This window comes from Eurytemora carolleeae, unplaced genomic scaffold, assembly GCF_000591075.1.
Source record: "Eurytemora carolleeae unplaced genomic scaffold, Eaff_2.0 scaffold305, whole genome shotgun sequence".
Classification (NCBI taxonomy): Eukaryota; Metazoa; Arthropoda; class Copepoda; order Calanoida; family Temoridae; genus Eurytemora; species Eurytemora carolleeae.
Genome location: NW_019396192.1, coordinates 1 through 240,943, shown reverse-complemented (window position 1 = coordinate 240,943; position 240,943 = coordinate 1). Strand labels below are relative to the sequence as shown.

Below are 240,943 nucleotides of genomic sequence, written 5' to 3'. Positions count from 1 at the left end.
GGATATATCTTGCAGGATTTATCTTGCAGGATTTATCTTGCAGGATTTATCTTGCAGGATTTATCCTGTAGGATATATCTTGCAGGATTTATCTTGCAGGATTTGTCTTGCAGGATTAATCTTGTAGGATATATCTTGCAGGATTTATCTTGCAGGATTTATCTTATAGGATATATCTTGCAGGATTTGTCTTGCAGGATTAATCTTGCAGGATCAATATCTTGCAGGATTTATCTTGCAGGATTTATTTTGTAGGATTTATCTTGCAGGATTTATCTTGCAGAATTTTTATCTGCAGGATTTATCTTGCAGGATTTATTTAGCAGGATTTATTTTGCAGGATATATTTTGCAGGATTTATCTGGCAGGATTTTTTTTGCAGGATTTAAATTGCAGGATTTATCCTGCAGGATTTATTTTGCAGGATTTATCTTGTATGATTTATACTGCAAGATAATGCAGGATCCCCCAAAAGCAAATCTTTTAATATGTTTCTCGATTCTAAATATATCTTTAACAGTTTATTTATCTATCTTTTAAACTCCTGTTTCTGAACACGGATCAAAAGAAAAACAGTAAGTGACCTAGACGTTGCCTTGAATTATACAAGTTCTGAGTTGCGAATTGAAGAGTAGGGTTTGGTTCATTATATAAGAATAATATATTTTTCTAGGAAGGGACAAATTATGAAAGGCTGGATACATCTTTTTAACCCTCTAAGCTACTGAAAAAATAATCACAAAATTCCATAAGTTCTGACATTTTTGTGCTGTTAAAATGACTGGAAATATAAAGAATTTTGTTCATATTTCGACACTTTGGGATTCATTTGGGATATTGATATCAAATACCAAATGAAGACGATATTTAGGATTTCTCTCGGTTGCCATGTTTGATAGGACACCGTGTAGTTAGGAAACAAACAGTGGCATAGAGTTTAAAAGATGTATCCAACCTTTCATAACTTGTCTTTTCCTAGAGTTATATATAATTCATAAACCTAATCTTATCCACACAACTCTCAACCCAGAACTTTATCAATCCAAGTACTTTAGATTTACATTTACAGTGAATCCCACTAAACCTGACAGTCTTGTCGTCTCTTTTCCTTTATTATGCACAGTCGGTTTAAATATCTGATGTGGGCGAACCTTTGCAGTCCTATAGTTTGGATTGTACCGCCAAAATACTAAAGCGGTACACCTAGTTGTTTACAAGCATGATTCTTTAACCAATTATCATAAATTGTCCTGGCCTTTAGTTCAATTTATTCAACTAAGAGAATCAATATGTCACATAAAATCGACATCTTTGAAATTTTATAAGATTCAGTTAGTCATAAAACATTTTTTGTTTAGGTAGAAGTGAATATTTTCATTTAATGTTATGGCACCGATATAAGGATTTATCTCTAATTGGATAATGAGCTGGATAAAAAAAGATGTCACCGCCATGCAATTTCTATTGGTTCATATAGACACCAAACACATGGCTGATCCCTGAATGGACAAGGCGCTAAATGGTTTTAATTAATTATGATTTAAAAAATTACAAATGAATGATGTGTCTTGATCCGTTTCGGACTACATTCTTTAAGTCACTAACCAACTTGATGAAATTACTTTTAATTTACGAATTATAAGCACAATCTAGAAATTCAGTGATTAAGAACTATAGATTTATATGTATATAGATAATAAAGGAAATTGTTAGATTTTAACAATTCTCAAGGACGATATCTTCTAAATTGTCACCAAGTTACAAGTTTAAAATATATGCCTCTTTAGTCACTCAGCTACAAGTTTAAAATATATGCCTCTTTAGTCACTCAGCTACAAGTTTAAAATATATGCCTCTTTAGTCACCAAGTTACAAGTTTAAAATATATGCCTCTTTAGTCACCCAGCTACAAGTTGAAAATATATGCTTCTTTAGTCACCCAGTTACAAGTTTAAAATATATGCCTCTTTAGTCACCCAGCTACAAGTTTAAAATATATGCCTCTTTAGTCGTTGGAGGACTATTTGAAATTTAAATGATAATAGAAGATGAATTTGAGAATGATGATTTCAGAAAGATAAACAAATTCAAAAAAAAAATCTTTTGTGTTTGATCTGGTTGGTTTAAGTCAAGGACTATCTGTAGTTTAAGTCAAAACGTTGTAACGGTAAGTGGTACCTGACTACCTGTATAGTATTGTAAGTGGTACCTGACTACCTGTATAGTATTGTAAGTGGTACCTGACTACCTGTATAGTATTGTAAGTGGTACCTGACTACCTGTATAGACCTTAGATATTTCAAACAATTTATTTTGTTAGATAAAATAATCTAAGTTTGAAATATCTAAAGCTTACACCATCGGCATCTGGTTTCAAAAATATAGGAATTGGAAAATTCAAGTTTCTGGCAAAGACTCAATTCGTTCTTTGTACAGTGTACATAGAATGTACAAAATTAAAAAAAACGACATGTAAAATGACTGTACAATGCACATTTGCTTTGGACTTACAAACGATACCTAGCTCTACCAGTTGCGCCTAATCACTTCTTTTAATATCAGTCTACAATATAAGTCTACAATTTGTAAACTTTCTTTCTACAATAGTATAAAATTTCTTTCAGTTTTAGTCTATAATATTGTAAACTTTTTTTTAATATTAGTCTACAATATTGTAAACTTTCTTTTAATATTAGTCTACAATATTGTAAAATTTCTTTTAATATTAGTCTACAATATTGTAAAATTTCTTTTAATATTAGTCTACAATATTGTAAAATTTCTTTTTATTAGTCTTAAATTTTGTAAAATTTCTTTAATATTAGTCTATAATATTGTAAACTTTCTTTTATTATAACTCTACAATAGTATAAATTTTTTTTTAATATTAGTCTACAGTAAATGTCTTGCAATCTAATGGATCCAAAAATTCCACAGTCTAATAGTTCTTTAATATCTCTCATCCACACTCTGTATAAGAATGAAAAATGAATGATTTCATGTTCTTCAAGTTTTAGAATCTAAAAATAGAATCCAGGTATAGAAACATAACTATCAATTCAGTGCATGGAAACCGAACAATTTCTCTCTTCGGGTCCTGGAACTTGAACTTGAGAAGAGAGGACCCGGAGTCGGAGAACCTCTGATATACGGATCCTTCCCGGGATTCAACGGGATAAACGTTGATAATTTAGTCATGAAACCAACCTCAGTATATAAACACATACCTTGATATCATAAATATAAACTATGAACCTTAATATCATATATATAAACTATAAAACTTGATATCATAGATATAAACTATGGACCTTGATACATACATACAATTAAATACTTTGATGTTTTGGAGATGAATCAACCCTTAATCTACAATCTACTTGCATATCTTGATATTTTAAACGTTAATTCAATATAATTCTACACAGCTTGATATTTAAGATATACACCAAATCATATTCTAAATTCATACGTTAATATTTAACACAAGAACCAAATCTTAGTCTGCATTTCTTATTTCTAAAGATATGAACCCAATCCCAGTCAACATATCGGAATATTATTGATATGAACCAAATCTTACATATCTTAATATTTTAGACATTAATCAAACTTAACTCTACAAACTTACCTTGATGTTTCGGGCATAAGCCAAATATTGTACTGTCTACATTCTACAATCTACATACATAACATTGGTTTTTTTATTCACATTTATAACTTAATATTATTTAATTCTATAATATTATATATACTATATGTATCATGGAACAAAACTACAGACAAACAGTCAAATCGTCTAAAAAGTATAAAAAGAATAATGAAAATAAGTAAACTCAGGATGCCTTCTAAATTTTCCTTTTATTTGATGATTCAGTAATCTAGCAATGTTGAAGGATAAAGAAGTCCTCTGTTGTCTGGTTCTCATTGTACGCCATTTTACAAAATACATCTGACAAACACGATGATCGATTCAAAGTTGAAATATTATGTATCATACCCTTTGCATGTTCCAGTTGGAATCAATTAAAGTCAATAAATAACAAACTTAGAGTTCTGATACATGGATACAGATATTCTACTTGGACTCTGGAGTTCGGAAACATGGATACAGATATTCTACCTGAGCTGAAATCTTTAGAATGGAATATCCTTAATCCCGATCGGTTAATTAATCTGGAGATTAAGAAAAGGAGAAGTTCAAGCATTGATATCAATATCCACCATTCTAAAGTTTTCAGCTCTGGACTCTAAAGTTGGTTTACATGGATACAGGTCTCTTAACTTAATTCAACAAAGTAAACATAATAACATGCAACAGTTCACGCCGGTTCAATTTTCCGAGTCCAACCCCATTCACCTTATATTTACCATTAATCTAATATTTATTTATTACTTCACACAATGCCAAGCAAATCAATCACAGATCAAAATATGTTTATCTAGATCTAGTAGAGCTTTCAATTTATATTTATAAATATACTTTGCGAGCTTGTCTGTCTGTCTGTTTGTATCCAACAAACGTTAAGACGGCCCGACCGATCGGGCCAATATAGTTTTTATTACAGTGAATTAAGGTTCATGAACCGTCAAAGTTGAACAATTTTTTCCGGAGAAAAATTTCCAAATTTATCAGTTTTTAAAATGCTCCAATTTAAATAGACCAGTACGTTAAAGTTTGAGAAAGATTAAACAGCCCACGTACTTTCAGAGCAGGAGTTGCAAGCTAAAATTGTAAATAGAAAAGGGGGCGCAAAGCACCCTAAAGATCTATCTAGAAAAGTTTTGATTTGACCAACCGTCCAACTTTTCTTAGTGACCTTATTTTTAGTATTTATTATTAAAAAAAAACATTTATCCAAACAAAAACAATTATTGGGTTTACCTCACTTTACCTTGACTAAGTTTTAAACAGTTAAAGTTGATCCTTCCTGATCAAGGTTTAGTATTTTCTCAGTAAATTACAAATAATCACAATAAAAAGATTTCTGTAGAACGTTTACAGGTATTTTTGCAAGTAAAATGTATATATTAGCTTGTCTGCATTGTTTATGTCACTAGATCTCTTTTGAGTATAAAAATATAATTGAACGTCCCAATAAAGTGAAAATATTATAAAAAGATACGTATAGTACGAATATCTATATATTTGTTGAGCAAGTGTATAAATAATACTCAGCATTTTAGCATGATGCCCATGACGTATGAGCTTGTAATGAGATAAACACAATCTGCCGTCGATGATTAGACAAATGTTTAAATGGTACCACTGTGAATCGGACATGCCCATTTGTATCATAGTTCACATTATAATATGCCTACAGTCCCTTTAAACTTATTAAACAAATGCTAACTCCTTTCCAACATTTCAAATTACTCTACTGATGTTGATGAAAAGCATGAAAGCAGTTCCAGAAAAATCGCAATATTTGTCACAACATTAACGCATGCATGGAGCTAAACTAAATTGAACAAAAACTGTTCTGCAAGTTGACCAGACCCTATTGAAAGCTTATAAAAAATATTCTGACGAATTTGAGTCATAAATACATGCTTATGTTTAATAAGTACATTGTGAAATATACAATATTGAGAATGAGCATGCATTGTACAATGTAAAGTAACGAAGTGCAGAAGTATTCTAGAAGATATAAAAATATTATCTTGTGGCACAAACCTAGAATATTTAAAGTGTAAACTAAATTTAAGCAATGTACATTTTCATTTTACATAAAAAAAATCCTGTATTATGTCAACGTTTTTTTGAGATAACATGTCAAAATGTTTTTTTGACTAAATTTCAGAAGAAAGAACAGTCTTTTTGGGGCCCTCGTTATCCCTCTTTATCGGAATTTTAGAATATTTTTTAATATTATGGTATCATTGAAAACTTTGATGTCTGGATATTTAAATTTTCACGTTAAAATGCTAAAATAATGAAATTATGTTCTAATATTCTATCAAATAATGCTGCAAAATACTAAAAAAAAATTGAAATAATGAAAGGAAAAAAATGATGTTTTTTGATTAACTAAAGTTAAATTGGAATTTTGATTAAATTGAAGAGAAATTTCGAATAATTTGTCACTAACTTTATTTCTAGTTTCAGGTTAAATTAGTTTATTAAACAATGTAGTTTATCACAGTTAGAGGAACATTTTTAATGGGATTTCAACACTTGTTGATTATTACTGTTTGTTTTGTGATGGGATCGGTGGGGTATATTCAATCAGAGTCCGAATTTAATGAATTTAACCCGCGTCTCAAATCCCCCAAAAACCGGTTTCAATTGAGCGCCGGCTTCAATTTTGAAAAATATAATACAATTTTGAGTGGAACCAACCATATTTGAGACCCGGCTTAAATTTAAGCCACGGCTCAAATTCTTTAAATTCGGACTCAGGTGTGTCATAGAAATAACAAGTTTCTATATCAAATTACACTTATAATATCATCATGTGTATTGGTGCAAACTAGTTCATATCAAAAAACTATTTCAAAATCAAATAATAGTTACCTGTTCAAAGGAATAGAGTTTTTGCAACAAACTTCAGCTTTCTAACCCCTATATCTTTGCAACCTGATGGCGTAGAACTTTGATATTTCAAACTTAGACTATATGATCTACCAGAATTAATAGTTTGAAATATCAAAGGTCTAGGAAAACGGATTGCTAAGTTACAGGAATTAGAAAATCTGAGTTTGTGGCAAAAGCTCAATTCCTTTGCACTTTAAAAAGTTGTATTTTATGACAGAGCTACCCAGTCTTCCATGATGCGAATCTTCGTAACTTTACTTAAACACCAAATAACACCAAGACCATGTGCACTCAGTTCTATAATAAAATCACATCAATTTTAACCTTCGATGGGGTAACCATTATGTGAATATGTATTTAAGCAGATGGCTATTTTAGACTGCTGTTTAGAAGTGTCATAAAATAATTTCACGAAATCACAATTACGTTAAAAAAGATAAGTCTGTTATAAGACTTAATAGAATTAATTTTCCTCTCACCGCAGGAAAAAAACTGCATTTTTTATCAAAATTTGATTGAAAGGTTTTCTAATCTTGAGAGATGGAAAAGTTTTAGCTCTAGATAAGTCAATATTTAGAATTTGCCCAGCTAAGAAGTTTATCTTTTAATGGAATACTTTCTAAAACCAACCCTACTCATCATTTATAAACAGTTTCATCAAGACAGCAGGGAGGAGATCAGATATTTTGAATATTCTTAATTTTTTACTCTATAGGGTTGGTTTACGGTTTACGCTATTGTATTATCTTTTGTGCGCTTGAATTAGATTAACCCAAAGATATATTTAAAATTGTAATCTACGAATACGACGTAGTTATTTCACCTTATTATTAACTATATAATTTCCAAGCATTTCTAAATTCTGCACCGTTCTTTAGTGTTTCTACTCTCCGGTCTTTTAGTCTACTCCATTTCTTCTTCTTCCTTCCATGTAACCCTCCACACGGTGAACTGGACAGAAGTGTAACCCCTCCACACGGTGAACTGAACAGAAGGAGAAGGTCAAATTTAGCGACATTACTGCTCCACTTTTGTGACCTCGTAGCTCCCCACCAAGAGCTAATTTATCCGGTATTACATGTTTGAAATTCAAACAGTTTTGTTCTTCTCAATAGCTCTTCAATAAAGGAGTTGAGGTTAAAAATATAGACGATTTCAATCTTTAGTTCTAGTTTAACTTGTCCCCCTTACTTTCCCCCCCCCCCCCCCCTCCCCTAACCTGTAGACTAAATCTCAACCCAATATTTGTATTGGAAACTACAGGTTTAATTCATTTCCAATAAAACAATATTGAATTTATATATTCATCACTTTTTAAATGTTAATTATGTTATTCTATATTTCAGAAGGTATGCTGAAAAACGAGAAACAAAATTTATGAAAAATGATAAAATTTTTGTATTTATTCATTCATTTATACATAACATACAGTCCATAAATATCCAGAATACAATAATTGAAAACTAAAGTTGAATACAGAATACAATACTTGCTGCAATACAATAGTCTCCAAGAACACTGAACAGATTTATAAGGTTAGTCATAATTTGATATTCCACACAATTTAATACTAATATATTTTTACTACAATAGGCTTTAAGCGTCCATTAATATCAGGGATTTTAGGTTTTACAAATTACGTTCCTGAACACTTTTTTTCTAAGAAAAACTTCATTAGTAAATCTGTGTTAGATTTTCTTGTTCTTATTTGTAGATTCCAAAATATTGAGTAGGTATTGAGTCTTTGCCACAAGCTCTGATTTTCAAATCACTATGATTTCTGATCAAACACTATCAGGTTGCAAAGATATAAAGATTAGAAAATTAAAGTTTGTGGCAAAGACTTATGTAAACTCTTTTTATCTATTTATCTAATTGTCTAAGATTCTATAAATAGAAGATTATAACGTCAGAAATTAACTTCATACAAAGAAAACCGATTATATACAGGTGTAATAAGAGTATATAGAGATTAGTGTAGGTGTACTTGTGTACATACAGATTAATGTAGGTGTAATAAGAATATATAGAGATTGGTCTAGGTGTACTTGTGTACATACAGACTAATCTAGGTGTAATAAGAATATATAGAGATTGGTCTATGTGTACTGATGTACACCTGATGTACATACAGACTAATCTAGGTGTAATAAGAATATATAGAGATTGGTCTAGGTGTATTGTGTACATACAGATTAATCTAGGTGTAATAAGAATATATAGAGATTGGTCTAGGTGTATACTGATGTACATACAGATTAATCTAGGTGTATTTATGTACATACAGATTAATCTAGGTGTACTTATGTACATACAGATTAATCTAGGTGTGATAAGAACCTATAGAGATTGGTCAAGGTGTACTTGTGTACATACATATTAATCTAGGTGTAATAAGAGTATATAGAGATTAATCTAGGTGAACTTATATGATACAGATTAATCTAGGTTTACTTGTGTACATACAGATTAATCTAGGTGTACTTGCATACATACATATTAATCTAAATGTACTTATGTACATACAGATTAATTTAGGTGTAAAAGAGTATATAGAGATTAATCTAGGCGTTATGAGAGTATTTATATATATATATATTGGTGTTAGGTACTTTCCCAAAGGCATTTTCCCAAGGGCGACTTCCCAAGTGACAATTTCCCAAGTGGCAACTTCCCAAATGTGCAATTTCCCAAGCGGCAACTTCCCAAAGGTTAGGTTAGGTCCTCTGAAGCGTCTCAGGCTGCAATGGGGGCCGAGCCGCTGCGGCTAGGATGGGCTAGGGGGCCAAGCACCGCGGCTAGAACAGACTTGGGAAGTTGCCGCTTGGGAAATTGCACATTTGGGAATTTGGCATTAGGGAAAATGCCCTTGGGAAGTTGCCACATAGAAAAAGTTCTTTGGGAAAGTACCTAACATCTATATATTAATCTAGATGAGAGTATATACAGATTAATCTAGGTGTAATGAGAATATATATAGATTAATCTAGGTGTACAGAGTAAATATAGATTAATCTAGGCGCAATGAGAATATATACAGATTAATCTAGGTGTAAAGAGTATATATAGATTAATCTAGGTGTAATGAGAATGTATATAGATTAATCTAGGTGTAAAGGGTATATATAGATTAATCTAGGTGTAAAGGGTATATATAGATTAATCTAGGTGTAAAGAGTATATATAGATTAATCTAGGTGTAAAGAGAGTATACGGAGATTAATGTAGGTGTAAGGAGAGTATTTGGAGATTATTCTATGTTTATTAAGATTAATCTAGGTGTATAAGAGTTTGATAGATCTAGGTGTAATGAGAGTATATTGAGAATGAAAGTATATGGAGATTAATCTAGGTATAATGAGATTAATCTAGATGTCATGAGAATATATATAGATTAATCTAGGTGAAATGAGAGTATACGGAGATTAATCTAGTTGTAATTAGAGTATACGGAGATTAATCTAGGTGTAATGAGAGTATATATAGTTTAATCTAGGTGTAATGAGAATATGTATAGATTAATCTAGATGTAATGATGATAGTATAGATTAATCTAGGTGTAATGAGAGTATATTGAGATTAATCTAGGTGTAATGAGAGTATATGGAGATTAATCTAGGTGTAATGAGAGTATATGGAGATTAATCTAGGTGTAATGAGAGTATATTGAGATTAATCTAGGTGTAATGAGAGTATATGGAGATTAATCTAGGTGTAATGAGAGTATATGGAGAACCTAGAATCCTGGATTTCTAGACATGGTGCAAGCTTTTCCCAGATCTAATTCTTTTCAAGGTAAACATATAAACATGTATTAAAACTCTTTTAAGTTGTGATGAGACAATGCAACTAGCCAATCTTACTGTTTTGCTTTATAGCGTAGTTTGTTCGCTTATAACCTTCTCTGTCATTCAACAGTTACCTGACTGATATAGTAACTGCCTATGTTACGTAACAACGTTTATTTTTACAAAGCAGTTGTCCTTATTAGCTAATAGCTAAAAGCTAAAAACAAACTTTGGTAGATAAAACTATATTGCTAGCTAATAGCTAACTCTTTAAGCTACACCTAGCTACCTCTGTTAAGTAACTGTAAACTATCTCTGCTAGATAACAGTTACCTCTGTTGGCTGAAAGCTGTTACATAAAACAGCTAACTAACAACCATCTATTTACACAAACGTTTAGTGCGTTTTTTTTAGAGAGAGATATTTAAAGACTCAAATCAAATTTTAAAAGTTTTCTAATATTTTTCTACTTTTTTCTAGTAAACATTTCTGAATTAAATGCAAGAGTTGTAAAGAGGCATTTAGGTTATGGTTCTATACTATAGAATTATTATTTTAGGTGTACCATTAGAGCTAGGAGCTGATATAAACCAGATTATTAACAATATGGCAGACAAAATTCCAGGTATACATATTTTAATGTGTATTCCAGGTAGATATGTATAAATGTATATTCTAGGTAGATATGTATAAATGTATATTTAGGTAGATATGTATAAATGTATATTCTAGGTAGATATGTATAAATGTATATTTTAGGTAGATATGTATAAATATATATTTTAGGTAGATATGTGTAAATGTGTATTACAGGTAGATGTATAAATGTATATTTCAGGTAGATATGTATAAATGTCTATTTTAGGTAGATATGTGTAAATGTGTATTCCAGGTAGATATGTATAAATGTATATTCTAGGTAAATATGTATAAATGTATATTTTAGGTAGATATGTATAAATGTATATTTTAGGTAGATATGTAAAAATGTATATTCCAGGTAGATATGTATGAATGTATATTTTTTGTATATGTATATAAATGTAAATTTAAGGTAGACATTATGAATGTATACTTCAGATAGATATGTATAAATGTATATTACAGGTAGATATGTATAAATATATATTTTTGGTAGATGTATATAAATGTACATTTAAGGTAGACATCTTTGAATGTATATTTCAGATAGATATGTATAAATGTATATTCCAGGTAGATATGTATAAATGTATAATTCAATTATATGTATATGTATAATTGTATATTTAAAGTAGATATTTATAATTGTATACTTTTGGTAGGTGTATATAAATGTACATTTAAGGTAGATATGTATATAAATGTATATTTAAGGTAGATATACTTATAAATGTATATTCAAGGTAGATATACTTATAAATGTATATTCAAGGTAGATATATGTGTTTATTTTATTTAGATATGTATAATTACATTTTAATCCTACTTTTTACATCCTAATGTACTGGTGCACATATGTTTACATCCTAATGTACTGATGTACATATATTTACATCCTAAATGTACTGATGTAAATATATTTACATCCTAATGTACTGATGTACATATATTTCATATTCTTATTCTTTGACAGCAAACAGAATATTTCTGTAAAATTGCTCTTTCAATCTGACTTCAATGGAAAAATAAAGAAATCAATACGTGTTGATTTTGTTTTTTTTTTGATATTTGCAAATTTCTTTTATTTACGGCCGGAAACCGTTATCTTGGGAATCCGTTTTTTCGTCACCAAACATATTTATATAATTTAATAGCTGAAAAAACAAAGAATAAAGATTATAAGTTATGAATATATTATACTTTTAAAGGTCATGGAACAGTTGAGACTGTAGTGGGTTCTGATTTAGTTCTGCCAGGTATAATAAAATATTGATATATAGATATATGTTTACTTTCTACATTTTTATCTGACAAAGAGAGAATTGGATTTCTTCATTTAATGTTTTAAATAAAAACGTTAATTTACCTTGTACTAAAATAGTTCCATCAATGATTCACAAAGTTCACATTTTTAGCTTTATCCAGAAATCAAAATGAAACATATCTAGACTTTTTCATCCGTCTAATCCGTAAATCCGCAGCGCAAGAATTTCAATTTTCTAAAAATCCCAAATATTTCACTCCTCGACACATCATGCACTAAAATCTACTATTTCTTCGATCAGTGTACTGTATAGTACGCAAACCAAATATCTCACTCCTCGACACATCATGCACTAAAATCTACTATTTCTTCGTTCAAATTGCTGTATAGTACGCAACCCAAATATCTCACTCCTCGACACATCATGCACTAAAATCTACTATTTCTTCGGTCAGTGTACTGTAGTACGCAACTAAAGCTTATTTTAGGGTGAATTACATACATGAATTAAATGGTACCATTGTGAATCGTTTAGGTACTCCGTACTCTGTGCACGGTTTGATAAGATATCAATGGCGTGATTTACTATTTCAGAGATATCTTGCAATAATCACAAATTTAATTTTGTTCAAATTTTCACATTTAGTATCTACAATATTGAACTATTAGACTGCATAGAACTAAACTGAAAACTAAAAAGTTCTTCATCTAGACAATAATTGAAAGATATTTCTGGAAAAAATATTTTTTTATTCAAAAATTAAATAATTTTCAAACGTTTTTCCAAGACAAATCTCTAATATTGTTTCTCTTGCTGCCCCCCCCCCCCATCTCGAACAAGAGTAAAACCTTTTGTTTAAAACTTTCAAGTGCAACTACCTGCCCCCCCCCCCCACCCTTCTCTGGAAAATGTCAAAATGTGCTAAAAGAGTGAGGAATCTATCCAACTTGTTTATGTTAGGTGAGAAACAAAATAAATATTTACCGGTCGGATCTTCAGAAATAAATACAAATTTGAATGTTATCAACAAATCAAAATATACATTATTATTAACTTATTAAGTGAAACAGCTCGCGGGATTAATTTTTTCTAAAGGAAAAAAAATAATATATGAATCAACTCATATCAACTATAATAATCCAAAATATTGAAAAAAATTTAAAACCATTATTCCGAAAATTAGTTTTGGGTAACTGCACTCAAAGCTTCTTTATAAACTGTATTTTTATAAGTAGTACAGGATAACCTACATAATATGAGACTGTGAAGACGACTTAAAAATCTTAAAATATGACAATACCAAGGGGAAATTAAAAATAGTCTTTAAATGGCTTATTTAATAATTTAGCATAAAAAGATTAACATTACAGCCGAGGGGAAAAAGACCGTATTAATTCCGTACAGTCATCTCTGAAGTATCATCCTTTGTGGGTTACCATGTTGATACAATAATACATGCAAGATAATAATTCTATGAAAAATAAACAAAGTTTATTAACAATTATTCATGTCGGAAATGAAATTCACATTTTGGAATTAAACGTTTTTGTAAAACATTGTAGTGTATTATTATAGATAGATAGATATATATATATTTCGGCTAACATTATAATGAATACATTTTACATTTTATAATTTTTTACTAAACAATTATTAGCCAGGGCTACAGCATAACCATTTCTGGTTGTTTTGATTGGCTGGCCCTCCAAAGTTTTATAGATACATTTTATTTTTTAAAATTAACAAATAACGAATACATTACACAATTCACAAAGTAATTTTTAAAAAAAGGAAAAAAGAAGGATGGATGAATAGCAAAGGGAAAAAGGGAAGAGAAGGAGAAACCCCAGCACTAAAAAAAAAGATTTTCAAATTACATGAGTAGCAGTTCCTGATTTTACATTTAAATTCCTTATATTTAGAAGCCAGATATATTTTCATATTGGTTTTGAAACTAAGTACTGATAATGAACATTTAATATTCATTGGAACACTATTCCAAATTCTCGTGAGAAATATTTTTGGAAAAGGTTGTAGATATTTGTTTCTTATTAATTCCAATTTAAATCTTTGTGTCCTATTAGGTTCTACAAATGGAGCAAACAGTCCATTAAAAGACGAAGGAAGTTTTTATTTTATATATTTATTCATAAAAGTAGAATCATTATGTTTGTGAATATCAGATAATTTAAGCATTCCAAGTTTAGAAAACAAAGGATCATGATTTCTATTTTTTTAACATACCCTAGACATTAGAGGAGCAAAATAGTTTAATATGTACATTTTTACTGCTCCAGATTTTATTATGTACGGACAACTTAAATGAATGATTATATGGTAATACATAAATTTGCGCGTTACTATTAAAAACAAATATTTTTTTTTAAATGCTATCTACAATTTTATTTTTAGAAGAAAAAAAATTTCTCAAAAGTGTAAAAATAAGTTCTCCAGTAATGCTAATATGATTTCATAAAATTCCGTTTTACAATTAAAATTTTTGAAAATTATTTAATTATTATTATTATTATGATTATTTAATTTCTCAAAAATATAAAAAATATTGTCCCGAAAAATACGTAGCTGTTTCTATACGTTGGATTTCTATAAGGTTTGACTTCGATTGTACAGGACAAAGCAATAAAAAAATAGTGTCCATTCTATTTAAAATAACCATTCATTACATTCCTGGAAACTTCGGGAAATCCATCACGGTTAATTATTTGTGGGCATAAAAAAATCTGAAAATCTAAAAAAAAATTTATAAATTTATCAAAATGAGGTTGAATTCATCAGGTATCAAAATACACTTAGGTGCTAGAAATATTAAGCCTTGACAGTAAAAGATGTGTTATATATGAGAACAGTTTTATCAAGGTGTTAACAGTTTCTTTATCAAAATAAAGAGAGTGTTCCCATATTTATCATTTTATTAAAGGGATTGTTTACCTATTTGAAACGGCGCCATGACAACACTCCTGAAAGACAAACTCCTGAAAGACAAACTCCTGACGAGACAAACTCCTGAAAATAAAAACTTCTGAAATACAAACTCCATAATATCAAATTAAAAAAAATGTTTAACAATTTATATTTAATCTGGCCGCAGCGCTCGGCCCAGAAAGTGTCATAACTTAACCTAACCCATGGCCGCAGCGCACGGCCCTCTAGCCTGTCCTAGCCGCAGCACTCGGCCCAGAAAGTGTCTTAACTAACCTAACCCATTGCCGCAGCGCTCGGCCCCCTAGCATGTCCTAGCCGCAGCGCTCGGCCCCCTAGCCTGTCCTAGCCGCAGCGCTCGGCCCAGAAAGTCTCTTAACCTAACCTAACCCTAAATAATAAAAAATAAATAATAATAAATTTGCTGGTTATTCTGATCATTGTAATACTTTGCTGCTTGAAGCATATTCAAATTACTAAAGATTGAGAATTTTTTCTCTTAAAGTTTATGAATTTTATCATATTTCATTCAGAGAAAAATTTCATAATTTCAGGAGTTTGTCTTTCAGGAGTTTGTCTTGTCAGGAGTTTGTCTTGTCAGGAGTTTGTCTTTCAGGAGTTTGTCTTTCAGGAGTTTGTCGTTCAGGAGTTTGTCATGGCACCATTTGAAACGTATGCTGAAGTACTAGAAATCCTAACAAGGATTCGTGTCTTTCTCAGTCTTAAGAACCATCTTTGTTTGAAATTAGTATTATTAAAATTTCAAAAATACTGTTAAACATTATTTTATCCATAATTTGTACTTTTTCAGAATTCTAAATTTAATGAAATAAATATTTTTTAGAAGTTGAAACAAAGACCTAATTAAAAAAAAAATTACGAAATGATAAACAAAGCAAAATATTGTTTAGAATTCTGTTCAATTCTCAAAGTAAAGACAATATTGTGATCAAAACCTGTTTTTTATACAGTGGGATCTATAAAATTTGCAAATTTTAGAATTTTTAGAATTCTTGAATTTTCCTATGAACATAAAAAGCATTTTTTTAAAGCATTCATTTAAAGCATTTTAAGAGGTTAATTTTAAAGCTATTTTCAAAACATATAAATTATTCTTCTACCGTAACAGTTACATATCTGGTGCTAGAAATATTTCTAGAAACGCATATTGTGTCTAGAACCATATATCTTTCTAAATAAGTGCTTGTTTAGGTTAATCTATTTCTTTCTAGACAAATTTTAGATTCTAGAAAAGTATCTGTTTCTTTTAACCTATTTCTGTCTAGAAACTCTTTTTTCTAGAAAAAAATCTGCATATATAAACTTTGTAGTTACTCTAGAAACGGATATATTTCTAAAAAGGTGTTTCTATTTCTAGAATGAGGTATATTAACTATGAAGGTATCTGACAATCTATTAATATATTCGTAAATTCAATGATCTGAGTCTAAAACTAAAGAATGCCGAATTTCAAGTTCGAGGTTAAAAGTTCTGTAAAATAATGAATAGCTACTTAAATATTAAACTTTCTCAATTTTAAATTTGAATTTCCCGGGAAAAATCTGAACCAATCAGAGAAAAGGATTTACGGAGAATTATTAAGTAAGTATCGGTATTCGGTAATCAGCTGTTTTTTAAATTTTAAATTATTTACGTGACGGAAAACCAAACATAGTTACAACCGTATTTTGGGTTTACTTGCAAACATTAATTAATCTAAAACGTGAAATTTTATTAAATCAAGGTTTTTACTTTTAAATATATCGTAATTAGTCGAATGCCACTTACCGCTGAATGATGATAGACAAATTAATAGGATCGATTGATTGAGGGATTTCAAGATTTTAACCATGTGTTTAAATTTTAACTCGTCGATTTCCCTCGCGGTTAAAGTTTAGGTTTAGATTAAGTCAGAAGTGGCATTTAACCATGAACTTAAAATTTAAGTCAAAACTTTTCGTTCTTTAGTTTTAGACTCTGTTATTGATTGTAGAAATGTAGAGGAAAGGGAACAAAATAAAATCTGCTGACAAATCGTAACAATTCAAAAAAGAAAGTGAAAAGTTCACTTTTTAACCTAATATTGGAGAAAATTCTTACTTTTCCATGATGTTGGTTTCATAATTAATATGTTGCACTTTCTAGATTTATAAAACTACTAGATCCTTGACTTTTCTAGTTTTTAAAGTTTCTAGCTTTATTCTGATTGTGTACGAAAAAAAGCTGCAGAATCATTTAAAATAGTATCTTGTTTTAGTATCATATATATATATATATATATATATGATAATTTCTCTCTCAATTTACGTTGAAAGATTTTACAGATTTTATCCGAAAACAAAATAGAGAATTGATTTTCATGCATGTTTTTAGAAGTGTAGCGACGAGGCAAGGTTCACTATTTGCATGATCTGAAGCACAAGCACATTTACCTGGCAAAAATCTGGAATAAGAAGGAAGATATCTATCAACGGTTTCAGGAAACAGCACAAAAAAATCTACGAGTTTGGACGTTACAGAAAATTGATAAAAGTGTGCGCAGGAATATTATACGAAGAGGCACTAATGCGCGCAAAAATATTCTACAATAAAGCACACGTGCAAACAACAATATTTTATAAAAAATTACTAGAAATCCACAAAAGCGCGTAAACGATATGTAATGACGCAGTCTCCCCTATTTCTGAGTAATAATGCCCCTCTCCCCATCTATACCGGGTGCACAAACCACCAATCTCTTTACTCAAACCAGGAGTACACTCCATCTGCCATACCAGCGGAACAGGAGTATATACAGGGCTCCATACCAGGGGCTACTCAGACTCCAGGGGAGCAGGAGTACTCACAGAGCTCCCAGGTTCCAACCATTCAGGACTATTCACCCTGCTCAGTCTCAGATCTTAACCAGTGCTCTGAACCTAGCTCCGACAGGTTTTTTTCAAACTCAGCACATTTCCGATATGATTCAGATTCAGCAAAGAACAATTTTGAGTTCAAAGAGTCTTCCCATTTTTGTAAGTCTCCGCCTAGTAGTAACAGCAGTAAGATAAACCCCGACCTTTATGCACCGGATACCTTCAAGATTAGCTCCGTCTCCTGTGGAAACTCTACAGAGAGTTTGACCGGAACCTCGTCAATCCTAAGAATGGGTTCTGGCAAGCATACTTCTCTACCTGGATCCAGGGTTCGCTTCTCCAGGGTGTACAGTGTACAGTCGGAGTCCAACCTAGGACGTATAAAGGAAACAGGTAGGATGAAATGAAGACCCAAGAGTATAATTAGTTTTCCCATCTTGTTCCCATGAGATTGTGTACTTGTTGTTTGTAATTAAAAGATTTAAATAATATATGTATATTGCAAGAAACGTCTGGCCGCCTCACTTTAAAAGTATGTACATTGTATATAAGGGGTGATCAATATTGGAATTAAGCCAGGGGTTTCTGCATTTTCACTTAATGAAACTATTGCAATCAAAAATGCAATTCAAAATCTTTCTTACGATTGGGAATTGACGATTTAAAATAGAACAATATTAAATCTAACTTTTCGTAACCATTTAAATGGTAAATATGGGTTTCTTAGTTGTAACAGTCAAAAAAAAAAAATATTGGAAAAATTTAATGCTTTACATCATTTTCTTAGAAAATACTGAATTCAAATCTGAAAAAGTTTTTGATGGGGCCTTACGGTAATTTTGAATTTTTTTTATTGCAATATTTTTATGAAGTGAAAACTCAGAAACCTCAGCTTGGTGGTTAGCTGATTTCTAAAAAAGTCACAAATCAATCACGGTTATTGCCCCACAAAGGATAACACTTCATTGCGCATAAAACAATAAAGATTTTGCTTAAAAGTTCCGGATTTCTTGTATACGTTATCGTATACTTTTTTGGGCTATAAATTTTAAAAATTTAAATACATTAGGGTTCTTAAGCTATTTTTGACGGATCAAAATTTGACTGAAAATATTCCGACATCTTACCTGAAAACTTGGGTTGCAAAGATTAGAAAATATTCCGACAGCTTACCTGAAAACTTGGGTTGCAAAGACTAGAAAATCTGAGTTGTGACAAAGACCAGATTCCCTGAATGAGTTTAAGATCGTCCTTTGTGGGTAACCCCACTAGAAAATAAAAATATGGTCTTAACCCTATCAAGGATAGGGGTCTGAATCTCTATATAGTCGGGGGGGAGGGGGTGCAGTGGAGTCATTTTTATTACCAAATTTTTTTAAGACCAGTTAATTTAAAAAATAGACTACTGACTTCAATTGTCAGGGTGCTTACAGGAGGGTTTTTACAATAGCAAAAACAAATGGCCACCAAATATAGGAAATAATGTGTTTTTGTCAAATACGTATAAGTTACGTAAGTTTTGTGTAATATGAAGACATCATGGTTATAAACGTTTTTTATCTAAAAATCTTGATAGATTCGTCTTTTGTCTTGCTGGATTAGTTGAATAACTGATAAAAAATTTGATGAAACTATAAATATATATTCTTTATTCTAAATATCTTTTTTGGAAACGATCTTTATAAAATGAGTACACAATCTCTGTTTTGAGAAACCGTTCCTTTTTTAATGTTCCTTCCGAAAAATTCTTTCACCAAAAAAAGTACAACGCAATTAAAGAAGCGGTTTAACTAAATTATTTTTTCTTTGGTTTCTCGCATGTTAGATAAAGATGTATAAATGTATGCTGCATGGTTCTCAGATTTATTCTTCGTCTCGACAATAAATGTAATAAATGTAATAAATGTAATAAATGTAATAAATGTAATAAATGTAATTAATGTAATTAATCTACCTTGCAGTTAATTCCCATACGCTACACTTAGATCTCCTGCTACTAGTTATTAACTGTTAAGTGTATTTGATCATTATACAAAAAGCACTTTTCCTAAATACTTAGACTTTATATAGCGGAAGTTGAAAATCTATCAAAAAAAAGTCTAACTTTATAACGGCCAACTTATCCAAAGGAATTAAGTATTTGCCACAAACTCTGGTTTTAAAATCCTTATATATTAACAACCCAATGTTGTTGACCTTAGATATTTCAAACTATGACTTCTGTTATATCAAACAATCAAAGTTTGAAATATCTAAGGTTTACATAGTTTGGTTGTAGATATATAGGTATTAGAAAATTTGGATTTGTTGCAAAGACTCAATTCCTTTCCAATTTTTTGTGGGTGGATTTTGATAATAATTGTATTGAGATTAAAAAAGACACTGTACTAAATATGATATTTTAAATGCCTCCTTTTATGAAGGGTTTTGCTACAAAAATAGTTGATTGTACGTTTTATCGTTAAATATTAGTCCTATTTCTTGATTCTATTTTTAGAAAAATTTACTGCATGAAAGATAAAGGTTAGACAACATCGGAAATGTCAAATTGAATTAAATTTGAATATTAAATATTCCAAGGAGAGGACTTGCTCAAGGGCACAGACCTAACATGAGCCAGGTATTAAATATTCCAAGGAGAGGACTTGCTCAAGGGCACAAACCTAACATGAGCCAGGTATTAAAACCGGTTTTTAGCATCCATGCAAAAATATTTAAAAGCAGGATTTCCCTTTCCCTGATTGTGTTCCTATTAAACCTCAGGGTTCTTATAAGGAAATATCTAGAATTAGTTTCTGATAAATTATACATCATGAGGATAAAGAAAGAGCTATTATATAAAAGATTTTAGTTACTGCCCCGTTCACAAGGAGGAAAACGGATTATTAATAAAACTTTCTGCAGATAACAAAGGTTAAAACTTTTGATTGGAAAAGCGCTTAGCAGCACCAATAAATATCTACGGCGCAAACTTGTGATTTGTAGGGGTTACAGTCGTTACAGGGACTATGAGAAACTTTTAGGGACCCTCCATTTATCAATTAGCATGCACTATCCATAACGGAACCCTCAAAAGGTATGTCTTGGTTTAGAAGAACTTGAAAAGTTATTAGAATTTAAACACTGTTTAAGCCAAGGTACTAATGCAAGGAAAGTTAATTGCGGTCAAGTATATTCTGCGTACATATTGAAAACAGTTCTCTCGGGGCGGAATTTGTAAACAAAAATAGATGCATCAGAGTTTGTTTAGTATCCGAGGAGGTTAAACATTGAATTTTGAAAATTTTGATAATTCACATTATAGTTTCCTATGAATATTTCATAGATCATTTTTGTGAAAATGGATTCCATGTCAGGCTGTGACATACGTATTGTGTTTATTTTTCCGCTCAAAGACGGTACACTGCAGTACAAAAAATGCGTACACCTCTGAAATAACTTACCTTGGTTTAAGCCAGAAAACGACTCCATCTTCCTTAATTATTACTATTCAGATTAAGGTATACATTGTTTGTTACATGTTGTTGTCGGTATACTAGGTATAATTCTAAATAGTTCCAGAACGTACTTGATAATCTATTTGACCAGAACGACATTGTTATCCATATTTTGACATCACGTGAATTTTAGTTTCCAGAATATCGGGGTTTTATAAGTTTTTAATTTAACGCTAAAATAACTTTTCTAACATCTTTAGAGTAAATGATTTCTTAAATAACCCAGAAGGAAATATTACCAATTGAAGTGCATATACAATATATATTTGATATAATTCATCTAATTTTAGATCAACTATGGTATTTCATGCGAAAAAGTTTTAATTTTACAGCGGAAAGTGGAAATTTGAAAATAAGTTTGATTCTCTAGAGTCTTTGGAGATATATCAAACATTTAGTATTCCAAAATATGTTTTCTAAAAATTTCTTAAAATATGCACATATTTGTGATCTGAAGAAAGGAAATATAAGAATATAATATGGGATATGAGGGGGGGGGGGCATTCATAAATTGTAAACCACCACCCTAAATTATTAATGCTCCTCATACGTGACCAAGGGGTACATACGGGTGTACACTGTACATAAACCTTGATTAGGGGCGCATTTAGTACAAGTTTATAGAATATTTTATTTTATTTCTACTGGGAGAAAATGTCTAACATATTAAGATTGTTCAGCATTTGAATAAAACTTTTTTGAAGGTTAGATAATTTACAAAATTTTGTCAAAAAGGTATGAAACCGCCAAGGTTAATGTCCACATTTTTACTTTCTAACCTTTTGGGCCTTGGAAGTTTGGACTCCTTATATAGAAAAAGATTATCTCTAAAATGAAATATATGTCAAAATATGCCAGCTGGTTTAGATAGGGTTAATGGAATTGCAGTTTAACCATCAAAGCTTTTATATTTTAATCTTCTATTTTTAACCATAAAAGCTTGTATATTTTTAACTATCAAAGCTAGGAATAAAATAATCTCTATTCTTTCTATATACAGGGTTACCCGCAAAGGATGAAACTTAAGAGGAGACTGTAGTGAAATTATACTATCTGTTTCTTTATATTTATAGTTCCCTATACAACTGTAGACTGTTCTTTCTTTGTCAAATCATTAAATAAGCCATTAAAATATTATATTTAAGGTACAAGACTTGATTTAAACTAGGGTTTGTCATATTTTAGTAGTTTTCGGTTGTCTTTGCAGTCTCATCCTTTGTGGGTAACGCTGTATTCCTCCGTGGTCATGAATCTGAAAATTATTTTGAAAGTTATTTAAATTTTAAACACTAAAATGATAGATTTGACTTTAACTTCTCATGGGTGGGGGGCGCAATGTGGTTTCAGGGGTGGGGGTCAGAAATATTGAGTTTACATCATAAACCTTTTCTTTAAGTAACAAAAGGCGATCAGTCGCTTAAGAAAAATTCTTTTTGAGAGAAGTTTCTAGGTCGTTGTAATATTAAGTTGAAGTTCTAAATCTGACGGAAAATTGGTAATTTCCATGAAAACTCTCGAAATGGGTATTATAGACATGAATCAGAGACAATACATATACTTGGGCACGCTTGCGACGCCCCCAAATATTTGAATAAAACTTGTTAGAAACTATTTATGTATCTAGATTATCCTGAATCCGTTGTGATTTTGGGTAAGAAAGCTATAAATTGTATATGTTTTTGCAATTACGTCTCCTATACGTAACCTTTGATTCATTGTCTTGGCCTTTGATTTCACCGCACTAATTCACTTTTTTGTAGCCTTAAACAATACGATTTTAGAACAAAAAGGACTTGTTTTTGGGTAAGGTTTTAGGAAGAAATTGGCAAAACATATATTTTTCAACAAATCTTGCAACAACTGTGAGAGAGATAAATTGAGTAGGATATATCTAATCCATGGTTTAAATAGACGGATACTAATGGAATTATTTACAGATTGAAAAAAGGTTTTCCCGCCAAAATAGAACCAATGAGCAAGTCAGTTATCGGCAAATTTGAAAAAGAAAAAGAAGTTAAAACGTTATTGCAGGAATTACAGATTTATTAAAAACTAGCTGAAATGAAATTTGGAGATTATTTTTCGCGATATTTCTATTTTTGAAAAAAATATATCTAATTTTTTTGCCTTTGTCACCCCAAGGTAGCCATGGGTTTCACTTTAAAATGTCAGCCAATTTGTTCCAGCCTTTTTGCCAGCTATAGCTAAAATATCTATATATATGTATGAGCGAAGAGCTTTATTACATAGATTCAAACTTTTTTTGTAAATGTTTGGCTTTTTATGAAAATACACACAATATGAATTTAAACCATTGGAGCAGAAAACGGTCCTCTAATTGTAGGGAGGAGGAGCGTTTTTAAAAAGAATTTTACTTATTGAATAAATTTATATAATGTACATTTTAAATACACCATCATAAATACTTTATTTCTTATTATATATAATCATTTACAACCCTAGTGTGAGAAGCGTATTAATTATTCTAGAAAATCTTGTCTCTAACCATCCTTGCTGACTAGTACTTTCTCCGGCATACTAAACCGTTATCTGATCCAGCCAAATCTATTCATTAACTCAATTCACTAACACACAAGGAGGCCAAACAAGATAACTCATTGCATGCATAATTTACAACCCGTATTTTATTAAGTATATTAGGTGACCGTCCTCACACCCTCCAAGTGCCACAGACCTTTACTCCTATTCTCATATATTCAAACAACCTTTAGCAATAATCAATTTGCTGCGTTTTACCCAAAACTTCAATGTTTTGTAAGCTAATTTTGTTCAACTCAATTGAAACAACCCACCCTGGTTAGGTGGGTTCAGACTTTTTATTGTAATTCGTGATTTTGAAGAGGATGCAAGAAGAGAATATATGAAGAGGATGCTTGAAGAGGATGCATGAAGAGGATGCATGAAGAGGATGCATGAAGAGGATGCATGAAGAGGATGCATGAAGAGGATATATGAAGAGGATGCATGAAGAGGATGCAAGAAGAGAATACATGAAGAGGATGCTTGAAGAGGATGCATGAACTGGATGCATGAAGAGGATGCATGAAGAGGATGCATGCAGAGAATGCATGAAGAGGATGCTTGAAGAGAATACATGAAGAGGATGCATGCAAAGAATGCATGAAGAGGATGCTTGAAGAGATTACATGAAGAGGATGCATGCAGAGAATGCATGAAGAGGATGCTTGAAGAGAATATATGAAGAAGATACATGCAGAGAATACATGAAGAGGATACATGAAGAGAATACATGAAGAGGATCCTTGAAGAGAATACATGAAGAAAATACATGAAGAGGATGCTTAAAGAGAATACATGAAGAGGATGCTTGAAGAGAATACATGAAGAGGATGCATGCAGAGAATACATGAAGAGGATGCTTGAAGAGAATAAGGATCCTTGAAGAGAATACATGAAGAGGATGCATGAAGAGGATGCAAGCAGAGAATACATGAAGAGGATGCTTGAAGAGAATACATGAAGAGGATGCATGCAGAGAATACATGAAGAGGATGCTTGAAGAGAATATGAAGTGGATACATGAAGAGAATACATGAAGAGGATCCTTGAAGAGAATTCATGAAGAGAATACATGAAGAGGATGCTTAAAGAGAATACATGAAGAGGATGCATGCAGAGAATACATGAAGAGGATGCTTGAAGAGAATACATGAAGAGGATGCATGAAGAGGATGCAAGCAGAGAATACATGAAGAGAATGCTTGAAGAGAATACATGAAGAGGATGCATGCAGAGAATACATGAAGAGGATGCTTGAAGAGAATACATGAAGAGGATAGAGGATGCAAGCAGAGAATACATGAAGAGAATGCTTGAAGAGAATACATGAAGAGGATGCATGAAGAGGATGCAAGCAGAGAATACATGAAGAGGATGCTTGAAGAGAATGCATGAAGAGGATGCATGCAGAGAATGGTTGAATAAAAAGCTTGAAGAGGATGCATGAAGAGGATGCAAGCAGAGAATACATGAAGAGGATGCATGAAGAGAATGCATGAAGAGGTAGCAAGAAGAGGATCTGTGAAGAGGATGCATGAAGAGAATATACGAAGAGAATATTTGCAGAGGATGCATGAAGAGAATGCATGATGAGAATACATGAAGAGAATAGATGAAGAGAAGACACGAAGAGAAGACATGAAGAAAATACATGAAGAGAATACATGAAGAGAAGACATGAAGAGAATACAGGATGAAGATGCTTGACGAGGATGCATGAAAAGGATGCTTGAACAGAATGAATATTGGGATGCATGAAGAGCATGAATGTAGAGAACATTTGAAGTCGAGGAAGCATGAACAGGATGCATAAAGAGAATGCTTGAAGAGCAAGCATGTTGGGATGCATGAACAGGATGAGTTAAAGAGAACATTTGAAGAGGAAGCATGACCAGGATGCATGAACAGGATGCATGATAAGAATACACGAAGGGGATGCATGAAGACGATGCTTAAAGAGAATGCATGTATATGTTTCATGAATAATGCTGGATTCTAAACATTAAATTCTTCCTTTGATCTTTAAACTGATGCATATTTATTTATAAGTTTTATATGTTTAAGTTTAAAAATATTAAAAAAATTAATTTAGGTTTTTAAACATTTCCCCCCCCCCCCCCAAACTTTGATATGATCGCTTAATATTCTTTTGATTGATTATGCATGCAAGCGACAGGGGAGTAGTTTATATTCCTCTGGTTAATATAATTCTATGGAGTATGATACAATACGGAGTTCTGTAAAGTGGAGTATGTAAATCTTAAGTATGTATAATAGTGTAAACTTATTAGAAAATGTTCTGTATTTTCTACGGAGCATAAAACCTGCATACGGCGAGTGTTCTGTATCTTATATGTAGAGTGTTGTGTATCTTCCATGGAGGATTGTTCTCTATCATCTAAGGAGTATGTAAACTCTATGGAGAGTGTTCCGTATATCCTTTTGAGTATGTACATTGTACACTCTGTGGAGAGGGTTCTGTTTTTCTGTCTGTTTTTGCATACTCTATTATCTATGGAGTATGTAAACTATATGGAGAGTGTTCTGTATCATTTATGAGAATGTAATCTCTATTATCTATTGAGGATGTAAACTCTACGACCTACGTAGAGTGTTCTGTAAATTCTATGGAGTATGTACACTCTATAGAGAGTGTTCTTTATCTTTTATTGGAGTATGTAAACTCTATAGAGAGTGTTCTGTATCTACTATGGAGAGTGTTGCTTATTATCTATGGAGTATTCAAAATCTATGGAGTGTATCTTCTATATAGTATGTCAAATCTATGTAGAATAAATCTGTAATGTTGTATATGCATGAGTATGAATTATTTGTGAACTATATGGAGTGAGTAAAACCTAGAGCGTTGTTATGTTTCTAAATATATGTAAGATGCAAGATATATTATTATATAAATATATATATAAGGAGGAACTGTGATATTGAATGTAGGAGGATCTATAAGATATATTGTATATTATTTATCTAGGAGTTGAACGAGCTGTACCAGGAGGAACTGTGATATTGAATGTAGGAGGATCTATAAGATATATTGTATATTATTTATCTAGGAGTTGAACGAGCTGTACCAGGAGGAACTGTGATATTGAATGTAGGAGGATCTATAAGATATATTGTATATTATTTATCTAGGAGTTGAACGAGCTGTACCAGGAGGAACTGTGATATTGAATGTAGGAGGATCTATAAGATATATTGTATATTATTTATCTAGGAGTTGAACGAGCTGTACCAGGAGGAACTGTGATATTGAATGTAGGAGGATCTATAAACCAAGTCAAGTGGGAAACCATAGATAAGTTTCCCAAGAGTAGACTACAGAGACTTCGTTATGCTGTAACAGAAGGTAATACATTTAATACATTTTATACATTTAATACATTTGTCTCTGGGATCACATAAAACAAAGTACAGACTGACTATAATGAAATTCAGTCATATTTTGAGCTCTTTAAAAAAATCAATCAAAAATAAGGAAACATACCTTTAGTACATAAAGATTTGAATACATAGCCCAACAAAAAAGTTTAAAATAACAAAAAAGTCTAAATTCAATAGGTGAAATTGTATTCTAAAGTTAAGACTCACGAGACCTTTAACCAGGATCTATTAAAGGAATTTTACTTTACAAATAGTTCCCAAGACCAATTTTCCCCACAAAACATCCAGAGCGCAGCGAGGGATGTTTTTTAGACAAAATTGATCGAAATAACCCGTGGTTAAGTAAATTTTTTAATTTCCCGAAAGAGTAGTTGTACACAATCTTATCGTCTTTTAATATGAAAATGCGTGATTTTTTTCTTGACAAATTTCGCAGAGCAGGCGGTTTTTTGTACATAACTGTCCCTAGGGACGAACTTTCTTTTGGGGGAATCACGAGTCGGTAATGTTGGTCAAAAGGCGGTAAAATAAAGTTTTATGAATTCTACATATTGCTCTGAATATCCTTTATTCTAGACGGCTTAATCTACAGGGTTTCAGACAAATATGAGAATTTAAAGACAACAGTTTGGAATTTGTACTTTCTGTTAATTTATATTTATGATTTCATGAAATTGTAAACTTGCTTCTTTCTTTGTTCAATAATTAAATAAGTCATTAAAAGACTATATTTATTAATCCAAGGCAGTAGAGTTAATTCGATCATGTTATCGGTTTGTTTCAAGAGTTTCAGGTCGTCTTTACTGCATCTTTCTTTGTGGGTAACCCTGTATGATTCATAAGTATAATTAAATTCTTCAATGGAAAGTGAAACATCCTATTGTATTCAACATAAAGTATTTAATTAAATACTAGAAAATACATCAGAAACTTTTTAATAACATTAAAATGTATGCTTAGTAATTCTTGTCTCCGACTAGGTGCGTCCTAATTATCTTTCAATCAGATTTGAATCTAATATATTAAGCGGCCAAGGTTTGGTTTCCCTACATTGTTCCTACACGGACAGTGTTCAACAGAGAATATAAGCAAATTAGCCTGCACTGCAGCTACATTTGTTGCATAAAACGTGCTAGGTCCACTCTACACAGAGGGCAAAACTTAAAAGAAATTTACCGGGTATCCCAAACCAAACCTGGCCTCGAAACCGGGTTAGCTCTCTTAAGTCTGGGTTTGAGTTTCGTAAGGGTTTCGGGAAACTCCGGAAACTCAGAATGTTACGGCCACGGGGCAATACCTCAAAATGAAACCCTTGTATAGGGGTTACGGCTGGGAAAGTGAGTTTCGTAGTGATTGTGGAACATATGAAGCACCATTTCTTCGTATTTATGCTTTAAATGGCTTCATTTATGTTCCAAATACTTGATCAGTTAAGATCTCTCTCTCTATAGACTCGATATTGAATAGAGTACAGTCAAATCGAACTTAAAAACATTTTTCTGTTAAAAGTGAATACAGTAATTTATTTAAGTTTATCTGCTAGCAGCCCCGTAACCAGGGGGTTACCCCCCCCCCCCTAGTCCCATATAACAGAAATTGTTTTCATAAGTTTCTAAAATCTAGTTATAAATTATATAGCCCGAGTAAGAATAATAATATCAATAGACTGTTGAAGAAAAATTAACATTAATCTACCTAATACATAAAAATAGTTTTTTTCAAAAAGTCCTGTAAATCACTTTTGCTTAAAAATCTTAGTGATATTGTAAAAATTTAGAATGCAACAGAAAAAAAAATTGTAGCCTTAGAAATTTTTTTTTAATGAGATCCTTGTGCAAAAAAAAACTTTTTTAAGTTTAATAAGTACCAAAAATATTCTTTAAACTAAAAGAAAGTCTCAGCAAATTCACAAATGTATCTGATGACATCACACAACTACAGATATTTAAAAAAAAATCTGTAGCTCCACCTTTCTGGACATTATAAGAGTGTAAATTTAATTTTTTCCTTGGATGGGCCGACTATTACGCCAAAAAACGGATACCAATTTGATCACTTTCAAGTGCGTAGCAGCTTTATTCATAAAACACCACAGCTGGAGACTCCAACGACAGCATATTTTAACCCAGTTTCCTAGAGTTTCAAAATACGTTTTAAGTACATTAAACCCGAACTCTGCCAAACCCGGGTTTCAGGAAACCGGGTATCGTAGCGAGTTTTATAATTTTCTTAAGTTTTGCACTCTTGTCAATATTCTTCCCGTATACTGAAGTACACTTTTTTGTAAACAAAGATTCTTGTTTCTTTTAATATTTTTTCCTTTCCATAATCCATGTTCATGTATATATTTTAATGGTTAATGTCATTAAAATGGCTCTTTTCCACATTTCACTCAATGAATCGGCCCATTGTGAGTTCCAATTTTAATAAACTCTTCATGTTACGAGATAAACTCAAATTGAGTTAAATATTCAACAAAAAGTAAATATGAATAAAGTTTAAATAACATAAATTGTTTTTTGTATCGTATTGTGTACTGAAAACTGTACGGTAACCGCCAAAAAAGCTCACGGAAAAAATATGTTCCGAAATAAAGTCCTAGAACTTGGCACAAAAAAGGTCTGTAAAAAAGTTCTTGAAATAAAAAATCTTTGGAAATAAAGTCCTGTTATTCTTTCCAGGACTTCTAAAAAAAATATCCCCAGAAAATAGTCCTCTTCTAGTAAAAAATGCATTTAAAAAAGGATGTTCACAATTATAAAAAAGAGGCTTGATTTAAAAACACACCTGGCTATAAACAATATACAGATGCGTGGAAGAAAAGTCCTTTTTTTAAACGTCAAAGAATTGACCTCATTATCCCAAGACTTAGGACTTTTATTCTTGGTTTTGTTTTCTTCACATTTATTTTCTTCCTGTAATTTAGGGGGGAAAAGTCCCAGGAATCTAAATCCCAGGACTTTATTTCCAGTGACATTTCCTAGGACTTGGGAAAATTTTGACTTTTTCCCGTGACTTTCTTACATAGATCGATTCCTAGTGTACAGTGTGCACACCTTTTCAACGTTGGATATCGCTGTATAGAGTTTATATATCTAGCTAATTGTGTTGATAGTTCTAAACGTTATTGGCGCGATAGTCTTTACAATGAACGCTCGGAATTTCCATCACATCGTTCAAAAATATAACGAACACAGTTATGACTGTTGTTCAAGAAACTTGAACTCAAAAATAGAACATAGCTAATTGAAACGAAACTATTTGAAATAAAAGAAACAATCTCGTTAATGATGATTTAACGAAAGGCTTTTAAAAATCAAGAACTCGCCCAAAATATTAATAATTATAGACATAAAAACTAAATAAAATTAACAAAAAATGATATGTTTCAATTTATTATCTTTATTATACCCATGAGATTTATTAGTTTAAAGAGTTGTAATGTTATATATATATATCAAATATAATTTATTGCCGAAAACTTTCTCAATTCAACAAGTTCTAAGTTGTATCATCTACCTCGCTTGTTTTCAACGGATCTTCTCACGAAAGATAAATTCCTCAATTTTCTTTTTCTCTTTTTCTACTTTGAAAACATTTGTTTCACCGAATACTTATATATTATTCACGTTTTATCTTTTTTTTGAGAGGGGAGTGGGAATATACTTGTATGAAATAAGCACAAAATAAGATTTTTGAGAAGGGGGGGAGTGGGAATATACTTGTATAAAATAAGCACAAAATAAGATTTTTGAGAGGGGGGGGAGTAGTGGGAATATACTTGTATGAAATAAGCACAAAATAAGATTTTTGAGAGGGGGGGGGGAGTGGGAATATACTGGTATGAAATAACTACAAAATAAGATTTTTGAGGGGTGGGGGAGTATGAAATAAGTGCTAAATAAGATGTTTGAATATCAGAAAAATAATTTGTTAGCTGATAACTGAAACTGCAGTTTTATATTCATAAAACTAATTTTCAGAAAAATTTTAAATTATTTAGGTCTTGCATTATGACTAAAATATCCCTTTTATAAAGAGTCCTAATAATAGATTGTTTTTCTTTCTTTTTTCTTTCATTTACTTCTGAAAACAAATTAAATTTCTTAATTCTAAAAAATCTAATTAGTCATTTTAAATATTCATAAAATGTTACAAAACACCCGGTTAGAAAAATAAAATAAATTTTAAACATCAATGACAAAAATCAAAACACCACTGAGATCAAACATGAGAATTATAAACTCTCATGTAAACAATTTGGAAATTAAATAAAACAGTTTTTTTTTAGTTTTAAATTCTTTGCTATATATGTAGAGCTAAATGTTTTTCTTAACTCAATTTTACAGTATTATGAAACACATGTACTTTCTTTTATTTGTTTTTCAACAGTTTGTAGGAAAATTGTGAAGTCTGGTTTATCTAATCATTTTATGTATTTCTTTAATCATCATAAACCAAATAGTTTGAGAATAACATGAAAGAAACGTGGGGAAAGTTTAGTTTTGCTCTGTCGAACAAACTTCTCTAGGATTAACTCGGAGTACAGTACATCCTTTAGGGTTGGAAATTGATGGGGTTTAAGGAAATGATTCTTCGTCAAATATTCAACTTAACCGTGTCTTTGCAACCAAATGATGGTCTAAGCATTAAACATTTCAAAATCAGATTATTTTATTTAACAGAAGTATACAACATTGTGTTGCAAAGATATAGGAATTATAAAATCGGCGCTTGTGGCAGAGACTTAACCCTGTTTTTAAAATAAAGTATTTTATTTAGTTTGAAAAAAAACAACGTCCCGTTCTAAGCTTTTCAATATCCCGGAGAAAAATAAGAGACAAGTAAGATGTGTTTATGATGTGTAGATGTGTAGAAATTACATCATAAGTCTTCATTTTCTGGAAGGGGGGGGGGGGGGGGTCCCTGAAAAAATAAACTGAAATGAGCGACACTTTCAAATTTAACTCTATTGTAACAATGTAGCCAAAAATGGCAGAAAATCTCAAAACTGGCAAAAGAAGATTTCAAAACTGACTAAAGAAAATCTCACAACTGGCTAAAGAAAATTTCAAAAACTGGCTAAAGAAAATGTTAAAACTGGCTTAAGAAAATTTCAAAACTGGCTTAAGAAAATTTCAAAACTGACTGAAGAAAATCTAAAAACTGCCTAAAGAAAATTCAAAAACTGGCTAAAAAAAAATCTCAAAACTGCCTACAGAAAATCTAAAAACTGGCTAAAGAAAATCTAAAAACTGCCTAAAGGAAATCTAAAAAATGGCTTAAAAATTCTAAAAACTGGCTAAAAAATCTAAAAACTGGCTAAAGAAAATCTCAAAACTGACTAAAGAAAATCTCAAAACTGGCTAAAGAAAATCTCAAAACTGGCTAAAGAAAATCTCAAAACTGGCTAAAGAAAATCTAAAAACTGCCTAAAGAAAATCTAAAAAATGGCATAAAAATCTAAAAACTGGCTAAAAAAATCTAAAAACTGGCTAAAGAAAATTTCAAAACTGGCTTAAGAAAATTTTAAAACTGACTAAAGAAAATCTCAAAACTGGCTAAAGAAAATCTAAAAACTGCCTAAAGAAAATTCAAAAACTGGCTAAAAAAAAATCTCAAAACTGGCTAATGCAATTCTAAAAACTGCCTACAGAAAATCTAAAAACTGGCTAAAGAAAATCTAAAAACTGCCTAAAGAAAATCTAAAAAATGGCTTAAAAAATCTAAAAACTGGCTAAAAAAATTTAAAAAACTGGCTGAAGAAAATCTCAAAACTGGCTAAAGAAAATCTCAAAACTGGCTAAAGAAAATCTAAAAACTGGCTAAAGAAAATCTAAAAACTGGCTAAAGAAAATCTAAACACTGGCTAAAGAAAATCTAATAACTGGTAAAAGAAAAACTAGCTTTCTTAGGGTCAACACTTTGGTTTATCATTGAATCCCTCAGAGGTTTAACTTCATATTGTTTCAAATTTTTCCTAAAGTAAATTATATATTTCTTTTTTATATAAAAATCATTTTTTTCAGCTGAGATATTATCCCTCTGTGATTCTTTCTCTCTGGGAACAAGAGAATTCTTTTTCGATCGTTCACCGAGGATATTTGAGAACATTCTTGGACTATACAGGAACCATTCAAAGATAAACAAAATTGAAGAAAATAATCTTGATTCTTTTGTTTAAACATTTGAGAAATCATTAGATTAAAAATACAGCATCTGAAGGCTCAAAGGGTAAAGAGAAATAAGAAAATTTTTAAAACCATCTTTTAATTTACTTAAAAATGTGAAAAAAGAGCTAGCAGGTTTAAGGTTTGTTTCTTATTTCCTATTCAATGTGAGAATGGGGGTGGGGGGTGTTAGGGTTTGTTTCTAAAATCCATGAATCCTATGAACTGTAGGAAGGGTGAACTGCATCTGACAGAGAGTGTTTGCCCAAGGAAATCATATTTTAAAATGATAAACATGTGCCTTGCTTTCCTTTACTCTCCTATAATCTTAGCTAGGAATTTTATATTTTATATTCCTAACTAGGAATTTTATATTTTATATTCCTTGCTAGGAATTTCATATTTTATATTCCTAGCTAGGGATTTTATATTTTAGAGCTCTGGATCTTATATTTTAAATTCCTTTATTCTCCTATTCTCCTGTTCCTCTGTTCTCGTATTATTATGTTCTCCTGTTCTTCTATATTCCTGTTCTCCTATATTCTTGTTCTCTCATATTCATGTTCTTCTGTTCTCCTGTTATCCCATATTCTTGTTCTCATATATTCTTGTTCTCATATATTCTTGTTCTCATATATTCTTGTTCTCATATATTCTTGTTCTCATATATTCTTGTTCTCATATATTCTTGTTCTCATATATTCTTGTTCTCATATATTCTTGTTCTCATATATTCTTGTTCTCATATATTCTTGTTCTCATATATTCCTGTTCTTCTGCTCTAATATTCTCCTGTTCTCCTCCTCTAATATTCTCCTGTTCTCCTTTCTGATGTGTTTCTGTTTTCCTTCATGCATGTTCTCTTTCTTACCTTCTTCTTTTCTACTGTTCTTCTATTCTTTTTCATATTATCTGTCTAACTTTTCCCAATCTTTAGAATCATCGTTTTTCTATTTTCATTTATTCCCAATCTCCTATATTCCTTCTGGTGTCCCATATTCCTGTCCTTCTGGTGTCCTATATGCCTGTTCTTCTGGAGTCCTGTATCCATTATTTCTGTTCTTCTGGAGTCCTACATCAATGTACTCCTGTTCTTCTGGTGTCCTATATGTCTGTTCTTCTGGAGTCTTGCATCCATTTACTCCTGTTCTTCTGGTGTCCTGTATTCCTATTCTTTTGGACATGTACTCCTGTTCTTCTGGAGTCCTACATCAATGTACTCCTGTTCTTCTTGTGTCCTATATGTCTGTTCTTCTGGAGTCTTGCATCCATGTACTCGTGTTCTTCTGGTATCGTGTATTCCTATTCTTTTGAAGTCCTGTATCCATGTATTTCTGCCCTTTTGTTTTACTTTTCTCTACTTCAATTTGTTTTGTGTTGTTTATTCTCCTGTATTAAATACCTTTCTTATGTTTTTCTTTTTTTTCTCTATTTGCCTCCCTCCTCATCCCCTGTTGTAAGTTCCTCCATATATTAACCTATTGTCACTATCTAACCAAACCTCGGGGAAAACAGGTTTTTTACAGCTCTACCAACCTCACAACCAGCTTAAACTAGGATTAAACAAATTATATTTTATGAAAAACTTCTGAAGAGAATACGTCTAACCTTCTAGTAAAATTATTTGATTTAAACATATCTAAGAAAATCATGCATTAACTTTCAAGACCTAATCGACTCTTAAGTGTCGAAACGCCCTTGGTTTCATCTACATATATAACGTTTTTTGTAGCCCTGGAAATGTACATTTTACTACGTAAAATCGCTTATTGAGTAATAAACAATATTATGACGGATTGGCATTAATGGCTGTGCATGTGCAAGAACCAGAATTTCTCTAAATAAGCAAAAAAAAAAATTTTTAAGTTCTTAGAATCCTTAAAGGTTTCATTTGCCAAAAAGACCTTGAGCTCTACGAGGAGGTTGAAAAAACGACCCACCAAACACACATTATATTTATAAACCAGAGTAAGAAGCCAATTTCAACAGTGATCAATCTTTAGTAAAAGTTTTAATCCTTGAGTAAAGATAAATTCTTGTATCATGTACTCCACCCATACATTAAACTTACTTATACCAAGCAACTCCTTATCCCGGGGGAAATTATTTCCTTGAAATTGAGGAAGGAGAAGAAGGAGGGGGGGGGGGGGGGGGGATAGGATAAAGATTGATTCAATGGAATTTTATGGGATCATTAATCTTCTTAGAAAAGAGGTCAATAACATACATTTTTATCAATTACACAAAATTGGGTTTTAGGTAAATACAATGATAAAGGAAATTAATGGTTTAAAACATGATTTCCGGTTTAGAGATTTCCTAGGTGAGCTTGAGTACTGGGGACTATCTGCACTCCATCTTGAACCCTGCTGCGCGTACACCATGCAACGTGCGTCGTGGCTCCTTCCCATAGCAGACCATGGAGTAGATCAAGAAGATGAGGTAGAAAAGAAAATTTAAAAAAAATTTTTTATCAATTATTCTTTTTGTAAATCCCTTCTACAAATCTGAAATTTGTTTACGGTTTGTTGCGAGAATTTTATTAGCATTAAACGTTTAAAAAATTGCTCGAAATTATTAATCGTGATTTTAGCTAAATTTTTTTTAATTTAGAGCAGTGTTACTGTTCTTGACATATATAATCATAAATCATGTTAAATTAACCTTTATAATGAATGAGTAAGATAAGAACAAATTTCCTACTGCAGAGACAGTGATGGAAATTGACAGACTGTATCCCTTGAATTATTATAAAAAACGACGATATCTAACTAATTGATACTTCATCAGAGGTTTAAAGAGTACTGTTGTGAATCACACAAACCATGTCAAAGGCAAAAAAAAAGATATTTACATAAGAATACAATGTATCGAAACTAGCGGCCTAGAGAATACAATGTATCGAAACTAGCGGCCTAGAGAATACGGATTTACCAATTAACACATCTTATAAAGATATCACGTGATACTACATATTAATATACAAAACCAGGATGAATCCTGCCTGTTTGGAGTCCCATCAGTCCACAAAATATATTAAAGAATATAAAAGAGTAATATCCCTGCTATAAACTAAACCTGAAAATGAGGCATTTATTGAACCTTTATTTGGTTCAGTATAACTTTACAAGTTGATGCATTTTTGACAGAAATCTTGGAACTAAAATTATTTCTATTTGTATCTCGGAAACTGAGTTCTATATTTCTATTTGTATCCCGGAAACTGAGTTCTATATTTCGATTTGTATCCTGGAAACTGAGCTCTATATTTCTATTTGTATCCTGGAAACTGAGTTCTATATTTCTATTTGTATCCAGGAAACTGAGTTCTATATTTCTATTTGTATCCTGAAAACTGAGCTCTATATTTCTATTTGTATCCTGGAAACTGAGTTCTATATTTCTATTTGTATCCTGGAAACTGAGTTCTATATATCTATTTGTATCCCGGAAACTGAGTTCTATATTTCTATTTGTATCCAGGAAACTGAGCTCTATATTTCTATCTGTATCCTGGAAACTGAGTTCTATATTTCTATTTGTATCCCGGAAACTGAGTTCTTTATTTCTATTTGTATCCCGGAAACTGAGTTCTATATTTCTATTTGTATCCCGGAAACTGAGCTCTATATTTCTATTTGTATCCAGGAAACTGAGCTCTATATTTCTATTTGTATCCAGGAAACTGAGCTCTATATTTCTATTTGTATCCCGGAAACTAAGTTCTAATTACGCCAACTAGAGAACTGTACTCCCTAGCTAGATTAAATGAGTAAATAGAGTAAAACGGGGCGGAGGAGTAAGCCCAATGAAAATCGATACTCTTTAAACCTTTATCTGATCAATAATCTGGAAGATATCGTTGTTTAATATGTGTTTAATTTTGACAGTTTCCTCCAATGCTCCTGCACTAAAATATCATTAGAAGCAGATGATTCGTTTGGTATACTGTTCCGATTTGCCGTCCGTATGCAAATTTGCAAACTGTACAACCTGTACGGTATTTCGAAGCTTAAAGTTCCTGATCTATCTTTCCTGGACGAACATTTCTTTCTTGTATATAAGTTGTTGTTATGTTAACATATTCTATCAATTTTCTAAAAATAGATTTTTTCAATTATTTCATGTTAACTTTTAGATAAATCCGTTTGAAGGGATGTGCTGTGCTAAGCTGAGAAATACAATCTGGAAACTGTTTGAATATCCAAACTCTTCTAGAGCAGCCAAGGTAACCTAAGACGGGATAAACTGTATGGACTTGGATAAAAATATCACCCTCATATTTTGATTTTAATCCAGTATAAACTTGTTTTCCATTAGTATTATAAGAATGAAAACAATACCCTCTTGAAGGATAGATTAATTAGCACCATGAAGAAATGCTCAATGATAAAAGCATCGAAAAAATAAATTCAGTAAAAAATGTGAAATGCATGAAAATATTTATAGATGGTAGATATTTCGAAATAGAACTCTGAGTTATTACTTCTTTACAACTATTCGTTTCCAATCCGCACTTCAGTTCGGTCTCTACCTTACCTTTACCGCACTTATCAGTCCCTCCCTTTCCTTTGCCGCACTTCTTAGTCCCAACCTTTCATTTGCCGCACTTCTCAGTCCCTCCCTTTCCTTTTTCGCACTTCTCAGTTCCTCTCTATCATTTGCCGCACTTCTCAGTCCCTCTCTATCATTTGCCGCACTTCTCAGTCCCTCCCTTTCATTTGCCGCACTTCTCAGTCCCTCCCTTTCATTTTTCGCACTTCTCAGTCCCTCTCTACCATTTGCCGCACTTCTCAGTCCCTCACTTTCATTTGCCGCAATTCTCAGTCCCAATCTTTCCTTTGTCGCACTTCTCAGTCCCTCTCTATCATATGCCGAACTTCTCGACCCCTTTTTTTCCTTTTACCACTTACCCAAACTTGCTTTTCCACTTTTAGACCCTGTCATTTCTTATTGAATGTACTTGAAAGGCTGTAATGATGACCAATGTTGATTAAGTGAAAGTAATCAAGCATTATCTTACATCCATGATTTCTCATCCAGCAAGCTGTGTTTACATTATCCTATATACTGATCCCTTGCAATAGTAAACATACTAATCAATCCAAACCAAATTGGTTCCGCACGTTCTCTAGATTGGAACTAAGGAAAATATACCAGGAACCTTAAGAGTTTTGTTTGAAAAGAAAGTGTGTGATGGATTCTGGAAAGAATATAAACAAAATTATTAGTGCTACTAATGAACCCTTCCGACACCCCATGCCCCCCCCCCATATGAACACTAAAAATCTTTTTTAAAAATAAAGACCCCTGTCCGATTCGTATTCCTTTATGTTACAATTGTTAAACAATATATGTGTACACTCAACTTTTAGAACAAGTTAATAGTGAATTTTTAAGTTGTCCGTTCTTTTTGTTATAGAGGAATTTATGGCGCTCTCAGCCACTTTTCTTACCACATTTATTTTTTTCTAAATTTGGCCACTTATCTCACAGCAAAAAAAATTAACAATCCCAAAGATATAAATTCCGTACAGTCGTCCCTGAAGTTTCCTCCTTTGTGGGTAACTCTGTATAAAAATAGTAAATAAGTTCCTAATTGCTTGGCATGTTCTATTATTACAAAACAATCATCAACGGGATCCCTAGAGTCAGAGCTCAACCTGAACGCGAATAATAAGAAAAATAATGTATCAAAGAAACAGAACATAAATATGAAATATAATCCTTTTATCTCTGCAACCTGTTGTCGTAAATATTGACATTTTAAGCAATGAATTAGACCAAGTAGACAACGTTTGAATTATCAAACTATTAGGTTGTAAAGATATAGGATTTGTAGCGAGTAATCAGTTGTATTGTGTGCAGGTGTTGGTGATAGTTAGCTCTATGTTCCTGCTGGCATCTATAATAATGTTAATCCTCTCAACAGTTCCAGAGTTCCAGGTTAGATCTACAAAATATAAATAAATCAACAAACAATGTACGGGTACCGTTGTGAATCTGACATGCCACTAAATAGATCACGTCTACAATCATTTAAGTCGCAGAATCGTCTAGTGAGGGGAGGTAGGCCAACCACAACAATTTCTCGACCGAGCCACATTCTCCTCATTTTCTCGTCCGAGCCACATCGAAATCCTCGTCCTTTCAATATTATTTTTCAAAAATGTCTAATCTTCCCAGCTACATTTTTTTAAGAATCGAGCCAAGTTAGGGCAAATGAAATATTGAATTTTTGTAAATCGAAAAAAAAAATCAATTGAATTAAGGTTTTCAAGTTAAAATGTCTTTAAAAATCTTCCTGGTGTAGTAAATAATTCCAAATGTATAGGACTTCAATCTTTTTTGTTAATTATAGAGAAAACCATAAAATTTTTCCGGGTGGTTCCATGGGGAAAGTTATTGGCATAGGTATGCCAATATTTTGCTATTTACTTTATATCGCAATGGTTAGCCATTAAGGAGGCAGAAAAGATTTAAACTAAAGTTTGACATCATACTCATTGGTTTGAAGATTCCAACATGATGTAATCATTGCAATACTTAAGTACATCCATATTTTATGCACTAACGTGACCAGATTTTTTAAAAATACTTTAATCTTCGAGAATTGGAAACTTTTAAACACATAATAATCGAAGTACGAGGATTCCGAGGTGGCTCGGACGTTAAATGAGGAGAATGTGGCTCGGATTAGAAATTGTTGTGGCTGGCATTCCTTCCCTCGTCTAACGATGGTTGGGATTTAGTAAAGAAAATGACTCACCTTTAATGTTAACCCTAATGTCCCAAGAGACTTGAAGTTCTACTTTGATCGTTGATGGCTAACTAATGACAAATTGTGGCTTAAAAATACTTTCGAAGATTTTATGATTATGGAAAGTCTAAAAATCATACAACTCTATTAATACGAATATTGTTATTACAGAGCATGAACGATCAACGACGATTCTTAAGGCTCTCAATTATCATTCTGTAATCAAAAGCCTGTAATCAACATTCTGTAATCAACATTCTGTAATCAACTGCTTTTTTATTCCTAATCAATCTTTTCTAATTATTCGGAAAGATTTGTGCTATAGTAGTTCTGAGGACACGTCTATACAACTATTTTTTTTAGAAAACTACAGTAATTATCGATAATTTTCATTCAAACTTTTTAAAAGATTTAAAATTTTTTCAAACGTTACTTGTTACATTTAGCTTGGATCTTTTTTATTGTTTGTTTAATTCTTGGGTAAAAATGAAAAGAATTCTATATTCAGGAGTTTACCAGGGGTGTAGACACTATTGAGGTAGGGGGTGTTACCTCTGTATCCTAAAGACCAGGGGCACCAAGAACTTTAACCTTTATAGTTGGTGCCCCTAAACAATATATTTAGACCAGGGGCACCAAGCTAATAAACCCTTCTTCCTGATGCCCCTAAAAAATAATTAGACCAGGGGCACCAAACTATAAATAAAACCCTCCCTTGTGCCCCTAAAATATAATTAGACCAGGGGGGGGGCACCAAGCTAATGAACCCTTCTTCCTGGTGTCCCTTAACAATATTTAGACCAGGGGCAACAAGCTAATAAACCTTTCTTCCTGGTGTCCCTTAACAATATTTAGACCAGGGGCACCAAGCTAATAAACCCTTCTTCCTGGTGTCCCTTAACAATAATTAGACCAGGGGCACCAAACTAATAAACCCTTCCTCATGGTGCTCCTAAAAAATAATTATACCAGGGGCACCAAACTTTAAATAAAACCCTTCTCCCTGGTGCCCCTAAAATATAATTAGACCAGGGGCACCAAGCTAATAAACCTTTCTTTCTGGTGTCCCTGAATCGTAATAATTAGAAAATAACCGTAGAGCATGCCAAAGAAGATATGAAATGTATTTTTTAGCCCAAGGGCTTGTTCAATTTTTCAAAAACTGATAATGCCCCATTTTATTTTATTCGGAAAACAACTGAGTCATCTAAAAGATATTTCTGAGGCCCAAAATTAACAAAACTTTTATAGAAAATGTTATTTGAAGGGACTCTAGCTTTTTTAACTTATCCTCTTAAACGATTAAAGAGGCTGCTTTTCGAATCCTTTTATTCGTTTTCCATTTAAAATGTTACTTTTTCTCACATGATTATTTAGATTAGCAGAGACAATTCTTTTCTTGTAAATGTATAGGCAAGTGTGTATCGCAGAGTGAAAATATGTTTTTCATAAATTTATAGATTTTATTATTTCGTCCCTCACCCCCCCCCCCCCAACACCAAACTCGTTCTCTCTCTGAGCAGTTTTCATTTTTCTAGGTTCCATCAAACTTTACTAAAAGTTTTTGGGATATTCGTCCATATTTGAGATAAAAATCTAAATCTGAGAACTCAGAACTTAATTTTCTTATTCTCAACTTTACAATTTGAACACTGAAACCCATTAAGGAAGTGAATTAACAGTTCTGAATACTTAACCTAATAGTTTCTATATGCATCACTCTCTACTATAACAAAAATACATTTAATCTAAAACCACATGGATGAATATTCCATAAAGAAACCAAATCTAGTTTCTTAATCCCTAGATTCTGAGTCTTTAAACCTTTGATATTCAAAGCTATGACTATGTGTACTTTCTGTACATTAACAACGGAGTCTTTATAAATCTCTTAGCTCATCTAACCATAAATTTTTAGAAACTGAAAACTAGACATGGAAAATGTATTATGAAAGTACATTTTTTTATTTTAACAAACAATAAGATTGTTATGAATGGAGTTGACCAAGCTGAGCTTGAAGATATTATTAATTTTTTATTACAGTATGATTTTGTTCTTGTATTTGTATTCATTCTTGATATATACTTTTTTCTTCTTCTGTTTAATTGTACCAATTATTTAAATTGTGTACGTTTACGAAAATAAATAAAATAAAATAAATATTTCAATTTGATATTTCCTAAAAGTCCAACTATCCATGCATGTGTCTAAACCAAATCTAATCTTTCTAAAAAAAATGTCTGTTTAAATTGACAAGTTATAGGAACAATTATACTTTGGGATTTATGCAGAATACCAATTACAGTTATTTACATTTGGGAATAGCGATATTTGGGATCAGTTCTCCTAGTTAGTTTTATCTAGCCAACCCACTAATATATTTTTTAGTCCTGGATATTTTTCTATCTATCTGATCAATTTAAACGAAGTATATAGGAAAATCCTAATTAAAGATTTTGGCCCATTAGGCTGTGCGTATTTTAGTTTACAGAGATTCAAATCTATTACCTTGTTGTTTAACTTGTAACCATGATTTGGTATTTAACGTCTAACTTAATTAATTTCATCAACACATATTAAAGATTATACAGGGTGTCCTACGAAACATGGCTGTTGAGAACCGACGGGAAAATCGTCTTTGCTCTTGACATAATTTATCGGATTCGTTTGTAAACCTAATTTTACAAGCGAGCTTTTTGAAGCAATGTTTACATAATACTAATCCTGGAATTTTCTAAACGTGGTCTGCCTTTTGTATTCTTTCAAAATTACTAGAGGTTGGAAATTTCGTTGTTTTAGACAATTTTGGCTAAATTTGTGTTCGAAATTGTATACAGCATGGAATACTGCTATTAGAATTCTTTTTAATGTACCTAGAGATACGCATAGGTACTTGATTGAAAATATTTCACAATGTTTACATGTAAAAACGATGTTAGGTAGTAGATGTGTGTCTTACTATGAGACTATTGAAGCAAGTTCTGAGCTTTAATTTCCATTGATGTTGAACACTGTATTTTGTGTGAACATTGTACAGAAAAGTTCATTTTATGTCGAATAAAAATTGATAAAATTTATGTTTTTATTTTTTAAATCTTTTTAAATCTATAATCCCTATATTTTTGCAACATAGATTTCTTTCTAATTTATGAAAAAATGACCTTAACACAGTTCTTGGCAGAAATTTATTTTCCATTGCAAATGATTGTTCTGTACATCTTTCTGATCTTAATAAAATGTTATTTAAGAAACTAATGAAATATTTTGATGTCCCATTGGAACATGCATGGAAAGTTCCGGTTTTACAAGAACTTTTAAATACAAGAATGAATAATTTATATGTTGAAGGATTCGATGATTACGTAATAACTGCAGCAATGATAAATATGTTATGTAATGAGTAATGATCAATGTCCCCTATTTGTGAATAATTTTGCATATTTTTCTTTTTTCTTTTGTAAAGCTATATATATTCAAAAATTTATTTAAAAACTACACCATTTATACATGCATTTATATCTTTGTGTGTGAATATATCTTTATAATCTTTATAATAATAATGTTGATATATGACTTAAGAAGTCCAAAAAACCCAGACCACAATTTAAAATTGCCAGGTCTGAACATTGAACAATGTTTCGTGAAACACTCTGCACATTAGTTTGAATTACAGAAAATCCAACTTTTTAAAAGTTAAATTTTAATTTCTCCCAATAAAATATTGATAACATCTATTCTAAAACTTAAGAATATTGATTCTGAAACTTTCTGCTCCGTGGGAATAGAGAACTAACCAAGATAAAAGAGGGTTGAATATAAATAAACGTTTTTTTGTGAAGTTTTGAAGGGGATAAATGCAGGATCGCAAATTCGTTTTGTAATTATTAATATTTTTTATTTAAGTTCCTGGGTCGACAATTAGTAAAAACCTTTTATGTCCATAATTCTAATTTTTTAAAGAAACTAGGAACTAGGAATCTACTTTTCTTATCTTTATATCTTTGCAACATGATGACCTTTGCTACCACTTAACTTAAATTTTGTAAGTCAACTTGCTAAAGTATAGAATATCAAAGTTTACACCATCAGATAGCAAAGAGAGTAATCAATTCCTTTGTCTATGCAGAAAGATTAAAAATCTTGTCAATCGTCAAACATTCTATTGTTCGACAACTTTCTCTATTATTTAGTGATAGTTTTGTGTAATAGATAAACGTACCTAGAACCGTTCTAAACCTTTTAAAATCCTATCTATCATCCATCTCTATATAAGAAAGCTCTATGTTCATTTATTTATATGATAGCTATAGCTGGCCAAACGACTGGACCAAATTGGCTGAAATTTTTTTAGAAAACCCATGGGTACCCTGCAGGGTAACATAGGCTTTAAAAAATTGCAAGGTCAACGCCAGGCACTTCAGCTAGTCTAAATAATAAAGCTCTTCGATTATATATATATATATCAATTTTGTTTCTTCAAAATTCAAATTATTTTCAAGTGTAACTAAAATTTGTACGGGCAACGCCGGGCGCTTCAGCTAGTATTTAATAAATTGATAAAAAAAATATTAATTTTAATTTTATTGATACAAACTGAAAGTTTTTAATCCTGTATTATTAGATATAGATAATATTTTGTGTGATAACTAGGGTTTCCACGAAACAGTAGATTCTCTAGCGTAACAGTTTCGTGTTTTTAAACGAAATGACTTTTGTTGCAGGAAATTATGCCTCAATTTCGTATCAATACGAAACCATTTTTTCTAAACCAAAGACGACAAAACCTCATACAAACTTTTTTGTGTACTAGTATTATTTTGGGACCAAACTTTAGTGTATAAAACAAAAAAATTAAAACATGTCAACTGGACCAACTGTCGTTTTGTGTACTTTGAACAATCAAATGGACCAACTGTTTTTGTTTTATTTTGTGCTCTAGAAAACAATGATATTGGGCATTAATTCATTTATTTTAGGAGAAACCAAATGAAGAAGAAAATTATTTTTTTCGGGTGACAGAAGCAATTTTCGTCGGTTGGTTCACGTTAGAGTACCTTATACGGTTCATTGTAGCTCCACACAAGGTAAACTAAACAGTACCTTATATGGTTCATTGTAGCTCCACACAAGGTAAACTACACAGTATCTTATATGGTTCGTTGTAGCTCTGCACAAGGTAAACTACACAGTACCTTATACGGTTCATTGCAGCTCCACACGAGGTAAACTACACAGTATCTTATATGGTTCGTTGTAGCTCTGCACAAGGTAAACTACACAGTACCTTATACGGTTCATTGTAGTTCCACACAAGGTAAACTACACAGTATCTTATACGGTCCATTGTAGCTCCACACAAGGTAAACTACACAGTATCTTATATGGTTCATTGTAGTTCCACACAAGGTAAACTACACAGTATCTTATTCGGTTCATTGTAGTTCCACACAAGGTAAACTAAACAGTATCTAAAATGGTTCATTGTAGCTCCACACAAGGTAAACTACACAGCATCTTATATGGTTCGTTGTAGTTCCACACAAGGTAAACTAACAGTATCTTATACGGTTCATTGTAACTCATCACAAGGTAAACTACATAGTACACAGCACACTGACAACATTCAAATTTATTAATAGTATTTATTTTAAGTATTTCAGTGACCTTTCATTTCGCACAAAAATTATTACCTTAAGATATAAAACGTCATACGACGTAATGACGTCTTAATTTGCGGTTAAATTCAACGATTTAAAGGCTAAATTTAGTTCTTTGCCAACAACACAGAGTATTATGACAAAATAGATCATGCTATAGAAGATGGTATTTACAGTTGCAGGGAACCGTTTGGCGTGAATGGAAGAAAAATTCTAATAAATTTTGCACAATCGTCGCTGAAGTTTCATCCTTTGTGTAAAACCCTGTAGGTCACTGAAAATAATTAATAAAAAAATTTTATAGCACTATTTTGTTTAGATGGAGTTTCTTGTTTCGTTCTTGAATATAATAGATTTACTTGGAATTCTACCCTTCTACTTCTCTCTGGTCCTCAACCTTCTCTCCTCCAAGTACTCTATTGAGTATATCGCAAAGGCGGCCCAAATATTCAGAATTCTCAGGATTTTAAGAATATTTAAACTATCCAGACATATCACAGGACTTAAAACATTGGGAACAACACTTAGAAATAGTCACAGGTTAGTTTTTAGAAATACAAGAAAATGGCGAAATTCTCATCGATTTTTAACTTGTGTCTTAATTGGTAGCAAATTTAAAACATTTAATCATCTTAAAAGAGTATACAGTAAGACCCATATCACTTGATAAGTTGAATTTTAAGGAGGCCCATTATCATAAATTGCAAATAGGCGGTATTAAATTGTCTTTAAATAGCTTAGTAAACAAATATACCTCACTAAAATAGTCTTTATTGATATTCCTTTGAAAATTGATCCAGCAAAATCAAATGGCGCTAATCGTTGCATGATCCAAACCGGTCTACTGTATCGTATTTGCATTCATACGTACCGACCAGTGAAAAATCGACGCAGCAGCTCGTTTTCATGCAATAAATGTAAAATACTGTATATGTATTATTTCAAAAGACATTCCATTCAAAGAGGGTCACTTTCGGTTCACAACGGTCCCCTTTAAACCTCTATCTGATCGACAATGAGGAAATAATCTTCATTTTTCTGTATCTTTTAAAAAGATGCCGAGTTCTGCAAATGTCTTAAATTTTTTGTAGCATAAATATGTATTTAAAATAATCAAGTTTCAATTAGACAAAAAGGATATCTCATTCGTCATTTAAGTTTAAGGAGAATTGTTTTGATCTGACATGACGGTTTATAAATGGAGGATCAAAAAAAAATAAAGTCTCTAGTCCCTTTATTCACCATATTCCCGTCATATCTCCCCTTCCTACCGCCCACTCACAAATCCCAGCTTTTTCTAATTGACATATTTTATTTACAATTATATATATTTGGTGGAATTAGTCTTACTTTTGCAGGAGCTAACGAGCTGAATATCATGCTCATTAGTTTAATGAGTTTGCCACAGGGGTTTTCAAAAATAATTAGATTTGAATAATTTCTAATTAAACTCTTCTACTGAAGCTTAAAGGGACTGTAAAAGCAATTTTAAGTGACCCCTAATTTGAAAGATGGCAATGAAAGGTCAATTGAAATAACGCTTACAGTCCCTTTCAGTCGGGTTATCTTCTTATATTTGTCAATGCATGAAGGGGAGAAATGTGAATAAGTGTGCTATACTGTAGCAATCCATGAAATGTAAACATGGCACTGTCCGATTTAAAATACAGTGATAACCAGAAAACTGTAGAATAGGAATACGAATCATTTGTTGAAACTATTCAGAGAGCTGTTATTGTTGAGTATGACCATGAGTATGGGAATGCTGATATTAGTTTCCACTATTAAGGGAGCTGTTATTGTTGAGTATAACCATGAGTATGGGAATGCTAATATTAGTTTCCACTATTAAGGGAGCTGTTATTGTTGAGTATGAACATGAGTATGGGAATGCTAATATTAGTTTCCACTATTCAGAGAGCTGTTATTGTTGAGTATGACTGTGAGTATGGGAATGCTAATATTAGTTTCCACTATTTAGAGAGCTGTTATTGTTGAGTATGACTGTGAGTATGGGAATGCTAATATTTGCTGGACTAGCCTATGCACTGGAGAAAGATGAACCGGATACAATGTTCTACACTCTTCCACAAACCTTATACTGGGCAATCATTACAATGACAAGCACAGGTTAATAGCTTTTTTCAGGGGAGAAGGAGGGGGGGTGAATGTCACGGTTTCGACATTAATTTGTAGGTGAAAAATCTTTCTCTTTTTTACAATAAAAAAGATATTTTTTTTAATCTAGAGAAAGAAATTAACAATCTATTACGAATTCGTGGAACTTTAGAATTCAATCTAAAAACAAGGATGTTTGAAAAAACTCTAGTTTTTACATCTGAAAAAAAAATCCGTTGGATTTTAATATTTTAAATGTAATTAAAATGTTTTATTTAAATCTCTTAATAAGTGTCGAGAGTTAAAACTACATTTGTCTAGTTTATTCAGACATAGCTTCTAAATCATATTTATCTAGAATATGGAGATATAGCTCCTAAACTACATTTATCTAGAATATGAAGATATAGCTCCTAACTACATTTATCTAGGATATAAAGATAAAGCACATAAACTACATTTATCTAGGATATAAAGATAAAGCTCCTAAACTACATCTATCTAGGATATAAAGATAAAGATCCTAAACTACATTTATCTAGGATATAAAGATATAGCTCCTAAACTACATTTATCTAGGATATAAAGATAAAGCTCCTAAACTACACTTATCTAGAATATGAAGATAAAGATCCTAAACTACATTTATCTAGGATATGGAGATATAGCTCCTAAACTACATTTATTTAGGATATGAAGATATAGCTCCTAAACTACTTTTATCTAGGAAATGGAGATATAGCTCCTGAACTACATTTATCTAGGATATGGAGATATAGCTCCTAACTACATTTATCTAGGATATGAAGATATAGCTCCTTAACTACATTTATCTAGGATATGGAGATATAGCTCCTAACTACATTTATCCAGGATATGGAGATATAGCTCCTAGACTACATTTACCTAGGATATGAAGATCTAGCTCCTAAACTACATTTATCTAGGATATGGAGATATAGCTCCTAAACTATATTTTTCTAGGATACGGAGATATAGCTCCTAAGACTGCAGCTGGAAAACTTGTTGCTTCCCTTTGTGCAATCTGTGGAGTCCTGTGCATTACCCTTCCCATTCCCATCATAGTAGCTAACTTTAACAGGTATCCTCCCATATCCATCATAGCAGCTGACATTAACAGGTATCCTCCCATATCCATCATAGTAGCTGACATTAACAGGTATCCTCCCATATCCATCATAGTAGCTGACATTAACGGGTATCCTTCCATATCCATCATAGTAGCAGACATTAACAGGTATCCTCATATATCCATCATAGTAGCAGACATTAACAGGTATCCTCCCATATCCATCATAGTAGCTAACTTTAACAGGTATCCTCCCATATCCATCATAGCAACCAACTGTAACAGGTATCCTTCCATATCTATCATAGTAGATGAAATTAACAGGTATTCTCCCATGTCCATCCAAGTAGCTAACTTTAACAAGAAATAAGAATCCTCCCATATCCATCATAGTAGCTAACTACAGGTAATAATTCTGTAAAATAAAAACAGAATGAAAAAAAAATGTATATTATAATAATTCTTTTTCTACTCTATACTCACTAATCAGTAATTTTCTAACAATTAACAGCTAACAAATCGTAACAATGTTAAAGAACAACAAATTATGCATCTCAAATTGAATGTGCATGCTAAATTCTAAACTCTTGAATACTTTTCCTAATTTATTTAGTTTAACAATATTCAGAAATCTTGTTTAGTGTACTGTGTACATAGAATCTTGTTTAGTGTACTGTGTACATATAAGATAAAGTGAATTGAATAGTTCAAGAATTTCAAAAGAACAAAATAACTTAAGGCAAAGAAAATTTGACACCAAATGTCACTTTTGTCAAATTTTATTATATTTTCCTTATCTACTTTTTTTCAACTTTACAACCTTAGTGCAATATTTATCTATAAACTACAGTGTTTTTTTTTAAAAAGTAGAAAGCACTTTCTTAATATTTTTAATTAAAATCGGTTTTAATTTACTCTCTGGTCAACTACAGGCTATATTTAAAAAGATACCCTGTAGAATTTAAAAAGAACATTAGATTCGGAAAATCTTTAATTTAAATTTGTTCTCCTGGAATCTGAATATATTTCATGATAAAAATTAAATAAGATGAGAAAGCTAGCACGGAAGATATATCAGTACTGTCAGTACATTCAAGAATGAATTTTTAAATTCTTGAAATCAATCAAGATTTTTTTTCAGGATCTTTGAAATTAATCGATCTGAAAAAAATTATTTTTGAGAAAATAAAAAATGGAACCAAACAGTATTTCTGAATATTATTGCACGTGCTTTATAGTTAAAATAATGCATGCTTTCACCAGGTTTAGCTAAAGGCAAGCATGCTAGCACTAGTTTTTTATTTAACAAATAAGGAATTTAAAATAATCATAAGACGAGGAATTGATCAGTTATTTTTAGTTTTAGAATAAAATCAAATATTTCCAAAAAATCGAAAAAACCAGGGAAAATTGTCGCAAAGAACTCGTATAGCCTGTCTATTGTCCACTGTCCACTGTCCATTGTACTAATTTGTTCTGCACAAAAAGGGATTGTATGCAAAATTTCAAGTAATTCTCCTCTGGTACATTGTATTTGTTAAATTTAATTTGAAGACAACACAAATATTTTGTTGCCTTCAAAATGTTTCCCTAAAAAATTTCTACAGATTCTACAGATTGTCCTAGAATTTTACATACAACCCCTTGGAGGTTCAAGTCTTATCTCAAAAGACTCACTTTGCATGAACAAAATATGGTTGAGAAGGATGGGAAGTTAGGATATTTAAGATGCTAGTTAAAGTTGTAGTATAACAGCGGTCAGTGGTCTACAATAAGTTATTACACAGTGGTGAACCCTTTTACCGTTGCACATAGGTGTACACTGTACTGTTCACTTTACATAAACCAGTTTTATAGTTTTGAGTGTGGTATAAATTTTTCAGTAATTTGTACAGTCAGGTGTACAGGTGTACAGGCGTACAGGCGTACAGGTGTACATGTGTACAGGTATACATGTGTACATGTGTACAGGTGTACAAGTGAACAGGTGTACAGGTGTACAGGTGTACAGGTGTACAGGAAACTGGTTAACAAGTGTATAGGTGTTCGGGTTACATGTGTACATGTGTACATGTGTACAGGTGTACGAATGTACAGGTGTACGGGTGCACGATGTACAGGTGTACAGTTTTTTAAAGAATAAAGTTTTCCATCCTCCAATCAATCATATTACCTTATTGAATTTTCCATCTTGAGTTTGGACATATTTCTCCTTTTAGATTTTGACATTTTAGAAATTTGGGCCTTGCATCTCAAGTAAAATATTTTTTCGGAGAAATGGGGGGGGGGGTAAGTCTTCTTTTTTAAAACATAAGTTTGAGAATGGTTTGCTCACGATTAATTACATCAACTTCATTGATATTTCCCGATAAATACAGTTAAAAGATCGATTATGCTATAAAGTACAAAGAGCTCATAGAGGCAAAGAACCGGAGAAAGGTTAGAGTATAGAATTCTGATAGACAGTTTATACAGGAAGGGATGAAAACCCCTGGACGCCATGAGCCTCTGCTTTGCAGACAGGAGCCTCCCAGATTGGCTAGCCAGACCGAGCCTCAACTATGCAGTAATGAGCATGCGCAATACATCAAAATATGTCAGAGTCATACAGGAGGTTTTTTTAAACTTGTGTTTTAAGTTTAAATAAAAGATTTTTTTACAGCTTTTTCGACATAGTGACATGAGAGGTTTCTCAAAGATGAGAAGTATTTATCCATTATCATAAATAGTGCCTAATTATGTCTAATAAAGTGGTATATAAAACTTTTAAACATTTTTTTCACGAAAAGGAAAGTATTTATAGAAAAAATTTTAATTGAATTGAATTTCATCTTTTAAAATCTTTGATTTAAAGGGATACCAATTTTTTTGTAGTTCAAATTCAACAAGTATCTAATAAATCAAAGATTACAACCAAATAAACTAAGATTACTCCAGAAATATTTCTCCCAATATCTTCCTTTTTGCGTAAGAAATGTTTAAAGTTTTAATATAAATCTTATAAACCACTTTATGAGTCCATATATTTTTCTAATCATGACAATCAATAAATAACTCTAATCTTTCGTAAAATTCGTATGCCACTACGTCAAAAAAAAATTGTTAGAATTTTTTATTACACATAAAAACCAAAATAAAAAAAAACTGTTCTGTATGGTGGAGGCTTGTTTACTGCATAGCGGAGGCACGGTCTGCATAACGGAGGCACGGTCTGCATAGTGGAGGCTTGGTCTGCCTGGGAAATCTGGGAGGCTTGTGTCTGCATAGTGAAGCTCATGCGTCCGGGGGTTCCATCCCTCGTACAGGGAAATTGTACAGACCCCTTAACATATACATTTAATGATGAGGGGGATTTTTGTAAAGGTCATTCTAATCAAGGTTATAAGGTAAGAAAAGTTAATTGCTGTTGCGTATTCTATGGGTAAATATTCTCTGGGCGGTGTTTGTAAACAAGAGTAAATGCATCAGTGTTCTTCTAGTATCCGAGGAGGATAAAAGCATTTAATTTTGATAATTTTGATAATTCACATAATTTTCATATGACCAGAATATTTCAAAGATTTTTTTTGTTAAAATGGATCCCATGTCAGGCTGTAACATCCGTCTAGTGTTTATTTTACCGCCCAGAGACAGTACACTGCAGTACTAAAAAATCGTACACCTCTGAAATAACTATCTTTACATCATAATTCTTTGATAATTATTATGAATTAAAATCCAGAGAACAACAAATACACGTATGTCAAATTGATTTTCTACTCTTAAAAAAGTTTCTCGTACGGAGGTTAAATATTTGAAAAATATTTAACAATTGGTCATATCTGATCTCTCGCCTTATTGCAAAGACGACGGATGACATCCTTTGGGTCAAAATAATCTAAACCTCGGAGGGGTAGAATAATACAGGAGTATATAACTGAAGAACGGGCACAAATTGTTTAGATAAAACTAGAAAAAACTAGTGTTAAAAGCGTTTAAAAGGAACTGAAGGCGCTAGGGGGCCTCTATTTTTAAGATGGCATGTCCGATTCACATCGGTACTACTGCGTTTTAATCGTTGGCTGGTCAAGGAAGAATGAGATTTCATTGTCCTTATTTGTCTAGCGGATAATTAATTATTTTCTCTTGTTGGTTCTTTTTCAGCTTTGATTTAGAGAAAATGAGGAAAGTAACAGAATTACATGTTTTTAGATAGAAAAACATCAATATCTTTCTCAATGTTACTCAGATAGAGATCTTATTGAATATGGTAGTTATGCATCAACTTTTGTAATGTATGGTAGTTGCTGCTGAACTGAGAATGTAGTATTGTGGAGAATTTCTTAAGGAATAATTTAATACCTTTGAGACGTTTTTACGGTGCATATCTGTTCAGTAAGAGCGCAAATTCAATCGTTGAATTCCTCATGATTGTTAATTTTCAAGGAATGATTTTGAAAATCGCTTTTTAAAAAAAAATTCAATAACGACGACGAAAAATGTAGTAAAATTCTACAGTAAACTAATTAGTTGATTAGGAATAGGTTGAGAAAGTAAAAATTTACTTCTTATTATCATCGAAAAAAAGTAATCTTATTCAGTTACTGGTTCCTGTAATGTCTTATTGTTCACAAACATTTTCTGTAGATTTCCTGGAATTTTTATTTAAAAGACGACATTTGAAGAATTGGAAGAAATCTGCGAACAAATTCATAAAGAATAAGAATTTCTATAAAATGATGAAAAATAACTAACTGATTCTAACATCAATTTATTAAGAAAATTTCAATTCAGAAATATGTTCATTAACATCTACATAGATTTTTGTAGATTTTTTTACATTTTTTGTCGTCGCTATATATTTAATAATTCAAAAAAATCGATTCTCAAAACTTAACCATCCAAATGTACGTGGACATTGCGATCAAACTCAGTAATTATACATCATTAAAACGTTTTATATGTCTCAAATGAATCCTAAAAAGTTTCTCTACAATAGTACATTCTCAGTTCAACTACCATACATCGCCAGTCACTCCCTATAAGACCAGATATTAAATTGTCTTAACTCTTTGGCCTTTGGGTTTTCTGTAGCCCTACAATGTGCATTTAGTTGCTGATTTGAGTAATTGGCAAAATCCTAATCGAACTTTTCATGACAGTGTAAATATTCGCAGCAGCTACTAAAAAAAAATTATGGTCATTTGAAATTACATTTACAGTCCCTTTATAGAATAGATTAATACTGAGAATAGAAGGATTGAATTGATATTAACACCAACTGTGCAGTGTGAGTTATCTATTGATTGAACTGATATATCAAGATGACTCAATAAACCTATAATTGTGTGTATTCTCGTGCTACAATATAGGATAAGAACTGAAAATGTTCTAAATTCATAGAATTCAATTTACCAGACCCAGGATTCTTTAAATCATTTTGATATTTTTAACCGGGGTTGGAAAATACTTCAGACAGCTTATTTATTATTATTTATTATTATTTATTGCCTTGATATAATATTAAAGCTGGCTCTTTAACGTGACAAAGTTATGTAAGGCTACCAACGTAACAACTTTAAGTAGGGCACCCACGTTACAACTTAAAGTGGGGCTACCCACACGTACGTTACAACTTTAAGTAGGGCTACCCACGTTACAACTTTAAGAAGGGCTACCCACGTTACAACTTAAAGTGGGGCTACCCACGTTACAACTTTAAGTAGAGCTACCCACGTTAAAACTTTAAGTAGGGCTACCCACGTTACAACTTTAAGTAGGCCACCCACGTTACAACTTTAAGTAAGGCTACCCACGTTACAACCTTTTTTTAAATCGTTCATTTAATTAAATCAGTTTTGTTAGATGTCAAATTACAAGCATTTAAGTTAAGTTAAATCTAAATCTCTAAAAAGTATGAAAATAGTCCTATAGGAAATCGGTATTTATCTGAATAGTATAGTCAAGACTAGGGGCAGACATAGTTATCTAGCTCCTGTCCTGGTTTTCGGTATAGTGTACGTACAACGTACAGCAATTGCCATTTTCGAACATTTTACCCTTCTAGTTCACTTGGCTTGGGGTATATGGAATTCTGTATAATAAAATTTATGATTTTTTAAAATCTTTTCAAACAAATATTTTGAAATTAACTTTAGCTTTTCATTAATTTTTGTTATTAATTTTCATTCTGAAAGTAAGAATAATTGCTGTATATCATTTTTTGAATAAATTATCATCATTTCTCGTTTGCAACTGAAATCTGAATGCAGTTCATAATTCTGCCACGAGAGGTCACACTAAATCTATTAAACATTCTACTTAAAATATTAATGCTGAACCACTGATAAAAAAAATGTTTGCTACAGTTTAAAGATTGTAAGGTTATCTGTTTTAATTATATGAAAAAATCTAAAATTTCATTTTGAAATATACTTTTTTTCCGAACTTCCAATATTTTTAAATTCATTTCAGTTATTGTAACTGGAAGGCCTCAATTGCAAATTGCGCCACTAGGGATATTTTTACCTTTATTGAACAACATATGTACTCAATGATGAACATTTTGATACTAAATAATATAACCCCTGGGATGATTTGTACAGAGTTCAGTGGCTATCTAACAGGCAGTCTTTTACTTGGCATGCTCCCTCGTTGTCTAATACCTCGATGGGGTCATGACGCTTAAATTTGATTGGTTAGACATTAGGATACTGTAGACTTGATTCCTCCTATTTTTCTTCTAAATAGTCAAGTCTACATTTTATTCCAAAATTGACAACGAAAATAATTACAAAATGCTTCACGTTGGACTCTTAGCATAATTAAGAACTGTCAAATAAAAAAATAACATCAGGACCCCTCACCTACCCCCTCTTTCTTTAAAAAAAGTTGTGTTTATAATTTTTAGTTCATCTACTTTTATATTCTATTAATAAATTTATAAGAATGGAAAAGTTTATTTGTTTTTGATAAATTACTCTTAAACTTGATTTATCCATTATTTATCCATGTGTTTCAAACTTTTTTTAAGTAAATCAATACAATGGAACTTAAGATGAAAGGATAGAAATAATTTGTCCGATAGAAGATATACATTCAAATTATTTTTCGAGCGAAAATACCAGGGAATAGGAATAAAGGGAAGGGCGTTGGCGCTGGTCTGACATGAGAAAGCCAGTCGCACTGCTTTGCAGATGAGTTCGGCATTCCTTACACACACTCTTTTGGTACAGACACACAACATGACTACAGTCAAGAAAATTGCAGAACAATGTCGTCAATTATAATTAAGCTTGAATAACGAGTAGTTTATTGTAAACTTTAATCAAATTATATTATTTGCATGAAAATTTGGCTTATAGTGTTGGACTGAAATATGTAAATAATATATTACTTGTATATTAAACTTATTTTTAAGTAAACAATTAACAATAAACAAATGTACTCTCCTAGACTGTACAAATACCGAGATTCTTATGCACAATATATATATACCTAAAGTACACAAGTTCGGTATTCCTTGCACACAGACAGACACACATGACGTTTCCGCCCCCTGGAAAATACCAAAAGAGAAAATGTTACGATTAGATACAGCCACAGGGTAACACACGAATCATGACAGTAGCAAGACAAATAAAGGTTGTTTTTGATCTTCAAAACAATTTGCAAAATTTATTCGCAGATCTAATTTTAGAAGTCAAATTCTAGAGTTAACACTAGATACCCCTAGTCTTGGCATTTTAATAAAATTTAAATCTAACCGAAATTCTTAACATTTCCGGTAATATTGACAGTACAAAAAAGGCAAACTACATTTGGGAAATACCAGGATTAGGATAATTTTGTGGTTTATTGCTGTTTCAAGAATCATACATGTGAAAGTAGGTTGACGACTAAATGTCTCAAATAAATTCAAAGTTCAAAGACAACTTTCAAGTCGTGTTGCTACTACTGTCATGTTTCATGGGACACCCTGTATGTTTTAATGCTCTAATTTGATGTTACTCTTATATGTTTTACAGAAAAAAAAAACAGAAAAGAAATAATCTTGCTAAATATTAAGAAAATATTGTTGATTATTTGATAGCATGTGTGGAGTTTTTTCAGGTGGTTCAGGATGTGGAAAAATGGTTCAGGATGTGGAAAAATGGTTTAGGATCTGGAAAAATGGTTCAGGATGTGGAAAAATGGTTTAGGATCTGGAAAAATGGTTCAGGATGTGGAAAAATGGTTTAGGATATGGAAAAATGGTTTAGGAGTGGAAAAATGGTTTAGGATCTGGAAAAATGGTTTAGGATGTGGAAAAATGGTTTAGGATGTGGAAAAATGGTTTAGGATGTGGGAAAATGGTTTAGGATGTGAAAAAATGGTTTAGGATATGGAAAAATGGTTTAGGATGTAGAAAAATGGTTTAGGATATGGAAAAATGGTTTAGGATGTGGAAAAATGGTTTAGGATATGGAAAAATGGTTTAGGATGTGGAAAAATGGTTTAGGATGTGGAAAAATGGTTTAGGATATGGAAAAATGGTTTAGGATGTGGAAAAATGGTTTAGGATCTGGAAAAATGGTTTAGGATGTGGGAAAATGGTTTAGGATGTGGGAAAATGGTTTAGGATGTGGAAAAATGGTTTAGGATATAGAAAAATGGTTTAGGATGTAGAAAAATGGTTTAGGATATGGAAAAATGGTTTAGGATGTGGAAAAATGGTTTGGGATATGGAAAAATGGTTTAGGATGTGGAAAAATGGTTTAGGATGTGGAAAAATGGTGTAGGATATGGAAAAATGGTTTAGGATGTGGAAAAATGGTTTAGGATATGGAAAAATGGTTTAGAATGTGAAAAAAAACAATGTAAAAGAGACGGGTTTAATAATTTACCAAATTATAACAACTTCGGAAGAAATTTAGCTTCTTACCGAGTTTTCTGTTTTTATACATGGATTACATAGAAGGGGATTATAAAATAAGAGTTGGTATTAACTATTCGATTCATTTTTTAAAATTATTTTGATGAAAATTTTAAAAATTTTCCCTGACCTTATTCAGCTGTGCTTACGTTTAAAAGACAAACAAACGAACGACTAGCCTAGTATATACATTTCTGTAGTTGTTTTAAATTGGTCTATGAAATAAGAGGTGTGTTAGTCTGTTAGGAGTTAGAAGGTAAAATAATTATAATTGTAAATATGTTAAACTTTTATTAAAAATACGAGAAATTTTTATGAATGGTTTTGTAAACTTTTATACGGAATCGCCTAAGCTTCATCGATTGAACTCAGATCGATCCAAAAGCAAAAAGTTTTAATTTAAGGTTGGATGTTGGATCCAGTACATCCGGTAAAAACCATTATTTCTTGCCATAAGCATGATGTATAGATAGATATATGTGTACAATCATGTAGTGTACAACAGTGTATTACAGCAAACAGGAAAAAAGAAGGCTAGGGTAGTTATGAAACAGGGTAAACTTTGTAAATAAATAGATTAAACCTTTAAACGGAATGTTCAGCAAATTACTTCGCTTAATATCTTCTTCAAAGGCATGCCGACCTCTCTATAATACATAATTTGTGTACATCGAGTACAATGTACTCGATGACCCTAATACTTGAGTATGATGTACACCCTGAACCCTGTATCCTGCAGGTACTACGAGAAGTCAATAATAGAGCAGGAGATAGGAGAACAGAGGGCTGGCACTAACCTACCTAACTGGGCGGAGACTAAACGAAACATACGCGAGGCCAGGTACAGGCTTAGTCTGAGGACCGAGTCCTTAGAGAACAGCCTCGCTACGCATAACGGCAGCCTCAACGGGAACCGAGCCTCCTCGGCGACCTCCATGACCTATCTATCAAGGGAGGACAACTCTTATCCTCAACGGGATGTTCGGATGGAGTTGATGACTCCCTAGTATAATATGTAAGACATTCATTATTTAACTTTATTCAACTAAAAAGAACTCATTTTCAGAGGCGGCTTATGGAAGGAAAGGGGGAACGTTCCTCCTGGAAAATTTGGGGACGTCCCCCTTCCTGGAAAAATGGGGGGACGCCCCCCCCCTTGTAAAGTTAGGAGCGCACGTAGAGAGAGTAGGCACCTTCTAGCCCTTTAATTTTCATTTTTAAGTATAGATTCAAATAACATATTTCCTGTAGCGCCATTTTTTCACATTTAAAATAACAATTTTTTAATTCAAAATCTTGTTAAAGCACTTTCACCTTCCACCACCAGCTGTTCATGGTTTTGACATGAAATTGACCAAATTTCCTGTAAAAATTTCCAGGGGGAAATCGTGATAATTCAATTATTTCCCCTTTCCCCCACTCCTCCTAAAATATCGTAAGCCGCCCCTGTTCGTTTTGATTTGTTAAAAACTTTGCCTAATTTTTTTTTGTCAATGGAGATTTGGGAAGGATTATGTCTGAAGTCTAAGTCATTGAAATCCATCTATTAATGTCACAGTAAAGAATATCTTTGAAAAACACTGTAAAAAAAAACAACAGAAAAGAAATTTGACATAATATTCTTTTTTTATAAAGAGCTTTCTTGGTGGCAGAAATTAGGACTTTTTCCCTTACCTTTTCCATTGTGACTTTAAAGGATGAATTTATATGTCAGTAAACTAATTCTAAAACACTCAAGATCTTTAATTCCTTCAATAATTCATTTTGTTCAAGCAAGTTCATCTTAATTTCTCTAAAACATATTCTTAGAATTTGATATTTCACTATATTCCTACTTCCCCCAAAAATAGTTTTATCCTGATGAGCAAAAGAAATTAAGTTTACACCTACTCTGGACTGATCGCATAGTTCTCTTTATTTTACACCTACTCTGGACTGATCGCATAGTTCTCTTTATTTTACACCTACTCTGGACTGATCGCATAGTTCTCTTTAATTTAAACTTTTTATTTTAAAACCGTCCCGTGTGCAGTAAATTTTATTTTACCAATATTTCCTCACCTTCGATGTTTTGCAGTGATCTGATTATTTTTATGTATTAATTGTATTTTGAATTTTTTTGAAGCATATTTTATTTTTGACAGAGTGTACCAAGTATATAGAATTTAGTACACCCCATTTTTAATGAAAACTGTTAAAGGGGTGGGGTGGGGGGAGGGTAATTTCTGCAAATATTTGGAATTGTTTCTTACAAGTTTTTTTGATCTAGAATAGAAATAGATTCTACCATTTGAGCGAGTGTATCAACCTTTATCTAATGATAAATTAAAATAATTAACTGCATTACCCTTTAATTTACAGTAGATATTTAATTCACAAAATAAGTATGTGTGTATGTACCCCAGCTGTACCTTTATCCTTGTATACTGTACAATGTTCAGGTTCCATGATAAGGAGGTGATTAAAGACAAATTAAACGCTGAACGCCAGGGTTTACTTTGGCGGAAAACTAAAGACGACCTAAAAAACGCCAAAATAAAACTGGGGTCACGTGACCCGCTGTTTGAAGGTTCAGCTCCGGATTGGAACTCCGGGTACGTGCCTTCAAGGTTCAACAGTTTCTCCGTAGCTGAACCTAGTTCCCCAACCCACCATTGGATGCCGACTAGTTTTCACGAGAGAGGACTGGACACCATCAGGTTTAGGAACCCTGTCTCAGCTCCAGCTAGGCATCCGGATACTGTTCATCTTAGGAACTCGGAGTTCAGTGCTCCAAGGCACCCCGAGAATGCAAGAAATAAAAACGGATTTTTCCAGAGACATTTTTCCAAAGCTGAGTTACACATGTAATAATTATACACAAAGATGTTACTCATATATATATATTATATATATTTTATATTATCTCAGATTTCTTCCATTGCCGTATGTGCATTGAATATGAATAACTATGTATAATTTATCGCTAATGATTTGCGTTTAACCTACGACCCTGCAGTAACAAATCAATATATATAATTTTTAGTTTATATTTTATCAGATTTCAAGTTTAATGTAAAGCTGAGATATTCCAATGTTGCTATTTATACGGCCGGGACAATAAAGTGTTGAGCGGTATATAAAGTCAGTTGGGGCGATAAATTAGACAATAATGAGTAAGCCCAATTCGAGCAGAAATGTGGTCACAAAGAATAAAATTCTTTGTGGATAAAACATAATATTTAAGGCAAATCTATTACTAGACTAAAACAAAAGTTCATTATAATATAAATAACCCCACCCCTCCCCTCCCCGCCCCTAAAAAGCTAAACCCACATCGTGTCTTTAAATGATAACTCTACCATGCTATTTAAATGCTGAGTGTTTTAGTTTGTTCTACAGGAAGAACCAGAAAACAGTGGAATTGTCGTTATCTTATTTTTACCTTTTTATTTTGCAACTGATATTTCTGATTGCAAACACTGCGAATACCAAAAGAAAAAAACAAAGACGACATGCATTCAACAGGTTGCTGGTTCTCACTGCATTAGCATAAAACTGTTAGATTATTTACAATAAGAATAGTCTTAAAAATTTAAGTTTTTTACAACCATTTTTGGACCTTTAATCCCAATCTAAGTAGAATTAAAGAGAAAAAAGTATTTTTTAAGTTATTGACGATACTAATATAATCTAAAGGAGCAATGCAAAGTTTCCCAAAAAGTTTGGCGCAAAGCGTAGTGATTTTGCAAAATCTATAAGATTTGCTATACATTTCTTTTTATCTTTAACACTTTTGGTTCAATTATGAATTATTTCTTTTGGTTTTCTAATCATAAATTATAAAATCAAATTATATTTCAAGTTTTGAAATATCAAACTTTATTTCAAATTATATTTCTAGTTTTGAATTAACAAACTTAATTTCAAATTATATTTCTAGTTTTAATTATCAAACTTTATTTCAAATTATATTTCTAGTTTTGAATTATCAAACTTTATTTCAAATAATATATCTAGTTTTGAATTATCAAACTTTATTTCAAATTATATTCCGGTTTTAAATTATCAAACTTAATTTCAAATTATATTTCTAGTTTTAATTATCAAACTTAATTTCAAATTATATTTCTAGTTTTGAATTATCAAACTTTATTTCAAATTATATTTCTAGTTTTAATTATCAATTTTAATTTCAAATTATATTTCTAGTTTTGAATTAACAAACTTTATTTCAAATTATATTTCTAGTTTTGAATTAACAAACTTTATTTCAAATTATATTTCTAGTTTTGAATTAACAAACTTTATTTCAAATTTGATGTTTTCTGATCAAACTTTGGCTCACGGTTAAATAAAAACAATTCTAATTATACAGTTTATGTACACTAGCTGTACATCGTACATCTACACTTTTAAAATCTTACCTTCCCAACCCCTTTCGGTAGCTAGACAATTAAACAATTATGCAAATTTAATCATGCTAAATTAACTTTTAGCAAGAATTGTTCTAGGACTGTTTTTATCATTACAGAATTAAGACGAGACAAGTCTGTCAAGTCTGTTCTATACACAAACAAATTCTTAGGTTTCATTTATGTTGGAATTCATAACTAAAACACAGTTTATGATTATAAAGTCGTCGTCGTCTATTAATTGAGATTGAATGATATTCTATAAAAAAATATATATTTTCTGCAAACAAATAATCCTCTTGTAGAGGGAAAAAGAATTTTGTGTTGATTTCAGTTTATTTCATTTTATATTTTCACATGTGTTAAATCAATATTATAGAAAATATTAAAATTAATAAGAAACCGGAATTAAATTCATTTTCAATTCAGTACATTCTTCTATTTATTGACTTACCATAAAATATATCTGAAATATGTTCCACAAAATATATCAAAATATATCATATATTGTAATAACATATTTTATCACATTTAACTGATGATATTGTCTTATTATCTATGCAACTAAATAAATAATATTATATTAATTGACTTTTTATTGAGTAGGTAGTTTAGAAAACTTACAGTCACTAAAATAGAAAAATGCAATTTCAGATTTTGGAAATAATAAATGAAGTCAAATAAAATTAAATTTAAAATTCGAATTTGTTGCAAAAAAAGTGAGAGTAAAATATTGATTTTGGTGAAAACGCAATTTTGAAACGCCTTTGCAACTATGAAATCTATTGTTCTTCATTTTTCATTCGCAATCTTTTTTTTGTTACTTGTTTAAAGTTTCAATTGTTTTTTATTAATCATCTTGAAGAAAAGAAAAATCATGGCTTAGAGAAATAACATAGTATAAATAATATATTCAATTCTTGGTTTTGGAAAACATTATTATTTGCTATTTCTCTAAAGAAATGACTTTCTCATTTCTTGCTGTAGAAACAAAGGAGAAATTATCAGAATTGAACAATTTTTCAAGCCAGGAAACAGCCTTATATCCTACAGTATTGGTCAGATTCAGGGTTCTTTCAAGGATACGTTGTGAAATTCCTATTTAAATGAAGGGCTTCTCTTATCGAAAAATAGGCGATAAAAACTAATGTTTAACAAAAAATCTATAACGTAAAGGAATTTAGTTTTTGCCACAAACTCTGATTTTATAATCACTATATCTTTGGAGTCAAATGTTGTAGACCTTAGATATTTCAAACTATGAATTCTGTTAAATCAAATAATCTGAGTTTGAAATATCAAAGATTTACACCATCGGGTTCCAAAGATATTGAGGTTTAAATATTTGATTTTGTTCCAAAGACTCAATTCCTTTCTAAATCAAAAATAAGATATATTAAGATTGCTGTGTAATTGTTACATTTGTTGTTCTGTAGTTGTTACATTTTTTTTCCTGATATTGAAGTAGGTTGTTGCCTTGTAATTGTTACATTTGTTGTTTTTGATATTGAAGTAGGTTGTTGCTGTGTAATTGTTACATTTGTTGTTCCTGATACTGAAGTAGGTTGTTGCCGTGTAATTGTTACATTTGTTTTTCCTGATATTGAAGTAGGTTGTTGCCGTGTAGTTGTTACATTTGTTGTTCCTGATATTGAAGTAGGTTGTTGCCGTGTAATTGTTACATTTGTTTTTCCTGATATTGAAGTAGGTTGTTGCCGTGTAATTGTTACATTTGTTGTTCCAGATATTGAAGTAGGTAGTTGCCGTGTAATTGTTACATTTTTTGTTGCTGATGTTGAAGTAGGTTGTTGCCGTGTAATTGTTACATTACCGTACCGTTCTTAATATTTCCTCTAGAGTGAGATTTAATGGTTCCTTCAGACATTAACGAGCTAAAGATAGGAAAAGTCTTCCTTAATATAAAGTCTAAAATTTTAATTCTAAGATATTCCAATATCTGTTAATTTTGAGATAGTCCACAATATCTGTTAATTCTGAGAAAGTCCACAATATCTGTTAATTCTGAGATAGTCCAATATCTGTTAATTCTGAGATAGTCTACAATATCTGTTAATTTTGAGATAGTCCAATTACTGTTAATTCTGAGATAGTCCAATATCTGTTTATTCTGAGATAATCCAATATCTGTTAATTCTGAGATAGTCCTATATCTGTTAATTCTGAGATAGTCCTATATCTGTTAATTCTGAGATAGTTCAATATCTGTTAATTCTGAGATAGTCCTATATCTGTTAATTCTGAGATAGTCTACAATATCTGTTAATTCTGAGATAGTCCAATATCTGTTAATTCTGAGATAGTCCTATATCCGTTAATTCTGAGATAGTCCTATATCTGTTAATTCTTAGATTAGTCCAATATTTCTTTATTCTATTGATTTTCTTTTCTATTCTAAGTTTTAGCTACAGGTATATAAAAATTTACATTTTTGAAAATGTATAAATAAACATGTGTCATATGGTGATGTTTGTCAAAAAAACGTACATTTTCTCGACATCGTTTACCCTTCTGAAACCTACCAGCATCTTAACTTTTAAAATTAGCAGTACGTCTTATGTTTTGCAGTGAGCTGGCATGACAGTAATGGAAAATGTATTGAACGACCCCTTTTAGGGTTGAAAATACAAGATATCAATATAAATCTATGTTGAAACTTGAAACTTGAACTTGAAAGGGCCAAATATTAAAGATTTTGTTGTTTAAAGATTCCAGGTAAAGTTTACAGGCGGCAGATGTTGCCTGGGGATGTTTTTCATTCTAAATTCTTCTCTCCTTTCATGTTTAATCAGATGTTGAATTAATTTGTTAGTTTAGGATTATAGAACCTAGATCCTAGAACCACGCAGTCTAGAGAAAAAGATAAATTTTCTCCAGGTTTAAAAGTACACTTGTCAAATAAGACACGAAAACAGATGAAGGGAGCCAAGAAAAAGAATTCCGTTCAGTCGTCTCTGAATTCTAAGCCTTTGTATAGGGTGTCCCATGAATCATGACAGTTGATGAATAGTGAATATACTACAGGGTGTCCCATAAGCATGGGAATTGAGAGACGACTTGAATATCGTCTTTGATTTCCGATAATTGAAATGACAGAAAGTACATAAAAAAGATTAAAAGTCTAATGAGCTTTTCAAATTGAGGTCTATCTTCTTTGTATCCTTGAAATTGGCGGAGATAGTAAACATTTGAACAGTTTTGTTGAGTTTTAATAAACTGGAATCTGGACCAATTTCATAATAATTCCGTCAATTTTGCAGGGAAAAAATGGTAGACCACATTTTGGAAATCCTGGGATCCCAGTAGTTTTCTGTATAAAATGTTTTAATTGTGATACAACAAAATGATATAATCCCGAATGGAACAAAGACGAAACAGAAGTCCCTGAAGACCCTGTATATTAGATATTGATGACTTTTTTTGTGTTTTTTTTCGTTAAAAAAAATCTTTCACTCAAATATATTTAACTTTAAATAGTATAACTGCCATGTGATATTTTGTAATTTTTATATCTGGTATCAAAGAATTTAGCAATTCATGGAAGAAGAAATATTCAAAACTATTCACCAACTGTCATGTTTCGTGGGACACCCTGTAGGTAATAGCTGTAACAGCTGTACATCATGAGACCTTGGAATTTTCTTAGTTAATGAGTTCTACGAATCACAGATCTATAATCCATTTCTAATTCTAAAATACTATTAAAGGTTATATATATCCCTTAGAGTTGAAGGACTGGAGAAAAGAGAATCCGAACCTTGTTGATAGTTTCCGTGCTTTTTCTAGGTATGGAGAACCAGGTTCAACCTTCTCACCTAGAACCTTAAAAGGACATTCAGAATGGTACCTTTAATTTCTTTATCTAAGCATCAATGAGAAAGATATTGTAGTTGTTCAATCTTAAAACGTTTTTATTCCTTGTCTTTGCCGCATAAATCCGCAAGTCACTTGTGAAGAGAACCAACAGTTAACACATTTCAATTTTAAGACTGAAATATTTGTAACTGAATGCTCAGACGAAGGAATAAAGGGACAGACCTGCTATGCAAGGTAGTTAAACTGAGTATGCAGTGTTGTGGAAAGCTTCTTTAGGGTTCATTTGAGACATATTAAACTTTTTAAAGATCTGTAAATCCTGAGTTTAAGCGCAAATTCAACGTTCAAAACTCCTACTTTGAGGGTGGATACGTTTTCAGAATTGTTTTTTTAAATTATTAAATAACGACGACAAAAAATGTAAACAAAACTCTACAGTAAACTTATTAGTTGTTTAGGAACCGGTTGAGAAAATAAGAATTAATCTTATCATCGAAAATAAGTAATCTTCTTCAAATATTAGTTTATATTTTCTCATTATTCTGGTTTCTCATTATTCACAAAGATTTTGTGCAGATTTTCTAGAATTTTTATTGAAAGACGACATTTGAAGAATTTGAAGAAATCTGCGAATAAATTCAACGAAAATAAGAAATTCAAAATAATGATGAAAACTAAATAATTGATTCTAGCATTGATTTATTGGCAAATTTCTGTTGACAAATATGTTCCCAACCATCTAATAAGATTACTGTATGATTTTTACTTTATTTTTTGGCGTCGTTATTTAGTAATTTTAAAAAACCGATTCTGAAAACGTATCCATCCCCAAAGTAGGAGTTTTGAACGTCGAATTGGCGCTCAAACTCAGGATTTACAGATTTTATAGTTTATATGTCTCAAATGAATCCTAAAGAAGCTTTCTACAACACTGCATACTCAGTTCAACTACCTTCCATAGCCGGTCTGTCCCTTTAATTGGTTGGTACCCTTGTAAATCGGGAGTTCAACTTTTTGAATGGAAGGTCTCTTTTACCAATGAGTTTAAAATATGCTCCAGTGGTACCAGAATAACTGTGAAGTAGGAAGACGGCATTTCGACAAATTTACGAGCATTGGATATTGTTGAAAGCAAAAGGTTAAGTTATTAGTTTGAAATTGCTTTGTTTTTTTACTCATTGTACTATTTAAGAATCATAATTGTCTAACAGTCGTTCATCTATTCTACTGTTTCATAAGTCTCCCTGTATCTTCAGTGGAACTAATTGAAGGTTTGACCAATTATCAAACTACTATCATACTGCTTTACCCATGCAAAGGATGAGACTTTAAAAAATATCTCATTTTAGTATAAATTAAATCTTCAGATCAGAATACACAATAAACTTGGGACTTTGTTATCAATTATCTTATTTTAATGCAATATGAACTGTGAAGAGGAACAAGAACAACTGTGAATTTTCTCATTTTACTAAGTACAGTGTACAGTATGCAATCAAAACATAAACAAACAAATTCTCAACTCTAGCAGACGAATCATGCCGATGATTTCAGCTTTCCTAGTGAAAGCATCACCACACTAAAAACATAATCCACAAAGATGATCTCAAATTGCCACTTAAATCTCATGTTTTCTGGGACACCCTGTGTGTCAAGCTTAGTCAATACACATTACACACCCCAGTCTAGGAGTTGGATTATCCGTGCCAGTACAATACGTACTGCATAATGTATTTACATTCAGTCGTACTGTCCAGTCAGACTACCCAGAAAGAGTCAACCCAGAACATTTATGTAACAAATTTAGCCTGGCAAGATCTCAGTCTACAGACTCATTCTTTATAGGTAAACTGGGTAAACTGAAAATTAATGCAAGAATTATAGGAGCTAGAAATTCTGCAAAAATGTTTTAACAACAAAGAACAAAAACATTATTGATAATGAATTTTCTGATCTCATCACAAAGACTGAAAGCTCAAAGAAGCTGTATTTTTATCTATTTTATCAATTTTGTTAAAAGATGTAATATGCAAAGAAATTGAAGACGAAAGACTGAAAAAGTAATTCAAGAATGTTTAAACTTTAAAGATATTAATACCTCAGCTATCCTAATCATTTCATAAACCTCGAGATATGTTGAAGGAAGAGATGTTAAAATGTCGTCTTTGATCTGCAGAGAAAGATTGAGCTTTGTTTTAGCCGCTTCTAAAGCTTTTCTTACATTCCACCTGGAAGTAGATTTATGTCGACAGAATGAAATTTAATTTTTTTTAAATCTACAGGTAATCTTTAAACCATTGACTGATCTAGGATGACAGACTTATCCTTAATTATCTACAGTAACCTTTAAACCTTTGACTGATCTAGGATGAAGGACTTATCCTTAATTATCTACAGTAACCATTAAACCTTTGACTGATCTAAGATGAAGGAATTATCCTTAATTATCTACAGTAACCTTTAAACCTTTGACTGATCTAGGTTGACGGACTCCCTTAATTATCTACAGTAACCATTAAACCTTTGACTGATCTAGGATGACGGACTTATCCTTAATTATCTACAGTTACCTTTAAACCTTTGACTGATCTAGGATGACGGACTCCCTTAATTATCACAGTAAGAAATAGAATATTCTGGAATATCTTAGGAATATGCGTTACGTTAGCTGTTTAAACACCATTCTAGAGATAAACACATAAATTTCTCTGTCCTCGTTGATCAGTCAACATTTTAAAGGTTTAAAATCAGGCATTCCCCTCAATGCACGGAAGGTGACTTGAAATTAGACTTATAGTCCAGTTAATACTTACCTTTCCATGTATTTAGGAACTAATGAGTGCTGAATCATTATCATTTTCCTTTAAAATATGATAAGTTTAGTTTTTAAAATATAAGTATGATGTTAATTAATTAAAAGTACTAAAGAAATATGAATTGTTAAACTGTTGCCACTTTTAGATTATTTAAATACTAATGAATAACATATATATATATATATATATATATATATATATATAGATCAAAGCTGCGTGTCCTTTTGTCAAGTACTGAAACAGAGGCAGACTTCACATAAATGTAGCAAGGCTTTTTGTCCAGTACTAAAAAATAAGGGATTTCAACATTTAAAGTGATGAGGCTTATTGATAATTACTATGAAAAATTAAAAAGGCTTAATTTATGTAGTTAAAAAACGAGGTGCAGGCTTTCTGTCCAATATCATTGCGGAGTCACCATCTATGTGGTGAGCCTTTTTGTCAATTATTTTTATTTAATTTTATTTTTGTATTAAAACATTGAAGTTGACTCTTCCTAGATTTAAAGAAATTGACAAAAAGTCTCGCCTCATTTAAAGTTATCGACAAAAAGCCTCGCCTCGGTTTTTAGAAACTGGCAAAAAGCCTCACCTCTATTTTTAGAAATTGATAATGCCTTGTCACATACATTGAAGTTGACTCCACCTCGATTAATGGAAATTGGAAATTGCCACGCACGCCACATTGATGTTGACTTCGCTTTTGTTTTTAAAAATTGACAAAAAACTTGCCTCGTTATAATGTAGTTGATTAAAAGCCTCGCCACATTGAAATTGACTTCACCTCTGTTTTTTGCAATTGAAAAAAAGCCTCCCCTCGTATTTAAGTAATTGACATAAGTCTTAAAGTTGACTCCACCTTGATTTTTAAAAATTGACAAAAAGCCTCGCCTCCTCAGTAAAAACAAGGTACTAATGCAAGGAAAGTTAATTGCGGTCGCGTATACTCTGCGTACATATTGAAACCAGTTCTCTCTGGGCGGAATTTGTAAACACGAATAGATGCATCAGTGTTCGTTTAGTATCCGAGGAGGTTAAATTTTGATAATTTTGATAATTCACATAATAGTTTCCCATGACCAGAATATTTTATAGATTATTTTTGTTAAGATGGATTCCATGTCAGGCTGTGACATCCGTCTTGTGTTTACTTTTCCGCCCAAAGACAGTACACTCCAGTACAAAAAATGTGTACATCTTTGAAATAACTTTCCTTGCATTAGTACCTTGAGTAAAAATATTGACGATTAAAGGTTTGAATGTCCTTTATTGTACTCTATTGTAGTGTCTAGCTGTGTAATCTATACTGACCTGTATTTATCATCTTCTTCTAAAAGCTGGTTTGGTAAACTGCATATTTTACAACTGCATGTAAAACTCCAGCGTTGGAGAAGATCCTAAAATTTGTTAAACTATAATTTGATATCGGCTGGGAATTTATAAACGAGCGGAGAGAGATCAGGGGCGGATACATTGAGGGGCGGAAAAACCTTCCCACCCCCCTGAGATTTCAGAATAGCTCTCAAAAGCACTTAAGGAAAAGAAAACCTAGTGCAAAACAGAAAAGTAAAATAAAATCGCATGCGGCGCGTCTTTTGGTTCCTTATCTTTGATTTTTTTGTTCCGAAAAAAATCTAGCACCCCCCTTACTTAATTCCTGTATCCGCCCCTGAGAGAGATGTTTGAACTTGGTTAAAGTAATGGTTAAAGTAATAAGGTGTTGAATCTAGCGAAGTTAAAAACACTGAGCCTCAAACCCCAATTAGAGGTTATAAATCAACAAGTTTTGTTTCAACCAATGATTTATCAACTATCTATCACAAAAAGAAGTTGAACTACTTCTCTCACATTTAACATTTTTCCGTTACCCTTCATTACACTTTTCTATTCTGTCAAAAAGTGGCTTCTAGTTTAGATTGTACAGTACATGCCTGTAGTAGGATAACCTGTATAGATTACCTGCCTATAGTAGAATAACCTGTAGAGATTACCTGCCTATAGTAGAATGGTCATTAGAGATTACCTGCCTATAGTATAATAACCTGTAGAGATTACCTGCCTATATTAGAATGGTCTTTAGAGATTACCTGCCTATAGTAGAATGGTCTTTAGAGATTACCTGTCTATATTGGAATGGTCATTAGAGATTACCTGCCTATAGTAGAATAACCTGTAGAGATTACCTGCCTATAGTAGAATGGCATTTAGAGATTACCTGCCTATAGTAGAATGGTCATTAGAGATTACCTGTCTATAGTAGAATGNAAGAGTACCTGCCTAGAGAGGAATGATCACTAGAGTTTACCTGCCTAAGGTGGAATGATCTCTAAAGATTACCTGTCTAGAGTGGAATGATGTCTAGAGTTTACCTGCCTAGAGAGGAATGATCTCTGGAGTTTACCTGCCCAGAGAGGAATGATCTCTAGAGTTTACCTGCCTAGAGTTGAATGAACTATACAATTTACCTGCCTAGAGAGGAATGATCACTAGAGTTTACCTGCCTAAGGTGGAATGATCTCTAAAGATTACCTGCCTAGAGTGGAATGATGTCTAGAGTTTACCTGCCTAGAGAGGAATGATCTCTAGAGTTTACCTGCCTAGAGAGGAATGATCTCTAGAGTTTACCTGTCTAGAGAGAAATGATCTCTAGAGTTTACCTGCCTAGAGAGGAATGATCTCTAGAGTTTACCTGCCTAGAGTTGAATGAACAATATAATTTACCTGGCTATAGAGGAATGATCTCTAGAGTTTACCTGCCTAGAGTGGAATGATCACTAAAGTTTACCTGCTTAGAGTTGAATGATCTCTAGAGATTATACCTGCCTCCTGGAATGATCTCTAGAGATTACCTGCCTCCTGGAATGATCTCTAAACGAAGCCTCCCATGAATCTATATAGTTTGCTTCAAGTTCAGAACCTTTCTTGATTTCTTTTAAAGCTCGAACCTCCTAGAACATATACAACGATGTAAAAAGTCCAAGTTTTTCAAAGCTAAAAACACTGAGATAAAAAACTATGGAATAGGAAGACGACTGTTAGACTTAAGTTATGATTTTAAAGAAAACAATGAAATTAAACACAACAATTTTATTTAAAGGGACTGTACACGTAATATAAAGAGACGCTAAAGTGATTTCTAGTGAATCTTTTGGTCATGTCTGATTTATGACGGAACACTTTAAAAAATATATTCTCCTGAAAAAAACATCAAAATAAATCCTACAAACAGATAAAAAGAAATAGAAAAACAAATCACACTAAAAAAAAATTCTTCACAAATGTTGTCAATTTAAGATCTCATAAGGTCTCTATTTAACTGTTTTAAATTATATGTGTTCTACATGTTATAAAAATATAACCAAACACGTACAATTATTCTACTTCAGAGCAACTAATATAACCAAACACGTGCAATTATTCTACATACTTCAGAGCAACTAAAGACGATTTATATTGTATCTCAGGTTTCCAAGGTTAGATTCAAGGCTAGGAGAAACGTGAATTGTTCCAAAAAACTCAAATTCGAAAAAAAAAGTTTGGATTGGTTCCCTAAACCAAAGAATGATACTTTAATAACGATCAGAACCTTTTTTTTAATAATTTACTAAATGATTGGCAAAGGAAAGAAACAAGTTAACAGTTGCAAACAGCCCAGGTTGCAAGAAAATAAAAATAAAATAACTCGCGTACAGTCGTCTCTGTAGAATCTCATTCTTTGTTGGTTCTGGTAGCCATGTAGTTTTGGTGAATCAATTTAAAAAGAAGAATGTTTAAGTCTCCTTTTTTTGGACACTCGCGTTTTGTAAAAATGTACATTTTTAACAAGTTGGTTTCACTTTACAGTCCAAGGGGAGCTTAAACAACAAAAAAGGAAATTTTTAAGAGAAAAAAAAAATTTCAGTGACAATTAATTTTTTCTTGAAATTCCATGCTTTATTGATCTAATTTGATTATCATTTTGATTGAATATATCTTTTATCAGACCCACTACTTTAGACGGCCTTAAATTAGAAACTTCGCTAAGGATTTTGAAACTGATCTAAATCTAAAAATATGACCTAATATCTGTGAAAAATAACTGCTCTAAATAACTAAAAATTAGCTATTAGCTAGTATGAGGGGCGCGATACTCCCTGAATTGGTATTGGTCTAGAACTAAGGTTTCCTGACATATAGACTCGATATTTAAAGGTTATGAGTAGAGAATGGCATATATTTAGTTTCCATTTATTAATTCAATAAAAGTTAAACTTTGAATTAAGAAAACCTTTCAGAATATATATTTCACAGATTACAGAGATAAAACAAGACTATTCTCCACTAAACCCCGCTATTTTTTTGGTCATAATACTCCAGATCACTGCAGTACGCACATAAAGTATAAGCTTAGTGTGAGAGAGGTATGGTTTGGTTCATAAAAAGTAGACAGAGTACCGAGGCATAAATCAACGATTAACTCTCTGGTCCAATCTAACGTAACGTGACTTTATGGGAATATGCTCGAGCTCCGTCACGTTAAATTTGGCATTCAAAATCCACCAAAGAAATCCCAATGGACTTTTCATGCTGTCTTAAAACAGAAAGCCCAACAAAACAAATATACACAATATATGTGAAAACTATGTTTAAAGGGTAAATTTCGGTTTGTATGTGATCTGTTATTCATAAGTTTCCAGTGGGTCTACCTTAGAAAGCGGGCTATTAGGACCGTATCCCCATACCACGTTCGGTGAACAGGAGTGGTTAATTCTAAAAAATAATTCGGTGAACAGGCGTGGTTTATTCTAAACAAACTGTTCGGTGAACAGGAATAGTTTATTCTAAACTAACAGTTCGGTGAACAGGAATAGTTATTCTAAACAAACAGTTCGGTGAAAAGTAGTTTATTCTAAACAAACAGTTCGGTGAACAGTAGTTTATTCTAAACAAACAGTTTTTCATTTTCAAAGAAATTCTCACTTCTCTCTGAGCTAAAGGTTGTTCAATGGCATAGTTTAGTTTGTGATAAAACCACAATAACTCTTTAATGGCTTCATCTCAATATGTACCAGTACAGTACAGTACAGTACAGTACAGTACAGTACAGTACAGTACAGTACAGTACAGTACAGTACAGTACAGTACAGTACAGTACAGTATACCCAAAATTCTATGTTTATTTTGGTGATTGACAATATCTAACGCTATTTCCTATTTCAAGTTGTTTAAAACTTTACCTAGGAATAGTAAGATAAAGAGCAGCAGATTTCTCACTATTAACATCTATTGCATTGCTGAAGAAAATACGCGCTAGTTTTCTTTCCTCTTCTCCTTCTCTATTCTCATCATGTAAACTCAGAATCTTTTTCTGAAACAAAATACAGTGAGACCCAAATAGATATCAAGTACAATAAATGGCAAGGTAGAATTTGTACTCTCCCAGTACGTTTGTATTCTTACGTCACAAGAGTCAACAGTTTTATGTGTCCGACAAAATTATCAAACATAGTGATAATAAAGTGCTTATCTTTAATTTTGAGATATTTTTTTCTGTTTTTACACTTTTATATTTAATCTTAGAAAATATGTCAACTAATGGGAGAAAATGTTCTCTTCCTTGTTATATTTGACACTTGTGAGTTGTGTAAAATTGGTCCATTTCTCTGATGCCACCTTTTGTACTTGATAATCTATTTGGTAAGACCTATAAAAGTGTAAAATAGGAAGTCGACTGTTAGACACAAGTTATGGTTTTAAATGAACATGGTGCACAGCTATTACTCATTTTACTTAATCATTTTCAAAATGAGTTCTAATTATCTGTCGGATTTCTCCTTTGATTCTGAAATCTATTAATTTGTAAGATAAATGTCTTTAATTTTAAAAGTTCTTGATATAAATATTTTGTTTCTTTTCGTCAATATTTAGTTTTAGATTTATTAAGCAAATTTGATTTATTGATATATGTAAACCAGTGTTTATGATTATCCCTGTCGTGTAGGTACAGGGTTACCCACAAAGAATGAGACTGTAAAGACGACTTGAAACTCTTCACATGTGACGATCCTAAGGTTCAGTTAAATCTTCTGTTTGAATGTGGTATTTAAATGACTAAATTAATTATTTGGTAAAGAAAGATAGAAGTTTATAATTTATTTTGTGAACCTGGACGTTTTTACTCAATTTCTGAAACTGTATCTCCAGGTTTCTTGATGTTCTATCCTTCTCATTCTTACTTAATATCAATACAGGCATCTCAGACAATATCAATTCTCCCTGAAATACATTGGTTAGACAAGGTCAATTCTCCCTGAAATACATTGGTTATACAAGATTAATTCTTCCTGAAATACATTGGTTAGAAAATATCAATTTTCCCTGAAATACATTGGTTGGACAAGATCAATTCTTCCTGAAATACATTGGTTAGACAATATCAATTCTCCCTGAAATACATTGGTTGGACAAGATCAATTCTCCCTGAAATACATTGGTTATACAAGATTAATTCTTCCTGAAATACATTGGTTAGAAAATATCAATTCTCCCTGAAATACATTGGTTGGACAAGATTAATTCTTCCTGAAATATATTGCTTAGACAAGATCAATTCTCCCTGAAATATTATGGTTAGACAAGATCAATTCTCCCAGAAATACATGGGTTAGACAAGATCAATTCCTCTGAATTATATTGGTTAGACATGATCAATTCTCCCTGAAATATTTTGGTAAGACAAGATCAATTCTCCTTGAAATATTTTGGTTGGACAAGATCAATTCTTCCTGATATATATTGGTTAGACATGATCAATTCTCCCTGAAATATATTGATTAGACAAGATCAATTCTCTTAAAATATTTTGGTTGGACAAGATCAATTCTCCCTGAAAAATATTGGTTAGACAAGATCAATTCTCCTTGAAATATTTTGGTTAGACAAAATTAATTTTCCCTGAAATACATTGGTTAGACAAGATCAATTCCTCATGAAATACATTGGTTAGACAAGATCAATTCTCTCTGAAATACATTGGTTAGACAAGATCAATTCTTCATGAAATATATTGGTTAGACAAGATCAATACTCCCTGAAATACATTGGTTAGACAAGATAAATTCTCCCTGAAATACATTGGTTAGACAAGATCAATTCTCTCTGAAATACATTGGTTAGACAAGATCAATTCTTCATGAAATACATTGGTTAGACATGATCAATACTCCCTGAAATACATTGGTTAGACAAGATCAAATCTCCCTGAATTACATTGGTTGGACAAGATCAATTCTGCTTGAAATATATTGGTTGGAAAAGATCAATTCTCCTTGAAATACATTGGTTAGACAAGATCAATACTCCCTGAAATACATTGGTTTGACAAGATCAATTCTCCCTGAAATATATTGGTTAGACAAGATCAATTCTCCCTGAAATATATTGGTTAGACAAGATCAATTCTCCCTGAAATATAATGGTTAGACAAGATCAATTCTCCCTGAAATATATGGTTAGACAAGATCAATTCTCCCTGAAATATATTGGTTAGACAAGATCAATTCTCCCTGAAATACATTGAAAGTATCCAGGTTTGAATTAAACATTTAAGTATCCAGGTTTGAATTAAACATTTAATTATCCAGGTATGAATTAAACATTTAAGTATCCAGGTTTGAATTAAATATTTAGGTATCCAGGTTTGAATTAAATATTTAATTATCCAGGTATGAATTAAACATTTAATTATCCAGGTATGAATTAAACATTTAAGTATCCAGGTTTGGGTTAAAAACTAGAACCTGAAAGTTTTGGCTGGATTAGGTAGAACTAAATTAATAAGTTTAAATGCGGGTGAAAAATGAAGTTCAACACCTAATTAGTTTGAATTTAGTTTAAACCAGTCTTTTATACCTTATCTTCTATACATTTACTTTGCTTGTCTGTCTGTTTGTTTGTTTTTGTATCTCAAAAAACCTCAAAACGGCTGAACCTTTCGGGCCTAAATTTTGTATGTGACCCAAGGGAAGGTTTATGAACGATCAAAATTTCAAACTTAGCCTCCAACAAAGTTCGGTTGTCATTTAATCTGAAAATCCACGGGTTTTTTTTAAATTCGCGACTTTTTTGTTTGTTTTTGTTTTACAAAGTATACAAAGAGAAAATGTTCATAATTAAAATAGAAGGCCCTTGAATTTATTTGGAATATCTTTATTTAATAAATTATGTGAAAACCGTTTGAAATATTCACAGTGTAGAGACTGGTACGATCCAAATCAATTTCTAATCAAATGAATTTTTTATATGAACTTGATTAACCTCCATATTTACTGACGTAGGAAATAAACATTCTTTACATTCTTTACACTTTTAGTTTACTCATACGAATCTACTTTCTACAGGCCAGGTTAAAATCTTGAATCACCGACTGAAGGTTGAAGATGAGTAGTTCATTCATTAATTCAGTCACTCATGATGTAAATCTTCAATATACCTATGATCTTGCAAAAGTCATGGTCATGGTTCTACGACGTGTGGTTGCAAAGATAAAAGATTAATAAATTAGATTTTATTCGAAAGAATCAGTTGTATAAATATTTTCTAGGCTTCAACAAATCTCTACGTTTTACTAATGTTGAAAACCCCAGTATTTGTTGAGTTTGAGATTAAATTTAGGACTAATCTATCAATCTATTAATCTATAAATCTATTAATCTATAATCTATTAATCTATTAATCTATTAATCTATTAATTTATCAACCTATGTACTAATTAAATCTAAATGGTTCACATTATTCAAAATTACCCCTCTTTGTACTGTCAGCAAATTAAACCTAGACAACTTAATTGAAACCTAATTAAAACTAGACAACTTAATTTAAATCTAATTAAAACTAGACAACTTAATTTAAACCTAATTAAAACTAGACAACTTAATTTAAACCTAATTAAAACTAGACAACTTAATTTAAACCTAATTTATTTTTAACAAATATTTTATTTTGAACTCCATTATGTACATTTTATACAGATAAAGGGATTGCTTTGCATTTTCGGAAGTCTAGAGGGTGCCTTATCCTTTGTTAATGGTTTTTTTAAATATTTCACTTTTTGTCAAGATTTCTCGGATTTTCTGCTTTTATTGCCGCTGACCGTGGCCATTTGTTCCCCCCAAACCATTCCTTTGAGTTTTTACATTTCTATGTCTATGTACATAATCTACATCACTATTATGTACATCTATGTACATAATCTACATCACTATTATGTACATCTATGTACATAATCTACATCACTATTATGTATATCTATGTACATAATCTACATCACTATTATGTACATCTATGTACATAATCTACATCACTATTATGTACATCTATGTACATAATCTAGATCACTATTATGTACATCTATGTACATAATCTACATCACTATTATGTACATCTATGTACATAATCTACATCACTATTATGTACATCTATGTACATTCCTTCACTATTTATTGGCTTGGAAATATATACAATTAGTTATCTTTTTATTCAATTTTGATATATATTTGATATTTATCATCAGGTCGAAATATTTGCAATTTATAGTAACAAATTCTAGTAACCTATATATTAGTGCAGTTTGGAACTCTAACTTTATTATTAAAGAAACATAAGACGATAACAAAATCAAACTATTCAGAACTTTTTTGTTGTGAAACTCAGGATTAAGTATTGATCTCTATCATTTGCAGATCTATGGATTAATTGAATTCCCTGATTTTCAATTTTCCGTGGGGATCGTACCCTGCATCCAGGGATAACTAAAAAGAAGGGATCGAGAATTTATCCTCAATTAAAAGTGTCCACATCTGATGTCGAGCTCAAAGCGCTCAAGATTAACAATTCTTAATTGTTCTGCAATTTTTCTAGTTTAAAAGTATTTGTAAAACCATGAAATAAATTTAGATACACTAGGCTTACAGTATCTTCTATTTCAATTGTGAACATTATCTCATTGTATACATTAAAAAATAATAAAAAAAACTTTCGGGGATTTTATAAAATAATTCCCTGGATGCTCAAAATTAAATGACAATTGAATTTCTTTGGAGACTAATTTTTTTTATTTTGAGGTCCCACACAACGTTTGGACCCGTTCAGTTCAGCCGTTTTGACGTTCATTGGACACAGACAAATAAACGAACACCCAAGCAAAGTATATAAATAGATTAATGTTTCTCTGCCTAGTCTTGTAGTACCTAAATAAACATGAATATCTAAACAATCAATTTCAAACGATTAATGTTGATTGTTGAATAATGACAAATTAGATTTTTTTTCTGTGTTTCGAAAAAAATATTTACCTCCTTTATATTTCTTGTTGCTACCAATCCGTATCCCTTATTCTCAATCTAAACAACTATATTTATTTATCTGTATCTGTATCTGTATCTTTATCTGTATCTGTAGCTATATCTGTATCTGTATCTGTATCTGTATCTGTATCTGTATCTGTATCTGTATCTGTATCTGTATCTGTATCTGTATCTGTATCTGTATCTGTATCTGTCACAGAAAATATAATCATTTGTTTACTAGCCGTCACAGAAAATAAACATTTTTATTCGATTAAAACGAAGACCGTGGGCTTTTTCAGCAATTTATTCTCAGCTTCAAATTTCTCCGTCGTCGATGATTAAGCAAAAATTAAAAGGGTTGTGAATTGTACATGTCACTGTAAATGTAGGGGTCACTTTATAAATGTAGGGGTCACTTTATAAATTTAGGGGTCACTTTATAAAGGTAGGGGTCACTTTATAAATGTAGGGATCACTTTATAAATGTAGAGATCACTTTATAAATGTAGGGGTCACTTTATAAATGTAGGGGTAACTTTATAAATGTAGGGATCATTTTTTAAATGTAGGGGTCACTTTATAAATTACTTCTACAGTCTATTTCATCAAAGATCCCAACCTATGTATACCTGGATCCCAACCTATGTATACCTGAACTTGTAGAACTGGTCTGCAGCTTGTCTTATGTTCCTTCCAATGCTCTTTCTGGCAGTTCTGAGAGCAGTAGTGCTCTAACCCGCACCTGGAGCAGCTAAGAAACTCTCCGGACTTGAACATTATACATCATTAAATACAACAAAATAAATAATTTGGTTTTTATTAAATCATTATCAAGAAAAATTAAAGTGTGTTTAATGTTGATGTCTATAGGTTTTGTATAAATAATGGTTTTAATATTGAAAATTAGGTTTGGAAATACAAAAAGATATAAATATTGTAAACATAAATTTTATTTGAGCCAAAAATAATTTTTAACCAAAACCTTAAAATGTAGACTGAATCTTAATTTTAAATGTTATTTTGTTATTACATTTTTTAATTGAGATTTGTAAATTTCTAATTGTAAATTATATGGACCAGTAATACAATTTTAGAATATATGTAATATTTCTTCAAATTTAAACTGATTTGAATCTTAAATTGTAGTTCATAAAACTTTGATGCAAAGTTTAAACTTTAAGTTTATTTAATTGCAACCTCCATATTTTAAGATTGTGATTTTAATTTTCAACTATAACTATGTATAGATAATTGTAACTTTATTTTAATTATCGTTAAAAAAATTAGGTTTTTGTCCCCAACTGTTTATTAAATCCCTATATCTCTGAACAAAAAGTCTTAGTTTGAAAAAACAAAGGTTTACATTACACCATCAAGATATAGGGATAAGAAAACGTGTTTTTTTGGCAAAAACTCATAAAGCTGTGTATTTGTAATATAACTTGAAGTGTACAATTTATTGCCTTAAAATTTGTAGCTTAAAGTTAGATTAAAAATTACAATTTTATTGTTTATTTATTTAATAGAAAATATAAATATTACAAAGCTGAACTCCAAGTATCGGAATGTGAATTAATTATTAAAGTTGTAATATAGGGACAACTAGGGTAGAGGGGGTCTAGAGGGGGGAGTTGGGGGATATATGGGACAATGTAATTAGGAGGGAGGGAGGGGTTTGCTAAATCTGAAGGGTAGTGTTATTTATAATGCATGGATAAATATTAAAGAACCTGACATGGCAATAATTCAAATTGATTATTTGGAAAATGAGGTCAGAGCTCAGAACAATAGAAAGGTATTTTTTACAATTTTACAGTATTTGTATTATATATTGCATTTGGATGATGTAGCATGTGTCTAAAGGATTAGTCACCTGTAGGAAAATAAACGTTTAAGAAAAAGGATATATTGTTTTTTAATATTTTGGTTTAGTCGCCTATTTTTAACAGAAATACACACAAATATTAACATTTTATCGTTGTTTTGTTTTCTGATCCAGACAATAGCTAGGTGTTTGACAGTAGGCAGACTCTAGATGAGACAATCAGAGAGACTGGTTCTTGGCGATACTTTTAGATCATTAAACTTATTTTAAGGGGTTTCAGCTTCGCCAGGAATGAAGATAGTTGAAATTAAAGCTTCATAAATGGCTAAATTCCTAATCCAGAAGAAAGGGTTATACACATCGAGATATTAGTAATAGAGGGGGCATCTGGAATTTTAGACTTCTTGTTGTACAGCCACTGTACACAATGACCCGATCAGAAATTCTACCTGGGGGGATCATAATTCGTAGATCAGTGTTTTAAGACATTATTGTTTGAAAGTGAAGACTACAATATTCAAGCAAAGAAAACAAGCTCATATGATTTTTGCATAAAAATGAGACATGACAAATAGAGAAAAAAATAAAATCCTTCTCCTTAACCCTATCTCTGCTGGGGTACTTGAGAACCAAAATATGCTGGGGGGGGGGGTCAATTTGACCGGTAACCGGCAAAAAAGTCCTAAAATTTCACACTGTAAAAGTCCTGTGGAAAAAAGTCCTTTTATTAAAAAGTCTCCAGAAATAAAGTCCTACCAATTCGAGACTTTATTTTCTAGGACTTTCTTTCTGGCTCCAGTATGATTTTATACAAAAAAGTCCTCTAACAAGTAAAAATGCATGATTCACAATTCTAGGTTTTTCTTTTCCTCGGATTTATTTTCTTCAGGACTTTTTTTCCTGGGATCTTATTTCCTGAGACTTTATTGGCAGCCCCTCATACTATTTTAGGAAAAAAAGTCCCAGGAATCCAAAACACCGGACTTTATTTCCACTGACAATTTTTCCAAGGACTTGATAAAATTCGGACTTTTTTTCCAAAGTTTTTATTTCCAGGTTTTTTTCCAGAAACTTTTTTTCCTGGGACTTTCTTACATAGATTCAATTTGACCCCCCCCCCCCCCCTAAATCCCATGTTTCATGTATAAATATGACAAATGATACATCGTTGTTTACACAATTTTTGACACTACAATATCTCATTGTTGAAAAATATTAAAATTAACTGTTCACTCAATACCGTACAAATAGATGTACTTAGGATTAAACCCACTGTACTCTATGATACCAACTCAGTCATAAGGTAACATTTTTCGACAAATTTCACTGTACAGTATAAACCTAGCCAGGCAAAATTAGGAGAGTTATGCCCTGGTTATACATCAACTTTTCAGAACAGGGTTGATTGAATTTTTACTTTTTTAGCCCTGGACAAAATATTCAAAAGATTCTGGCGTCAGTTTAAATTCAGGGAGTAATTGGTAAAATCCTATAAATGTAATTTTTGCATCAGTACCTTGCAGTATTTAGTTCAAAATTGCCGGTCAGGACATAATGCCGTTTTATTTCGAGTTTTGTTTGGGAGAAATGTTTTCAAATATTTTCTAAATATATATATATACTTTGCTTGTCTGTCTGTCTGTTTGTCTGTTTGTATCCAATAAACGTCAGAACGGCTGAACCGATCAGGCCCACATTTTGTGTGGGACCTCGCATGACACTAGGAAGTGTATGCCTTATGGATACTCAGAATTGAAAAAGGTTGTATCCAAAGGTTTTTGATCTTGTGAAATTTAAAAAAATTAAAAATATTTGAAATCCGCAAACTATCGTTTGTTAGTGTTTTATGCTGCATAAAGAGTAGATGCTCACAATTAAAAGTTAAAAAGAAGATGGGCGCGAAGCGTCCTAAAAGCCTAATATCTTTATAATAAAATTGAGTCTTTGTCACAAACTCAATTAAATGTTCTAATCTTTAACAATCTTTAATCTTTGCAAACTGATGGTGTAAACCTTTGTAATTTCAAACTTATTTAGTTTGACTAACTCATAGTTTGAAATAGATTAGGTCTACTACAGAAGGTTTACAAATATATAGGGAGAAGAAAACCAGAGTTTGTGGCAAAGACTCAATTCCTTTATAAAGAAAGATATATAGAAAATATTTGAAAACATTTCCATCAGACAACGCAAAGTTTTCTTTACCTTTTGACATTTCCCGCACTTTTTCATATCGAGGATTACAATTGCTTCTAGAAAAATATTATACAAGGATTTCCCTGTGTTATGCAAGTATTGTTTGCACAGCCTTACTATTCCTTTACCACATATAATAGATGATTAGACAAGGAAAGTAACTTTCCTAAAAATTTCCCCCCTCTCCGTGCGTTGAGTAATATGTATCTCCCGACACCCTGGTTTTTAACAAATCAAAGAAAAATTGTTTTAAACCAATATTTTAAACAAGAAAATTTTTTAATTATATAAATCTGTTATTTAAAAGTAATAGGGAAAAGTTACAAAAGCTTGAATGTGAGAGAAAGGGTTAAAACATTGTTATATAAGTATTTGTATCGGGTTTAGGCTTGTGCTACAAGAAAGGACGGTAAGGAAGTTAGAAAGATAGATTGTGTAATATTTTTAAATTTTGTATTTATCTATTATGTATACATCTTACGTGAAACTTATCTAGACAGAGATGCAATATTACTAGTGGTACGACTTACTGATCTCGTAGCTCTCTAGTTTTGACTTTGGGCATGGGAAAAAGAATTTTGTGTTGTTACATATTAAACAAATGTATGTTTATGTAAATTTTTAAGAAATATTATCTTAATTAAAGGGATTGTAAAGGAAAAATGAAAGAAGGTATAGGTTGAAACCTGAGAATATCAGGAGCTGATTGAGACCTATAAGAGTTCTATCTGATGTTCTTGTCTCGAGAAATTGATGTAAAACTGTGTCAAAATTATGCCGGAACGTACATATGTAAGATTTTGTATAAGATTCGTAATATTAAACAGATCATATTCAACAAATACGCAACCAATCTGAGAACGACGATATCCCAGAGAAGCCTGAAAAATTCAGGTGTGTCTCCCGTCTGTATCAAGTGACCAGTATACTGCACTGTCATTGGAAGGAGTTCTGGTCACGTGATACTGATACGGATGTATATCTCACATACATACGTTTTGGTATAATTTTGAAACAGTTTTACGTCAATTTCTCGAGACAGGAACATCACATAGATGTCTTATATGCAAAGATCAACTCCTGAGATTCTCAGGTTTCAACCTATACCCCCTTTCATTTTTCCTTTACTGTCCTTTTAATAAGAATTTGAGTATTTTTTTTTAACTTGTTTAATGATATAACTTTGTCGCCTAGGCCTGAATTGGGTAAATAAAGGAGACACTCAATTGGAGTAACCGGTTGACGCGGTCGGACTTTAGGCTAAATTTACTTTTACTGAAGGGTCAGAGGTGCGTGTACTATTTACTTTAGTTTGACGTGCCATACGTCTAAAGATATTAAATTGTATGACTATGTTCCTTGAATATTGAATATATTAGAAAGCCTGATGAACAAAGCTAAACCAATGCAGTATTATTTGGTCAGTATTAGACATGCTTGGTGCACTTTCAGTTCTAGGCTTTAATATTTTACAACCGTTCAAAATATTTTCAATTATAGTTTTAAACTGTTTTACATTTCTGTCAATATTTTAACAGAACTCTTATTTCTTTGTGGTAGGGGCAGGAGGGCAACACATTATAATAGGAGGTTTAAGATAAAACTGCCAATTTTTTCCATTTATGACCATTTTCGGCTTTATCTAGCTAAATTCCAGTATAGCACTCTTTATGAAATCAATGATATTTTTTTATTTTCAATGTTAATGGAGTATAGATGAGATCAGAAGATTATTTAGAAATTATGTTCTGGGACATTTTAGACCCTTCAAATCGAAATAAAAGTTTTCCTCAACCCTTGACTACTGTTTTTCAGTCTGTCTGGGCGTTTGTCTGTTTGGCCGATCATAACCCATGCACCCATGGACAGATTTGCCTACAATATTGTTTATATGAAGCTCAATAGAACACTGTAAATGTTTTGAGTCTAGTTTGAGAATTCTAAGTTGATTGGTTTGAACTTTTATAAAGATAACTTCAGGCAAATCTAGGTTTCGAAGCAACAACAAAAACCTTTTTGATTAAAAGTAGAATAAAATGTAAAAGAGACTGTCTACGTAGTTTTAAATATGTTCTTAAAAACCTTTAATAATAAAATAAGAAACTATTATTTCTAAAATTGTGTCTGTTTTGTTCCTGTTTTTTCATTCTTATCTATATTTCAATTCCTTATTCATTCATTCTTATCTATATTTCAATTCCTTATTCATTCTATAAAGTCTCCATGGATATTTAACTTTGGGAAAGTTTGCAAGTCTAATTCTTCAATTAATTTATAATGTGTTCTGCAGAAATAGAGTCATTTGTGCACAACACTAATCTTGGAAAAGATTTTAAATCAGTTTAATATTTAATCATTTTTCATCATATGAACTGATTACTTGTCACAGGCACAATTCTACATATATAAATCTAGATTGGGTTTATGTTTTTTTTTGTATCCAATAAACGTTAAATCTGCAGTTAAACAGATTTGCCCCAATTTTATGGAGGCAGCTCACATGTCTCGAGGGAAAACAAAAATATTTTGCTTTAAAAAATGTTGATTGTTACAATTCTTAAAAATCCAGCAATTCGAAAATCTAAAATAGTAGATGTTAAACCGTAGATCTAAAATCGTAGATGTTAAATAGTAGATATAAAAATTAAAATAGTAGATTTAAAAAGTAGAGTTAAAATAGTAGATGTAAAAAGTAGATGTAAAATAGAAGATGTAAAATCGTAGATATAAAATAGTGGATTTAAAATAGTAGATGTAAAATAGTAGATGTAAAACCCTAGATGTAAAATAGTACATGTAAAATAGTAGATGTAAAATAGCAGATGTAAAATAGTAGATGTAAAATGGTAGATGTAAAATGGTACATGTAAAATAGTAGATGTAAAATAGTAAATGTAAAATCGTAAATGTAAAATAGTGAATATAAAATCTTAGATGTAAAATAGTAGATGTAAATTAGTCAAAGATGTAAAATAGTGAATGTAAAATCGTAGATGTAAAATAGTAGATGTAAAATAGTAGATGTAAAATAGTAGATGTAAAATGGTAGGTGTAAATTAGTCAATGTAAAATCGTAACTAAGAAAGGGGCGCACAGTGCAGAGCCCTAAAAGGCTAGTATTATAAAATCTCTACATTTTTGATATTTTAAACATTATTGATTTGATAAAACACAATTCATTATTTGAAATGTTAGATCAGCTTCAATACCAGAATTGGAAAATTAGATTTCGGGGTAAATATTGCGGCTGTTGGGACACAATTTCATTGAAATAAAATTACTCAGATCTAAACCATTTGACTATGTAAGGAACTAAAAATGATTTATTAATCTTAAACTTAATCTTAATCTTAAACTTAATCTTAATCTTAAACTTAATCTTAATCTTAAACTTAATCTTAATCTTAAACTTAATCTTAAACTTAATCTTAACCTTAAACTTAATCTTAATCTTAAACTTAATCTTAATTGTTACCTTAATCTTCATAAACAGTTATTTTTAGCTGTGTTACTATGAGGTTATTATTATTATTATTTCTTATAGAGTTTACACGATATGCCTCGCAGGGATTTCCTGCCGAGCTGTTCTGGACATAAACCTTCCCAGGTGGTTTGAATTTAATGCTAAGCTTTTATTTAGTAATGCTGCTATAAAAAAAAAACACCATTGTATGTGCTTTAGATTCATTCATGTTATCCAGTAGACGAAAAGTAAACAAACAGATTCTAAATACAAGAATACAAGAGCCCTGGTGCAATGTGTATATACCAGATAGTGAGGACAAGCCAAAGGTGGCCATTAACCCCAATTACCAGAACACATGCATTCCTTTGACATTGCAACTGTTTTTATACTAGTTAAAATTTCATTTGCGGTATTTCCAATAAAATTACAGTAAGAGAATGATATCGTGTCATATCGTGTAACGTCCTATTCGCCTGTCACGTTTTTTACAATAAATAGAGAGGTATAAAGAACCTATTTATAGATATTTAAATTGACAATATTGACAGTACAATTTCCTCGATTCGTACTTTTTATATTTCAGAATTAGAAACTAATATTTAGAGATTAATATTTCAGAATTAGAAACTAATATTTAGAGATTAATATTTCAGAATTAGAAACTAATATTTAGAGATTAATATTTCAGAATTAGAAACTAATATTTAGAGATTTATATTAATTAGAAACTAATATTTAGAGATTAATATTTCAGAATTAGAAACTAATATTTAGAGATTAATATTTCAGAATTAGAAACTAATATTTAGAGATTTATATTTCAGAATTAGAAACTAATATTTAGAGATTTATATTTCAGAATTAGAAACTCATATTTAGAGATTTATATTTCAGAATTAGAAACTTATATTTAGAGATTTATATTTCAGAATTAGAAACTTATATTTAGAGATCATTTTTCAGAATTAGAAACTAATATTTAAAGATTTGTTTTTTAGAATTAGAAACTTATACTTAGAGATTTATATTTCAGAATTAGAAACTAATATTTAAAGATTTATATTTCAGAATTAGAAACTCATATTTAAAGATTTATATTTCAGAATTGGAAACTTATATTTAGAGATTTATATTTCAGAATTGGAAACTTTTATTTAGAGATTTAAATTTCAGAATTAGAAACTCATATTTAAAGATATATATTTCAGAATTAGAAACTTTTATTTAGAGATTTATATTTCAGAATTGGAAACTAATATTTAAAGATTTATATTTCAGAATTAGAAACTCATATTTAAAGATTTATATTTCAGAATTGGAAACTTATATTTAGAGATTTATATTTCAGAATTAGAAACTAATATTTAGAGATTGATATTTCAGAATTAGAAACTTATATCTATAGATTTATATTTCAGAATTAGATATAGATTTAGGAGTAAAGATTTAGAAGTAAAAAAATGTGCGCTGCAGATTGGAGCGAACTGTATGGAAATCAGGTTAATCAAGTTTTTTTTTACTTCGTTATGATTTTTTGCTTTAAAACATCGCAAATATGATATTTTTTGAAAATTCGGTCAAACAGTGGCAAATGGTAAAATGAAATATTCTTAAAATTATCCAAAAGATTTTCAACTTTTGTAGAAAAAAGTTTTGCTACCACGCTGTTTGCATACTCTCTAACCTTTGTGCAAGATATGAATTATTGACGTTTGTTTTGAAAAGCATAGCTATGCAAAATTCGGCACAAACATCCTGGAAAACTTTGCAAAATGCAACTTAATGTTTTATAAAATCGGAGAAAGAGAAAAGGATGATTTCAATGAGTCGTCAACAAATGTAAAACCATCTCTAAGTATTACGTGTATAGGTATAACGTTGCCCACCTAAAAAGATCTTGAAGGGCATAAAAATTAAGAACACTACAATCTAAAAAAAAATTATTTTTCAATCTTCAAGTGTATTTCTACAAGTAAAAAATGGAGCACATCTCCAATTTGAAAAGACCCACCAGAACACTATACGAAAAAAAAGATTGAATAATCGTAACCAGTCTATCCCAAATAAAAATAGGTTTTTGGTTCACTCCATTCATTTATTTGTTTTTAGGGTTGTAGATAATACTAAATAATACTTTCTAACTTCTGATTCTAACTTCGATGGAAAATTACTTGCAATATTACTAATACTAATGCATTTTATTATTTCATTGTTATAAATTAGCCTTGAAAATGTAGTTTATTATTCGAGTAGCTGTGCTTCAAGCTTTCTATTTTAATTGATTCAATCGATGTAGAATTGGACAAGGTTGATATAACAAAAATCAAACAAAGCAAAAAACCACGAAATATGGATTTAATTTTATATCAAAATAGTTCACATGAAATAAAGTGTCTGGAAACAAATATTTGCAAAAATTAGGATGAAGTCCCTTGCATTAATTGTAATTAGAAAAAATAAGTTTGATTCCGTAATTTTCTCTGCGAGTATCATGCTAAAGCCGAGTTAAAAGGACTGTCAGCGTATTTTTAAGTGACCCTACATGCTAAGATAGGTATGCTCGATGTACAACGGTACCATTGAAATCTGATTAAAAATGTCGAAGATACTGTCATTTTTCTGACTCGAAAAGTGCTTATATTTCTGTGAAATTCTCGAGTTTTTTTCCTCAGAAACAAAAAATGAAGAAAAATATTTAAATAAACAAAAACATGGATATCTAATGACTATCATTACGTTTATGTACTATAGTACACGAATGAAAAGTACTATAATGATAATGAAGATGGTATTCTTCCAACTATATTTATGTTAATGTACTGTAGTACAAGGATAAAAAGTACTATGATAATAATAATGATATTCTTCCAACTATCATTAAGTGTATGTGCTGTAGTACAAGAATGAAAAGTACCATAATGATAATGAAGATGATATTCTTCCAACTATATTTATGTTAATGTACTGTAGTACAAGGATAAAAAGTACTATGATAATAATAATGATATTCTTCCAACTATCATTATGTTTATGTACTATAGTTCAAGGATGAAAAGTACTATAATGATAATAATAATATAATTCCAACTCTCATTATGTTTATGTACTATAGTACGAGGATGAAAAATACTATAATGATAATGAAGATGATATTCTGCCGACTATACCTCCGCTACCCACAGCTCTTGCAGCTTACAAGGTAATATTTATGTAATATTTATGTACATATTGTACATACACACGGGTAAACTAAGGAGAGGTTAAACTAAGGAGAGGTTAAACTAAGGAGAGGTAAAACTAAGGAAAGGTTAAACTAAGAAGAGGTTAAACTAAGGAGAGGTTAAACTAAGAAGAGGTTAAACTAAGGAGAGGTTAAACTAAGGAGAGGTTAAACTAAGAAAAGGTTAAACTAAGGAGAGGTTAAACTAAGGAGATGTTAAACCAAGGAGAGGTTAAACTAAGGAGATGTTAAACTAAGGAGAGGTTAAACTAAGGAGATGTTAAACAAAGAAGAGGTTAAGCAAAGGAGAGGTTAAACTAAGGAGAGGTAAAACTAAGGAGAGGTAAAACTAAGGAGAGGTTAAACTAAGAAGAGGTTAAACTAAGGAGAGGTTAAACTAAGGAGAGGTCAAACTAAGGAGAGGTTAAACTAAGAGAGGTTAAACTAAGGAGAGGTTAAACTAAGGAGAGGTAAAACTAAGGAGAGGTTAAACTAAGAAAAGGTTAAACTAAGGAGAGGTTAAACTAAGAAGAGGTTAAACCAAGGAGAGGTCAAACTAAGGAGAGGTTAAAATAAGGAGAGGTTAAACTAAGGAGAGGTTAAACTAAGGAGAGGTTAAACTAAGGAGAGGTTAAACTAAGGAGAGGTTAAACTAAGGAGAGGTTAAACTAAGGGAGAGGTTAAACTAAGAAGAGGTTAAACTATAGAGAGGTTAAACTAAGCATAGGTTAAACTAAGGAGAGGTTAAACTAAGAAGAGGTTAAACTAAGGAGAGGTTAAACTAAGGAGAGGTAAAACTAAGGAGAGGTTAAACTAAGGAGAGGTCAAACTAAGGAGAGTTTAAACTAAGGAGAGGTTAAATTAAAAAGAGGTTAAACTAAGGAGAGGTTAAACTAAGGATAGTTTAAACTAAGGAGAGGTTAAACTAAGGAGAGGTTAAACTAAGGAGAGGTTAAACTAAGGAGAGATTAAACTAAGGAGAGGTTAAATTAAGGAGAGGTAAACTGAAAAGAGTTTAAACTAAGGAGAGGTTAAACTAAGGAGAGGTTAAACTAAAGAGAGTTTAAAATAAGGAGAGGTTAAACTAAAGAGAGGTTAAGCTAAAGAGAGGTTAAAATAAGGAGAGGTTAAACTAAGGAGAGGTTAAACTAAGGAGAGGTTAAACTAAAGAGAGGTTAAACTAAGAAAAAGTTAAACTAAGAAGAGGTTAAACTAAAGAGAGGTTAAACTGAGGAGAGGTTAAACTAAGGAGAGGTTAAACTAAGGAGAGGTTAAACTTAGAAGAGGTTAAACTAAGGAGAGGTTAAACTAAGGAAAGGCTGATCGTGTTTCTTTACATTTTCCTGTGACGTAATTGGGACAGCGCTGAAACAAGATTTTGTAAAGAATAATTGCCCAGGTCCAGCCCACATATTCTTTAATTTAGATAGTAAAACCAGTCTCTGTGATGTATTATTTTTTACTTCACAGTGAGATGTAAACGACCCTTGTCTTCAATTATTTTTATTTATAATTATAACAATAATAAATTTTAAATAGAATTTCAAAGTTATATCTGTAAAGAAACGGTGCGTGCAAATTAATTACAATTAATATTTGAGATGTTTTTACTTCTCTGTCCATATACATTATACAATTCATAGTTTTTTACATTTTCTTCATTTCTTCTATTTTATATTAAAACTAGCCCCAATGGGAAACATGTTGACTTCTGGCATAAATAAATATTCCTTTTTCTCTGATAAAGAATAAAATATAAATTCAGAAACTACATAAAAAGGAAATAAATGCATTTGCATTTACATAAACTATTCTCTGGTTGTGTTTAACAGTTTTCCAACATGCTTCCAATATTTCATACAAAGATGGATTTAGAAAACATGAGATCCATTTACATAAAACGGACTGTTATTGTCTAACTTCATACAGGGTGTCCCATTAAACATGGGAATTGAATTACAAATTTGAAATCGTTTTTGTTCAGAATTAAAATTGTAATACCTGAGCCCGAGTCTTCCCAAATTAAAGGGCGTATTTAAGACGTACTTTGTGTGTCTCCGTACTCGATACATTGTTTGACCGTTAGATGTTTATTTGTTTTCGCCGAAAGGGGTCGTGTTATACCGCACTTCGGACGGCCACAGTCGGAGACGTCATATGTTAGCAAAAAGTACGTTCAAAAGGGTTGCAGCTCAGATTTCAAAAGTCCTAAGTATGTCTGCTATAAACATTAAAAGGCTGTGTCTATAATATTTCTGCAAGATAAACAATGAAGGCGGACAAAGTTTACTTTTTAGGTCACGTTTTTGGATTAGGATATATATATATACTAATTAGAAAAATGGTCGTAACAACGAGGTCAAAATCGCTTCCGGGGAGGTGTGGGTTGCAAAGAAATGGGGATTAGAAAATGAGAGTTTGTGGCAAAGACTCAATTTCCTTTATAAATTGAGACAGAAAGCTTTGACTATAGAATAATTCCAAATGTTTATCAAACCATTATGAGATTTACAGCAACTATACAGATATGGTTTTAAATTGGATTTAGTTTTTTAATAAGAAAAGAAAGAAAAAGAAGAATTTCACAAGATCAAAACGGAAGGAAGGAGCATTGAGCATAAGGGAAACTAGATCCAATCCTTGAAAGGCTTCTAACATAAAAGCAAAAGTGCAGTGCAGCTTCTAATTTAATCTTTAAAAGATGACTTGACAGCTAGGCTCAAAATTTAGAACTGACTGCAGCACACGCCAAACTAAAGTAAATTTAGAACTGACTGCAGCACACGTCAAACTAAAGTAAATTTAGAACTGACTGCAGAACACGCCAAACTAAAGTAAATTTAGAACTGACTGCAGCACACGTCAAACTGAAGTAAATTTAGAACTGACTGCAGCACACGTCAAACTAAACTAAATTTAGAACTGACTGCAGCACACGTCAAACTAAACTAAATTTAGAACTGACTGCAGCACACGTCAAACAAAAGTAAATTTAGAACTGACTGCAGCACACGTCAAACAAAAGTAAATTTAGAACTGACTGCAGCACACGTGAAACTAAAGTAAATTTAGAACTGACTACAGCACACGTTAAACTAAAGTAAATTTAGAACTGACTGCAGCACACGTCAAACTAAAGTAAATTTAGAACTGACTGCAGCACACGTCAGAGTAAAATAAATTGCACGTATGATTGAAATATAATATGTTTTCAATTATAACTCCTCCTAATGAAGAGCTATTGAGAAGAACAAAAATGTTTTGAATTTCTAATACAGAGTTACCCGCAAAGGATGAGACTTCAGAGACGATTTACTGAATTTGTTATGTCCGTTTTCTTGAATTAGGTTACCTTGTAGGTCAAAAATTGTTTATTTTTTTGCTTAATTATTTAGTAAACCAACAAATTACTCAATTGAATACAGCAACAAAAAAATCAAGCTTAAAATCGTCATATTTTTAGAGTTTTGGGTCGTCTTTACAGTCTCATCCTTTGTGGGTTACACTGTATATGACAGGAAAAATTATTTTTTCTCAAAATGAGAAAATCAAATTTATTAGGGCTGGGAACTTTAAAATGGTGGATATGAGGATTAACGCTTAATCTTCTCTTTTTGCTAATCTCGAGATTACCATAATCTCGAGATTATGTTAGTCTCGAGATTAAATATCTAGATCAACAAATTTGATTCTAGGAACGCCAGATATGTTGGTTTTCGTGACTGAAAGGACCATCACTTAATTTCTTACCCATTTATTTATTAATATATTAGTCAAAATCGGTTAAAAAAGAATCTTTAACCGTATTATTGAATATTTTTCTTCACCGATTAATTTACAAAATGGCCGACAACAAATGCTTTATTTGTTAAAATTTCGGATTTCTCTCATGGGATAGAATTTATTTTCAAGGCTGTCATTGGTCAATACAATTTACGAACTATATTTCTCACTCTCATTGGAGAAAACTATGTGCAGATATCCAAAGAGAGAGAAAAAGAGTGGATTAAGGACTAAAATTAAAAGTTTCTAATTCGGTTTAAGTAGTTGGGATAAAAGGTTATCCATTCTAAAGTTCCCAGGTCTGGTTACATATTAAAAATTCTGAACATATTTTGTTCTTCTCAATATCTTTTCAATAAGAGGAGTTATGATTGAAAACATATAAGATTTCAATATTACTTACAATTTATTTTAGTTTGCCGTGAGTCGTAAATTCTCCCTGTCCTGCCTGTAGAAAGATATTTAAACACAGTTTTATCTTATATTTTCTTCTCCAAACTTTAATAGAAAAAGTATGCAAAGAAAACATTATTCAGAAAAATTAGAAAGTCAAACTGGGAAAATTAATATATTCTGTTTTAATCTCAAACACACATGAAAAATTATTTTAAACTATTGATCAATTAAAAGATTATTTGGTTGATTAATTCCAAAAGAAATCAAAAGCGATTTTTAAAAAATAAATCCATATATCTTTGCGACCAGATGTAGTAAACCGAAATATTTCAAACTTACTTATATGTTGATTGAGAAAATTTAAGTTTGAAATAGCAAAAATTTACACCATCAGGTTGCAAAGATATAGGGACTAGAAAATTTTAGTTTGTCACTAAAATGTGTTCCAAAACGATGTCCCTGCTCTGTTGCAATTGTAAAAATAAAGATTAAAGACTTTAATTTTTCTTTAATTAATCGAGGAAAACTGAATTGTCTTAGTTTGTGACATCTCCGTATTTTTGTGAAATAAAATAAAGTGCGACTTAAAATCCTTTCCCATGTTTACTGGGACTGCACACTGTCTCTATATCTGATTGGGTTTAGTTCTGCATATTTTATGAGAATATCTTGGGATCTAATTTTATTCTATTTTTTAGGATTCAACAACACAGCAGATTAACAGAAGGTAACAAATTAACAACAACAAGTACAAACACAGTACAGTACAATATAGTAAAGTCCAGTACAGTACAGTACAAAACAGTACAAGAAAGTAAAATACAATGCAGTACAGTGCAAATTTGTAAATTACAAAAAATTCAGTAATTATTATAAGCAATCCTTGTCTATCATCACTGAACACTTAGATTTTCACGTTTTCAATAATTTTAAACTCTTGGCCATTTTTTAAACTTCTCCGGTAGGGTGTAAAATACAAGAAAATCTAAACCATTATGGCGAACCTTGTTCAGAAAATCAAATATTATTTTTCATATAATTTTGATTCTAAGGTGGAGTTATGACGGAGGGGATACAGATCCCAGACCAGAGACAACCCGGAGCAACAAACCTTCATTCTTTCCGAACCTACATCCAGACTCAGATTATACCTATGTTGCTCCGGGCCTGGAGGAGAGTGGAAACCTTGGAACACGGTTCCCATCCTCTAGACCTGACACTATGTTCAGCAGTAGGAGAATATCAACAAGTTCATCCAACCTGGACACATCCTCTTTCAACCCTGGTCGATGGAACGGATACTCATTTACATCCGTCAATATGAAACCAAGGTCAACCAATTCATATTCAAAATATTTATTCTACTCTGGCTAGCATAGACTACTATTATGTACATATTTTAATATACTGATAAGCTAATCATCTGTTTAAAATTCAAAGACTTTATGCAGATTAAATATTTTATCAAAATATTTTACCTTTCAGGGACAATTTGGCTCTAGAAGGAGATATAGATTATACAACATATAGATATCAACCCAGTTCATTTAGTGCTGAATCATCTAGAACTGCAACTAGGAAACCAAGGTAGGTTTCTAGATGGATAACTAAGAAACCAAGGTAGGTTTCTAGAAGGAAAACTAGGAAACCAAGGTATAGGTTTCTAGATTGAGAACTAGGAAACCAAGGTAGGTTTCTAAAAGGAGAACTAGGAAACCAAGGTAGGTTTCTGGAAGGGGAACTAAGAAACCAAGGTAGGTTTCTAGAAGGAGAACTAGGAAACCAAGGTATGTTTCTAGATAGAGATCTAGGAAACCAAGGTATAGGTTTCTAGAAGGAGAACTAGGAAACCAAGGTATAGGTTTCTAGAAGGAGAACTAGGAAACCATGGTCGGTTTCTAGAAGGAGAACTAGAAAACGAAGGTAGGTTTCTAGATAGAGTCCTAGGGAACAAAAGTATGGGTTTCTAGAAGGAAAACTAGGAAACCGAGGTAGGTTCCTAGAAGGAGAACTAGGAAACCAAGGTAGGTTTCTAGAAGGAGAACTAGGAAACCAAGGTCGGTTTCTAGAAGGAGAACTAGAAAACCAAGGTAGGTTTCTAGATTTAGACCTAGGAAACCAAGGTATAGGTTTCTAGAAGGAGAACTAGGATACCAATTTAAAGGTTTCTAGAAGGAGACCTAGGAAACCAAGGTATAGGTTTCTAGAAGGAGAACTAGGAAACCAATTTAAAGTTTTCTAGAAGGAGAACTAGGACACCAAGGTAGGTTTCTAGAAGCAGAACTAGGAAACCAAGGTATAGGTTTCTAGATGGAGAACTAGGAAACAAAGGCTGGCACAATTGATCTAATAATAGCGTTTTTCCTCTTTCTATTAACCGATCCCTATCATAAAGAAAACTGTTTATTCCAGAATTGAAAATGTGATCAATTTACTGAAAAGCTAATCATCTGTTTAAAATTCAAAGACTTTATGCAGACTAAATATTTTATCAAAATAGTGTACCTTTCAGGGACAATTTGGCTCTAGAAGGAGATATAGATTATACAACATATAGATATCAACCCAGTTCATTTAGTGCTGAATCATCTAGAACTGCAACTAGGAAACCAAGGTAGGTTTCTAGATGGATAACTAGGAAACCAAGGTATAGGTTTTTAGAAGGAGAACTAGGAAACCAAGGTAAAGGTTTCTAGAAGGAGAACTAGGAAACCAATGTAAAGGTTTCTAGAAGAAGAACTAGGAAACCAAGGTAGGTTTCTAGAAGGAGAACTAGGAAACTAATGTAAAAGTTTCCGGAAGGAGAATTAGGAAACCAAAGTATAGGTTTCTAGATGGAGAACTAGGAAACCAAGGTAGGTTTCTGGAAGGAGAACTAGGAAACCAATGTAAAGGTTTCTAGATAGAGAACTAGGAAACCAATGTAAAGGTTTCTAGATGGAGAGCTAGGAAACCAAGGTAGGTTTCTAGAAGGAGAACTAGGAAACTAATGTAAAAGTTTCTAGAAGGAGAATTAGGAAACCAATGTAAAGGTTTCTAGATGGAGAACTAGGAAACCAAGGTAGGTTTCTGGAAGGAGAACTAGGAAACCAAGGAAGGTTTCTAGAATGAGAACTAGGAAACCAAGGTAAAGGTTTCTAGAAGGAGAACTAGGAAACCAAGGTAAAGGTTTCTAGATAGAGACCTAGGAAACCAAGGTATAGGTTCCTAAAAGGAGAACTAGGAAACCAAGGTATAGGTTTCTAGAAGGAGAACTAGGAAACCAATGCAGGTTTCTAGATGGAGAATTAGGAAACCAATGTAAAGGTTTCTAGATAGAGAACTAGGAAACCAATGTAAAGGTTTCTAGATAGAGAACTAGGAAAGCAAGGTAAAGGTTTCTAGAAGGAGAACTAGGAAACCAATGTAGGTTTCTAGAAGGAGAACTAGGAAACCAAGGTAAAGGTTTCTAGAAGGAGAAGGAAACCAAGGTAAAGGTTTCTAGAAGGAGAACTAGGAAACCAAGGTAAAGGTTTCTAGAAGGAGAATTAGGAAACCAATGTAAAGGTTTCTAGATGGAGAGCTAGGAAACCAATGTAGGTTTCTAGATAGAGAACTAGGAAACCAAGGTAAAGGTTTCTAGAAGGAGAACTAGGAAACCAATGTAGGTTTCTAGAAGGAGAACTAGGAAACCAAGGTAAATGTTTCTAGAAGGAGAACTAGGAAACCAATGTTAAGGTTTCTAGCAGGAGAACTAGAAACTATTATTGAAATATCATTTTCTGTTTAAATCATATAGCTGATTTTTCTAAATGAATCCTTCCTACCCTATTATAGTTTTAATGAGTTTAAGCCAGCACCCAAACCACACAACCTACCCTGACCACAAAACATCAATGTTTACTAATGTTTACAAACATTAATGTATGTTTACTCCGCAAGTATCCTGTTTGCTAATGCATTTTCAGTCAGTTCCTGTTAAAGGGAAGGTTTGACAATTTTAGCACCGGTTAAAGGGCATCTTCCTAACTTTACATACTTGACTAGTACTATTATTTCATTTTCCATACTTTTCAAAAAGAAATATATTAAACCAGGTTTATATTTAGAGGGTGCGCCTCGTGTCCATTTTTGGAAAAATCTAAGCGTTTTTGCAAGCTTTTTGCATTTTATGAAATAATAATAATTTAGAAGTTCGCAGATTTTTCTTATTTTCATCGTCGGATTTCCCAAAAATATTGTACTAGTACTTGTTACTTATTTTGAGGCAACGTTTTATCTAGGACCGGAAAGAAAACCTAATGGGGTAAAAAGTGACACTGTTAACTCAGGTTCATTTCAAGTACCGGGCCGATTTTTGACCAGCTCGAGTAAGCTGTACTGTACAATTACAGATTATGTAAGAAAGAATTTTATGTGGTGAGTTACCGCAAAAAAATGTGCCTTGTTGATTCAATCGTTTTAATGTTTATTGGATACATACAATTAAGACCAGCCATGATTAAGTTATCTTTGTTACCTTTTTTATAGGTAATTAATCTTTCTTCAGGGATAATTTGGAGTTGAAAGGGGAGATGGATTTTTATAAACAAAATTACCAACATTCAAGATCAGCTCTATTACAGAGACCGACCAGTCAAAGACCAAGGTATAATTCTATCATAAAACATATTCTTTTAGATTTGCATTACATCTCAAAGACTTAATAATAATATCAAACTGTTTTGTTCGTTTAAGGAATGAACAAAAACATGTAGAAATTAGAAGCATAAATCTCACAAATTAAGAGCATATATCTCACGAATTAGGAGCATCTCACGAATTTGGAGCATATATCTCACGAATTTTAGCTTATTTTAACTAAGGGTTAAACAATTTTATTTTCTAAATGTTCCCAAAATCATTCAAAATATGTGTGTCGTTGTGTGCATACAGGGTTCCTCTAAAAGGATAAGACTCTCTAAGATGACTGTACGAAATATACGGAATACACGAGGTGCGGCCGAACAGTTCTGCAAAATTGTTTTTGTGGTACTTCTAGATGTCATAGCCCTGTAATTTTTTTTAAAAGTTCACTATCTATGCCGGATGCATTTTTGGCCAGGTTGGCGTCAAGTAGATTATTATTGTGATGTAAGGAGTGTTCTTCTGAAGGTTGATTAGCTTCGTTGCACAGGAATATATGGAATATTAACCAGAGAAAAAATACACGTTGGAGGCTCAGTTACCCAAAAATGTTTCTATTACACTCCTGTATGCCGGTTACATTAGCGCCTGATCCAATCAGGGTTCAGTCATGTGTTTGTTGTCTATTCTGAACCAATAGAAATATGGCGGTAACATCTATCTTTCTATCTATCTCGATATTCAATCAGAGCTATGAATCTTTCAATCGGCGCTATCAGTAAATGGAAATATTTATTTCTACTGAAACTATAGTGATTAGATGCAAAAACTAAGCATGGAACCCTAACACATAATCTAGAACGCATTTTAAACCAATTTTATGAATTTTAATGATGGTTTAATGGGGTTAAGAAGGAAAAATATAATATTTGAAGGATTATGACATGTCCGGGAAAGATCATCAAGACTCCAAAAAAGGTCAAAAATGTTGACAATTGTTGAAACCCTATTAGCAAGGGTTCAAGAAGTACGTTTGCCAGACAGCTTGGTGTACGCTTTACACTGTAAACAAAGTTATAAATCAAAATCTTAAAAAGACAAAATGACAAAGATCTGGGTTAAAGGAATTGAATCTTTCTCACAAACACTGATTTTATAATCTCTATATCTTTGTAATCCAATGCCGTAGACCTTAGATATTTCAAACTATGAATTCTGTTAGATGAAAAAATCTAAGTTTGAAATATCAAAGGATTACACCATCAGGTGGAAAAAATATAGGTATTAGAAAATCAGAGTTTGTTACTAAGACTCAATTCTTTTATCCCAAAGTCTCTAACATAAAACCAGAGGAGATTACAGTGATTATGGATCTTAAACGTGAATCAAAACCAGAAAAATCCTCGAATGTCCTTCCTACATTAAATACTCAATCTATCATTTCTTTTATTCGCTCTTAAGAAGTCTAAAACAGACTCTGATGGATCACATTTGAGACTATTCCTAAAATTTTCTTGCTGTGACGAGCGAAGCTATAAATATACTTTCGGTGAACGCCCCTGATATTACAACAAAGATATGATATGAAATCAACTGATCTGAAAAATAATCCGGTCTAGATATAGTGAACTTTTTAAAAAGAGACATCTAGAATAAAATTTCGCAAATCTCGAAATAATACTTGCTTCCTGCATCCCTTCATTCAGCTGTTCACGTCTCATAATCTTTAAAATCATTAAATACTAGCTGAAGGGCCTGGCGTTGCCCGTGGAAAAAAATTTTAACAGAAATGTTGAGAAAAAAATCCAATTTTTTTAGCCGATAACACCCCCCGGCCCCCCATGAGTGTCCACAAAATGTTTCAGACTATTCGGTCCAGCCGTTTAGCCGGCTATAGGAAACAAATCTATATACGATCGAATGTCTTGTTTTATTATATAGATTGATAAACTACTCCAAATTATACCTTCGAATTGCCATATTTAAAGAGTCTGAGGTCATGTTAAACTCTGATCTTTTGTGGGTAACCCTGTAAATGAAATACCGTTTTTGTATGTCATAACTTGTTTTTCAGAGACAATTTGTCGTTGAACGGATCAATGCAGTTTAGAACAGATAAGCATGAGTATTCTGGAGAATCCGTCCCAAGGGTTAAAGTTGATCCTAGAGGCAGGGATACACTCAAGTAAGTAAAATACAGGATAAGCATGAGTATTCTGGAGAATCCGTCCCAAGGGTTAAAGTTGATCCTAGAGACAGGGATACACTCAAGTAAGTAAAATACAGGATAAGCATGAGTATTCTGGAAAATCCGTCCCAAGGGTTAAAGTTGATCCTAGAGGCAGGGATACACTCAAGTAAGTAAAATACAGGATAAGCATGATTATACTAGAGAATCCGTCCCAAGGGTTAGAGTTGATCCTAGAGACAGGGATACACTCAAGTTAGTAAAATAATTAAAAATACTGCAATCCTAATTTCATGTGACTTTACATGAAAAGAGGGTAATGCCAGATGTACCCTTACTATTACTACTTTATATTTATACATAAGAAATTTAGGTTTAGATCAGGTATATCTTATATATCTATGTTTAGATCAGCTGATATATCTATGTATAGATCAGCTATATCTGATATATCTATGTATAGATCAGCTATATCTGATATATCTATGTTTAGATCAGCTATATCTGATATATCTATGTTTAGATCAGCTATATCAAATATATCTATGTTTAGATCAGGTATATCTGATATACTTATGTTAAGATCAGGTATATCAGATATATCTATGTTTAGATCAGGCATATCAGATATATCTATGTTTAGCTCAGCTATATCAGATATATCTATGTTTAGATCAGCTAAATCAGATATATCTATGTTTAGGTAAGCTATATCTGATAAATCTATGTGTAGATCTGGTATATCTGATATATCTATGTTTAGATCAGGTATATCAGATATATCTATGTTTAGATCTGGTATATCTGATATATCTATGTTTAGATCAGGTATATCAGATATATCTATGTTTAGATCAGGTATGTCTGATATATCTATGTTTAGATCAGCTATATCAGATATATCTATGTTTAGATCAGGTATGTCTGATATATCTATGTTTAGATAAGCTATATCAGATATAACTATGTTTAGATCAGCTATATCAGATATATCTATGTTTAGATCAGGTATATCTGATATATCTATGTATAGATCAGCTAAATCAGATATATCTATGTTTAGGTAAGCTATATCTGATAAATCTATGTGTAGTAAGATCTGGTATATTTGATATATCTATGTTTAGATCTGGTATATCTGATATATCTATGTTTAGATCAGGTATATCAGATATATCTATGTTTAGATAAGCTATATCAGATATATCTATGTTTAGATCAGCTATATCTGATATATCTATGTTTAGATCTGGTATATCAAATATATCTATGTTTAGATCAGGTAGGTCTTAAATATCTATGTTTAGATCAGGTATATCTGATATATCTATGTTTAGATCAGCTATATCAGATATATCTATGTTTAGATCAGCTATATCTGATATATCTATGTTTAGATCAGGTATATCTTATATATCTATGTTTAGATCAGCTATATCAGATATATCTATGTTTAGATCAGGTATATCTGATATATCTATGTATAGATCAGCTATATCAGATATATCTATGTTTAGATCAGCTATATCAGATATATCTATGTTTAGATCAGCTATATCAGATGACAGGTTTCTGGGTAAATCGACAACTAGAAGCGATTTTCAGGTAAAATAATTTTGATTAATTATGCAATGTGCAATGTGAATTTATTTACAGATTTCAATTTATTGATTCCTTAAAGGAACTGTAAATGTTCTTTTAAGTAAGATGTCATTAAAATCTACCATGTCCGATTCACAGTGGGACCCCTTTAACCTCTATCTAAGTAACAATTAGGAAGATATTTTCGTTGTTCTGTCTTAAAATGTTGAAGGCTGTTAACTTCCTACACTTTCTCTGCAGCATAAATCCGCAAGTCACTTTATTAGAGAAAACCTCATGGATGCTTGAACAGATAGAGCAGAGCTTTAAAGGGTACCATTGTGAATCGGACATGCCTACAGACCCTTCATTCAATTTCTTAAGTTTATCATGGAGTGCATTCTAAATTATTTGTTTTAGAAGTATAGTATTCGGGGACCAGAAGATCTGCGTGCTATGCCTAAATGGTATGTTGCTCCAGCTAAAGTAACCGCAAACTAAACAGTATGTTGCTCCAGCTAAAGTAACAGCAAACTAAACAGTATGTTGCTCCAGCTAAAGTGAGCGCAAACTAAACAGTATGTTGCTCCAATTATAGTGAACAGAACACAAACTAAACCGTATGTTGCTCAGGCTAAATTGGGCGCAAACTAAACAGTATGTTGCTCCAGCTAAAGTAAGCACAAACTAAACAGTATGTTGCTCCAGCTAAGGTAAGCGCAAACTGAACAGTATGTTGCTTCAACTATAGTGAACAGAACACAAACTAAACAGTATGTTGCTCCAGCTAAAGTAACAGCAAACTAAACAGTTTGTTGCTCCAGCTAAATTGAGCGAAAACTAAACAGCATGTTGCTCCAACTAAAGTGAGAGCTAACTAAACAGTATGTTGCTCCAGCTAAAGTGAGAGAAAACTAAACAGTATGTTGCTCCAGCTAAAGTGAGCTCAAACTAAACAGTATGTTGCTCCAGCTAAAGTGAGCGCAAACTAACAGTATGTTGCTCCAGCTAAAGTGAGCGCAAACTAACAGTATGTTGCTCCAGTTAAAGTGAGCGCAAACTGAATTGTGTTAGACCCTAATTGTTAATTTGATTTATGATAATCTAAAACGCTTTTATTATTATATCATTCCTTCTTATATAATCATTAATTAGCACAAATTGTTTCTACAGGGGGATTCTATTAATCTAACGTTTAAAGAATTTAATTGTAATTTTAAGACATTTTAGTGTATATACATTTAACATATTTATATATTTTTAGATAATTTAAATTGTTAAGTTCTTATAATCAGCCATCTTGAAGTTTTAAGTCCATGTGATTAGTTATTATTAATTGTATAAAATCCTTGTGAACAGTTGATATTAATTGTATTAAGTCCTTGCGATTAGACAATATGAATTGTATTAAGTCCTTGTGATTAGACAATATGAATTGTATTAAATCCTTGTGATTAGACAATATGAATTGTATTAAGCCCTTGTGATTAGACAATATGAATTGTATTATCCTTGTGATTAGACAATATGAATTGTATTAAGCCCTTGTGATTAGACAATATGAATTGTATTAAGTCCTTGCAATTAGACAATATGAATTGTATTAAGTCCTTGCAATTAGACAATATGAATTGTATTAAGTCCTTGCAATTAGACAATATGAATCGATAAATCCTTAATATGACAATAAGTATTGTATAGCCCTTGCAATTAGACAATATAAATCGATTAAGTTATTTAAAAAAACAATGAAGTTCTTTTTATTGACTTTTTTAATTAGATAAAGTCCTTGTAATCAGACGATGTAAATTGTGAAGTCTTATAGTGATCATGTATTGTAAAGTCTTTGTAAAGTCCTTGTGATTATGTAATGTAAAGTGCCTTTAAGTCTACAGTTTAAGTGTGTGAGCTTAACTTAATAAAGTAAATAAAGTTTCCGAAAAAAAAAAAGTTATTAAGAAAAGGGAAGAAGATAAAAGTGTGAAACAAAAATAAAATAACATCTTTCTTTCTTTGTAAAAATCAGCTTCTAGTGCAAACAGTGTTAACCACAAAAGATGAGATAATTACCGGATGCAAACAATAAATGTCATGATAATTAGCAAAATATAAGTATTTCAAAAATATTTATTAAATTGAGTTGGAATTTCCATTGTTTGTGTAAAGTTCATCTTCTCAATTCCATCATTTTAGACCAACCCTGAAGTCATCTAAGGTTGTCTATGTTCTCCTGGTTCTCCTGGGTATTCTTGTTCTCCTGATTCTCCTGGGTATTCTTGTTCTCCTTGTCCTCCTTTTTCTCCTTGTTCTCCTTGTTCTCCTTGTTCTCCTTGTTCTCCTGGTTCTCCTGATTCACCTGGTTCTCCTGTGTATCCTCCTTAACTAGGAGTCTGAGTCCAGAAGGAATAATACGGCCCTGGCAAATATTTTTATTGCCTTTAAATACAAAGGAATTGAGTCTTTGTAACAAAATCAAATATTTAAACCCCAATATCTTTAGAACCCGATGTTGTAAACCTTTGATATTTCAAACTCAGATTATTTGATCTAACAGAATTCATAGTTTGAAATATCTAAGGTCTGCAAAATTTGGTTCCAAAGATATAGTGATTAGAAAATCAGAGTTTGTGGCAAAGACTCAATTCCTTTATTCACATTCTAAAGATAAATACAAAATTTGTGAATTTTAGAATTATCAAACTGGGATTGTTTGTGTGAAAACGAAATTTAATAAAATCATAATTTTAAATTGTCTAGTGTGACGAAAAGGGAAAGAAATTTTAAATTTTCTGTATGTGTTCACAGCTGAAATCAATAAGTGGTCAGAGGTCAAACTGTGTGCTGTGAATCAAGGATCAATCATTTATTCGTAACTTTTGTCAAACCCAAAGTTTAAATAAACTTAACTGTTTTCTGAACCAAACGGAAGTGGCAATAAAAAAATAAGGGATCAAGCAATTTTTGACCTCAGGAAATATTGCAGACTCTGACACATTACAATAATTACAAATCAAACGAATTCTACTTTAAAATTAAAGGGTTCAGTTTGGCTTTGGTCTAAGATCACAGTTAATCTTATTGATATGGAACGGCATCGTCTTGAGGTCCGTTTTTATATATTCTAGGCATTTGGATTTAAATGTGAGATGCTGGACACACACCAAAAGCTGATAATCTAGAAAAAGATTTCAACAATTATTTTGAAAAATCGTTTTGGTGGATATCTCTGGTCAGAGTAAAGATCTTGCATAAAGTCACAAAAGCAAACTTACAAAACATACAATTTTGAAAGGAATTGAGTCTTTGCCACAAACTCTGATTTTTAAATCCTTATATCTTAACAACCCAATGTTGAAGACCTTAGATATTTCAAACTATGACTTCTCTTTTATTAAACAATCAAAGTTTGAAATTCAAAGGTTTACATAATTTGTTTGTAAATATATGGGTATTAAAAAATTGGGATTTGTTGCAAAGACTCCATTCCTTTGTCTAACACATCAGATTTCTTGTGGAGCCTCCTAAAAATCCATTAACCTTGAATGATTGGAAACGGACCTCAAACGATGCCCATTTCAACTCATTGAAAAGTTGTCAGCTCGGCTGAAATATTATTTACCTGAACTTTTTTACAGGTTAATCGCTCAGCATCAACCGTCAAGGGATCATTAATATTTTCCATCTCAAACCTAGAAAAATATTAATATTTTTCTAGGTTTGAGATGGAAAATATTTATATTTTTCATCTCGAACCTAGAAAAATATTAATATTTTCCATCTCGAACCTAGAAAAATATTAATATTTTCCATCTCAAACCTAGAAAAATATTTATATTTTCCATCTCGAACCTAGAAAAATATTTATATTTTCCATCTCAAACCTATGAAAATATTAATATTTTCCATCTCAAACCTATAAAAATATTTATACTTTCCATCTCGAACCTAGAAAAATATTAATATTTTCCATCTCAAACCTAGAAAAATATTTATATTTTCCATCTCGAACCTAGAAAAATAATTATATTTTCCATCTCAAACCTAGAAAAATATTAATATTTTCCATCTCGAACCTAGAAAAATATTAATATTTTCCATCTCGAACCTAGAAAAATATTAATATTTTCCATCTCGAACCTAGAAAAAAATTAATATTTTCCATGTCAAACCTATAAATATATTAATATTATTTACTACTAGCTTGGAAACCCAGCGATACCCAGGTTAATAAAAGTTACTCATGCCGTTTCCACGCACTTAACGATTTTATCAGGAATTAACTTACATTTTCGCTATTAAAGTCGACCCACTCAACTTAGAATCTTAAACCCAAGCTAAGAACATTCCCCTGGGAATCCTGAGTTCCCCAATCAAAATTTAAGGCAAATTGGTCCGGAGGTTTCTGAGTTATGATCGGACAAACAAACAAACAGACAGACAAACAGAGATTACAACTTAGTATATATAGATACAGTGAATACAAGAAAACTGTGGATTTAGCAAACTGTTAGATTCAAGTTATGACTCTAAATATTCTTATAAACACGAGACACAGCAATAGTGCAATACATGCATAGACCAACTTACTTAATAAGTAATTTGTAACTTACACTATTTACTTTGTAACAACATCAAATACACTTAAAGATTGTTCTCATATAAATATAAATATTATAAACAATTTTAGTAATATTATAATAATGAAATAAACAACTATTATAATATCATGATAATAATATGATAATAATGATATAAATGACTAACTATGACTAACCTGAATGCAGATACTGGAATAATGATATAAATAACTAACTATCTGGAATAATGATATAAATAACTAAATATGACTAACCTGAATGCAGATACAGGAATAATGATATAAATAACTAACTATGACTAACCTGAATGCAGATCCTGGAATAATGATATAAATAACTAACTATGACTAACCTGAATGTAGATACTGGTATAATGATATAAATAACTAACTATGACTAACCTGAATGCAGATACTGGAATAATGATATAAATAACTAACTATGACTAACCTGAATGCAGATACTGGAATAATGATATAAATAACTAACTATAACTAGCCTGAATGCAGATCCTGGAATAATGATATAAATAACTAACTATAACTAGCCTGAATGCAGATCCTGGAATAATGATATAAATAACTAACTATGACTAACCTGAATGCAGATACTGGTATAATGATATAAATAACTAACTGTGACTAACCTGAATGCAGATACTGGAATAATGATATAAATAACTAACTATGACTAACCTGAATGCAGATACTGGAATAATGATATAAATAACTAACTATGACTAACCTGAATGCAGATACTGGAATAATGGTGGTTAAACCATGATTAGTATCTTTATGGTTTCCTAGACCTAGAAACCAATTAAGCATCTCAACTCGAGACAAAACTCGAACTATTACTGAAAATAAAAACAAATTTCAAAACTATTATGCACTTTATCATTCATGCTTACTTAACTTAAGTATAGCACTGTTTTAAACTTTTATGCACTTTATCATTCATGCTTACTTAACTTAAGTGTAGCACTGTTTTAAACTTTTAAAGTAACCATTGTGCCATAAAGTTTAATTGGTTCCAGAATTTTCCAAAAAAGGATAATTCTTGAACAAGTTTTTTAAATTGAATGAAAATAGAATTGAAAATGCTTTGTGAAAAATCTTGTCATATAAAGAAGTGAACAATCATTTCATAAAATTACCTAAAACACTTATTTTTGGCACGACGTGTTTTTGGAGTAAAGTTTGTCTATATCGTGTTAAGCTTTACCTTCTAAAACTTTAAAGCACCGCAATCCCAAAAATGTAGATCTATAAAAAATTAATTCATGATTGCCAAGGTGGTTTTTATATTGATATACCTAGATGTATGATACCATCGTCTAGTCTTGCATCGTCTAGGATTTGTGTAGAATAATCTACCCAGCTTTGTCGAAGAGCGTACACTGTTAAAAAATCTCCTAAACATGTTGATAAACGTAATGGTAAAATTCATTAAACATACTTTTACATATATTATCAATTTTTTAATTAAAAATAAAGTGATTGTTCAAGCTTTTAACCCTGCATAGAATAAGGAGACANGCTTTTTAGTCTTGTCTTGTTATAATCTTTCCTTATCCAATCTATATCCTGAGGCGGTCAAGACCCCCCTCCCCTAACTTTTAACCCTTCTCCATGATATGCAGGGTTAGCCACAAACAATAAGACTGCATACTACTTGAAACTCTTCACATGTGACGATCCCAAGTCATAGTTCAGTCTTGTGCCTTGAATTTGGTTTTTAAAAGACTTATTTGAAGATTGGGAAAGAAAGAAAGTAGTGAATTGTTGCCAGGAATCATGAATATATGTAAACGGAGAGTATAAATTTATCATCCTTTGTGAGTAACCCTGTACCTTGTATATATAAGTCCAATGTTTAGGAACAGGTTATATACCTTGTATAAAAGTCCAATGTTTAAGAACAGGTTATATACCTTGTATAGAAGTCCAATGTTTAAGAACATGTTATACCATGTATAAAAGTCCAATGGTTAGGAACTGGTTATATACCTTGTATAGAAGTCCAATGTCTAGGAACAGGTTATATACCTTGTATAGAAGTCCAATGTTTAGGAACAGGTTGATGAATATCAGGTAAAGGATAAGGTTTCTCTGTATCAGGTTGTAGTGGGAGATAATGAACATATCCCCTGTAGAAGGTTGGATTCAGTATCCGGAAAAGTAACCAGATATATACACGCAAGAAACCGGCCCAACGGATCACCTAGTTTAATTTACTGCTCAGGTGAGTTCATGATATAAATGATGATAATGATTATGTACAAGATAAAGAATGTGTTCAAGATAAATCCAGTACACGATTAAGGATGCGTACACGATTAAGGAAATGTAAACGATAAAGAATTTGTACACGATTAAGATGTACAAGATAAAGAATGTGTTCAAGATAATGGATATCTACATGATTAAGGATGCGTACACGATTAAGAAAATGTACACGATTAATGATGTGTACTAGATTAAGGATATTTACAAGATAAAGAATATGTACAAGATAATGGATATGTACACGATAAAGGATATGTACACGATAAAGGATATGTACACGATTAATGATGTGTACACGATTAGGGATGAAGGATATGTACATTGTACAAGATGAAGAAGATGTACAAAATGAATAATATATACAAGATAATTCTAAAGAAGTTGAAGAGTACAAAGTACACAGATTAAGAATATGTACAAGAATCAGTATACACGCAAGGTACAGTACATATGCTAGGTGCAAAAAATGTACAGTTATAATACGCGTATAATTATTTGTACAAGGTTCAGTACATGTACAAGATGTGGTACGTTTACAAGGTTAAGTAAATGTACAAGGTTCAGTACGTATAAAAGAATCAGTACATGTGCAAACTGAGCAGTTTTCCTCTGATCCTAGATCACAGTCTGGAACAAGCCCCCAGGCAACTCCAAACATTGATAGAAAACTTTTCTCCTCAGTTTCACACTCTAAATAATCTCCAGGTTTGGAAACTCCTCTAATATATCATTCTTATCCGTCCTACTACCAAAGCAAAAACACTCGTTTATAGAACCATCAACACCTTAGTTCATATTACAGGGTGTTTGTTCTCTTTTGTGCAGGGGCAGATACAGGGGGCGGCAGGACCTTTGCACCCCCCTGAAAGATTCAGGGGGAGGAGTAGCCTTTTTCAAGTTATTTGATTATTTAATGGAATTATAATATTTATTGAATAATGGTATCATCAGTTCTAGTCAAATTTGTAACTTTTTCAATAGAAAATAAAAATACACTTCGCATCTTGATGTTTTTTATTCCATTTTTGGAATTTTTTGATCCTATTTTCAGAATAACTTCTCAATAGCACATAAGGGAAAGAAACCCTAGTGCAAAACAGTAAAGATATCTATCTTAATAAACTATAATGTGTGATAAGTTAAAAATCTACTTTTTAGTCTTTAGTCATTAATTTTGACTCTTTTTGTGTCTTTCAGGTCAAAAAAAAAAATTTGCGGCGGGTCTTTTGGTTCCTAAATCTTGATTTTTTTGTTCCGAAATAAATCTGGCACCCCCCCACACTTAAATCCTGTTTCCGCCCCTGCTTTGTGTATAAACTGAAATTACACATTAGGAAATAAATCAGAAATATAAAAGTGTCAATAATTCAATATTAGGCAAGAAGAAGAAAAAGAAATCGGTTTAAAAAAAAACAAAAACACCAGTTTCATAAAGTTGAAGTGAAAACAGATAACATTATTTTCTTATAAATATTTTAAAGAAAAATGCAAAAAATGACACTTGTTTAAAGGGGGCTTTGTTTTTAACCACTGACTGGAAAAATCCGCCTAAGGGGGCGGACGTCTCCCTCCCTGGAAAATGGGAAACGCCCCCCCCCTTGTGGAAACGCCCCCTAATTACCTATTTTTCGGATTTCTAACATTTGTGCCCCCCCCCCTTACAAATTTCTAGCTGCGGGCCTGGCTGCCCTGTCTGCAATAAACAAAAGCTAAGTATGAGAAAAACTGTTAATGAATATATTCCTGGATAGATTAAGGGAGGATACGAGGAGTTCATCACGGAAATCTTCATCTTGCTGGTAGAGCAGGGAACAGTGGATAGCATTCCCACTCCCGCCTAGAGAATATAGAGTATATACTCCCACTCCCACCTAGAGAATATAGAGTATATACTCCCACTCCCACCTAGAGAATATAGAGATTATACTCCCACTCTCACCTAGAGAATATTATAGAGTATATACTCCCACTCCCACCTAGAGAATAAAGAGTATATACTCCCACTCCCACCTAGAGAATATAGAGATTATAGAGTATATACTCCCACTCCCACCTAGAGAATATAGAGATTATACTCCCACTTCAACCTAGAGAATATAGAGGTTATATTCTCACTCCCACCTAGAGAATATAAAGATTTTACTCCCACTCCCACCTAGAGAATATAGAGATTATACTCCCACTCCCACCTACAGAATAAAGAGTATATAATCCCACTCCCACCTAGAGAATATAGATATTATACTCCCACTCCCACCAAGAAAATATAGCTATTATACACCCAATCCCACCTAGAGACTATAGAAATTATGCTCCCACTCTACCTAAAGAATATAGAGCTTATACTCCCACCTAGAGAATATAGAGATTATACTCCCACCTAAAGAATATAAAGATTATACTCCCACTTCCACCTAGAGAGTATAGAGATTATTCTCCCACTCCCACCTAGAGAATAAAGAGATTATACTCCCAATTCCACCTAGAGAATAAAGAGATTATACTACCACTTCCACCTAGAGAAAATAGAGATTATACTCCCACTCCCACCAAGAGAATAAAGAGATTATACTCCCACTCCCACCAAGAGGATAAAGAGATTATACACCCACTCCTACCTAGAGAACAAAGAGATTATACACCCACTCCCACCTAGAGAATATAGAGATTATACTCCCACTCCCACCAAGAAAATATTGAGATCATACTTCCACTTCCACCTAGAAAACATAGAGATTATACTCCCACTCCACCTCGAGAATATAGAGATATAATTCCACCTAGAGAACATATTGATTATACTCCCACTCCCACCTAGAGAATTTAGAGAGTATACTCCCACCTTGAGAGCATAGAGATTTTACTCCCAATCCCACCTAGAGAACATAGAGATTTACTCCAACCTAGAGAACATGGAGATTATACTCCTACCTAGGAGAATATTGAGATTATACTCCCACTCCTACCTAGAGAATGTAAATATTATATTGCCACTCCCACTCTAGCCAAGAAAATATAGAGATTATATACCCACCCTAACCTAGAGAAAAAAAGATAATATTCCCACTCACACTTTGAGATAAATCAGAAAAATAGTACAGGTCTCCCAAAAAAGCTCTTTAAGTGACCAACCTCAAACTGACAAAAATTCCCCAATTTTATCTAAAATTTGTTAACTCCACAAAAACTAAAAATGTAACCATTATGAGAGCTAAAATACCTTACAAGTTGTTTTTTGGGATCCCCTGTAAAATCTGGACACTCTTTAGTTTGTGCAAAACGAAAGTTAGAGCAGAATTTGCATTTCTATAAATAGAAGAAAGATGTTAGGCCAAACATTGGAAATTAACCTGGAACAAAACCAATTGGGAATTTTCTTCTCCTCTCCTCCCAATCTTCTCGCATCGACAATCCATTCAAAACCTAAACAGGATTTATGTGAAGAAAGCTCAGCTTATTCCAGGATCTTAGAGGATTTCGGAACCAAGCATTAGAGACTAAACATGAAACCACAATCTAACTTTAAACCTAAATCTCTACTTTAAACTTAATTAATGCTAGGATAGGTTTGAATCTAAACCTCGTGTATCAGACCATCTCCGGATACAGTTACAACCCCAGAGTAAAGGTCCAGGTCCATGTTCTGTATTAGATCACGAGCATGGTTTCTCTTCTCGGTTATGATTTCCTTGTACTCTAACCCCGACCCGGAGACTATTCCTGCAACAGTCTTCCATTTCTCCAAACCTCGTCTCGTCCCTACAATATACACTCATCAGGGACGATCAATTTATTTTGAATATATCCATCAAATACAACTTTGAGCAATAAACTGTTAGCTATAAGATGTAAACTGTAAACTGTAAGATGTAAATTGTAAAATCTAAACTGTAAACTGTAAACTGTAAACTGTAAACTGTGAACTGATAAACTGTAAACTGTAAACTGTAAACTGTAAACAGTGAACTGTAAACTGTAAACTGTAAACTTTAAACTGTAAACTGTAAACTGTAAACTGTAAACTGTAAACTGTAAACTGTAAACTGTAAACTGTAAACTTAGAAGAAAATCTGAAAAAATACCTGAGAATGGATTTATAAAAACAAGGAGAGGTTTCCTCCCTGGTTTCCTAAACCTTTAGGAAGAAATTGGAAAAAAATTATCGCACAGAGAGACCCATAAAACTTTGGAATTAGAGACGACATTAAAGCATGCTTAAGCGTATTTGCTCTTGCAATATAAAGCCAACAGATTTTATCATTATCTTGAAAATCAATCAAAGTTGCTCTGTATCATGTTCATTGGACTATTTAAAGTCATAACTTTAGTCAAACTGTTTTCTTCAAATTAAATAATTTCATGTGTGTGTGTGATGGGATCAAACCAATGAATTCACATGTGAACTAAGAAGTATAGCGAATGAAAAGACTAAAGCTCTTGATGTTAAGTAAGTTTGCTACACATTGAAGTACACTGTTAAAACTGCACTTTCATATCTTTTTGTATTTTATTTCTAGTTTTAATTCAAGAATTAATTTTTTTTTCGAATTGCAGTTTAAATCTGTGAACAATGGGATTGAGAAACTGCTCATATTTCAATCCAACCCTGCCTGGATAAAGCGTTGTGAATATTCTCTATATCCGTCCTCTCCCCCTCCACAGATACCTGGATATAAACCCTCCTAGAGAAAAACAATATAATTTATCATTAATTCAAAACTCATGTTCTTTAGAATATAAAATATAAAGCACGCTATATTTATTCACGGTAAAACAATAGACACTAACTGTCAAGATTAAAATTAAAAAGTGATAAGAGTTCTTAAATATTTAAAATAAAAGAGAATGGCAGTCTAAGTTAGGAATTGAGTTTTTACTTGAAACATACATTTTCTAATCCTTAATTCTTTGCAACCTGAATATGTAAGCCTTTGCTATTTCAAACTTACACTACATGACCTACGAAATTGGGTTGTAACGATATTTGAAGAAAAAATTGGCAAAAACTCGATTCTTTTAAGAAATAATTAAAATGATAAGTGTTTAAGTACTTCCCGTAAAAAAATAGTTGAACAGTTATTGACGTTTTATCTATAATGAAATAAATTTTGGACATTTTTCTGTCTTGTGATTTATGAATTTTTTGACAGGTTGGGCAATGTGGATGGGTAGATATAAAGGTATAAAGGTTTTCATTCCTTCTTGACAATGGAGGCTCTCGTAAATCATGTTGAATCTGGTCAATTTTAATTAACTTAAAGTTGGAATTGGATAATTGCCGGATAATTAACCTCGTCCCGAATAATATCTCCACCCCACATCCCTACAACTCTATATAGATTTCTATATTTAGAATTGGTTTGTTTGTTGGTTAGTTTGTCTGTCTGTGTCCAAGAACCGTCAAAACAGCTGAACCGATTTGGCTCAAATTTTGTGACATGACCCAGGGAAGGTTTATGACAAAAAAATTGCAACCCAAGCTACGTATTTAAAAGATAAAATTGTTATTAGACAAAAGGGTCGCGAAGCGCCCTAAAACACAGTTTATTTAAGAATATTAATGAATCAATACCTAGTGTTTATCTTAGGTATAGCCTGGATCCAGAGTAGGTTATCAACCCTACCATGTTGAATATAGGATTCTCCGGATATATAAACTTCCTCTCTTCCTCCATCTCCTCCATCTCCTCCTTCTACTCCCTCTCCTCCTTCTCCTTCATCTACTCCGTCTCTGCTTATAATGCACCTTGTTTTCTAAACTGAAAACAAATATTCAAAGATTTATAAAAAATGGCCTGGGGTCGGATTTAATAAATAGAATTAGAAACTACTGAACTTTACGTTAGCCAAGAGTGCAGTGAAAAGGTAGTTTAACCAGCCAGATCTAGTTCAATTAATTTTCGCTATTCATTAAATCCGCCCTCATGAATAGAAAAAAAACTGCATATGACGTGTTTGAGGGCAGGTACAGTGATAACCAGAAAAACGGACCCATTTCACTAAATTAGTGATTTAATAAGTGTCTATTAAAACGTTTGCTTGTGTATTCATGCTATAATGCCGTCTTACTAATCCAATGTTTTCTGGTTATTACTGTATGAGAGCTGTTTGAGAGTCTATGTAATAATCACAAGATTCTTGTAAACCTAAATGTGACATCTTGAGGAAATTAAAGATCTGAATATAAGATTCAAGATGCGCCTGTCACTAAAGATAATAGAATGTGGAAGAACGAGAATATCAAGAGTTCTCCATTTTGCTTGAGCTAACACAACATCTTCCTCTCCAACCTTCTCAACCCTTTGTATCCGAACTAACATGTTTCTCACTGTCGATGTACTACCCTGAGAAAACTTGAAACTTTAGAATATAACTGAAATGGTATAAACTTTAGTCTTCAAGTTAGAGAAGTTTATCCACTAGAATGTCTTTGAAAACTTGTATTCATTTATGAGAAGTGTTTATAAAATATAAAAAAGGGAGGCAACGAGATAATGATGAATTCAGGATCTCTACTATGTTTGTGTTGATTTATGATTGAAAAACTGCCACTGGAATCATAGATTTATCATCTTTTAAAACTGTGTTTTTTTACAGGTCAAAGATAGGAATTCCGAAACACCCTGTATTGGAATAACATTATTTTGAAACATTTTCAATTTCAAAATTGGATTTTTTTTAAGTTTCTCACGGTTCCCTTGGCACTCCAGCTGCTCAGTTATATCGGAGTTTTCCATCCTTTTCAACATTTTATTTCTAAACATATCAAGCAATGAAAAGATGAATTGATAAAACATTTATTCAAATGGCTGGAGATGTTATTTAAAGTGACAATTGATTTATACAGTGGCATGTCATTTTCACAATGGTACCCTATAAACTTTTCTGTGATAATATCTTAGTTTTTCGATTTGAAAACCAATTAAATGTTCTTAATTGAGATATCTCTGTAGCGCAGAAATATTGAAGGAAATGATCAGAATTTCACATTTTCAAGCTATCTAGCTTCCTAACTGTTTCATAGATAAAGTTTAAAGGATACCGGTGAGAATCGAACATGTGAAATAATATATAGAGGATTACTTGAGATTACGTCTTCAGTACCTTTAGTTTAGTTTCACTGTAACACTAGGCACTTTTTACACTTTAATAATAAAATATAACATTACTGTTACACTAGGCACTTTTTTACACTTTAATAATAAAATATAACATTACTGCGTGGAAAAAAAACTTTTCTGCTATTGTAAAAAATATCAAAAAGATCCGATTGTGCTGTTCTCCGTGTTTTCTCTGTTTAAGGTAAAATCTGTACTATATTCTAGATTACCGAGGTAAAGATAATTTCTTATCGTTAGTTTCAACTCACAGAGATGTATTCAAATACTGCATTATGTAAACACAACATTTGCATAAGTTGCCTTTTTTTTCTTAAACATTTCCAAACTTTGGTTAAAGGTAAATCTTTGAACAAACAACAAATGCAATTTAGGCTAAAGCAAAACAAGGAAAATAAAAAATGTTGCTGGATTTATTTAAAATAATCACTGGTATATATTTTAATACAATTTTATCTTTAAGAAGCGAGAAAAAATAAAATAACTGTTTTGTTATCTTACACTGGGTACAACAAAAAAGAAAAAAACTTTGCACACTTTTATATTGCGAAGATTCAATAACAATTTTTCCAATTGCAAACAATTGAATTAAAACAAGTCCTTATAGCTTTGAAATTTTATCGCAGAGCTTTAAAAAATTTGTTCTGTGTAGATAAGGTCAAATCAATACACGGCCAAGCTCAAAAGTTTGCTGTATATTTTAAAATTATGTAGGTTGCCAAGTATATACTGAGGTCTGCAGGATATCATGAAAATTATTATTTTTTGTGTAAAGAATAACCCGACCTAAAAAATAGTTTTTAAAAATTTTACCTGCATTAAAGAAAATAATTGCTAAAATTTTACCAAAAAAATCTGCTTTTGTAAAAATTGGTTTTCACGCTTTTAATGCTTGTTTTTGTCCAACCAAATTGCAAGGGGAAAAAAAAAAAATTTCTTACACAATATCCTGGACGTATGCAAGACCGGGTTTCAGTGCTTTATAATATAATAATATTAGGTAGATTCCCAACTTAATCAATTTAGTCAATATTTGAGTCACAAATCCAATCAACCTCTTTAGTTATTTATTAGAAATCACTTTAAGCATTCTTTGAATACTTTCATTTAGAGCAGTACACTCTAAACAATAAACCTAATTTAGTAGGCAGATATCTATGTATGTCTAAAAGCACTTGACTCTGGTTTAACTGGATGATATCTAGGTATACCTAGAAGTACTAGACTCTGGTTTAAAGGGTGATATCTAGGTATACCTAGAAGTACCAGACCCTGGTTTAAAGTGTGATATCTAGATGTACCTAGAAGTACTAGACCCTGGTTTAAAGGGTGATATCTAGATATACCTAGAAGTACTAGACCCTGGTGTACAGGGTGATGTCTAGATATACCTAGAAGTACTAGACTCTGGTTTAACTGAATGATATCTAGATATACCTAGAAGTACCAGACCCTGGTTTAAAGGGTGATATCTAGATATACATAGAAGTACTAGACCCTGGTTTAAAGGGTGATATCTAGGTATACCTAGAAGTACTAGACCCTGGTTTAACTGAATGATATCTAGGTATACCTAGAAGTACTAGACTCTGGTTTAACTGAATGATATCTAGGTATACCTAGAAATACTAGACTCTGGTTTAAAGGGTGATATCTAGGTATACCTAGAAGTACCAGACCCTGGTTTAAAGGGTGATATCTAGATATACCTAGAAGTACTAGACCCTGGTTCAAAGGGTTATATCTAGGTATACCTAGAAGTAATAGACTCTGGTTTAACTGGATTATATCTAAGTATACCTAGAAGTACTAGATCCTGGTTTAAAGGGTGATATCTAGATATACCTTTAAGAACTTGGAATAAAAGGGTGAAATATAAGTATACCCCAGAATACTAGACCCTGGTTTAAAAAGGTGATATCTAGGTAGGTAAGGGAAGTCGCCAAATTGGAGTACTAGGCTGTGGTTTAACTGGGTGATATCTTGGGTATATCCCGAAGTACTAGGCCCTGGTTTAACTTGTTGATATCTCGTTGTGCCTTTAAGTTCAAAGACTTGGATAAACAGGGTAATATCCAGATATGCCTAGAAGCACAAAGCTTTGGTTTAACTGAATAACATAAAGGTATACCTCGGAGTACTAGGCTTTGGTTTAACTTGGTGATATCTAGATATACCTCGGAGTACTAGGTTTTGGTTTAACTTGGTGATATCTAGGTATACCTCGGAGTAGTAGGTTTTGGTTTAACTTGGTGATATCTTGGTATACCTCGGAGTACTAGGCTTTGGTTTAACTTGGTGATATCTAGGTATACCTCGGAGTACTAGGTTTTGGTTTAACTTGGTGATATCTAGGTATACCTCGGAGTACTAGGTTTTGGTTTAACTTGGTGATATCTAGGTATACCTCGGAGTACTAGGTTTTAGTTTAACTGGATGATATTTAGGTATACCTCGGAGTACTAGGCCCGGTATAGGCCCTCGTTTACCTGTGCGCTCTTCTGTTTTCAGTATACAAAACAAATCATCATACACACACTTCTAATCCGCACATTGCACCCTTCCCATTTACGATAAAGCACACGTGAAATTCACAAAAAGTCAAAAGTGTAATTGGCGCTGTTTTCAAATTGAAATTATACATTCAAAGTTACCAAGTTGGCGTAAACCGAATCTTCAAAATAAAGGAATTGAGATTTTGCCACAAACTCAAATGTTCAGATCCCTATATCTATGCAACCTTTTGTGTAAACCTTTGATATTATAAACTTAGATTATTTTATCCAACAGAATTCATAGTTTGAAATATCAAAGGTAAAGGTATAAGGATTAGAAAATCAGAGTTTGTGTCAAAGACTCAAATCCTTTCCAGCGATTTCCCCGTTATGAGCCACCCCCTCCAACCCCCAACTCCATCCCTTCCCCCTCACAGGTTAAAGAGATACTATGTTATAATTAGTAAATGTATTTTATAGCAAAGTACGTTTATTGTGAAGATACAGTAAACTGGATAAAACTAGAAAACTTGAATAAATTAACTTCTAATAGAGAGGGAAGTGTTGGTCGCATACATCATGGAATCTATACAATTAATAAACTTTTCAATTTTAACATTTGTAAATCGATGAATTAAGAAGTCTTTATCAACTACATTGATAAAACGACGACTTTCCAGTAATGGATCCTCAAGCGCTGTAGTAAAATAGCCGTTCAAACATGATCGATAATTTATATAAAAACAACGTTTTATTAGATTAAAAGTCAAAAAGCCGATACATCGTTTTTCTCAAATATTTATACGACCAAATATGGCCCAAATTTAGAAATAGTTAACCAAATATGGCCCAAATTTAGAAATAGTTAACCAAATATTGTCCAAATTTAGAAATAGTTAACCAAATATTGTCCAAATTTAGAAATAGTTAACCAAATATGGTCCAAATTTAGAAATAGTTAACCAAATATGGTCCCAATTTAGAAATAGTTAACCAAATATTGTCCAAATTTAGAAATAGTTAACCAAATATGGCCCAAATGTATAAATAGTTAACCAAATATTGTCCCAATTTAGAAATAGTTAACCAAATATTGTCCCAATTTAGAAATAGTTAACTTTAATAATTTATTTTTATCAAGGGATGTGGGCACAAGCTCACGCATACAAGTAAACCTATTTCCAGTTTGTTATTGAAGTCTTTCTACTATTTGTATTACTCAAGATTGATTAAAAGACGTGAACCCCAACTTTTTGCATTGCGCCGTTGTCTTAAATACTTGATTATGGATTACCATGTATACCATAGTGGACACTTGTTTTACGCGGGTTGATCTTGCTTCCTCATTTTCTTTATCTTAACTATTTAGTTTGGATAAAAGATAATGATTTTATATTTTTGTTAAACGCATTTGCGTTAAATTACTAATGGCTTAAAGAAAAATGGAACTTCAGATACAATTGAGTTGTGTCCTTCTGTCCTATTCTCCGTCAGACATCTTTTTTAAACAAAATTATTTTCAATTTTTTTTTGTTCCTCTGTCTTTTCTCTTACGTCTATCCTTTCCTTTTATGTTTTGTAAACCATAGGTTCTCTGGCTCCGTAAGGAAGTCTCTCTCATGTTCTCCTACATATCTATTTATTGCTATCCTTGCTGGACTTTGATTGGACGAGTCTTTGTAAATATAATATTCATCAGTGCCCAATTAGTAGTCTATTACTTGACAAAAACGCAACACTCCAGCTAGAACCAGGGAGTACGGAATAGAAGAGAGATATAACTGACCGTCTGACGCGGTTCGCCCTACCCTATGATTATACAATATACATGCTTTGCAATAATAAAGGCAGCCGATCTAATGTATACAAACATGAGTTAGTATACGGTGAATCTTCATCTAACGCCAGAGCCCAAAACTTAAGCCAGGGTATCGTTATGAAAACCAGTTTTAGAACCCGGGTTTTACGAATGGGTTTAGGCAGTTTTGTGGATATCAATATTCTTGAAATGAAATATTATTTTTTTCAGTTTGTTTATATTCTCTTTTTTACGGATCTCTTAAATCAAAATCTACACAAATGTTAAGACCCCAAAAAGAAATTTCGGGAGTTTTGTTCAACGATACTCTTATAAATTTCGGGCTCAGAGATGCACCAAATGTCTGTTTATCATTTGTGTTATTGTTTACAATCTTTATTATTGTTGTTACTCAAAAACTAGTTCTCCAGCAGTCCAAAAACGTCTCAGCAAAGTGTACGGAAACCCTATTGACCCCTCAATTGTCCAATTTCTTATTCATGTTACCACAGGTACACGTGTAGGTCGTATCTATCTATCTACACTGCTCTGGTAAATCTCAACCATAGTGTGACTATGGTTCTACTTATGGTAGAACGTCTAAGAAATTGGCCACTTGTATTCAATTCTCCTTGGCTAGAAGTATTTAGGTCTATCTGTAAAGGAGATTAGATTAGGAGAAGGAAAGAAAAACAACCATTAAAAAGGGGAAAAACTGAATTAAATAGAAGGGAAGTATTTAAGTAGATCTGTACAGGAGATGAGATTAGGTGAAGGAAAGAAAAACAACCATTAACCAGGGGAAAAAGTGAATTAAGGAGAAGGGGAGTATTTAGGTATATCTGTAAAGAAGATTAGATTAGGAGAAGGAAAGAAAAACAACCATTAAAAAGGAAAAAAACTGAATTAAGGAGAAGGAAAGTATTTAGGTAGATCTGTAAAGGAGATGAGGGAAAAGGAAAGAAAAACAACCATTAACAAAGGGGGAAACTGAATTAAGGAGAAGGGAAGTTTTTAGGTATATCTGTAAAGGAGATTAGATTAGGAGATAGAAAGAAAAACAACCATTAAAAAGGAAAAAAACTGAATTAAGGAGAAGGGAAGTATTTAAGTAGATCTGTAAAGGAGATTAGATTAGGAGAAGGAAAGAAAAACAACCATTAAAAAGGAAAAAAACTGAATTAAGGAGAAATGAAGTATTTAAGTAGATCTGTAAAGGAGATGAGATTAGGAGAAGGAAAGAAAAACAATCATTAAAAAGAGGAAAAAACTGAATTAAGGAGAAGTGAAGTTTTTAGGTATATCTGTAAAGGAGATTAGATTAGGAGAAGGAAAGAAAAACAACCATTAAAAAAGAAAAAAAATGAATTAAGGAGAAGGGAAGTATTTAAGTAGATGTATATCTGTAAAGGAGATTAGATTAGGAGAAGGAAAGAAAAACAACCATTAAAAAGGAAAAAAACTGAATTAAGGAGAAGGGAAGTATTTAAGTAGATCTGTAAAGGAGATGAGATTAGGAGATGGAAAGAAGACAACCATTAAAAAGGGGCAAATGAAATAAGGAAAAGGGGAGTATTTAGGTAGATCTGTAAAGGAGATGAGATTAGGAGAAGGAAAGAAAAACAACCATTAAAAAGGGGAAAAAACTGAATTAAGGAGAAGGGAAGTATTTAAGTAGATCTGTAAAGGAGATGAGGGAGAAGGAAAGAAAAGCAACCATTAACCAGGGGAAAAACTGAATTAAGGAGAAGGGAAGTATTTAGGTAGATCTGTAAAGGAGATGAGATTAGGAGATGGAAAAAAAAAACCATTAACAAAGGGGGAAACTGAATTAAGGAGAAGGGAAGTATTTAGGTTGATCTGTACAGGAGATGAGATTAGGAGATGGAAAGAAAAACAACCATTAAAAAGGAAAAAAACTGAATTAAGGAGAAGGAAAGTATTTAGGTAGATCTGTACAAGAGATGAGATTATGAGATGGAAAGAAAAACAACCATTAACAAAGGGGAAAAAACCGAATTAATGAGAAGGGAAGTATTTAGGTAGATCTGTAAAGGAGATTAGATTAGGAGATGGAAAGAAAAACAACCATTGAAAAGGGAAAAAACTGAATTAAGGAGAAGGGAAGTATTTAGGTAGATCTGAACAAGAGATGAGATTATGAGATGGAAAGAAAAACAACCATTAACAAAGGGGAAAAAACTGAATTAATGAGAAGGGAAGTATTTAGGTAGATCTGTAAAGGAGATTAGATTAGGAGATGGAAAGAAAAACAACTATTAAAAAGGGAAAAAACTGAATTAAGGAGAAGGGAAGTATTTAGGTTGATCTGTACAGGAGATGAGATTAGGAGATGGAAAGAAAAACAACCATTAAAAAGGAAAAAAACTGAATTAAGGAGAAGGGAAGTATTTAGGTAGATCTGTACAGGAGATGAGATTACGAGAAGGAAAGAAAAACAACCATTAAAAAAGGGAAAAAAAACTGAATTAAGGAGAAGGGAAGTATTTAGGTATATCTGTAAAGGAGATTAGATTAGGAGAAGGAAAGAAAAACAACCATTAAAAAGGGGAAAAACTGAATTAAGGAGAAGGGGAGTATTTAGGTAGATCTTTAAGAAGGAGATTAGATTAGGATAAGGAAAGAAAAACAACCATTAAAAAGGGGAAAAAACTGAATTAAGGAGAAGGGAAGTATTTAGGTATATCTGTAAAGGAGATTAGATTAGGAGAAGAAAAGAAAAACAACCATTAAACATGGAAAAAAACTGAATTAAGGAGAAGGGAAGTATTTAGGTAGATCTGTAAAGGAGATGCGATTAGGAGATGGAAAGAAAAACAACCATTAACAAAGGGGAAAAAACTGAATTGATGAGAAGCGAAGTATTTAGGTAGATCTGTAAAGGAGATTAGATTAGGAGATGGAAAGAAAAACAACCATTAAAAAGGGAAAAAACTGAATTAAGGAGAAGGGAAGTATTTAGTTTGATCTGTACAGGAGATGAGATTAGGAGATGGAAAGAAAAACAACCATTAAAAAGGAAAAAAACTGAATTAAGGAGAAGGAAAGTATTTAGGTAGATCTGTAAAGGAGATTAGATTAGGAGATGGAAAGAAAAACAACCATCAAAAAGGGAAAAAACTGAATTAAGGAGAAGCGAAGTATTTAGGTAGATCTGTACAGGAGATGAGATTAGGAGATGGAAAGAAAAACAACCATTAAGAAGGGAAAAAACTAAATTAAGGAGAAGGGAAGTATTTAGGTAGATCTGTACAGGAGATGAGATTACGAGAAGGAAAGAAAAACAACCATTAAAAAAGGGGGAAAAAACTGAATTAAGGAGAAGGGAAGTATTTAGGTATATCTGTAAAGGAGATTAGATTAGGAGAAGGAAAGAAAAACAACCATTAAAAAGGGAAAAGACTGAATTAAGGAGAAGGGAAGTATTTAGGTATATCTGTACAGGAGATGAGATTAGGAGAAGGAAAGAAAAAAAACCATTAAAAAGGGAAAAAACTGAATTAATGAGAAGGGGAGTATTTAGGTAGATCTTTAAGAAGGAGATTAGATTAGGAGAAGAAAAAAAAAACAACCATTAAAAAGGGAAAAAACTGAATTAAGGAGAAGGGAAGTATTTAGGTAGATCTGTACAGGAGATGAGATTAGGAGAAGGAAAGAAAAAAAACCATTAAAAAGGGAAAAAACTGAATTAATGAGAAGGGAAGTATTTTGGTATATCTGTAAAGGAGATGAGATTAGGAGAAGGAAAGAAAAACAACCATTAAAAAGGGAAAAAACTGAATTAAGGAGAAGGGAAGTATTTAGGTATATCTGTAAAGGAGATTAAATTAGGAGAAGGAAAGAAAAACAACCATTAAAAAGGGGAAAAACTGAATTAAGGAGAAGGGAAGTATTTAGGTATATCTGTAAGAAGGAGATGAGATTAGGAACTGAGTAAGTTTTGAGATGGAATAAATTAAGAAGGTGGAGCTTGTATTAGTAGTGTTAGTGTATTATTTACTGCTTTGTTTATGAATAACATTTATCCATTTAATTTGTCTAATTATTTATTTATCTTAATATTATGCACTTACACCTTCTAACTTCATGTACTAATTGTATTTACTGATTCCTTATTGACTACATTTTTACGTAATTACTTTTTAGATGATATAATGAGGTACAACACATAAACTTTTAATATTGTCCTAATTGATAAAAAGAGAAGGAAAGAAAACTATGAGAGATTGTCTCTAGTTGTCTGATTGACCAACTTATTACATGTTATTACATCTTATTACATGTTATTACATGAACTAGAGTTGTTGTCGTTTCTCCTGAATGTGTTCCTACAGGTGTCTCTAGTTGTCTGATTGACCAACTTATTACATCTTATTACATCTTATTACATGTTATTACATCTTATTACAACTTATTACATCTTATTACATCTTATTACATGTTAATATTACATGAGCTAGAGTTGCTGTCGTTTCTCCTGATTGTGTTCCTACAGGTGTCTCATTCTCCACATCTAATGGCTGGGAGAATAACTACTCCGATAAGAGCGATGATTTTAATTCCATTGAAACCTGTGGGAAGAAAGGAATACTGCCTGGTGGAAGGAGAGATAATGTTGATGAGCTGGTTACATTGATCTCAAGTGTTCACGCTGTCAGGAAAATTCTATTTCCTTTCCATGGCTCTCAGAGGAATTTATTTCCTCCATTTCCTTTATCCTTTCTTCGTCTTGTAGCCCTGTATTTGAAATTGACATTGGATGTGTTCGCCTGTTTCAGACATTACAAGCCCTTCCATCACCGACCAAAGGAATTGCGTCTTTGGAACAAAATCAAATATTTAAACCTCAATATTTTCAGAACTGGATGTTGTAAACCTTTGATATTTCAAACTCAGATTATTTGATCTAACAGAATTCATAGTTTGAAATATCTAAGGTCTGCAACATTTGGTTCCAAAGATTATAGTGATTAGAAAATTAGAGTTTGTGGCAAAGACTCAATTCCTTTAGAAATAGTTAACCAATTATGGTCCAAATTTAGAGAGGGTTAACCAAATACGGCCCAAAATTAGATATAGTTAACCAAATATGGTCCAAATTTAGAGAGGGTTAACCAAATACGGCCCAAAATTAAAGATATTAGCCAAATATGGCCCAAAATTAGAGATATTAACCAAATTTGGCCCAAAATTAAAGATATTTAACCAAATATGCCCCAAATTAAGAGATATTGTAGAGTCATGTGCGTTTTGTTACTAGTGCAAGGCAAGGAACTGTGCAAGCTTCCTGCTATCACAGAAACCCCGGTTTTTTTTTAACTTGTTTAGAACAGGAATTATCTAGACGAAAGCTTAATCCTACAAGAAAACAAAAGTCAGACCTCTAGAGATAACTTGTATTCCTCTTTGATATTCCGTAATGCTTATAGTTTCAGTCCTGAGTTTTAACCATAGAGAATAGAATGTATAGAGAGGAATTTACTAGAAAAAAGTGTAAAACGGTCATTTTGTTGTACTGTTTCCATACTGCAGGTGTACTTCACATATGTATGCTTTATTCACCTAATTCATTATAAAGTTTATTTAACAGCTTTACAAATTTTGAAATTGTTATGAATAGTCTAGGGAACATACTGTATTAATGTACTCTACTGCATATAATTTGTGAACATTTGTATGATTTGTACACTTTGAACTCCCTTTCAGGCTGAAAGGGACTGAAAAAATTCATACCGAGAGATTCTTTTAATTCCTCTCTATATATTCTATTCTCTATTGTTTTAACTCTTCAGGCCGGATAACTTGAATTGAAGTATTAAGCATTGATCCTCAAAATTAAAAGAGCAGGAAAGTAAAACATGCTTAGTTTATGATTCCAAAAAATTTTGGGAATTTATTTTTGAAGAGAAAAACTCTTTTTATGTCAATTTCTTTGAGTAGTCTGTGTACATAAAACAAGTGTTCGATAAAACAAAGGACCATCCTCAACTAAGCTCTCGGTGTGTACTGTACAGTGATTTGCAGTACACTGAACGAAGAAATATTGGAATTCAGTGTATTGGAACTCCCTTCATATGGTTTACAAGGTAATGTTTAGATTATTTCATAAATGTTTTTATTAATATTTTATGAAGGGTTACCCAAAAACGGATAAGCTACATCAGAACGATTGTTCAAAAGGAACTGTGTCTTTACAACAAACTAAGATTTTTAAATCCCTACATCTTTACATCCTCATTTGTAAACATTTAATATTTCAAACTTATTTGATCTACCAGAATTAATAGTTTTAAATATCTAAGGTCTACGACATATCTAGGGATTCGAAAATCAGAGCAGTGTATGTGACAAAAGTTTAATTCCTTTATTTAGTGTTTTACTTTGATTTTCCCTTTAACTTTATTATTTTTATTGGTTCTCCGATAAAAAACTTCACTTAAACCAAGAATAGAATATATCCTTCAAATTGTTAGAATGAAAGAGTTCTATGTCGCCATATTAAAGTCTCATCCTTTGTGGGTCTCCATGTACGTTTAGATATGAATGAATAATATTTGAATGGACTTCCTGTTTTTTCATATTCGTTGATTTTTCAAACATTGATTGGATAGAATTAAATCTTGACGCCATATCCGGAATCAGTAATTTCCTGGTATAAAAATATTTTTGTAAATGTTTTTTATGGTAAAAAAGTTTCCAAAGACAAAAATGATGTAATCTTGGAAAAAATGTAAATTAAGAATTACATTAACTTAAATAGAATTATTCTTATATTCGTTATTTATATTTTCGTTATAAATGTTCTGGTCTACTGAACCTAAATTTCCCCAGGAATACGGAATAAGAAATCTAATTATTTGGTTCAGTTTAAAGTTATAGTATCTATTGAATAAGAATGTCTGAGTTGATATTTATCATCTTGTGTTTCCTCCATCTTGGATATTCACAATCTTCGGGAACAATCAAATTCAGCTGAATCAAAATGGCGGAAATTTTGCGTTTAATCTTATTTTTAAATATTTATTCAAACATTTCATTTGGATAAGTTTCCAGCAGAAACGTAACTACGGACGTAGCGTGTAGCGATTGTGAAAAAAAACATTTACAGGGCAGAAATATGGACAAATGGTGAAGATTTTAAAATATTCATATGAATGTATATCAGCGAAAGAATGAGTCTTTGTGACAAACAAATATCTCTGCAACATGATGTTGTAAACCTTTGATATTTTATATTTGGATTATTTTATCTACCAGAGTTCATAGTTTGAAATATCATAAGGTCTGCAACATAGTGCACGTTGCAAAGATTAAGGATAAGAAAATCAGAGTTTGCAGCGAATACTCAATTTCTTTATTTCCACACTTTCAATTTACTTTTGAACAATAAAATAATGAATTCTCTCTGAAGATTAATTTAAAATGAAAATGTGGTTTCTTAAATAAGTTTCAAGAAAATAAGCTTCTTAAGCTCGAACCTTTCTAGTCTATATATGAACCCAGAAACAGAATGAACATAAACTAAAATACAAGATAAAGATATTTTAAAACTAAAATACAAGATAAAGATATTTTAAAATTAAAACACAAGATAATGATATTTTAAAACTAAAATACAAGATAAAGATATTTTAAAACTAAAATACAAGATAAAGATATTTTAAAATTAAAATACAAGATAAAGATAATTAAAACTAAAATACAAGATAAAGATATTTTAAAACTAAAAGGCAAGTTAAAGGAACTACAATAGTACGCTTTAAATCATATATAGTTGATATATTTCGTCCTCTAGGTGTCTCTCCCACGTGGAACCATGCAGACACCTGGCGGCCGACTAATCGTCGTTAAAATTGCCTCATATAAGAACAAATAAAATATATTATGAAATATCAACTATATACGAATGCACAGGAAAAAAATCAATGATTCTAGGTTGTAATATCTGAATTATTTGATGGGAATTAAATTGATTTTCTTTCGATCCAAGTCGAATATTGCAACTTTCTGAATTTGTATGGACGCTACGTTCTTCGCAGGGGCGTAAATAAGGATTCTGTAGGGGGGGGTGCATTTTTTCACCCCCCCCCAAAAAAAAAAAAAAATATCATGATGTATATCAAATTATTGGTTTTAGTTTGGTTTGATTTGCATTTTCGACTCATTTAATAATTTACTTAATTTGACATATAGTGCAAGTACGCTGCTGCATGAAAAAACTCGATTTTTGGGTAAAATTTATCTATGTTACTTTTTTAAGTTGATTGAGTAAGATTATCTGCGCGAAGCGGCAAAAAAAATTTACATTTTTCCTTTTAATGGTAATCATGGACATGTAGAATGGAGATCAAGTTACTAAACCGGGATGTTTGTGTCCCAAAGATTCTGGGGGGGGGTATTTACCCCTAAGATTCTGGGGGGGTAATTACCCCAAGGATTCTAGGGGGGGTAAGTAACCCCAATAACCCCCCTTATTTACGCCACTGGTTCTTCGGTATTAGTCGTTTTTAGCAATTTTCTCCTTATAGACACAACAGATAGAAGTTAGATAAGTAGCGATCACGATCGAATATTTTTCGACGTAAGCTTATACCCGCTTTCATTTTTCGCGAACACTTCTTTTAAGATGGAACATTTATCTCTTTTATAAAAGATTACTTGATATTTTTTATCTTAACAAGACATTATTAAATCCAGAGAGCTGTTTTTATTAGAAAAAAAATAAAATGAAAATAATTAAAATTGTTTGATATTACATTAAGAAAATAAATTGCAAAATACTTTTTATACATTTTTTTCGATATTTAACAAAAAGGTCTCTTATGTTTCCAATATGTTACTTGTCTAACACATCTTCAATCTACGTAAATTGTGCGGTGTACACAGACCCATTTCACTTAATATGTGATTTTATAAGTTGTTCGTATAACTGTTTACTGTGTAACAACATTAGAGTGACTTTATCATTTCTTTCATGTGATCTCCCTATTCCATAGATTTCTGGTTCTGACTGTACATATACACAAAGTGAATAAATACTATTTATTACTGTATAGTATTTATTCACTTTGACATATACAAGCATATTAATTAAGCTGGAACTAATTCACTGTTTACTTGAATTTGAATTTGAATTGAAGAAGGAAAATCTGTGTCCGGTTAGCACCATTCAGGTATTATTATTATTCATTTAAAAAATTCCTACTTAAAGATTTATTAAAAAGTACATATATTATATTAAAAAAATTCTTTAGGTAGGATACTGTTCTAAACTAAACCATCTCTAGGTAGAATACTGTTCTGAACTAAACCATCTTTAGGTAGAATACTGTTCTGAACTAAACCATCTTTAGGTAGAATACTGTTCTGAACTAAACCATCTCTAGGTAGAATACTGTTCTGAACTAAACCTTCTCTAGGTAGAATACTGGCAGTGCCCTTAACTAAACCTTCTCTAGGTAGAATACTGTCCTGAACTAAACCTTCTCTAGGTAGAATACTGTTCTAAACTAAACCTTCTCTAGGTAAAATACTATTCTGAACTAAACATTCTCTAGGTAGAATACTGTTCTGAACTAAACCTTCCCTAGGTAGAATACTGTTTTAAACTAAACCTTCTCTAGGTAGAATACTGTCCTGAACTAAACCTTCTCTAGGTAAAATACTGTTCTAAACTAAACCTTCTTTAGGTAGAATACTGTTCTGAACTAAACCTTCTCTAGGTAGAATACTGTTCTGAACTAAACCTTCCCTAGGTAGAATACTGTTCTGAACTAAACCTTCTCTGGGTAGAATACTGTTCTGAACTAAACCATCCCTAGGTAGAATACTGTTCTGAAATAAACCTTCTCTAGGTAGAATACTGTAATGAACTAAACCTTCCCTAGGTAGAGTACTGGCAGTGTCCTGAACTAAACCTTCTCTATAACTGTCATCAAACCTTAAACTACAAGGGAAACCATGAACTGATAACCCGCCACAAAAATAAGGTTTAGTTGCTGGGGTTTGCGAGTTCTGGGCGAGCAGAAAGTTTGTTATTCTATTTTACTTTTCTCAAATATACTGTACAGAATATGAAATAAATTATATGGGACAGATTACTAGAAAACTCTTTGTAACACATTAAATAACACAGTTTTTTTTGGTTTTAACTGTGTTAACTGCTGAACCATAATCAACAATCCCTTGCATTTATAAACAATTGATAATTTCTGGTTCCTCATATTCAGGACATGAGTGGTCAGAAAATATTTATACACAAGGATAAATCATATCATTTGATTGATATATTTTATTTAGAGCACTCTTTTTAATTCTACATTTTACGAGTTTCTTCTTTCTTGCTTTTTATTTTTATCCTTGGAGGGTAAAAAGTAAGAACAAATTTAAAATAATTAGGACGGAAGACGACATTTCTTGTCTTTGTAAAAAATATATGACTTGAAGGACTGGGATGATCACAGACTAGAGTCTGCTGTAAAAATACAGGTTCAAAATATCCAACAATTTCAGGTTAATTATTTATTTATTAATAAACGCCATTTTATATAAAAATACAGGTTCAAAATATCCAACAATTTCAGGTTAATTATTTATTTATTAATAAACGCCATTTTATATAAAAATTCAATTTTGTAATTAATTACGAACATTGCATGCTTGCATAACTTTCGAATAAGTTGAAGGCTAGAATTAAATATACAGGGTTACCCACAAAGAATGAGACTTTAATGGCGACATAAACCCATTTTGATAAAACAATCACTATACATAAACTATGGCTATTCATTACATACTGACAGAAACAAATTAACAATCAAAGTTCTGAGAATCGATAAAAATTATTTAAAAAAATGGCAATTGTCAATCTTTCTGTCATAAGCTGAATAAAGTTAAATTTTAGAGAGTTCCAAGGTTTAGCTCCGCTGAGTTTGAAAAGAAGAAAATCCCCGAGAATTTATTCAAATTTCTTCTCGGGAAAATGGATTTGGCCAGGTTTACCAGCTTTTTATTTAAAGGATTTGAGTCTTTGCAACAAACTCGGATTTTCTAATTCCTATGTCTTTGCGACCAAATGTCGTAGACCTTAGATATTTCAAACTATTAGTTTTGATGGATCAACTAATCTATGTTTGAAATATCAAAGGTTTGCAACATCAGGTTCCAATGATAAATGAATGAGAAATATTAAGTTTGTTGCAAAAACTCAATTCCTTTATATCTTTATATCAGTTAAAATATGCCATTAAGAATTTATAACAATTTCTTTTTAACCCAAATTTTATAGACGATGATGAAGGGTGCCCAAGAATCATGACAGAAGCAAGACGACTTCTTGATCTTAGAATTTATTTGTGAAATTCAGTTGTTAACCTACTTTACAGACATGTTGATTTTTGAAATAATATCCACAAAAAAATCCTGGTCCGGGTTTTTCCAAAATGTGGTCTGCCTTTTTTTGTGCTGTCAACATTACTGGTGTTATTAAGAATCTTGTTCAGATTTCAATTTTGTTAAATAAAACAAAAATTGTCGAAATCTGAACGAAATTCTTAACATCTCGGGTAATATTGAAAGCACGGAAAAGGCAGACCACATTTTGGAAATGCCAGGACTGGAGTTATTTTGTGATTATCATCTCTAGAATTAGGTTGACAAATAATGTAGCAAATTATAACAAAATTCACCTGTTTACACATAATTTACAACATCAATGATCACTATTTTTACCTTATATAAATTGTCGTTGTAATTTTGAGTAACCTTTCATTAAGATAGATGCATGCCTGATTTATAAAGGTATCCTTTACGTTATTCACTAGTCAATAAAGATATGCTCTTGAGGGCAAGTAAGAACGATACAGTAAGCCCCATTAAACTGTGGAATAGAATGACGACATTCAAAAGCAAAACTGGAGTCAGTCGTCTTCCTATTCCAGAATTTTTATAAAGATTTCTGATTTTAAAGATTTCAGATTTTAAAGATTTCAGATTTTAAAGATTTCAGATTTTAAAGATTTCAGATTTTAAAGATTTCTGATTTTAAAGATGTTTATTTAGTTCCTTTGCTGAGCCCTGTGCTCCTTCAGCTCACATCAACTGTACACCTAGGTGAATAAAAACAATTCGTGAAAATTGAAACACGACAGTAGCATGACAGTAGCATGACAGTAGCAAGACTATTTGAAAGTCGTCTTTGATCTTTGAATTTATTTTAAACAGTCAGTTGTCAACCTTCTTCCTCATGTGTGATAATCACAAAACTTTCCTTGTCCTAGGATTTCCAAAATTTGGACTGTCTTCTTTGACTTTCAATGTTACCGGAGATATTGAAAATTTCGTTCAGGTTAAAATTGTATTAAATAAAACAGAAATTGTCGAAATCTGAACAAAATTCTTCATATCTCTGGTAATATTGAAAGCACAAAAAAGCAAACCAGCTTTTTGTAAATGCCAGGACTGTGGGACAAAAACTTTTTTTCGAATAAATGCCGCAAATTATTTTAAAGATTATAGACGACCTTTAAGTCGTCTTGCTTAAGTCACGTTTCGTGGTTTAAAGATCAGAGATTGAAATGTCGTCTGATTAGACAGACAAATCAAAATTAATTCCTTAATTTACTATGCTTCAGAGAGCTCAAAATTGTTCATTTTTTGTAAAAACATTTTCACGGTTATCATAAATACGGTTTCTCAAAGATATTGGAAATGGACACAATTTTGATTTATTATTTGAAATCTTAACGTTTGAAAGCACAAGAATTTGGACCGGCATTTGGAAATCCAACGACATTAGTTATTATACGATTAGTTTTTCCCAAGAATTTACTTTACTTTTAAAACTAGTTTTAAAAAAAGAATTTTGTCTTAAAGAACAAAAAAAATGTTATTTGAATCTTGTTTTAAGGGACAGAGTGGCGGAGTATATACCTCTGCAGGATGTTATGTTGGTTCGATCTACGTTGGGTAGAAATTATAATTATAGCACAGTTTCATTTGCCATAATACTTGTGCTATAAATACGTTTGCAATAATTACACTACACTTATATTACACTTGACATAATATATTTGCCATAAGTAACGTACTTGGCATAAGTAACACATTCCATAATGCGTACTATTGCCATAATTACTCTTCACATCATTACACATTACGAGCTGACTTGTTCTAAATATTGCTTACATTTTTTTTGTTACCGAAATTTGATATTTTTCCTGAATCAACTTTTTAAGTGCAAGGAATTTATTCCTGAAAGAAAAATATTATCAAAAGTCTGACTATAGATTTCTTTAAAATAGTAGGTTTATGAAATTGGAGATTATGAGAGTGAATAATGAATCCATCTAATATCATTCATAACAAAACAAATTTAAATTATACCGTTAATATATGTAATATGTAATATATGTATGTATATTAAATGTGTGTGAATAAATCTTTAATAATAATAATAATTACACTTCACATAATTATGATTAATTATAATTACAATTAACATCAAACATTTCCAATACTTGACTTCTGTATTGAGAAAATATGGAACTCAACTTTTCTTATTTCAGCCAGTTTGAAAACTATAATATTTTAGCCAGTTTGAAAACTATAATATTTCAGCCAGTTTGAAAACTATAATATTTCAGCCAGTTTGAAAACTATAATTGGTAATTTTTATGAGAAATTTGGCGCATTTATAAAAACAGTTAGAGTTATATCTTTTTGAATATAAGAAACTTATGCCAAAAGTAATTATGGCAAGTGTTACTTATGGAAAAAGTAGCTATCCCTAACATGAAGAGTTTGATATTCACAATATATTCAATAACATGAAGAGTTTGATATTCACAATATATTCACTAACCTGAAGAATTTGATATTCACAATATATTCAATAAAATGAAGAGTTTGATATTCACAATATATTCACTAACATGAAGAGTTTAATATTCACAATATATTCACTAACATGAAGAGTTTGATATTCACAATAAATTCACTAACATGAAGAGTTTGATATTCACAATATATTCACTAACATGAAGAGTTTGAAAAAAATTTACATATCTAAAACATAAACCAAATTTATATACTGGGTTGGGCATACCAGAAATTATATCTTTTACTAAATCTTTAGATGAGTTTCTGCGACCAATTGTTGAAGAATGGAGTGAAACAAAATTAGAGTTTTCTGAAACATATGGAGTCCGTAGATACAAACATGGAGCTAGGCTGGTAGGTTTAGTTTATTTATATATATATGGAGTACACATATACAAACATGGTGCTAGGCTGGTAGGTTTAGTTTATTTATATATATATGGAGTACACATATACATAAACATGGCGCTAGGCTGGTAGGTTTAGTTTATTTATATATATGGAGTACACATATATATAAACATGGTGCTAGGCTGGTAGGTTTATTTTATTTATATAAATGGATTACACATATATATAAACAATAAACATGGTGCTAGGCTGGTAGGTTTAGTTTATTTATATATATGGAGTACACATATATATAAACATGGTGCTAGGCTGGTAGGTTTAGTTATTTATATATATGGAGTACACATATACAAACATGGTGCTAGGCTGGTAGGTTTAGTTTATTTATATATATGGAGTACACATATATATAAACATGGTGCTAGGCTGGTAGGTTTAGTTTATTTATATATATGGAGTACACTATAAACATGGTGCTAGGCTGTTAGGTTTAGTTTATCTATAGATGTGGAGTACATATATAAACATGGTGCTAGGCTGATAGGTTTAATTTATTTATATATATGGAGTACACATATATATAAACATGGTACTAGGCTGGTAGGTTTAGATGTTCTATAGATATGGAGTACACTATAAACATGGAGCTAGGCTGGTAGATTTATTACATCTGTTTTTCATTTAAAAAAAGAAGATTAAATACTTAAATGCTATTGTCTAGGCTCTCCATGTTGACAAAATCGAGACGCATATAATCTCTGTTATTCTGAATCTTTCCCAGAATGTATCAACTCCTTGGGATCTTTTTATTCTTAATTCAGATAGAGAAGTGAACAGGTTATTATTAGTTTAATAGGATAAATGTATATAGAAGTGTAAACTCATACATCGTATCTTTCTCCTTTGTTTACTCTAGGTAGTTCAGCGCCAAGGTCAATTTTTTATCTTTTATATTTAATGTTTTATTCTTTTTGTTTTTTACAAGACAGGGCTAAATTTATATGCACTAGGCAGTCTCAGACCTCAGTCATATTCTCGACCTAATTTAAAAAATAATTCCTTTAGTTTATAAATTTTAATGACGAAATACACTATTATTATTATTATTGTTATTATCTCCATGTATACTAGGATACTGCTACATCCCGGAGAAATGATCTTATTTGAATCTGCAAGATTACCACATGGAAGACAGGATCCTTTAGATGGAGAATCCTATGATAATCTTTTTCTCCATTTCAGGTTAACTTCATAAAACCCAAGCAATATGAAAAGAATTCATGATTTTATTTCAAAGCAAGTTTAATTACGCGTAAAAAATCAGTGTAATTGATGAAATCAAAATTAGTTTTTTTAGCAGTAAAAAAAATATTATGTTGCATTGGACCTTTCAAGCGAAGGAAAAAGTAAAAATGGATTTTTAACTTATGGTTTCATATTTAGACCAGTTGGTTGGTTCGGCCGAGATATTGATTCAGAATGAGAATAAGAGAAATAAATTTATAAATGTCTAATCATTCGTATCTTCTAATAAACAAATAATGTATCTTGTTTTACTGATCTTTGTAAAAATGTTCGTAATTAATTGATATTTTTCACATAGTAAAATTCACATGCTTAAATGAACTTGGACCTCAAAATCAGAGCGACGATGTCAATGTTATGATCTGTCTAATTTTGGCGTTCTTTACGATAGTGTTCATTAAAAGTATATAAAGTTTGAAACGTTTTGTTGCACATTTTTGGAATTATATGGCATAAAGTTACGTTACATACAGTTGTCGTCGTATATATCAATTCAATGAAAACGACTTTGGTTTCTAACAAGCTTTCAAACAGCAGTAATCAAATATTAAATAGAAAAGTCGTCTACATTGTATTGATATAAACGCCAATCACTGTATAAGATTTTCTGTCCTTGAATAACTTTAATGCTTTTGAAAAGTTTATGACATAAATGTGTTTTTTAATGTTTTTGGTTTCCCTGACTTAAAAGCCTAAGCTTTTAATTTAAAACATTAACGAATGGCAAAGGAAACACGAAAAATGACTAAACGCTTGTCAAAAATTATAATTTTCTAATCCAACATAAATGGTCCGTCTGCGCCCTGGGGTCTTGATTGGAGTTTTTAAAATTAATTAATGGACTTTTTAGTTTACACTTTAAAACTTTAAACTTAGAATAAAAAATATGAAGTTATTTATCAGTCATTTTTTAAATAAAAAAGTTTTGATAATTTTAAATTCGAAAAAAAATCTTTATTGATGTTTTTTGTAGCACTACTGAAATTTAAACTCGGCACTGTAATACTTAAAGCATGATGTTGTGGAGGAGCATTTCCGGTTCAAGCGAACCAAACCAAATATAAGATAAAGATATTTTCCATGTTGTAACTTTGAATCAATATATTTTTCAGCCCGTTTAGTTTCTCGTTATTTTGCGTTGCTAAAATGTAATATATATAGAGTATGATCGTATACTGGAAACTCTTCAACCCTTTCTGTGTCTCTGAGCGGAGTAAAGAACCTGATGTATAAGATCAGTGCACCCCAGATCTTTCTAGAATACAGAAGCAGAGTTTTATCTCCCGTTTGTATAGGAAGGCTGGGGGACTTGCACAACATACAGCTAACAGACAGTTAACAGACAGCTAACAGATAGATGAATCTGCAACATGCCTGCCAGTGAACACAGAAGGCCACTCCCTCCAATGAAGCATCAGCTGTTTTGTTTTAAGGGATTTATTTATGGTTAGGTTAGGTTAGGTTAAGACACTTTCTGGGCCGCGCTCGGCCCTCTAGCCTGTCCTAGCCGCAGCGCTCGGCCCAGAGAGTGTCTTAACCTAACCTAACCCAAATAAATACTAATCTAATTATTTTTCTGGATCCACAAAATTCAATCCCCCTCTCTCTGTTTTGGAATTTTACGGGACATTGCGCACATCAGAAAATGGCAAATCCCAAGGATTGAACATCGGTATGTTTAAGGATATCTACTTGATATAAAGCAATAATTATAAATAGTTATTTTGACTTAAACTCTTAACAAAGTGAATTTAGAAAAACATGTCGGTTTAAGAAAGTTTTCTATGAATATATGCAATCACCCAGAACAAAAAGTTTTATCAAAATTAAACTTTTTCAGGTTTATGGGACGTTTTCAAAAAATGCAAAAAAAAATATTTCTGACACCCCCAGTCAACATAATTCACCAAAACCATACTGCTGTCCTCTAATTATCATACAGGGAAATTTTCATCTTTCTAAATCTCCCAGAAAAAGATTTTACAGGTTCTTTAAAAACAAATATTTTTTATAAAGAGAGCTGGAGAATGTGAACTGCAAATAACCAAAACAAAACAAAAATGTTAAAGGTTTTAACACAAATTTTAAAGTTTACAGTTGCAAGTAGAAATCTAAACATGACTTAAAAGAGAAATGTGTGTATTGAAAACAAAACTCACTTGATTGTTTTTTTCATTTCGAATAAAATCTTACCGCCAACTTCAGAAACACTGGTTTCAAATGTTGCTTTTTGTTTGTTTGTTTTTCAAATCGTTTTGTTCTGAAAAAAAATTCTACCAAAGACAAAAAGATGTAATTTTTGATTGAGATGAAAAAATTTAAAAACATTACTTTCATTTTATTTTGGCGTCCATTATATTTCTGTTACAATTTTCTCTAGAATGTAATTTGAGATTTAATTTAGTATTATATAAGAATGTTTAAGCTGATGTTAATAATCTGGAATTTCCTCCATCTTGGATCTTCACAATCTTCTGGAACAATCAAATTCAGCTGAATCAAAATGGCGGAAATTTTGATTTTATTTTAATTATATATCCATTTTCACAGCTGTGTTTCCAAGTTTGTTCTAATAGAAAAATATATTTGCTTTATCCGTGTGTGAACGTCTAATAAAAGCCGACTCAGTGTTAATCTGAATTTGAATGTGAATTAAAGATGGAAGATTTGTGTCCAGTTAGCACTATACAGGTATTAATCTTTATTATCATTTTTTCAAACCTAATCCATTTCTTTCTGTCATACACATAGAATTAATTTAAACATTCTCTAGGCAAGGTAGAATACTAGTTGTTTCTCAAAGTAAACCTTCTTTATCTTGGTCGAATACTGACAGTGCCCTTAACTAACCCCTCCATAGTTAGAATATTGTTCCAAACTGAACCTTCTCTAGGTAGAATACTGTTCGAAACTAAACCATCTCTAGGTAAAATACTTTTCTGAACTAAACCTTCTCTAGGTAGAATACTGTTCGAAACTAAACCATCTTTAGGTAGAATTCTGTTCTGAACTAAACCTTCTATAGGTAGATTACTGTTCTAAACTAAACCTTCTCTAGGTAGAATACTGTTCTGAACTAAACCTTCTCTAGGTAGAATACTGTTCGAAACTAAACCATCTCTAGTTAGAATTCTGTTCTGAACTAAACCTTCTATAGGTAGATTACTGTTCTAAACTAAACCTTCTCTAGGTAGAATACTATTCCGAACTAAACCATCTCTAGGTAGAATACTGTTCCGAACTAAACCTTCTCTAGGTAGAATACTGTTCCGAACTAAACCTTCTCTCGGTAGAATATTGTTCTGAACTAAACCATCTCTAGGTAGAATAATGTTCGAACTAAACCTTCTCTAGGTTTAATACTATTCTGAACTAAACCCTCTCTAGGTAGAATACTATTAAAAACTAAACCTTCTCTAGGTAGAATACTGTCCTGAACTAAACCTTCTCTAGGTAGAATACTGTTCTGAACTAAACCTTCTCTAGGTAGAATTCTGTTCTGAACTATACCTTCTCTAGGTAGATTACTGTTCTAAACTAAACCTTCTCTAGGTAAAATACTGTTCTGAACTAAACCATCTCTAGGTAGAATACTGTTCTAAACTAACCCTTCTCTAGGAAGAAAATTGTTCTGAAATAAACCATCTCTAGGTAGAATACTGTTCTGAACTAAACATTCTTTAGGTAGAATACTGTTCCGAACTAAACCATCTCTAGGTAGAATACTGTTCTGAACTAAACATTCTTTAGGTAGAATACTGTTCCGAACTAAACCATCTCTAGGTAGAATACTGTTCTAAACTAACCCTTCTCTAGGAAGAAAATTGTTCTGAAACTAAACCATCTCTAGGTAGAATACTGTTCTGAACTAAACATTCTTTAGGTAGAATACTGTTCCGAACTAAACCATCTCTAGGTAGAATACTGTTTGAACTAAACATTCTTTAGGTAGAATACTGTTCCGAACTAAACTTTCTCTAGGTAGAATACTGTTCTGAACTAAACATTATCAAGGTAGAATACTGTTCCGAACTGAACCTTCTCTAGGTAGAATACTTTCCTGAAATAAACCTTCTCTAGGTAGAATACTGGCAGTGTCCTGAACCAAACCTTCTCTATAACTGTCATAAAATCTTAAACTACAAGGGAAACTTAGAATTTGAAATAAGAAGCTGAAGGACGCATAAAAGAAGTTTGATTCTCTGGGTTTTATAATTTCTGTACTTGCGGGTTTTCCCAAATATTCCCTTTAAAAATAAATAAAATATTAACTGTAGGGTTTCCAATCTGTATTCCGTTGCGCGGAATTGCGTGCAGGTGTTCTCGTATTCCGTGGAATTGGGAAGAAAGTACAGTGCCCCCAATTGCGCGCAGATAAAAATTTCGTTGGAAACCCTAATTAACAGTGAACAATTTAAAAACTAAGTATTTACTCTGGAATATTCTGGGTTACTGATGTTCAGGACATGAGTGGACACAAAACATTTTTGCACGAGGAATAAATTATATTTTTTAAAAACAAAAAATTGAAATAAACATGAAAGTAATATTTATTAATATTCCTACACTTTAACTTTGGAGTTTTTAATTATTGAACAGTTTTTTTTAATCGTTACAATGATTTTATGTTCCTTTCATAGCAACATTACAACAACAGTACACATTAAGACAATATAGGGCAAAACTGGACAGAATGCTAAATGAACTCTCCNGTATATCAATGAATAATTAGAGTTCAAGTCAGTTTAAAAAGAAAATATATTATTTAAAGGACTGGGATTATGAAACGCTACATTCTGTTGTAAGAATGCAGCTTAAAAATATTCAACATCTGCAGGTGAATTAAAAAGTGTATTTTCTCAATCTTTAAATTGATTTCAATTTGCAGCGTGTTAATAAAGGTATCTTAAATTCAGGGGGAAATGGACCCAACAACAACTCGTTTTAAATCAGGATTTTATTACTAATACAATTCCTGAATTCACGTGAATTTTCGTTTCAATGAGTCCAATATTTTGTTTTTATCACTGAAAATGACAATTTTATGCAATTCAATATGCGCATAAAATGCGCAAACTCCGCGAAAAAAAGTTCTCAAATTTTTAGAAAAATAATGAACTAATATTGCACAAAAAATATATTTAAAAATGCTCAAATTGCTAGGGAAAAAATCACTTAAATTCCGAGCCAAATTTGCACTCCGGAAAAAGTTAGCCTTAGGTCAGGGTCAACAAGAAATTGTCAATATGTAATATAAGTTTAACAAACCTGAGATTTCCACAAAGAAAAAAGTTTTTTTGCGAAAATTTGTTGCAGCTGCAATTCTAGTTTTGCAGGAATTGCGCATTTGGAAAAAGATATTCTACAAATTCATCCGTTGACGTCTTTAATGGGCTTTACTGTAACAAAATTTCAAATGTCAATTTTTAGTTCGTTCAATTAATAAAGATGCTTTTCAGAAAATTCCTCGGATCACTTCGGCTGAATTTGAAAAGATGAAAATCCCCGAGAATCTATTCGAATTTGTTCTCGGGCAAATTGACATCTCCAGGTTTAACAACTTTTAATTCGAACCTGAGAACCAGAATACTGTAAAATGAATGTCGTCTTTGTTCTCCTTTATCTCTAGAAAAGTTGGTATGAAATTCTAATCTGCAGCTAACATATCTTTAAACATGTTCAGGGACCAGATTTCATGAATTTGAACTGCCTACTGTGGGTTCAAATTTGAATCACCGATTCAAATCCTTCGTTAATCTTTAAATTTGAATAGGTGGTTAAAAAGTTTGTACTTCAGCTACGTATTAAAATTCATTAAAGTCGGTCCCAGTAAACTGTATCTGTAAACACTGCAGTACACTGTAATCTTCAAGCACTGCAGTACACTGTAATCTGTGAGCACTGCAGTATACTGTAATTTGTAAATACATTGCAGTACTACAGTGAAACCCTTAATAAAGAATACATCGAAAGAATTCATTAAATGTCGTATTCTTCACTTTCTGATAATGGAATGTTGCAGATATTTAGTTTTTAATTAAATGAGTATATGGAACTCTATAAAACTGTTCCCGCATATTCATGGCTATTTAGTTATTTTCGCAAATACTGAAATTTACGTAATATAGTATAAAACTCATTGAAACATTGTCAAGACGACATTAGATAAATTCTTCCGATATATTTATTATTAAGGGTTTCACTGTATGTAATCTGTTAACACTGCAGTACACTGTAATCTTTAAGCACTGCAGTACACTGTAATCTGTAAACACTTCAGTAAACTTTAATCTGTAAACACTGCAGTACACTGTAATCTGTAAACACCGCAGTAAACTGTAATTTGTAAATACATTGCAGTACACTGTAATCTGTACACACTTTAGTACACTGTAATCTGTAAACACTGTCTAGCTTCTTTAACTTCCACTTTAGTTCAATTCCTGAGGTCTGTTCTGGGACAGGTCACCTCAACTGTACCCCAAGGTAGGATTAACATTGTTTTGGGAAAATTTGGAATCGGATTTATCCTGAAAACTTTACAGTCGTCGTCATTTATATCAATACAATGAAGACGACTTTCGAAATAAATTTTTACTTCTAGCTTTTAAACAGCATGTATTCACAAGTTAGAAATCAAAACTTAAATAGGAAAGGCGGCTTCATTATATTGATATAAACGCCGGCCACTGCATCATCAACTGGAAAGTTTCCGGTGTCCATCATTTCCAAGTACGTGAACAGGAATTCAGGGTTACACAGAAAGGATGAAACTTTAATGACGACCTAAAGCTTTTTAATTATAACAAGTTGAGGATTAAACTGGGGTGTATGTCTGGCATAAAGTCTTAGTTATATACTAAACGNAATTTTGCTTATGATTTTAGCAAAATTATTATTATTTATTTTTTATTATTTTAGGGTAGGTTAGGTTAAGACAATTTCTGAGCCGAGCGCTGCGGCTAGGACAGGCAAGGATGCCGAGCGCTGCGGCTAGGACAGGCAAGATTGCCGAGCGCTGCGGCTATTATAGGCTAGGGGCCGAGCGCCGCGGCTAGGACACGCTAGGGTGCCGGACGCTGCGGCCACATGAGCATTGATAACCTGGGGGGAGGGGGGTTCAAAATTCGTTCTTTAGGAAATTACCGAAAGGAACTAGTTTTAAACTTTATGGAACCATGAATTTAAATAAAAATACTGACTAAATTATGCATAGTAATCACCTTTGTGGGGTTCATTTTTAAATATAAAATTAGATTATTAATATTATATTAGTTAAACTTTGTTATTAGGAAGACTGTTGCTACCTTCATACCACTGAAGGATATACAGTTGGTGCGATCAACAGTAGGTTTGACAGATATTTCAATATTTTTTCTTTGAAAATTCATTTGTTTTTTAAACTATGAAAGATTTATACAACTAGAACCATACTAGAACTATCGACCAAATATTCTTCACAAAATTAAATTTTCCCCATTTTTAATCTTAAGATGAGGTTCTGCGACCAATAGTTGAAGAATGGAGTGGAATAAAATTAGGAAATTCACAACTTTATTTTGTTCGAAGATACAACAAGGGTTCCAGGCTGGTAGGTTTATTTTATCCAGGACACTTCGAACCCAGCTTTAACTTTTAATTGTTTTTTCGTGGATTTTGAAAATCGAAATTTTTCCAAGGCAATTTTTTTCAGTTATGATAATACATACACCTTTCCTGGGATCATGTGAGGTCCCACAAAAGATTTGTACCCGAGCGATTCAGCCGTTTTGACTGAACCGCTCGGGTATATATAGATAAAATAAATACACTTATGATTGTCTAGGCGCTCCATGTTGACAAAGCTGACGTAAATGTAATCGGAGTTATTCTGAATCTTTCACAGAATATATCAACTCCTTGGGATTTTCTTGTTCTTAATTCAGATAGAGAAGTGACCAGGTTATTATTAGTTAAATAGGATACAGTTTAATATCTCCAGGTATATTAGAAGTATTTCTGATTTAAAAGGCAGTTTAGCCTGCTTGTGGTTCTTCAGAGAAAGTTAAGTGTATATTTGTTTCCTGTTCACATAAACTGATGAAATACAAACCTTACAGGGAGTGTTTGCGAAAAATGTAAGGGGATATAGGCTTCATGCGATAAAAAAGCGCTTTTGATCGCTTCTAATCTTACTTCTATCTGTTGCGTCTATAAGGAGAAAATTGTTAAAAACGACTAATACCGAAGATCGTAGTATCTATACAAATTCAGAAAGATGCAACATACTATAGTATATGAATAAAAATCAATAAAGCAATGCACTGAGTTTCTCAAATATTCTCGTTAGTATTCAAAATAGGATTCTAAAGTCCAACCGTAGGGTTAAAGATGGGGGGGGGGGGAAAGGGGGCATGATTCCCCTTGGTAGCTATGATCTCAGCGATCCAAAACATCCTTGAATTGCTGATCGTAAAAGATCAACAAAACTCGCCCACTGTTACAATACGACTTAGACCGTAAAAAAATCTATTTAATTTCAAACAAATCACTCAGATATTACACCCTATGGTCATCGATTATCTTAAGCCATATTTGTATATATTTGATTTTATTTTTTGAAAAATAAATTTAACTTCCAACTTGTATTCGAACGTTCCTGGAAAATATGAAAATTCATTACCAAAAATCCTCGAAACAGGAATAAATGTTTTTATAAGTAACTCTCAGATCATAACAATTAAAACATAGTATGAAAAATCAACTATATACAAATGTGGCGAAAGATAATCGATGACCATAGGGTGTAATATCTGAATGATTTGTTTGAAATTAAATAGATTTTTATAATAATAATGATATAAGGAAGGAAACGTTCAGATATTAGTCATTTTCCAAACATCAAACAAAACCAGGACGATTCCCCATAGTTTCTGATTTTAACCATTCTCCTCATCCTAATATCCATGACATCATAGCATAACATTAATTTGGAAGCACTTTAGACTTTCTCCATGTATACTAGGATACAGCTATATATAGAACTATAGACTAATATCTCCATGTATACTAGGATACTGCTATATATAGAACTGTAGACTAATATATCCTTGTATACTAGGATACGGCTAGATATAGAACTGTAGACTAATATCTCCTTGTATACTAGGATACTGCTATATATAGAACTGTAGACTAATATTTCCTTGTATACTAGGATACAGCTATATATAGAGCTTTAGACTAATATCTCCTTGTATACTAGGATACAGCTATATATAGAACTGTAGACTAATATCTCCTTGTATACTAGGATATTGCTATATATAGAACTATAGACTAATATCTCCTTGTATACTAGGATACTGCAATATATAGAACTGTAGACTGATATCTCCTTGTATACTAGGATACTGCTATATATATAACTGTAGACTAATATCTCCTTGTATACTAGGATACAGCTATATATAGAACTGTAGACTAATATCTCCTTGTATACTAGGATACTGTTATATATAGAACTGAAGACTGATATCTCCTTGTATACTAGGATACTGCTATATGTAGAACTGTAGACTAAAATCTCCTTGTATACTAGGATACAGCTATATATAGAACTGTAGACTGATATCTCCTTGTATACTAGGATACAGCTATATATAGAACTGCAGACTAATATCTCCTTGTATACTAGGATACAGCTATTTATAGAACTGTAGACTAATATCTCCATGTATACTAGGATACTGCTATATATAGAACTGTAGACTAATATCTCCATGTATACTAGGATACTGCTACATCCCGGAGAAATGATCTTATTTGAATCTGCAAGATTACCACATGGAAGACAGGATCCTCTAGATGGAGAATCCTATGATAATCTTTTTGTCCATTTCAGGTTAACTTCATAAAACCCAAGTAATATGCAAAATTTTTGAAATCTCAAAGAAAATTCCTTTACATACAAGAAGGTATTCTATAAAGACAAGAGGTGTTTTACAAACAAGATTTTTCCTTATTATCACATTTTGATTAATACAAACAAATTATTTGATGTTCACCCTGAACTTTTATATTTAGACCAGTAGACTGGAACAGCCAAGACATTGAATCAGAAATTGAAAAAGAACAGACGTACCCGACATATGCATCAATATCATCTTCTAATAAACAAATTTAAACTAATGTACTTTTCTGGTTCGAATCAATCTTGTATTGATATTGTTATTTTGTTTAACCCTATTCCTGCTGGGGGGGGGTCAATTTGACCCCCCCCCTGTAGTTTTTTTTACATAACTCAAAAAGTATTGGTCTGAGGCTGTTGAAATTTTCTGATACCCCAGCAGGGATAGGGTTAACAAAATATATAGCGGGTAAGAATAACTCACTGAACAGAAGGATAAGGTACGACTTTGGGATCTTGTAGCTCCCCTAGTTTACTCACATTTATGCATGAGAAAATAAAATTTTTACGGTAACATATTAAAAACTACTTTTTCTTTAATAAAAGGATTTATCATTGAAAATTTCAATCGTTCTTTTAATTTATTTTAGATTGACGTAAAAGCTGTGTCCGCAGTAATATTCAAAATCAGTCATGATCAATTTCATTTTTTTTCTAATCCCTATAGTTTTGCAACCTGATTTCGTAGACATTCCAAAGTATGAAATTTTTTTTATCAAAAAGTATAAGTTTGAAATATTAAAGGTTTACACCAACAGGTTGCAAAGATATAGAGATGGGAAGTTTTAAGTTTGTGGCAAGGTTGCTGTATATATCAGTGGTTACCAGTAAAAAAGATGGTGCAGGTTGCTGAATAGATCAGGGGTTACCAGTATAAAAAGAATGGTTTCTGTATAGATCAGAGGTTACCAGTAAAAAAGAATGGTGCATGTTGCTGTATAGATCAGTGGTTACCAGTAAAAAAAGAATGATGCAGGTTGCTGTATAGATCAGTGGTTACCAGAAAGAAAAAAAATGGTGCAGGTTGCTGTATAGATTAGTGGTTACCAGTAAAAAAGAATGATGCAGGTTGCTGTATAGACCAGTGGTTACCAGTAAAACAAGAATGGTTGCTGTATAGATCAGTTGTTACCAGTAAAAAAGAATGATGCAGGTTGCTGTATAGATCAGAGGTTACCAGTAAAAAAAGAATGATGCAGGTTGCTGTATAGATCAGTGGTTACCAGTAAAAAAAGAATGATGCAGGTTGCTGTATAAACCAGTGGTTACCAGTAAAAAAGAATGGTGTAGGTTGCTGTATAGATCAGTGGTTACCGGTAAAAAAAGAATGGTTGCTGTATATCTCAGTGGTTACCAGTAAAAAAAAGAATGGTTGCTGTATAGATCAGTGGTTACCAGTAAAAAAGAATGATGCAGGTTGCTGTATAGATCAGTGGTTACCAGTAAAAAAGAATGGTGCAGATTGCTGTATAGATCAGTGGTTACCAGTAAAAAAAGAATGGTGCAGGTTGCTGTATAGATCAGTGATTACCAGTAAAAAAGAATGGTGCAGGTTGCTGTATAGATCAGTGGTTACCTGTAAAAAAAGAATGGTGCAGGTTTCTGTATAGATCAGTGGTTACCAGTTAAAAAAGGATGGTCAGGTTGCTGTATAGATCAGTGGTTACCTGTAAAAAAATAATGGTGCAGGTTTCTGTATAGATCAGTGGTCACCGGTTAAAAAAGAATGGTGCAGGTTGCTGTATATATCAGGGGTTACCAGTAAAAAAGAATGGTGCAGGTTGCTGTATAGATCAGCGGTTACCAGTTAAAAAGAATGGTGAAGGTTGCTGTAAAGATCAGTTTTTACCAGTAAAAAAGAATGGTGCAAGTTGCTGTATAGATCAGTTGTTACCAGTAAAAAAGAATGGTGCAAGTTGCTGTATAGATCAGTTGTTACTAAATAAAAAGAATGGTGCAGGTTGCTGTATAGATCAGCGGTTACCAGTTAAAAAGAATGATGCAGGTTGCTGTATAGATCAGTGGTTACCAGTAAAAAAGAATGGTGCAGGTTGCTGTATAGAACAGTGATTACCAGTTTTAAAAGAATGGTGCAGGTTGCCGTATAGATAAGAGGTTACCAGTAAGAAAGAATGGTGCAAGTTGCTGTATAGATCAATGGTTACCAGTTAAAAAGAATGGTGCAGGTTGCTGTATAGATCAGTGGTTACCAGTAAAAAAGAATGATGCAGGTTGCAGGGTTTCTTATGAAACATAACAGTTAAGAAACGGCATAACGATCGTTGTCTTGATCTTTGGAATAATTTGCAGATTTTCGTCACAACCTACTTTTACAAGCTAACAAAATTTCCCGAGCTCGGGTGTTTTCAAAATGTTATCTGACTTCTTTAGTACTTTTCAATTTATTGCAAAAATCTGTCTAAATGTGAACAAAACTAATCATGTCTCAAGTAATTTTACAAGTATGAAAAATTAGGTTGACAAATAAATACTGAAAGCTTTTTCAAAGATTGAAGAATATCTTTAAATGTTTGTGCAAATGACATTTGTCATTTGTCGTGGGAAAAGTATCAAAGCTCTTCGTTGACCCTATATGTATATAAATCATATATTTGTAGTAAATCAACTGCGTAATTTCTAAATTTGCGACTTACAAGATAACAACTTTTTTAACAAACTTGCAATAAATTAATTATAATTAATTAATATTAACCCAATCAAGTGTTCCATTATATTTCTTCAGAGGTTTGAACAGAAACCTAACAGAATAAAAAACCTTTTATGATAGAAAATCTAGTAGAATAGAAAATCTGATAGAATAGAAAATCTGGTAGAAAAGAAAATCTGGTAGAATAGAAAATCTAGTAGAATAGAAAATCTGGTAGAATAGAAAATCTGGTAGAATAGAAAATCTGGTAGAATAGAAAATCTGGTAGAATAGAAAATCTGGAAGAATAGAAAATCTGGAAGAATAGAAAATCTGGTAGAATAGCAAACCTGGTAGGATAGAAAATCTGGTAGAATAGAAAAAATTGGTAGAATAAAAAACAGGGTAGAATAGAAAAATCTGGAATAACAGAAAATCGGATAGAATAGAAAACCTGGAAGAATAGAAAATCTGGTAGAATTGAAAACCTGGTAGAATAGAAAACCTGGTAGAATTGAAAACCTGGTAGAATAGAAAACCTGGTAGAATAGAAAACTTGGAATAATAGAAAATATAGCAGAATAGAAAACCTGGCAGAGTAGCATGAGGCCAAAATTAATGAATATCGAGAAATAGTCAAATCCGTAGATTAGTTGAACTTTCTATTTTGAACGCCGGCTCAAGTATAGGAGAATTGGTTCAACCTAATCACCTTAATACCTAGTCCAACTACTCCTCATTATTCATTTTACATGGTCTCTGATTGAAAAGAAACCCTGAGCCGGAAAGGAATTGAGTCTTTGGAACAAAATCAAATATTTAAACCACAATATCTTTAGAACTCGATGTTGTAAACCTTTGATATTTCAAACTCAGATTACTTGATCTAACAGAATTCATAGTTTGAAATATCTAAGGTATGCAACATTTGGTTCCAAAGATAAAGTAATAAGAAAATATCGAGTTTGTGGCCAAGACTCAATTCCTTTAAGAGAGTATAGTTGAACCCACATGAAAAAATATTTCTTAATAAAAATATTAATATCTACAGAACTGGCTGACTCCGATACTGGGTTTCATTACGATACAGTGCAGGAAATATTTCACTTCTGGTTATTGCCTGCATTGTATTAGATTTGTTTGTCCAATTGTAACCTATGTCTGTTTGAAGGTTGATTATTTGATGACATATTCTACATCACAATAATATTCGTTAACTGTAACTGTAAAACATAAAAATCTTATAAATATTTTAACCTAAACAAAACATACAATAAAGTAAAGTAAAGTGCAATTGAATTTATTATATGTAAGGCTAATGTTTATGCTAAGTTGATCATCTCTACTCACATATTGGTTTTCTAAACCGATTAGTTTTTTTCTCGAACATCTCTCTCTGTAGACTTGGAGCGTATTCCCAGTTCCCAAAAGAATTGATTCTGAGAACAGTGTTTCCATGTTTCCTCGTAGCAATCACACAAATAGCTGTCAGCAGGCAGACCACAAGAAAACCCAACAAAAACTCCAGCAAGTTGCGTACTAAACTTCCATCTTCAGCCGAAATTTTGGAAAGAGTTACCTTAGGTAAAGGTACAATTGCCTAAAATAAGAATTCAATAAAGACTTTAAAAATAGTAAGACACAAGTTCAGTTAATTAAAAACAACCAATGCCACAGTAAAGAAAAGTAGTCGGCAACTTAATAATTATCAAGTACAGTCGCGCTACAAGAATACATGTGATTAAAAGCAAACATGAATAAGTCATCTTTTTAACGTTGAAATATAAATCGTAGATGACAAACTCATTACCACTTATATAATCTTAAGTATGAAACATGCATTGTAGTTGTATTATTATTTTTATTATATTATTAAAAAACTATATCAAAACCATGCCTATACAAAGGAATTGAGTCTTTGTCACAAACTCATATTTTCTTATCCCTTTATCTTTGCAAGTTGATGTTGTAGACCTTTAATATTTCAAACTATAATTTCTGTCAGATTAAATAATCTAAGTTTGAAAAAGCATAGGTTTACACCTTTAAGCTGCATAGATATAGGAATAGAAAATTTAAAATTGTGACAAAAACTCAATATCTTTGTTGTAGAATATAAGAAATACCTTTTCCATGCAGGCAAAAAACCATTCTAGGCCTCTAAAAATGGCATGAAAGCTTTCACATTTCCATGAGAATACTTTGCCGAGAATGTTAAGCAACCCCGCTATCCAGTTTCCAATGATGGTTGAAGCATAAAGTAATTTTCCCAAAAAAGGCGATTGGATATGCTCCTGAGAAATGTCTTCTTCTGCGTACATTAACTTAACAGATACAATTCCATTCACCTCATCCGTATGGTCCCAAACTTCTTGTTCTAAGTTTATAGTTGGAATTACAACTATATCTGGACCCATACAGCTTCGTAAGCAAACAAAACAGAGAACTCCTGTGATGGCCAAAGTAATTTTGATTGCAAGAGTAAGAACATTTTGGTGTTTTCTTCCAAGATAAAATAGGTCGGAGTGAAATCTTCTGATAAAATTTTGAACTTCCATTCTAAAGTTGTCGAAAGTAAACTAATATTGCGTATTTCTTCTTTTAGATTTCCCGCATTTACAATATTAATCGTAAAAATATTCAGATTTATGTTGATGTTAATTAAGCCTAGTGATTTTTTTTGTTGAGATAATTTTTAAATATCATTATCATTCAACTAGAAATGTTAGAGACAACTGACGAAGTTTAACATTGTCAACATTTTGTCAACTCAAAATTATCTTAAGAGATGGCTTATTCTTATACATTATATTTTGGCATTAAATTCTAAGTTGTAATTTAATACCCTGCCATGCATAACGCATATCTGATAAAGAACAAGTGTTTTGTATTGATTTGTCTCTAATATCAAAAGTCCATATTTACGTAGTGTATGCACTGCAGTCTAGATAGACTATAGATTATTGCATATGGAGAACATGGCATTATCCAAATATAATGGTGAGTTATTAATTTTTTAGGATGAAAAGTAAAGCTTAAAGAATTTAATTTTGATGCGAATATTTTAAAGGTTATTTATTCTAAAAAAAAAAGGTGAAAAAATGAATCCGAGAGAGGTTTGCAGTTTTCTGTCATTTGAAGATCTTGTCTCCTCTTCGGGTTGTCAGAACCTACCAAATCCATGGCTTAACAGGTCACAGTAGAGACTAATAGTAGATAATAAACCTTTTTTTTGAACTTGTATTATATGCAGTATAAACCATTTCGATTTTTAAACGTGTGACCCAACAAAAAGGTATAAAACATATGATCAAACGGGACCCGGACAGCTAGCTAAATTAAAGACCTTTAAAATTCAAAAAATAAAGGAAAGTCTTTGTCAAAAACTCGAATTTTCTAATCCCTATAATCTTTGCAAATGAGATATTTCGAACTATTAATTCAGTTAAGTAAAATAATCTAATTCTGAAAAATCAAAGGTTTGGATCATCAATTTTCAAAGATATAAAAATTAGAACATTTTAGTTTGTGACAAAGACTTAAATCCTTTGACAAAAATAAAAACAATCACAAATTTTACTTTCTTAAATCTATAAAATATCCACCGAATATAAGGTTGCAAAAATATAGGGACTGAAAAATCATAGTTTGATGGCAACAAACAGATCCTTTGTAGGATTGTTATCTTATGCAAGGATGAATCCGGAAAGGTTGGATTGAGAGTTCAGACCTTGAGAAAAGGAGTTTTCGTCTCACTCGTTACTCCAGGTAGTCCTTCAGCTATGGCAGGTCTCAGGTATGCATCAAGTGAAGTCAGACTTAGACAATTTTTTATTTATTTCTCGCATTTTAGGTTCGGTGATCAGATTCTTGCTCTAGGTAGGAAAAGTGTTGCAGGGTGGGATCGAGAAAAGGTGAAATATATTTTAAAGTTTAAGGGTTTAAACATGAGATTAATTAATTGGTGAAAAACACGAGATAATGAAACTGGTTTAAAAGATGTGATTATTTTAAAACCCTAGATGAATATTAGAATATTAAAACATGAGATTATAACTGGAGTTAAAATACGATATTAATAAAAAATGAGATTATTAAATTGAGTTTAAAAAACGAGATTAAGGAATTGAGTTTTTGGCGCAAACTCAGATTTTCTAATTCTTATAACTTAGCAACCCGTTTCCATAGACTTTTGATATTTCAAACTGTTAATTCTGGTAGATCAAATAGTCTAAGTTTGAAATATCAAAGGATTACGCCATCAGGTTGCAAAGATATAGGGGTTAGAAAATGTAATTTGTTGCAAAAACTCAATTCCTTTGTTAAAACTCGAGATTTTTATATTGGATGAAACTCAAGATTAAACTGATTTAAACTTCTTGTTTACAGGTACACTCCGCACTAAAAAGTGAACCTGTTAATTATATAATCATGGCTATCAGGTTTATCTAATATTCACGAAACATATATGATTACAATAAAATATTTAAGAGAAACACTCTAAGAATGATAATAATTCTAGAGATAGGCCGCTGTCTAGAGGCCTTGTTTTACAAAAAGATGGAGCAGGAACATTGGGAATGAAGGTACTATTAAGCTTTATATCGTATGAGGAGGACATCTTTTTAATTTCTGCCAATATGCAGCCAGAAAAAAAAATAAAAAATCATGGTTTTCAATCTGAACAAAATATTTTAACTTTTTTAGAAACAGAAGTGAGAACTTTTGAGTTGATTAATATCGTTAATCTTGAACGCTTGATTTCGATATCCAATTTGGGCTTTTTAATTTAAAGATCAATGCTAAATTTTCTTATTCCTTTCATTTCAGTTATTCCTGCAGGGCATAATTACAACGGGAAATTGAGAAGGAATTAAGTTAATCAGTAGGTCTGCAAAAGATGATTCCCGATATTAACAACACAAAAGTTCCGATTTCTGTTTACTTTTAGCTAAAAGGAGATTTATACACAAAGAGAACAGAATATATATTAGAGGGGAATTTAGGGAATCTCGCGGTATTAATTTATTCAGTCCCTTTTAGTCTGAAAGGGAGTTCAAAGTGTACAAATCATGTAAATGTACACAAATTATATGCAGTAGAGTACATTAATACAGTATGTTCCCTAGACTATCCATTTCAATTTCGAATTTTTTAAAGCTGTTAAATAAACTTTATATAATGAATTAGGTGAATAAATAACATCATTTGATTTATAGCTATAACGAAAAATCATCGTTTCTAAATTGAAATGCATAGAGTCTGTGAAATGATCATTGGTCAATTATAAACCAGCCTATTTCATAATTTGGTTTTCTTTTAATATTAATTTTAGATTTTCTATAAAATGATGTCCCAGAGCCCAAAAGGTTATATAGCCTAAATATGTAAAGTATACTTGCAGTATGGAAACAGTACAACAAAATGGCCGTTTTACACATATTTCTAGTAAATTCCCCTCTAATATATATTATATTCTCTTTGTTTATACAGAATTCAAGTTTGATAGTTAATTAGTTAATTAATATTTATTTAGAAAACGGCATAATCACTGGAATAGGAATAGTAGTAGTCAATTAATATTTAGATAGAAAACGGAATAATCACTGGAATAGTAATAGTAGTAATCAATTAATATTTAGATAGAAAACGGAATAATCACTGGAATAGGAATAGTAGTAATCAATTAATATTTAGATAGAAAACGGAATAATCACTGGAATAGGAATAGTAGTAGTCAATTATTATTTAGATAGAAAACGGTATAATCACTGGAATAGGAATAAACACCTCTGCTGCTAAGAACGGAGTATTGATTAACCAACAGCTTATCGAGGTAGTATCAAAACAAAAATGTTTGGTGGCAACTCTTCCAGAAATTTTTTCAAAAGTAAAATTGATAAAAGAGGTGAAGTACTTCTCTGGTCCTGGGTATTTTGTTCGACTAATTACTTTGTACTGAATCTGCAGATTTAGTGCAGAAATATTTTTAAGAGGCAATGAAACTTAACATTTCTTAAATTAACACACTTGTATTCCTTGTACAGTGGTTTTATATTCAAATAAAGAGTAAGTTAAGAACATTTTTCAAAAGATATTTCATCAATTTTACATGTTCGTTTTGTTTCGAAAAGAAATTCTTTCTTGCGTCGAGGTTACTACCAGTTTCAGTACATGTGTACGCACTTTGTTTATAGTCTCAATGCGTCTTCCTATTTTCCATTTCTTGGCAGACTTGTACAGTAGAGTACAAATGTCAAATCAAACATGAGATAATAGCGCGATGCTATCGAAACTCTAACAGTAAGACACTTTTGGGGATTAAAAACGCTGATTATATTCTTATTTAATAGCAAAAATTCTTTTCTTTGAAAATAAATAAAAGAAATATATCTTTATTGTAAAATTAATCAAAAAAAACTTAAAATCCTCATTTGACATCCATGGTTTCCCTATTTTTATTTAAAACCCAAATGAAATATTTCAAGTTTAAGTTAAGTTTAAGTTAAGTTTAAGTTAAGTTAAGTTAAGTTTAAGTTAAGGAAAATGAAAATTACAAAAAAAAGGAAGTAAAAATAATTAGTAATTTTTTAATTTTTCCTCTAGATCAACGGTTCCTGTACTGTCGGATTATCTGATAAAATGATCAGGTTAAAAAATAGAAAATATTTTAAAATATTTAATATTATATTAATATTAATATAAAGATGCCTTGCTTTATCTAGATGAAAGGAATTAATTAGGTTATTAACTAAATGTTTATTCAAATACAGCTTAACCGAGAACCTCGGAGTAATCAAAAGAATTTAAAAAAATGTCGTCTTGACAATATTTCAATGGGTTTTATACTTTAATACCTAAATCTCAGTATTTGTAAAAAAAAGCCTTGATATATGCGGGAACAGTTTTAAAGAGCTCTAAATAAGTATTCAATTAAAAAACTAAATATCTGCAGTATTCCAATAGTAGTTGGTTTAGAAGACGACATTTTATAAATTCTATTTGTGTATCCGATGTCCTGGGTAAAACTGTATTTGAAGAAACATATAATAACCTAAGTTTTAAGTTCAGGAACACGACAAAGCCTATTTTACAAATATAAAATGTATTTGGATATTCTCCGTAAATACGAAAAGGAATTTAGTCTTTGCCCCAAACCCATATTTTCTATATTTGTTATATCTTTGCAACCTGATAATGTTAACATATAACATTTGTAACTTTAATTATTTGAACTAACAGAATTAATTCAAAGTTTGAAATATCTAAGTTATGAGACTTTGGGTTGCAAAGATCTAGGGATTAGAAAATCAGAGTTTGTGGCAAAAATTCAATTCCTTTGTATCCAATTTATAAAAAAAAAACAATTTTAAAAAAAATAAAGTATAATTCTGAAAATAAACAAAAATAGTTTGTTTCTGCTTCAAGATAGATTTAAACCATTCTAATTTCAGGCGGTAAGATTGTTTTCATAATCCTTAAAATATGAGTATTATAAATGTTTTTAAAAATCGCCTATAACTCTGGATATATAGAACTTGGATATCTGATTGTGGAGAAACAGTAGCAGTTACTTTGATGGATATCGCTATATTTAGAGCTTTAATCAGGTTTAACGTTTTTATTTCAGTAGATATTGTTAATCTTGAACACTTGATCTCGATATCTAATGTTGGAACTTTTAAATTTGATGATCAGTGCTTGATCAATCAATTTAGATTATCCCTGTAGGATATGAACATTACGGGATATAGAAGAAGAATTAAATTAATCCTTAGATCTGCATAAGATGGAGATCATTGCTTAATCCAGAGATTAATAATACAAAAGTTCTGACTTCTGAGCGGAAAACTTTTTAATGGGATATCCTTAATCCCGATCAATTAATTAATCTGGAGATTAATACCAAGAGGAAAACAAGCATTATTTAATCTCGAGATAAAGAAAAAGAGTGGATCAAGCATTAATCCCGATATCCAGAAATCAAAAGTTCCCAGCTCAGATCACTTGCCACAAACTCAAATTTTCTAATCCCTATCTTTTAAACCTGATTGTTTAAACTTTAAACTTAGACTATTTGATCGAACGATTTCATAGTGTTTAAATATCAAATTGAAATATGTTACATTTTCCTCTACATTCAGAGTTTTTTCCAGTGTTAAACATTTAATTTTAATTTATAAATTTTAACAAAATAATATTTTATTTAGAGATATGTCTCCCTGGCTTCTAGAAAATCAGATGAACCACAGTAGTTGTCAGTAGATCTACAAGAAAATGAATAAAGAAAATTATGCAGACGACCTGTATACTGATAAAAAGATTAATTATTCTTGTTAAAACAAATTATCGATCAAGATTTATTATATGAAGATTAAGATATTTATTTGTTTAAACTTTAACCTCAAACTTTTACAATCCTAACTTCTCTAATTGATGAGCTAAAAGGAATAGTGTTTTAAATTACTTTTCTCCTACTAGTGAATAAAATCAAAACTAGAGTAGCTACAAAATCACATAATCGTACCAGTAATATCGCATAAATCTGAACTTCTACGTCTGTTCATGGGTCTGCGAAAATCCACCATAATTGAGATAATTAAACTGAACTTCTCCAGAAGTTTTCTGATCAAAAAATGCATTTAAGCTTGTTGGATATTTGATCTCTCTATAATAAAGTTCAGTGTGTATGTATGAAGAAGAAAAATCGCTGCTTAAAGTTCATGTAATGTAAGAATAGTTCAAGTATTTTACCTTGTGACCATAAATCAGACATACTCTTGAGGCAGTTCAGTTTTGGGTGGCGAAATACAGTGCTAATTATTAATCTAATTTTTGGGAAAGTCTTTTTGTTAGAATTCTGATAATATATTTTTGGTTTATTGATATCTATATTTTGCTTGTTTGTCTATTTGTTTGGGTGTTTGTTTGTGTTTCAAAAACGTCAAAATGGTTAAACCAATCAGGTCCAAATCTTTTGTGGCAACTCACATGACCCCGGTAAAGGTTATTTCCGGTCAGGGTTCAAGAAAAACATGGATCAACAATTTAGGAGAGGAATAGAGTATTTGCCTCAAACCTTAATTTTCTAATCCCTATATCTTTACAACCTAATATTGTAAACCTTTAATATTTCAAGCTAAACTATTTGATCTATCAGAATGTATAGATTGAAATATCAAAGGTCTACACCATCGGGTTGCAGAGATATCGGGATTAGAAAATTGGAGTTTGTGGCAAGAACTCAACTCCTTTATTAAAAAATTTCCGAAATTTTAATTTTTCAATGTGCAAAACAACATCTATAAGCTCAAAGTTTTTCTAGAAAAGGGGATGCGAAGTGCCCTGTAAGCCGAGTATATAATATAAAATTTTTATATTTACTTGCAGGTGAAATACTGCAGTTGGAAAAAGTTAGTAAAAAATAATAAAATATTGTTTAATCCTTGTGCAAGATAAAAAAGCTATAAATCAATACATTTGTGTGTTTGCATACAGTGTACCGATTTATCTGCACTTCAAACTATTAATTTAGTGTATAGTAGTAGTTGAGAGATGGCTTTAAAATCGTCTTTCCTCTTTGAAAGAAATTGCGGAATTCATTCGTCAACATATTTTTACAAATAGGATTCTGAAAGAAATAGTCCTGGCATTTCCAAAATGTGGTCTGCCTTTTTTGTGCTTTCAAATCTACCGTAGATTTTAAGAATTTCAATCAATGGCTTAAAATCAAAATTTTTGAAATTTAAACGAAATTCTTAATTTCTCTTTTACCCCAGGCTTTATAAGAAATTTCGCTAGTTATTTAATATTTACAGTTTCACATTCAAAATTAATGTTAAATGTTAAAAAATGTTTAAGCAATAGTTGACCCTTGCACTTTTATTCAGAAATCCCAGATAAAGAAAAGATATGAAGGCAAAGACGTAAATCCTTATAGACGCAGGTTTTGTACAAAACAAACATGATTAAATTGAGTTGAGTACGAACCTTTAGGATTTTACCCAAAAAAAACTCCGCTTTCTAAAAAACAATCTACTGCATAAAAAAGAGTGTATATATATAAGGTAGACTATGCCATGCATAATCCCTCGAAGAAGATGAACGACATAAAACTTATTTTGGAATATTCTTTAAATATGGAGAGAGTATCATTATCAAAGAATTTTTTGTTTCAAACAATCCACTTCATTTCTTTTTTCTTCTGTAATTATTTACATTGATTAGCGGTGAATTAATTTGAATCTGTATTAGAGTAGTTAAGTTTATCAAAGGGATTAATGGAAGTTATAACTATGATTAATAAAAGTTATCGAAGTTGATAGAAGGATTAATGGAAGTTATAATTAGGATTAATGAAAGTTAACATTAAGATTACTGGAAATTATAATGAGGGTTAATGAAGGTTATCAAGATTGTAACCTCAATTGAAGTTACCAGAAGTAGTATTAGAAGTAGAAGTTATCAGAATGAATTATGGAAGATATCAGAATGATTAATGCTAGTTATCAGAAGGATTAATGGAAGTTATCATATAATTACGAATGTTTTCAGAAGGATTAATGGAAGTTATTAGAAGCTTTAATGGAGGTTATAAGAACGGTTCTAAAGTTTATCATTGCAGGGATAAACTTTACAGATGTTATTTTTCCACAGAAACTTTTTTCCTGCGACTTTTCTTACATAGATTTATTGTGTTTATAATTTTTTTTAATCCCTTTTCCCTTCTGTTGCGTTCCTTAAATAACAGAGAGTTTAAAAAATGTTAAAGTCAATATATTTACAACTAATAAATAAAAGATAAGGTGTGTATTTAAGCAAGCTGGCTGCTTGTAAAACAGTAGTTGGAGAAGGAATTAGAAGCATAATGTTTAGCATCAGGAACATATATCAAATCAATCAATACGAAATAAAAATTTTTTTTCAAAACTTTTAAAATTAAATACTGTTATATCATATTTACGACATTGTTGCATGAATAGGGCTGGGGAACAAGATGAACAAGAATTAAAGAAGTTGAATACTCGCCACAAACCTTAATCTTTTTATCTCTTTACAACTTGAGAGTAAGCACCTTTGATATTTCAAACTTTAAACCTTTGATCTTTGAGTTTATGGCGAATATTTAATTCCTTTTAGAATGATAAAAGACAATATTGCTAACGCATGTTTTTGAATGACGACAATTTTGGAACCGGGCCTTGCGGCTAGGGCAGTACAGAGAGCCGAGCGCTGCGTCTAGGAAAGTCTAGAGAGCCGAGCGCTGCGTCCACAATAACAAAATATTTATATTTGATTGATTGATTTTGCAGGCTGATATCAGCTTGTTGTTTGGTGGCCCTAGCGGCAGGGTCAGAGAGTGAGGTAAACTCTAGTATTTTTATTATTTTTTATTTTAACATTTCTGATTTTTGTATTGTTCTTGTAAATATGAAATAAACTGTAGATATAAATATTATACTTTTAATTCTATAAAGTTAGATAATCTTTGTTCTAACATTATGCAGCTTCTGTTTTTGTAAATTATAAAAGGAGCTCTAAACATGATTTCAAGTGAACCTCAATTTAAAGAATAGTACATCGATCAACAACCGTCGTTTTCAGTTGTGGCCTCTCACAAACAAATTACTTGCGGTTTTATGCGCCAGAGAGAATGAAGGAAATTGTTAGAATTCAAAACTTTTCGAGATAGAAAATCGATCGAACCTAATTGGAGGATTTCTTGAAATTATGTCTATAGGCTTTTTAAAATGATTTTATTTGATTTATTTTGTCTACATTTAAGGGTGAAACGTTTTATTGAAATTGTCGAATCCTTTTTGCACAGCAGATAATTTTACAATAGCAAATAAGATTTAACATTTGTTAAAAAAAAAAAATAACAAACCCCATTCAGTAATTAACGAGTTAAAAAAAATGTAAATCATAAGGGAGGTTGATTTTTTAAATTTTCAAAGCATCTTAACACGGGAATGAAAAGATGCGCCTGGGACCGCTGAATATTGTCCATTTGCCCGTTTTTCAATATTTCAAAAATTGTTTGATTTAATTTAAATGGACTTTTACGTATTTAACGTTTCTGAACTCAGTTTTTCAAGATTGATATTTTGATACATACTTTGATTTATTTTGAAAATGGTAAACGTTTGCCAGATGAATTTGACCATTTTCATTAAAGTACTCCGCAGTTTCCATTGTGTCACCATTAGCACAACAAACATATCTTTGTACTCTTCTGTTTAGAGCTTCCATGTTTGTTTACCAAACTCGTTTAATTAATAATAAACAAGAATTAGAAAATGAACATTTTAATAAGTTAGTTTAACAACTTGAAGGAGATAAGAAAAGGGAATGTTTGCTTTTTAAGAACATGAATCGAAGAATTTGATCATTTATTTTAGAAAATTCAACAAAATGAAAAATTTACAAAAATTATTTTGATTTTTTTTTTCAGCAAAATATTTATTTATTAATAATTTTTTATTTGATGATCAGGGTATTCTTGACTGTTTAACTGGACCTTGTGTAACAGTTCCTGGAGTTGGGAAAATTCAAGGAAGCAAGAAATCTACTCAGTTCACGGTAAACAGTCCCTTATTAGACAATCCTTCACTTGGACAATCCTTCACATGGACAATCCTTCACTTGCACAATCCTTTACTTGGACAATTCTTTACTTGGACAATCCTTTACATGGACAATCTTTCACTTGGACAATCCTTTACTTGGACAATCCTTTACTTGGACAATCCTTCACTTGGACAATCCTTTACTTAGACAATCCTTCACATAGACAATCCTTCACTTAGACAATCCTTCATTTAAGAATTTTCTTTAAACTATCTTGTGTTCAGGGTCGTGATGTTTTCGGTTTCTGGAATATACCTTATGGAGAAGATACAAGTGGAGAGAATAGGTTTCAGCCTCCCCTACCTAAACCTGCCTTAAACGATGGAAAGGTGAAGCCTATTTTTACAATTTTAGTTTCTTTTTAGTATAACTTTTTTTCTATTCGCAAAATCAACAAATTGAAGAATAAATCAAGTCATGTAGTCAAAGTCAACCTTCAGATTGTAGTATTTAAAGAGTTTCACGGCGTTGTTAAAATCTCATGCTTTGTACACAGATATAAACCAAGAGAGATGTAATTAAAACCTTGATTTGATGATACGTATAATAATAGTATAGACAAACCTTGATCTGATCATACGTTCAGAGCCTGCCAAATAATAGTATAGACAAACCTTGATCTGATAATACGTTCAGACCCTGCCAAATATTAGTATAGACAAACCTTGATCTGATCATACGTTCAGAACCTGCCGAATAATATTATAAACAGGCCTTGATCTGATCATACGTTCAGACCCTGTCAAATAATAGTATAGACATTGAATATTTTTTTTAGGATGCTTTTGATGCTTCTTACTTGACCTACATTACTGGCTGGTGGAACCATGTAAGAATTAAATAATTTTCTTAAAAATTATTTCGAATTATAATCTTAAAGAGACTGTGTTTGTAATGTCAAGTTCCACTCTATTTAAATAGGAACATGTCCAATTCGGTCCCTTAAACCCTCATCTGATCACCGGAAGATATAGCCGTTTTTAATCTTAAAAAGTGTATAATTCTTACAATTTCCTTCATTGTTCCTCACCCTTTCTTGATAATACAAAGCTTTTAAGGGTACAGTTGATAATCTGACGATCCACTCTAGAAATGGAGGATCCACTCTTGAAATTGAGGATCCACTCTTGAAATGGAGGATCACTGAAAAATTCTGTCTATTGTCCGTTTACTAAAGGTTTTGTATTAAGGTTTGCCCCCAGCCTGGACTAGATCTAGGATTCAGGAATCCATATTTCCATATGTGGGAGGACGAGGCTCCGATCAATGAAACAGAAAGGTAATATTGGAGCCATTTTGCAGCATACAGGGCCGGTTACCAACATGGGATGAGACTTCAAAGACGACTGTACAGAATTTGTGATTCTTCATCCTTGCAATACTGGCTTATTTAAGAGATTACATATTCTAGAATTGACGGGACTGTAAGGCGATTTCCCTGATTTACAATGGTACCCTTGAAACCGTAATCTGATAAAAAATGTGGAAGATACCTTCGTTTATCTTGCTTGATTCTGATAATTTTTTCGTTGCTTCTTACAAGCAAACATTGGGCAAGTAACTTTCGCAGAAAATACGCAGATGAAAACAGAACGTTTAAAGAAACATAAACATTTGATCAGACAAAGCAATTAATGGTACCGTTGTAAATCGAACATTGCAATATTTGTATGGGGGATCACTTGAAACTAAGCTTACAGCCCCTTTAAGACCCTGTTGACCTTCAGATTGTTGTATTTAATGAATTCATCATTTGTGGGTATTCCTAAACCTCTAGGTCAAAGCTGAACCAAAGCATTCCAATACGTGTACATTGTACAACGTACTCTGGAAAATGTACATAAACTGTACCCAACCTTCACTTTCCTTTACATAAACCTAATTCATTTCGAGACCTTAGCTGTATTTTGACATGGTGGGGGGGGAAACTTGAAAGCGAAGACGACCTTTTTGAGTTATAATTTAATCCATCCAGGGCTGGTTTAGCTGTTATGGGTACAGAGGATTGTCTCAAGCTTGCAGTTTTCACACCAGAGGTAACTCTAAATACTAACATATTTTTTTAAAAATAAATTCACAGAGGAGAGAAAACAAATAGAGTAGAAATAAGCATGTCTCTCAAAAATATAGGGTGTAAAGAAAGTGATCACTGAAAATAATGTCCTAGATGCGTCAAAAAATTGTTTATCATAAATTTATTTTCTTATATTATGACCCCAGCCCGACCATCCTTCATAAATGTCATTTCAGACTTTAGTTTTGGACACTTTCTTTGAGTGAGTGTATTGTCAAAGAGAAAACAATAATTATGAATGTGTTTGTTTATATTAAAACCGGTTTAGTAAGGGCAGATAGAAAAATATTTATGAATGTGTTTGTTTATATTAAAACCGGTTTAGTAAGGACAGATAGAAAAATAATTAATCAATTATCTGTTGATCGCACTTTTTTCACCAATTTAGAACCAAAACAGTCTGATGCATTACTTTCTTTACACCCTATATCTGATACTTCTTTTTTGGGGAAGTGTCCACAGTATTTTTCATTTTTTTCTGGGCAAGATATGGTATTAGTACAAAAAGATGACTTTTAGAGTGATTTAATCTCTATATATATACTTTAATCACTGTGATTAGATATTTTCTCTATAATATAAATAATTCAGCTTCCATCTGCGTCTTCTAATCCTAAGCTGCCTGTTATTGTGTACATTCATGGAGGAGCTTTCATGCTTGGAGGATATATCGGAGCTGGACCAGGCAAACTACTCGAAAGGTAAACTTCCGGTTTGGTACGACTTTGTGACCTCGCAGCTCCTCTAGTTTTTATTTTACGCATAAGTTTAGGATAAGCAAATTTTTTCTGGTTGCATATTAGAAATTCTAAACATCTTTGTTTTCAATATAAGATGTTATGATTGAAAACAAATAAAAGTTAAATTGTTTTATTTAATAGTAATTCATTTTTATGTTTCTTCTAAAATTGTTTCTCATCTTTAAAAAATCTCCCGACAACGCAATCTAAGTTAATTTCACCAATTTCAATCAATTTCCTTTGATCTTGAGTTGACATTCTGCCTGTCAAGGATTGTGGATTTCAAGACTTTAGTTTTTGATGAGATATTGTCAAAACAGAGTTTGCGAGCCAAAATTACAAAATTGGTAAATAATCAAAAATTCTAATTGCAAAAAAGGAAAATTTCAATTTTTACGGGATTTTTTCCCTTGGATGAAATGAATGTTTTAATAGTTGTCATTTCTTTAGAGATGTTGTGCTGGTTGAGATGCAATACCGTCTTGGACCTCTTGGCTTCATGTGTCTGCCTGACGATCAAATAGCTGGAAATATGGCACTTCTTGATCAACAACTTGCTCTTCAGTGGGTTAAGTAAGTACAATTGTTCTTCAATATAAGACCTCCAACTTTAAGCTGATTCGTTTATTTACTAAAATAGTCATAAGTTGCAGGGTTTTTCCATAAACTTTTAAATTTCAAATCATGACCATATCAATCAAATGAAAATCTTTTTTAAATAGACATATTTAATGACCTTCGATGTAGGTATTTACAAATACAGGTAAAACTAACTGCAACGAAATATTTTCAGTCATATTTTGTCCTCTCCTTTAAAGTTCGTTAAAAAAACGGAAGAGAAGTTATAAACTGTAATAATTAAAACAAAAAGTATTAAATAGTAAATACGAACATCTACATTTAATGGGTGGAGTTGGATTCTAAAGTTAGGACTCCTTGGACTTTTACTCAGGAATTCTAGTTTCCCATAAATATTTATGTTTATTTATAATTTTATATTTTTCAGAGATAATATTGCTGCTTTTGGTGGAGATGCTGACCAAGTAACTATTATGGGAGAGTCAGCTGGAAGTGCCTCTGTTACATATCATATGCTCTCACCTCTCTCTCAGCGTAAGTGTTCTAACCACATTAGGGTTTACATTTTTATGGAACATTTATTGAAGAATGGAGGGGAGGGACATTTATTGAAGAATGGAGGGGGGTTACATTTATTGAAGAATGGAGAGGGGGGGGGGCATTTATTGAAGAATGGAGCGCGATCAGTTCAATTTCAAGATGTAAATAAGTCAACGTTTGTCGTTTTTGTAAAATAATAATTGATGTTAATTTCGTTCGTCACCTGAAATCATTTGGACCCTGTCAAATGGACAATTTCTTTAAATGAATCTTAAAATTTACACCTGGTCATTCAGTGATGACAGGAAGTTACTATTTAGTATTTGAAACTATGAAGTTGAATACGATTTTCGTTTTTCTAAGCTTAAAGGATTTGGAAATAAAACAATTTAAAGAACTAATTAAAAGTTGAATTTTGTTTAAATTCTTGTTTTTTCAGCACTTTTTTCTAAAGCTATTGCTGAATCTGGAAGTGCCTTGTCAAGCTGGGCCTTTGATAATGAACCCTTGAAGCATGCCAAGGTAATTATAATGAACTCTTGAAGCATGCCAAGGTAATTATAATGAACTCTTGAAGCATGCCAAGGTAATTATAATGAACCCTTGAAGCATGCCAAGGTAATTATAATGAACTCTTGAAGCATGCCAAGGTAATTATAATGTTCCCTTGAAGCATGCCAAGGTAATTATATGAAGCATGCCAAGGTAATTATAATGAACCCTTGAAGCATGCCAAGGTAACTTTTGCTTTTCATTTAGTTTCTCTCAGGGTCAAAATTTATCAAAATATATGAGCAGATGATTTCAAAATTGTGTATTCTAAACAAAGAGACAATTTATTTAATTAACTAACCAAAAACAAATATGATACAATGTTTCATTTTTGGTCCGTTTATCCTTTTTTAGAATGAAAATATTGCAAAGTTTTAAAAAAGCAAACTATGACAGAATGCAGTTTGAAAGTGAAATGAAAACGATTAACAAAACTAAGCTCATGTCACAATCTCAAGTATACAGTGTTCAGGAGAAAGGTTTTTAAAGCCAGCATGAATTCACAGTTTAAAACATTAAAGGTCTTCAACAGGTTTCAAATATATATGGACTGGAAAATCGGAGTTTGAGGCATGTGTTCAGTTTCTTTGCTGCAAAGAGTCGATTGAAAGCGCTACATCAAAAATTAGTAACTTTGTCTCTATAAATGTTTTATAAATGAAAATTAGGTTTTGGACGATTTTTCTGATAAATTCTGTTTTGCCATTACTTACAGAGATATTCTGGAACAGGAAGACGACATAGAAGAAATCTTATTTGTATATGATTTTATTTCTAAAGCAAACAAGTTTACATGAAAGCTTGAAAACCATTTTTTTAATTGAAATGGGTGTTTTATCTTTATTTGATTATTTAAGATTATAGTCTAACAGTCGTCTTCCTATTCCACAGCTTTTTGGTTTCACTGTAAGAGCCATTCTTAGTGATGATTTGTTCTTAACATTTTTTTAATATAAAATTAATGACCGCATGCATTTAATTAAAAAAAACATGATTTTTTCCCAGGATATTGCCTCTGCCTTGGATTGTCCTGAAGATAGTTTATCAGGTCTTATCACCTGTCTAAGAACCGAGAAAACTGCGGCAGAAATTGTTAATGCTCATAAAACTTATTATGTAAGTATAATCATTATATTATAGTCTTATCTTCACCTTTTATAAGCATTAAAAACTTATTAAAGAAGAGAAGAAAACTAGGGCTGTATCTGGGTATATATCTAGATATAGGAGAAAACTAGGATTGCATCTGGGTATATGTCTAGATAGAGGAGAAACCTAGGATTTTATCTGGATAAATTTCTAGATAGTGGAGAAAAATAGGATTGTATCTGGGTAAATGTCTAGATAAAGGAGAAAACTAGGATTGTATCTGGGTATATATCTAGATAGATGAGAAAACTTGAATTGTGTCTGGGTAAATGTCTAGATAGAGGAGAAAACTAGGATTGGATCTGGGTATATGTCTAGATAGATGAGAAAACTAGGATGGTATCTGGGTATATGTCTAGATAGAGGAGAAGACTAGGATTTGATCTGGGTTTATGTCTAGATAGAGGAGAAAAATAGTGTTGTATCTGGGTATATGTCTAGATAAAGGAGAAAACTAGGATTGTATCTAGGTATATGTCTAGATAGATGAAAAAACTAGGATTGTATCTGGGTATATGTCTAGATAGAGGAAAAAACTTGGATTGTATCCGTGTATATCTCTAGATAGGTGAGAAAACTAGGATTTTATCTGGGTATATGTCTAGATAGATAATAAAACTAAGATTGTATGAAGGTATATGTCTAAATAGATGAGATAACTAGGATTTTATGGGTATGTATCTAGATAGAGGAGAAAACTAAGACTGTATCAAGGTATATGCCTAAATAGATGAGAAAACTAGGATTGTATCTGGGTACATGTCTAGATAGAGAAGAAAACTAGGATTGTATCTTGGTATATATCTAGATAGGTGAGAAAACTAGGATTGTATCTGGGTATATATCTAGATAGAAGAGAAAACTAGGATTGTATCTGGGTATATGTCTAGATAGAGGAGAAAACTAGGATTGTATCAAGGTATATGCCTAAATAGATGAGAAAACTAGGATTGTATCTGGGTATATGTCTAGATAGAGGATAAAACTAGGATTGCATTTGGGTATATATCTAGTTAGAGGAGAAAACTAGGATTGCATCTGGATATATGTCTAGATAGAGGAGAAAACTAGGATTGTATCTGGGTATAAGTCTAGATAGAGGAGAAAACTAGGATTTGGGTATAACTAAATGAATAGATATCTAGGATTAAATCAACGATTTGTTTAGTTGGCGGAAAGAGCAGAAGGAAGACTTGGATTTGGAGGATCAAGTCCTTGTGCTCAGACCCATGGCAAGATATTTATCGATGAGCATCCTAAAACTGCAATAATGAAAATGGTGTTGGAAGGAAGTAATGCTCAGAAACCAGCATTATTCGGATCAAACAAGAACGAAGGATCTTTTGTTCTAGGCCGTAAGTACCTTTATAATAAAAACGTTAATAGTTTGTTCCAATAAAGTAACCCATATCTTTAGTTATTTATGATACCAACTTTGTACTATACTGTGAACATTTTTTTACATTATTTCTTCAAATGTACAAATCCTACACTGTACAAGGCTATACATATTATTTGCTTAGTTATGTACAACTCCTAAATTTTAAAACACTATAAATATTATTTGCTTGGTTATGTACAACTCCTACATTGTACAACAATATAATTTTATTTGTTTAGTTATGTACAACTCCTACATTGTACAATACTATAAATATTATTTTTTTAATTATGTTCAATTCCTACATTGTACACCACTATAAATATTATTTGATTAGTTATGTACACTGTACAGTTCCTACATTGTAAAACACTATAAATATTATTTGTTTAATTATGTACAACTCCTACATTGTACAACACTATAATATAAATATTATTTGTTTAGTTATGTACAACTCCTACATTGTACACCACTATAAATATCATTTGTTTAGTTATGTACAACTCCTACATTTTACCGAACAATGTACTAGAAGATCAATTCTTCCTCAGGCATCTCTTTATCTACACATTACTCAAGTAAGTGAACAAAAATTAAAAATTAATTTTTCTTTTTTGGAATATTAGGTTGAAGTACCAATAACTTGACCCATATTTAAACGTTTTTAAACTAAAACTAAACACAACTTTTTTTGTTTGCGAATATTAAGATTGATATTTTTTCTGCTTTGTAATAATTTTAACAATTCACCATTGAAAATTAAACAGTATTTTTTTCTTTTAAAAAAATGTTTTTGGGTTCAGGATCTTAAATAATCCAGGAGAGGTTCCACACAAATATTCAGTCAACCAAGAATACTTTTAAAACCATCGTATTTTTATATTTTCTTAAAAAAAGGAAAAATATATAAGATTTATTTAAATCTTTCTCTACAGTTAACAGCAACATATCTATAAATCCTTCACATTAGACTAAGCGTATTGAGGCGAACTGCGTCTGTATATAAATTTGGCTTGTTTTTCTTTATCCATGGTAAACGTCGAAACGGGTGAACCAATCGTGCCTAGACTATTAGTGGCAAATCCACACGACCCCAGAGAAGGTTTATGGACGGTAAAAAGCGAAAAATTAGCCTGGAAAATTTAGATTTTAAAACAAAACTAGAAATTTATCATTGTTTACAGAAAACCTCAATATTTCGAGTTATATTATCACGGAGAAAAGATGGCCGCTTGAAAAGCAACATTTAAATGCTTAAATTGTTGGTAGTAGACTGATAATTGACTATAATCTAGTGCTATGGGTTTGAAAGATCAAAGTGGAAATATTTATGAAATGTTGGAATACACTTTCTTCGATCATACTGAAATGGGAACCTGGGATACTATGATGGATGGTATGGTCAATGTAAGTATAGTTTATATGAATTGAAATAATCTTACAGTTGGAATTTTTCTTTCTCTTATGATTGGACAAATTGTGTACATTATACTCGTTAGAGCTTGGCAAGTTGGCAACCATTTATGGTTAGAAAAGATTTTCTCTACTCTTTTAGGGACTGTAAGCGTAACTTCAAGTGACCTTCCATTTAAAAGAGAAGCATCACCGATTTACAGTGGTACCCTTGAGAAGGATTTACAGTAGTACCCTTGAGAAGGATTTACAGTGGTACCCTTGAGAAGGATTTACAGTGGTACCCTTGAGAAGGATTTACAGTGGTACCCTTGAGAAGGATTTACAGTGGTACCCTTGAGAAGGATGTACAGTGGTACCCTTGAGAAGGATGTCCGACTTTTCCTTATTTATCTCCAGAAACGCTAGTAAATGTTGAACACTTTATTAGCAAGCTTTTTTTGCTGAGTTCTCTGTACTCTATAATCAGTCAAGGGTTTAAAGATTACCTTTTTGAATCGGTGATGTCCGTGTATAAATGGAATGTCACCTCAAATTACGCTCATAGTCCCTGTTATAGATGTGTTTTGATACATTTTTTATTAAAAGCTTGTTGGAACATTCTTCATCAAAGCGTCTACCTACGAGTTCATGAAGTACAATGTACTAACTGGTGTGGACTCTTGGTACTATTCCTTCGAGTACTACGGAGAATCTTCCCTCTGGAACTATCTATTCCCAGGTAAAAACTTTAACAGGTCAGCTGAAGACGACATAAACAAGAAATCCGCGTAGATTTATCAATTTTACGCCGCATTATTACAGAAATATTTTGTCAATAATCTCGATTTAAAGATTTTAACATCAGGAAAAATCTTTTTAATGTGACTGAAAACTATTCTTTACCTGTAACATACAAATTGAGAGAGGGGTAATTATACAATTGTAATAGTATAATTTAATCATATAGTTTTCAATTATATCTGAAAATCAATTCCGTTAAATACTTTCGACAAACTTTCTCTTTTTATTCTACAGATATTATTGGAAGCATTCTTAAAACCAAATAAAAAGCTGAAAATCTAAAAAAAAGAAATGCAGGTTTAATGATAAAAATCCTTAACTTTAAGCAATTTTGAATAATATACAGTGAAACCCTTAATAAGGAATACATCGAAAGGATTCATCAAATGTCGTATTCTTCACTTTCTGATAATGTAATGTTGCAGATATTTAGTTTTTTTATTAAATAATTATATGGAGCTCTTTAAATCTGTTCCCGCATATTCATGGCTATTTATCTATTTTCGCAAATACTGAAATTTACGTAATATAGTATAAAACTCATTGAAAAATTGTCAAGACGACATTTGATAAATTCTTCCGATGTTTTCGTTATTAAGGGTTTAACTGTATTAAAACGAATTTGTATTTTTTCAAATTGATGAAAAACTCTTATTGTTCAGGAGAGCAACCACCGATCCCCCGTGGAGTAACCCATGGTGACGAACTCCTATACCTTTTCTCTACCGGAGTATTCACTATGTCGGAGCAGGACTGGGAGATCTCCTGGAAGATGGTCAACCTCTGGACCAACTTTGCCATCTACGGGTAAATAAACATCTGAAATCTGAAGGTTATGCTAACTGTGAAGTTAAACTAAGGTTTCCATTCACAATATGCGCAATAGTAGCGCAAAATTTTATTTATCGCTGGAAAACTTATCTTAAAAATTATCTTGTTGCATGGAAAAACATTTTTTTCAAGTTTCTCTGTTGTTATGAATATCTGCAGAATAATATACAAATTTTGCGATCATTTCGCTAAATCTTACCGCATAGATAGCAATAGTTGTGCATTTTCTCAAAGCCTAGTTTTTTTGGTCAAAATGCGATCAAACTTTCCTAAAATTGAATACAAAGTTTTTGCACATGGATACCCAACTGTGAATTAAAGTTTATAACGCCTCAAATCGAAGCTAAGACCAAGTGCCAGTTAAATCTTTAATTTTGAAACTGTGATTCAAGATTTGAACCAGCGGTAGCTCAAATTCATGAAATTAGGCTCTAGGGCTAAAAAGAATTATATCGAACAAAGACGACTTTCATTCCGGTTTTTTTCTGCAGTTATGCCGAGTTTAGAGTGTTCTAATTAAACCTGAAGATCTTAATCGTCGGAATTAATAAAGACGAGAAGTAGTTGAACAAGGTGAAGTGAGTTGAACTATTTATCTAGTGTGGCAGAAAGTGCATTAGAGCAGTAGTTCAAATAGCCATTCCTAGTTCAACTACTTCCTGCTATACATTAGTTCCGTCCTAGGACTACACTACAAATATTACTGTTTAGAGATCCAAGTGCAGCTGAGAATCCTATAGAAGGTGTTCCAACCTGGAATAGGTTTAATGACCAGGAGATGCCTTATCTTGTCATAGATACAGAGTTCAAGATGGAGAACAACTTCATTAGAACCTGGTCGAATCCTGAGAGAGTTGGAAAATAGTGAACTTGAACAGCTGTTCAAGTATTAATGGATTAAAGCATGCATTGATAAAACAGAAATACATATTGAACTAATTTTGTTTTAACTTTGAGACCTTTTCTATAGTTTTGGTAAATATTTATACGAGTAAACCCTTGAAATTAGGTTCTATATGAGGAGTATGAAAATGAAGAGGTAAATGAATTACTCTCTGCATGAAGCTGCTTGTCTGAAACCCAGCAGCACAGGGCGGAATATTTCTTGTTTTGTGAAGAACTGTTTATATCAAATTATAGAAACACCTTTACGCTTTTATTTACTCCCATTATATTTTTAAAATCACTCCGTTTTCTAGATTTTGTTCAAATTAAAACAATATTTTCTCGAGAACTTTATTTGGTTTTATTAATTGTGTATACTAGTTGACAGATGGTTTATAGGGAGAATACTCAAAAAACAGGATTTGTGCACGTTAAACTAAAGTAAATTTCACGTAAGATTAAAACCTGAAATGTTTTCAATCATAACTCCTCTTTTTTCATGAAAAATATAATAAGACAATAAAGAGGTTTTAAGGGTATTGAGTTTTTGCCACAACCTCAAATTTTCTAATTTCTCTATCTCTGTAACTAGTGGGTATAAACCTTTGATATTTCAAACTTAGATTATCCGATCTAACAGAATAAATAGATTGAAATATCTAAGGTCTGCGACATTTGGTTGCCAAGATATAGGGATAAGAAGAGTCAGGAACTTTTAACATCAACTGGTAGATATAGTTCTGTACAGGATCACAACTTCTGATTTGTTTTAAGGCAGGAGGCTTTTCAACCCTCAAGAGCTTTCTAAATGTGTGTAACTGTAAATATTCCTTTGTGGTAGAGTTTTTCAACTGCTTCAAAAAAACTTGATGGTTCTCAGAGAAAATATATTTAGATATTTTAAATATCCTTCTCAATTCTTGAGGTGTAGCATATAAGTTGGTGCTGGACAAGAATATTTGAGTTCGTGGCAAAAACTGTTACTTTCTGATATGTAACTGTATGAATTTGCTTTGCAGATTATCAAAGTTAGAGGAGCTAAGAAGTCGTAAGGACGTACCATTAATATCACAAAAATTTGACCTTTATTTCTACTAAACTAGAAAACCCAGGGTCTGATTAAAACCATGCTTATTCCCTTTTCTATGGGTTTAAGTGAAGAAAAGGGCTATATCAAATTCTATTTACAGAAATATTTAATAAAAATGTACAATTAATTTCAACTCTCATCAAATTTTTTGAAAACACTCTGTTTTATGGATTTTATTCAAATTAAATCAATATTTCACCTAAATAATGCAAAATATTTGATGATATCATAGATCCTATCAACATAAAGGTTCAACAGTTGGAAAATTATTTTTCAATACCTTTTCGTAGCTTTAGTAATTGTGTATAAGAGTTGAGTCAGGGTTTAGAGGAAGAATCCTCAAAAAAAACATTGCAAAATAATAATATATAAAACCCAACTTTAAGGTTTAAAAGATGGAAACCATTTTATCATTTTAGTCTGTTTAGTCTAACCATGCTTTCAGTTATAGTCCACGAAAATGTCGAATTGAATTTTACAACAGAAATCATTTAAAAATTATATAACAATAATATTTTCGTGTAAAAAGGGCGCGAATCTTCCTGGACTGCTTAGATTATACTTAAAAGCGCATGCAGTTCTGAAATTACATATCTGTTTATCTATTGCTCTGTGCGTTTGAATATATATATGTATGAAGTGTCGGGGACGAATGAAACTATTACAAACATGTTGGAGTGTTATTTTAGTTTTACAATGTTTTGTTTAAATTTCTTTTTCCTTGTTAATTGGGAACCGGCAAGACAATATGGGGAAAGCTTGCCTACGCGAAATAAAACATGTGTCATTCATAACTAAAGGTTTACAGTATAGACTCATGCGGTTAGATCATTATAGATGCTTTCAGAGAGTAAATACGTAATTTTTCAGAAAACTGAAATATTTCATGCACGACGGTAAAACTGGTTCAAAATACATTTAAGTACGTGAAATTATGATTAGTATTAAAAGAAACTTTGAAACATCCAGAAAATTATTTGAGGAATATGGAATTTTCCTGGTTGATTCCTTTGAATTTGCCAACCTATTTCCAAAATCGAAAATAAGATTGTGTTAGTGTCTAAAATGCTGCGTTAACAAATGAATAGTTTTAAAAGACGTATTTGAATAAAAAGATTTTTTAAATCGGCATCTATAAATAAGTATCCTAAAACTAGGCTTTTTTTCACAATTTTTAGCTTTTAACAATTCCTTTGTAAGTCGTCATCTTTTATTGTACTCTAAATTGAGGAAAAAATTTCGTGAATTTTTCTGTTAAAGGAATTGAGTCTTTGTAACAAAATCAAATATTTAAACCTCAATATCTTTAGAACCCGATGTTGTAAACCTTTGACTTTTCAAGCTCAGATTATTTGATCTAACGGAATTTATTGTTTGAAATATCTAAGGTCTGCAACATTTGGTTCCAAAGATATAGTGATTAGAAAATCAGAGTTTATGGCAATTCCTTTGGGGCATTTTCTTTTTTAACTAACTACCTTCTATACCCAACTTTGCCTGGAAACTAAACTTTCCCTTTAAACTTCAACCCCCACTCATTCTGAACAATCTTTAGACTACGCTAACATTTCCTTGGCTCCATTGAGTTCCCCAATTAGAATTTTAGGCAAATCGGTCAAGAGGTTCAAAAGTTATGATCGGACATACGAACATCCTAACAGAGAGATTACTTCTTTAAAAATATAGATAGATGGCAATCTTTATTCCGGGCAAAATGTTTTAAATTGACGCTCCATAGAGGTCAAGAGGGTTGCCACAAAAAATGTCATCGACATCAATTCAATACCGCGCGGCTTCACTAATTATACCCTAGTTAGTTTAGTTATGTAATTGATTTCAATTCCATTTTTATAAACTAAACTTGGAAAATATAAAACATAGGTTCTTGTATATTTTATTAAAAGATTGAATTCTAATTTCTAAATAGAGATTCAAAAAATGTTAAGATCATGAACTATAATCATAAATGTATAAATAAACTGTTGAACAGGTAATTTGAAATATTTAAAATACATTTCATACTTTTATCTTTAAGTAATTATCAGGGTTTATCAGGTGATGCATATTAAAACATTTTAATTTTAATTTTAAATGAAAATATAGTTTAAATGTTATAAAATAAACATTTGATCAGCGCTGCCCTTTAAGTCTGTGTTGACTATTTACTGAATAAACGTTTTCGTCATTAAATAAAACTCTTTAAATGTCTTTTCTAATGAGTCAAGTATGATAAGATAGTGGACTTAGAACTAGGAAATATAACCTTCGTTAAATATCATTGAAAACTAATTTTTTCCTTCCTTCAAAACCTGGTTAAGAAGTAAAGTTAAATCTGACAAAATTGATTTTATTATTTAAATATGTTTTTACTTTTCAACTAGAAAATATCAGGAAGTTAAAATCATTAAAAATAAAAAGTTTAGTAATTAAGTCAAAGGGGCGTTTGTTGAAATTGGTCAGGGGGGTGTTAAAGGGACTGTAAGCGTAATATCAAGGGGTCCTGCATGCATGATGTCAATGCTTGACTCACAACGGTACCATTTACACCTTTATCTGATCGGTAATAAGGAAGATATTGTCGTTTTTTAGGTTCAAAATTGTTGAACTCTGCTTTCCTCCACTTTTGAAAAGAATCCACAATTGAAAATTATTTAAAATAATTTTAAAATACTTAAAATTGAAATCTAAATCGTACTTGATCAGTAAAAGCTTTAAAGGGTACTGTTGTGAATCGGTTACTTGATATTGCGCTAACAGTCCCTTTATTATGTTTGATATTGCGCTAACAGTCCCTTTATTATATTTGATATTGCGCTAACAGTCCCTTTATTATATTTGATATTGCGCTAACAGTCCCTTTATTATATTTGATATTGCGCTAACAGTCCCTTTAATATTCTTTGAAAAAATGGTATATTGAAATTATTTAGTTAACCTATTATAGTATATCTATACACTTTACAGTTTACATTGTCATTTTATACACCTGATAAACATTACACACCCAGAGCAGGAAACTTAAGAGACGATCAATAAACGAAACTTTTGACGCCAGGTTTTCTTTTAAAGTTCAATTATTTGCGTAAATTCATATAAAAAAATAAAAAAATATTTTGTGTAAACTGGCTTTGTTGAAGAAAAAATTATTTGGAATGGATTTTTCCGACCAAAAAATGTCTGGTTTCCGAATCCCAGTTTCATACCGATATTCTGTGTAAAGGTTCAGGCTCTGTGATTTCAGTATTAAATTTGTTTAAGGAGTAATACTAATACTGGCTTGTTGTGGTTTTAATTCTATGTTTTAACAGAACAAGCACTGGGTCCTCGTTCTTCACAATAAATACGGTTATTCTTCTAAGAAGAATTAACTGAGTGATAATACTGGTTTTGTAAAGACTACACTTTGGATTGGGTTTCACTACTATTTACTAACTAATCTCAGGTCCACTAGGTTCTACCTTTAGTCTTGTCATCTCTTCTCCGGGAGGAGAACTTTCCCGTCTACGTCCTGGGACAGATTTACCCAGGAGTTCATTTAAGGATCTAACCTTGACCCGGAAACTTTCAGTTCTGATTCTGGTTTCCCGTCTGTGTTTAAACAATCCTAATCCTTTCCTATAGCACTGTACTAGTGAGAGGATTGCACAGATGGAACCAAGGGATAGAACGACTATAACTAGCTCCAGGACTGGGAAAGCTCTGTATGAGAACACACGACAGGTACAGGTCTCTTCGTGGTCGAATATGTAACCGGAAGGACAGGTTGGATAAGGACGGTTTGGACACATACAATGACAAAGATCTGAGTTCCAATACCAGCCCTTCTGGATACAATCTTCTCTTTCTCTTGTATCCTCGCACACGCATCTACACTCTGAGGCTAGGAACCGTTGTCTCTGGGTGCAGTGTAACTCCGAGATATCACAACCACAGCTGCAGGATACATGCTCCTCTACCTCAACCTCACCACATGTACTCTCAGCAGGTCCGGATGCCAAGGATCTGAGAGAGAGAAGAACCTTCTCTTTCCTAGTCCTGGTTTCTCTGGGTATACAGTTATGATAGGAGTGAAGACAGGATCCGCTGCACCGTAGAACCTGTTCAAATTAAAATATTTATCAAAATGTTGGAAATTAATTTATAGCCCCCCCCCCCCCTCCTTCTTCACGTTTTGTAACGTTGGAGGGTGTGGGGGAGGTCAACAAGGATGGATTATTGGTCTATCTTTTATTGGACAAAAATATCTAAGGGAACTGATCCCTCGCAGCAAGCTCTAATCCCTATGTCTTTGCAACCTTATGGTGCAAACTTAGAAAAATTTATCTTTCAGAATCTAAAGTTTGAAATATGACATTAAAGATATTTATGATTAGGTTGTGAAGACATAGGGATTAGAAGGCTTAATTCCCTTGCAATGTCAATCGATTTTTTTTTGTTTCCGTAATTGCATAAAAAGGTTCTTTATAATGAAGGTTAAAAATAAAACGTAGAATAAAAATATTTATGCCACTGTATGCCCTGTATCCCATGTATCCCCTGTATCCCCTTTTATCCTCTGTATCCCCTGTAACCACTATATCCCCTGTATCCCCTGTATCCCTTGTATCCCCTGTATCCCCTGTATCCCCTGTATCCCCTGTATCCCCTGTAACCCCTGTATCCCCTGTATCCCCTGTATTTACCTCAATATGACTGGGAGTAACATGAGAGAACTGATCTTTAGGATCAGGAAGACGAATAACTGTAAGTCTAGGTTTACATCCTTCCTCTCCTTCTCCTCGGTTCAAGATCTGCTCCATTCGTCCAGGCTCACATTCATGAACCTCGGCCTGGCTTAGTTGTAACATCAAACCTGAAAATAATTAATAAATCAGGATGTCATGGCAACCTGCTGCATGACTCATTATTGGATGAATTTTCGCACTGGTTTAGGACCTATAAAGACTATTTCATACCGCTGTCAAGTTGCTAAAATATAAAACACTAAAAAGAGAGTTTCCGCAGATGTGAAATTGGATACATTTTAGCAATTTTAGAAGTTGATAAGATTTTTTTATAAGTTCGGATTAAACCAAGATTGACATTAAAGCGTCATCTGTAGAATCTAAAGCGTTGTTTCTAGAATGTTTATAGTGTCCTAGACCCCGTGATTAGGTTCTATACCCTACAATTGTAATGGTAAGGATGATATTTAGGTTTAGGTTCACAACACTCTGGATTCCCAGCTTACTCATAGATAGGATATAGGTAGATGATATTATTTATTATAAAAAAATTGTTATATAAAAATATTGATTATAAAATTGTTTAACAGAAAGTAGATACTATTTAGTCAACTTTGTAAGATTTATAGAATTTTCGCCGATTCTAAAATTAAATGGATATTTCTCCATAGATTTCTGAAGAAAGTAATATTTAAAAAATATATTTTTTACAGATTTTCTTGTGTGTAAAAAGGTGTATGTATTCACATGTATACACATTATTTTGTAATTTTCAACCTAAAACATGACTTTTTAGTATTGTAAATGTTTACATAACCCCGGTCTAACTAAAAAATCTTTTTTTGCAAATGTATTAACATACTTTTTTATATTATTATATAAAATTGTTTCAATGTTTCAAATGTACATGATGTAAATCGTAAAAATATTCGAATTATAATGTATTATTTGAATTTTGAATTAATAATTTCAAAAAAGACTAAAGCGTTTTTATAATTATTTGCCCCCGAACTAGTAAAATGATGAAAACTTCATAATCTTTATATCTATTGCATAATAATGTCACTTGACCACCCCCCCCCTCTCCCCAGCCTCAGAGGTAAAAACGTTTGCTATTGCATAATAATGTCACTTGAGGTCAAGCATGTTTCACCATCAGGCAGCACGTGCTTTCATGCAGTTCAAGCAGAACGGAGGATAAAAAGACTATTTAGGAGGAGGAGAGGGCGGTTACCTGACCTAATTGTAAACTTCAATGTTAGTTACACTACAATTAAGCATGAATTAGATATTTCTTCTGATTTGAAAAAAAGCTTAGAAATATTGGTGAGAATATATATATTATGAAAACCTGATGATCTTTAAAATACGTCATGGAGAAAGCAAATACGATGTAAAACATCTGTTTTTCAGCTTTTTTAGAAATTAAAGGAAAAAATAAAACGGACCTCAGATATAATAAAGGAAAAATGAGGTTTATCAAGAAATATATATGCAACTATAATAATTAAATAATTATAATTATATAATAATACTTACTGAAAAAAATCCACTTCTCCATTAAATTACTTGAGTCTCACATTTAAAAAATTCTTCGATGAAAGACTTAACCCTTTTCAATCTGAAACAATCTGAGTTTAATAATATTATTGATTTGTATAAAGTTTAATTCCAATTAAAAACCCATTAAACATTTTGTTTTGGGAAAAAAGAAAATGTTTAATATATATATAGTATATGTATGCAATGTATAACTGTATATAATATATATAATAAAATTTGCCTTTAAATTATATGTATGCAATGTATAACTGTAGGCTTTTCAAATTTAAACGACAGTAATCAGGAGAATTATATGAAACTTATCCGAAAAAGGTACAATTTTGCAAAGTCTAAAAATCCTTAAAACTTGAGGTTTCTGCAAAGATTAAATATATGATATCTTCTAGGTTAGATTATCGACAAGTTTATCAAGTTTGCAAACTATCTAGCTATCTAGCTATCTAACTATCTAGCTATCAAACTATCTTTTATCACTAGTTCGCTAGCTCTTTAGTTAGTCTCCATACCATTGGACCACCTTGTAAACTCCCTTGTTCACTAGCTCTTTAGTTAGTTTCCATACTAGTGGACCACCTTTTAAACTCCCTAGTTCGCTAGCTCTTCAGTTAGTTTCCATACTAGTGGACCAGCTTGTAAACACCCTAGTTCGCTAGCTCTTTAGTTAGTTTCCATACTAGTGAACCAGCTTGTAAACTCCCTAGTTCGCTAGCTCTTTAGTTAGTTTCCATACTAGTGGGCCAGCTTGTAAACACCCTAGTTCACTAGCTCTTTAGTTAGTTTCCATACTAGTGGGCCAGCTTGTAAACACCCTAGTTCGCTAGCTCTTCAGTTAGTTTCCATACTAGTGGGCCAGCTTGTAAACACCCTAGTTCGCTAGCTCTTTAGTTAGTTTCCATACTAGTGGACCAGCTTGTAAACCCTCTAGTTCGCTAGCTCTTTAGTTAGCTTCCAAACTAGTGGGCCAGTTTGTAAACTCCCTAGTTGGCTAGCTCTTTAGTTAGCTACCATACTAGTGGTACCCCCCATCACAAGAAAAACCTCCCTATATTAGTTTTAAGATCTATAGATTCAAGAGTATACATCAAAACTTGGGGAAGAACAAAAAAACTGCTTAAAATTGTGAGGAACTCAAATCTGATGAAAATTGGTGAGAAATTTAAAAACTACTTAAATTGTTGAGGAACTATACAAATCTGATGCAAATTGGTGAGGAATTTAAGAACTACTTAAATTGGTGAGGAACTATATAAATCTGCTGAAAATTGGTGAGTATGAAAAAACTACTTAAATTGGTGAGGAAACTATACAAATCTGATGCAAATTGGTGAAGAATTTAAGAACAACTTAAATTGGTGAGGAACTATATAAATCTGCTGAAAATTGGTGAGAATTAAAGAACTACTAATATTGGTGAGGAACTCTATAAATCTGATCCAAATTGGTGAGAATTAAAGAACTACTAATATTGGCGAGGAGCTATAAATCTGCTGAAAATTGGTGAGAATTAAAGAACTACTAATATTGGTGTATAAATCTGCTAAAAATTGGTGAGTATTAAAGAACTACTAATATTGGTGAGGAACTATACAATCTGCTGAAAATTGGTGAGGAATTAAAGAACTACTAATATTGGTGAGGAACTATATAAATCTGATGCAAATTGGTGAGAATTAAAGAACTACTAATATTGGTGAGGAAACTATACAAATCTGATGCAAATTGGTGAGAATTAAAAAACTACTAATATTGGTGAGGAATTATATAAATCTTCTGAAAATTGGCGAGGAATTAAAGAACTACTAATATTGGTGAGGAACTATATAAATCTGATGCAAATTGGAAAAGAAGCAGGTACGGCCAGGGAAGGAAACTTTCACGTTGGCGAAATTTTACAATTTTTAATATTTGGTTAATAAACAATGATATTTTTCGGAAATACCTTGTAATAAAATAAAATACAGTTTTGAAAAATCCAAGGTCGAAACTTTCTGTTTGTGAGACAGCTCTAATATAAAATATTAAGTGATTAAACCGTACTCGTGTTTCACAATCACAACCTCTAATCAGCCAAGATTCATTTGTATTCTGAATCTGATTTTAGAGCAGTCAAGCTCTTATTGGTTGACATCATGATCCATTCAAAAGGAATCAACTTAATCCGCAAGACCAAAAAAGATACAGGTTAGTGTATGATGATGGGATTAACAACTCTGAACACAGTTCAGTCAAATTCTGACTAAGATAGTTTCTAAACTTTGTGATATTATTTATTGATATATTTTCATTCTTTAAAATGTTAATTATGAAGAATAAATCAAGTCAGAATGAAAACAATAGATGTCCAACAAAACTTGGTAATTTTGGTGTCCTGGAATACGAGTTTACAAAACATGTTGATTTTTGAATACATGATAATTGTCAGGATAAAAGAGGCTGATACTGAGAACTACATCATCAATATATCAAATATCAAACTCGGAACACAGAAAGATACTTAACAGTATTAAATATCAAGGTTCAAATATCAGGAGCGGAACAAAAGAAAAATGAAAATTCAAGGATATGTAGGATAAGATGTTGTAAATTGTTTATAATACCCCTGTCAATTATACCCCCCCCCCCCCCTCCTATTCCTAAGACTGGTTTTGCAACAAATAAATGCAATCTTAATCTCCTTAATGAACATAATAAAACTATTCGCTTAATCAATATTGATAAAAATAAACATAAACATAGATTTTCACTCTAGTGAGAAAAGATCAAGAACGAATCTAACTTCTAAATATCAAGAACAGGACAGGTTTAGATTATGCCCTGGGTATAGTCAGGACGGAGAAGCTATTATTTTTTTGGTAAATCAAAAATAAAACAGTGTGTTGACTGCAGTTGATACAAAAAAAGAAGTTTAGCTCCAGACCTATGAATAGTTGTATTAAATTTAAAGACTTGGTCGACTTTAAAGTGTCGCAACTCCTTGGCCTTACATTTCACCTCACTAACTCCCCTGTACTTTTTTGTAGCCATAGACATTTAAATTTAAGAGCTATAAAACAGTTGTCTCCAGCCTTAGTATTTAAGAAGAAATTTTGCTTTGCATGAGAGCAATTTCAACCCCGTAAGTGAGTGAATCCAAAAATCCTTCTCTAGGACAAACCCAGTAAATTTACACTTCCTGCATTTTTAAGGGGCTATCAACGTAATTGACTCCTTTAAGGGGCTGTCAACGTAATTGACTCCTTTAAGGGGCTGTCAACGTAATTGACTCCTTTAAGGGGCTGTCAACGTAATTGACTCCTTTAAGGGGCTGTCAACGTAATTGACTCCTTTAAGCGGGGCATATGTCCGATTTACAATGGTACCTATTTAACCATAATCTTCGAAAAAATGTTGAAGGTACCTTTTTAATCTGAAAATTGATAACTTTAAATTGCGGGTTCTCTTATAGACGTGACTTGCGGATTTATGCAGCAGAGAAAAAAGGAAATTGACAAAATTCAGCAGATTTCTAAGTTAGAAGAAAATCGCTGTCTTCCTCGTTGTGGATAAATGTTTACAGGGTTTCGTTGTGAATTGTACTTGAAGTTGAAACTCTTGAAATAAGAGGTTACTTGAACTGATGTCTACCAAAACAAATTACGTATGTGAGTATGTATAGTATACAAGTTAAGACGGAGAAAATTATCTACTAATTCTACTCCGCTTGTTGAGTTTGACCCTCGATAGTATCACTGACACTAGACTACACCGGTCCTACTCCGGGTGTGACTATATACAGTATATGGCTCCATGGAGTAAGATCGGGAACTGAACTGAACAGGGAACGGGACGAACGGAGAAAAATAATTTGACGGGCTCCGCGTGACACTAAATCTAGTGTAGGTATTGCATCATGCTACTATTTACGCGCGCAAACCTTCCTCCTGTATGTACTCTATATTCTAACCAGCCGAGCTTCTATGTTTGTTTAGAGCTAATGGATAAACGCCCAACTCTAATTATGTTATCACTAATATGTAAACCTGTAACAACATCATATCCTAGCTTTCTATTTTTTCCTGTAATCCACTCCTCATTCATTCATTTTCAGTCAACTTAATCACCAATAGTTTTCTATCAGCTAACCACTAGTGTTCTATCAGCTAACCACTAGTTTTCTGTTAGCTCACCAATAGTTTTCTATCAGCTCACCACTAGTTTTTCATCAGCTCCCCACTAGTGTTCTATCAGCTCCCCACTAGTTTTCTATCAGCTAATTACTAGTTTTCCATTAGCTCCCTTCTAGTTTTCCATCAACTCTCCACTATAGTATATTATAGAAAGAGAGCCTGAATTCTCTACAAAAATAGGGCTGACTCTAAAATATTTCACGTTTCCAAAACACGGACCCAGAAGTGTTTCTGACGTGGGTTGTCCGTGAGCAATAAATGAGCGGCAGTCCTGTACGTCCACTGGGCGACCACTAGACCACTATCCACCGAAGGAAGATTTATGCTCGGAATATAGTTTATCCTCCTGTGGTAAAGGGGGTTAAAGTGTCCGTACCTAAGTGATGAACCTAAGCCAATATATAAAGAGAATAAATGTGAATGTCTTGTTTCTACCTACGTCACAGACTATTCTACAGGATGTCTAAATAATTATTGAACGAACTTCATTCACAGTGATCCAAAGTTGTTGCAAGCTCTCACAAAAACCCTAGAATTTTGCCAATTACTTCTTTAAACTAAACCGAATAAGAATGGGTTTCATGTATAAACTGATCAAAGGAGAAATTAAACCCCTCCTCACGTAATAACCCTAATCTGGTTTAAGTACCTTCTCCGGTTATATTTATAATAGGAAATATTACATTACAACAAGATTCTGTTCCTAGAACTATAAAGTTCCAAGAAAGCAATTTCATATTTGAAGCAAAACAATTGAAATAATTTAATTGTAAACAAGCAAAACTATTTATACACACGTATTTTGTTTTAAGGGGGAAAATCATAAAATATTTTCACACCCAACCTTCCAGATAATCTTCCTTCCTTCTCTATACATATACCACCCAACCTTCTAGATAATATCCTTCCTTCTCCAAGCTTACCACCCAACTTTCTAGATAATATCCTTCCTTCTCTATACATACCTCCCAACTTTCTGATAATCGACTTCCTTCTCTAAACTTAGCATCCAACCTTCTAGGTAATCTCCTTCCTTCTCTATACATACCACCCAACCTTCTAGATAATATCCTTCCTTCTCTGTACATACCAACCAACCTTCTAGGTAATATCCTTCCTTCTCTATACATACCACCCAACCTTCTTGATAATCTCCTTCCTTCTCTATACATACCACCCAACCTTCTAGATTATATCATTCCTTCTTTAAACTTAGCACCCAACCTTCTAGGTAATCTCCTTCCTTCTCTATACATACCACCCAACCTCCTAGATAATATCCTTCCTTCTCTGTACATATCAACCAACCTTTTAGGTTATATCCTTTCTTCTCTATACATACCACCCAACCTTCTAGATAATATCCTTCCTTCTCTATACATACCACCCAACAATCTACATAATATCCTTCCTTCTCTATACATACCACCCAACCTTCTCGATGATCTCCTTCCTTCTCTATACATACCAACCAACCTTCTAGATAATATCCTTCCTTCTCTATACACACCACCCAACCTTCTAGATAATATCCTTCCTTCTCTAAACACATCACCCAACCTTCTAGATAATATCCTTCCTTCTGTATGATACCACCCAACCTTCTAGATAATATCCTTCCTTCTCTATAAACACCACCTAACCTTCTAGATAATATCCTTCCTTCTGTATACATACCACTCAACCTTCTAGATAATATACTTCCTTCTCTAAACATACCACCCAACCTTCTAGATAATCTCCTTCCTTCTCTATACATACCACCCAACCTTCTAGATAATCTTCTTCCTTCTCTATACATACCAACCGACCTTCTAGATGATCTCCTTCCTTCTCTATACATACCACCTAACCTTCTTGATAATCTCATTCCTTCTCTATACACACCACCCAACCTTCTCGATAATATCCTTCCTTCTCTATACACACCCCCCAACCTTCTAGATAATATCCTTCCTTCTCTATACATACCACCCAACCTTCTAGATAATATCCTTCATTCTCTATACATACCACCCAACCTTCTAGATAATATCCTTCCTTCTCTATACAATACATACCACCCAACCTTCTAGATAATCTTCCTTCCTTCTATAAACATACCACCCAGCCTTCTTGATAATATCCTTTCTTCTCTAAGCTTACCACCCAACCAATACAGTGATCAGCATTCATATCAATACAATGAAGACGATTTTTCAATTTTAGTTTGGATTCCTAGAAAGCTTTTTTCAAATAAAAGTAAACGACGGTGTAAAATTAACAACTTTTCGCTGTTCCAATGTTTAAGTGTATCCACGTTGTTTGAAAGCTTCGTAGAAATCAAAATTAAAATTGAAAGTAGTCTTCGTTGGTTGTATTGATATATACGACGTCTTTACAAAATTCACAACATCAAATATATTTTGAATTTAATATATCTTTAAAAACTTTGACATACGTCCAAATTCAACCTTTAGTTAATCTTTTGGTCGTCATTGAAGTCTCATTCTTTTATGGGTAACCATGAATCAACTAGAACTTGACTTTACTTCAAGGATGCGTTAGCTTTAGAAATTTATAGTTCAGGGGAAATTAGTTCCAAAACTAACACTTGGCCAAGTCTGCAAAGTTATTTTTTCCAAGCGTATATATTTTTTATAACAAGTCAAGTAGAACAAAACTACACCTTACATTATTAAAAATGGCTAAAACTATTTATTGAAACAATAAATGTCAATGTTAAGCCAATAATAAGGTGTGACAATTAGTTTATGATGATACTTGATTTCATTATCGAACATATTCCTATTTTGAAACATTTACCGGATTTCAGCTCATGTCCCGTTTTGGCACATATCCTAGTTTTGGCACATATCCTAGTTTTGGGACAATTACTCGAATTAATTTCAATGTCAATTTTCAAGCATTTACGCTCTTGAGTAACAAAGCAAGATTTTTTGCCAAAATATAAACGAATAGAAAATAAAAACTGTTCTTCTATAATTTAAATTTTAAAGTGAGGAATAAAATTATCAATATCGTTTTGTTCTTACAATATAAATTTAACTAGTAATACGAGAAATTGTTTATTTAAAATGCGGGAAATTAAATCAACTTTATTCTCTTATTTAATAAATAAAATGGGAAAACTAAGATAATTTAGCACTTAATTTAGCACTTAATTTAGCAGTTAATTTAGTCTTCATAAGATAATTTTTACTTTTAGTGATTTATTTTGTAAGGTATGAAAGTGACTTTTGTTCTGAATTGAGGATTATACTCAAAATCGAAAAACCATTGGGCTTGTCTCGAAAACGCGACTCTGACGCAAATTCATAATATATTCGAAAAGTGGATTATACTCAAAATCGAAAAACCATTGGGCTTGTCTCGAAAACGCGACTCTGATGCAAATTCATGATATATTCGAAAATGGAAAACCTGACATTGTCTTGAAAACGTTCAAGGGTTTTAATATAAAAAACTTCTTTTATAATTTTGATTTAAGAAAATAGCATTAAATTCTCAGTGTTAGAAATGGGCCAAGTGTTAGTTTTGGAACTAATGTCCCCTGAAATTAAATGAAGGTAATAGGTATGTTGGAAACATTGGACCTTAAATTTGCGGTGTGTGAAAAGAGATACTATTTTCAGGAAAACTGCATAGATAATTAACTCAGATCCGTTTCCATGAAATTAATCCATCCCTAATCACAGATTCACAGTAGACGACGTTTATTCAGCTCCTTTGCAAATGCAGATTTCACGTAGGTTTCATTAACCTTCAACATATTTAGTTTTAAAAAGAGTTTAAGGACTACCGATAAACCCTAAAACCCCGAAATTTGCAGTCCTCTACCAGTTACCTATACCTTCAATATTTTAATACGCTGGATACGTCCTCTCCAATAGTACCCCACCCACTCCTTATGAATAAAGACAGCCTCCCGTGATTTAACAATTCCAGTTTTGGTCATTATTCTGACAAATTTTAGCAGAGAAATCCATATATAGTATTAATTTAGATATTTTTTCTTCCAATATTCGAGAACATTCCTTTTTGTATAAAATGTCAAGAGGTTTGATTGTTTGATTTAAACAAAACATGCTTTAAGTATTTACTTGTGTTTAAAAGAATTTCGGGTTAAGGGGTGGGGGGTGGGAGGGGGCTTTAGTGATGGCAGCTCAGCCCCTTCCACCATGATGTATAATGTGTATAAGCGATAAGAATACAAAAACACAATTAACATTAAACATAAAGACAAAAGTTTGAATTCATTATTATTGAAATTAATTAACAAAAAAGTACGATATTTCTTCAGTGTGAATATAAGATGGCCAGGTACAATGGTACAACGGTACAGCGGTGTACAGGATGTGATGGACTAGTCGTACATATCCTTGTAGAACTCCTGGTACACCTGATTGTACCGTTCCATCTCCTCCGTCGTCATCTTGGCGATAATATCCGGTGTAATATCAGTGATGACAATCTCCTCTCCTCCCACCAATACAGTCGGCATATCATCATCATCATCATCACTGTCCATAACGTCAACAATGTCGTCCTAAAATGAATAATGCTTTAAGACAGGATTCTGTTAATAAAAACAAAAAATCAATTTCAAAGGAGTTGATTGTTTGTCACAAACTCTGATCTTCTAATCCCTATATCTTTGTAACCCAATGTCGTAAACCTTTGATATTCCAAACTTATGTTATTTGATCTAACAGAAGTCAAAGATTGAAATATTAAAGGTCTACGACAATGGAATCCAAAGATATCAGGATTAGAAAATCAGAGTTTGTTGCAAAGACTTAATTCCTTTTAGGTAAATTATTTTTTACAAAACTATGCTTCTCATATTCGATTTTAATTTCTAATTGTTGCTCTATCTGCGACATTTTCTCCTCATAGCATAAACTTTTTGGTGGAATTTAAACCATACAATTTTTTTCAATTTTGACTAACCATAAACCATCACTGGGGTCATGCCAGGTCCCACAAAAATAATGGCAGTTTTGATGTTTATTGGATACAGACAATCAACAAGAAACCAGACAAGCAAAGTAAAATATATAATTATGAAATGTATGAACCATGTTCTCCTGATTAGCAAAGTAAAATATATAATTATGAAATGTATGAACCTTGTTCTCCTGATTAGCAAAGTAAAATATATAATTAAGAAATGTATGAACCTTGTTCTCCTGATTAGCAAATTAAAATATATAATTAAGAAATGTATGAACCTTGTTCTCCTGATTAGCAAAGGTTTGTGCTAAAAGAATGGCCTCCCTCTCAACAGTATCTTGATCCTCAGGTTCACTTTCATCACTCCTTAATCAGATTCACCTTTAAGCTTATCTCATCCAAATACGGTAAAATAAATCTTTCAACGTTCCAGAGGACTCCAATTGGACCAGAATTTAAAATAGGAAAGCATGACTTGAAACGTAAAAAATGACCTTTAAGTCTAAAAAAATATATCCTTTTCTACACCATAAATTTAATGATCTGCATTAGTATCTTTAATTAATTAAGGCGGGTCGCTGAACTACCTGACGTCGGTTCAAATCTTGAATCACCGATGCAAAGTTAAGGATTTATGAGGTTATTGTAATCGGTGATTCAGGAATTGAACCGGTGGTATGCAGTTTAGCGACCTATGCAATTCGTTAAATTCTTTCCCACAAAGAGTGTAAGGGTATTTTAAAAATTATTCTGAAACGACAAAGATCACCTAAAACTACGTTGTCAATATAATTACTTATTTTTATGGCACAGCATGTAACAAATCCAACTTGATGTGAGCAGGGGTCCATAAAATCACATCTAATGCGATCCCAAATGTTGATTGATTGATATGCGGGCAGAGTTTATTTTTCTCTAAACACCATAATTGATCTATTGATTACTAATATTTACATGGTCTAACACCAAAGTGCAGTAAACTTTTCTGAAGTGTAGTTAGTACACATACACAAAAACCTTGCGAAAACACTGACATACAAAGTGTTCCGGCCAAAATGAACTTACAAGCCTGATCCCATTAGGATCAGAGATTATATTGACACCTGGTTAAAAGAAGTACGCCCCTTTCTACCTGTTATCACTATCACTGTCCTCCTGTCCTGGTATAAGAGCAGTCTGCTGTTTATTGCTTCTCTCGTGCTTAAGAAGAAGATTATTTATCTCGTCATCTAGTTCATTAGTCTCCATACTCTCCTCCTCAACCACCATTCCCATACTAGGACCCATAGCAACGGGCTCTTCCTCTCTAAATCAATATTAAATCAGCACCAGCATTAGAATGATCATTAGCATCATCATTAGCACGATCACAAGCATGAGCATGAGCATTAACAATCAACATCCACAATTAAACCAACCCCATCATGTCAAATCCAATTACTTCATCCCATCCCATCCCATCCCATCCCATCCAATCCATTCTATTCTATTCGTTTAAGAACTAACAATTAACAAACAATAAAAACAAAAATCAATAATTACTTTGTTTCGACAGTGCTCTCTGATATCCAAAGAGGAACCTCCTTCCTTTTATCCTGTTTCGTGTTCTCTTCTCCAAATGTGATGTTAACCTAAGCACAGATTCATAACAATCTTGGGAAATAAAGCAAATAGTTCTCGACAAGAGGACATCTGCCAGAGGACTGATTTTTTTTATGAATATACAATAATTTTTGTTTGAAAAAAGAAAAGGAAAGAATTATAGAAAGTAATGAGAGGTTTAGAAATCCATTTTTCAAAATTGAACTTAAGGATCCAGAAGCTGTCCCTTTTTCACTCTAGCTGCACTCCCAATTTGTTATGGGGGGATATTTTGAATTTTCAAATCTCCATTATTTTCCGTCTAAAGATAAGTATCATTTTCCCCCGTTATAGAAGGTACCTTAACATTATATTTGTCCTTAAAAGCAATTTTAAAATTTTTACGGGATTTACCATAGCAAATTATCTTAATCAAAATCAACCTAAATCACGATTACATGGAAACTTGAAATTAACCATTTAAATGAAATCACATGAATTGAAGTATGCTTAAAGGAACTGTTGCCGTAATTACAAGTGACCCTCCCCTCTATTTAAAGAGGGGTATGCCCAACTCACAACGGTACCTTTAGATTTAAATTTTGGGGTAGTTGATATTACTTTAACAGTCCCTTTAATACTGTTTCTCACCTGTTGGTCATCCATCCTAAACCCTCCTTTCCTTGAGGATTCTCCAGACCATTTACCATCGTTCATATCTCCACTAGCTGGACCAGCAGCAGTTCGTCGCTGAAGGCTAGCTGATCCTAAACATAGTTTGTCGGAATGCCGTTGGGTAGTGCAGGAAAAATGTTAAGTTCAATTCAGCAAATGTAAAATATTTTATTTGTCAAAAAAAATGCTTTAACATTTTTCACCATACTTTTTGTTCTTATGAGCTGGCTTATGAACATTGAACATAAGTATGGATTTTAGTTTTTATACAATCACAGGTTTCAAAGGAAAGTGGTCGAGGGGGGGGGGTGAAGGGGGACTAGACTGGGACACCTTCAAGTTGTCAAAATTAATGTACATTGCGCCTCTATATTTTGAATCCCTAGAAAATGTTCACTACTAATGTATAAAGTATAGCAATTATTAAATCTGTCTCTTCAACTATAGAAAAATATAGTAAAAATCCAGGATTTAATATCAATTTGGTGGACACAGACATGAATGAAAAATACCTGCAATGTCAACAGGATCAGGTTCCAACACCTCAGGAGATAGTTTTATATCTTCAACAACGCGAAGGAGATCAAACAGTTTCTCCATCTGCTCATTAAAGGTGGCGAGAAGCTTCCTGCTTTCCTTCTTAGGCATAGCAGTCTCATCCTCATCCACAGTACAACTGCAGAAGGTGCACTTAAACTCACCACTCATAGGGTCAAACAGCTGATCAGCCTAGATACAAGGATTAGAGGATAAACAGCTGATCAGCCTAGATACAAGGATAAGAGGTTTAACAGATAGATACAAGGATTAACTTTGGTTTAATAGCTAATCAGCCTAGATACAAGGATTAGAGGATAAAAAGCTGATCAGCATAGATACAAGGATTGGAGGATAAACAACTGATCAGCCTAGATATAAAGATTAAAGGTTTAACAGCTGATCAGCCTAGATAAAAGGATTTGAGGTTTAACAGCTGATCAGCCTAGATACAAGTAACAAGGATTAGAGGTTTAACAGCTAATCAGCCTAGATACAAGGATTAGAGGTTTAACAACTGATCAGCCTAGATACAAGTATTAGAGGTTTAACAACTGATCAGCCTAGATACAAGTGACAAGGATTAGAGGTTTAACAGCTGATCAGCCTAGATAAAAGGATTTGAGGTTTAACAACTGATCAGCCTAGATACAAGGATTAGAGGTTTAACAGCTAATCAGCCTAGATACAAGGATTAGAGGTTTAACAACTGATCAGCCTAGATACAAGGATTGGAGGTTTAACATCTGATCAGCCTAGATACAAGTAACAAGGATGAGAGGTTTAACAGCTGATCAGCCTAGATACCAGTAACAAGGATTAGAGGTTTAACAGCTGATCAGCCTAGACACAAGGATTAGATGATAAACAACTGGTCAGCCAAGACACAAGGATTAGAGGTTTAACAGCTTATCAGCAAATCAGCATAGAAACAAGGCTGATGTTTAACAGCTGATAAACCTAGATGCAAGGATCAGAGGTTTACCACTAATATTTAACTGTTAAGATGACCTTAAACTTATAATTAATAAAATTTTACCTCGAGATCAGTAAACTGTTTATCACAATTCCCACATTTAAAACTCGACCTGGAACACAAATTGAATTAATATCTTTATGCATAGTTCAGCTTTTCTGATCAGTGCTTTGGATCCGGATAAATATGCGGATAAACAGATCCCGATCCAACGGGAAAATAACAACCAAAACCTAATAAAAATTAACTTCTGCTCTCAAACCACAAATCTCAACTGTTGAATAAGGAACGATTTTATAACCTCTGATGGTTCATTGAGTTCAGCATAAGATTAACCCTATCCCTGCTGGGGTACTTGAAAACCAGGATATGCTGGGGGGGGGGGGGTCAATTTGCCCCCCCCCCCTCTAAATCCCATGTTTGATGTCCAAATATGACAAATCTTACATCGTTGGAAAGCTCTTGTGCTCTACTTTTAGAATCTGCCAAAAAATTTGCAAATTTGCAAATTTGCAAAAATTGAATTTTTTATCGCAAAATCCATTTATATAGTAAAAATGTTTGCAAAAAAAAATTTGTCCAAAAAATGAAAAATTATACATTTTTGAAAAGCCTTTGACCATGCCATTTCAAATATGCAAAAATTTTTGCAAAATTTTAAATAACCTGATTTTTAATCAAGAAAAACTAAAAATGTGCAAATTTCCTTTGACAGGTTGTTTGCAAAAAATTTGCAATTTTTTCGCAAAACTTGAGCAATCTGTTTCCTTATGTCATAGGCTTTCCAAAAAGCTAAATTTTATCAAAATCTGACAAGTGAAAGTGGGTCAAAACAAAGATTTAGTTTGTAACAGGAAAAAACAGTCATTCAGGCAGTGTGCCTGAGGACTCAGGCAGTTAGTATTAAAGCCCGGTTTTAGGCCTAAAGGAAGGGCTTTGGGTATGTAGGAAAAGTCAGAAAATTTCAACAGCCTCAGACCAATACTTTTTGAGTTATGTAAAAAAACTACAGGGGGGGGGGGTCAAATTGCCCCCCCCCCCCAGCAGGAATAGGGTTAAGTGAAAAAAGTATTGAAAATTAGATTTTTTACAATCATCATATCTTGAAAACATTTTCATGACCTAGATAATTTTTTCTCAGGATCTGTATGAAAATGAAATTGATCCTAGACACTTAATTTCTTATACCTGCTTGTTGCATCCCTCTCCTCTACCTCCATCTTTTTCCTCATCATGTCCAGCTTGTATTTTACGATGTTGACGAATATCTTATAGTTGATGAAGTAGCAGTTTACTTTTACGGCCTTCCCGTCTTCCCCTACATTATATTGTATTGAGGTTACATTCAATTCAATTTGGCAGGAACGAGTATGATTAATTTGTCGGGAATATTTAGTTCAATTTTGAATAAAAAATGTTTAATTTACCGGTAAAAAAATATTTTTTTTTCCAGGGGATTAATTTGGACAATAGCTAACCTGTTTCGATTTTTAACTTGACTTGAACAAATCTATCTGTTTTAAGAGTTTGTAGTTTAGCTCTGAGAACCTTCTTATCAAACTTGAGCAGATCACATAAATCATCCTCCCGGAGACAAGGATACCGAACCAACATATCTAGAGTTAACCAGTTCTATCAAAATATTCAACTAGAATTGAAGAGGTTGGTGAACTATGTACGACCGGTTCAAATCCTGAATCACCGATTAAAATCCGCGTGAATCTTAAACTTTGTATTGGTGATTCAGAACTTCCGTTACCTGAGTGTCAATGAGAAAGATATCGTCGTTTTTTTATTTCGAACAAGTCAAATTTCTTTCGAATCTGTGCTGCACAATTTAGCAAATCACTTTCATCACTATTGAAAATTAGCAATTTTTAGAAAGGAGAACAATGATATCTCGATCATTTTATCGTTGTTATGAAGATATATCTTTTAATACACTAATTTAAAATCCAGTCAACATTCCCTTTAAAGCGTATTAATATATTGGATAGAATTGGTTTCCTATGATTAAACAGAACTCCATCTCATAGAACCCGCGCACAACCAATCTAGAATTCAAATAATATATTACAATTTATTTTAATATATTATACCTATTAAAGAGATTGATTAAATAATTTATTAATGAAGAAGGTACCGATCATAATATTATTAAATTATGTAAAATAAGCATTAAATTTTGAGACCGGCCAAATTTGGAGGAGTCCTAGTAGGTACAAATCCCATTCTATTCTCTAAAATGCAGTTTAAACCTTTACATTTTCAAATATTATACCTATCATAATATCATGAATCTATTTTTGAATAAATAATTTGAAAAGAGTAGTGAATTTTTTCTCCAACTATTGTTGCTTCTTTTTATCTGATCATACATTTGTTTTCTGTTCTTCTCTTATAGGCCTACACATTCTAATCTCTTGTAGACAAGGGAAAAATCATTTTTTTAAGTTCATCTTGGACAGTGCTTCAGAACACAGCCTCACGTACAGCTATCTTTTCCTCGCACCCTGCAAAGTATAAACCACTATCACAGTTCATGGTGCACAAGGGTTCTACTTTTAATGTTTCCATTTTCCTTGTTTCTGGCAAGAGAGAGGGGGTAGAGAGAAAGAGAGAGAGAAACCCAGGGAGCGGAAACGTCATGTGTGTGTAAGTAATACCGAACCGAAGGTGTGTACTGTAGGTATATACAGTACATAAGAATATCAGTATTTTTACAGTCTAGTAGAGTACATATAAACCCCTGGATAAAGTTTCTCTAGTTTGCCCTTTTCTCTCTCTCACCCTGTACCTCTGAATACTTTAAGAAGCACCTCTCATGACCTTGTTGTAGCTTTTCTTTGAAAGCTGAATGAATGTACACTGAATAATTATGAAGGTTAAAACGACATTTTAGAGAAAAATTTCATCAACGACCCTCCCAAATTTATGGGATTGATACCACCTCCTACTAGAAGCACATAACACAATTTTTAGTTGAATAAAAAGCTTAAACACACTCTTTTTCAGAAACACCCTGTATATCAAATATGACCTGGAAAGCTGCTTGAGACTGCTAGGAACCTCGGTAAGTAAAGGTTGAGACATATTGAACTAGGAACCAGAACCAGAAGCAAAATATTGATCACAGTTTACCTAAATCAAATACGTCAAATGTGTCAAAATAAAAATAATCTAAAAATGGCTTTCCACCCAGCCCCCACGTCCAACAATAGTCTAAAGAATCATTACTATTACCAGTTTTGTCCTTAAAACTTAAAAGCTTCATGGTCAAGGCTTTAAAACCAGTCCCGTCTCCTAAAATACAATATTACGACCCACTCCCTTTCCCGTTTAATTTTTACACTACTTACGTAACAGAGTTACTGACCGCATTGTTTGATCTAAGGGCTCAGTTAAGTAATTTAAAAAATTCAGATCAAGTTAAAAAAATAAAGTTAATGTTAATTTTCATCTTTACATAACTTCCTCTTTTCCTCTTTTTGAATGTGCAAAAGGCAGGTTGCTTACACAGACCTCAACTCAACTCAACTCAACTCAACTCAACTCAACTCAACTCAACTCATGTACTATGAAATCATTGAAATTAAATATCGTGAACTAGTACAATGACATATTCTCTCTTGTCCTTGATCCATGATCTTGAGCAAAACCAAATACCATTTCTTTATCATACTCAGCTCACCTCAATGCATTATAAATGTCAGATCCTGCATATTTATGAATTTATCTGAAAAGATTAAGTTTAAGCATGAATATTGAATAGATAGATAGATACAACCCTGCAGGAGAATGAGGAATATATTCCCATCAGATTGTCGAGTTATAAAGATAAACACAACTCAGAAATATCAGTTTTAATACAGATGTTTCTTATACGTTAGGCAGGGGGGGGGGGCGTGGATACAAGGACAAAATTACAAACAATCAATCGACAAAATGCCGAAGGTACATTTCGTACATTTGCCCTAATTACATTAGATTCGGGCAGATGTCATAATTGTTGTTCGGACTTTTGTATTATTATTATAAACTGCCTTCAATAACACTCATTAAATGAAAATATTAAATAATTCTATTCTAAATATTGGATAAAATACTAAAATACGGAGTTACTTGATTTATAGTTTTCGACAAAATAAAATCACAATGAATAAGCTGGGTATATTTTGATCCGAGGATCTAAATATGAAAAGAAGTGGAAAATAATTAATTATATCAGATTAAATAAATTCTAAAATTTAGTTTTAAATAGCACTTATAAACTTGATTACATTTCATCATACAAAAAATATTCTATGAGGAAGTCTTGAATTAGGATTAGAACTTATTATGCAAAAATATTTAAATCAAATATATTTATCACATCAAGGAGCTGACTTCGGCCTCAACAACACTCAGGCGTAAAATGTCTAAGTTAAATCTTTAATAAATTTGTTAAAAATTCTTAAACCAGCTCTATAGTAGACAAAAACATGATGTAATATACATGTGTACAGTTGTAATATACTTTGTAATACTAAACATGCTACAAATCTGTACAGTGTAAAATTACAAAGAATTACAACATACCAAAAGAAGACGCAAATAAATTTTGTTTATCTTTAAATATAAAATTGGAGCAAGCAAAAAATTTTAAACACTAAAAAATGCACACGAAGAAAATTTAACTGATAGTATAAAATTTATAACTAATATTTTTAATTTTCACTTTTTTATAAACACTAAAAATCTAGTGGATTAGAAAAACGAAAAGCCCAAATATGTATACTGTACACTGTACAGTTGTGAATTTCAATGAAAGTAGAAGAAATTATATAAAACAAATTAACGGTTTTCATTCTGATTTTAATCAAAAATATTTTTCATTTTCCCACTTCAGATTTTGCAGAATTTTAATGGTTACTCTTAAAAACAATAACCGAGTATTCTGTAGTGCATATGTACGCTGAAGTGCAATGATGGTTTTTAAATAACTATATTTCAAACAGATTCTAACAATCATTTCTAATTCTATTTACCCAGATCTTTTAAAATAATTGTTTACGAGAATATGATACTCTTGACCCAGCTTCACATGGGACACTTTAAAAAGAACATTTTAAAAGTCATTTGGGCAAATGCCGCTTATATTTGTTTTATTAAATAAATATCATTGACTCACTGTAAGTAGATGGATAAAATCCCGTTTAAGGTTGTAAAAGAGGAAGGTTTAAAATATGTTACGAGTATTGTCAAAACGAATAGTACAGAGGAGTATTTAATATTTTAGAACTAGATCGGATTCCGATGTGAAGAAGAGAGAGAGAGAGCACCTAACTTGGAAGAATTATAGACAAGAGAACTGTCAAGGTTCTGAGGAGGGGCGGAGAAGCAGCTTAAAGGTGAAACTTCCAACAAAACAAGATCGGAAAAAAGAAGAAACCAGATTATAAAAACTGTTTCCAGCTATCTGGTTCTTTTTGGTTATAGGAAGGGATTGTGAGGATTCGGAGCCGGAGTCATATTCGGAGTAAAGACAGGAACACTAGACCAGGGGTTACCAGCAGCTCCACTACCTTCAAAACCTTAACAAATACATTGGTTTACATAAGATGAAAATCAAAATTTCAGATTTGCAACATTAGACAAGTAATTGTTTAATTTTCAAATATAGTGTTGTTGACGTCCTATTCTAGCAAAAACTCCAAGAACAATAATTTATGTCATACTGAAAATGTTAAAATTTTTAAAAAATATGCTGTAATTTTCAAACCTTTCAACCACAGAGCGTCCCATATCATATGGATAACCTCCAAACTTTAACGCCCAAATTAGGCACAGAATACATTTTACGCATGCAAAATGTAAATTTTAAATTTAAGTTAAAATTTTTATTTTTTTTTCAATCCATTTTAATTGTTTCTTATTTTCCAAATATCTGAAATTCAGAGCTATGAAGGATCCGAAATCATGTTGAAATCACAAGTAGTTATTAATATCAAGACATGGAACACAGAGATAGGATATTTTCATCCCCCCCCCCCCCGAAGAAAAGAGAAAATTTTAAGAGGAAACTGAAATGACTGCGCAGCTAACGGACTAACCTGGTTTTTCTGTAAAAAATTGTTTTGAAGATCCAGCAAACAGGTCGTTGTTGTTTTCTGGACAAAAACTTTACATTATTTTCAATTCTCAACTAACTTGACTATCTGGTCGATAGCCAATAGCTAAACTAGCAATGAGTTTCTCAATTTAATTTTAAAAGAAATCTTATTGGCTTAAAAATAAATTCTTTCATTCTTTATTTGCTTTTTTATCATAATAAAAAGCATTATTTGAAAGATAAAGAAGAGTTCCCATTGGTTATCAAAAATCAACTATGTTGCACAATTGAGTTGGTAACACCAGGGCAATGAAATTAAACTTTTAAAATCTGTGTGCGTACTGCGTTTAACAGATATAACGTTACAATTCAGACGATTTTGATATTATTGTATAAATATGATGAATTTTGTTTAAAGCTGCTGAAAACAGCGCTAATTAATTTAAGATACAACATACAACATCTAAATATATTAAAAAAAGGGATACTGATTCTAATACAATGAATGATTTTAATTAATTTTTTAAAGATAATCAGTTCTAAGAATAACAAAAAAAACTTATTTAAAATGGTTATTTAAAAAAATCAAACTAAACCTAATAAGCACAAAGATGATTGGGAAGGACCTCACAGGGGCAGGGGCGGATACAGGATTCAAGTAAGGGAGGTGTTAAGATTTATTTGGGAACAAAAAAATCCAGATTTAGGAACCAAAATACGCGTTGCATGCGAAATTTTTTAAAGATAGATATTTTTGTTTTGCACTAGGATTTCTTTACTTAAGTTCTTTTCTGAAATCTCAGGGAGGGGATGCAAAGGTCCTGCCCCCCCCTGTATCCGCCCCTGCACAGGGGTATATATCATATATTATCATTTAGCAAAAACAAAAATACGGGATTTCTACATAAAATTATTTTTTTGCCTTCGTTGATACTTAATTCAAATACTCCCTTCAAAATGAACATTGGTGTTCCCCATGAAATGAAATTCGATGATAAAAACCATTCTATAAAATATATTCAAAAAAGTACGTTTTAAGGAGATGATTTATTAGGAAAATATATACCCCTAGGCTAAATATATAGCGTGCATGCATTTAATAACAAGAACAACAAATATTTAACCTTTTCTTAATAAATGTTAATTAAAGAGAGCTTAATTTCTTTAGGGTTCAGGAATAAAAGAAAGATCAATATTCTATATCAATTGGAACATAATCAAGTAAGCTCCCTTTAATGTATTTACTCATAACTCACGTTACACTGTACAACACCACTGCTCATCTAATGAGAGTTATTGATCAATCAAATTAATTTTAAAAAGCAACTATCAGATCTAACAGTACAAATGAAATAACTAAATCTAATGTTCTTGTGTTTTAATATTATTGAGAATAACTTCCATTGCTTCTGCAGTCTATCGGAACCTTACCCTTTAAAATTTGTTGAATGTACTGGGGAAAGCTGCACACGTAGGACAAAAGATTAGAAAATATATTTATGTACAGTTTCGTAACAAAATAAAACAAAAAAGAAACCCTAATCAAAAATGAGCAGATATAGTGGGTTTTAAGTCGTCTTATCTGATTTATAATCATATATAAGTTCGCAACCGAATTTTATAGACTTTAGATATTCCAAACTATGAACTCTGTTAAAATAAAAAGTTTAAAATATCAAAGATTTACAACATCAGGTTGCAAAGGTATAAGGTTTTAAAAAATTTGATTAAGGGGTAAAAACTCAATTAATTTACAAATTTAAAGATCGGATATATATATATATATATATATATATATATATATACGGTTAGTATAGAATATATATATATATAAAAGTTAAAAATAACTATGAAACCCCAACGAAGTAAAACAAGTAAATATAAATGTATAATTAAACAACAAGGAAATATGAATGAATTAAACATCAGGAAATCTAGAACTGGTTTCAAAATTCGTCTTGAAGTAAGAAACAGAGCAGGGTAAAAAGGGTACACAGAAAGCATATCATTATCCAAGTCCTGTACAGCGGTTAGTATCAAGATATATTAAGGAAAGCAGATGTATACATAAGGTTACTGTACCTGGCATACCAAGGTTTATTGCACCAGAAGGTGAAGAACCAAAAGGGTTGGTTGTATGATTCCCAGAAGTACCCCAGGCAGGTTCCGCCGTTGCCGGCCAACCTCCCCCTCCTCCGCCCTGGTTCCAGGACGGAGTCCAGACCGGAGCACTGTTAGACCAGTTAGCTGGACTGGAGTTAGGAAAAGACGGACTGTTTCGTCCGTTCACGTCGGAGAAAATTCCATTAGATTTGGGGAGAGCAGTCGGAGGTATAGCAGATGCTCCGGAGAAGAATTGAGGTTGGGAACTGGATTCAGTTGGTCCTGGACCTGGAGAAATTAAATCCTAATTAACTCATAGTTACTTATACTAACAAATAAAGAGGAACAGCTTACTAAATATGTAAAAACGCAAATATTCGACAATATCTTCCACAATATTGATCAGATGAAGTTTTCAATCGTTGTGAATCGAGCATTGACATCTTTACATGGAGGGTTACGTGAAATTACTCTTTCAGCCACTTTAAGTTCAATATTGAAAAATCTTACTTTGAATAGCTGTCGTCTTGAATAGATCGTCCAGCTCCTTTAGGGCAGAATATCTATCCTGCTGGCAACTACTGGGGTTATTCGGAGGAGTTGAGAAGTCGGAGGTTTTATTAATTACCTGACATTAAAAAAGAAAATTTGAGTTATATATTGAAACCTCCGAATACAGATTGAAGATTTTATTTAATCTATTTATAAACTCAGCGTTGCGGGACCTTTGTGGAACCTTTTTTTATTATTGTTTCAATAATTAAGGTTGAAAAATGCCGAAGATAGAGCAACAATTAAAAGTTGTAATTTAAGTTTCGCACCCTGCAAGCCTTGTAATACAATATTCACAAGTGTTTACGAAACAGAGGAAAAACTGTAAAATATGACGTTATATAACTCTTTACCTGGGATGGTTTCCCGGACTGAAGAATTGAAGGGGTTGGGAGAACTACAGGGGCTGCAAGAGGATCTGAAATGTTAGTACAAATCACACGGGATCTAACTAGGCTAGAGAAGAACTCCTCTCCGATCTCTCTACTCCTGTCTAGAGGATCAGGAGCCGGAATCTGACAAAGCGGAACCTTGAACGGGTTCTTCTCTAAGAGTTTGTTAGAGGATGAACCTTGAACCGTAGATAGGGTTCCATGATTCAAGGTTCGAGTGGGAATAGAAAAATGATTAGGATTAGTATCAAACGTAGGTTTAATGCTCCCGGATTGATATTCTGAAAACTCTGAATCAGAAAGGTTTGATGCTAATGATGAGCTAGGAATATCATCCTTGAACAAAAATATATCAGAAAAATCTACTAAGTCGTATTTATCAGAAGAAGGGACCTCAATCTTATCAGGAGAAGAGGGAAAACTAGGTTTAGTTTCTACTAACATGCTCCAGTCTGATTTTAGCGCTGAAGAGGATTGAACCCTGGTCTGGGTTGTTGTTGGGGGATTTATCAAGGTAGTGAATAAAAACGTGTTTGGCTCCGATCTTTCTGGAGTTGTAGTAATCATAACACAGTTAGGTTGGTTAACACACGAGGTTTGGTAATTAGAAGAAAATTGTGAATTACAAGGTTTATCTTGAGTATTGAGTTGATTAGCTAGAGGGTTAGACTTGGAATTAGTATTAGATTTGTCAACAAAACTACTAGTAGGCAAACAAACAAAATCAGAAGAATTATTATAAACTGCAATGTTGACGTAGCTCTTTCTCCATTCGGAGTTATGTTTCAGCGGAACATTTGGAGAATCAGGAGACATGGAACTCTGCTCCGGGGTTTTAGAGTAGTAGGGATTGGTACGGGGGAGGAGAGGGTTGGATGGAGAGGACTTCAAGTTTAGTTTACCAGAGAACAGGTTTGAGTGTGCTAGGGATAGCTTACTGGGGGGAGTAGGTCTTGTTGCTTTTGGGTCAATATCCGGCAAACCATATCTCCGCCCTGTTCGGGGCGTACACGGAGGCGGAGCTAGTTTACGAGGTAAAGTTCCGGCTCCTCCCCGTTCACTTAAACTTAGGATATCATTCATACTCCGGCATTTAGTTGGTGGCAATGATAAAGGTCTGACGGGTGGATGAGACGGATTAGGGTGCACAGGTGAAACCTTTGAGTCAATATTACTGAAGGAAACCTGCCAGTCTCCAGTATCTAGTAGCAGAATACCTCAAAATTTGTACACTACACAGTAAACAGATGATTTGATCACAAATATCACGAGCTTTATATTTTTTTTTAACAAATTGAATTTTGTACTTTACGCCCTATTTTATGAGATTTTTCTTTTTTATCAATCTGCATCGGTAAATTAATTATTCGGGTTCGAAGTAAGGTACGATGTTCACGAAGGGATATTGATTTTTTTTTAAATGAATGAAGAGCGCAGTTATTGATAGCGATGACAATATATTGATATTATTAATGCATGTATGAAATATAAATATAGAAAGAAGTAATCTCTGTTAATTACTCATGAACCAATTGACCAATTTGCCTTAAATTTTGCGTGGTAAATTCGGTAAAATCTCGAGAATGTTCATAGAAAGGTTTAATAATGCTAAATTTAATGAGTTTACTTCTATAGAGAAAGTCTAGGCAAGGCTAGTACAGGGTTGCCCAGAAAGGATGAGAATTCAGAGACGACTTACAGAACTTATACTTCCTGTTTCCTTATTCTCTGCAATAGTGAACTTGTTGGACTACTTAACATTCAAGGCATAAGACTTAATTTATCCTTGTAATTATCATATTTATTGAGTTTTAGGTCGTCTTTGCAGTCTCATCCTTTGTGGATAACCTTGTATAAAAACATAATTACTGGTACCTGCTGGTAAACTGTCAAACGCTACCGAGTCAAAATTAGCAAAATTTGCAAAACTATCTTCTTGGGACTGGATGGTCGGTTGGGCGGAAACGGGAGGTTTCTGGGTCGGTTGGGCGGGAACGGAAGTTTTCTGAATCGGTTGGGCGGGAATTTTGACCTCCTGTGGGCGTGGGAAGGATGCGGTGGCTGCAGGGCGGGATACTGATATGCTAGATTGTCCCTGGGCAATATATGCCTTTAATGTTGTCCCTAAACAAGGATCAGAATTAAAACTTTACTGTATTACAATTAAAATTACAAGAGTTTTTATTTCCAAGTATTTTCTTCAAGTAAAAATTCTTTCCAATTATTTCCGATAGTTATTCCCTATCTTCATATAACGCAATGCACCCAACGATGATACACAGATCCCTTTAATAGCTTAAAGGGACTGTCGACTTAATTTCAAGTGACCCTTAATTCAACGCGTTAAATGTTCGACTTACACCGGTAACCTACAGCCCTGTGTTAATATAACAATAAGAAATTTATAGTGGTTTTATTCTCCATATTTCAATATTTTTCGGTTATTATCATTTTTTCCCGATATTCCTCTGCACTTTTAAATTCACTTTTAACAGGAACCCCAAACATAAATAATCTATTTTCAGATGAAAAAACACCATAATTTTTGCTCAGGGAACCGTTGTGAATCGGATATACTTTTACAGGGAACCGTTGTGAATCGGATATACTTTTACAGGGAACCGTTGTGAACAGGATATACTTTTACAGGGAACCGTTGTGAATCTGATATACTTTTACAGGGAACCGTTGTGAATAGGATATACTTTTACAGGGAACTGTTGTGAAACGGATATACTTATTTTTATATAAATGGTGGGTCACTTGTTAAATAAAATGGCAGACCTATAAGACCAGAAATAGGTTTAGAGTCCTGCGAGGAAGACGAGCTAAGACTGGATACAGATGGTGAGGTCTGTGCCAGCCTCTGATTAGCTTCTACATAGTACCGTTTCCTCTCATACTATAACAGGTCAAATAATAAGGTACATATCACTAACAAACAAAGTGAACCATTTCTTCGAAGATATACGTTTGGGAAAAACAATACAAAAATAACTGATCTCAATATTAGACGAAAATAATTTGGGCCTGTATATGGATAAATAAAAGTGAAAAATTAATTTTGAAATGAAAATAATAACCAATTTATTTAAAAACCACTAAACTCGCATTAAAAATTATGTGTGGAATAACTTAAAAAACTTACCTTTGTTATCATAAATTCTTTAATTTTCTCATCGTCCTTGTAATCTACAGGGTTGGTTGAAGCCTCGTAGTTGCCCAACCAGACCCTGGAGCACCAGAGGTTCCCTCTCGTCCTCATCAACTCAACCTCCTCCGGGGTGAAGGTGGACATAGAGATAGATTTTATCCGATGAGGAGGGTTGATACCACGCCTGATTTTATTCAAGGGATTATTATTTGTTAAAGTTGAAGAGTTCAGGGGTGAATATTTTTCATAATTACCTCCACCAAAAATGATTTTGGGAAAAAATTGGATATCAGAAGCCAACCTTTTCATTATTTTTAATACTATTTAGCCAAAAATTCAGTGAATAAACTTTATTTCCTANAATTTCGAGAAAATATACACCACTGAAAGCGATGGTTACATTATTTCCATTAAGAAATTAGATTGGAAATTTGCATGTACGACACGTTTGCAGTTTTTAGCTGAAGAAATATGTAGATGTACATTGTACAATCATGTAGGTAAATTAAAAAAATAACTGAATAACGTGAACTTCAAGGAACTGTAAGTCAAATCTCAAGCGAACCCATCATGCAAAGATGACAAACGGTTTCAGGTAAAAGAGATTGTAGTTTTTTTTTCAAAAAAAGTATTTACTTCTAGTAATTTCTTAAAAGTTTCTAGAAGTAGAAATGCGCAAGTCACTTTTATAGAGAAACCCCAAATAAAAATAACCAGTTTTAACAATTATAAACATTGATTTCTAAATGATACTTAAAATTACGCTTACAGTCCTTTAAACCCATTAAAATCAACTCGTCCCTAATTGATAATTTATCTTAGCAATTTTTTATTCTGAAAAAGGTTTTTTTTCTAATGATATATTTGCATTCAAGACTTACAGCATTCCGGAGCATTTAGTGCAGACAAAGCTTCCAACCGTAGTATTGACGTAGGTTGGTCCTCTCTGCTCACAATCAAAACATTTCTTATTTTCAGGAACAGAACTCTGAACCTCCCTACAAAAATAAATACAAAGGATAATAATATGATAATCTAGAAATAAATACAAAGGATAATAATATGATAATCTAGAAATAAATACAAAGGATAATAATATGATAATCTAGAAATAAATACAAAGGATAATAATATGATAATCTAGAAATTAAAAAGTGTATAACTGAATTTTCTCAAAACTATCTTTATACCACTGTGAACTCGACAGAAGGAGAAATTCAAATTTGCGTGACATTGCTGGTACGATTTTGTGACCTTGTAGATCCTGTAGTTTTGATTTTACGAACAAATATGAGAAAAGCAACATTTCAACAGTTCTAACAATTATATAGAGAAAAGAAAAGTAAATATTACAAGAATAAAAGCTGGCAAAATTTTGAAAACGCAAATTTCCAAATTAAATAATATTAAAATTGACAAAAAATAATTTTTGTTGTATTTTCAATTAGAAATGTGCAATGTGCATACCTCATTGCTAGAGAGAACTTATCATCTTGTTTCCCTTTTCTTATCGTTGTCTTCGACATCTTATATCATACAAGATCTGAAACAAAATCAAAATCAAATCTAAATATGAAATCAAATCTAAATTTAAAATCAAATCTACACTTGACAAGAAATCTAAATCTAAAATCAAATCTTTTAAAATCAAGTCTGAATTTAAATCAAATCTAAACCTGACAACAAATCTAAATCTGAAATCATATCTGAATCAATTTTAAACTAATTGTTCAAAAGTTAAGTATTTTGTATCAAAATTTAAAACATTCCTTATAAATAATTACCAATTACAAAACATAATTCAAAACTTCACTTACACAAAAAATTTCCATGAATGTCACATTTTGACAAAGAATGTCGATACTAAGGCGAAGAAAACGTTTATCTTAAAAGAAAATGGAAAAATTCCAAAAAAAGAATTCATAAAAACAATCATGCCATTCACTTCCATTTAGGTTTTAAATTATTTACAATAAAATCAGACGGAATTTAACGATTACAGAATCAAATGTTAGTTTAGTTCAAAAATAAAAAAATTAAAAATAATTATTCATATGATTATGACTGAACAAATACTTAATAAAAAAAAACCAATTACACTTGCTTATCACTAAGACATTTTTTATTGGAATTATGTTTACAGAACTGACTTATTTTAATCCAGATGAGAAATGAATCATGAAAATTAAGTATCAAAATATTAATTGTTAAGGTGTACACTGTATACAACTACGGAACGTTTAATGTACATTGTACATTATTCAAAAAAGTTCAGTGTCTATTTTATGAACACCCTTACATACTCAAGGAGAGTTTACTGTATACTACTTAAACAGTACAGTTTACTAGTATTAGAGTACAATGTACTAATGGGATATTAGATAGTATACGAGAATAGTATAGTAACAGAAGAGTTACATGTACTAATGAAATAGTACACAGTATACTAGTAGAAGAGTGCAGTATAATAGTAGAAGAGTACACTGTATACTAGTAGCAGAGTACAGTATATTAGTAGAGAGTACAGTATACTATTAGCAAATACACTATACTAGAAGAGTACACACGTACTATTGAAATAGTACACAGTATACTAGTAGAAGAGTACAGTATACAAGTAGAAGAGTACAGTATACTAGTAGAAGAGTACACTATACAAGTAGAAGAGTACACTGTATACTAGTAGAAGAGTACACTGTATACTAGTAGAAGAGTACAGTATACTTGTAGAGGAGTACAGTATACTAGTAGAAGAGTACTATAGTATACTAGTAGAGGAGTACAGTATATTAGTAGAAGAATACACTGTATACTAGTAAAAAAGTACACTGTATACTAGTAGAAAAGTACACCATGTACTAGTAATAGAGTACATAGTATACTAGTAGAAAAGTACACCATATGCTAGTAAAAGAGTACACCATATGCTAGTATAAGAGTACACTGTATACTAGTAGAAAAGTACACTGTATAGTAGTAGAAGAGTACAGTATAGTAGAAGAGTACAGTATACTAGTAGAAGAGTACAGTATACCAGTAGAAGAGTACACAGTATACTAGTAGAAGAGTACACAGTATACTAGTAGAAGAGTACACAGTATACTAGTAGAAGAGTACACAGTATAGTAGTAGAAGAGCACACAGTATTGTATTCATCCCCAACCCCCCCTCCCTGCTGAGGATGGGTATAGAGCATGGAAAAGTGTGTGAGGGTCTTGTTTGTGTTGGTAATTGTGTTGCCTACATAGGTTACTATAGTTCCACTAAGTCTCCCTTTCTTCTCTCTAATCACACTCAGTTCTACCTGAGCACCTCTAGGTCTCTTCAACAATGTGATGTGGTCTGAATAGCAGCGATAAAGTCATGTTACAAGTGATGCATGATCTATCCCAGTTGAGAACTGGTTAAAAGACCAATGTTCCATCTCAAGGTCCCTTCTGCCTATCCGTGTGTCCCATCCTGCTATGTCATCAGCTACCGCGTTTACAGAGTCATGGGGAGCTCTGCCGGCTTCAAGCTTGTCTTCGAACATAAGCTGGAAATAGTCTACGGGATTCATATGTCCAACAGCCATAGGATTGCAAGATCTTAGGGAAATGGCATCAAGAATGTTCCCCATTATCATCTGCCCGCAGATGCAGAAAACAATAGGATAGTACGAAATCAGGCACGTTTTCCTGTAGCTATAGGACGATAGCTAAATTCAGTTTCCATGCCCTTATTCCATCGAGCTCTTTCATAACTTGTTCCTTTATAGCTGGATCTGTCACCCAGTCACAATCCTCGGACAATCTCATTCCAACTACTGCTTTCGCTCGTAGCCTTTCTCACGGCTTCTTCATAAGACAGCATAGTGAATCTATTGTTGATGCCCAGTCTGCTCATCATCCCCTCAACCATCTTCTTGAAGATTTTCTCCTCAAGTTCTCTATAGTTGTGGTTCTCCACAGGGCATGTGTCCACTTTTTCATTGTACACTCCAAAGGTCCCGGAAGCCGATGTGTTGGTCAATCCTCAATTGGTCATGAAGCCTGTGATACAGTGCACTGGATAAAGTATTCTCCTGAGTATTGAATTGAAATGTTGTCCTGATGCAGAATCTCCAACATTGTTTATTACATGAAGTTCTTTGACAGATCTGTAGAGGTTTCTCAGTTTCCTCAGCGTTCCTCAGCACATTCTCCTGATCTATATCCTGGAGTTTGTATTTCCTTTTATCGTCTGGTTCCATGTATTAGTATTCATGATCCGGAATCATGTTCCTCCTGGGCTTAATGGTCTGTATCGTTTGTTGATTAGTGTTCTCCATGTATGGTAGCAGTCTATCACCAATCTCTGGGATCGCTACTCTTATAGGTTTTCCTACAAGTCCATTATCGTCCCGCTTGGCTTATACTTCAGAGCTAGCCATGCTGGCTCCAGGAAATCTAACCACTCCTAGGCCGAGGTTGTCACACATGTTAACAAAATAAGGGTCCCATGTATACAAAGGTTGGTGGTTTGCCAACATCATGGTAGATGCTTACTATCCCCCTTTTTCCTGGAATATTCCATCTGATCAGTGGGGTTAGATTTAGATTCACCAATGTCTCTTATTAAGCAGCCAACTCCCCCGGTACTTGAGTACAACTTTCTGTCAAACTTCACTTGAGTTCCATCTTTTGCATCTACAACAGGGGAGTGGACATCTCCAACTACCAACCTATGTTTGCCTGCGTAGTTTTTCATCAATGGGTGCTCAAACACCTTAAATCTGTTGTGCCTAGTAGCTTCTCCTTATTCGTAAGTGCCCAACACCAAGGTCGTGATATGATCTACAGTCTTTTCCTTCAACAAGCGTTGTGTTATTCCTCCGGTACCTCCACCGAGTTCAAGCACATTCCCCTTTACTTTCAGTCCGTACTGCATAAGCCAGTCTTTCTTGTAAAACCCCTTACTAGCAACACCGGGTTCCAACACATATTTCACTCTGTGCTGGTCTTGGTAATCAGTAAAGGAATATTTTGTAAGTTTACCCATCTTCCTCTTGTGTGTTTACATTGTGTTGCAGAAAATGGGATCCGCTTTCATCGGTGCTATTGAGAATTTCAGTTCATCTGCAAACAATATGCAATAGCCAATCGTCTGACGCAAGGGCCATAATCAGAGATGGCATAGCACCGTACGTCGCAATGGTGTAAGGAAACATTCCTATTTTCACACTCACGACCAGCCCTTCCCATACAATGTAGCTCAAAGACAAAGACTGAACCACTGAGTTCTATAGACATGCCCACCGGAGATAGGAAGGCTTGAACAAAACCTAATGGATCCACAATGATTGGATCCGGCCTGTTCTATCCTTATAATCTATATGCTTTGACATGTCAGACAATCCCTCCTTCGCACAATGTGTGGCTTTAATGCTCCAATTGTTCAGCAATCCTTTTCCCAGAAGTATGCCTGTGGCTGCAGCGGCAACATAGAACATAGTTGTATAGAAAAATGGTCCACACTTGGCCTTAGCTCTATAACCAAGCCTTATTAGGGCAGGGAATCTTGATGAAGCGGTGGAGGAAATATGGCAAAGGATCGAAGACAAGAACCTCAATTGCTACATATCAGAAGAACATAAAGTCGTTCTAGGAACATCACAAGACATCACATCAGTAGCTAATGAAATTGGCTATTTGGAGAATACTGGATACGTCAGAAAAGACATAGATCTTCACCAACCATCACAAACTTTAAGGACATTGATTTTTGCTAACATAGACCAATTGAAGTTAAATTCAAAATCGGAGAAAGGAATGAGGACAGCACGTTAAAATCTAGCAATATGCTTTGACATGTCAGACAACCCCTCCTTTGCACAATGTGCAGCTTTAATGCTTGTTCAGAAATTTCCCAAAAGTATGCCTGTGGCTGCTGTGGCAACATAGAACATAGTAGTATAGAAAAATGCTCCCCACTGGCTTCTAGATATGATCTGGAGATACGGGGATAGCCCCACTGCTGCCATCAGCAGTCCATAAATCCCCATAGGGGCTGCTGCCATAAGGTTGTCCACCCTATTCACATTCTGTTGGTTTGCAACCTTTGAATAATCTCTAAAGGTGAACATCTGGCCAAACAGAGCTCAGATATCTTCAGTTGGAATGAGATTGTCGGAGGATTGTGACTGGGCAACAGATCCAACTATAAAGGAACAAGTTATGAAAGAGCTCAATGGAATAAGGGCAGGGAAACTGAATTTAGCTATGGTCCTCACGATGGGAAAATGTGAAAAGAAGAAATGTAGGATAGGAAAAAATATGGGATCTTGCCTGATTTTATACTATCCTATTGTTTTCGGCATCTGCGAGCAGATGATAATGGGGAACATTCTTGATGCCATTTCCCTAAGATCTTGCAATCCTATGGCTGTTGGACATATGAATCCCATAGACTATTTCCAGCTTATGTTCGAAGACAAGCTTGAAGCCGGCAGAGCTCCCCATGACTCTGTAAACGTGGTAGCTGATGACATAGCAGGATGGGACACACGGATAGGCAGAAGGGACCTTGAGATGGAACATTGGTCTTTTAACCAGTTCTCAACTGGGATAGATCATGCATCACTTGTAACAGAACTTTATTGCTGCTATGCAGACCATATCACATTGTTGAAGAGACCTAGAGGTGCTCAGGTAGAACTGAGTGTGATTAGAGAGAAGAAAGGAAGACTGAGTGGAACTATAGTAACCTATGTAGGCAACACAATTGTTGGATTTTTGGCCCCCCACTTGTTTCCCCCTAGGGAGGGAACTGATATTATACTTTTCTCATGCTCCTAGCTGCATGAGCCTTTGGATGATACAGACGCTGGAATTCTCTCTCCCCAGCCGCCTGCCCCGATTTTTGTTTTTTGCTGAGGAATCGTGGATCTCCTCATCACCCAGTTCTGTTGTGAGGTTGGGTCCTCCTCCATTCCCCTGGAACAATCTCCAAGGTCTACTAGCCGATGGATCAAGAGCCCTTCATTCTCTTCTTGAAGAGCCTCCTGCGCCAATTTTATTAGTTACTGGGGAGTTTGATTTCTCCACATTGCCCTGATCTTTTAATGAGGTTGGGCCCTCCTCAAACTATTCCTAGCAAATTTGCTAGGGATATTGCCCCGATCTTTTAACGAGGTTAGGCCCTCCTCGTTGCTGCCTGATCACTTAAAGTGTCAGGCTAAAACCCAACCTCCAAACCATCCAATGCTGCTCTTGCTAACGGTGAGATATTTGCTTTCGTGGGCTGCTTCAAAATTTACAGGTGCCCAGTCTATATCTTCAAAAGATCCAGGAGGGCATGTCTTGAACCCTTCCATGGTTCGGTTGGTTATAAGAACTACATTGTCCGGCTGTATCCTATTAACTTGAAAACACGCGTCCAACTCAGATGTCTGTTCTCGGAATCTCAATAGAGGATTTGACCTCATAGCTTTCTTAATAACCCCGTAATGGTACTAAGCTAATTTAGCCACTGATTTTTTCTCGCTGAGTGATGTATGGTACTTCCCCAATATATGTCTTCTGCCTGTGTGACTTCTGCACACATTGCATACATTGCATAATCCAGTGATCCCAGGAACTGGGTAGGCACTGCTCAAGGAAAAGATCTTACAAGCACTCATGTCTAGATCCTTTTCCATCAACACTCGGAGACTAGATACCTTGGCTTCATTACTTTACCCATAGGTACTATGTTGTTCGATACCCCAGCACTTATAGCTTGAATAGTTCTCCTTACATCTCTCAGGAAGCTGTATTGAATCAAGTAATTCCTGATTTGTAGGGCGTGTCCGTCTTCCGCTTCTAAATCTAAAAACTGTCCAATGCTGTAGACAGCTTTGGCAAAGATTTCAGACTGTGGTCTTACTGCACACCATATGCTTACTTGTTTGCTAGATTTTAAAGTGCCATCCTCATTTCTTTCTCTGATTTCGAATTTAACTTCAATTGGTCTATGTGAGCAAAAATCAATGTCCCTAAAGTTTGTGATGATTTTTGATGGTTCGTAAAGATCTATGTCTTTTCAGATGTATCCAGTATTCTCCCAATAGCCCATTTTATTAAAGCCACACATTGTGCGAAGGAGGGATTGTCTGACATGTCAAAGCATATAGATTATAAGGATAGAACAGGCTGGATCCAATCATTGTGGATCTCATTAGGTTTTGTTCAAGCCTTCCTATCTCTGGTGGGCATGTCTATAGAACTCAGTTGTTCAGCCTTTGTCTTCTTGAGCTACATTGTATGGGGAGGGCTGGTCGAGTGTGTGAAAATAGGAATGTTACATTACACCATTATGACACACGGGGCTAAACCATCGCTGATTATGGCCCTTGCATCAAACGACTGGCTATGCATTTTGTCCTATGGCCTTGTGATAGGGTATGAATACAACAGTGAAGTGATGGAGGGAGCCACTTCGGGGAGAAACAGCATATTGATTGCAGATGAACCGAAATTCTCAATAACACTGATGAAAGCGGATCCCATTTTCTTCTTGTGTGTGTATATTGGGTTGTGGAAGATGGGGTCCGCTTTCATCGGTGTTATTGAGAATTTCGGTTCATCTGCAAACAATATTCTGTTTCTCCCCGCAGTGGCTCCCTCCATCACTTCACCATTGTATTCATACCCTATCACAAGGCCATAGGACAAAACATATAGCAAGTTGTTTGACTCAAGGGCCATAATCAGCGATGCATAGCGCCGTTTGTCGCAATGGTGTAAGGAAACATTCCTATTTTCACACACACGACCAGCCCTCCCCATACAATGTAGCTCAAGAAGACAAAGGCTGAACCACTGATTTCTATAGACATACTCACCCTAAGTATAGGAGTTATGCGCCANTCTTTCCCTCTCTGTGTTCTGAACCCAGATCCCGCCAATTCTTAATCCTGGGGCCAGCTTGCTGGTCAACCCCTGTAGGGGGCAACACTAGATACGGCAGCTGGAGCAGGGGAGGGGGGGCCAGGTTAAGGTTGCATTGTCCTGAAGAATTTTCCATGCTCTATACCCATCCTCAGCAGGGAGGGGGGGTTGGGGATGGTTAGGGGTCAATTTGACCAGAGTATAATAGTATACTAGAAGAAGAGTATAGTATACTAGAATAAGAGTATACTAAAATTTAAGAAGTATATTAGTAGAAGAGTAAATTTATACAAGAAGAAGAGTAGTACACAGCATACTAGCAGAAGAGTGCACTGTATACTAGTAGAAGAGTGCACTGTATACTAGTAGAAGAGTACACTGTATTCTAGTAGAAGAGTACACTGTATCCTAGTAGAAGAGTACACTGTATTCTAGTAGAAGAGTACACTGTATACTAGTAGAAGAGTACACTGTATTCTAGTAGAAAAGTACACTATGAAGGATGGATCTGTTGCACTTGATCTCAATGTCTTGCAAGAGTTCGTCCATCTCGTTGTCTAGGTCGTTGCTCAGCACAATCTGCTGGGCCAATTCGTGAAACAGGAATGCACCTGAAAACAATAAAATTAATTTTTTTTTAATGTTGATCTGGAGCCATGGTTGACAAATACTATTATTGATGATGTTAATTGCAGAGCTACAACAAAATAAAGGCTTTATTGACTGCCTAAAGGTTGAATTTAAGATTTCTTTAAAAGATAATTTTTCAATCCTGTTTTTTAAGGTTTAATTGAAATTACTTATTTTAGCCTGGATATCTTGTATTAAAGTTACCTATTGAAGCCTCCTCCTGGTTATCTTGCTAAAGTTACCTATTGTAGCCTACTCCTGGATATCTTGTATTAAAGTTACCAATTGTAACCTCCTCCTGGTTATCCTGTATTAAAGTTACCTATTGTAGCCTCCTCCTGGTTATCCTGTATTAAAGTTACCTATTGTAGCCTCCTCCTGGATATCTTGTATTAAAGTTACCAATTGTAGCCTCCTCCTGGTTATCCTGTATTAAAGTTACCTATTGTAGCCTCCTCCTGGATATCTTGTATTAAAGTTACCTATTGTAGCCTCCTCCTGGTTATCCTGTATTAAAGTTACCTATTGTAGCCTCCTCCTGGTTATCCTGTATATCTATATTGATAACATGAACCATTACATCCTCCTTGTTCCCATTGTTGGAGAAGTGATCGATAACCTGCAACATGTTAAGGATAATTCCAAAACTTACTATGTATTAAAAACAGGTAAGTCATTATTTGAGCTCAGAATTTTCAAGTTTTTTTAAATGTGGTCAGATTAATTCTTAGAAACGATGGAAGAAGTTTTGATAAATTTTCCTATAAAGCAAATAAGGAAGAGTAGTAAACCTATCGTGTAAGAATTACCATTATAACACGGTTCAGGAGGAACAATTTCGGTATTCTTAGCTTCCTAGCGTTTCAGAATGGTTATTTTTAAACTGCAGCTGTAAGCATAGAGTTTTCATTCTGTAACGCTCAGACCATGTAAGATTTGAAATTATTACACAGTAAAAGAGTATAATCATCTTATGAGAAAAAATGTAATAATGAAAATTCTTATACAAGATGAAATAATCCTGATGTATTCTTTAACGAAGGCTGTATATTATATTTTTGAGGTTCCATGAGCAAATACCCAAGAAATTGTATTTTTAAAAATTCGTGTGAAATACAACTTAGAGTAAGTAATATTTATTGCAAAATAACATGTTAACATATTAAAGTGGCATGGGATATTCAATTTGCAGGATTGAGGTTTACAATGTAGATCTCATAATACAGTCTTTAAAACAAATTATACATTAACAAGAAAATATTCCATTGGTACGACTTTATCAAGTTGGAACAATTGACATCATGAAGGGTTGCAAAAAAGTTTTTATATTTCACTTATGCTCTTGTCAATCCTGACTATTACATTTTTTATTTTTCTAATGTAACAACAGTAAAATATTAAAAACCCTTTAAAAGTAAAAATTGGTTCTTTATTTGTAAATAATGCATGTGGTGTGATTGTTTCTTTAGTTAGTTTGTTTGTTGTTTGTTAAGTTATTTGCATTTGCTAGTTTTTTTTAAAAGTTGATGCTATATTCAGATTTAGCATATTGAATGTGCCCAGAGTTTTTTAGATGGAGAGAAGGTAGAGAATAGTGGTGGGTTGTCTCAATCTACTGAACAAAGCGTGAAATAATTAAAAGAAGAAATCATTTGCTGGATATATGATCATAAATCTTCCAAAAGAGGAGAGAATTAAGCAGGTTATCTAGCAAGAACTAGTTCAAGAAATGATATGATGAAGATCTTTGTCTATTATCCATGAATCAAAATTTATTGTGTTTTTTTCATTGCTATGGAGAGCTAAGAACCCACATAAAGTTTGTGACACTTATACTTCAATGACTTGTTTTCATAAGCTAATAGTCAATGTGATACCACTTCAGCTCGAGCTATGCGAGATATGGTGACTGCTGAGGTACTTTAACACCAGTTTTAGCTGTAGGGTGGTGGGCAAATAGACCCCCATTATCTCTTAATTCTGTATATTTTGTCCAAATATTACAAATGTAAATGATTTCACGATTTTGTTCAGTAGATTAAGACAACCCACTACTATACCTTCTCCTCATCTGAAAAAAAAGCACATTCAACATGCTGTATCTAAATGTAGTATCAACTTGAAAAACAAGCAAATTCATTAGAAATTGGTAAACAAACAAACTAAACTAAGGAAACAATCACACCACATGCATTTCTTTCAAATTAAGAACCAATGTTTACTTATACAATGGTTTTTAACATTTTAACATTTTAACATTAGAAAAATAAAGAACAGTGTTAGTCAGAACAAGAGCATAAAACTTATTTGCAACCTTTCATAATTTCAACGGTTCCAACTTGAAATAGTCGTTTTTCACCAGAATTATTTTTTAATATAATTTCTTGGGTATGGAACCTCACAAATATGATATAATAATAATCTTTAAGGATAAAAATGTAATTATGGAATTCTTAAACTCGATGATATAATCTTGATGCATTATTATATTATTTCATTTTTTACTCATAAGATTATCATTTTCTAATTATTTTGGTTAAAACTACCGTTGTAATTCGAAACAAGGTGCAGAGTCACAAAGAATTTTGGATTTTGGATTTTGTGATATGTAATTGTTACAGCAAATGTGCCGTGAACATATCTTCAGAGATATATAATAATATTAATAATAATAATATATAAATTTCTAATTGATAGTTTAAACCAGTGTTTCGGATCCGGTCGGATCCGTATCATTTGGTCGGATCCGGATCCGTATCAGGAAACGTTGATATGGATCCGGGTAGCGCCAAAAATTAACCAAAACCATGGAATAAATAAATCAAAATGGTTCGTAAATGTATTATTTACATGACGAAAATTTTTCAAAATTATCTTTAATAATTTAATGTTTACATTTATATAATAGTAATGACGACATTTTTAACTTTAGGATTACTATAGTTTATAAATTATAACCTTGCATAACATTTAATAGGGAAAATCCGATTCACAGAATCAAAAGTTACCTCGGATCCGAATCAAAATGATATGGATCCTAAACACTGGTTTAAACTTTCATTCCGGTTTAAACTGGTTATTCCTTTTGTCTATACCTGATCGTAGACCCTCTCCTCTGCAGTTATTATCACATCAAACTTTTCCTTGCAGTCCTGTAACCTCTCAGGTCTCTCCTACATAATTCAGCAGTTATTATAACAAACATAAGTGAGTTTATAGATTTATAGATTTACTACCATAATTACAAGTAGTTTTGTTTTTAATATGACTCAAATTGATTTATATACCTTGGAAGTTATTTTGTATTTTCTTAATGTCAAATAATTTATTATATTTTTTATTGAACACAAAATAGGAGCACCCCACTGCTGAATAGAATTAAACTAATAAAAATATTAGTCATCTTCATTAAAAGTAAGCTTTCTAACCTTTATCATCCTGTTCCTGTCCAGCATATGTAGGATCCCATTCTGCTTATACATCGTCTTATCCTTCCTAGAGAATATCAATCTATATATTAAAACTCTTCGCTCATATATGTGTTAGAAATAGCTAAACCAAATTGGGTGACATTACGAGGAACCACTTCTCCACTTACTCCCTCCCTCCCACATCCCATTACTTCCCCCTCTCTTGTCACTCCCCCCCCTTCCTTTCACAATAACTTCCCACCTCCCTTTAACTTCCCGAGGAATCCCAGGTTTTTTAAGGTGCTATGGAAACACCTAAACACGGAAATGCCTCAAAAAAAAGCGGAGACCCCTCAAAAACCGGTTTTTTGAGGCGTTTCCGTAATTTCTGTAAGAATAACGGAAATCCCTCAAAACCCAGTTTTTGAGGGGTTTCCTCTTTATTTTGAGGCGTTTCCTAGAATTTTTGAGGGGTTTCCGCTTTTCACCTGACAATTGTTTTGTTGAGGCGTTACCTCTTTTTTTAGTGGAGTTTCTTTTTTTTTTAGGCGTTTCCGTTTTTTTTGAGGCATTTCTGTTTATGAAAAAAAAGTTTTTAAACTTTATTTAGTTGTTTCCTCTTTTTTTTGAGGCTTTTCCGTTTTTTAAAAAACTTTTAAAACTTTATTTAGTTGGGGCATTTCCTCTTTTTTCGTTTTAAAAAAAAACTTGGTTCCTTTCTTAAAAAATCTTTCCCCCCATTCCAAAATAATTAATCTCCTCCCAGAAACTAAACACCATGAGGTTTCAAAGAAATAGGGATTAGAAAAAATTAGAAAAACATTTTTTAGGATTTTAAGAGTTTTAATTGCTGAATTTTTGGGTAAAAACTAAAAATAATTGAAAATGATGAAAATTTGCCTGTTAATGCATCCAATTTATCTTTTGGTTAATTTCCTAGAAAACGATTTTCTAAAAAATAAAAATGATCATGTTCAAAATTGATAGGAGGGGTCCAAAAATCATAAACTAGGACGGACCCATCTTTTCTTTTTTGATTATCACTAATTTTATTCAATGCAATAAGACGGCGTTTCTATTTAAGTTTTGATTTCTAACAAAGTTATTTAAAAATGTCTGTCTGATTGGTAATAACGTCTACAACAGCTGTTGGTCGGTTGCACATTTTTTTCTTTAATCCGACCATATACAGGCGTGATAGAGTTCTAGCATGTGCTGCATGGAGCGAGTTGATTTAGAAGGCAGCGATATACCCTCTTTTTGCAAGTCAGATGTACACTAAAATTGTTTTAGGTCGGATGTACTGCTTTTTGTAGGTCGGATTTACAATTTTCCTAGGTCGGATGTACACTTTTTGTAGGTCGGATGTATACTTTTTTTAGGTTGAATGTACACTTTTTGTATAGGTCGGATATACACTTTTTGTAGGTCATATGTACACTTTTTGTAGGTCAGATGGTACCATCAATGGTAGGTTGGATGTGCACTTTTTGTAGGTCGTATGCACAACTTCTGTAGGTCAGATGCACACTTTTAATAAGTTGGATGTTAGGGTAAATTCTGGGCCGAGCGCTAGGACAGGCAAGGGGGCCGAGCGCTGCAGCCACAGTATCAAATTGACAAAGGAATAGCCGATGTGAGGTTAGGTTAGGACAATTTCTGGGCCGAGTGCTGCGGCTATGACAGGCTAGGTGGTAGAGCGCTGCGGCCACAGTTATCAAACTGACAAAGATGATAGCTGATCTGTTGGATTTGGTAGAAAGAAATGTGGGGTTAGGTTAGGTAAAGCGCTGCAACTAGGACAGGCTAGGGGGCCAAGCGCTGCAGCCAAATATCAAATATTAAGAAATAGACGATATGTGGGGTTAGGTAGGTTAAGACAATTTCTGGGCCGAGCACTGCCATATATCATTTGATGACCATGTCCGACCTACAAATAAAGTTTAAAAACTTTTTTCAAAAACGGAAATGCCTCAAAAAAACGGAAACGCTTCAAAAAAAAAAGAGGAAACCTATCAACAAAATGAAGTTTTAAAAGTTTGTTCAAAAAACGGAAAAGCCTTAAAAAAAGAAAACGCCTCAAAAAAAGAAAACGCCTCAACAAAATAAAGTTTTAAAAGTTTTTTTCAAAAAACGGAAACGCCCCAAAAAAACGGAAACGCCCCAAAAAAAACGGAAACGCCTCAAAATAAAGAGGAAACGTCTCGACAAAATAAAGTTTGAAAAGTTTTTTCAAAAAACGGAAACGCCTCAAAAAAAGATAAAACGCCTCAACTAAATAAAGTTTAAAAACTTTTTTAAAAAACGGAAACGCCTCAAAAAAAAGAGGAAACTTTAAATATTAGGAAACGCCTCAAAAATATTCGGAAATCCTTCAACTTTTTCCAGTTTTGAGGGATTTCCCAAAATAAAACGAAAATTCCTCAAAACCGGTTTTTGAGGCATTTCCGCGTTGAGAGGTTTCCGTGTTGAGGCGTTTCCATGGCACCTTTTTGAAGGTTAAAAAATTCCTCGAACAACGATGGGCACTTCAGCTAGTCTTATATATAAAAGCAGGTATTATAGGTATGTGTATGTGCATGTGTTAGATATTTATTTATTTATTATGGCAACCTTAAAACCACCAATCAGCACCTTCCTAGCTAAATGATGCAAGGTCATTTTTAGGTAAGGCCTGGTAAGCAGGCCAAGTTCATACGGATGAAACTCAACTAAAGTTTAGGTGGCTTATCCCTTAGATAAATTGTTGGTAAACATAAGGTTGTTTCAGCTGTGCGCATTAAACGATTTTTAGAAATACCATTGGCAGCGCTTGGTACTTCACCAGTCATTTATATAATGAACTTAAACATCTCTATCAGGATACAAGTAAGGAAATTAAGACTAAAATTGTGGGTCTGGGGGGTTGTATTGAATATTTCTTGGACGAACACGTTTATATTTTCTTCAGAATTTTAGTCCTTTAAAATTCTTTATGAACGTTTTGAATAGAGAAGTTTATCAATTTCTGATTAAAATTTCCTTTCAATTTAAAAAAGGATTCCGAAAATTGAATCTCTGTCTTAAAACCTATCACGATAAATCAGTTTTTGTAATAATAAAAAAAAAATAAAATAAAAGTTGAAACAAGTGAATATAATTTTGGACCTAACCTTGCAAGATCTGAATGTATCTCTTCATACGAGGTTCCGAACTCGTAAACATTAGGTTGGTTTAGAGACGGACCAGGTAGTTTTATCTTGTCTCCGGTTCCGAAACTGCGCACGTTAAATCCCTTCTTCTTCAAACGCGCATGCGCTTCCATGGACCTTAAGTATAACATTTGATTAAAGCAATGCTAAGGATCAATTTAATTTTGATACGGATCCGCACAAGAAAAAATTGATCCGGATCCAAATGACCATTTCTTTAAGATTTACTGATTTTTTTTACGAAGCAGAATTATCAAACAATTTTTTTTCTTTTTTTCGCTTTTTTTTAAAGCTTACTTAATGAACCATTCAGAAATTATAATCTCTCTTTTTTCAACAGTTCACATTTGGGTTTCGAGAGTAAAAAAATTTTTTTTTGCAGTTTTTGGTTGATATTTTATTCTTGGATCCGGGGCTCGTCTTATTTTTGCGGATCTGGATCAAGGAAAACAACATCTTGCGAATCCAATGGATCGGGATCTGCACTTGATTATTAAGTTATCACAACTGGAATAAAAAACGTAATCATATTGACATATATACATAAGAAATAAAATCAACAACTTATTGGATAGGGGGCAACCCATACTGCAATTCCCGATGCCCGATTCACAACGGTACCCTTGAAACCTTTATCGGCACGCAACGGTCCTTATAGATATCCCCAAAAGCAGTTTATTATTATTTAATTTCACTTTGTAAGCAAACTTTCACACAGCAGGAAGATCAGCAATAGAATTATGGGAATTGCTAATGGCTTTTTTTACCATAGCGAGATTATCCAGTTGCCTGAACATGATATTTAGTAAAATGTTGTGAATTTTCTTGAAACATTTAACGTTCCAGTATCCCTTACCTGTTCATATTCGAGGAACATACTACGGCAAACCTTAAGGAAGGTTCCATCTTAATTTAATGCTTTATCACTTAATAACATAAAGGGTTTTCAGTTTTTTAAATGTTTCTTCTATCGAGAAAATTGTTTTTTAAACCAACTTATTGTCAACAAGATCACTTTTTCACTCACTCCTTGGCACTTTTTTGACTCAAGATCACTTTTCCACTCACTCCTTGGCACTTTTTATTGACTTTCTTTAATTGAAAGTTCTCCGAATGAAGTGGAGAAGGAATCTGTTGCTCTGGAGGGAAGGATATCACTTACACTTCTCCGTCCTTTCTCAGCCTTGCCCAGGAATACAAGTTTATCTGTTCTCTGGGAGATCAGCTTCGGATCGTATCTTGTTATCTCTGGATACAAAACAAATAAAAACTACTCTTAAAAATGTTTTTAACTTTTTAATCAGATCAGAGAGGATTGTGGACTATGGAGGCTGTATGAATAGAAATTTTCTGAAATTTGTTTTTAATCAAATTACACAAAATGCAAGATTTTAATTGAACAAATGACGTAAATTTTTAAATCTAACAATTCCTTGAACGTAATATTTTTCATTTTTAAATATTGTAATCCATCTCTCCTCTCTAGGGGAAATAATAACATCACGGGAAATTAATCAAAAGAAAATATTAACCCTACTCCTGCTGGGGGGGGGGGTCAATTTGACCCCCCCCCTGTAGTTTTTTTTTACATAACTCAAAAAGTATTGGTCTGAGGCTATTGAAATTTTCTGACTTTTCCTACATACCCAAAGCCCTCCCTTTAGGCCTAAAACCGGGCTATAATACTAACTGCCTGAGTCCTCAGGCACACTGCCTGAATGACTGTTTTTTCCCGTAACAAACTAAATCTTTGTTTTGACCCACTTCCACTTGTCAGATTTTGATAAAATTTAGCTTTTTGGAAAGCCTTTGACATAAGGAAACGAATTGCACAAGTTTTGCAAAAAAATGCAAATTTTTTGCAAGAAATAAGAAATAATTATAAGATCTGAAAAGGAACCCGGCATGGAACCCCCAAAGGAAATTTGCACATTTTTAGTTTTTCTTGATTAAAAATCAGGTTATTAAAAATTTTGCAAACATTTTTGCATATTTTTGGACAATTTTTTTTTGCAAACATTTTTACTATATAACTGGATTTTGCAATAAAAAACAATTTTTTTGCAGATTCTAAAAGTAGAGTACAAGAGCTTTCCAATGATGTATCATTTGTCATATTTGGACATCAAACATGGGATTTAGAGGGGGGGGGGGTCAACTAAGTACCCCAGCAGAGATAGGGTTAAGAAACATGAAACATCAAGTTTTAGGAATCAATTTTCTATGTACGTACTTTGTTTTTTGTTTCACTGGTACCGAATTAAAAAGGTCAAAATAATATAATAAACAGGAGGATTTCAAATGATTTTTAAGTAACTTTGTAATATTAGTAGGATTCAGACGGTGCCCAGGGGTTCTAGCACTCAGGGAGGCAAACACGAACAGTTTCGCTTATATTCAAAGAAAGGGGATTTACTCACTGTAAATTTAAATCAATTGGTTTAAGATCCGAATATTCATTTTTCATCACAATAATTCAATAATCTAACTTTTCTGAAAAAAGGCAGAAAAAAAGAGGGTTTTCATCATTTTGTTCCCTGATACGTCTGGAAAGCGATCTGTTAGCACTATTCCAGCTTCAGAATTACTGTCTGCACACACAATCCATTAATACATCGCTTTATTACATTTTCAGATTTATTTATAGAACCGAGACGCTGAATAAAAATTACATTGGTGCAAAATTACACAACAGTCTATGTAAAAAATGGAAAATAACGGTAAAGCTCGGCATAACTAGTCAAAAAAAAGTAATTCATCAATCTAATTTGTTTCAGTGGCATGCCTGATTCACAACGGTACCCTTAATATCTTTGACTATTCAAGAATGCACGTTATATCCATAATTTTATCTTCTAAAATTGATTACTTTCAATTGTAGACTTCTTTAAATGGAAGGTCTCTTGAAAGTATCGCAATTCCCTTTAAGCCGGGATCAAATCAAACCGTATTCATAAAGTTCCAACTAGAATAAGTACAAAATGTTTATAATAGATTGCCTAGTTGTTTGATGTATCCGAACCAGTAGATAACCAGACCGGATCCAAACCGGTTCCAGTAGGACCAAAACTGATCTCGGAGATATCCCTCGTGGCTCTCTCGGTCTCCAAACAGAGCCTATAGGAAATAATATTGACCGGGAACAGATATAATATATGAAGTAGTTGAACCGCATAGACGTGGTTTAACAACTTCTTTTGATTTAATACATTCGCATCTTACTTACTTTATACCAAGAATTCAAAGATCAGGTTTTAAAAATGATTCCAGAGAAATGTAATTTTTAAGGGAAAAGATTTCATTTCGACGGTGTTGTTGACAAAGTAGAGATTCAAAAGTGGGATTAAAAATTTATTAAGATGGAAACTGGCATTAAAATCAGTATCCCTCTTATTACACTTTTGAATTTCTATTAAATTTCTATTTAAAGGCATTCCTAACCTTAGACTCTATCCAGTTAATAATCTTTCCGTTGACAGCGATCGGAACTTCTAGTTTTACATCCGGGGTTTTATCATAACCATGGCCTCTCAACACGTGCTCGTCACTAAAAAAAAACAATGCAAATATCGCGGGTTTTTTATGTGTTCAGCAGAGGATTTTTAACCATTAAAGAGATAAAGATGATATGAGAGTTTAATGGACTGTAAGTGTCATTTCATGTGACTCTTCATACAAAGATAGCACTGCCCGATTCACAACGGTACCCCTAAAAGCTTTAACTGAGCTGAGCTGGGAACTTTAGAATGGATAAACTTTAATCCTGACTTCTTGATCCGAATATCCACTGTGGAAACTTTTCATTTTAGTCCTTAATCCACTCTTTTTCTCTCTCCTTGGATTAATTGTTAATTGTTTTCTCCAATGAGATTATTTCTGTTCTCTCATTGGTTTCCCGCTTTCTCTGATTGGCTGCTACAGTTTCTCAGATGATTAAATATTAATTTGAATTTTATCGTTTTTCATACACTTTTAAGATAATCTTACAAGATTATGTTAATCTTGAGATTATCAAAAAGAGAGGATCAAGCATTAATCCCGATATCCACCATTCTAAAGTTTTCAGCTCTGGGAACTTTAGAATGGATAACCTTTAATCAAAACTACTTAATCCGAATATCCACTGTGGAAACTTTTAATTATAGTCCGTAATCCACTCTTTTTCTCTCTCTTTGGATATCCGTACATTGTTTTCTCCAAAGAGAAATATAGTTCGTAACTTGTATTGACAAATGACAGCCTTGAAAATAAATTCTATTCCATGAGAGAAATCCGCAATTGCTAACAAATTAAGAATTTATTGTCGGCCATTTTGTACATTAATCAGTGAAGAAAAATATTTACGTACGTTTAAGATTCTTTTTTTTAGCCAATTTAACTAATGTATTAAGAAATAAATGGGCGAAAAATTAAATGAAAGCCCTTCCAATCAAGAAAACGAACAAATCGGGTGTGCCTAGAAATATTTAATCTCGAGACAAACATAATCTCGAGATTAGCAAGAAAAAGAGGATTAAGCATGAATCCAAATATCCAACATTCTAAAGTTCTCAGCTCTGATGAATTATGAATTAGATAATTATGTTTATAAGGTTAAAACCAGAATATTTTCAATCGTGATTTCTCAAGAAAACATGATTTACGCATTTCCACTGCAGGAAAAGATCGAGGAATTATCAGTTCAATACTTTAAAACCTAAAAAACTAAATTATCTTCCACATTATTGATCAGATAAAGGTGTCAAGGATATCGTCTAAAATTGAGCATTGCCATCTTTACTTGTATGGTCACTACAGTCCCTTTAAACCATACGAAGAAAAAAATTCAAAGTGCCACTTTTATATCACCGACAAATACGACTAAATATACTTAGCAGTATTGGAGTTTTAGACTAGGGGGGTGAACTTTTTTTAGTCCACACCCCCCCCCCAATAGAGGTCGTATTTCAACCCCCTAAAACCGATTTTAAGAAAAAAAAATAGAGTTTAAAATTGATTACTAAAGACTAATAACTTTAAATAAACAAAGTTTCAATGGTTAAGAAGCGAATATATATGGAAGTTTAATAAATTAATAGACTTAAGGTCAGGGGGCCCTAGAGGAGCCCGTGGTTCTCGCCCCCACCCCCTCAGTACGCCCCTGTACCAGGACCAATAAAATAAAATAACAAAGCCTATTAGTGAGATAAGATTTAGATTAGAACCTGAACGGGATATTCAAGGCGTTCAAACAGTCCTTCAACTTTTGTTCATGTTCTTCTCCTAGACAGTTGATTAGATTAATATAAGGTCAGGTAAGGCCAATAGGAAAATTGTAAATCTGTAATACACTATGAACTCAGTTTCGGGGGCTGGACCAATGTACTTGAACCGAAACATGAAATTGAGGTTAGTATTAAAGTCTTAGTCGCAGTCCAAAGTTCTAGTTACAACATGGTTGCAAGTCTAAAAAATGGAGAGCAAACTAAAATAATTATATTAAAATATAAAGAACTATCGTGTAGAAACTTTAAATTATTGTTTCGACATAATTAAATTGTCTATTTAACTTGAATGTAACACAGTTTTTACCCACCAAAACCGAGTTCATTGTGTAATACAGAGTTTAGCGCATATGCATTCTAGTGAATAATTTCCGTAAGTATAGGCCCACCCGTGGATTAATTCAAGTTTTGTCCAGAATTTAGAAAATCGTAAAATTTTTTTTTTCTTAATTGCTAACCTATACTGTGTTTAATTGCTTCTGCCAGAGGACCGTAGCTGTGATCCTTGAGTTTAGCGAGAAAGATCTCGTAGGAAAGATCCCGATCAGGAACTAGAGCGTGGTTCTTCAGTAACTGGTTTACACGCAGCCTTAAATGGCATTTGGGATTTATAATAGTTGGTGGAAGGTTGAACCAAACCAGACTTGAAATAAACGATAGGAGACCACTTTTCAATAAATGTATTTTGACGTTTCTACGATGTACTCATCAGTACTCAAGGTTTTGGGGTTATTACTTTCATTTTTACCCGTGGGGGTTCTTACTTATTAGTCGGACTGTCGTATTAATTTCAAGTGACCCTCCGTTAAATGAGAGGCTTGTCTGATTGTCAACGGTACCCTTAAATCTTTGAAATCTGATCTAATCATCATTTTCTAGCTTGTTTTTTCTCACAATTTACTGTGTTGTTTCTGCAGGACAAGTCCGCAATTCACTTAAATAGAGAAACGGCTGCTGAAAATAATCTATGTTCCTAGTTAAAAACATGGGAATCTCAAACATTTTTGATGATATAATGAAGTTTTTAGGGTAACTTATGGAATCAAACTTGTCACTTATTTGTTACATTGGTGAATTTTAACAATATCTTTTACACAAAATAACGTTAATACATTTGCTGAACGTGTGTTTTTCATTACCCATTATAAATGAGTGAAGTAAACATATTTAGGTTATTTTTACTGTTCGTTTTGTAGCATAGAAATCCACTAATTAGTGTCTTTTAAGTCCGAGTCTTAAGGTATACAATAAAAAAAACACAAACTATGTCTTAACTATTTTTCCCCAAGTAAGGCCTGGGTGTGAAAGTACATAGGGTAATCATGGAATTTGTGCGATAGAATATTTACTTATAACATTCTCTTGGAGACAAATAACTAGATTAGCTCGGTTCGGATAAAAACTGGAGGGAGAGAATTGAATGATTTTATGGCAACCTCTAACAAGCCCAGGGGAATAATGACGTAAGAAACGGTTAAATGTTGGTTAAGAGTTAACTGGTAACAAAACCTCTCATTATTCTATTAAAAAAACAGTCGTTAACAGATTAAACGGAAAAGCAAGATCATCAACAAATCTAAATTGTATTCACACTTTTATAAAAATATTCATTTCTTTTACTATCTAATTTCATTTATTTTTATGTTTTGTTTTTATTATTTAAATCTTAGTTACCGAAAAGCAGTCTCAACCCTTTTATCTCCAGGTTCAGTTTCCTCTATTGATTCTTTCTGAATATAAAAATCAATTATATAGATCTTGGTTTTCACATGAACCAGTTTTTGGGATCCTTTTAATTTTGTTGCGGATCCGGATCCTAGATTTGCACTAAAAATAAATGGATCCGGATTCAAATCCAGATTTACTGATGTGTTGAAAAAAAAACTAAAATTACATTTCTTCCGTTTTTCGCTTAATTTTGTCCCAAAACTTTATGAACCATTCAGAAATAAGGAGACTTTTGATAAACTAAAAACTAAAACTATGAAAACTTAAAAAAGTTGAAATTTGAATTAAGGATAATATAAAAAATTTAAATCCACCATATACAACACCTATAATTCTATATATATAAAGCTGGATTAACGGCGGGATTAACTTTAAGTACCCTAGGCACCGCTGGGTTCCCAAGCTAGTTTATCTGTATTTTGTGTGTGAAATTTATATTATACTTGAATAAAGATAATAAACTCGACCAATTTTGTATTATTTTGAATCTTCCTCAATTATGTGTAAAATAATCCACAGAAACCCCTCCCGTGCGGAGTATCTATATAAATAAAGTTGTAATCTTTGCTTGTATGTCTGTTTGTTTTTGTCCGATCATAACTCAGGAACCCCTGGACTAATTTGCCTCAAATTTTGATTGAGGAACTTGGGAGAACCACGGGAATGTTCTTAGTTTGGTTTTGAGATTCTAAGTTGAGTAGGTCGACTTTAATAGCGAAAATTTAGTTTCCCGGTAAAATTGTTCGAGTGCGGGTAAACGGCGGGAGTAACTTTCATTAACCTTGGAAGCGCTGGGTTCCCAATCTAGTTTTTTTATAAAAGAAATCTTTACCTTTAAATATTCTTCTAGAATGATTTTAGCGGCGAGGGCTGGCGACGTTTTGTTTTGTTGTGCAAGGTTTATAATAATCCCTGGTTTAGCTCCGTCCTGTATTGACGAGACAAAGTTCTGGAAAAGTTTTTTCCGATTCTCCCATGAATGTGATGATTTATAATTAAATTTTATAAACTTCTGGTATTCTTGGGTAACGATACTTCGAACAGTTTCAGCACGTTCTTAACAGTCGTAAAATAAAATACAGAAAAAATACATAATGGATAGTTCATTTTTTAAAAAACATCATTTAAATAATTTACATTTTTTATAATTTTCTTAGTTTAACGCTGTTTGCCTTGAGGAAATGATGAGATGGCTGTTTCTAGCGCAATGTCAAAATCTGAAATATTTTGCTTGACAGATTCCTGGATCCTGAGATAGACATGAATGTCCATGATAGATAAGTATCACTAATCATAGCTCACTGGTTTCCTCGTTCATCAACTCTATTGGCGCGATAGAACTTCATCTCGTTCGGGAAAACAGCACTCAGTTCAACCAACAGACGGGCCTTGAACATTCTGAAAAAAATAGGATAAAAATACACTTTTAAAAATTGAATTCCCCCCCCCCCACCCCCACAGCGTTTCCTTTATGAGAAAATATAAATTAAAATTTCACGCTGAGATTATTGTCAACAAATTTTGTAAAAACATTGAAGAAAAAAAATTCGTCAAATTTAGATTTAAAAGTTTCATCCGTAATCAAGTCTCAAAAAATATAATTTTCAAACTGAATTAAGATATTTTAAACGCGTTAAATAAAACAAATTATCAACCCTATTCCAGCCACAAAATCTAATAAGCAAAATTTAACCCCTATGATTAAAAAATCGTACCGATATGCGTCAATTTTTCCTTTCACTTCTCCGTTCTTAGAATGCGCCTTCTCCATACAATCCTTAGTATAGAGCTGAGGGTTCCGTCCTGAGTCAATATAATCGAATACGTCCAGGGGTACCTGGATATCCGCTACACTGGGTCTTAAATATAGATTGGATATATAGAACGGAAGTGAGTATCCATGGACGAATTAACGATAAATTCTTTGGAACTAGATCTTACAAAATTACGTTTAAAATAAGATTCATGATGTACACTTGATATCTTAATTATCAATATCTATATTTTCTCTATCAATATCTATATTCTATATCTCTAAATACCTGAGTTTATGTATCTCTCCTAAATCTCTATATCTCAAAACCTGAGTTTATCTATCTCTCCTAGATCTCAAACCATCTTAATATATATCTATTATCTAACTCATCTATATATATATATATATATATATATCTAAATACCTGAGTTTATCTATTTCTCATAGATCTATAACTATCTATGCATATCTAAATACTTGAGTTTATCTATTTCTCCTAAAAATCTAACTATATATTTATATCTAAATGCCCGTGTTTATCTATCTATTCTATTTCTCTAACTACCTATATATATCTCTATATAAACCCGAGTTTATCTATCTCTCCTAGACCTGTAACTATCTACCTAAATACATCTCTATATAAACCCGAGTTTATCTTTCTCTCCTAGACCTGTAACTATCTATCTATATATCTCTATATAAACCTGAGTTTATCTATCTCTCCTAGACCTGTAACTATCTACCTATATACATCTCTATATAAACCCGAGTTTATCTTTCTCTCCTAGACCTGTAACTATCTATCTATATATATATATCTCTATATACCTGAGTTTATCTATCTCTCCTAGACCTGTAACTATCTATCTACATATATCTCTTTATACCTGAGTTTATCTATCTCTCCTAGATCTCTAACTATCTGTTGAAGTTTCTGATTAAGTCCTGGTTGACCTTGAGGCTGAAAGTCACTAACAACAATCCGAACCTGAAATACATGTTCTCGTGAAACTAAGACCTCACCCCCCCTTCTCCCGTTTCACAACAAATATGTGGTGATATTACTTAATCAAAAATTCCAAACATGCAAAAATCTCTAATCTCAAAAGTTTCATTCAAAATTCCTTATGACCCTGAAAACCAACCTGTCGAACGTTTTCTATTGCTCTCTCTAGCTGCTGCTCTAACTGCTCTAATGGAAGCGAATTAGACATTTCAACTACATTCCAGTATTCTGAAACAGTATTTCAAGTTAAGAATTTACTTTGTACTTACATATATAAAAGCTTGATTGGATATATAAGTATATGGATGAAAGAATTCCTCGTCTATCAATTGGTTTAATGTTGCGAGGAATATTAAGCGTATCGTTTCCGGTTTAACACAGGGTTTAGTGAACATAGATTTAACAGATTCAGTTCTTGTATTGGGTTTACATAAACTGAAGACAAAGATAGAAATACTTAATGAAGTAGAATTTAACCATCTTTTAGAGAAAGATCGGACCATTTACTTGAGTAGGATTGGACCATTAAATTTAGTAGGGTTGGACCACCTACTTTAACATCATTGAACCACCTATTGGAGTAGGATTGGATCACCTACGGGAGTCGGATTGGACCACCTACTGTAGTAGGATTAGACCATATACCTAAGTATGATTGGATCATCTACTAGAGTAGGATTAAACCATTTACTGGAGTAGGATTGAATCATCTACTTGAGAAGGATTTAACCAACTACTGGAGTAGGATTGAACCAACTACTGGAGTAGGACTGAACCAACTACTGGAGTAGGATTAAACCAACATCTGGGGTAGGATTGAACCAACTACTGGAGTAGGATTGAACCAACTACTGGAGTAGGATTGGACCACCTACTTTAGTATGAATGGACTATCTAATGGAGAAGGATCGAACCATCTACTAGAGTAGGATTAAACCACTAATTGAAGTAGTATTGGACCAACTACTGTAGTAAGATTGAACCACCTATTATAGTATGATTGGACCACCTATTAGAGTAGGATTGGGCCATCTACTGTAGTATGATTGTACCACCTATTATAGTATGATTGGACCACCTACTGTAGTAGGATTGGACCATCTACAGTAGTAGGATTGAACCATCTACTGTAGTATGATTGTACCACCTACTGCAGTATGATTGGACCACCTATAGGAGTAGGAGTCGACCACCTACTGAAGAAGGATTGGATCTGTGCTAGATATTTATGCCGTTGACGCCAATGTTTTCATGATAGATGTTGAGACTGCCATGATCTGAAGATATTCATCTGCTCCTTCCAATAGACAGTGTTCGGAAACAGACAGTTTCTCTCCTATCTCGGATTTCTGGTTGTCGGTTAGAGCAGGGTTCGAGATTAGTTTATCATGGAGCTGGTTTATCAGCTGGGTTGCAGAAAACCCTAGAACAAAATATTTCAGTTAGTTAAGTTGAATGACTCGTGAAACTTTGAAGAATTAAAACGACTTATAAATGTTTTCTATCAACTATATTATCAAGCAAATTATGATTTGCTAAATAAGGATTGTTGTTGACTAATCTATTCCTTAAACAATTCCGCCTCACTTGAGCAGCTCAAATCCGTGAAAGGTTTCGCCCATTGCATGAACATTGAACAGTCCTGCGCCTGCAATTTTACCACCCCTAGAATCTTTTCGGCCCATTGAATCATTTCACCACATGAATGATAAAACCCTTTAAACGATACTACGACTTTAACGGTTACAGCCCTGGAAAGATTTCACCCCGAATTTGTCTATTTAAAAAATCTGTACCTTCACACATGAAATCATCAATATGAGCCTGGAGTCTTTCATAGGAGTTGAGTTGGCACACGTCTAGAAGTCCTTCTATCACTGACTCGGGGATAACTCCAGATATCTCATAAACATCCTCTTGACAGATTTCTTTTTCTCCCTTCAACCTTTAACAAGATTTAAAAATTTAACCGTCCGTACATCTGTTTTCTATTCTTAAAAAATCTACGAAAAGCAAGATTAAAAACAATTGATTGTAATAAAGTTTAAACGTTCTGAATGCTTTACAAAAAACCGGATTGTTCAACTAACTAGTTTTTCCGTGTTAGGAAACATAAATATGTAATTTTACAACACGAAAAACAAAACAAAAACATCTAAACGATCAAAGATCAGAAAAATTGCCAAGGTTGGGCCACAACGTCATAATTTTTGTATAATAAAACCCTGAAATCAATTTTTCAATCAAATTGTTTGTTCTAAAATATAACTCTGTATATGATGATATATGTATAACCCAACCTGGAGCAGGATTGAAGGGTTGTTATGGCTTTCCTCAGATCTCCTTCACTTGTGAGGATGATCGCATCCAACCCGTCCTGGCTGATATTCACCTTCTCCGCCTCGACGATCATCCTGAGCCTGGTGAGAAGGATCTCTGTTGCAAGAGGTTTAAACCTGAACTTTGCACAACGAGAAGTGAGTGGTTCGATTATTCTGCTCACGTAGTTACAGATCAAACAGAACTTTGTGCTCCGTCCTTCCTTCTCCATGGTTCGTCTAAGACAGGAAAAAATATTTTCTAACGATTTAGAATTTATTGGGCACTGTCTACAGGATTATGGTTTAAGAATTCAGGACTTCTGGTAAACGGAGATTTCGGATACAGGACAATAATACCTGAGTGCACTTTGAGCGTCCTTAGTCATGCTGTCCGCTTCATCCAGGATTATAATCTTGAAAGGAGGACATGGTTTACCATCAGGACGTGTTCCTTAATACAAGGATATTTATGGTTTACCATCAGGACGTGTTCCTTAATACAAGGATATATAAGGTTTACAATAAGGACGTGTTCTTTATTACAAGAATATATAAGGTTTACAATCAGGACGTGTTCCTTAATACACGAATATATAAGGTTTACAATCAGGACGTGTTCCTTAATACGAGGATATTTAAGGTTTACCATCAGGACGTGTTCTTTAATAGTACAAGAATATTTACGGTTTCCTCAGGATGTGTTCCTTAATACAAGGACATTTAATGTTTACCATCGGGACGCGTTCCTTAATACAAGGATATTAAAGGTTTACCATCAGGACGTGTTCCTTAATACAAGAATATTTACGGTTTACTATCATGACGGGTTCTCCCCAACGCATACATATTAAATAAAGACTAACTGGACAGTGGACATGTTTCTTAAACCTAGCATTTCTCCCCCAGAAATTTTGTGTTGTTATTTAAGGGTTTAATAGAAGAATCGGGGATAATAAGTTTTTTAAGGGATAATAAAAAAGTTTGGGTGAAAAGTATGAAACAGTATGAAAGAAAAAACTTACCTTCTCATGTCCAATTTTTTATATTTTATCCCCCCGATATATCTACGAAAATCATTCCCCCTGATAATACCACTGAATACCATTTTAAAGGCTTATCATTCGGAATAGTCTTAGAACACATAACACAAGTTAGATAGAAAACAATTAGCTATAAGGAATTGGGATGTCTTCCTAAGTTCACGTACAATACATTTTACTTATTATATTTTCAAAGTAGACTCTTTCCAAGAATATGACAAGGATGAACAACTAGAGGAAAATTCCAATCCATACAAAATAATGACTCATTTCATTTTAAATGAGAAACACCGAACAAAAATCTAGAGTTAAAAGTTAGAGAAGAAGGACCATGTATTTTAAAATATTTAACCAACCTGAAGCAGTGAGCTGAGCAAAGTTCTTTACTTTCTCCCGGACAACCTGGATTCCTCTTTCGTCCGAGGCATTGAGCTCCAATATCCTATCCCTGTATATATCCCCGAACAGGTCCCTCGCTGCGGCTAGAATAGTGCTGGTTTTACCAGTACCCGGAGGTCCGTAGAACAAAAGGTTGGGTAGATCTGCGCCCTCTAAACTCTTCTTGAGGACAGCAACGACCTCGTCTTGGTATGCAACGTCCTCTACAGTCCGAGGTCGATATTTCTCAACCCAAGGGATCGGTCCTTTCCTTCTTTTCCCTCCAACCTAAAGCAACCATATTATCAGGAAAAATGTCAGCTCACAATGAACGGAAAATGTATCAATGCCGAGATAGTTAGATATGTAGTGTAATGGGATTTAGAGGGGGAAGGGGTCACATTAATTCCCACCCCAGCATCCCAAAATTTATAGTTATCCATGCTGGGTTTCGACCTTAGAGAATTAATTTAATCCTTTGGTGGAAAGTACTAAAATCAAAGGATTAACAAAACAAAAGTTTTGACCGCAGTTATTTTAAGAAAGGTCAATAACTGAAAATATCCAGCAGATCAACATCAAAACCTATCAAAGGATGAATAAAGGAAGACTAAGTCTGTTCCACGACTTTTTGGCGAGTTTTAGAATGGTTTAAGAAAAAGTGGATCTGTTATAATAATCTAAATAATTTTATCATATGCGTAACCTTCTGTTCAAGTTTATCCCATCTTATTGTAGCATCTCATTAGAACCAAATATTGATTTATAAAATAATAAGCTATAATAACATTCACCGACATTATCAGAAACAGACAGAGTTTTACATATTTACATAAATTATTAATTCTGTTTCAAAAATTTAGGGCAACCATTGGTGAGATCGACTCATGCATGATTTAATGATTGCTTAACTGTAGCGTAAGCCGTGATAGTCAATAAGTACAAAGTGAGAGAATTTATAGCTATAACTAGTCGAACCTTATAGAGAAAAATAATGATTCCTATTTACCTGTTTACTGCTAAACCCTGCATTCTCTTTGATACCTGATGACCCCCCTTTTAAGAAGGCCTGCATTTTTATATTCTAAGAATAAACAGTATTTATAGAAACCTTATATGGTGAAATTGATCTATAACATTAATCAAACCGGATTTGAAAATAAAATTAAACACGTTCTCATTTAACGAGACTTAAAGACATTAAAAATATAATAATTCCTAAGAAATTTTTACAAATTGTTAAAATATATTTCATTGTCTTCGCCATATCCGTCCCGCCCGAGCTTTTCTGTAGAAACTGGAAACTGAAAGAAAATCCCCCGGCCCCGCACTATTTTCAGTTTAAGGACGGATCCGTGGTTAGCCGCTCTACTGGAGAACAGCTGGATAATAATTCAACCGAAGATAACAGCTTGCTTGGAGTAGACAGCTTGGTTCATTTACAGGATGAGTCATTTGATTGGAAGAAAACAATTACAAATTCACTTTAAGTGATTCGACATACATTTATCCCATTTAAAACATATTGCAGGGGGCGTTTGTTCGATTAACAGCGACTTGGCTCATATTCTTGTACACAGGAGTTTAAGCCCAACGTCTCCTTATTGGCCAGTTTAAAAAATTAAAAATAGTTTTCTACACTTTAAACCAGAATACAGGCCTAAAATGAGTAGGAAAAAAACACTGTGGTGTTGAAGATGTTAATCTGTTTGCAAGCTGTGCTAAAAGATCCTCTTTAATCGAAGGCCATGTCACTTTTAGAAAATGCCGCGCCATATTTCTAGTTTAGTGTCATGCCGTGTGGCAGGGAACATAAACTTTTTCTTTTATCACCGCTTTTCTCGCTGTGGAGCTGACACAAATTATTTGTTATGTTTTGTGCACATCCATAATATTATGCGTGACTAGCACTTTCAGAAAAAACGTTAAACTGTCAATTTGCTCTGTGGGTTTATCAATTACAGTCAATATTGTTAAAAGCTCTGTTTATTATATAATAGCTCCCATCCCCTCTTTAGCTTGTGTTATTTGAAAGTTTATTTATAAGTTTAGGGTCTGTCATAGAGAACGATTTTTGGACCCCCCGCCCCCCCCCATCCTATCAATTTCGTGTATGACCGCTCGGGGTTTGTCTTAGTATGCGATTTTTGAACCCTCTTCCCTCCTATCAATTTTGTTCATGACCACATATGTTCGGGTCAGGATAGGTTAAGACAATTTCTGGGCCGAGCGCTGCGGACAGGACAGGCTAGGGGGCCGAGCGCTGTGGATAGGACATGCCAGGGGACCGAGCGCTGCGGCTATGATAGGCAGGGGGCCGGGCGCTGCGGTTACATGATCAATGGTATCCATGTCTAAAAATTATGGTGGGGGTCCAAAAATCGTTCTCCAAGAAATTACTTAATTTCTAATCGTAAATTGAGTTATTTGTAAAGTTTGCACATTTTCAGGGTTTCATGCAAGCACTGAATATGCATGGCCTAATCCTGTTAGGGTGCCTGTGTATGGTTCTACCTGGAGTAATGTCAGGAGAAACTTGTTACGACGGAGTAGGAGGAAACCTGGGAACCGGAGACAGAGCTTCAGGACATAACCTGCAATGGACCAAGGTAGTTAAATCTTTGAATCAGGGAATATGTTTTGATTTTCATTAACACCCCCCCCCCCATCCCCCCCTCTCATATCAATTTTTGTACACAGCATTTGAAGAAATATTTGGAGCCAGTGGGCTGCTGCAGCGCCCAGTCCCTAAGCTTATTCTAGCCGCGCCGCTCGGCCCCCTTGACTATCCTAGCCCGGCTTCCAAGCCTGTCTAGCTATAGCGCTCGGCCCAAAAATTGTCCTAAGCGAACTGTGAATTAAAAAAAGAATGTTTAATTTAGTTGAAATCTTGATCACGTACAAAATTGTTGGGGCGGGAAGGTCCTTAAATTTTATACTAGAACTGAACCGTTAAAATCCTCATCCCTCCCCTCCTGAGTTTTGAATGTTAAATCAGTTATTTTTGTGAAGAATCCCATTAACATGTTTCGTTTTAAGGCAATGATATCCCGTCCTGCTCCTGCTTGGGAAGGAACAGCTGTTCTCAACGGAGAGTTTAAGGAGTTGAAGTTGAGTGATTATCTCGGGAAATATCTTGTTTTCTTCTTCTATCCTCTGGACTTCACCTTCGTCTGTCCCACGGAGATCCTGGCATTCAACGACAGGATTAAGGAGTTCAAGGCAATTAATACTGAGGTAAAGTTTCTTGATTTTTAAATTAAAGTTAAAATTCTGTCCAATTCAGTTTCTTTATAATATTGAATATTGTCATAATGAGACAGATTTAATGGACTAAGATGGCATATTCTATTGATGAATCATTTTTAAAAATGTATTTTATTTTTAAAACAAGTTACGTTTCTTAGTGTTCAGTTTAAGCAGATTTTTAAAATAAATCAAATATGAAAAAGCATTAGTTGTTGATTTTCCCTTTATAGGTTCTTTTTATTGACTGGGATATTAACAAATAATCTTCAATTTTTCATTTGCAGAGATCTAATTGTTTACTTAAATATTTGTTCTCGATATCCAATGTGGTCATTTTAAAATTTGAGGATCAATTCAATCTAAGTTATGCAAAGCATATCATTTGATTTCAAAGAGGATGTAAAATCCGCAGCTCTCCATAAGATTGAGATCAATACTTAATCCCTAGATTCACAGCACAAAAGTTCTGACTTGAGATAGAATTGATTTTGTATCCAGGTTGTGGCGTGTAGTGTGGATTCCCATTTCACCCATCTAGCCTGGATGAATACACCTAGAACTGAGGGAGGATTGGGTAGACTAGATATACCTCTTCTATCAGATCTCAAGCAAACTATCTCTAAGGTTGACAAATTCATTATTTTTAGGGATTTTAAAGGATAAATGTAAATAAGAATGTTCAAAATCACATAAAAATAAGACAAGTTAAAATTTTGTAGATTGGGGGGGGATATATATATATATATATATCTAAATACCTGAGTTTATCTATTTCTCATAGATCTATAACTATCTATGCATATCTAAATACTTGAGTTTATCTATTTCTCCTAAAAATCTAACTATATATTTATATCTAAATGCCCGTGTTTATCTATCTATTCTATTTCTCTAACTACCTATATATATCTCTATATAAACCCGAGTTTATCTATCTCTCCTAGATCTGTAACTATCTATATATCTCTATATATCTGAGTTTATCTATCTCTCCTAGATCTATATATCTCTATATATCTCTATACACCTCTATACACCTATATCTCTATATAAACCTGAGTTTATCTATCTCTCCTAGACCTGTAACTATCTACCTAAATACATCTCTATATAAACCCGAGTTTATCTTTCTCTCCTAGACCTGTAACTATCTATCTATATATCTCTATATAAACCTGAGTTTATCTATCTCTCCTAGACCTGTAACTATCTACCTATATACATCTCTGTAATCAAATCTCAAGACCAGATGTCTGTTTACAAATTTGTCGTCTCGAATTATCCATTTTTTATTTTAAATTTTAAGGATTATGGAGTTTATCTTGAGGATAATGGTCACACTCTTAGGGGACTATTCATCATAGATGACAAGGGTACACTTAGACAGGTAAATAAAACTTTTTTTACCTTTGAAATCCATCTTTTCATTGATAACTTAACTAATTCAACAAAATAAGTTTAAATCTTTTAGCATAACGTGGATTTCTACGGAGTTTTTAAATCGAGATTGAGACATTATTACTTTACATTCATAGATGCAGTTGGCACATTGTGACAATTGGTTTGTCTCTCTTTTTAGTCTGAGTAATAACATTTTGATTGAAAAACTGAAGAAAGAATCATTATTTTTTATGAATGTTGAATAATAAACTGTTGTAGATTACGATGAACGATCTTCCAGTTGGTCGGAGTGTTGACGAAACTTTGAGATTAGTTCAAGCCTTTCAGTACACGGATAAACACGGAGAGGTAGGTTTATTTTCCAGTACACGGATAAACACGGAGAGGTAGGTTTATTTTCCAGTACACGGATAAACACGGAGAGGTAGGTTTATTTTCCAGTACACGGATAAACACGGAGAGGTAGGTTTATTTTCCAGTACACGGATAAACACGGAGAGGTAGGTTTATTTTCCAGTACACGGATAAACACGGAGAGGTAGGTTTATTGGCATATAGCTACACATTTAAACTTAAATTTACAATGTCTATGAATTTTAAATCTTCGAAAGCGTTTTTCTGGATTCTTTTTATTTGAAAAGAGTTTATGATTTTGATTTTGTATGAAAGGTACATTTTGATTACTATAACTCAAACTATAAAAAGAATAAAGTGTTACTTGCAAATAGACGCTGGAGATTTTTTTAACGGAGTATATTCGATTTTATCGTGGAATTTATGTATTATCAATTTCTAGGTTTGTCCTGCTGGATGGAAACCAGGCGCGGATACGATCATCCCAGATCCCAAAGAGAAGATGAAATATTTCAAGAATCACGGAGATCTTTAAACCTTGAAATCACAAAACTGCCTGAACCACGTGATACTTTTAAAACTTGTGATATTCACTGCATTTTATTTTCCTCACCATCTGTCTCTATGTTTTCTGTGATTCTGACAAAATTTTGATTTTTGAATTTTTATATTTCTATATTTATCCCTGTCCTTGTGCTCAAACCCTCCACGGGAATAAACGGTTGTATTTCAGAAGCACGAAGTGGGAAAATGTCCAAGTTTTTCGGCGGCCAGTCCGACTCCGAGAGTTCCAGCTCCGAGGAGTCCTCATCAGAGGAGGAGGTGAATACAACATTCCCCCCCCCCTAATCATCTTCCATAGCCCTCTGTTAACGGCACTGGGTCCCTTTCATATTTACCCTTGATTTGATTTGATTTGATTTGATTTGATTTGATTTGATTTGATTTGATTTGATTTGATTTGATTTGAT

At 32.6% G+C, this 240,943-nt stretch overlaps 17 protein-coding genes across 29 annotated transcripts; 7 read left to right on the top strand and 10 right to left on the bottom strand.

Annotated features, from left to right (window-relative positions):
• Positions 1 to 27,298: 27,298 nt before the first annotated feature.
• LOC111697774 (potassium voltage-gated channel subfamily B member 1) lies at positions 27,299 to 61,930 on the top strand. Its single transcript, XM_023467893.1, has 12 exons — positions 27,299 to 27,433; positions 33,498 to 33,597; positions 33,870 to 33,908; positions 35,951 to 36,080; positions 37,777 to 37,866; positions 39,507 to 39,584; positions 40,907 to 40,936; positions 45,376 to 45,483; positions 46,376 to 46,596; positions 48,038 to 48,186; positions 49,159 to 49,276; positions 60,599 to 61,930. Exons 4-12 carry the CDS (start codon positions 36,021 to 36,023, stop codon positions 61,005 to 61,007), a joined length of 1,263 nt encoding a protein of 420 aa, XP_023323661.1. The 5' UTR covers positions 27,299 to 27,433; positions 33,498 to 33,597; positions 33,870 to 33,908; positions 35,951 to 36,020; the 3' UTR covers positions 61,008 to 61,930.
• A 4,332-nt stretch (positions 61,931 to 66,262) lies between these two features.
• On the bottom strand, positions 66,263 to 83,792 carry LOC111697770 (N-lysine methyltransferase SMYD2). Its single transcript, XM_023467889.1, has 11 exons — positions 83,556 to 83,792; positions 80,177 to 80,293; positions 79,532 to 79,579; positions 75,345 to 75,455; positions 74,417 to 74,547; positions 73,886 to 73,949; positions 72,050 to 72,148; positions 70,512 to 70,597; positions 69,199 to 69,246; positions 68,484 to 68,613; positions 66,263 to 66,391 (listed from the first exon to the last, which is right to left on the bottom strand). The coding sequence occupies exons 1-11, from the start codon at positions 83,580 to 83,582 to the stop codon at positions 66,278 to 66,280; spliced, it is 975 nt and encodes a 324-aa protein (XP_023323657.1). The 5' UTR covers positions 83,583 to 83,792; the 3' UTR covers positions 66,263 to 66,277.
• A 4,621-nt stretch (positions 83,793 to 88,413) lies between these two features.
• On the top strand, positions 88,414 to 104,296 carry LOC111697769 (uncharacterized). Its single transcript, XM_023467888.1, has 10 exons — positions 88,414 to 88,511; positions 90,125 to 90,211; positions 95,110 to 95,138; positions 95,464 to 95,742; positions 95,897 to 95,998; positions 96,924 to 97,025; positions 98,940 to 99,038; positions 101,091 to 101,201; positions 102,752 to 102,809; positions 103,206 to 104,296. The coding sequence occupies exons 1-10, from the start codon at positions 88,473 to 88,475 to the stop codon at positions 103,284 to 103,286; spliced, it is 987 nt and encodes a 328-aa protein (XP_023323656.1). The 5' UTR covers positions 88,414 to 88,472; the 3' UTR covers positions 103,287 to 104,296.
• A 596-nt stretch (positions 104,297 to 104,892) lies between these two features.
• Positions 104,893 to 119,066, bottom strand: LOC111697768 (sphingosine kinase 2). Its single transcript, XM_023467887.1, has 15 exons — positions 118,967 to 119,066; positions 116,369 to 116,427; positions 115,873 to 115,999; positions 115,244 to 115,402; positions 114,282 to 114,353; positions 113,754 to 113,806; positions 113,252 to 113,430; positions 113,022 to 113,094; positions 111,415 to 111,508; positions 110,279 to 110,390; positions 109,432 to 109,606; positions 108,699 to 108,797; positions 108,128 to 108,239; positions 106,405 to 106,474; positions 104,893 to 105,201 (listed from the first exon to the last, which is right to left on the bottom strand). Exons 2-15 carry the CDS (start codon positions 116,418 to 116,420, stop codon positions 104,992 to 104,994), a joined length of 1,587 nt encoding a protein of 528 aa, XP_023323655.1. The 5' UTR covers positions 116,421 to 116,427; positions 118,967 to 119,066; the 3' UTR covers positions 104,893 to 104,991.
• An 11,097-nt stretch (positions 119,067 to 130,163) lies between these two features.
• LOC111697758 (uncharacterized) lies at positions 130,164 to 136,879 on the top strand. Its single transcript, XM_023467865.1, has 11 exons — positions 130,164 to 130,276; positions 130,991 to 131,056; positions 131,333 to 131,365; positions 131,550 to 131,615; positions 132,007 to 132,098; positions 133,164 to 133,214; positions 134,011 to 134,069; positions 135,238 to 135,335; positions 136,054 to 136,169; positions 136,464 to 136,574; positions 136,776 to 136,879. Exons 3-11 carry the CDS (start codon positions 131,336 to 131,338, stop codon positions 136,813 to 136,815), a joined length of 663 nt encoding a protein of 220 aa, XP_023323633.1. The 5' UTR covers positions 130,164 to 130,276; positions 130,991 to 131,056; positions 131,333 to 131,335; the 3' UTR covers positions 136,816 to 136,879.
• Positions 136,880 to 139,021: 2,142 nt separating this feature from the next.
• LOC111697777 (uncharacterized) lies at positions 139,022 to 146,811 on the top strand. 2 transcript variants are annotated; one of them, XM_023467897.1, is made up of 12 exons: positions 139,024 to 139,113; positions 139,296 to 139,328; positions 140,718 to 140,783; positions 141,101 to 141,133; positions 141,409 to 141,474; positions 142,097 to 142,188; positions 143,073 to 143,123; positions 143,930 to 143,988; positions 144,131 to 144,228; positions 144,463 to 144,578; positions 146,410 to 146,520; positions 146,703 to 146,811. In XM_023467897.1, the coding sequence occupies exons 1-12, from the start codon at positions 139,054 to 139,056 to the stop codon at positions 146,800 to 146,802; spliced, it is 885 nt and encodes a 294-aa protein (XP_023323665.1). In that variant the 5' UTR covers positions 139,024 to 139,053; the 3' UTR covers positions 146,803 to 146,811. The 2 variants fall into 2 exon arrangements, with proteins under 2 accessions (XP_023323666.1, XP_023323665.1); XM_023467898.1 differs by lacking the exon at positions 140,718 to 140,783 and having other exon boundaries at positions 139,022 to 139,113.
• Positions 146,812 to 150,512: 3,701 nt separating this feature from the next.
• On the bottom strand, positions 150,513 to 151,830 carry LOC111697776 (uncharacterized). Its single transcript, XM_023467895.1, has 2 exons — positions 151,360 to 151,830; positions 150,513 to 150,833 (listed from the first exon to the last, which is right to left on the bottom strand). Exons 1-2 carry the CDS (start codon positions 151,789 to 151,791, stop codon positions 150,576 to 150,578), a joined length of 690 nt encoding a protein of 229 aa, XP_023323663.1. The 5' UTR covers positions 151,792 to 151,830; the 3' UTR covers positions 150,513 to 150,575.
• A 258-nt stretch (positions 151,831 to 152,088) lies between these two features.
• Positions 152,089 to 158,119, top strand: LOC111697757 (syntenin-1). The gene is made up of 10 exons (XM_023467864.1): positions 152,089 to 152,233; positions 152,327 to 152,426; positions 152,910 to 153,029; positions 153,087 to 153,147; positions 153,623 to 153,675; positions 153,756 to 153,819; positions 154,986 to 155,069; positions 155,840 to 155,883; positions 156,769 to 156,843; positions 157,444 to 158,119. Exons 1-10 carry the CDS (start codon positions 152,203 to 152,205, stop codon positions 157,496 to 157,498), a joined length of 687 nt encoding a protein of 228 aa, XP_023323632.1. The 5' UTR covers positions 152,089 to 152,202; the 3' UTR covers positions 157,499 to 158,119.
• Positions 158,120 to 159,128: 1,009 nt separating this feature from the next.
• Positions 159,129 to 172,858, top strand: LOC111697771 (cholinesterase 2). The gene is made up of 19 exons (XM_023467890.1): positions 159,129 to 159,179; positions 160,052 to 160,114; positions 160,546 to 160,597; positions 161,729 to 161,815; positions 162,088 to 162,192; positions 162,642 to 162,692; positions 163,054 to 163,142; positions 163,839 to 163,899; positions 164,529 to 164,638; positions 165,128 to 165,250; positions 165,684 to 165,790; positions 166,236 to 166,318; positions 167,354 to 167,464; positions 168,666 to 168,852; positions 169,375 to 169,459; positions 170,177 to 170,288; positions 170,883 to 171,015; positions 171,740 to 171,884; positions 172,620 to 172,858. Exons 2-19 carry the CDS (start codon positions 160,101 to 160,103, stop codon positions 172,771 to 172,773), a joined length of 1,809 nt encoding a protein of 602 aa, XP_023323658.1. The 5' UTR covers positions 159,129 to 159,179; positions 160,052 to 160,100; the 3' UTR covers positions 172,774 to 172,858.
• A 3,857-nt stretch (positions 172,859 to 176,715) lies between these two features.
• LOC111697775 (balbiani ring protein 3) lies at positions 176,716 to 180,228 on the bottom strand. The gene is made up of 3 exons (XM_023467894.1): positions 180,147 to 180,228; positions 178,566 to 178,735; positions 176,716 to 177,980 (listed from the first exon to the last, which is right to left on the bottom strand). Exons 1-3 carry the CDS (start codon positions 180,166 to 180,168, stop codon positions 177,312 to 177,314), a joined length of 861 nt encoding a protein of 286 aa, XP_023323662.1. The 5' UTR covers positions 180,169 to 180,228; the 3' UTR covers positions 176,716 to 177,311.
• An 8,351-nt stretch (positions 180,229 to 188,579) lies between these two features.
• Positions 188,580 to 197,652, bottom strand: LOC111697767 (general transcription factor IIE subunit 1). The gene is made up of 12 exons (XM_023467886.1): positions 196,753 to 197,652; positions 196,102 to 196,202; positions 195,069 to 195,115; positions 194,540 to 194,677; positions 194,250 to 194,379; positions 193,125 to 193,173; positions 192,061 to 192,277; positions 191,525 to 191,640; positions 190,835 to 190,923; positions 190,425 to 190,598; positions 189,571 to 189,658; positions 188,580 to 188,885 (listed from the first exon to the last, which is right to left on the bottom strand). Exons 2-12 carry the CDS (start codon positions 196,152 to 196,154, stop codon positions 188,703 to 188,705), a joined length of 1,284 nt encoding a protein of 427 aa, XP_023323654.1. The 5' UTR covers positions 196,155 to 196,202; positions 196,753 to 197,652; the 3' UTR covers positions 188,580 to 188,702.
• Positions 197,653 to 198,029: 377 nt separating this feature from the next.
• On the bottom strand, positions 198,030 to 206,914 carry LOC111697766 (arf-GAP domain and FG repeat-containing protein 2). 2 transcript variants are annotated; one of them, XM_023467883.1, is made up of 10 exons: positions 206,821 to 206,914; positions 206,235 to 206,351; positions 205,348 to 205,537; positions 204,984 to 205,101; positions 204,075 to 204,323; positions 202,161 to 202,225; positions 201,766 to 201,883; positions 201,235 to 201,543; positions 199,154 to 199,210; positions 198,030 to 198,634 (listed from the first exon to the last, which is right to left on the bottom strand). In XM_023467883.1, the coding sequence occupies exons 1-10, from the start codon at positions 206,877 to 206,879 to the stop codon at positions 198,534 to 198,536; spliced, it is 1,383 nt and encodes a 460-aa protein (XP_023323651.1). In that variant the 5' UTR covers positions 206,880 to 206,914; the 3' UTR covers positions 198,030 to 198,533. The 2 variants fall into 2 exon arrangements, with proteins under 2 accessions (XP_023323651.1, XP_023323652.1); XM_023467884.1 differs by having other exon boundaries at positions 201,244 to 201,543.
• Positions 206,915 to 207,079: 165 nt separating this feature from the next.
• LOC111697763 (RNA polymerase II subunit A C-terminal domain phosphatase SSU72) lies at positions 207,080 to 222,416 on the bottom strand. Of its 11 annotated transcripts, none has more exons than XM_023467874.1 (8): positions 222,329 to 222,416; positions 221,434 to 221,589; positions 218,300 to 218,366; positions 217,967 to 218,044; positions 215,394 to 215,490; positions 214,734 to 214,852; positions 214,533 to 214,557; positions 207,465 to 207,582 (listed from the first exon to the last, which is right to left on the bottom strand). In XM_023467874.1, exons 1-8 carry the CDS (start codon positions 222,376 to 222,378, stop codon positions 207,554 to 207,556), a joined length of 621 nt encoding a protein of 206 aa, XP_023323642.1. In that variant the 5' UTR covers positions 222,379 to 222,416; the 3' UTR covers positions 207,465 to 207,553. The 11 variants fall into 11 exon arrangements, with proteins under 11 accessions (XP_023323644.1, XP_023323639.1, XP_023323642.1 ...); XM_023467872.1 differs by having other exon boundaries at positions 207,489 to 207,680; XM_023467873.1 differs by having other exon boundaries at positions 207,489 to 207,677.
• A 111-nt stretch (positions 222,417 to 222,527) lies between these two features.
• On the bottom strand, positions 222,528 to 229,756 carry LOC111697761 (uncharacterized protein C15orf41 homolog). The gene is made up of 9 exons (XM_023467868.1): positions 229,637 to 229,756; positions 229,297 to 229,520; positions 228,411 to 228,466; positions 227,195 to 227,325; positions 226,677 to 226,734; positions 224,914 to 225,019; positions 224,472 to 224,589; positions 224,010 to 224,063; positions 222,528 to 222,720 (listed from the first exon to the last, which is right to left on the bottom strand). The coding sequence occupies exons 1-9, from the start codon at positions 229,734 to 229,736 to the stop codon at positions 222,554 to 222,556; spliced, it is 1,014 nt and encodes a 337-aa protein (XP_023323636.1). The 5' UTR covers positions 229,737 to 229,756; the 3' UTR covers positions 222,528 to 222,553.
• On the bottom strand, positions 229,681 to 231,456 carry LOC111697765 (mediator of RNA polymerase II transcription subunit 10). The gene is made up of 4 exons (XM_023467882.1): positions 231,369 to 231,456; positions 231,111 to 231,211; positions 230,180 to 230,323; positions 229,681 to 229,862 (listed from the first exon to the last, which is right to left on the bottom strand). The coding sequence occupies exons 1-4, from the start codon at positions 231,435 to 231,437 to the stop codon at positions 229,763 to 229,765; spliced, it is 414 nt and encodes a 137-aa protein (XP_023323650.1). The 5' UTR covers positions 231,438 to 231,456; the 3' UTR covers positions 229,681 to 229,762.
• On the bottom strand, positions 231,456 to 236,082 carry LOC111697760 (replication factor C subunit 4). The gene is made up of 6 exons (XM_023467867.1): positions 235,978 to 236,082; positions 234,947 to 235,256; positions 233,908 to 234,001; positions 233,530 to 233,787; positions 233,026 to 233,174; positions 231,456 to 232,652 (listed from the first exon to the last, which is right to left on the bottom strand). Exons 1-6 carry the CDS (start codon positions 236,041 to 236,043, stop codon positions 232,456 to 232,458), a joined length of 1,074 nt encoding a protein of 357 aa, XP_023323635.1. The 5' UTR covers positions 236,044 to 236,082; the 3' UTR covers positions 231,456 to 232,455.
• A 1,313-nt stretch (positions 236,083 to 237,395) lies between these two features.
• Positions 237,396 to 240,707, top strand: LOC111697762 (peroxiredoxin-1). Its single transcript, XM_023467869.1, has 6 exons — positions 237,396 to 237,577; positions 238,008 to 238,205; positions 238,716 to 238,841; positions 239,524 to 239,604; positions 239,877 to 239,966; positions 240,415 to 240,707. Exons 1-6 carry the CDS (start codon positions 237,425 to 237,427, stop codon positions 240,505 to 240,507), a joined length of 741 nt encoding a protein of 246 aa, XP_023323637.1. The 5' UTR covers positions 237,396 to 237,424; the 3' UTR covers positions 240,508 to 240,707.
• Positions 240,708 to 240,943: the final 236 nt, after the last annotated feature.

What these genes read in the sequence shown, in the direction of transcription:
- LOC111697774 (XM_023467893.1), top strand. Translation starts at nt 36,021, where the DNA reads ATGCAACGTGCGTCGTGGCTCCTTCCCATAGCAGACCATGGAGTAGAT. An exon ending in GAGTAGATCAAGAAGATGAG is followed by an intron (nt 36,081 to 37,776) that starts GTAGAAAAGAAA and finishes GTTAACTTTTAG; the next exon opens with ATAAATCCGTTTGAAGGGAT. An exon ending in ATAGTAGCTAACTTTAACAG is followed by an intron (nt 49,277 to 60,598) that starts GTATCCTCCCAT and finishes TACAATGTTCAG; the next exon opens with GTTCCATGATAAGGAGGTGA.
- LOC111697770 (XM_023467889.1), bottom strand. Translation starts at nt 83,582, where the DNA reads ATGAAAAAGTGCGGGAAATGTCAAAAG. An exon ending in AATTGAGTAAAAACGTCCAG is followed by an intron (nt 74,548 to 75,344) that starts GTTCACAAAATA and finishes ATTTTGTTTCAG; the next exon opens with AAAAAGATTCTGAGTTTACA. An exon ending in GAGATCATTCCAGGAGGCAG is followed by an intron (nt 70,598 to 72,049) that starts GTAATCTCTAGA and finishes AACAAATTTTAG; the next exon opens with GATCTTCTCCAACGCTGGAG.
- LOC111697769 (XM_023467888.1), top strand. Translation starts at nt 88,473, where the DNA reads ATGTGCGCTGCAGATTGGAGCGAACTGTATGGAAATCAG. An exon ending in GCGAACTGTATGGAAATCAG is followed by an intron (nt 88,512 to 90,124) that starts GTTAATCAAGTT and finishes TATGTACTATAG; the next exon opens with TACGAGGATGAAAAATACTA. An exon ending in CCGACCAGTCAAAGACCAAG is followed by an intron (nt 99,039 to 101,090) that starts GTATAATTCTAT and finishes CTTGTTTTTCAG; the next exon opens with AGACAATTTGTCGTTGAACG.
- LOC111697768 (XM_023467887.1), bottom strand. Translation starts at nt 116,420, where the DNA reads ATGTTGAAAAGGATGGAAAACTCCGATATAACTGAGCAGCTGGAGTGC. An exon ending in GAGATGGTCTGATACACGAG is followed by an intron (nt 113,095 to 113,251) that starts GTTTAGATTCAA and finishes AATCCTGTTTAG; the next exon opens with GTTTTGAATGGATTGTCGAT. An exon ending in TCCTCCCTTAATCTATCCAG is followed by an intron (nt 110,391 to 111,414) that starts GAATATATTCAT and finishes ATGATATATTAG; the next exon opens with AGGAGTTTCCAAACCTGGAG.
- LOC111697758 (XM_023467865.1), top strand. Translation starts at nt 131,336, where the DNA reads ATGAGTGGTCAGAAAATATTTATACACAAG. An exon ending in CACATCAACTGTACACCTAG is followed by an intron (nt 133,215 to 134,010) that starts GTGAATAAAAAC and finishes TCTTGTTTTAAG; the next exon opens with GGACAGAGTGGCGGAGTATA. An exon ending in GTTGGTTCGATCTACGTTGG is followed by an intron (nt 134,070 to 135,237) that starts GTAGAAATTATA and finishes CTAAATCTTTAG; the next exon opens with ATGAGTTTCTGCGACCAATT.
- LOC111697777 (XM_023467897.1), top strand. Translation starts at nt 139,054, where the DNA reads ATGTTTAAGCTGATGTTAATAATCTGGAATTTCCTCCATCTTGGATCT. An exon ending in ACAAAACATTTTTGCACGAG is followed by an intron (nt 141,134 to 141,408) that starts GAATAAATTATA and finishes TATTATTTAAAG; the next exon opens with GACTGGGATTATGAAACGCT. An exon ending in AATCTTTTTGTCCATTTCAG is followed by an intron (nt 146,521 to 146,702) that starts GTTAACTTCATA and finishes TTTTATATTTAG; the next exon opens with ACCAGTAGACTGGAACAGCC.
- LOC111697776 (XM_023467895.1), bottom strand. Translation starts at nt 151,791, where the DNA reads ATGGAAGTTCAAAATTTTATCAGAAGATTTCACTCCGACCTATTTTAT. An exon ending in TTTTTGCCTGCATGGAAAAG is followed by an intron (nt 150,834 to 151,359) that starts GTATTTCTTATA and finishes TTCTTATTTTAG; the next exon opens with GCAATTGTACCTTTACCTAA.
- LOC111697757 (XM_023467864.1), top strand. Translation starts at nt 152,203, where the DNA reads ATGGAGAACATGGCATTATCCAAATATAATG. An exon ending in CAGGGTGGGATCGAGAAAAG is followed by an intron (nt 153,148 to 153,622) that starts GTGAAATATATT and finishes TCTTGTTTACAG; the next exon opens with GTACACTCCGCACTAAAAAG. An exon ending in CAGGAACATTGGGAATGAAG is followed by an intron (nt 153,820 to 154,985) that starts GTACTATTAAGC and finishes ATTATTATTTAG; the next exon opens with ATAGAAAACGGTATAATCAC.
- LOC111697771 (XM_023467890.1), top strand. An exon ending in AGAAATCTACTCAGTTCACG is followed by an intron (nt 161,816 to 162,087) that starts GTAAACAGTCCC and finishes TCTTGTGTTCAG; the next exon opens with GGTCGTGATGTTTTCGGTTT. An exon ending in TTACTGGCTGGTGGAACCAT is followed by an intron (nt 162,693 to 163,053) that starts GTAAGAATTAAA and finishes TTTTGTATTAAG; the next exon opens with GTTTGCCCCCAGCCTGGACT.
- LOC111697775 (XM_023467894.1), bottom strand. Translation starts at nt 180,168, where the DNA reads ATGGAGAAGTGGATTTTTTTCA. An exon ending in GGAGAAGTGGATTTTTTTCA is followed by an intron (nt 178,736 to 180,146) that starts GTAAGTATTATT and finishes AATTATTTTCAG; the next exon opens with GTTTGATGTTACAACTAAGC. An exon ending in TTACTCCCAGTCATATTGAG is followed by an intron (nt 177,981 to 178,565) that starts GTAAATACAGGG and finishes TAATTTGAACAG; the next exon opens with GTTCTACGGTGCAGCGGATC.
- LOC111697767 (XM_023467886.1), bottom strand. Translation starts at nt 196,154, where the DNA reads ATGTCTCAACCTTTACTTACCGAGGTTCCTAGCAGTCTCAAGCAGCTT. An exon ending in GAGAGGGATGCAACAAGCAG is followed by an intron (nt 193,174 to 194,249) that starts GTATAAGAAATT and finishes TTTGTGTTCCAG; the next exon opens with GTCGAGTTTTAAATGTGGGA. An exon ending in TTGCTAATCAGGAGAACAAG is followed by an intron (nt 188,886 to 189,570) that starts GTTCATACATTT and finishes TATTCATTTTAG; the next exon opens with GACGACATTGTTGACGTTAT.
- LOC111697766 (XM_023467883.1), bottom strand. Translation starts at nt 206,879, where the DNA reads ATGTCGAAGACAACGATAAGAAAAGGGAAACAAGATGATAAGTTCTCT. An exon ending in GTTTGACAGTTTACCAGCAG is followed by an intron (nt 202,226 to 204,074) that starts GTACCAGTAATT and finishes CTAACATTTCAG; the next exon opens with ATCCTCTTGCAGCCCCTGTA. An exon ending in AATAAACCTTGGTATGCCAG is followed by an intron (nt 199,211 to 201,234) that starts GTACAGTAACCT and finishes GTTTTTGTCCAG; the next exon opens with AAAACAACAACGACCTGTTT.
- LOC111697763 (XM_023467871.1), bottom strand. Translation starts at nt 222,378, where the DNA reads ATGGAACCTTCCTTAAGGTTTGCCGTAGTATGTTCCTCGAATATGAAC. An exon ending in ATACATTCAGATCTTGCAAG is followed by an intron (nt 218,367 to 221,433) that starts GTTAGGTCCAAA and finishes GATATTCTCTAG; the next exon opens with GAAGGATAAGACGATGTATA. An exon ending in ACAGGAACAGGATGATAAAG is followed by an intron (nt 218,045 to 218,299) that starts GTTAGAAAGCTT and finishes TGAATTATGTAG; the next exon opens with GAGAGACCTGAGAGGTTACA.
- LOC111697761 (XM_023467868.1), bottom strand. Translation starts at nt 229,736, where the DNA reads ATGGACATTCATGTCTATCTCAGGATCCAGGAATCTGTCAAGCAAAAT. An exon ending in TTCTAGAAGAATATTTAAAG is followed by an intron (nt 228,467 to 229,296) that starts GTAAAGATTTCT and finishes TTTTATATTCAG; the next exon opens with AAAGAATCAATAGAGGAAAC. An exon ending in AGCAATTAAACACAGTATAG is followed by an intron (nt 226,735 to 227,194) that starts GTTAGCAATTAA and finishes TCAACTGTCTAG; the next exon opens with GAGAAGAACATGAACAAAAG.
- LOC111697765 (XM_023467882.1), bottom strand. Translation starts at nt 231,437, where the DNA reads ATGTCTAATTCGCTTCCATTAGAGCAGTTAGAGCAGCAGCTAGAGAGA. An exon ending in CAATAGAAAACGTTCGACAG is followed by an intron (nt 231,212 to 231,368) that starts GTTGGTTTTCAG and finishes CATGTATTTCAG; the next exon opens with GTTCGGATTGTTGTTAGTGA. An exon ending in GGAGAGATAGATAAACTCAG is followed by an intron (nt 230,324 to 231,110) that starts GTATAAAGAGAT and finishes TCTATATTTAAG; the next exon opens with ACCCAGTGTAGCGGATATCC.
- LOC111697760 (XM_023467867.1), bottom strand. Translation starts at nt 236,043, where the DNA reads ATGCAGGCCTTCTTAAAAGGGGGGTCATCAGGTATCAAAGAGAATGCA. An exon ending in TGCTCAGCTCACTGCTTCAG is followed by an intron (nt 234,002 to 234,946) that starts GTTGGTTAAATA and finishes CCTTGTATTAAG; the next exon opens with GAACACGTCCTGATGGTAAA. An exon ending in TGATGATTTCATGTGTGAAG is followed by an intron (nt 232,653 to 233,025) that starts GTACAGATTTTT and finishes ATTTTGTTCTAG; the next exon opens with GGTTTTCTGCAACCCAGCTG.
- LOC111697762 (XM_023467869.1), top strand. Translation starts at nt 237,425, where the DNA reads ATGCAAGCACTGAATATGCATGGCCTAATCCTGTTAGGGTGCCTGTGT. An exon ending in TCAAGCAAACTATCTCTAAG is followed by an intron (nt 238,842 to 239,523) that starts GTTGACAAATTC and finishes TTAAATTTTAAG; the next exon opens with GATTATGGAGTTTATCTTGA. An exon ending in ACAAGGGTACACTTAGACAG is followed by an intron (nt 239,605 to 239,876) that starts GTAAATAAAACT and finishes AAACTGTTGTAG; the next exon opens with ATTACGATGAACGATCTTCC.